This window comes from Symphalangus syndactylus, chromosome 5 (assembly GCF_028878055.3).
Source record: "Symphalangus syndactylus isolate Jambi chromosome 5, NHGRI_mSymSyn1-v2.1_pri, whole genome shotgun sequence".
In the NCBI taxonomy this organism is placed as follows: Eukaryota; Metazoa; Chordata; class Mammalia; order Primates; family Hylobatidae; genus Symphalangus; species Symphalangus syndactylus.
Window position 1 is genome coordinate 86889249 of NC_072427.2, and position 283288 is coordinate 87172536.

General features: G+C 49.8%; 5 protein-coding genes and 1 long non-coding RNA gene across 18 annotated transcripts; 4 read left to right on the forward strand and 2 right to left on the reverse strand.

Annotated features, from left to right (window-relative positions):
* Nucleotides 1-12514: 12514 nt before the first annotated feature.
* Nucleotides 12515-50001, reverse strand: RRP1B (ribosomal RNA processing 1B). 2 transcript variants are annotated; one of them, XM_055279846.2, is made up of 16 exons: nucleotides 49702-50001; nucleotides 39459-39541; nucleotides 37074-37131; nucleotides 35479-35564; nucleotides 34744-34805; nucleotides 34276-34405; nucleotides 33123-33187; nucleotides 32544-32725; nucleotides 25464-25558; nucleotides 24142-24239; nucleotides 23029-23048; nucleotides 21901-22032; nucleotides 20600-21321; nucleotides 18438-18590; nucleotides 17367-17430; nucleotides 12515-15390 (listed from the first exon to the last, which is right to left on the reverse strand). In XM_055279846.2, the coding sequence occupies exons 1-16, from the start codon at nucleotides 49829-49831 to the stop codon at nucleotides 15197-15199; spliced, it is 2274 nt and encodes a 757-aa protein (XP_055135821.1). In that variant the 5' UTR covers nucleotides 49832-50001; the 3' UTR covers nucleotides 12515-15196. The 2 variants fall into 2 exon arrangements, with proteins under 2 accessions (XP_055135821.1, XP_055135822.1); XM_055279847.2 differs by having other exon boundaries at nucleotides 37074-37134; nucleotides 39516-39541; nucleotides 49702-49943.
* Nucleotides 49823-204957, forward strand: HSF2BP (heat shock transcription factor 2 binding protein). Of its 11 annotated transcripts, none has more exons than XM_063640522.1 (16): nucleotides 50015-50110; nucleotides 51179-51438; nucleotides 52761-52911; nucleotides 65030-65133; nucleotides 68882-69040; nucleotides 71822-71954; nucleotides 88399-88516; nucleotides 110438-110541; nucleotides 146904-147108; nucleotides 179244-179369; nucleotides 183196-183346; nucleotides 197312-197397; nucleotides 199419-199486; nucleotides 203229-203411; nucleotides 203615-204089; nucleotides 204762-204957. In XM_063640522.1, exons 2-14 carry the CDS (start codon nucleotides 51403-51405, stop codon nucleotides 203321-203323), a joined length of 1536 nt encoding a protein of 511 aa, XP_063496592.1. In that variant the 5' UTR covers nucleotides 50015-50110; nucleotides 51179-51402; the 3' UTR covers nucleotides 203324-203411; nucleotides 203615-204089; nucleotides 204762-204957. The 11 variants fall into 11 exon arrangements, with proteins under 11 accessions (XP_055135818.1, XP_063496592.1, XP_063496591.1 ...); XM_063640521.1 differs by having other exon boundaries at nucleotides 204759-204951; XM_063640523.1 differs by lacking the exons at nucleotides 203229-203411; nucleotides 203615-204089; nucleotides 204762-204957 and adding an exon at nucleotides 200334-200958.
* Nucleotides 204958-228699: 23742 nt separating this feature from the next.
* On the reverse strand, nucleotides 228700-229184 carry LOC129483050 (uncharacterized). The gene is given in 2 exon segments (XM_055279845.2): nucleotides 228700-228878; nucleotides 228881-229184. Coding segments are annotated over 2 exon segments (483 nt in total).
* A 19825-nt stretch (nucleotides 229185-249009) lies between these two features.
* Nucleotides 249010-261664, forward strand: SIK1 (salt inducible kinase 1). 2 transcript variants are annotated; one of them, XM_063640513.1, is made up of 14 exons: nucleotides 249010-249164; nucleotides 249972-250141; nucleotides 250646-250762; nucleotides 254140-254203; nucleotides 254378-254539; nucleotides 254790-254914; nucleotides 255024-255147; nucleotides 255700-255923; nucleotides 256152-256298; nucleotides 256638-256805; nucleotides 256912-257128; nucleotides 257605-257886; nucleotides 258383-258614; nucleotides 259057-261664. In XM_063640513.1, the coding sequence occupies exons 2-14, from the start codon at nucleotides 249986-249988 to the stop codon at nucleotides 259430-259432; spliced, it is 2394 nt and encodes a 797-aa protein (XP_063496583.1). In that variant the 5' UTR covers nucleotides 249010-249164; nucleotides 249972-249985; the 3' UTR covers nucleotides 259433-261664. The 2 variants fall into 2 exon arrangements, with proteins under 2 accessions (XP_063496583.1, XP_055135813.1); XM_055279838.2 differs by having other exon boundaries at nucleotides 256680-256805.
* A 3448-nt stretch (nucleotides 261665-265112) lies between these two features.
* LOC129483051 (uncharacterized) lies at nucleotides 265113-267070 on the forward strand. Its single transcript, XM_063638504.1, has 4 exons — nucleotides 265113-265258; nucleotides 265523-265921; nucleotides 266364-266434; nucleotides 266586-267070. Exons 1-4 carry the CDS (start codon nucleotides 265113-265115, stop codon nucleotides 266876-266878), a joined length of 909 nt encoding a protein of 302 aa, XP_063494574.1. The 3' UTR covers nucleotides 266879-267070.
* Nucleotides 267071-269770: 2700 nt separating this feature from the next.
* On the forward strand, nucleotides 269771-274691 carry LOC134736821 (uncharacterized). The gene is made up of 2 exons (XR_010121171.1): nucleotides 269771-270689; nucleotides 274333-274691. It is a non-coding gene; the product is annotated as an uncharacterized lncRNA (long non-coding RNA).
* The last annotated feature ends 8597 nt before the right edge of the window (nucleotides 274692-283288 follow it).

The following is a 283288-nucleotide window of genomic DNA, read 5'->3' on the forward strand; positions in this document are numbered from 1 at the left end:
GAGAATGGCGTGAACCCGGGAGGCGGAGCTTGCAGTGAGCCGAGATCGCGCCACTGCACTCCAGCCTGGGTGACAGAGTGAGACTCCCTCTCAAAAAAAAAAAAAAAAATTTCTGGTTGACAATTGGTTGAGTTTATTTAAAGACCTGGGACTGGCCAGGCGCGGTGGCTCACACCTGTAATCCCAGCACTTTAGGAGGCTGAGGAGGGTGAATCACGAGGTCAGGAGATTGAGACCATCTTGGCTAACACGGTGAAACCCCATCTCTACTAAAAATACAAAAAAATTAGCTGGGTGTGGTGGCGGGAGCCTGTAGTCCCAGCTAGTCTGAGGCAGGAGAATGGCAAACCCGGGAGGCGGAGCTTGCAGTGAGCTGAGATTGCGCCACTGCACTCCAGCCTGGGCGACAGAGTGAGACTCCGTCTCAAAAAAAAAAAAAAAAAAAAAGACATTCCAATAGAAAGGAATGTCTGTGTTAAGATCAAGGACTGTAGAGACTGAAGCTCTTACTTTCAAAGAAAGCCTTCAGGTAGCAGGCTTTAGAGAGAATGGGTTGTCAAATGTTTCTTATCAGACTTGAAGTCTGCATTGATGTTAATGCTGGAGAGGTAGAATAAGGCACATCCCATCCCCACTTCCATCATGGCCTGAACCAGTCTCTCAGGTTAAATTTTCAGAGTTCCCTGGCCGAGGAGGAAGTCCATTCAGATGGTTGGGGGGCCTCAGAATTTTATTTTTGTTTTGCATGACCATGGTTATGTTGACCACATGTCATGTTATCAATGCTTTTTTTAAAAGCTTGCTTTTGCCTGGCATGGTGGCTCATGCCTATAATCCCAGCACTTTGGGAGGCTGAGATGTGCGGAGCACGAGGTCAGGAGTTCGAGACCATCCTGGCCAACATGGTGAAACCCCATCTCTACTAAAGATACGAAAAATTAGCTGTGTGTGGTGGCACGTGCCTGTAATCCCAGCTACTTGGGAGGCTGAGGCAGGAGAACTGGTTGAACCGGGGAGGTGGAGGTTGCAGTGAGCTGAGATCGTGCCATTGCACTCCAGCCTGGAGCAACAGGGCGAGACTCCATCTCAAAAAAAAAACCAAAAAAAAAAAACCTTGCTTTCAGCCAGTGGTAGTAGTTCATGGTTGCAATCCTAGAACTTTGGGTGGCTGAGGCAGGAGGATCGCTTGAGCCCAGGAATTTAAGACCAGCCTGGGCAATATAGTGAGACCCCCATCTCTGCTAAAAAAAAAAAAAAAAAAATTAGCCAGGCACAGTGGCACGGGCCTATGGTTCCAGCTACTCGGGAGGCTGATGCAGGAGAATCCCTTGAGCCCAGGAGACTGAGGCTGCAGTGAGCCATAATTGCGCCATTGCACTCCAGCCTGGGTGACAGAGCAAGACCCTGTCTCAAAAAATAAAATAAAACACAAAACAAAATAGAAGGCTTTCCATTTGGACACAGGAATGGATAATGTTACCAACCATGGGTTCTTGGGCTCTCAATGCAATGGAAATTGACATGGGGCCAGAAGAGTTTTCCCAGACAAGGCTTCGCTGGAGCTTATGTCCAGGCATAAGGGAAGCAGCCCAAGGGAGACAGCGTCCCTGACTGAGTCCTGGAAAGGAGCTGGTTAGGACGTTTTGTCAGGCAAAGGGTGGAAAGTGATATCAGGGTAGGGTGTGCAGGCTGGGCTGGGGAAGGCCTCCGAGGGCTAGGACAGGCTGATCAGCACTTCTGGTTGCGATGGTTATTTTGAGTCATGGGCCAGCTGGCTGTCTGGCTGGGGCAGCGAGGCTGTAAATCTGTTGCTCAGCATTCCTTCCCAAGGTGGGGACATTCTGCAACCTTGGTTGATATTCTGGATATTTTAAGGCCAGTTCCTGAAATTCTTTAAGTAAAAGTCCTAGTTAAATATTACAAGAGCACAGAAGAGCAATATAAATGGCTGTTTTCTTTGTATGACCAAAGTCTCAGGGTTAGCGAGTTTGGTGTCAAGCCAGGTAGTGGTGTGGGGTGTGTGATCCGTGGAAGGCATGAGAGAATGCTCTAGTGGGGGGTTAACCGAGCCAGCCCCGTCCCTACTCTGTCTCAGGTATGACTGTGTGTTTGTTTTTTCTTTCTTTCTTTCTTTTTTTTTTTTTTGAGACAGGGTCTCACTCTGTCGCCCAGACTGGAGTGCAGTGCCACGATCTCGGCTCACTGCAACCTCCACCTCCCAGGTTCAAGCGATTCTCCTGCCTCAGCCTCCCGAGTAGCTGGAATTACGGGCATGTGCCACCATACCCAGCTAATTTTTGTATTTTTAGTAGAGACAAGGTTTCACCACATCGGCCAGGCTGGTCTCGAACTCCTGACCTCAGGTGATCCACCCGTCTCGGCCTCCCAAAGTGCTGGGATTACAGGCGTGAGCAACCATGCCTGGCCCTATGTTTGTGTTTTCTTTATAGAAATCTTATTTTTTTCAATTAAACTTTATTTTCTATCTAATGATGCAAACAATTTTTTAAAGCAAAATAATAAGATCTTTAATGGAAAACAGCATTCCGTTCAGCAGGCTCTCCATCGGCATGTCTCATTCTTGATACAGGGACCACCTTTAACTCGTAGAGCTATTTATTCCGACTATTTGTGTATTTGTTTTCTTTTCTTTTTTTCTTTTTTGAGACAGAGTCTTGCTCTGTTGCCCAGGCTGGAGGGCAGCTGAGCGATCTTGGCTCACTGCAACCTCCGCCTCCCGGGCTCAAGCAATTCTCCTGCCTCAGCCTCCCAAGTAGCTGGGATTACAGGCACCTGCCACCCTTCTGGGCTAATTTTTGTATTTTTAGTAGATATGGGGTTTTGCCATGTTTGCCAGGCTGGTCTCAAACTCCTGACCTTAGGTGATCCGCCCGCCTCGGCCTCCCAAAGTTCTGGGATTACAGGCGTGAGCCACCACACCCAGCCTATTTTTTTCTTTTCCAACTTTTATTTTTAATTCAGGGGTGCAGGTGCAGGTCTGTTTCCTGGGTATACTGTGTGATGCTGAGGTTTGGGGTGCGAATGATCCTGCACCCAGGTACTGAGCGTAGTCTCCGGCAGTTAGTTTCTCAGCCCTTCCCCGCTCCCTCCCTCTCCTCTCTGGTGGTCCCAGTGTTTACGGTTGCGGTCTTTATGTCCATGGGCACCGATGTTTAGCTCCCACTTATAACTGAGAGCATGTGGTATTTGGTTTTTAGCTCCTGTATCGATTCACTCAGGACAGTGGCCTCCAGCTGCATCCATGTTGCTACAAAGGACATGATCTCATTCTTTTTCATGGCCGCATCTGTGTTTGTGACAGCAGGAGTGCTGTCAAGCTGAGAGGCTCTCTCATATTTAAAGATTTTTTTTTTTTTTTTTGAGACGGAGTCTTGCTCTGTCACCCAGGCTGGAGTGCAGTGGTGCGATCTCAGCTCACTGCAACCTCCACTCCCCAGGTTCAAGGGATTCTCCTCCCTCAGCCTCCCGAGTAGCTGGGAATACAGGCGTATGCCACCACGCCCAGCTAATTTTTGTATTTTTTAGTAGAGATGAGGTTTTGCCATGTTGGCCAGGCTGGTCTCGAACTCCCGACCTCAGGTGATCCACCTGCCTCAGCCTCCCAAAGTGCTGGGATTATAGGCTTGAGTCACTGTGCCCAACCTAAAGATTTATTTTTTTAATAACATAGCCTCTACCCACAAGTCAGATATTTTTTCCTGGCACTGGACCCAATACAGAGCACCTCCCAAAGGAGCTCCTTGAGGGCAATCTTGGGTCTACCCAACTGCTAGAGACTGAGTGTGTTCCCCCAAATGCATAGGTTGAACCTAACTCCCAGGGTGAGGGTATCAGGACATGGGGTCTTGGGAGGTGATGAAGTCATTGCAGGGAGCCCTCAGGAATGGGATTTGTGCCCTTGTGAAAGAGGCCCAAAGAGCTGCCTGGCCTCTCCCAGACACCAGATCTGCCAGTGCTCCATCTTGGATCTCCAGCCTCCGGAACTTTGAGAAATCAATTTCTGTGGTTTATAAGCAGTTTATGGTCCAGTCAAGTGCCACAAGTCCCGTAGATAGTCCCATACATGATGACACCATATTTTTATTTTTTATTTTTTTGAGACAGAGTCTCGCTCTGTCACCCAGGCTAGATGCAGTGGTGTGATCTTGGCTCACTGCAACCTCCGCCTCCCCACTTCAAGCAATTCTCCTGCCTCAGCCTCAGAAGCTGGGATTACAGGCATGTGCCTCCATGCCCGGCTAATTTTTGTATTTTTAGTAGAGACGGGGTTTCACCATGTTGGCCAGGGCCAGGCCGGTCTCGAACTCCTGACCTCAGGTTATCCAACCGCCTCGTCCTCCCAAAGTGCTGGGATTACAGTGTGAGCCACTGTGCCTGGCCGGCACTTTATTTTTTATGCCTTTTCTGTATTTAGATACAGAAGTGCTCACCACTGTCACGGGGGCCAATAGTATTTGGTGCAGTGACATGCTCTGCAGGTTTGTAGCCTGGGAACAGCAGGTTACAGCACAGGGCTCAGGTGTGTCACGGGCTGTGCTAGCCGAGTTTGTGTGAGTGCGCTCTGTGATGTCTGCACGACAGTGATATCGCCCGAGCATGCATTTCTCAAAACAGATCTCACTAGGCGACCCATGACTGTACTTGCTATAGCAGCCAGCAAGAACCAAGCCACTTCTGGGAAACTCCATCGCCAAATACCATTCCTCTGGGGATTAGGTTTCAACACATGCATTTGGAGGCCTCAGACATTCTACCTCTAACAGCCTCCACGTGGCAGGCCTGGGGGCCCTTCCAGGGCCAGAGCTGGGCAGGAAGGGGGAAGGGCCTTCTGGCTGAAGGGTCCCCACAAAGAGGCCAGTGAGCGGGTCAACAGCGTGGCGGTTTGGGGAAATGAAGATAAGCCCCCGGGAAGGTGGGGCTGTGACTGGGGCTGAGCAGGCAACAAGTGGGGACTTTGTCCAGCAGGTTCAGAAAAAGCCGTCACGCAGAACACACCTGGCTGCCACCCCCGCCCACGCCCATCTTATAGCGTTTTCATCAGCAGATTTCAGCACATAATTATTTAAGATAAAGTTGCCTGCTCAACTGTGTTAAAAATAAGTAGCACTGCCTGCAGTTGCTTGTGGGGAACAAAAGCAACGTCTTCTTTCAACGGCAGAAAGCCCGTGATAGGGGGCGGGGCTGAGTGTCAGTGCTGCGTCTCTGCTGAGTTCTCAAGGTCGGCGTGAATGATTTGCCAGGACGTGGCGCTGCAGTGGCGATCAGGGCCACTCGGGGAAGGTACGAATCGAATAGGAATCAAATCCGGTAGCTGTCAGTTCAGTACATTTTCAACTTTTATTCTTGAAAACCTGGGTGGAGAAATAATTATAGGATTTAAAGATTGACGGACTGAAGCCTTAGTCACCAGGCAGTGACTAACGCCAGAAAGAGCTGCGGCAATTTTTAGACTGGGTTCAGAAGGGCACCCAGTCCTAGGAACAAAAGGCGGACGCAGGGCCCTCCGCGAAAACACAGGGGCTGAATCGCAACAAGACGCAGGCGGCTCATCGTTCTCTCCACCCGGACTCTGCTTCCTACAAGGGAATCGCACCAGCACAACCTGCAGAGAAGGGGCTTCAGCTGCCGTCTGCGGACCCCCTACACCCCCAGTCAATGCCACCTCCAACCCCCCAAGTAGGGCTGGCCTCCCTGCCTCAGCCCCTACCAGAAGCCCGGAGCTACCCTTTCCTGCAGCCGGGCCTGTCTTCCTGAGACAGCCGCCTGCTGGGCCGCGGCGTCCGTGCAGGCCGCGGAGGCAGTGTCTCTTCTGGCACGTGCTCCCGAAGGAGCAGTGGAGAGAAGGTCAGAGGCTGCAGTGTGCCAAACCCCAGGGGGCTGGCCCTGGAAGCCTGGGACACCTGCAAGGGCCAGGTTAATGGAGGTGAGGACGGAGGCCCACCTGCTGACTGGCTTCCCAGCTCTTCTCAGAAGGAAAATGTGCCCAGGGACATGACGTGGATCAGGAAACGAGGTGGAGAGAGGCCGACGCACTCGGAAGCCTCCCTGTCTTCTTTTCCCCATTCTCCCTGGGCCCTCCCTACTCAACCAGAAGCCGGTCCTCCGCTCCTGCCCGCTGAGCCCAGGTGTGGGCCCCAGGCCTGGCTGCCCTCCCGCCTCTGGTCCGTCCGGGCCTCTGACCCTTCCTTCCCCTGCTGCCTGGTGGGTGCTCTCCAGTGGCTCCTGAAGTGTGCACAGGACAAAGCCCAAACCCTTCCCACGGCCCCCACAGCCCCCACGGCCCTCCCTGGCCGGCCCCCCTGCACCCTGGCTGCACTGGTTGTTCCCTCTTTTGTGCCTCTACTCAGGTGTGGTTCCCTCTACTGAGATCCCTACCCCAACTTGTCCTCTGGACAAACTTCCTCTCAGCTTTAGCTGTAGAATCGCCATGGCCAATATCATAGCTGCAACCACATGTGACTCCAGAGTGCCAGGCGATGCACGCCATCAGCATACATGCCTGCTTTTGGAAACTTACTACAGAAAAAAAGCCTGCAAAATATCTCAATACTTTTAAATATTAATTACGTGTCGAAATTATATTTTGGAAATACATTATTTAAAAAGATTGACAGTTTCTTTTTCTCTTTTAAAAAACGTGTCTACAGCCGGGTGCAATGGCTCACGCCTATAATCCCAGCACTTTGGGAGGCCGAGGCCGGTGGATCACGAGGTCAGGAGATTGAGACCATCTTGGCCAACATAGTGAAACCCCATCTCTACTAAAAAAAAAAAAAAAAAAAAAGCCGGATGTGGTGGTACGCACCTGTAATCCCAGCTACTCAGGAGGCTGAGGCAGGGGAATCGCTGGAACCTTGGAGACGGACATTGCAGTGAGCCAAGACCGCGCCACTGCACTCCAGCCTGGCAACAGAGCAAGACTCAGTTTCAAAAACAAAACAAAGTGTGCAAGGAAATTGAAAATGACAGCTGTGAGTTGCATGGTGTCGCAGGTTCCTCCGTCTCATCTCCTCTCTGGTCCCTGGACTCCAAGCAGTCCCTGTTGTCTTTCTGGCCTGTATCCCAGCGCCTGGCACTGCCTGGGCACTTGGCGGGGGTGCCAAGCATTTTTATCAAAGGAGAGAGTGCCTGGGACTCCTTGATCTGCACCCACCTTCAGTGAGTCAGCGTGTGGGTGCATCCGAGGATGGGGCCCTCACCTGGCTGCAGCTGTGTGTGTGTGTGTGGTTTTTAGGGGTTTATTGCATGAGATGGGGTCTCAGTCTGTCACCCAGGCTGGAGTGTAGTGGTGCGATCTTGGCTCACTGCAACCTCTACCCACTGGGCTCAAGCAATCCTCCTACATTAGCTTCCTGAGGAGCTGGGACTACAGGTGCGTACCACCAAGCCCCGCTAATTTTTTGGTATTTTTGGTAGAGTTGGGGTTTCACCATGTTGCCCAGGCTGGTCTAGAACTCCTGAGCTCAAGTGATCCACCCTCCTCAGCCTCCCAGAGTGCTGGGATTGCAGACAGGAGCCACTGCGTCCGGCCAGCTGCAGCTGTTGCATGTGAGTGCGCACGTGCGTTCTGGTCAGGGCACTGGGGGTGGGCGTTCTCCAACTTTGCAGGCAGCCCCTCCTTTCCGGAGTCCCTGGGAACTTCAAAGCAGGAACGGAACATTCAGAGGCAGCAGTAATGTCCTGGTTCCCGCAGGCTTTGTAGGCTCAGAAAACAAACCTAAATCCAGTCATGTTTCTGCATTTAGCTTTATGTTTTTAAACAAAACTTTGGCTTGGCTTATGTTTCATTTATAGAAAAGTGGTATGTAGCTGGGGAGTTGGCACGATAATAGTTTATTCTCAGGCGCTGCAAAAACCAGCCATGTGTCTGCTTGCCTGCTGTGCTAACCCTGGAATTTATTGATCTCTGGGGTCCTAGGTAGATCCACAGTTTAGAGACTAAAGTTAGATGACAATTTGTGCTTGAGAAGCAGGAGCTCTGGGGAGAAGATGATGTCTTCTTGGAGTCTGCTGTGTCCCCACGGTGCTGGCTCAGCACCCTGGCTGGGTGAGAACAGGCCTCCTCGGGCTGCCCACCTGGACACACAGGAAGACGCCAGCCCATGTGCTGCCCTGAGCTGCACTAGGACCAAGTCACGGGGAAACCAGCCTGTGAGCTCTGGATTTGGGTCCTGATGCTGAGCCAGGGGGATTATCCTTTCCTAGAGAAAGCTGGAAAGCTGAGGTTGGAGTTGGCGTAGCAACCAGGCCATCAATCACCTGGCTGAGCACCGTCAGGGGCGTTGGATGTCCAGGACTTCCCACACAGGGGTCCCTGTGACAGACTGGACAGGCCACAACCCTGCTAGATCGTCCCCAGGGCAATCAGAGGCAACCCACTGGGCTGTGGGGTCAAAGTAAGACACACTCTTCAAGAATGCAATATCAGAAGAAATGAGGGGCAGACGCTCTGGAAGAGAGACTTTAGACAAGAATCACTGCACATTCTTGGTTATTTCCCGGTAAGAAAAAATGTTTTGAGAACAACTAGGGGGAAATTTGAACATGAACTTGTGTGAAGATGTCCTTGATGTCAGTTGGTTTCCTTCTATAGAGAGGAATGTCACCTGGTAATGCAGGCTGGAGTGCTTTGAGGACCCAATGCCATATTGCCCATAACTTATTTTTATTTTTTCCTTTGAGACAGGGTCTTGCTCTGTCGCCCAGGCTGGAGTGCCGTGGCGCAGTCATGGCTCACTGCAGCCTTAACCTCCTGGGCTCAAGAGATCCTCCCATCTCAGCCTCCAGAGTAGCTGGGGCTCTAGGTACACGCCACCATGCCCAGCTAATTTGTGTATTTTTAGTAGAGACAGGGTTTCACCATGTTGGCCAGGATGGTCTTATCTCCTGACCTTGTGATCTGCCCGCCTTGGCCTCCCAAAGTGCTGGGATTACAGGCATGAGCCACCGCACCTGGCCGGGAATGGCACCTTCTAAAACGAAACATGCACATCCTCTGCCAGCCCAGTCTCTCAGGAACCTCAGAGACATCCTCACACCAGGGGGGACAGGTGACGCGTTTGGCAAAACATTAATCCACATAGAACACGAGTCCACTCTCATGAAATATCTAGAAACACAAAGTGCTGGCTGCCAGGTGCTGGCAAGGAGGGGAGCGGGGCTGACTGCTCAGTGGGTGCAGGCCTTCTCCTGGGGTGATGAAATGCCTGCAGGAGATGGAGGTGTGGTCTCACAACACTGTGAATATATTAAATGTTGGAGACCAGCCTCAACATCACCCGCAGGATACCCGAAGTCTGGTGGAAACAAAAGAATGAGAAGAGACAGGTTAAGAGTTTATAAAGGTGGGAGCCAGGGGGCCAGTTGCAAAATGGAGGCTGTAAAAGGCGCCAAGCTCTGGTCTCCACACTATTTACTGAGTACAGTCACTTAGATCTAAGAAGCAGATGTTCAGGGCAAAACAGTGAAAGGGAGGCAGTACGTCATAGGCGTAATCTATAGCAATAGCGGTTTAAATGAATCTCCTTTGTGCTCAAACAGCATATCTTTAACTTATCAGAGAGGAGCTGGTGGGTGTGGGCTTAACTAGGAGCTCGCACGTCTGTCCACATTCCAGTGCTTCAAAGGAGTGTCTTTCTCCTTGAACACAGTGTTTACAGATAAGAGAGTGGGTCTCGCTCTGAGCATGGGAACGTGATGGCAATTAGGAGGCTTTCCTCCTCAGAGGCCTCTTGTGGCTTCCACAACTTACTGTGCCATATTTTTATGGCCAGTTTATACAGGCACCCCACAAGCCCTTTTCCCAACAGTAAATGCCACTGAACTGTACACTTTAAACAATGATTATGCCACTTGGCACGGCAGCTCACGCCTGTAACCCCAGCACTTTGGGAGGCCGAGGTGGGCAGATCACTTGAGGCCAGGAGTTCGAGACCAGCCTGGCCAACATGGCAAAACGCTGTCTCTACTAAAAATACAAAAATTAGCTGGGCGTAGTGGCGCATGCCTGCAATCCCAGCTTCTTGGAGGCCAAGGCACAAGAATTGCTTGAACCCAGGAGGTGGAGGTTGCAATGAGCCGAGATCACACCACCTCACTCCAGCCTGCATGACAAAGACTGTCTCAAAAAAAAAAAAAAAAAGTTATGTGAATTTCACCTCAATTTAAGAAAGGCTCTTGGCTTTTTTCTCTCAGCGTTTTGAGTATCTCATCCCTGCCTTCAGCGTATTTTTTTTTTTTTTTTTTCTGATGAGAAGTCAGAAAAAATGTCTGAATCAGGTTTAAAAAAAATCTTAATCTTACTGGGGTTCTCTTGTATGTGATGAGTCCTCTGGTTGCTTTGAAGTTTTGTCTTTCAACATTTTGAGTTTCATCATTTCAGCTGTTTGGGTGTTGGAGGGTGTGGAGTTACTTAGATGTGTGCGGTTTTCGATCAGTGTACACATCTAAGAAACTCCACACACTCCAAGGAGGATAAACTCAAAGCTGACAAGTTTTTGGCCATGATTTTTTTGAGTATTTTTTCTCCTGCGGTCCTGCTGCCGTGTGTGCTGCGGCACTTGGCGGTCCTGCATTTCTGAGGCTCTGTTCATCAATTTTTTTTTTTTTCAGATCACATAATTTCTATTAATCTACAAGTTTGCTGATTCTTTCTTCTACCCCGTCAAATCTACAATAACAAATAAAAACTTCACTAGAGGGTCTCAACTCTAGTGAAGTTTTGATTTCTCTTACTGTGCTTTTTAAGATCTGTATCTCTATTTGGTTCCTTTTAAAAATACCTATTGGTATTATTTGATGAGACACTGTCATCATACTATCTTTTATTTATTTTTATTTTTGAGACAGGAGTTTCGCTCTTGTTGCCCAGGCTGGAATGCAGGGGTGCGATCTCGGCTCACTGCAACCTCTGCCTCTCAGGTTCAAGTGATTCTCCTGCCTCAGCCTCCCCGGCTAATTTTTGTATTTTTAGTAGAGACGGGGTTTCATCATATTGGCCAGGCTGGTGTCGAACTCCTGACCTCAGGTGATCCACCCGCCTCGACCTCCCAAAGTGCAGGGATTACAGGCGTGACACAGTGCGCCCGGCCCCATCTTTTATTTCTTTAAATATGGTTTCCTTTAGTGATGTGAACATACTGATAATGGCTAGTTGAAGTTTGTCTGCTAAGATCAGCACCTGGGTGCCCTCAAAGCCAGTGTCTATTGCCTCTCTGCTCCTAGTGTATGTGACACTCTTTTGTTTCTTTGAATGTCTTAACTCGTTTTTGTTGAAAACTGGACATTTTAAATAATACAACAGATTTCCTTCTTCCTCTAGGGCTTTTTTCTTTTTTTTTTTTTAAAAGACAGGGTCTCATTTTGTCACCCAGGCTGGAGTGCAGTGGTATGATCATAGCTCACTGAAGCCTTGACCTCCCAGGTTCAAGCAATCCTCCTGCCTCAGGCCCCCAAGTAGCGGGGACTACAGGTGCACGCCACCACGCCTGGCTAATTATTTGTGTTATTTTTTTTTTTTTGTAGGGACAGGGTTTTGCCATGTCGCCCAGGCTGGTCTCAAACTCCTGGACTCAAGCGACTTGCCCGCCTAGGCCTCCCAAGTGCTGAGATTACTGGGGTGAGCCGCCACATCCGGCCCAGGGTTTTTGTTTGCTTGCTTGTTCAGCATCTGTCTGTGGACTTGTCTGGGATCCAAAGTACAGGTGAAAAATTTGCTCTGGGGAACGTGTGCCTATAAAGACTGCGCCATGCCTGTACTCTGCTTGCTCGACACTGACCACACCCACTGCCAACACCCACAACAGGCTGTCTGCTGGGTACCAGCTCCCCGTGCCCACCTCACCCTAGCTGGAACAGGCTGTGTGCTGGGTACCAGTCCCCCCCATGCCCGCCTCACCCTAGCTGGAACAGGCTGTGTGCCGGGTACCAGCCCCCCGTGCCCGCCTCACCCTAGCTGGAACAGGCTGTGTGCCAGGTACCCGCCCCCCCGTGCCCGCCTCACCCTAGCTGGAACAGGCTGTGTGCCGGGTACCAGCCCCCCCGTGCCCGCCTCACGCTAGCTGGAACAGGCTGTGTGCCGGGTACCAGCCCCCCCGTGCCCGCCTCACCCTAGCTGGAACAGGCTGTGTGCTGGGTACCAGCCCCCCCGTGCCCGCCTCACCCTAGCTGCAGTCAGTTTCTGGGCTGCACCGGGGGATCTCCACCCAGGACACTGGCATGATTCTCCGCTCATCGTCACAAGCGTAGGCCTATGGAGTGATGTGTTAGACACGACAGCATTTGTGTGCAGTCAGGCCTGCTTCAAGCACTCGGAGAAGATCCCCGGAGCAGCGCCCCCACCGGCTCTGGCAGCAGCAGAGAGATGAAGAGAATGGTACCCAGAGTCTTGTTTTCAAACCTGACCAACACCAACGTCTTCCCAACTCTGCTGTGCTGGAACAGCTCCCAAAGAGGCCTATTTTTACCCATACTGAAAGTCAACATCAAACACAAATTGGAGGGCAAAGACTTTTTTTTTTTAATTGGACTTGGCTTTGACGAGTACTGACAAACCCTGCAGACACTAGTACAATTTGATCGTAAACAAAGTCCTTGCCAGCATAGTCCAGCAAATTCTGATAAAACACATACAAAAGTTAAAAGACAGCTCGATTTCATCTTCCTCCCAACACCTGCAACTGTTTCCAGATTTTTCTGTGTAGTCTTCTTTGTGCTTTCAGTTCAGTAAAAATTAGAAAGGATAACAAACTTGTATAATTGTACAAAATTGACCAGACCATGGAGAAGGGGGAAGCATCGTTTCACAAAATATTATTAAGATCATCAGCATTAATGTAAATTATTTTCTTTTCTGGACTTCCAAGTCCACTTGGCAATTTTACTTAGGAAAATATCATGCTTAAATAGAAAACTGGTATTCTAAACACATTTTCTTTATGTGACATATTCTTGTGCATCTATGTAATGAGAATTTTTAAAAAATTGTTTTCTTCCTGCTGTCAAAACTTAGGCATTAAAAATAAGGGACTGTAAACCTAGTTGACTTACTCATAAAAACGAGTAAGTTCGGAGAATGAGAGAAGGACCAATAGAATCTAAGGAGCACCCTGTCACTCCCAGCCAGGACCTCTCAGGTGTGGTTTTGACAGGAGGTGCGTTTATAGGACATTCACTGGTTCCTCAGAATGGACAGATAATATAGAAATGCTAGGAGAAACATTCCTGCAATAGTCTGCAGAACAAATGTGCCAGTTCTGCCTTAGATGTCTTAAGACATCTCAACAATGTTGGATTATATGGCCCGTTTGGCTATATGACCCATCTTTAAAGCTGAAATAAAAATTGTTAGAAAAATATTCTAGGAAGAATGAAACTTAAAAAAAAAAAAAAGAAAAGTTAAAAATATTTGCTCACCTTAATTGTTTCACTGTATCAGTTTTGGTTCTGAATGTGATGTGAGGACCCTATCCAATGCAGCCATTAAACCATGCAGCCACCACAAGTATGTTGTACATAAGACTTCTCATTACAGTGACGATTTAACAGCACAAGTTAATTCATTTTTTCATGGCTCATTATGACAAAACGATTACAGAGTAGGCGAAGAACAGAGCGAGTGCTTTCCCTCACCAGGGCCTTCATCAGTGAGTCAACTGCTCTTGGCGCCGGCAAGTCAGTCTGATGTTCGCAGGTGAAACCCCACCCTTGGCTCTATGAGGTAAACCCAATGCAACTCTGCAATCCCAGGGGCCGAAGCCACGTTGTCCAAAGCCATAGCTGGGACCTTGGAGAACCTGGCGCCCTCTGCTGGGAGGCAGCAGTGGAGAAAGGGACTGGCCGGGTTTTGCTGAAAAAACCGAGGCTCCTGTATGGGGGCATGACGGGAAGGAGGCGGCTTTCACTTCCACGCCTGAGCAGAGCGTGGCTGGCTGGGAGAGCTGCACGCCAGCCCAAACCGTGCGCCCGTGCCCTCTCACGGTGCAGACGGTAGCTGCGGAAGCCATGGAGAAGGCGCGCAGCCTTGGCGGCTCTCCTCAGGAGCCGCTCACTCTGAATCTGCACCTTCTCCAGCTCTCAGGCCCAGGTCAGAAACTTCCTCAAACAGATCAATGATCGAGCAATCGCTGCTCAAAATAAGTCCTTATTTCTGTTTCTCCAACTAAAGCCTGAGTGCCTTCCGCCCGTGTTTGTAATGAACTTACAGGGGAACTGTCTAAACTGTAAGTGCACGCTTCCGCATTTGACAGGAAAGGTCGCTGAGCCGGAGCGCAGGCTCCAGATGCGCAGGCAGCCTCTAGGGAAGATGGGGAGCTGCCATGGAGCCGGTCAGGCAGTGACTCGGCTGGAACGTGGACGGAGAGAGAGAAACGGGAGCGCAAGGGCTTGGAGGAATGAGTGTGCTCCACGCAAGGACCTCAGCAGAAGGCTCAGCACGGGGCGGGGTCCTGGGTAAGAGCCGGGGGCTGCGCTGGGCTCCCGAGAAGACACTTTGGGCTTGCCGTAGAGGTAGGAAAACAGGGAGGGAAACCAGGTAGGGGGAGGAGAAGAAAAAGCCCCCAGAACACAGAGCCTCTTCTTTCCCCACCCCTACCTGTCCACACCCCCAGCTGAGCACATGTAGAAAAACTATGGTATTGCTGATTCTGTGACAAGAATCTTCCCCATCGGTAACCTGCCAAACACCCACAGAACATGGCAATGAAGCCCTACATGCTTTTAAAAGAAAACAGACTGTTAAGACTAACAGAAACCTACTTAGTACGGCGAATACAGTAACGAGTACCAAATTCCGCAGAACTGAGAGCTCAACAGAAGTGCAGTTCCACCTTTCATTGTGCCAACAGCACTGATTGATTTAAAGTTCAGATCAACGTGCTCTCCTCAGCTTCAGAGAGGCTCTCATTTCCTACACCAATGGGAATCACTGAGGTTACCCAAAAATGTAAAATCCTGGAGAGCTCAAACACAAACATGGTTTGTAGCAAAAGATTCAACCAAGACGCCCGCAGCCACTACAGAGGGGCCAGGACGCAGCAGCCTGCGGGCACTTTCAGAACCTCGTGCACACAACTCATGGGAACTTATAAAATCATAAAAAAGGCCCCACATTCTGAAAGGTATAATTTATAGCGCATTCTGTACAAAAGCAGTCTTTTACAAGGGACTCTGCTGCTCCTCAGAAGAAATCCATAGCCCTGGGCCTTCTCCTTGGTGTGGTGGTCAGGGGCTTCTTGGCCACCAGGGGTGAGCTGGCAGGTGAGCTGGTGGGGGTCTTCAGCACCCCATGGAGGGGCTTCTGTTCAGGGTCGAAGGCCACTCGAGAAGGGCCCGTGGGACTGACCAAGATACTCTTGTCTGTCTTCTTGAATTCTGTCCCAAATGAGAGCAAGGCCCCATATTAAGCGGGTCCGACAGCTGTCCCTTCAACAGCTTAGACAGCATCCTGCCTGGGTGCCGACCCCACCCATTTGCTAGGACGAAGCAGGGCCATCTCAAGGCCCCACAGAGAGCAGGCTCAAGAGCCTTCTGAGGGAAGGAGGGCAGCGAGGCCACATCCCATGCCTCAACTCACCCTCCCAAGGGAGGGCCCAGGGCTGCCTGCACAGACCAAGGGGAGCTGCTGGTAGGGTGGCTCCTGGAAGGGTGAACATTGGGGGTGGGGGTGTTTTGGACAGTGAGTGAACCAGGCATTTGTGTCTGGGACAAATCTGTGCTGTGTGGAGCTGCAGGATTCGTACTGTTCATTTTCTCCAGCTGTAAAGGCTGGGTAAGCTCCTCAGGCTCTCTGAGAGTCTCTTCTCCCTAAACACACACTCACGCATGTGCACATGCACACGCACACACACATACATACTGGTGCATGTACACACACTCACACATACACATACTCTCTATTACTTGCAGTTCCCAACAAGAGTCAGGTCCTAAATTCGTTATAATACTTTTTTTTTTTGAGATGGAGTCTCACCCAGCCTGTCAGCCAGGCTGGAGTGCAGTGGCACGATCTTGGCTCACTGCAACCTCCATCTCCTGGGTTCAAGCAATTCTCCTGCCTCAGCCTTTTGAGTAGCTGAGACTACAGGTGCTTGCCACTGCGCCTGGCTAATTTTTGTATTTTTAGTAGAGACGGGGTTTTACCACGTTGGCCAGGCTGGTCTCAAACTCCTGACCTCATGATCCGCCCACCTTGGCCTCCCAAAGTGCTGGGATTACAGGCGTGAGCCACCGCGCCCAGCCTATAATACTTTTTAAAACTTTGGTTTCCTGGCCGGGCGCGGTGGCTCACGCTTGTAATCCCAGCACTTTGGGAGGCCGAGGCGGGCGGATCACGAGGTCAGGAGATCGAGACCACGGTGAAACCCCGTCTCTACTAAAAATACAAAAAATTAGCCGGGCGTGGTGGCGGGCGCCTGTAGTCCCAGCTACTCGGAGAGGCTGAGGCAGGAGAATGGTGTGAACCCGGGAGGCGGAGCTTGCAGTGAGCCGAGATTGCGCCACTGCACTCCAGCCTGGGTGACAGAGCTAGACTCTGTCTCAAAAAAAAAAACAAAAAAAAAACTTTGGTTTCCTTTGTAAAAGCAACTCGAATGGATTGCACCAATATGAAAAGTAGGAAGATAGGGGTTACCCTTCTCCGTCCCCCAGGAAGCAAGTGGTTCCGAAGTTTTGCAGAGAGACAGCTACAGCTGATGGACCACTACGATCTCAAATGGCCTCTCTGTGGGATGGCTTCCAGTATTTAGAAAGACACTTGAGAAAACGGCTTTTTGGATCACGTCTCACCAGGTAGCCTCTCTTAATAGGTCCCAGGCAATTGGCTGCCCACTCACCACTGGCACCCCACTCACAGCCCTTTGAGGACGAGGGACAGACACATAGGTGCTTCCTTCTAACTCAGAAACGGGCAGTGAGGGGTCGGGCTCGGTGGCTTACGCCTGTAATCCCAGATCTTTGGGAGGCCGAGGCAGGCGGATCACCTGAGGTCAGGAGTTTGAGACCAGTCTGGCTGACATGGTGAAACTCCATCTCTACTAAAAATACAAAAATGAGCTGGGTGTGATGGCATGCGCCTGTGATCCCAGCTACCCAGCAGGCTGAGGCAGGAGAATCGCTTGAACCCGGGGGGATGGAGGTTGCAGCGAACCAAGATCTCGCCACTGCACTGCAGCCTGGGTGACAGAGTGGCGAGACTCTGTCTCAAAAAAAAAAAAAAAAAAAAAGAAATGGGCAGTGAGGAGCTAGGACCCCCTCTCTTCCCCGACCGCCTTGCGGAACCAGGCTGCGAGCCGCGCCAGGAGCCACAGCTGTGCTCCAGAGAGGCTTGCCGCTGGCAAAACCCCACTTACCTGCAGTCATGTTTCTGTTCAGCCCAAAGGTGACTTTCTTGGAGCTGGACGGTGTCTTGTTTAGCTGCAGAAGAGAAATACCACGAACAAAAGGAGTAACGCAAGTGCAACGGAGGCGCTTAGTCTCCCTGTCAGATTTTTCTGGAGAACCTGCCCTGGAGGGGACGCCGCCGACAATGCTGCTTACTGAGTGGCACATATAGGGAGAGGCCAAAGGGACTGCGGCCAAGACTGAAACCAACCGTCGTGTCGGGGCTTCACCAGGACCGCCCTCTGTCCTTCCCAGCGTGCTACACGTGCACCTCCCCCAGCTCAGGGTCAGTGGTGCCCACACTCTTGGTCCATCTGCGGTCACTGCCTCATCACCGCTGCGGGGTTCTACGATCCGGGGAAGAAAGGCAAACAGTGAGGATGCCTGAACTGTCCTAAAAACAGTTCACCACTGAGAACCCGTGAGGACAAATGCCAAGACTCCCCTGCCTTTTGCTGGAGAGTTCTGAAGTTCTAACTTGAAGACTCTATGATGTCGATGAGACGATGCCTATGATGGAATCTCACTTCAATGGACAATGGACACACAATTTCCAGCTTTTTGTGCACAAGGACTCCGAGCTATCTGCATATTCCAACAGTTCGCCACAATCAACTATCTTCTTTCCTACTGACATTCCTGGAAGTGGATCCAGCCTGCATTAGGAAGCACTTCCTCAAGTTCCCGCTCTGACCCACATTTCTGTGTGGACCTCCTACTGCTGACTTGCACCACTTGCGTTTAACACTGTGACATTTCACGAGAGAAAACTGGTTTCTGCAAACCCTGAGCAGGAGGCCCTGGGAGGCAGAATGTGTGGATCAACCGCCCCTCAAAGTCCCCTTCCCGACTGTGATCCCTCAGGGTGGGTCCCAGACCACCCGGACCTTATGCTACCCTGGAGGCGGAACCTGTCCACCGTGGACAGGCTCAGAGGGCCACAGTGGGGCTCCAGGCCCGGCATGGGAAGCACCGTCAGCTCAAGCCCATCTGTGCCCTTGTGGTGAAACGTGCTGTGCCACTCTGGGGAGGGTGCGTACCTGGACAGCAGGGCCTGGAGGGCGGGTGGCAGTGCTGCTCTTGGCTCTTCTGAAGAACAGGGGCTTTGGTAAGAAGGGGGTGTCAAACTTCACAAAGTCGCTCTCTGCCCTCAGTTTCTGCTTCTTCAGGGAACTGCAGGTCCCACTGCTTCCCTATGTGAGCGAGGGGTGAGAATCGGAGAGAAGGGGTCAGACCAGAGCCTCCTGTGCTGCCCACGCACACAGGAGGGGAAGGCAGAGCCCCACGGTGGATCCAGCCCACTCCACAGCCCGCGGTTTTCCGCACTGCGCTTGCAGACAGCCCTTCCATTCGGCAGAGCTCAGGCTTCACATACAACACAACTGCCTATCATGGCACCATGCCAAGAGGGGCGATGAAAACGCCTTGTCAGAGTAAGGACCCACTTTCATCTTCATCTTCAAAATGAGGATTTCGGCCTTTCAAAGCCAATCTGTTAATAATTCACTCTCCCATTTGTAGCTGAATCATCACTGTGCTGGCAGTCTGGTGTGGAGGACAGTGATGCCCATGTGGGGCTGTGGGTCCCTCACAGGCAGGCTCAGGACACTCACTGGGTGTGCTGCAACTGACAGCCACCCAGAGAGAGACCGGGTCTCGTTCTGGGCTCTCAGAGGCATGGGCAGCCCAGTGCCGCTGCCGACACATGGGTGGCTCTGGCAGGTTCAAGTGTGCCGCCTAGAGGGCAGGGAAGCCCGAGGAGATTCTCCTGTGCGCCTTCCCTGTGCCGCGAGAGATGGCAGGGGAAAGCTTCCCTCGACCCCGGGACTTATTGAGCAACACCCCATCCTCTTTACAATAGGCTGCCAGGGGCCTGAGACGACAGCAGGAAAGGCAATGTCTCTAGCCCTCTTAGTGAGGAAGCAGCGCTGAGGGTATGAGGGGCAGGCTGCAGTCCAGGGAGGAGATGGCGGCACTGTGAGGTAGGAGACTCGAGGCTAGAAATGGGCCTCCTGCTGTCCAGCTCAGTGCACTGCTTCCCCTGGGTAAGGCTTTCCTGACCATAAACTCACTCACTAGCCACTTGCAGACACTCTTAGCCCCAAACCAGCACTTGACCAGGTGCACACATGTCCACTTAAACAAAAGAGATGTCATAACCCCCGCAAAGCAGTGTGTGCAAAGCAAGAGCTGACCAAGGTGCGCAAACTGTGAGGGGCAGTTATTTTCTGCTTTACAGACCACAGGTCTCTGTCTCTACCACTCGCCTCTGCCGCTGCAGCATGAAAGTGGCCATGGACCTGCACATATGAGTGGATGTGGCTCTGTTCCAGTGAAACTACATTTGCCGGCCCTGGCCTGGAAGCCCAGTGCGCCCAGAGGTGGTGTGAAAAGCGGATCAGGGCCAGGTGCAGGGGCTCACGCCTGTAATCCCGCACTTTGGGAGGCCGAGGCAGGTGAACTGCTTGAGCCCAGCCTGGGCAACAAGGCAAAACTCTGTCTCTACAGAAATAACAAAAATTAGCCGGGCATGGTGATGTGTGTCTGTAATTTCAGGAGGCAGAGGCAGAAGAATCGCTTGAACCTGGGAGGTGGAGGTTGCAGTGAGCCAAGATTGTGCCACTGCACTCCAGCCTGGGTGACACAGCCAGACCCAAGACCAGATCAACAGCTTGGTTCCTCATTTATATCTGGCTCTAGAGATCGAAGTGGAAGGAAAGTCTTTCCATTAAGAAGATAAGTGGTCCTGCTAGTGAAGTTTGAGACGGGGGTGCGGGAGAAGCTAAGAAAAGAATATAGAAAAGAAGTAAGTGAGGCAAGAGAATTTTGGGCTTCCTCTTTTGCCAAAGGGGCCTGGACTGGCCAAGGGCTGATGAAGAAAACCAGACCTGCCTTTGACGGAAGCCCAGACTGGGGCAGGAGTGCCTGGCCCATGGGATAACCTTCCCAGCTTGGAGCGGGCCCTCCCGAACCCAAGCACGTGGCCTGGGGGAGTGAAGGTGGCCAACGAGGAGGACCGAAGTACTGGTCACCTGTGATTCCTCCTTAGTGAAGGCTGTTATGAACACACCCTATTCTAACTGCTGCTGAGTCCAGAGGCCTGGCCGCCAGCCCCCACCCTTCCTCTCAGGAGGCAGTGGAGCCCCCTGGACGCGAGTGAGTGCCTCTGCGGTGAGCTGGCCTGTGGGTGCTCCCACCTTACCAGAGCCTGGGGTTGCCCAGCTTCGGACTCCAGCACCCCGTTGTGCTCTACCAAGTTTGACATCGCTCTCATTTTCTTCCTCTTTTTCAAGCTTGCTGTTTTCTGGCTGGGCAGGCCACAGAGCTCCAGGCTGCCGGGCCCTGCCTTCTTCTGCAGCCTTCTGCACTGGGGCAGGGTGGTGTGGCTGTTCGCCCCCTCTGCGGGGCCTGTGGGAGGGCCTTCCTGCTGCGGTGGAGGCCAGGCCAGCGTGGACAGGCCATTGCCATTGACGGGGACAACTCCAAGCTTCCGCTTCCTTTTTAGGAGTTGGGCTCCACCTGTCGGGGACCCTCTAGGTCCCTGAGGATGACTGCCACGCGGGCCACTCTGAGACACGTCCTCTGGGGGCAACAGTGCAGATTCCGACATTTCCCTGTGGGCCCTCGGGCTCCTCTTCCGTGGCCGTTTCCTTTTATTGTGCGTGGCGACAGCTGGAGGACGCTCGGAGCCACTCTCCTCTCCAGTGCTGGACGTGGCCTCTGCGCTTGGCTCGGCCACACACGCCTTCAGGGCTTTTGGCCCAGCGGCCTCGGGTTCCCTGCCCCGGTTCTGTTCCAGGGATGGGGCTGCATCCCCTGGGCCTGGATTTTCAGGCTGCAGGTGGTGCTGCTTCTTCTTCTTCCTTCTTCTCTTCTGAAGACTGCTTTCACTGTCCTCTTCCTCTACACAAAAGACTCTGCTTCCTAAAAAGACAGAAACCCATCAACAAGCACCCCAATGCCGGCTGGGCCAGAGTCCTGCTGGTGATTCTGAGACAGTATGGCTGACGGACGCAATTTCCTGGCATTCTACCACCAGGAAGGTTTCTGTCTCCCTTAAGTTACTCGGTGCACCCACTACCTTTGTCGTCTGGTCCCACTTCCTCCATCCCCAACTGTGACTGGAAGCCTTCCTTCTAGCCGTTTATAAACACACATGGAACTGAAATAGTCGAATTTCCACTAATTTTAGGGCCCAAGGGTAAAAACCATAGATCTAGAGTGGTCATTAAACAGCCGCCCCCCAGTGCTCCCTGCAGCTCCTGCTTCCCTGCAGAGGTGCCCTGGAGAGCAGGAGGACATGAGCAGGGTGAGGTGGGGACGCGGCTCCATCGAAAACAGCACAACATTTGGAAAACCGCCTTTACCTCTCAGCCATTAGACTGAAGCTTTGGGCTCTGCTAATGCTTTATGACGGCATGAGCTCAAGTCTCCGAGGCCTCCATGGTGCACGCCGCTCCCCAAGGGCTGAGTCGTGCCTTTCTTTTCAGCTTTGCAGCTTACCTTTCTCCTTTTCCAAGTTAGTTTTCTCTAAAAGTTTATTTCCTTTCTTCTTATGCTTTCCTTGACTGAGGATTTGGTCATCGTCATCAGCAGAAATGTCCTCCGCAAAACTGAGTTGAGATATACTGCTTCCTAGATGCCAGAGTGACACACTGTCAGCTTCCCCAGGCGCTTGGGACTCTACCTCAGGGGCCTAAGAGCAGCACCCCTCCCAATTTCTGCCTCATCATCATCGTTCCTCACCGTTTCTCCCACCCAAACCTGAGCGCTGCTGACACAGCAATTACAGACTTAAAAAAGCTTTGTGGATTTCTCAACCAAGGCAAGGCAAGGGATCACAAGCCCTCGGTGACACCCTCCATGGCTGGACCCTGGACACTTGGCTAATGCAGTCTCCGCATTCCAACCAGCTTGCTGGTGCCTTTCCCAATTCCAAGTGTCCCTAGTGCATGAGGGGTATGGGGTAACTTCACTGACTTGTCCAAATGTAACCAAGCTTACAGCATCAGCCTTTCCTGGGGGGACCATCGACCATAACAACAAATGAAAGGGATCCTGAGAAATTACATTTTTTACCTTCATAGAGTATCTAATTAAAACCTTCCTAGGCCATTGAAAATCCATCTAGTTAAAATAATAAAAACCAAACCAAAACATCATGGTACCCACACGAGAGCAGTCTGCCCTCTTGCTTTGGTGGTTAGGGGAGAGCCTGGGATAGGAAGGTGGGCAGGCTGCAGGGGGCCCTAGGCTTGCATCACTTCCCACGGCTGTACTGCGGTATTACTAGGTAAGGGCTGGTCTTTCTTTCTTAAAAGCTGGGGTCTTGCTGTGTCACCCAGGCTGGAGTGCAGTGGTGTGATTACAACTTACTGCATCCTGGACCTCCTGGGCTCAAGCGATCCTCCCCTCTTAGACTCCCGAGTGACTGGGACTACAGGGCTAATGTTTCCATTTTTAGTGGAGATGCGGCTTCGCTATTGTGCTTGGGCTAAGGACTATTATTTCTTATTAGAGGTTTTCAGTAAAGTTCTCTCAATCCTGTTTCTCAGTGTTTGGCATCAACGCCCCCAGTGGAGTCCATATTCATGAAAAACACCATGAATGATGATTCTCGGTGCGCCTCACCTTCAGAGAGGTCTTGGAATCTAAAAATAAAAAAATAAAAAATAAAAAAATAACAAATGTTCATAAAGAAATCCCTTCTGTCTTCTGTAGACATATGTATTTAATTTTTAAAATACAAGCCATAGTTAAATAGTTGTTAATTCATGTTCTCCTCCAGGAGGGGAAGCTAGACAGGAAATTCCGCGAGGGAAAGGTGGTGCAATACAAAAGCCAAAAAGCTCAAAGCCAGTGCCGCCCTCGGTTACCATCAATACCAGCAAGGACACGGCGGGCCAGAGATGCATCTTGGCACACCCAAATCAAACTAAGAAATTCAATTTTTGTTTCTGAAGGCAGAAATAGCTTAGATCTCTGCTTATATTCAATTCTCCTGTGGAGAAAGTCGAAGCCATGTTTTGCTTCACACAATTTTTGTGCATTAGAACAAACAAGACGCATTGAAGCGCAGTGTGGGGAGGTGCATGGGGGAGGAGACACTGGATAGCAGGGACCTCAGGCAAGCTAGGACCATCCTGTGCCCTAAGAACCAGCTGGGAAACGGGCAAAACTATAGTAGCTACTTTCTGGGGGCTTAACATGGAATACTTGAATGTATACAAAGTGCTCAGAGCAGTGCCCGGCTCCTAGACTGTGATCAGATAGTTGTTGTCACCAATGACAGCAAGCCACACGAGGCCCTCCATGAATTCCAGGTCATCATGTCACTATGGTCAGAGTGACGTCAACACTGACAGCTGAATTAACTAACACTTTTGGCATAGCCATATGGGAGGGAGGGAAGAGGTAAAGAATTAACCCTATCTATCTCAGCAGCACACCAGCAGAAGACACCAAAATAGCAGATTCACATCAGTTTCTGGTTGGTTCATTTTAGACATGAATAGAGTTCACATCATTCTAAAGCAGCTAAGAGATGAGTATGGCTGCATTGGAAGAATGGAAACCTGAGGGGTGGGATTGCTGTTTCCATTAAGCTTTTCAGTTTACATGTGTCTATTACATTGCTATACACAAAAGCATTAAAGGACAAAAAAAGAAAAAAGATAAGCATGCAGATAGCTTGTCCCACACCAGGAGATGAGAACTAAAGGAATGATGATGTCAGTTACTGACTTCTTGATGAGTTTGGAGAGGCGCTTCCTGTTGAAGTGGGGCGTGTTCTTCCTGCTGGTCATTTCCAGGAGTCGATCAGCAACAGCCTTATAGTCAAACTAGGCCAGAAGAGAAACTAAACATAAGTCTGCAGCCAAACAACACTGCCTGACTTGGACATTTACATCTGCTAGTAAGAGAAACCCTTACTGAAGCATTTGGCAATAGATAGGCTAAACAAGCTTGTGCTGGGACTTGGCAACCAGGAGCACAAGCACTACCTTTGAAAAATGCATGTTCAGGCCGGGTGCAGTGGCTCATGCCTGTAATCCCAGCACTTTGGGAGGCCGAGGCGGATGGATCACAAGGTCAGGAGATCGAGACCATCCTGGCTAACACGGCGAAACCCTGTCTCTACTAAAAATACAAAATATTAGCCAGGCATGATGGCGGGCGCCTATAGTACGAGCTACTCAGGAGGCTGAGGCAGGAGAATGGCGTGAACTCAGGAGGCAGAGCTTGCAGTGAGCTGAGATCGAGCCACTGCATTCCAGCCTGGGCGACAGAGCGTGACTCCGTCTCAAAAAAAAAAAAAAAAAAAAAAAAAAGAAAAACGCATGTTCTGTTTATTCTTGGGAGAAGCTGGGTAAGTAATTCTTTAAAAAAAAAAATTGTGATAGAGTACCCACAACAAAATTTACCTGGGTGTGCTTTTTTTTTTTTTTTTGAGCCAGAGTCTGTCACCCAGGCTGGAGTGCAGTGGCGTGATCTTGGTTCACTGCAACCTCAGCCTCCCGGGTTCAAACGATTTTCCTGCCTCAGCCTCCCGAGTAGCTGGGATTACAGGCGTGCGCCACTGCGTCGGGTAATTTTTGTATTTTTAGTAGGGACGGGTTTCACTGTGTTGGCCAGCCTGGTCTTGAACTCTTGACCTCAGGTGATCTGCCCGCCTGGGCCTCCCAAAGTGCTGGGATTACAGGCGTGAGCCAATGTACCCGGCCGGAGGGTGTGCTTCTTTTTAAATTTAACCTAGATTTGCAATCTGTACTTGGCAAACTTTTTTTTATTTGAAAAGTGCCACTAGAGCTGGCTTTGTGGTAGAGAACAGAGCAGAGCTTAGCCATTCAAGATAAGTGCTACTATCTCTTTCAAAACTCCATCACATTTACATTTCCTTGTCTCCAATAAGGTTATTCTCAGGAAGGTGACATTTAGTGACTGAAGGGATTAAAAAGGAGTTTACACTTCAGGCCTTATAGCTTAACTAGCTGTGACCCTAATTCTCTAGTCAGGCTACTCCACAGCAAATCTATATTCTATAAAAAGCAACAACTGCCACCCACCTGGAGAAGGGGCCCTGTGTCCTCAAAGGTTCCGCAGTCATCTCTTCCTCTTTCATCACTGAGTCCATCTTTTCTGGAATGATTTTTGCCCAGTGCTGTCAAAATACACCCAAAGACCAAATTCTTGACATATCAAATACACAGAAGTGACTACTTCCACAGGAGCCACTGTCTAATTAGGTGTCTCTTAGACAAAAAGAAGGTTGGGCATGGTAGCTCACGCCTGTAATTCTAGCACTTTGTGAGGCTGAGGTGGGTGGATCACTTGAGGCCAGGAATTCTAGATCGGCCTGGGCAACATGGCAAAACCCTGTCTCCACTAAAAATACAAAAATTAGCTGGGTGTGGTTGCGGGTGCCTGTAACCCCAGCTACTCGGGAGGCTGAGGCATGAGAATCACTTGAACCTAGGAGGCAGAGGTTGCAGTGAGCCGAGATCATGCCACTGCACTCCAGCCTGGGCGACAGCGAGACTCCATCTCAAAAAAAAGAAAAAATGAAAGAAAATTTATTTAAGGAGAAAAACTCTGCAAAGCCATTTATAATTTCCCAGGACATTTTGATTGTTCAGGCTATGGGAATGAAGATAAGTCTGGGAAAAAGCACATGTTTTGCCTTTTGTACCCATAAAACCCCAATTCCCTGCTGCCTTCGATGATTCCCTCCCCCACACACGGTCCCGTTAGGACGAAGGCTGTGGTGAATGGGAAGCTCCTGTCCAAGGATGCAGGCAAGCGGATGGGACACTGCATCGCCCTGGACCACCAGGGGTAGAAGCATGGACGCAGGAATCTGGCTCTAGTCTCAGGTCAGTTTAGGACCTTGGTGAGAACCTGTCACAGCAGTACAGTCACTTTTCACGAGCATGCTTCAGGAAACACAAGTCAATATTAACGCAACTTTTAGCACTTAAAAAATTCAAAGAGTGGCTGGGCGCGGTGGCTCACGCTTGTAATCCCAGCACTTTGGGAGGCCGAGGCAGGCGGATCACGAGGTCAGGAGATCGAGACCACGCTGAAACCCCGTCTCTACTCAAAATACAAAAAATTAGCCGGGCGAGGTGGCGGGCGCCTGTAGTCCCAGCTACTCGGGAGGCTGAGGCAGGAGAATGGCGTGAACCCGGGAGGCGGAGCTTGCAGTGAGCCAAGATTGAGCCACTGCACTCCAGCCTGGGTGACAGAGCGAGACTCCGTCTCAAAAAAAAAAAAAAAAAAAAAAAAAAAAATTCAAAGAGTGTTACAGCCTATGAAGATGCAGATTAAACAGACTCAGGAGAACTCAAAATTATCTTAAATGTGTACTGTTCCTGGAACCCTCTAAGCTTATTAGTGGTGTGACATCAGGGCGAGGCCTGGAGAGGATGGGGCAGGCGCAGTACGCATTTGATGAACGCAACTGGGAGGGAACGTCCGGAACTGCACTCGGAAGACAGTCTGTGTCCAGGTTAGGCTGACAGAAATGTGGGGAGCGGAGGGACCCAGAGACTACTCCCATGACCACATAAAATTTGCTCCAGGTCCTTAGTCAACTCTGTTATCTACACCAAATTTAAAATCAGACTATTCCTTTTTTTTTGTTTTGTTTTAGAGATGGGCATCTCATTATGTTGCCCAAGCTGGTCTCAAACTCCTAGGCTCAAGTGATCTTCCCATGTTGGCCTTCCAAAGTACTACGATTATAGGCATGAGTCCCCACACCTAGACTAGACTATTTCTTTTATTCTTTCTTTTTTGAGACAGGGTCGCTGGTAGCTCTGTTGCCCAGGACGCAGTGCAGTGATACAATCATGATTCACGGCAGCCTCACCCTCCCAGGTTCAACTGATTCTCCCAGCTCAGCCTCCTGAGTAGCTGAGACCATAGGCATGTGCCACCATGCTTGGCTAATTTTAAAATTTTTGTAGAGTCAAGGTCTTGTTATGTTGCCCAAGCTGGTCTCCAACTCCTAGGCTCAAGCGAGCCTCCCACCTCAGGCTCCCAAAGTGCTGGGATTACGGGTGTGAGCCACCATGCCTGGCCAGAGTATTTTTTCTTTCTTTTAAAGATTCTTGGCCAGGCACGGTGGCTCATGCCTGTCTGTAATTCCAAGACTTTGGGAGGCCCAGGCAGGCGGATCAACTGAGGTCGGGAGTTCGAGACCAGCCCGACCAAAAGAGAGACACAAATTTTGCCGAGCATGGTGGCGCATGCCTGTAATCCCAGCTACTTGGGAGGCTGAGGCAGGAGAATTGCTTGAACCTGGGAGGCAGAGGTTGCAGTGAGCCGAGATCGCACCATTGCACTCCAGCCTGGGCGACAAGAGCGAAACTCCATCTCAAAAAAAAAAAAAAAAAAAAAAAAAAAAAAAAAAAAAAAATACTTCCTGTTGACCAGGTCTAAAAATTAAAAAGAAAAAAAAAAGATTCTTGATTCTATCTATCTATCTATCTATCTATCTATCTATCTATCTATCTATCTATGTATCTATCTATATCTTTAGCTGTTTATTTATTTTTTTATATTTTGAGACAGGGTTTTGCTTGGTTGCCTAGGCTGGAGTGCAGTGGCATGATCTCGGCTCACTTCAGCCTCTGCCTCCTGGATTCAAGTGATTCTCCCACCTCAGCCTCCCAAGTAGCTGGGACTACAGGCGCACGCCACCACACCTGGCTAATTTTTGTACTTTTTGGTAGAGACTTGGTTTCACCATGTTGGCCAGGCTGGTCTCAAACTCCTGACCTCAAGTTATCCGACTGCCTGGGCTTCCCAGAGTGCTGGGATTACAGGCATGAGCCACTGCAACCAGCTTGATTTTTTCTGATTAAATATAATATATAATCACTGTAGGAAATAGAGAAGTACAAAGGAAACAGAAATCACCCATAATTCTGCCATCTACAGCTAACTATACTAACATTTTGGGCTAGGTGTGGTGGTTCATGCTTTTAATCCCAGCACTTTGGGAGGCCGACGTGGGTGGAATGCTTAAGCCTAAGAGTTTAAGACCAGCCTGGGCAATATAGTGAGACCCCTGTCTCTACGAAAAATAAAGAGGTGTGTGCTTGTGGTCCCAGCTACTTGGGATCACTTGAGCCCAGGAGGTTGAGGCCACAATAAACCATGATTGCTCCACTGCACTCCAGCCTGGGCAACAGAGCAAGACCCTGTCTCTCTCTCTGTTTTTTTTTTTTTTTTTGAGATGGCGTCTCCCTCTGTTGCCCAGGCTGGAGTGCAGTGGCTCGATCTCTGCTCACTGCAACCTCCGCCTCCTAGGTTCAAGTGATTCTCCTGCCTCAGCCTCCTGAGTAGCTGGGGTTACAGGCATGCGCCACTATGCCTGGCTAATTTTTTGTTTGTATTTTTAGTAGAGACAGGGTTCTTGAGCATGTTGGTCAGGCTGGTCTCGAACTCCTGACCTCGTAATCCGCCTGCCTCCGCCTCCCAAAGTGCTGGGATTACAGGCCTGAGCCACTGCGCCTGGCTGACCCTGTCTCTAAATAAATAAAACAAAACATCTTGGTTTATCCTTCCAGATTTTTTAAAAGCACAAACAGTCGTAGCCAGAGCAATCCCACAAAAGAAATAAACAAACGGCATCCAAACGGGTAAAGAGGAAGTCAAAGTCGACGTTTGCCGATGATACAATCATATACCTAGAAAACCCTAAAGACTCATCCAAAAAGCTCCTAGAATGGTAAATGAATTCAGCAAAGTTTCAGGATACAAAGCCAATGTACACAAATCAGTATGACTGCTATACACCAACAACAACCAAGCTGAGAATCATATCAAGAACTCACTCCCTTCTACAACAGCTGCAAAAAAACCCCTATGAAAACAACAGTGACAACAAAAAACAAAACAACAAAACCTCAAAAACCTTAGGAATATACCTAACCAAGGATGTGAAAGATGTCTACAAGGAAAACTACAAAACACTGCTGAAAGAAGTCACTGATGACACAAACAAATGGAAATACAGCACATCCCATGCTCACGGATGGGTAGAATCAGTATTGTGAAAACGACCATACTGGCAAAAGCAATCTACAGATTCAACGCAATTCCCATAAAAATACCATTATCATTCTTCACAGAACTAGAAAAAACAATCCTAAAATTCATATGGAACCAAAGAAGAGCCTGCATAGCCAAAGCAAGACTAAGCAAAAAGAATAAATCTAGAGGCCTGGGAGTAGTGGCTCATGCCTGTAATCCCGGCACTTTGGGAGGCTGAAGCTGGTGGATCATTTGAGGTCAGGAGTTCGAGATCAGCCTGGCCAACATGGTGAAACCCCATCTCTACCAAAAATACAAAGGCATATTAGCCGGGTGTGGTGGTGCCTGCCTATAATTCCAGCTACTAGGGAGGTTGAGGCATGAGAATCGCTTGAACATGGGAGGCAGAGGTTGCAGTGAGCTGAGATTGCACCATTGCACTCCAGCCTGGGCGACAGAGCAAGACTCTGTCTCTCCCCCCCCAGCCCCCCCCCAAAAAAAACCAAAACACCAAAAAACCAAAAAAAAAACAAAAACAAAAAAACAACAACAAAAAAAAACAAAACCCGGAGACATAAGAACACCTGATTTCAAACTATACTATAAAGCCATAGTCACCATAACGGCATGGTATTGGTACTTGTATAAAATAGGCATGTAGACCAATGGAACAGGAGAACCCAGAAATAAACCCAAATACTTACACTCAACTGATCTTCAACCAGGCAAACAAAAACAAACTACGGAAAGGACACCCTATTCAAAAATGGTGCTGGGATAATTGTCAAGAATGAAACTGGATCCTCATCTCTCACCTTATAGAAAAACCAACTCAAGATGGATTAAAGACTTAAATATAGGACCTGAAACCATACAAATTGTAGAAGACAGCATTAGAAAAACTCTTCCAGATGTTGGCTTAGGTAAAGAGTTCACGACCAAGAACCTAAAAGCAAATGCAATGAAAACAAAAACAGATGTGACCTAATTAAACTAAAAAGCTTCTGCACAGCAAAAGAAATAATCAGCAGAATAAACAAACAAAATGGGAGAAAATATTTGCCAATTGTGCAGCCAACAAAGGACTAATATCCAGAATCTACAAGGAACTCAAACAAATCAGCAAGAAGAAAACAGTCCCATCAAAAAGTGGGCTAAGGAAATGAACAGACAATTCTCAAAAGAAGACATACAAATGGTCAACAAACATACGGAAATGCAAATGAAAACCATAATGAGATACCACCTCAGTCCAGCAAGAATGGCCATAATTAAAAAAATCAAAAAATAATAGATGTTGGTGGCTCGGCCTGGTGGCTCATGCCTGTAATCCCTGCACTTTGGGAGGCAGAGGTGGGTGGATCACCTGAGGTCAGGAGTTTGAGACCAGCCTGGCCGACATGATGAAACCCCATCTCTACTAAAATGCAAAAAATTAGCTGGGCCTGGTGGTGGGTATCTGTAATCCCAGTTACTCAGGAGGCTGAGGCAGGAGAATCGCTTGAACCTGGGAGGTGGAGGTTGCAGTGAACTAAGATGGCACCATTGCACTCCAGCCTGGGTGACAAGAAGCAAAACTCCATCTCAAAAAAAAAAAAAAAAAAAAAAAAAGATGTTGGCACAGATGTGGTAAAAAGGGAAGACTTTTACACCGCTGGTGGGAATGTCAACCAGTACAACCACTATGGGAAACAGTGTGGAGATTCCTTAAAGAACTAAAAGTAGATCCACCATTTGATCCGGCAATCCCACTGCTGGATATCTACCCAGAGTAAAAGAAGTCACTATATGGAAAAGACACTTGCACACGCATGTTTATAGCAGCACAATTCACAGCTGCAAAAACATGGAACCAGCCTGAATGCCCATTGACCAATGAATGGATAAAGAAAATGTGGTATATATACCATGAATACTACTCAGCCATAAAAAGGAATGAAATAATGGTATCCACAGCAACCTGGCTAGCTAGAGTTGGAGACCATTATTCTAAGTGAAGTAACTCAGGAATGGAAAACCAAATATTCTATGTTCTCACTTAAAAGTGGGAGCTAAGCTATGAGGATGCAAAGGCTTAAGAATGATACAATGGGCTTTGGGGACTCAGGGGGAAGGGTGGGAGGGGGGTGGGGGATAAAAGACTACACACTGGGGACAGTGTACACTGCTCGGGTGACGGGTGTACCAAAATCTCAGAAATCACACTAAAGAACTTATCCATGTAACCCAAACCACCTGTTCCCCCTAAATTATCAAAATAAATAAAATAACCTTTTAGGAAAAAAAAATAAAAGCACAAATAAAAGTTTAAAAAAAAATCAGATGCACAACTATTATATAGCCATAATAATTAAAGAAAACCCAAACAACAAATCAGACTCCTTCTACGTAGAGTTTGTGCCCACTTTAAAATATATATATATATATACATATATCACGTTTCCTTTGGTCCTTAGTTTTTAGGAACTTTGCTTTTAAATGGTTATGTAACACTTCAAAAGCATGGGTAAACTGTAACCTAACCATTTCCCTCATTTTGTGCATTCAGATGCCATGAAGCACTGTGGTGAGAGTTTGGACGGGCCTGCAACTTCAAATGCACATTCTACATTAAGTCCACAGACACAAAACAGTAGTAATGATGTCAGTACACAGTGGGCATTTAAACATCCCAAGAAAAAGAAAAACATTCCCTGAAGGCAGCCATGAGTTGAGAAAGGACAGCCACAGAAACAAGCATGCGTCCCTTGAGTAACTGGTAGGAATGAGGCCATGCTAAGGTGTTGAAATACGTCAAAACAACAAAGCAAACAAAAAGCACTAGCAGTGACAATGGTAAAATCCTCGAGGAGAGTCCTGAGATCCTGGGAGGTACAGAAATGTGTGTATGCCACATGGGACAGGTCTCAGGTCTCCCCAGAGCCCCGCTAGGCACCCCCCAAGCACAATGAACCCACCTCTGCTGCCTTTCTTGGGAGGGGCTGAGGCGGAGCCATCAACTCTAGGTTACATTCAGTAAGATGCCAACAAATGTATTAAAAACTGTTTGTCTGAGGAGGATTTTACCAGAAAGAAAGTTAGACTGACCAAGAACATCCTCCTACCTGTCTTCTTTTTACTGACAGCTCTTCTCAAGGATACCTCATTTTCAGGTATCTCCTCAGCAGAGAGGTCACCATCACCCACTTTTGTCTTCTGTTCCTCCATCATCTCTTCAGGCACAAAAGGAGACTGATCTACGATAGCTTCGAAGACACCCCGAGCTATGGTCTGCACCAGGGTGTGGCTGAGGGTAGAAGCACAGCGGAGAGCATGTGATTAGAACAAACGGCCTGGCCTTCTGGCTTCAGGAGCGCAGAGGGGAGCCCTGTACACGTTGCTGTGGTCTGGAGTGGCCCCCACGGGCCAGCAAGCATCTGAGACGAACTGCCTAAGTGCCACCCGACAGGCATGGGACGCCCAGTGGTCAGATCTTTGGGTTTGGGAGGGCATTCCTGGAATGAGTGAGTCAAATACTGAAGCCAGAAGAGCCAAATCACTGCTCAAAGCTTCGGCTGTCTTCTCCAGCTGCTCTCTGCTGTGAAGCAGTGTCCTGGGTACCCCGCGCCAGGCTGCACGACGGCAAGCAACACCCCATGAGCAAGTGCCATGGAGCAGGAGGAACGAACAGGGGAATCACTTACTCCTTCGTCTTCGCAGCGATTTTGCAGAATGGATCGATAAACTTGAGATTCTGATCTGCTAAAAGCTGTAATTCAGAAAAAGGGAAAAATTGAGAAAGAGCCTTTCCCTTCTTGACATGTCCTTGAAAAAGGGACCATTCCCATCTTCTACAAAGGTGGAGTTAGACCAAGCAATGCCTGTCTCACACAGCCCCAAAGCGCCCCTGTGGAATGCCACAGAAGCCTGGAGCCAGGCTGAAGATCGAGGCCGCCCTCCAACTACTTGGTATCTTAGTGCAGTGGCTGGAGAAAACTACCCCAGCCCAACCTGCACTATCCTATATGCCCAACATATACAACAAGGGTGTCCAATCTCGTGACTTCCCCAAGCCACACTGGAAGAAGAACTGTCTTGGGCCACACCTAAAATACACAAACACTGACAACAGCTGATGAGCTAAAAATAAAATAAAATTAAAAAGTAAAATGCAAAAAAAAAATTCTCATAATATTTTAAGAAAGTTTATGAATTTGTGTTGGGCTACATTCAAAGCTGCCCTGGGCCCCACGCAGCTCTCAGGCCACAGGCTGGACAAACCTGATACAGGATATACATATACTTCCTCTATAAGAGGGGTAACAGGGACAGTGCCTCCAAGTGTGAGACAAAAGAATTATTGTTTTGAATATAACATATTTTCTTTTAATCAAAAAAATACATGTTCCCTGCAAAACACCTGTGAAAGAAAAGTAAAATCTGTGCACATTCCCACATTCAGAGAATCATTTGCATACTCAAAAATGTATGTTTCCTTTCCAGCCTTTTGTCTATTTATTAATATATACCTTAAAAATGTCTACTATTTGCATAGCTTTTCCTACTACTTTATAAAGCTCCCTAGATCCTGAGCACTCCCCCGTGTTAGTGAGTTCTTTATTGGAGTCTGTAGGTTGCTTTCAATTCCATTTTACAGGTAAGACTGTCATGTACATCCTCAGTGCACAAATCCCATCCCACCAGCTGCTTAGGACACATTCCCAGACAGGACTGAAGCAATTCACACTGCTACAGTCGCTGGTCATGCGAAGGGCCACCCCACAGCACTTCACTGGCGACTACAGCAAACACTGGCGGCCCCCTCACCCCATGGGCAGCCTGTCGGCAGCTGCTTACCTCCTTCCCCCCGACTTTGGAGAGTTCATCCAGGTAAATATCAATGAAGTGGAATCTCACTCCATTAGGAGACTGACTCTCAGGACACAGGATCTCCTTCATCAGGACATCCAAGAAAACCTTGATTCGGCTAAAGAACCAAACACATGCTTCTGTGAATGACAGTATGCCAACACTTCCCACTTCCCAAAGAGAAACAAAAATACTCCGTCTAGTACCTACACAGCGTAACAATCAATGCAAGGCTGAAATCATTTTACAAGAAAAAAGCAATCACTTAAATCAGTATAAAATGTTAATTGTCATATATACTTAACTGTTTTATGCCTTCTACTGGATTTCAATTCTCTGTAGGTAACAATGTATCGAGCTTCTCATGATACTCTACAGGTTCAGAAAACTTGACAAACACTCTGCTACCTTTTAAGTTTTAAGGCTACCACATGCTAACTCAAATGGTTTACTGACCTTTCTTCCCAGCCATTTCGCTTCAAGACTTCAAAGGACTGCCTCAGGACCAGACGAATCAGCTAAAGAAAGGCAATTTTTGTTAAAAAAAAAAAAAAAAAAAAAAGGAAAGGTAAGAAATATTAATCAGCTCAGCAGAATGAGGGGACCAATTAAATTGTTACGGCCTGGATCCCAAAAGTAAAAAAATATTCACAACAGTTATATTTAACTTCTAGATCAAAAACCACATTCACAGCCAAGAGCAGTGGCTCACGCCTGTAATCCCAGCATTTTGGGAGGCTGAGGTGGGCAGATCATTTGAGGCCAGGAGTTCAAGACCACCCTGGCCAACATGGCAAACCCTCATCTCTACTAAAAATACAAAAATTAGCCGGGTGTAGTGGTACGCATCTGTAGTCCCAGCTACTCAGGAGGCTGAGGCATGAGAATCACTTGAACCCAGGACGCGGAGGTTGCAGTGAGCTGAGATCGCACCACTGCACTCCAACCTGGGGAACAGGGCAAGAAAGACTCTGTCTCAAAAAAATACCCAACATATTCACTAATGCTCCCCAAACTCATCCTTAAGAGCTGCAAAAGCTAAAACAGAGCTTTCCAGGACACATTCAAATTCTTCCTTCACACTAAGCCTGTGGCTTGTTTTGCTTCACAAATAAACCTTTCCATTGTTTTTAAGATAAAGGTCATTCTTTTCTTCCCAGGAGTTTTTGAAGTAACTGTGGCAGATCTTACCATATAGTATTTGTCCAGGCGTAGCCTGTCTATTCCTTTCCATTCTCGATTCATGGTTTGCCAAAAGGTCTGAATGAACAGGTGTTCTGCAGTGAACAAAAGGCTCTAAATACTTGGCTTCCACATCAACATACTACCATATAGCAGGAAAATAATGAAGAGGAACAAACTAGCATTATTTATTATTCACTTTTCTCAGTAATTCTTGGGCAGCTAGAAAATCTGTTTGATAATTAAATATACTCAATCATTTCTTTTACACTTATTTATTAAACATCACTTGGACTGTGCAGATCTTTTACTTTCTTTTTTTTTTTTTTTTTGAGACAGGGTCCCACTCTGTGGCCCAGGCTGGAGTGCAATGGCGCAATCTCAGCTCATTGCAACCTCTGCCTCCTGGGTTCAAGTGATTCTCCTGCCTCAGCCTCCTGAGTAGCTGGGATTACAGGTGTGCACCACCACACCCGGCTAATTTTTGTATTTTTAGTAAAGACGGGGTTTAACCATGTTGGCCAGGCTGGTCTCAAATTCCTGACCTCCGGTGTTCCATCCACCTCGGCCTCCCAAAGTGCTGGGATTACAGGCGTGAGCCACCGCGCCTGGCCTTGATCTTTTGCATTTAAATAAAAACAGAATAATAGGAAGGGCTGGCAACATTGTAATGTCAGATTTGAATGCTCTCTGGAGCCTTTTTCCTTTATCCGTTGCAAAGCCATGTTTCTTTTAAGATCAAAAGACTCCTTGTTCCACTTCTAGTAACTCTTCCTACTGCATTGGTACCTAACAATCAGTCTAAAACCATTAATTCTGACACTTATATAATCCATGTAGAAACTCATATTTTTGTCTGATTATAGGTGTCGTCTGGGTGAGCTACAGCACAAAACACTGAATTTTTCTCTTCTGACCCACAGAACTAGCACTTTTTTTAATTGAAAAACAATTTTTGTTGATTTTTTGGCCTTATTTCTTTTTGCACAATTCTTTTTTCATCTTTGCAAATCTATTATACATCATACGTAGAATTTTGTTCAATATGAGTCAGCTAATATTCAGAGCACCACTGGGGGGTGTTGAAATCATTAGGATGGTTTTCTGAAGAGCATTAAGCAGAACAAACGAAGTCTGCTGCCTTTTTCTTCCTTTGCAAGCAATCAACACCTGAAATAGAAGCACCCTAATTTCTTTTCTCTATGGTTGAGAGGAGTTACTTCATAGTCTGTGACCGGTGGTGTCTTCTATGTATTTATTTATTACCAGTGATGGCTCTGCTCTTGGGGAAGACGAACCTGGCATCCAGAGGTCACCAAAGACCCTGCATCTGGCTCTCTGGGCTCCAAGTGTTAAAGTAACTCAGAATTTGAAGATTCTGGAGGATTGTTATTCTAAAAGCATTTTCTGAAATCTTTGAGATGTCAAAATGATTCTCCCCAAGACACTTTGCCCTCTCACCAAGTCAATGACTAAGTTTATCACAGCTTTTAAAAACAGGACTGGCTTGTCCCCTGACATCTACACAATACCGGCACAAGGTTCCCATTAAACTAGCAAGTCGGAAAACTTGGAAGGAAGGAAGAAGAAACAACAGGACTTACGAGCCGCTGAGTTGTTAACAGCATGGACTAGCTGCGCAATGGTGTTGGCGAGCTCTTCCTGCAGAGGCGGGGTTGGGGAGAAACATGGGGGTTATCGTGGGGCAACATGAGATGCCTGTGCCGCGGCCTGCTTCCTCCTCCCACTTTTGCTGGTGGGAAGGTCTGCCCCTCTTGTCACTTCCACTAAGAAGTATGTATCCGAATATCTGAATTTTATCAAATGTGTAATTTCCAGTATTGATGGACTATTATGCTAACTTGGTATGTCTGCAAGAACTGTGTTAAGCTACGTGTTTAAAAAAGCATCTCTAATTATCAGTTCAAATGAACTAGAGATGAAATAAATTAGTTATCATTTCCTGGCTTTATAACTATATCTGGCCATGTGCGGTGGCTCACGCCTGTAATCCTAGCACTTTGGGAGGCCGAGGCAGGTGGATCACCTGAGGTCAGGAGTTCAAGACCAGCCTGACCAAGATGGCACTCCCCACATCTCTACTAAAACTTCAAAAATTAGTCAGGCGTGGTGGCGTGTGCCTGTAGTTCCAGCTACTTAGGAAGCTGAGACAGAATTGCTTGAACTCGGAGGTAGAGGGTGCAGTGGGCCAAGATCGTGCCACTGCACTCCAGCCTGGGTGACAGAGCGAGACTCCATCTCACAACAACAACAACAACCAAAAAGCCCACATCTAAGCTGGGCATGGCAGCTCATGCCTGTAATGGGAGCCTGAGCACTTTGGGAGGCCGAGGCAGGTGATCGCTTGAGGTGGGTGATCGCAGGAGTTCAACACCAGCCTAGGCAACACAATGAGACCCAGTCTCTACAAAAAATACAAAAATTAGCCAGGCATGGAGGCGTGCACCTGTAGTCCCAGCTACTCGGGTGGCTGAGGCAGCAGGATCAGCTGAGCAATAGTGAGGTTGGGGCTGTGGTGAGCCATGATTGCACCACTGCACTTCAGCCTGGGCAACAGAGTGAAATTCTGTAAAAAAAAAAAAAAGAAAAAAAAAAAAAAAAGAAAACTTCATCATAATCCCAGAAATGACGTGAAACACAAAGACAGCACGGCAGACCCCACAGAGGCGAGATGCTGGGGATGCTTACTGCATGCCATGGGAAAGTCCTCCCCACAGCTTGCTCAGAGACAAGGTGGAATGTGAAGGTAAACTCAGCCTTCTGGGCTCTGTCCTGGGTGAAGGGGTCCCTGGGAGAGCATGCCCTGCTGAGGTGCAGCGAGGTTCTGTGAGAAAAGCACACTCATCAGTCTGACTCACACTGCACCCGGTCTGTTTTCCTTCGTGGGAAAATGAGATTTCTGTCCATTGGTTTTCTTCTTCCACTAAAGCTGTTGGTTGTTACTTTTGAATGTAATATAAAAATATTTTGCCCTGCTCCTACTCAAAATATGTTCAGTAAAATAAAAATAAATTAAAACAAGTTATTACGCAGCAAGGGAGAAGTGGCAAGGCTGCATATTAAAACCCAGAAAAGTAAAATCTTGCCCTGAGGACTTGTCATCTGCATCAGAGACTTGCAAGCACTTCTCAAGGCTGGTTCCTCTACCTCAGGGGTGTCCAGTCTTTTGCCTTCCCTGGGCCACACTGGAAGAACTGTCTTGGGCCACACACAGAATACACTAACACTAATAATAGTGAAGAGCTTAAAAAAAAAAATCTCACAAGGTCCTAAGAAAGTTTCCGAATTTGTGTTGGGCTACATTTGAAGCCATCCTGGGCCGCATGTGGCCGCAGGTTGGACAAGCCTGCTCTCCCTCTACAGAGGCAGATCGGATCTACTTTCATGAGTCAGAACAAAGCTTTTAAAAAGTGAAAGTCACTTCTTTAGTGTTGGCTTTGGTGGTGGGCTCAGCGGGCTCAGCAGGCCCCACAGAGAGAGACCGAGCCTGCTGCACGTTTGGGTGACTGCGCAGGCGCACTCGGCTTTAACAGGGAGGCTTTCGCTGAGCGCTACCGCTGCTCTCCATGGAACCTGAAGCCCAGTGACGTGGCTGCCCTGTCCTGGGTTTCACAGGGTCTGGACTAGTTAGTGCTCCTGTCATGCCATCCTTGACCACAAAAAATAAACTTAGCAGAAGAGAGAAACTTTAAGTAATGTAAAACCTAGCATGGAACCTATGAAATTTTACAGAGAAATAGTAAATTGACAACGAATGCACATCTTTCCTTTTATTTGAAAAGACAATTCACCTAACTGTGTTGACCCTGCATCCCTTTCTGTATGGACAAGAGGTAAGAAAATGACTCCTTGAAGCACGACTGTCAGGGTGCGTCAGTGTATCGGGGGACTGGCACAGCATGAGCGATCAAGTCTCTTACCCATCCACAGCAAGAACCCGGGAGCATGACAAAGGGAACGCATGTTACCTGTAGAAGGGGTTCATCCTGCACCCACATGCAGTAGAAGAGCCCCTTCCAGATTTTTAGAAGTTCTTCCTGACTGAAACCTCCTGGAAGGCAAAACAATACAAACATCTTAGAGTCTATGCATCTCCTTTCTTCAAGTCTAGAAAGTGGTGAAGTACCACATACATTTTAATTCTCTTTCGTTTGCACGTCTTTTTAAAAAATTGAAGCAAACATTTCCTTATTGTTATAAAAGAAACACAAATAAATTACTACTGTACCTGCAGCTTTATCAGCTACAGGGTAGGGTGGCAGTGGTGGCCCGGCCTCAGCGTGAGGAAGCAAATGCCATCACAATACAAAATTCATGAACAAAGTGGCCGCTTATGAAATCAGCTCCCCATCAAGGCCCTCCCCACCCACCACGTGCAGCCATCCTGCACACAGACATTTTCGCTGGTCTTGTGAAGTAAAACTGCAAATCTTACAAGAGATGGGGGGGACTTGCTCAAGTCATATGAAGCCCCAGCAACGGGCAGCCCCACTTCCGAGGAACAGAAAACCAGCCAGGCTGAGGACACAGGAGCTCCAAACAGTACATCTGAAAGTCAAAGGCCTAGGAAAGGGCCCGGGGACACTGATACTGCTTTGGAATATTTTTGCAAAAATTACCTTTTAAGGATCCTAGTATGAGGTCAAAAATGGCTGCCTCCCAGTCACCCTCCCTGTAACGGTGATCATTTACTGCGGCATCACCAGGGTTGGCTTTGTCAATCACCCTCCCTGTAACAGTGATCGTTTACTGCAGCATCACCAGGGTTGGCTTTGTCAATCACCCTCCCTGTAACAGTGATCGTTTACTGCAGCATCACCAGGGTTGGCTTTGTCAATCACCCTCCCTGTAACAGTGATCGTTTACTGCGGCATCACCAGGGTTGGCTTTGTCAATCACCCTCCCTGTAACAGTGATCGTTTACTGCGGCATCACCAGGGTTGGCTTTGTCAATCACCCTCCCTGTAACAGTGATCGTTTACTGCGGCATCACCAGGGTTGGCTTTGTTCTGACTCTAGCCACTCAGGGCTCTACCTCTGCCTTTATGAGCTATGACTGAGTGACCAGTCTCGTTCAGCTTTAGATCTCCTGAGTAGACCCCAGGTGTCATAAAGTATTTGCTGACTGACATAAAGAATCACAAAATGATAAAGTAGGTATACACTCTTGGAGTTTCCAAGCCTATGGACCATGAAATTAGAACACAAACAGAATCCTCAAGTCTTGACGTGTGTTACAAATGGTCCTTATTAGGATTTTACTAGGAGATCCTAGGAGAAATCTTTTGGAGCAATAAAGTGCTATAAACTAGATGAATGCAAACAAATATTTAGAATCAATGTTATCTTAATACTCCAAAAGATGCTTAAAAAGTGACAAAAAGGGCCGGGCGTAGTGGCTCATGCCTGTAATCTCAGCACTTTGAGAGGCCGAGGTGGGCGGATCATGAGGTCAGAAGATCGAGACCATCCTCACTAACACAGTGAAACCCCGTCTCTACTAAAAATACAAAAAAAATTAGCTGGGCGTGGTGATGGGCACCTGTAGTCCCAGCTACTCTGGAGGCTGAGGCAGTAGAATGGCGTGAACCCGGGAGGTGGAGTTTGCAGTGAGCCGAGATCGTGCCACTGCACTCCAGCCTGGGCGACAGAGCGAGACTGTCTCCAAAAAAAAAAAAAAAAAGTGACAAAAACACCTTTTTTGATGGACCAAAGCTTAGTGTATTCAGAGTGCGTTTATCTTAATTTACAGGTATTGATTTCCACTTTACTAAGGGTCTTTCTCCCATCAACAATTTTATAATAGTACATTTTGATTTTTTTTTTTTTTTTTTTTTGAGACAGAGTCTTGCTCTGTTGCCCAAGCTGGAGTGCAGTGGCACAATCTAGGCTCACTGCAACCTCTGCCTCCCAGGTTCAAGCGATTCTCCTGCCTCAGCCTCAAGAGTAGCTGGGATTATAGGCACGCGCCACCACGCCTGGCTAATTTTTTGTGTTTTTAGTGGAGACAAGGTTTCACCATGTTGGCCAGGCTGGTCCAGAACTCCTGACCTCAGGTGATCTGCTGGCCTCGGCCTCCCAAAGTGCTAGGATTACTGGCATGAGCCACCACGCCCGGCCTGCATTTTGATTCTTTTATGATAGTTTTCCATGTAAAACCAAGATATCAGGAACTAACATAAAACTAGTTTATTAAAGTATATTTCTTTTCACAGTTGGAGAGAAGATGAACCACCTGGTTCTCTTGCCCTCTTGTTATGAACAAGTCATGCTGGGGATCCTCACGTGGATAATGTAAGTACGGTATGAGTGATAAACCCCACTAGAGCTGAGCCAATTGAGGTCATGATTGCAGTAACTTTTTTTTTCTTGGTCACAGTGACCTGCACTTGTATTTAATCATGTTCAAAGACCACATATATACCCAGTGAATTGAAGGCTTTGGGCAAGGATCATAAATAGCTGCTAAAACATTAGACGAAAAGATATCACCCACGTGTAGCGGCTCACTTGAGCTCATCAGTTTGAGACCAGCCTGGGCAACACAGCAAAACCCAGTCTCTACAACACTGTACTCCATGGAGCTTGGGCGACAGAGCAAGACCCTTTCTTAAACACACACACACACACACCAACAACAAAACCAAAAAATTGGCAGGGCGTGGTGGCATGTGCCTGTAGTCCCAAGTACTCAGGTGGCTGAGGTGGGAGGATGACCTGAGCCCAGGAATTTGAGGCTGCAGTAAGCTATAATCGTGCCACTGCACTCCAACCTGGCAACAGAGCAACTCTGTCTCTCAAACAAACAAGCAAACAAACAAACAAACAAATGATGTTAAGAAACTTGAAAGTGGATGTGTCACACCATCAACACCCAAACCCACTGACTGATCATTAACATGCACAGGCAATAATCACGCATCAGATGCCAGAGGTGATGCCAACAGGAAGAACGCTGCACCTACCTGTGAAGTATTCTTACAAAAGTAAAAAAAAAAAAACCAACAAAAAAACACCCAACTGTGTCAAATCTTAACTATTAATACTAGTTTATAGGAAACACAGGGGACAGAGGAACATGCTAAGTGAGACAACAGGATGCAGTCAACAAACCCCAAATATGTGAAACTCTACAAGGCATATGACCCATGTCCTCCAACAAATAAACTGTACAGAAAAAAAAGATGGGTAAGAACTGTTAGATTTTTAAGAGCATCTTGGCAGACATATTAACCAAATGCAATGAGTGGTCCTCATTTGGATCGCTCATAAAAAACATTTGATGAGAAAAACTGAACAGATTGGATATTTCATGCTATTAAGCATTTTTTTTTTTTTTTTTTTTTTTGAGACAGTTTCACTTTTTTGCCCAGGCTGGAGTGCAGTGGTGCAATCTTGGCTCACTGCAACCTTTGCTGCCCGGGTTCAAGCGATTCTCCTGCCTCAGCCTCCCAAGTAGCTGGGATTACAGGCACCTGCCGCCGCATCCAGCTAACTTTTGTAGTTTTTAGTAGAGACGGGGTTTTGCCATGTTGGCCAGGATGGTTTCAGTCTCTTGAGCTCGTGATCCGCCCGCCTCGGCCTCCCATAGTGCTGGGATTACAGGTGCGAGCCACCACACCTGGCTGCCATGCTAGTTTTAAGGGTAAAGTGAAGCACAACTTTGTGCAGGAGCTCAACTGCTGGTGCCAGAACTTTGTTTTTCTCCACTGCAACCTCTGCTGCCCCAAAGATTGTCTCCATTCTCAGACAGGCTCCACTTGTGTTACAAGGTGGCTGGGAGCAGGTACAAACTGTGTGTTCTCTTCAAGTCCCGTAAGGAGAGAGCTAGAGACTCCTAAGGACTGAGCAAGAAGATTTTTACCTGCAGAGGGTCGCTTGGCTTTTCTTGAACCTGTCCTGTGGCCAAGGGAATTCTGATGAATTGGCAGAAGCCGCCTCCTCTCCATGTGGGGTAAGCCCCACCCAGACCACAGAGTCCCTCCACACCGTGCTTGAAGGTGGAGAGCCTTGGAGGGGAATCACAATGTAGCTGCCCAGCAAGGACAAGGAGTGCCCTGAGACTGACCCCATGCAGTAACCTGGGTCCTTTAAATCCTCTTTTTGTGTTTAAGTTGGTTAATGCTCCTGCCCTTCCAGTTGCATCATTGTCTTAGTCTGTCGCGCCGCTATAAAGGAACACCTGACGCTAAGAGGTTTATTTGGCTCGAGGCTCTGCAGGCTGTACAAGCATGGCTCCAGCATCTGCTTCTGGTGAGGACCTCAGGGAGTGTCCCGTCTTGGCTGGAGGGGAAGGGGAGTTGTCATGTCACATAGCAAGAGAGGAGGAAGGTGCCAGGCTCTTTAACAGTCAGGAACTAGGAACTAGGAGTGAGCACTCATTTAATCCCAAGAGAATGGCACCAATATTCTCCGTGAGGCAAGAGAATCGCTGGAACCCAGGAGAGAGGTTTCAGTGAGCCAAGATCGCACCACTGCATTCCAGCCTGAGTGACAGAGCGAGACTCCATCTCAAAAAATAAACAAATAAATAAAATAAAATAAAACTAGCGTGGCGTGGATGTTCTGTCAAGTTGCAACTGAAAGAGTCCTAACTAATAAAAACACGTTTATTGCAAAGAACCTTACCACCATCAAAGTGATATAATCACAAGCTTGTCTTGCTCCCTGCCTCCTGAATCCCAGGCTCTGAACCAGAGGGACTGATGCAACCTGTCTGATGTGCATCTTTCCAGATCTTTCCTGTGCATTTATTTACAGAAGTTACAGGTAGTGCAGAAAAGCACAGTTGTGTGTGTGACCTAAATGGCATAATATTCTGGTCTTTCTCACTTAAAAACAGCATATTTATCTCCAGATGGTTTTGTAAGTATACGATTGGGTCAAGCCAACAGTAAGTGATAATGTGGTCTGCCCAGCATCTGCTATGGATAGCCCACACCTATAACAGGCAAAGGCACAGTATGATGTGCTACAGAGGCATTCATAATGGACAACAGTAGATTCTGACAGAATGACAATAGACCCTGGACAGTGGGCAGCAAAGTGGGCTGGGTGAGTAATACCCACTTGCCTGATGCCATGGATGACGTGCCTTTGCTTTGCTTCTCTTTTGCTGTCTGCCATGATTATGAGGCCTCCCCAGCCATGTGGAACTGTGAGTCCATTAAACCTCTTTCCTTTATAAATTACCCAGTCTCCAGTGTGTCTTAGAACAGGCTAATACAATCAGAAAAGATACTCTGATTGTCCCTTTTCTAGGAGGCAACAGAGTAGCACAGAAACAAACCTTGGCTCAGGCCCCAACTTCCTGCTGACAAGGGCCCAGTATTAGAAAACTGTCAACTGACTTTTGGGCCTCAGTTCTATCACCTATATTATATGAAAGATTTATTGTTAGGGTCAAGCCCAAGACGTGTAAAAACACTGTAAGAACAAAACACTACTGAGTTGGTGAGATATTACAATAATAATTGTCTCACTTCCTATTCCTAGGATTTATTCACATTTTGTTCCCTTTTTTTTCTTTTTCTTTTTTTTTTTTTTTGAGACAAAACAAGTTTTGCTCTTGTTGCCCAGGCTGGAGTGCAATGGTGTGATCTTGGCTCACTGCAACCTCCGCCTTCTGGGTTCAGGTGATTCTCCTGCCTCAGCCTCCCGAGTAGCTGGGATTACAGGCATGTGCCACCACGCCTGGCTAATTTTGTATTTTTAGTAGAGACGGGGTTTCTCCATGTTGGTCAGGCTGGTCTCGAACTCCGAACCTCAGGAGATCCACCCGCCTCGGCCTCCCAAAGTGTTGGGATTATAGGCGTGAGCCACCGTGCCCGGCCCATTTTGTTCCCTTTTAAAACATCTATTTTCCATTTATGTCTGTGTGTGTGTGTTCACCTAGGAATTTGATAAAAACTAGCCACCAATTTTTGAAGTATTCAAAGTAAAAGAGAGAAATGCTCATTACTGAATTACTTTCAAAGCTCTGAAAGGCAAAATACATTATCTGAAGCAGTTTGGTTTCACCAGTCTTGTCTTCTCTATTTTCTTCTTGGGGCTAAATTTCTTAAACTTAATACAACTATGTTTGTACAACAATACAGTATAGGTTTAGTTATTTCAAAATGAATGAGGTAGGACAGGTGCAGTGGCTCACTCCTATAATCCAGCACTTTGGGAGGCCGAGGTGGGCAGATCACCTGAGGTCAGGAGTTCAAGACCAGCCTTGCCATCACAGAGTGAAACCCTGTCTCTCCTAAAAAAAATACAAAAATTAGCTGGGTGTGGTGGTGCATGCCTGCAGTCCCAGCTACTTGGGAAGCTGAGGCAGGAGAATCGCTTGAACCTGAGAGGTGGAGGTTGCAGTGAGCCGAGATTGTGCCACTGCACTCCAGCCTGGGTGACAGAGCAAGTCTCTGTCTCTCAAAAAAACAAAAACAAAGGCTGGGCATGGTGTGGCTCACACCTATAATCCCAGCACTTTGAGAGGCCTAGGCGGGCGGATCATGAGGTCAGGAGCTCAAGACCAGCCTGGCCAACATGGTGAAACACCGTCTCTACTAAAAACACAAAAATTAGCCAGGTGTGGTGGTGGGCCCTCCCAGCTACTCGGGACGGTGAGGCGGGAGAATCACTTGAAACTGGACGGTGGAGGTTGCAGTTAGCAGAGATCGTGCTATTGCACTCCAGCCTAGGTGAGAGCGAAACTCTGTCTCAAAAAACAAAAACACACAAAACAAATGAGGTAAACATCAAAGCGAGACATGTAGACATGTGAAATATCAGTAAGTTTTGAAATGAGCAAATCCAACAGCTACTCTCACCATGCAATGAGCCCAGGAGCCATTTTAGATGGGGGTAAAGTGTTATACTTGAACACACCCCAGCGTCAGAACATCCACAACTCCTATTTATTGTAACTCTTGGGTAGAGAGAACCCTAACCCCATCATTATAAAAGAACTTATTTCCTCCATCATCTACACTGAATCTAATACAGCATCAACCATAAGATGTACTGTTATTTTGTATGCTGCCAAAAAGAAAGCAATGATACAAATGAAATTGTCACCTGGTTGATTTTGGGATGCCTCCCCATTTTAGTCAATATTTTTAAAGTTGCAGAACTGATAAGATAGGCAGGGATTGTCTGTTTTGTTCACTGCTATATTCCCAGTGCCAAGAATAGCGTACATAATAGTACACAGTTGGCAGTCCATAAATGTTTGCTAAATATATGAATGAACGAATGAATTGGAACGAATAAGCTCTTATGAATGAAAGCCATGGAGAGTAATCATTTTATGACTGTGAGTACCCAACTTGAACAGTTAAAGCAGGAGCGCAACATTCTGTTACTTAAAGCAATACAAAGATTTCCAATTTATTTTTAAAATTACAAAGCTATCTATGTTGCTGCAGAACAGCTCATGCTTCAGGAAGAGTGATATCTCACATTTCCTTTATGATGCCTAAGACAAGATGCAAAAAAGTTTGAGCCTGTCATCGGGAGTTAAATGTCAGGCCAAGTTATTTCCAAACTTGTGTTTTAATTGTGATGGGGCATAGCTGTGGTGGAGACCTTGTGTTTTCTTGTCCCATTATCACTGTCCATGATGTTCACGCTGCAGAGTTATTTTTTGAAGGCCCACTGTACTCCATGCAATGTGGTGGTGAATAAGATATACAAGACAAGTCACTCTGGGTGTGATAGGCACTAACCAGACAGGACTCTGGAGCACTGGTGTAAACTGGTCTTAGGCCCCCGCATAACCTCAGCATTTGCAAATCCTGGGCTGGCTCACCAAAGGGTTTGAGCAAAAGCCTCTGTCTAGGCTGTCTTAGCACCATAAGTATTGCCTCTGGTCTTCCACTCTTGTATAGGCCAAGACCTTTTATGGTTGGATGTACTCCCACTTCGGCTAAGAAAACAGATGGAAGCTTACAGTGTTTTGGGAGAAGAATGACACGTTGAAAATTAAGAAGCAATGTAGCTAAGTGCTACAACAGAGACACAGTGGATGTTTTAGAACCCTGGAGGAGTAGGGCAAGATGCTAGGAGAGGCTTTTTGAAGGAAGTGATACTGAAATGAATGCTGGCAGTGAAGAAGGTGTGGGATTCTCTGCAGAGTGAACAGGAGAAGCAAAGGCAGAGAGGTGAGAAATTGTGTGCTGTACACCAAGAACCATGACCATGACCGGTTCTGTTGACGGAACATGAAGCAGTCACACGGGGCTTAGGCAGGAAGAGCACCTGAGGACACATCATGACTTGCAGACACTGAATTTCAAAAAATATTGGTGATGTGGGATCAGATTTGTTTTAGGAAGATGACCCTGGGCTGGTCTGTGGAGGACAGATTCCTGGGGACACAAATGAAGTTAAGGAGACCAGTTAGGGAATATGCAGTTGCAGAAGTTTGGGTGAGATACAAAGGGCCCACGGTCAGAGAATTTATTTCATCCCACGGTCAGAGAATTTATTTCATCAGGAGGCGAAGGAGGGAGGACTGAGGGACACTGGATGTGGGCCAGGGGAAGAGGATGACGAAGACAGAGGAGTCCAGGACAATCCCGTGTGTCCAGCTGGAATCTGAATGGCTGGTGGGAACCAGCAACCAAAAGAAAAGAAAACAGGTGGCAGCAGAGCAGCAGCAGAGAACAGGCTTTCGGGGAAAGAAAATAGAACGTTTTTTGGCATCCTGAGTGTGAGGTGCCAGGTAGAAAAGCCAGGCTAGCAAGGCACATCACATCCGAGCTGCAAGTAGGAAAGGGCTGGGTCAACAATTTAGGTTTAGAAACCACCAGCATATATAGGGGTACCTGGGACTGTGAGAGTAAACAAAATCTCTTGGGGAGATTCTTAACAGAATCAAAGTCAGGAATTTTGCTCTTTATTCCTTTTTCTACCAGACTTCCCAGGAAAGTGTATTTTCTTTTTTTGGGTAGTCTGGTGATTTCTCTTAAAAATAAAACAAACTGAGAATGTCAGTGATGGGGGAGATAATATCTGTTCTTTTAAGCAGATTCTAAATGTATTAGTACCATCAGTAACTAAATCAAACTTTATCTTAAAACCTCTATCACACATTGTAGTTCATATGTGTGGGCTCACTCAAGAGTTTACAGAAAATATTTTTGGATCAGGTAAATAAAATCATTCAACAGCAGTGCCGTTAAAATCTAAACTACAAAGCCCTGTGTGATCTGGCCACTGCCTACATCTCCAACTTCATCTCATAACACTCGCCCCGCCAACCCCAACTTATTGGTCTTTCAAACCACTCCTAGGGCACGTGAAGCTCTTTCCTGCCTCTGCATAGGCGGTTTCCGCTCATCTCTCTTCAGATCTGAGGTGAACATCACCCCAGAGAGGCCTTCCCAGAACAGCCTATCAAGAAGAGCAACCTCCCTCCCTTTTTGCTATTATCTGGTTTTCTTTTTCCTTTCCTTTTCTTTTTGAGACAGAGTTTCGCTCTTGTTGCCTAGGCTGGAGTGAAATGGTGCGATCTCGGCTCACCGCAACCTCCGCCTCCCATGTTCAAGCGATTCTCCTGCCTCAGCCTCCCGAGTACTGAGATTACAGGCATGCACCACCATGCCCGGCTAATTTTGTATTTTTAGTAGAGCCGGGGTTTCACCATGTTGGCCCGGCTGGTCTCGAACTCCCGACCTCAGGTGATCCGCCCGCCTCGGCTTCCCACGGTGCTGGGATTACATGCGTGAGACACGGCCCCCGGCCTACTACCTGGTTTTCATTTCCTTTACTACACTTACACAAGGTCTACTTTATTTGCCTGTTTGCCTCCTTGCTTTATTACTAATAGATCCTCGAGGGTAGTGATTCTGCCTTCTCTCCTGCAGCCCCGTCACGTGAAGGTGCTGGTCAAAGGAAGGCGGCAATCGCCGACCGGACACCAGGGCAAATCAGGGCAGCCCAGCGATTCGAGATGCCGGCTGGGGAATCGGACCCATGTGGGTCTTTTCTCAGATTCCCCGCTTACTGTGACTTTCACAAGTAACGGAACCCCCTCAACCCGTTTCCTTAAGTGTAAAAACGCACTAGACACAGCAAGAAGCGGTTCTGGCAGCGCGGAAACCGAAGCACACGCTGGGTGTCACGACAACACGTGGAAGCCGCATTCCGTGCCGGGGCCGCAGCCCCAACCCCGGCCCCCGGCCCGCCATGTGGCGCTGCTGACCGCCGCCGTGCGCCCACCTGTCTCCCTCTGCGTCTTCACGCTGATGTACTGGCGCAGCTTCTTCACCGCTCGGTCCCGGATGCCCTTCTCGCTGGACGCCAGCCGCTGGGCAAACTGGATCTCGGCCGGCTGCATGGCGGGGGCCATCGCGCCCACTGGAGCATCCCCGGCCGCGCAACCCGCGGTGCTGCTGCCGCCAGCCGAGCGCCGCGGAGCAGCCAGCCACCGTCCGCCCGGGCCGCGACTGCACAGAAGGCGGCGGCGGCGGCGCGCGGGCTGATGGCGTCACAAAGGCGCCGCCGCTCGCAGCGCGCTCTGGGAGTGAGCGCGGCCGTGACCCTGGCAGCTGGCGGAGCGGCCCAGCCCGTGAGCACGTGGCGCCGGCGCTGCCTTTCGGTTGCCAGAATTCAGGCTGTAGACCGCGAGGTTAGCCAGGGTTAGGACTTGGCCAGGAAGAGACGGAAGGCTGTTTGTAAACGGTCTAGGATTTTTTCTTTGTTTTTGAGACAGGGTCTCCCTCTGTCGCCCAGGCTGGAATGCAGTGGGGCGATCTTGGCGGTGATCCTGGCTCACTGCAGCCTCGACCTCCCAGACTCAAGCGATCCTCCCATCTCGACCGCCCAAGTAGCTGAGACTACAGGCGCGCACCATCACGCCCCACTACTTGTTATTTTTTTGTAGAGACGGTGTCTCGCTATGTTGCCCAGGCTGGTCTCAAACTCCCTGGCTCAAGCAATCCTCCCGCGTCGGCCTCCCTGATCGTTGGGATTACAGGCTTGAGCCACCGCGCCTGGCCACGGTCTAGGATCTTTAATCCCATTTAGCACACCCGGTTGAGCCAGCAGCTCACCTGCGATCTCCATGGCATGGAGTTTTTAACTGTGGAGCCCCCGAGCCCCCGGGTGGAGTTGAGACTGGAAGGAAAGGCCAGCACTGGGGCCTGTTGAGCGGGTGGAGAGCTCGCCTTCCTCCAGCGCCTGCAGAGGCTTGGGCAGGTCGGCGCGCCCCTACCCCGTAGCCCTGGTGCCAGTGCAGGGGCGTCCGCGCAGGCGTCCCGAGGCCTGGAGAGCACGCGCGCTTCCAGGGGAGTTGGGCAGGGCGGGCTGCTTGCTAATTCCAGAGAGGGAAGAAATCTTAGCTTTGGGTTCATCTAAAACCCGAGGCCATCCTATATTTTGCGGACTCAGCGGGCGTGCTGGGGCAAATTAATGGACTAGGTCACTGCACACGTAGCGGGGGTTATCTCAGTTGCTCCGCTCAGTTATCTGGGCGACCTCCCGAGGTGCCTGTTGACACAAAAATTCAACCCTTAACATAAAAGCGCCTGAATCCGAGCGAGGGAAGGCGAACCGCGGAGGCGAGGTTTCCAGCAAAGACTGCCCGTTTGAACGCAGTCCCCCTTAGTGTAGCATTCCTCGCCAAACAGGAAAGGACCCATCCGATTTATTTTACTTGACACTTACATCAGGGGCTGACTTTCCTTCTGCTTTGCAGATAACAAGTTTAAAACCCCGGCTAAGCCAGAAGAGCCAAAGTGGGACCTCGCCAAGGCCACTCCTCGCTCTCTAGGCCGAGAATACTGCGCAAATTCTGCGAGGTTTGAGCCCGGCGGCTCTCCGTTCCCGACCCCTGGCGCGGACACGTTCCCGCGCTTTCTGGCGTGAGGGGTCAGAGGGCGCGCCGACGCGCAGGCGAACGGAGCCTAGGCGGCAGGGGCCATGGGCGAAGCGGGCGCCGCTGAGGAGGCCTGCTGGGTCAGTGAGGAAGCCCTGGCCGCCGCCAGCGTATTTGAGCCGTCGCCATTCACTCCCTTCAGGGCCTTGCCCCGTGCGCTCCGAGACGGGGCCCGCTGTCGCGTGCTTGGGGGAAGCCTGGAGACTTCCTCCCCTCACAGCGTGGGCTGGGCCAGAGCCGGGTGGAGACCTGGGCGGGAGGCGACTTCGCCTCCAAACCCACGTGGGGACCCGGTCTGTGAGGCTGCGCGCGGTGGGGGCACTCAGTGGCGCCAAAGCGGGCATGGGAGCGTGGGATGGATGGTCACTCTCCTCTCTGCCCTGTAGAAGCCCAGTTCCCCTCCGAAGGCCGTGGCCCCCTGTTTCGGGACTTAGCGTCAGGCTTAGAGAGAATCTGCCCTCCATCGATTTTATAACTAACTGATTGCATGCGATGGAGAAGGCGCTTGGACTCTGGGGCCAGATCCGTGTTCACATCCTGCTTCCACCTGTTATTAATTGTGCTGCACTGAGAGTCATCTAGCTCCCGTGCCTTAATTTCCATCTAGACAATCTTGGAGGCTTGGGGTGAATAGTAGGTGAGATCACGGGCGGAGGGCTTGGCAAACCCAATAGGAAACCAGATGACTTCCTTTTCCTCCTGATTAGTTTGGTGCTGCAATGATAAAAAGTTGCAGGGGTTTTCTTTGACTTTTAGGAATAGAGCTCTTGTATGACTTTTCTTTTTCGTGGTCTTGCTCTGTTGCCCAGACTGGAGTGCAGTGGTATGATTATAGCTCACTGCAGCCTCCAACTCCTGAGCTCAAGCCTTCTTCCCGTGTCAGCCTGCTGAGTATAGGCGCCCGCCACCACACCTGGCTAATTTTTGTATTTTTAGTGAGATGGAGTTTCACCATATTGGTCAGGCTGGTCTTGAACTCCTGACCTCAGGTGATCCACCCGCCTCGGCCTCCCAAAGTGCTGGGATTACAGGCGCGAGCCAGTGCGCCGAGCCTCCTGGGCACGTTTTCATATTTTTATAGTGACAGGGTCTCTATGTTGCTCAGACTGGTCTTGAACTCCTGGCCTCCCAAATTCCTGGGATTTCAAGTATGAGCCACCATGCCTGGCCTGTTTGTCCTTATTATTTTTAACATGTGGCTCCCTTTTTGAAGGCTGAAGCTTCAGCTTTCAAAATGTTTATATATACATAAAACATATCTATAGCAGAACATACAGTAGGTAGAGACATGATTTGAAACAACGATGCACATAAGAGGCGTGAAAGAAAAGCAAGTTAACTTGGGCTGTTGTTTTTTTTGTCATGTGAAGAGAAATATAATAAGATCTGCTTGTTCTTTTAGCACATGGGAACTAAAGAGGAATTTGTTAAAGTCAGAAAGAAGGACCTGGAACGGCTGACAACTGAAGTGATGCAAATACGGGACTTCTTACCCAGAATACTAAATGGGGAGGTGCTGGAGAGCTTCCAGAAATTAAAGATTGTGGAAAAAAGTGAGTCTCCATTTTCAGCAGTCATTGGTGGTAACAGTAATTTGTTCTAGCAGATTTACCTTAGGTAAATAATTGTAAACAAATTTTAAGGTACTCTTATAGTCCTTGTGATGATATTTGGGAGAGTCTGATGACCTAAGAAAGGGAGGTTTCCTCAATGTAGTGACTTGGACATATGTAAGTTGGTTGCCAGTTTTCTGAGCATCTGTTAACAGCTTCTCTTTCTCTCTCACTGTCTTCATTGGCAGAAGAATTTCATACTTTTGGTAACTGAAAAGCTCTATTCTGAAAATTAAGTACTTACTGTGTAAGTTAAGGATCTTGCCATATGGAAACCTTGCATGGAGTTTACTTGTCAGTAGAGATAGCTGGAAGTGTGTTCACTTATCTTTAGGTGGATGGGTGAGCCAGTTTCTAGAACTGATTGAAGTTTAGGCTTTCTGGTGTCCATTCAGACTTTTGAGATTTGAGCTGAGCCATTATGGTGAATACCAGTTTAGGAGCCTATTGAAGTTCCTGGACATATTCTGAGATTGTCTCGGCACTTGCTTGATTGAGGCCGAATCATGATTAAATCAGCCTTTGACGGTAAAGGCCAATTTACTGCATGACATTTGGTTGTTAGCCCTCACTGTGTGCCCTCTAGAAAAGGTGCATCCAGGGGGCCCAGGTAGGTGTAGCATTCGTCCAGACAAGAAGATAGCTCACCCCAAGAATATGAGTTTCTGGCATGTGCAAATGTATCTGGTCAGTGGGCCAGCCATATCCAGTTAGAAGGGACAGTTCTCGTCCACAGTACCTTGTCCTGTTTATATTCTCTCCGAAGTCCTCGGATCCATTCTTCTCTGCCCTATGGTGTGCTCTGGGAGGTAGAGCCCTGCAGATGGGGTTCTCCTGGTTCCCTTGCTGGCTGCCAGTGGGGCTCACCAATGGAAGGCATTGCTGGGTGGAGACAGAGGTTGAGGTGTTTCTTCCTGCTCCCTCCCTGCTTTGCTGCTGTTTTGTGGCAGTAGCTGCATTCCTCCACAACAAAGACTCCTGTCTAGAGGCCTCTTCCATAGTTCTAGCTCTTGCTGGACTCCTCCTGCTCCTGTGGCTGTAGGGCTGTTGCTAGTCCCTGGGTACCTCACTGTCCCTTGGTGGTTCTGTTATCTCTGCTCTCCCCTCTGTAAGTGGTCCTTTCAGAAAAGTCTCAACATCTGGGTTGATTTCTCTTTCCCACTGGGACTCTGCCAGATACATGGCGTGTCACTGGTTGCCAAAATGTCAGGTCATTGACTTCTAATTTCCCTGGTTTTGATTTCATGCTCATCTAGCAACTTTCTGAGATTAGTCATTCCTTGTGCATTTATCTTCAGGAAAGGAAGGTAAATAGGCATACACCAGTAGCACTGTATGGCAGCCTGCTGGTTGGTTATATTCTCACTATAAATTAACAAACTGGCACTCTAAAAAATACATCAGGGTCTCATGAGTTAGTTAACATGAATGTCTTTAGTGATCAGTCCCCCTGCCAAAATCAAACCGAGTGAGGGCCACAAACAAATCTGTGGTCACTTGATCACAGTCTGACTTTGGGAGATCTTATCTCATAGTCCCGGCCTCCCCCAGGCTATAGAGTCACCTTTTTCCCCATAGTCTCTCTGGCAATTCCTGCTTATTCCCCTTGGCTGCAATTTATCCTTCTCTGCTTAGCAGCCTTCAAATAGGGCTTGAGGCTCAGGTCTAGGCCCCGCTTCTTGCCTCCCCCCATGGCTTCTCCCTAGGCAGTCTCATGCACACTCATAGCTTCAGTTACCATCTTGATGCCAGGGGCAGCTGGATTTACTGTCTGGCCCAGAACTCTCCAAGCTCACGGCCTCGTGCCTGACTCCTACTTGGCATTTCTTCCTGCTTGTTTCATGATTATTTCAAGTTCTGAATGTTTGTCCTAGCCTAATCCGTCTAAGGTCACCAGGAACAGACCCACAGTCTAACAGAGTGAGGGTTATGGCTCTTTGCAATGAGGAAGACCATACCAGAACACCGAGAAACCACGGGGCTTCTCAACACAGAAGAGGATAGAGTTGTTCTAGGACTTGCAGACAGAGTGGTATTAGGTGAAGCATAAATGAAGCAAAAATAGAACTGTGTCTAAAGGGACCAATATTAATTCTGACTGTGAAGTGGGCTCAGGTCCCGTTTCCTTGAAAACTACAACAGTCATAATAGACGTGGAACATTGTTATAGAAATCCCTTACTCGAAGCTCTGCAGTAGCTGGAAATAGGGTTCTTTTCTGTGTCACAGTGACTCAGATCCTGCAGGCAAGAGTGGGATCTTCCTACTTGTATAATTTCAAACAACAAAATTTCTGCGAGTCTGGGATTTTACAGAATAAGGCTTCTCAGTGAATGAGAAGTTAGCAGTCACTCGAAGAAGAGGTCATTATGACACGTTACAGTTGCATTGTCTTTAAGAGATATTTTCTGTTAACTTGGCACCTGACTTTATCTGTGTTTGTTATTCCAGCCTGACAGAAGTCAGGACAGACTTTTGCTTTCTTGGTGCAAGCTAATTTTTACTTCCTGTTGTCATATCTGCCTCATGCTATCTGTCCCCTGCCCCTGTCTTACACTGGCCTGCCTCAGTCTCCCCAGAGCACCAACACCCAGACTAGAGACCCAGGAGTCTTCCTTGTTACCTGTCTCTCTTCCTCACTATTTCCCATGAAACCTGTCCGCTGGTAAGTCTTGTGAGTGTTACTTCATGGATGCATCCTGAATCATCAGCCTGCGTCTGTCTCGACTGCTGTGTTCTGCCTTCTCCTGGCGATCTCCTCACTGCCACTCTCCAGTCCCTCGGACACACTGTAGCCTGAGTAGTTTATGGCAGTTCAATCTGATGATGCCATTCACCTGCGTAAGTCTTCAGAAGCTTCTCTTTGTTTTTAGGATAAAGAACAAAAACCTAAAAACCCCACCCAAACTCACTATTATCCAAAAACCTAAACAAAACCATACTCGGGCTTAAAAGGCTTTATATTATTGGTCACAGCCCCGGCCCAGAGTCACTGCCTAATCTGACTACCTCGACATGATTAATCTTCCTTTGAAATGTTGTCAGGGTACCCTGTGCTTCTCCTTCAGACACATGGTTTTATTTCCATTTTACTTTATAAGTTGCTGGGAGTGCAGGGCCCCTGATTTTGTCTGTCATTATCTCCCTGGCTGATTATTTGGTCTTGAGGGAGCACCCTACTGTCTCTGCATGCCCTTCTTTCCTTCTCTCCCTTCCTTCTCCCTCCCCTCCTCTCCCCTCCTCTTCCCTCCCCTTCTCTTCCCTTCCTTTCCCTTTTCTCTCTCTCTCTCTGTCTCTCTTTCTCTCTTCCGAGTCTCACTCTGTTGCCCAGGCTTGAGTGCAGTGGCATGATCTCAGCTCACTGCAACCCTGCAACCTCTGCCTCCTGGGTTCAAGCGATTCTCTTGCCTCAGCCTCCCGAGTAGCTGTGATTACAGGTGTGTGCCACCACGCCAGCTAATTTTTGTATTTTTAGTTAGAGACCAGGTTTCACCACGTTGGCCAGACTAGTCTTGAACTCCTGACCTCAGGTGATCTGCCCGCCTCGGCCTCCCAAAGCACTGGATTACAGTCATGAGCCACTGCGCCTGGCCTGATGCCCTTCTTTCTAGTTTGCAGTCCTATCTCATGAAACGCACATGTGCTCCAGGAAACGTGGTGTTAAGAGAAAGGAAGGATCACATTGGGCTGGGCTGGTTCCAGGAGGGTTACTGTGGCCTCCTAAGGCATCTTTTATCTAATTTTGGCTTTTGAGTTTTTACCATTTAGGCAACATCAAGAAAAATAAAAATTTTTCTTTTTATAAGGCCTAGATCTGAAGGCCCTCCCCAAGCCTTCCCACGAGCCTGACTCCCTTGGCTAATCATGCTAGACATGACTCTAAGAATAGAGCTCTACAGAGGAAATTCACGATTGTACTGTGGCAGCAAGAGCCGTTTGACATACTGATTCTTCTACTCACCCACTAGCCCTATGGTCCAGTATCCACTCCTTTTGCTTCTAGAGGTTAATGTGCGCTTCCAGTTTTTTTTTTTTTTTTTTTTTTTTGAGACGGAGTCTTGCTCTGTCACCCAGGCTGGAGTGCAGTGGTGTGATCTCGGCTCACTGCAAGCTCTGCCTCCCGGGTTCAAGCTATTCTGTTGCCTCAGCCTCCAGAGTAGCTGGGAATACAGGCGCCTGCCATCACGCCTGGCTAATTTTTGTATTTTTAGTAGAGACGGTTTCACCATATTGGCCACGCTGGTCTCGATCTCCTGACCTCAAGTGATCTGCCTGCCTCGGCCTCCCAAAGTGCTGAGATTACAGGCATGAGTCACCATGTGCTTCCAATCTTAAGCAGTGACAAAATGCAACCTGAAGGTAGGAATGAATGCAGGCAGGGAAGGAGTAGACCTGATTTGAGAAGTTTCTTTTAGAGTGTGGATATAGTTTTGTTTGGATGGGCTTAGGCTATACAGTAACTTGTAAGCCAGCTAGAGGATTGAGGTGACACATCAAGTAGCGAATGGGGCTTGATTTTGATTCTAGCCCAGCATCTACCTTTGGGAGGACTGGGCAAGGTAAGTGGCAGTTTGCAATAATACTGATGAAGGTGTTGCCTAAGAGTCTTATGGAATTGATGGGTACTGGGGAGAGGCATGATTTGTTAGGAGGAGAAGGGGAGATATTCTAGGCCAGTGGGGTGGCATGTGAAAGTCACACATAGGATTGAGCAGGACCGATTGCAGGTTCATCAGCTAGTGTTTGATTGCTGTATGGAGTAAGGATTGGGGGTATAGCAGAATTAGGGATGGAAAATGAGCAGTTTATGGAAGACAATCATAGATTGTTTTTAATTTGAGATGAGAGTCAACTGGAAATTACCACATGGAAATAACCATCAAAATAGTGATCAAAATGACGTTTTTAGGAGAATGGTTTTTATAGGTGAGTGTAGGATAGGTTTGAGGAATTGGGTGGAAGATGAATTAGAGCATTCATCAAGGAGGGTCGTGGGTTCCATTAGTGTGTGGGACTGTGGCTGTATGGATGGAATGGAAGGGACGTTTGATTAGTCTCAGTGGTGAAGTCAGGACAAACTGTCGTGATTTGCGATCGGCAGTGAGAGTATGGAGATAAAGGATCGTCTATATACTGCTTGCTGATTAGTGTCTACAAAATGTGGACAGTAATACTTACCTCATAGGCTATGGCAAAGCTTAAAATGAGATAAGCTCTGTAAAGTGTGTGCCACTGTGCCTGGCTCATGGGAGTCCCCGGTAAATAACACCTCCTCAGATGGTGTGGGGAACTATGTGAACCCTCGGGGAAATAAAGAGAGACTCCAATTCACAGCCCAGCAGCTTAGCTTCTGGCTCGGCCATTGTCGCTTCTTGAGTTTGGGAAAAGTTTAGGGAGGTTCGAGTGAGACTCACGTATGTTTGCAAGAGATGTAAACCGGGCCGGGTGCGGTGGCTCACGCCTGTAATCCCAACACTGTGGGAAGCCAAGGCTGGCAGATCACTTGAGGTCAGGAGTTCGAGACCAGACTGGCTGACAAGGTGAAACCCCATCTCTACTAAAAATAGAAAAATTAGCCGGGTGTGATGGCATGTACCTGTAATCCCGGCTACTCAGGAGGCTGAGGCAGGAGAATCGCTTGAACCCAGGAGGCAGAGGTTGCAGTGAGCTCAGATCATGCCACTGCACTCTGACCTGGGTGACAAAGTGAGACTCCATCTCAAAAAAAAAAAAGCAAGCCTGAAAACACTATAGGAACCTCCATTTGACTTGTTAAGGTAGTGGCACTTAATTACTTAGTAAAGTATCACCCTCTGTTTTCTCTCATCCCTTCTTGTGCTTTATTCATCCAACAGTGTTGAATAAATCAGTGGGTATCAAAAATTTGTTTAAAACTAGGAAAATCCTATTTTTTTATAAATAAAATGTTATGGGTCGGGCGCAGTGGCTCACGCCTGTAATCCCAGCACTTTGGGAGGCCGAGGTGGGCAGATCACGAGGTCAGGAGATCGAGACCATCCTGGCTAACATGGTGAAACCCTGTATCTACTAAAAATACAAAAATTAGCCAGGCATGGTGGTGGGCACCTGTAGTCCCAGCTTCTTGGGAGGCTGAGGCAGGAGAATGGCGTGAACCCAGGAGGCGGAGCTTGCAGTGAGCCGAGATCGCGCCACTGTACTCTAGCCTGGGTAACTGAGTGAGACTCCGTCTCAAAAAAAAAATTCTATAATAGTATATGATGGTTCTAGATGTAAAATAGATGAAAATTGTATTTTCTGATATTTATTTTAAAAATTGTTTTAGAACATTTACTTATAAAATCAGTAAGTACAATGAAGGTAGTGTGGTGAAAACAAAAATTTAGTATCAGGGATTTTGGAAGATACTTGGATGATCACCTTCAGCATCCAGTTCATTTTTAGTTTTGCTTGTGAAGTAGCAAGAAGACACAATCCCACAGATAAGGAGTTGCAGATGGTGGTTTTGAAATAGTTCACCTAGCAACATGAAGACACTTTATAATTAAACTGATAGAAAATAAGAGGAGACAGATATTTTTGTTTTACAATCAAATCGCTAAGATCTAGCAATTCTTTGCTTTACTTGATGGCAATTGTTCATTTTGGAGAGAAATAATAAAAAAGCCATTCAGTCTGTTTAAATCTTCATTGTCTTACAGAAAACACTTTTCATGCATTATGCTGCATTTGATAGTTTGGCACCTTAGCGGCAGTCAGATATTCACTGACAGTCTCAGAGGAGCTGGAATTATTTTTGTATGTTGACAGCACACCTAAAATTTTGGCCTCATTTCTGAAATAATTAAAATGTTAAATAATTTTAACCTTTTAAAATTTATTTGTTTATATATTTTTTGATATTAATGTGAACCAGCCTTGTTTTGGTCATTGAAAATATCAGCAGTGAATGCAAACTAGTGCAGCCATGATACGCTGGTGAGATATTTGACCAACAGATTTTTCTTCCCTTTTTTTTGAGATGGAGTCTCCCTCTGTCACCCAGGCTGGAGTGCAGTGGCATGATCTTGACTCACTGCAACCCCAGCCTTCCTGGTTCATGCCATTCTCCTGCCTCAGCCTCCCGAGTAGCTGGGACTACAGGTGCACGCCATCATGCCCGGCTCATTTTTGTATTTAAAATTAAAAAAAAAAACAAAAAAACAAACAAAAGGCCAGGCGCGGTCAGCACACCTATAATCCCAGCTACTTGGGAGGCTGAGGCAGGAGAGTCGCTTGAGCCCGTAAGGTAGAAGTGACAGTGAGTTGAGATCATGCCACTGCACTCCAGCCTGGGCAACAGAGGGAAACTCCATCTCAAAAAAATTTTTTTAAATTAAATAAATAAATGATGAGCAAATGAGGCAGACAAAATGTTAATAGTAGGTAAGTCTGGGTAAAGAGAGATACAGGCATTTTTTTTTTTTTTGGCATTAGTTTTTGTGAATTTGAAATTACTTCCAAATAAAAAGTTTAAATAACATTGTAAAATGGAGATATTAATTAAATGTTTATGGGACTGTAATTGTTCCCCAGGTACTCTTAGATTCTTAGCAGTAGGATTTGAAAACCACTGCACTATGTGATTTCTAAAGTGTAGGATATTTTGAGATTAATTTCCTGATAGTTTGATATGGGGTACCCCCATTTCAGTTCTGGGAAGAATTATTTGTAGTCTATAGAAATAAGAACTTGAGAAATATCCATGAAGGGTGGAACCAAAGAGTCAGCACCAAAAAAGGATTATTACTTTGACTCGGAGTTTATTGTGGCCCAAATGAAAGAACATCAAGAGTGTATCACATCCATATCCTGGCAGGGAACAAAAGGAGTAAACAGAGTAAAGTGAAGAGATTAAAGTGTGATCAGGGTTCGGGGAACCAGTGCCTGGAGAAAGAAGCACCCAGGAACTAACGGGTGGAGTGCCATTGCCTCCCCTGGGCTGAAGGAGCAGGAGAAGGGAGAGAGGTACCAGACGTGGTGAGAGGCGTTGCTCCGGACAAGATGCTTGACAGCACCTGTGACAACCCTGAAGGATGAAGCCCAGCAGGGAGGATGGAGTGGGGAGACATATCCCACCCTTAGTCATCTTCTCCAGTCCTCCAGTTTCCTGCGGGGCTGCTACTGCATCCAACAGGAAGCCATAGGACGAGGGAGCCCTGTTGCTGTGGGTCTTCACATCTGCCTCTTGGGGCACAGATCAGGGTGCAGATTGTCCAGAACACAGGAAAGTAGAGGAAAAAAAACACTTGGGGAGCTTATGGACAGAGAAGGTGGAAAGGTGGTCAGGATGGAGGGGGAAGAGGTGTGTAGTGTTTGAATATCACCCGTGACCGCTCCACTGTTCATGTCATATATGTGTGTCAGTGAATGAAAAGCAAAATTCCCTGACTCTGGTTTGGGAATTAATACAGAATTAATTTGAGTTCAGCAAGATTGATTTTAGTTATTTTTATTTATTTATTTATTTTTTTTGAGATGAAGTCTTGCTCTGTTGCCCAGGCTGGAGTGCATTGGCGTGATCTTGGCTCACTGCAGCCTCCGCCTTCCAGGTTCAAGCAATCCTCACACCTCAGCCTCCCAAGTAGCTGGGACTATGGGCATGTACCACTATGCCGGGCTAATTTTCGTATTTTTAGTAGAGACGGGGTTTTGCCATGTTGTCTAGGCTGCTCTTGAACTCCTGACCTCACATACCGGGTGATAAAGAAATGGTAAGATAAATTGACGCCGTTTGTGCAGTTTTCTTTGATTAGTGTTTTAGAAACCCTTATTGTCATTTCTAGCTTTCTGTACCCTCCCTGTGAATAAGTTGAGCATCAAGAGACACAGCCATTCTCATGTTATTAGACCTGTATTAAGAAGGGATTATGGACTGCGTGCAGCAGCTCACGCCTGTAATCCCAGCACTTTGGGAGGCCAAGATGGGCAGATCACTTGAGGTCAGGAGTTCAAGATCAGCCTAGCCAACATAGTGAAACCACATCTCTACTAAAAATACAAAAATTATCCAGGCGTGGTTGGTGGCGGGCGCCTGTAGTCCCAGCTACTCGGGAGGCTGGATTGAGGGGATCACTTGAACCTGGGAGGCCCTGGCTGCAGTGAGCTGAGATCGCCCCACTGCACTCCAGCCTGGGCAACAGAGAGACTCCGTCTCAAAAAAAAAAAAAAAAAAAAAAAATTGTTTCAGAAGATACATAGATGTTTAAATGGTCTATGATTTAGGTTGTTTGTAATATTCACTGTTTATATTATTTCTCTCTCTGGGCTTAAAAAAATTATAAAAGTAACATATTCTTATTGTATAAGAATGAGACATACAGATAAAGTAGCCATGTGTTTTTCTTGGTTCAAAGATTAGCAGAAGGAATGTATAAAGAAGTGAAATAAATTTATGTGACAAATATTTATGTATTGCCTACTATATTCCATATAGACATTTGGAGGGTAGGCATAGAAGAAAACCTATGCAAATCCCTGCCTTCAGGGTGCTTTTAGGTAGCATGCATACGGTGGGGCCAAGTTGAAAATGCAAGGTCAGGGTTCTGTTCCAAGGCAGCAGCAATGCTTCCATCTGGCCACAAGGCGGCGGCCTCATACAGCAGAAGGGCACTTGCTACCTCCCCAGGAGCCTGGCGTAGATGGGTGTGGCCTCCCTGATGACTGACTGGAATTCTATGAGATTGCCTACTGTAGAGTGGGATGTTTTAACCCTGTCCCTCTGGTATGTTAACTTACACTAGGGTTGTGTACAGCTGTCTAGAACAAGTGATTATGAAATTACCGTAATGCAAGAGAGTCCTTTTGGGTGGTCAAAGTTAATTCCCACAGGTTTTTACACGTGATAAGGCTTGTAGAGATTTCCTATCTCCTTTACCATGTTTGAGTAATATATAGTTTAATAGTAGAAGCCAAATTTAACAGTTAAATGTAAAGAAAAAATTTTAAATCACAAATTTCATCTTAGTTTTTCAGTTTGTTCATTTTTGCCTATGACCATAGGTGGTATTTCATATGATGATTGTAGTGTGTATGTGTATAAATAATGTATTTCCATTTAACATTGTCACAAATAATGCAAGTATGTAGTTTTTAAAGCATAGTGCTTGCTAGTTGATTTTTTGGCTAGGATTAAGATAAAATCAAGAATTCCAGCAAAAGTCATTGTGGCACAATATTTCTTAAAAGAGCAGAAAATGAAACTGATTTGAGGGAGAGGAAATAGTCCAAAGGCACTTTGCTCTATTTCTGAGAAACACTTTTTTTTTTTTTTTTTTTTTTAAGAGATAGGAGTCTTACCCTGGCTGGTCTCGAACTCCTGGCCTCAAGTGATCCTCCCACCTCAGCTTTACAAAGTGCTGGAATTACACAGGCGTAAGCCGCTGAGCCTGGCCCCTAAGAAACACATTTTATAAGAAGCTTTGCCAGCTAATTTTATAATGTTTAGCTGGTCTGAATATTTACTTTTAGGTTCTAATCTTTCTTCTAGGACAGGGTCTCTAGAAAATTTAGAGACTAGCTTGCTTTTTTCCTTCCTTTATTAACGTTTCCTTTAGAGCTTTTGGGATACACATGTGGTTCTAAGCAGTCCCCACAAGTTTCTTATTCTGGCTTCCTGTTGTCCTCTCAGACCCCTAGATTCGAAAGCCCTACCCCCTTCTCGTTTGTTTGCACATAGTTGAGGAAGTGTCTGTGAGCTTTTTCTCCTCTAGGGTGGAGTAATGTTCTGTTTTCCAGGCGCCTGGCTCTTTGAGGCTTTCTCACTCATGGCAAGTGACAGTACAAGAATGAGACAGATAACCAGAGTTGCCTTGTGTTTTTCTCAGTTCAAGGATTAGGAGAGGGAATGTGTAAAGAAGTGAAATTCCTTCATGTGACAAATATTAGGTAGCTGCCTTCCATTACTCTCCATTTTTTTGCTCTTTCACGTTTTTGTGGATGGGTTCACTTGTTTGCTGTTGCTGGTCATGTGTTGTGTGTTCATTTTATTTTACTGGTGATGGGAGACCAGGTTATTGCCCAGAGGTAGTTCTCGAAGTGTGGGTCCCAGACAGGCAGCATGAGTCTCATCTGGGAACTTGTTAGAAATGTAAATTCTCAGGCTCACCCCAGACGTTCCAAATTGGAAACTCTGTGGATGGGACCCAGCCGACTCTGTATTATCAAGTCCTCCAGGGATTCTGATGTACACTAAAGTTTGAGAATCACTGTCCTAAAGCATCGCTACTTTAATCAAAGAAGTTAGACCATTAGCTCTTAGCACCCTCAAATCTTGGTATATGTTGGCATAAAAACTGATGATTTCCTAGCTCTTGAGATCAAACACTTAAAAATTTGTATTATGTATTCGATTTTTTTGAATGTCAGTATTTCTGCAACATAATACTTTAAATTTAAAGTTGATAATACTTTTGCTTGATTTATTGACGTGGATTTTTTTGGGATTTTTGTTGGCTGTTGTTGACTCATCAACTAAATGAGTGCGGTGGAGAGGAAGTATTATGTAGTTCCCACTCTTTCACTATAGCATTTTCTCATTTTTATCACTGTTCTTTCCCTCCTCCAGCGCCTACTACTGCAGTTGTTCCCATTGAGTCAGTCTGCCAGTGGGTGACACTAGCTTTGTGAATCAGCCTGTGCTGGCGCCGTGCACTCCCTGAGCTGCCTTCTGCTTTTCATGGAGTAGCGACAAGTCTGTGCTATGAGACAGTCGGGCTTCTCAGCTCTGCCTTCCATCCTTTAAATAACACGTTTTCTTGAAGCCTTGAGTACTAGTCTGGCAGTAAAGTGAAGCCTTAAAAACACAAAACAGAAAACAACCAAAGTCCTTTGTGCTGTGGGCTAAAAACTGAGATGAACTTAGAGAGCAGGATTTTTAGAATATTGGTTATTCAAGGACAGGCTAGAAGTCAAGAAATGCAAATATTCTCACCTAAGAAATCAGTACACATTTTACTAAGTCAAGACTGGGCAAAATAGATGCTAAGGGAGAGATTAGTGACTTGAAATATCTTGAGTAATTTTATGTCTCTTTCTCCTAGATCTGGAAAGGAAAGACCAAGAATTAGAGCAGCTGAAAATGGATTGTGAGCACTTTAAAGCCCGCCTGGAAACCGTGCAGGCCGACAACATGAGAGAGAAGAAGGTACCATGCTCAGGGACAGACTCTCACCAAGCCAGAAAGTGGGGCTGGCTTACAGTCTTTCACTTATGATAAGCAGTGGGTCTGAATTTTTTACTCTTAATCCTCAATAAATTGTATTTGTAAATGTATGTATTCTGAGTGGGTTGGAATGTAGTTGAACAGATGGATTTTATAACCATTTAACACGTAGATCATTCACTTGCTATCTTTTAACTTTTATGTTTAAAAATCTGCCCTACAACATAAAGGTTCATAATTATCTTAGTTCATTTTGTGTTGCAATAACAAAATATCTGAGACTGAGTAATTAATTTTTTTCTTTTTTTTGAGACAGAGTCTTCTCTGTCACCCAGGTTGGAGCGCAGTGGTGCGATCTCGGCTCACTGCAAGCTCTGCCTCCTGGGTTCAAGCAATTCTTCTGCCTCAGCCTCCTGAGCAGCTGGGATTACAGGCGCACACCACCACACCCAGCTAATTTTCATATTTTTATTAGAGACAGGATTTCACCATGTTGGCCAGACTGGTCCCAAACTCCTGACCTCAAGTGATCTGCCTGCCTTGGCCTCTCAAAGTGCTGGGATTACTATTGCGCCCGGCCACATTTATATGTTTTCTTTGGTTAAATATCTCTTCAAATCTTTTGCTGATTTTTAATTGGGTTGTCTTATTGATTTGTAAGAATTCTTTAATCTCGACACAAGTCCTTTTTTAGATATGTGATTAGAAGTACTTTCTCTTAGCCTGTGGCTTGTCTTTTTACTTTCTTTATGTGGTATCTTTTGAAGAGTAAAAGTTTTAAGTTTTGATGAAACTTATTTTATTATTATTTTTTAATAGATCCTGATTTTGTGATATCTAAGGAATATTTGCCTAACCCATGGTCATAATGATTTTTTCTGAGAAATTTTACATTTATGTTTATGATTCTTTCTCTTTTTTTCCCCTTCCTTTTTTCTTTTCTTTTCTTTTTTTTCTTTCTTGACATGGTGTCTTGCTCTGTCACCTAGGCTGGAGTGTAGTGGTGTGATCATGTCAGCTTCGACGTCCCGGGCTCAAGTGATCCTACTTCAGCCTCACCATGCCTGGCTATTTAAAAAAAAAATTTTTTTTTTTTTTTTTTTTTTTTGTAGAGATGGGGTCTCGCTATGGTGCCCAGGATGGTCTTGATCCTCCCGTCTCAGCCTCCCAAGGTACAATGAGCCACTGTGGCTGGCCTATGAGTCTTTTTTTTTTTTGAGATGGAGTCTTGCTCTGTCACCCAGGCTGGAGTGCAGTGGCACGATCTCGGCTCACTGCAACCGCCCCCTCCTGGGTTCAAGTGATTCTCCTGCCTCAGCCTCCCAAGTAGGTGGGATTATAGGTGGGATTACAGGCCTGTGCCACCATGCTCAGCTAACTTTTGTATTTTTAGTAGAGACGGGGTTTCACCATGTTGGTCAGGCTAGACTTGAACTCCTGACCTCAAGCAATCCACTCACCTCAGCCTCCCAGAATGCTAGGATTATAGGTGTGAGCCACTGCGCCTGGCCCTGTGATTCATTTTGAATTAATTTTTTTTTGCATATGAATATTCAGTTGTTTTAGCATCAGTTGTTGAAAAGACTATACTTTTTCCATTGAATTACATTGGCACCTTTGTTAAAATCAATTGACATGTCATTGTTTTCACTGATCTATATGTCCATCCTTATACCAATGCCACAATGGTTCTATTTCGGTAGGTTTATAATTAGTTTGTTTTTCCTCTAAATCAGGCACTGTTAGTCTTCTAACATTGTTCTTCTTTTTCAGACAATTTTTTGATATTCTGAGTCTTTTGAATTTCCATAGAAATTTTAGAATCAGATTATCACTTTGTACAGAAGTCTGCTGAGATTTTGATAGGGATTGTGTTGAATCTGTAGATCAGTTTGGGAAGAATTGACATCCTACCAATTTTTGAACATGGTATATCTCTTTATTTAGCTCTTCTTTACCTTCTTTCAGTAATGCTTTGTAGTTTTCATTGTATAGGTCTTGCACTTTAAAAAGTTCTTATTTTTGATGTTACTGGGAATGCTATGATTTTCTTTGAGGTTTTTCTTAAATTTTATATTATTGTACTGTGTGTGGAACCCTGCGTTGGGGAATATCCTCCTGCAACTACCAAATGTGACTGTAGTGAGCAAAGTCCTGCCTGGTCCTTCTCAGTAGTCTTTTTGTGGTCATGCAGAAGAACCACCATATCCTGACTAACTGAGATGCAGACAGCTTAAGTTGTGAGAAAAGCTAGAATTCCAAAAGGAAGTGCTGTGACATAGTTTTCTTCATGTGTCACCATGACTTGTGTTCAGCTACATACACTGGAAGGATGAATCTAGGAGTCCAGATCGTTGTTATAATGAAGACATTAAAAACCCAGAGTTGACAGATCACATGATGCAGTATTAGCATGTGCCAGAGGCTCAGTGGCCATTTTTTTCTTAAATACATGTGTGCATATATGTATGAATGTGTATGAATCTCTGTGTGCCAAGTGCATTGTCTCCAGGTAACTATGAGTGGGCCACCCTAATCTGAGTTATGAGGTCAACAGTTTTGATTTGTGGCTCCAAAGCTCCCTTTTTCCTCCAGGGCGTGAAAAGCCCCCTCTACTTTGTCTTGTATTTATCTCTCTAAAAGAAAACCTACAACATTTAATATACTTTAACTTTGTGGTTTATGTAACTAATTACATCTGGTATAAATGAATTTAACTAGGGTTTTATATTTTTCAGTTTTTGTCTTATTAAATCAGGAAATGCTATCACCTTTTAAGGGAGTTTCAGGTACCTGGTGCTGGTGGTTGGAGAGGACAGAAAGCCCCCCGTCACTCTAGTAGTACACTCAAGGTGAATCCTCGAAGTGTGCTTGTGTTGTCAGGAGGGCCATCAGGATGGCCATTCCCTGTGTTTCCCTTGTGAAGAGTGCCATGGCAGAGACTTGCCCAGCTACAGGTCACCTCAGACACTGCTGGTGGGAGACTAGGAAACTCTTCCTAGCCTCCATCTTCTTCTTAGACTAGCACTGGCTTGCTGCACCAGGGCATGAATAGGACTCCCAGCGTTCACACTTATTTTTGCCCCTCCTCCCATCTTTCCTACCTGGTCTTAGATTTTAGGTTTTCTTTCCCTGTTTAGCTTCACAGATTGTATTTTATATTTACTGGCACCTTTGGCAATATTCTCATGAGGACTTAAGGATATGTTTATATAGAGTGAGTTTTTCTAAAGTACTTCTTTTTTTTACAAATCCTGATGTCCAAGTGCCTTTTATTTGGTGTCTGCCTCTGGCAGATGGCGTTTTTTCAGTGGAGTGAGCCATTTGGAGGAGGCAGTCTCCTGTCTTAGAAATGTTGCTCTCTGGGTAAATTGCTTTGTGAGGTTGTTTTTGTTCAGAAGCCTCGGTTGGTGCTGGTTCTGGGTATAGTCACTTGGGGCTTGAGATATTTCATATAGTTACTTAAAGCAAATGAATTCAGCTCTGTGGGTTTATCAGCCATAATGTGGTAGTATGTTCTTTCCTCAGATATTTCTCAAATATTTTTGCCTTTGAAATTTCTTTTGTAGATATAGATTATGGATCTCTTAGGACTAGCTTTCATTTGCAACTATTTTCTATAATTATACGTGCATTTCTTTAATAAATATCTTTATGAAAGAGGAAATGTAATAAAGATATGTCAAGGTTGAATGCTATTATTTATTTTTCGATTTTGTTTTGCTTTCAGGAGAAACTGGCTCTTCGGCAGCAGGTGAATGAAGTGAAGCAGCAACTCCTGCAGCAGGCAGAGTATTGTACAGAAATGGGAGCAGCAGCCTGTACCCTCTTGTGGGGTGTCTCCAGCAGTGAGGAAGTCGTCAAGGCCATTTTGGGAGGAGTAAGTATGGTCAGTGGGCTCTCTAGATATTGTTGATTAATGCTTGTGTAACTTAGAGCATATAGCTTATTAAGGCATTTAAAGACTAAGTCCATATGTTTCCATTTTCTTTTGTTCATTCATCAGCTAGTTATTGAATACCTATCGTATATGGTTCATTGTAACCTGATGCAAAGTGAATGAAATGAGATCCCTTCTCTCCAGGAGACCTTGTGGTATATGTGGACATATTACCACTTCAGTATTAATACTTTACATGTGTTTAACACGATCAAAAGTGCTTTTATATATATCTCATGGTTAATGTAGTATTTAATTTATTGAATATTATGTTATCTAACATATATACATGTATGTAGATGTGTATGTGTGTTTATACATACACACATACATATAGATGCAGTTGAAACTTGAGCAACATGGAGGTTAGGAGCGCTGACCCGCTGCACAGTCGAAAAGCCACATAGAACTTTTGACTCTCTCTACTGTTGGCTGGAAGCCTTACTGATAACATAAATAGTTGATTAACACATTTTTTATATGTTAGATCATCATGAAGGTCTTCACCCTCATCATCTTCAAATTGAGTAGGCTGAAGAGGAGGAAGAGGAGTGGTTGGGTTGGCCTTGCTGTCTAAGGGGTAGTAGAGGTGGAGGAGGTGGAAGGGGAGGCTGGAGCAGCAGACACACTCGGTGTAACTTTTACTGAAGAAAATTCTTGTGTAAGTGGATCTGTGCAGTTTAAACCCTTTGTTTTCAAGGTTCAACTGTGTGTGTGTGTGGCAGCGTGTGTGTGTGTGTATGAGAGTGTGTGTGTGAGCGTGTGTGTGTGAGAGCATATGTGTGTATGTGGGGGAGCATGTGTGTGTGGGGGAGCGTGTGTGGGAGCATGTTTGTGTGTGGGAGTGTGTGGGGGGGTGTGTGTGTGTGAGTGTGTGTGTGTGTGAGCCTGTGTGTGTGCATGTGTGTGTGGGAGCATGTGTGTGAGCATGTGTGGGGGGAGCGTGTGTGGGGGAGCATGTGAGTGTGTGGGTGTGTGTGGGGGGAGCATGTGTGGGGGGAGCGTGTGTGGGGGGAGCATGTGTGGGAGCGTGTGTATGTATGGGAGCGTGTGTGTGGGGGAGCATGTGTGTGGGGGGAGCGTGTGTGGGAGCGTGTGTGTGTGTGTGGGGAGCATGTGTGTGTGTGGGGAGCATGTGTGTGTGTGGGAGCCTGTGGGTGTGGGGAGCATTGTGTGGGAGCAGGTGTGTGTGTGTGGGGAGCATTGTGTGGGAGCAGGTGTGTGTGTGTGTGAGCGTGTGTGTGTGGGAGAGTGTGTGTGTGGGAGTGTGTGTGTGTGTGTGTGGGAGAGTGTGTGTGTGGGAGTGTGTGTGTGTGTGTGTGTGGGAGCATGTGCACGTACATGTATGCATGTGTGCAGGCGTTTATCAGGGAACTTCACAGAAGGGGATAAATTTGAAATGGGCCTTGAAGAATAGGTAGAAATGGCAGAAAATGGGTGGTTTTGTTTCAGGACAGTGAGTAGGTCAGTTGACACAGTGGAGAGTTAATGTAATAGAGTAGTGGGGAGATAAAGCTTAAACGTAGGTTGGGATGTGATGATTCATCCTGTAGATGGTAAGACCGGATTTTCCCTAAGGGTTTTTCAGTAATAGAGTGATAGGATAAGAGCAGAATTTTAGGAAGATTCACCTGACAGTGAGTGAGGATGGATTAGGAGGTGGAGTTGTGGCACATCGCGTCTAGACAGGATGACTGATGAGGTGGTCATTCTAGCTGGTCTGGCTGGAGTGAGCTTGGCCCTCTGCAGGGGAGATGGGAAAGAAGGAACATGTATGAGAGCCATGGCAGTTGAGGCAGATGTGATGGCCGGGCAGAGTGGGCACCTGGAGGGGACAAGAGGAGCCAAAAAAGATCGGTGTTTGACTCTGAGAGCACGGCGTGATCATGACTGGAAATGAAGGAGAAGAGGCGGATGTGTGGCAGGAAACCAGTGAGAAATTACTTACTGCTAATAGAAATAACAGTTCTGTTTGACTTTAGGTAGAAAGACTAAATGTGTTTTTAAAAGTTTGTTGAGCTTTATTAGGTTTAATTTACATACTATAAGATTGTAAATGTACAATTTAGTGGTTTTTAGCAAATTTCTAGAGTTGCATTAACCATCACCACAACCCAGTTTTAGATTATTTGATCATCCATGAAGTTTTCTTGTATCATTTGTAAATGGAAATATTTCCATTTTTTTAACTGTGTTAAAATGTACATTGGTTTTAAAATTCTTCTTCAGAACTCTAGCACCCCAAAGGAAGTAACTCAAAGGTTCAAACTTGGAAATGCTTTTTGCCAAGTGATGAAGATTTAAACTACCAGAGGAGCCAGTCTTTACCTCTTTTACATGTGTCCATTAAGGTTTTTTTTTTTTGGAAAAAGTTATGCTAAAGGTTTGAACACTTCTGGTTTAATGCTCAGAGCAAATAGACAGCATGTTTTTCTAGTATATTTTTATTACATTTTGAGTGAATTCTTCCCATTTACTTTCATCATCACGTACATTTGTCCTATTTCATATTTATGCATATGAAGAGTCCACCAATCTTTGGGGTAGTTTTGTTGCTCCTGCATGCCTCAAGCTGCTTTCTCTGTTCTTTTAATGGGAACTTTTAATGAGGGAATAGATTTTACAATATTCTACAATTAAAACTAGAATCTTCTGTATCCCGCACTTTTAAAATGTTTTCACACTAGTGTCTGTAAAAAGATATGACACTTTTGATTTTCAAACTTTTAGGATAAAGCCTTGAAGTTTTTCAGCATCACTGGTCAAACGATGGAGAGTTTTGTGAAGTCGCTAGATGGTGATATCAAGGAGCTTGATTCGGATGAAAATCAGTTTGTTTTTGCTCTGGCTGGAATTGTAACAAGTAAGTGCAAGCATACTTTGGAGATATTGCATGTTTGGTTCCAGACCACTGCAATAGAGCAAATATTGCAATAACAAACGAGTCACATTAATTTTTTTGGTTTCTCAGTGCATATACAAATTATGTTTACACTATACTGTAGTCTGTTATATGTACAATAGCATTATGTCTAAAAAACAATGTACAAACTTTAATTAGAAAATTCTTTATTGCTAAAAATGCTAATGATCACCTGAGCCTTCAGCGAGTTACAATTTTTTGCTGGTAGAGGGTCTTGCCATGATATTGATGACTGCTAACTGATCAGGGTGGTAGTTTCTGAAGGTTGGGGTGGCTGTGGCAATTTCTTAAAATGAGGCAGCAATGAAGTTTGCCACATTGATTAACTCTTTCTTTCATGTAAGATTTCTGTGTAGCATGTGATGCTGTTTGATAGCATTTTTTCCGCAGTAGAATATCTTTCAAAATTGGAGTCAGCCCTCTCAAACCCTGCTGCTGCTTTGTCGACTAAGTTTATGTAATATTCTGAATCTTTTGTTCTTATTTCAACAATTGCTAACAATGTCTTAGCATCTTCACCAAGAGTATATTCCATCTCAAGAAACCACTTTCTTTGTTCTTCCATAAGAAGCAACTCATCCATTGTTTCTACCACCACGTCTGTAGTTACTTACTCCACTGAAGTTATGAACCCTTCAAAGTCATCTATGAGGATTGAAATCAACTTCTTCCAAACTCCTGTTAATGTCGTTATTTTCATCTCCTCCCATGAATCATGAATATTCTCTTGTTGCCCAGGCTGGAGTGCAATGGTGCAATCTCGGCTCACTGCAACCTCCACCTCCTGGATTTAAGCGATTCTCCTGCCTCAGCCTCCCGAGTAGCTGGGATTACAGGCATGCATCAGCACGCCCGGCTAATTTTGTATTTTTAGTAGAGATGGGATTTCTCCATGTTGGCCAGCTGGTCTTGAACTCCCGACCTCAGGTGATCTGCCCACCTCAGCCTCCCAAAGTGCTGGGATTATAGGCATAAGCCACTGTGCCCGGCTGAATCATGAATATTCTTAATGGCATCTAGAAAGGTGAATCCTTTTTAGAAGGTTTTCAGTTTACTTCACCCAGGTCCATCAGAGGAATCACTGTCTATGGCATCTGTAGCCTTATGAAATGTAGTTCTTAAAAAAAAAATAGGACTTGAAAGTTGAAATTTCTTTTTGATGTATGAGCTGAAGAATAGATCTTGTATTAGCAGGCATGGAGTCAACATTACTCTCCTTATACCTCTCCATCATGGCTCTTGATTGACCAGGTGCATTGTCAATGAACAGTAGTATTTTGAAAGAAATCTTTTCTGAGCAGTAGGTCTCAACAGTGGGCTGAAAATATTCAGTAAAGTATGCTGTAAACAGGTGTGCTGTCATCCAGGCTTTGTTTTTCTATTTCTAGAGCATAGGCAATAGTAGATTTAGCATAATTCTTAAGGGCTCTAGGATTTTCAGAATGGTTAAATGGGCATTGGCTTTAAATGAGCATTGACTTCAATTAAAGTCACCAGCACCGTTGGCCCCTAACAAGAGAGTCAGCCTGTCTTTTGATGCTTTGAAGCCAGGCATTGACTTTCCTCTAGCGGTGAAAGTCCTAGATGGCGTCTTCTTCCAATAGAAAGCTACTTTGTCTACATTGAAAATCTCTTGTTTAGTGTAACCACCCACGGCAGTGATCTTAGATCTTCTGGATAACTTGCTGCAGCTTCTCCATCAGCACTTGCTGCTGCACGTTGTACTTTTATGTTATAGAGACAGCTTCTTTCCTTAAACCTCATGAAGCAACCTGTACTAGCTTCCAGCTTTTCTTCTGCAGCTTCCTTACCCCTGTCAGCCTTCACAGAATTGAACAGCATTAGGGCTTTTCTCTGAATTAGGCTTTGGCTTACAGGATTTTTGATGATTTTTGATCTTCTGTCTAGAATACTTGGGCGTTCTCCATATCAGCAATAAGGCTGTTTTGTGTTATCATTCATGTGTTCACTGGAATAGAACTTTTAATTTCTATCAAGAACTTTGCATTTGCAGTCATAACTTGGCTGTTTGGTGCAAGAGGTCTAACTTTCAGTAGGTCTCAGCTTTGGCCATGCCTTCTTCACTAAGCTTAATCATTTCTAGCTTTTGCTTTCAGATATGTACCTTTTCCTTTTGCTTGAACATTTAGAGGTCACTGTAGGGTTATTAACTGGCCTAATTTCAATATTGTATCTCAGGGAATAGCAAGTTCATAGGAGAGGGAGAGAAACGGGAATGGCCAGTCACTGGAAAAATCAGAAGATAAGTAGCATGTATTGATTAAATTTGCTGTCTTATATGGGTGTGGCTCATGGTGCCCCAAAACAATTACAGTGGTAACATCAAAGATCACTGATCACAGATGACCATAACAGATGTAATAATAATGAAAATTTTCAACTATTGCAAGAATTACCAAAAGGTGACACAGAGACATGAAATAAGCACATACTGTTGGAAAAATGGCACCAACACTTGCTTAATGCAGGGTTGCCACATTCCTTCAATTTGTAAAAAAACAGTATCTGCAAAGCACAATACAGCGAATGCAATAAAATGAAATGTGCCTGTAATTCTTTTCAGCTGTAGTGACTGTTGTAGAGACTGGTGTTTACAGTCAGGGTTGAGAGTGTGTAAACATCTCTCAGGAGTGTTTTCAGATATTAATGCTGCGGAGCACCCTGGATAATCTGATTCCATAGATCTGGGATAGGTACCAGGTGTGTTTATTTTGGAACATCACCCCAGGTGATTCTGATAAGTATCAGTTATTAAGAATGAATGATGTGAAGGAAACATGAGTTTGCATGTTCTGTGTAGTTATGTACCTTGACAGAAAAAAACAACTAAGTTTAGCTGCTTTATTCAGAATTATAATTTTACTGTCTAGCTGGCTAAAGTAAAAGCCTTAAGCTAAGCTTAAACTGAGCTCTTTGCTATTGTTTTAGTATAATAATTATATAATTCCAAAAACCTAAATTGCCTCTTCAATAAAATTCTCCTAAAAGATAATAAAGTAAACCTTTCCCTGAGAGTTATGATAAAATTCCATATCAGAACTGTCATAAGGGATAAAGTCCAGGGACTAAATAATTTCTTAGTATAGAGGCAAGGCACGGTGGCTCATGCCTGTAATCCCAGCATTTTGGGAGGCTTGAGGCGGGTGGATCACTTGAAGTCAGGAGGAGTTCGAGACCAGCCTGGCCAACGTGGGGAAACCCTGTCTCTACCAAAAATACAAAAAAATTAGCCAGGTGTGGTGTTGTGCACCTGTAATCCCAGCTACTCAGGAGGCTGAGGCAGGAGAATCGCTTGAACCTGGGAGGTGGAGGTTGTAGTGAGCTGAGATTGTGCCACTACACTCCACCCTGGGTGACAGAGCAAGACTCTGTCTCTAAAAAAAAAAAAAAAAAAATTCTCAGTATAGAAAGAGGTGGAATGTACTGGTGAGTATTGAGGCTCTTTGTTCTGAAGTCAGTGAAATGGTTCAATACATTGCTGTGACTTACCAGCCTTAAACAACGAGATTCAGAAAATATGACTAAGTACAGAGTTTATTTGTGCACAGAGCTTGACAATGGCCACTCAGAAACACCAACTTCAAACCAATGGGGTCAGGGTTCCAAAGTGAAGAAGATTTCACTGATACAGGCAGAGATAGAGAAGTTCCAGCAGGATTAGAACATTTTCCATACAAGACCAGTGTGTGTGCCACAGTGATTTGACTGTTTATAGATTGCTACATTCCAAGGAGGGTTATCTGAGGAAGTCTTATCTCCAGCAGTTTGGTCTTAATTATTTACAGGAAAGAAAAAGGCTGAATTTGCAGCCGCATAGCTACATTCCTCACAATGGTTGGGATAATTTAAAGTCCCAGCAGCTTTAAGTTTGAATTATTTAATTTCAGACTTTTTTTTTTTACATTGATCTTTAATCTCTGGTTTATTATTATTTTCCCATGCTGTTCTTAGGAAAATTCTCTGCTGTTAAAGTGAGAGAAAATTTTATTTTTCTTATGGTGTTATTATTCTTTTATTGAAATCCTAATGGGGTAGGTCCTGTGTAGACATTTGTTTCTTAATCCCTTAAAACTTGATGATAGTTCTTGTGGGGTGGATGCTGAGACTGTGATGTTTTCTGGCTATTCCTTACTCCAGTGCAGGGCAGCATTCTGTACGTTCATCATGGCACCTACAGTTGTAGCAGGCTTGCATTGCCCTCCCTTAAAAAAATTGTTTGAAGGTAGTCTTTTAACAGAAGACATTTGCAAATTAAATAATTTGCGTTTTCTTCTCTTTGCAAGTGACCCCAAAGGCGTATGACCTATGCGACTTGCATGTTGCTGGTTGTGAATTTGAACTGCCTGAATTGCTGGCTGACATGCTGGTGAGGCAGTGGGCTGTGAGTGAAGCCACCCTGTTGCCCAGCATTCAAGCTCAGCGTGGCTTTGTTTTCCTGTGTTTGTGGTGGTTTACATAGGAACTCTTATGAAGAGTTGGATAGTGGGCACTTATATTTGCATGTTAATGAATTCGACTGTGAAGAATATTTTATTAAAGTGCTGATTTGCAGAGGCCTTGGGGGCTTATGAGTCTCACATACCAAGACTATTCTGTGGGGATAGGTAATAGAGACCATGGGTTAGCTGTCAAATGGATCCTTTTCCTTCTGAAACAAATGTTCTTTTTAAAATTTTACATACAGTGAATTCATTCTTTAGTTTTTTTTTTTAAACCTTTTTGCAGTTCTGTAAATTTCTACAAAAGTATGCAGTCATTTAGCCACCACAATTAGGTTGTGGAACTAATTCCTTCCCCTAGACTTCCTGCACCTCATCCTTCTGTAGTCCAGTTCTCCACTCATCACCAGCCCAAGGCAACCACTGATTTTCTGATTTGTTCAATATTTTAGCTGGATTTTTTTTTTTTTTTGCTGCCTTGTATGGTGTCCAGCATATGCCCCAGGTGAGCCAGTGCTTGCTTCATGTATCTGCTTGGAGGCTGCTGCCTTTCGTCATTTTTCAGATTGGTTTGCTGATGTCCAGCCTTAGCTCTCTAATGTGTTCAAGAACACCTGTAATTTTGGTAAATTATCTCTCCCTCTGCCCCTGGAAAGAATGGGGTAGCTGTTACCAGTTTTCCATATCCTAAGCTAAAGCTGGAAATCAGGAATTTATTTAAACGTTGAAATTGTTTAATTTCTACTCAACTGTAGTCACTGTTCTTTAATGATAAGTTAGTGTAGTGCAGAGGAGGTTTGGCCCAGTGAATCCACTTCCCAGGATGTGTCTGGACGTCTGTAAGGTGGAGTAGTAACATCTGCTCTAACTACTTTACGTATTGTGGATTTTCTACTGGACTGTAGTAAATGATAGCACATTGACAGCGTGTGACTGTTTCCATAACTTGGATAAGAGGGCAAATGAAGAGCGTAAAAGAGACGGAAATCTTCACAGTCCTGTGAAGATTAACTGCTTAACTTGCTAGTGAAAACTCTTCTAAATGCTTTTTCTGCTTTTCAGTGATTTGAAAATCATGATTGTACTCCTTGTCTCTGGTTTATGTATTCAAATAATATTAGATAATAATTGCAGCATCAAAATTACTTTTTGATGATTGATAATTTGGGGGCAGGACTGGATCCAGCTTAGTCTTCCAGGGACCTTCCTAGTTACACAAAGTTACCAGCAGAGCACCTTTGTGTCAGTGACCGTGGCTGCTCTTGGCCTGCCAATCCCTCCTCCTCCACACACTCACACCAACACATGGAGGCAGTGTGGCGTGCAGAAGAGGCCAGGTGGGGCTTGAGGCCCCATGTCTATTGCTGCTTCTGCCACTGACTAACCCTGTATTCTTGAATATATGACCTTCGGTTTTTGTCTTCTGAGAAGAGTCTGACACTAGATGACAATTATGGTATCCCAGTCCTAGAATTGTGTGACTCTGCATGTGGAAGAATAAGGAGCCAGTTTTGAGCTTAAACTTACTGGTCTTCTGTTGTCAGAGTCGAAGTCAGCAGTGAAGGGTCAATAAACAGGCATTTGGGTTGTTTCCACCTTTTGGCTGTTATGGATAATGCTGATACGAGCATTCGTGCAGAAGTTTATGTGTGGATGTATGTTTCAGTTTTTCTGGGTATCTACCTCGGGGTGGAATAGCAGGTTGTGGTAACTCTGTTTAGCTTTTTGAGGAACTGCCAGACAAGTTTCCACAGTGACTGCACCATTTTATGTGCTGGTGGCTCCCTTTCCCCAGGTCTTCAGAACAGCTCATCTTTTTCTAGGTGTGCAGGAGTCATTGTTGCTGTTTTTGGTTCTTTGAGCACCCATTTGTTTCTCATGTACCTTGATCTCTAGGAGAGATCATTAGCGTTGTCCTGGTTCCCCCATTGTGGTTGAACCTCCTGAAAGGTGAGGTGAGTTTGGAGAGAGTTGATTTACAACTTGAGCACTGATCAACATTATTTTTTCCTCTTTTTTTTTTTTTTCGGAATCACCTGTTGAATCATCTGTCAGGACAATAGCTGAACAGAACCTTTTAATACTCTAGGCAACAGGTAGCAAACAAATATAATTTGAGGCACTATAAGAAGGAAGACCACTCTGGAACCTTGACCCAGGTGACTTCATCACCAGCCTGGTATTGACTCTGTACTTTTAAGATAAGACCGTCTCAACAAACAGCATAGAGTCAGGCTTTGCTATGGGAGTGTGTCTACAAGATCTCTTCTGGGTATGGACACCTGTTGGACTATGGAGAGAACCTTGAGGCTCTCGAAGTTTCCTTAATCTTCTGTATTTTTTAGTTTTAATTTCATGTATTTATGCTCTGATCTTTATTATTTCTTTCTTTCTAGTATTTTTGAGTTTAGTTTGTTCTTACTTTTCTATTTCCTTGGTGCATCATTAGATTATTTGGAGTCATTCTACTTTTTTGATACAGGCATTTATTGCTATAAACTTCCCTCTTAGTATCGCTTTTGCCATGTCCTAGAGATTTTGGTATGTTGTTTTTCCATTTTCATTTGTTTCAAGAAAATTTTAAATTTCTTCCCAATTTTTTCATTGACCTATTTGGTTGTTCAGGTGTATGTTGTTTAATTTGCATGTGTTTATATAGTTTCTAAGGTTCCTCTTGTTATTAATTTCTAGTTTTATTCTATTGTGGTCAGAAAAGATACCTGAGCTGGGCATAGTGGCCCATGCCTGTAATCCTAGCACTATGAGAGACTCAGGTGGGAGGATTGCTTGAGGTGAGGAGTTTCAGATGAGCCTGGGCAACATGGCAAGATCCTATCTCTATGAAAAAAAAAAAAAGAAAAAAGAAAAGCTATTTGATATGATTCTACTTTTGAATTTGTTGAGACTTGTTTTGTGGTATAAGATGTTGTCTGTAGTGGAGAATGTTCCATATGCTGATGAAAAGAATGTATATTCTGTAACAGTTGGGTGAAATGATCTGTAAAGATTCAGGTCTATTTGGTCTAGTGTGTAGTTTACCTCTGATGTTTCTTTGTTGATTTTTTTTTGGTCTGGATCATCTGGCCATTACTGAGAGTGGAATGTTGAAGACTCTACTATTATTTTACTGCAGTCAATTTCTCCCTTTAGATTTATTAATGATTGATTTATATACTTGGATGCTGCTGTGTTGGGTGCGTAGATACTTACAGTCGTTATATCCTCTAGCCGAGTTGGTCCATTTTTCATTATATAGTGACTTGGTCTCTTTTGACAGTCTTTGACTTGTAGTCTATTTTATCTGATATAGATGTAGCTACTCCTGTTTTTTTTGGTTTCCAGTTGCATAGATATCTTTTTCCACCCTTCACTTTGAGTCTGTATGTGCCTTTATGGGTGAAGTGGGTTTCTTATAGGCAGCATGGAGTTGAGTCTTGTTTCCTTCCATTCAGCCACTCCATATTTCTTTTATTTAGAAAATTGAATCTGTTTATATTCAGTGTTACTATCGATAAGTAAGGACTTATTACTGCTAATTTGTTGCCTGTTTCCTGGTTGTTTTGTAACTCCTCTCTTTTTTCTTGCTTTCTTACTGTCATACTTTATGGTTAAGTGATTTTCTCTGGTGTGTTTTAGTTCATTGCTTTTTATTTTTAGTGCATCTATTACAGATTTTTGCTTTGTGGTTACCATGAGGCTTACAAAAAAAATCTTTAGATATAACAAGTTATTTTAAAGAGATGACTTATCTTTGATCACAAAAAATAATAGAAACAAAGAAAAAACTAAAAATACCCCTATGCTTTAACTCCATCCCCCATATTTTGACTTTTTGTTAGCTCAATTTACATATTTATATTACCTGTCTTTTAATAGGTCTCTGTAGCTCTGATTGTTTCTGTTTCTAGGCTTCATACTAGAGTTTTGCGTGGATTGCACATCATGAGTACAGTATTTGAGTATTCTGGGGTTGTCTGTGTACCAGTGTGTTTTATATTTATTTTATATGTTTATTTAAGTATTTCTTTTTCCAGTGGGTTTTATACCCTCAGTTTTTTTTTCTTCCTGCATGTTAGGGTGTTTTTCTTTCAGTTTGAGGAACTTCCTTTAGCATTTCTTCTAAGATAGGTCTGGTTGGTGGTAAATTCTCTCAGTGTTTGTTTGGGAAAGACTTTATTACTCCTTCATATTTGAAGGATGGCTTTGCTGGATATGATATTCCTATGTAGTGTTTTCTTTCTTTCAGAACCTTGAAAATATCATCCCACTCCTTCCTGGCCTATATGGTTTCTTCTTCTTCTTTTTTTTTTTTTTTTTTCTGAGACAGAATCTTGCTGTCTTGCCTAGGCTGGAATGCAGTGGCACAGTCTCGGCTCACTGCAGTGTCCAGCTCCCAGGTTCAAGTGATTCTCCTGCCTTAGCCTCCCGAGTAGCTGAGACCACAGGCATGTGCCACCACGCCTGGCTAATTTCTGTTTTTTTAGTGGAGACAGGGTTTCACCATGTTGGCCAGACTGGTCTCAAACTCCTAACCTCAAGTGATCTGCCTGCCTTGGCCTCCCAAAGTGCTGGGATTACAGGCATGAGCCACTGTACCCGGCCTGGCCTGTATAGTTTCTGTTGAGAAGTCTGTCGCCAGATGAATTGGAGTTCCTTTGTTACTTGCTTCTTTTCTTTTGCTGTTTTTAAGTTTCTCTCTTTATTTCTGAATGTTGAGAGTTTGATTAGTATGTACCTTGGGGTACACTCATTTAAGTTGACTCTGGTGTTCTGTGGTCTTCCTGTAGCTGGATATTTATATCTTAAGTTTTAGAAGTTTTCTGTTATTTCTTTGAATAAGCTTTCTACCCATTATTGTTGCTCATCACCTTGTTGAACATTATAATTCTTAGATTGGGTCTTTTGAGGTAATTTTCTATATCTTGTAGGTGATGTTCATTCCTTTGGTTTTTTCTTTTTCTCCTCTCTGTGTTTTTGGATAGCTTGTCTCTGAGCTCAGTGATTCTCTGCTTGATCCATTCCGCCGTTGAGAGCCTCAAATTAATTTTTCAGTTCAGCAAATGTATTTCTCAGTTCCAGGATTTCTGTTTGATGATGATGATGATGATGATGATGATGATTTTTTAGAGATGGGATCTTGCTCTGTTACCCAGCCTGGAGTCTAGTGGTACAATTCTAGCTCACTGCAACCTTGAACTCCTGGGCTCAAGCAATACTTCCACCTCAGCCTCCTGAGTAGGTAAGACTACAGGCGATCACCACAGTGCTTGGCTAATTTTTCATGTTTTTTTGTAGAGATGGGGTCTTGCTATGTTGCTGAGGCTGTTCTCAAACTCCTCGCCCCAAGGACCCTATCTCAGCCTTCCACGGTGTTGGGATTACAGGCATGAGCCACTGTGCCCAGCAGTTTGATTGTTTTAAGTTTCAATCTCTTTATTAAATTTCTCTGACAAATTTCTGAATTACTTTTCTATGTTATCTTGGAGATCACTGAATTTCCTTAAAACTACTATTTTGAATTCTTGGTCAGAGAGCTCACATATTGCCATCTTGTTAGAGACAGTCACTGGTTCCTTGCTTTGTCTGTTTGGGGAGGCCATGGTTCCCTGTTTACTGTTGTTTCTTATGGATATATGTCTATGTCTTTGCATTGAAAGAATATTGATTCCAGTCTTGTCTGTCTGGGTTATTTTGGTTTTTATTGGATCTGTTTACTTAGAGAGTCTTTGTAATTTACTTGTTGAATTTCTTCCTTTTTTTCTGCTAGGTTGCTGCCTCTTTATAGGCACTAGATGGTGCCTTAAGCCCAGGTTTACCTTGGCTCTAGGGAACCATCAGAGTGTTGCCCATCCCGAATGGGGGAGGTCACAAAGAGGATAACCCGGCAGTGTGGGAATACTGGCAAAGCATCTGTGCCCAGGGGACCTGTGGGACATACCTTCTACCGTGTGCATCTGCTGAACAGCCACTCTGATTTGGTGTCTTCTCTGGCCAAGTTACAGAGCAGAGTTTCCAGGGTTGGTAATAGTAGTTCTGCTTCCCCACTTGGCCTCTGGCTATCCTCAGGGATAGTTTCCCTTCAGGTACTTACAGTGCTTCCCATGGGTTGAAGCAGGGACAGGTCTTCTGCCAGGGAACCTAAGATGGTGGGACAGTAGTTGTTCACCTCCATCTGCTTTTTCCAGTGTAGCAACTGAGTTGGGGAAATTTTCCTCACGCTTGGTGCTGGGCACATTATGGAGAGGGGTGTCACAGGTATGAAAGTCCAGTTGTCTTACTGTCTGTTCAGAGTTTTTTTCACTTGTTTGTTGCCGTGAGAGCTGTCTGATCCTCATATTTAGAGTTCTGGGATATTGCTGCTGATAATCTTGGAGCTGCTGTATGTTCGTTTTTAGTTTTCTGTTGGGAAGCAGTGAAGCCAACTTGCTTCTATGCCACCATTTGGAACCAGAAACTCCTTGTTTCCCATATTTTAATTGGGTTATTTTCCTTTCTATTACTGAGTTGTAAGAGGTATTTGTAATATACTAATACCTTAACAGAGATATGATTTTGAAATACAGCCATACCTCAGAGATACTGTAGGGTTGGTTCCAGATTACTGCAATAAAGCAAATAGCACAATAAAGTGAGTCACATGAATTTTTTGGTTTCCCAGCATATATAAAAGTTGTGTTTACAGCGTACTTTAGTCTCTTAAGTATGAAATTAGCTGGGTGTGGCGGTGCAGGCTTGTAGTCCCAGCTACTCAGGAGGTTGAGGGTGCAGTGAGCTGTGATTGTGCCACTGCACTCCAGCCCAGGTGACAGAGTAAGATTCAAAAAAATAAAAAAAGAAGTTTATAGCTTTCTTTTTTTTTTTTTTCTTTTTTTGAGACAGAGTCTTGCTCTGTTGCCCAGGCTGGAGTGTAGTGGTGCGATCTCCACTCACAGCAAGCTCCGCCTCCCGGGTTCACGCCATTCTCCTGCCTCAGCATCCTGAGTAGCTGGGACTAAGGCACCCGCCACCGCGCCCGGCTAATTTTTTTTTTTTTTTTTTTTGTATTTTTAGTAGAGACGGGGTTTCACCATATTAGCCAGGATGGTCTTGATCTCCTGACCTCGTGATCCGCCCGCCTCGGCCTCCCAAAGTACTGGGATTAACAGGCGTGAGCCGCCACGCCCAGCCAGCTTTAATTCTTATATTCAGATCTTTGATCCATTTTGAGTTAATATTTGTATATGGTGTGTGGTAGGTATCCAACTTCCTTCCTTTGCATGTGGATATCCAGTTGTTTTAGCACCATTTGTTCAAAAGATTATTCTTTTATCATTTCTCCATTGATTTGTCTTGGCACCTTTGTTGGAATTCAGTTGACCATAAATGTGAGGATTTATTTATGTACTCTCAATTCTACCATTGATTTATATGTCTATCATTCTGCCAATACCCTATTATTACTTTTTCTGCTCAAAATAAGATGAAATTATTACAGTCTAAAGCAAAAGTATCAGACATAGTACGTCTCAACTCTGTATATCCTTTTCAGCATAAATAGTTGACACCAGATTCTTTTTTTTTTTTTTTTAAATGGGGTCTCACTCTTAATCGCCCAGGCTGGAGTACAGTGGTGTGATCATAATTCACTGTAGCCTCAAACTCCTGGGTTCAAGCAATCCTCCCACCTCAGCCTGGGTAGCTGGGACTATAGGCATGAGCCACCACACCTAGCTAATTTTTATTTTTATTTTGTAGAGACGGGGTCTCACTATGTTGCCTAAGACTCATCTCAAACTTCTAGGCTCAAGCGATCCTCCTACCTTGGCCTCCAAAATTATTGGGATTATAGGTGTGAGCCACTATGCTTGGGCCAGATTTATTTCCTTTTTTTTTTTGAGACTGAGTTTTGCTCTGTTACCCAGGCTGGAGTGCAGTGGCACTACCTCGGCTCACTGCAACCTCCGCCTCCCAGGTTCAAGTGATTCTTCTGCCTCAGCCTCCTGAGTAGATGGGATTACAGGTGCATGCTACCACACCTGGCTAATTTTTGTATTTTTAGTAGAGATGGGGTTTCTCCATGTTGGCCAAGCTGGTCTCAAACTCTTGCCCTCAGGTGATCCACCCACCTTGGCCTCCGAAAGTACTGGGATTACAGGTGGGAGCCACCGTACCTGGCCCCATTTCTTAAATTATGTAATTACTATACTAACCTCTAGAATTACCTATAAACACTTTTAATGAAAAATGAACCTAGAAAAACCATTTTAACAGAAAAATTAACTGGCAGTTTTTTAGTTTTGGTAGATGGTAACAAAGTCAATTCTATGGGCCTTGAATTGACTCACAAGCATTCTGGATAGATTAAATATCAGTAAGCAAAGTACAAATTACCATGTAAAACAAACAAAGAAATTCCAACAGATTGACAAATACTGAAGCTGTGTAGGAATTTATTCACATTTATTTTACTTTGTAGTTCATGTTTTAGTGATATTTAATGAAATGCAGCATTGGCATTTGCAGTTACAATACTGGATATATGATACAGGCTTCATTTACCCGTACATTTGTTGTGTTGGGCATTGTTGCTTGCTATGATATATATATGTATATATTTTTTTTTTCTTCAGCGATGTATTAGTAATGTTTCTATTTTCTATTGCTGTGTAACAAACCTCCTCAAAATATAAAGTCTTAACATTTATCCTAGGAGATCGAGACCACAGTGAAACCCCATCTCTACTAAAAAATTAGCCGGGCGTGGTGGCGGGCGCCTGTAGTCCCAGCTACTCGGAGAGGCTGAGGCAGGAGAATGGCGTGAACCCGGGAGGCGGAGCTTGCAGTGAGCCGAGATTGCGCCACTGCAGTCCAGCCTGGGCGACAGAGCGAGATTCCGTCTCAAAAAAAAAAAAAAAAAAAAAAAATTTATCTTGCTTGTGGGTCTACGGTTTGGTCAGGCTTGGCAGGGACAGTTTGCTGTTGCTGCTCTCCAACATCTGGGGCCTTAGCTGGGATGACTCAAATTGTTGAGGGATGGAACAGCTGGGGGCTAGTGGGGTGTCTTTTTCTCTCTTCTTCCCTCATACAGTCTCAAGGCTTCTTCACTGTGCTATTTCTTATCCTTTTTTTCCTTTTTTCTTTTTTTTTTTTGAGATGGAGTCTTGCTCTATCACCCAGGCCGAAGTGCAGTGGCGCAATCTCAGCTCACTGCAAACTCCACCTCCCAGGTTCACGCCATTCTCCTGCCTCAGCATCCTGAGTAGCTGGGACTACAGGCGCCTGCCAGCGTGCCTGGTTAATTTTTTGTATTTTTAGTAGAGACAGTTTCACCATGTTAGCCAGGATGGTCTCGATCTCCAGACTACGTGATCTGCTCGCCTCGGCCTCCCAAAGTGCTGGGATTACAGGCATGAGCCACCACGTTTTTTCTTTTTTTTAAAAGACAGAGTTTCGCTGTGTCTCCTAGGCTGCAGTGCAGTAGTGCAGTCTCGGCTTACTGCAGCGTCCGCCTGCTGGGTTCAAATGATTCTCCTGCCTTAGCCTCCCAAGTGGCTAGGATTACAGGTGTGAGCCACCACGCCTGGCTAATTTTGTATTTTTAGTAGAGACAGGGTTTTGCCATGTTGGCCAGGCTCATCTGAAACTCCTGACCTCAGGTGATCCACCCACCTTGGCCTTCCAAAGTGCTGGGATTACTGGCGTGAACCACCACGTCTGGCCTCCACTGTGCTATTGCTGTGTGGTCTCTTCATCATGGCAGCCTTAGGGTAGCTGGACTCTTTCATAGTGACTCAGGGATCCTAGAGCAAGTGGCAGGAGACCAAAGTGGAAATCTTAAGGCTTCTTCCTGTCCATCCTTGGAAGGCTCATGGTGTCCATTCTGCTGCATTCTACTTGTTACAAGTGAGTCGCAGTGTAGGTGACTACTCAAGGGTCTGAACATGAGGCCAGGCCCACCTGGTAGCCATCTCTGGAGTCAGGCTACCAAATAGTTCTGCTTTTCTGCTGGGTTTCAATATATTATCTGAAGTTATTTACATGAATAATGCTTTCCCCTGAAAAGCTACCTAAAAGCTATCTGTTCTGTGTTTCTGATGCCAAATGCTTACTTGCTTCGTTTTTCTCCTAAAATATTTCCTTAGTAAAACTAGAATGTGTCATATTCTGGAAAATGTACCTGTCAGGTTAAAATTCATTGACCAAAGAAGGTAAGTTTATGTCATTGAAAGGTCCTGTCCTCAATAAAGTTATGGCTGTCATCAAAGTGTGTACTCGAAGACACAGCACCAATGATATGGTTAAAATGCTGCAAAGACAAGTAGAAAGGGGGAAAAATCTGTTAGGCTTAGTAGAGTTTACTATCCCTCTTGTGGTCCATCTGAGACCAGGTGAACAAAAGTAAATAGTAATGTCAAAGATCTGAGTTCATGAAGCTGGCCTGGTAACATGAAATCTTATATTCTGCCATCAGATTACATCCAGTCAAAGGCAGAACAAATAAGTGATAAAACTCAGCTTCCATTTTTGATAATTCTTAGCAAGCCAAAATAGAAGAAGACTTCTTTAAACTGATAAAGGGTATCTACCAGAAACAGATCAGACATCACACTTAACTGTGAATTTTTAGAAGCGTTTCCATTAAAATCAGGAGCAAGGCAATGCTGCTGCCCCATCTCTTTTCCACCTTGGTCTCGTCATTTGGCTTAGAAATCTTAGTCAGTTTGAATCATGCTTTCCTGTCAGACCCAACTAAAGAAAACTCTTAACAAACACATACATAAATGCACTTGGATCATTGGATACTTCGAGGTATTTGGAAATGTTGATGGAGCCTGTAATGGCTGCAGCGCTGCCCATTGAGAGCAGTGTACACTCCATCTGATCTTCAGGCCGATTCGTAGGGCCTCAGGCATGAAGAAATGGGATACTTGCTGTTCCACAGTGGGACGTAAAATTGAGAAAATAAGTTTTCTTCAAAATCCATTTTCATACTCTTTTGACTACATATAATTTCAGTTTTGTATCATGGCTAAAAGTTATTAGCAAATATAGATTGAATATGCCTTATCTGAAATGCCTGGGACCACAAGTGTTTTGGATTTTGAAATACTTGCATTATACCTACTGGTTGAACACTCTAATTCAAAAATCTGAAATCTGCAGTGCTCTGTGAGCATGACCTTTGTGCATCTTTGTCAGTGCTCAAAAATTTTTAGATTTTGGAGCATTTTGGATTTTGGGTTTTCAGATTACGGATGCCATTAAAAGTGAATTTTCACATCCTCAGTCCCAGATAAGATAATCAGCCCCCACCTTATGTTTGGATCCTGACTGCCCACAGCTGTTTAATGCAGCACTTGAGCATAGTGACTGCAGACTTGGTTAGATTCCAGGGCTCTGTTTCACTCTCTCGGCACTTGCTAATCACAGTGCACATTACTTAATATTTCAGTAACTCTTGTGGTTGTCAGTGATTCTTTCTGAGCTGTCATTTTTGTTGATAATACTTTTCTTTTTTTGAGACAGGGCTTTGCTCTGTCACCCAGGCTGGAGTGCAGTGGCATGATCATGGCTCACTGCAGCCTCTACCTCCTGGGCTCGAGCAATCCTTCTGCCTCCACCTCCTGAATAGCTAGGACTACAGGTGCACATACCATGCCTGGCTAATTTTTAAATTTTTTGTAGAGATAGGGTCTTGCTGTGTTGCCCAGGCTGGTCTTGAACTTGTGGCCTCAAGCAGTCCTCCCACTTCAGTCTCTCAAAATGTTGGGATTACAGGTGTGAACCACCATGCCTAGCAATTTCATTTGTAAATACCTCATTGTCAGCTGTGTTTTCATTAGGTCTTTTAGGAGAAAAACAGCAACAAATACTCTCTTATGCACAAAATTGTCTAGGTTCTGAGTCATAACGATCTTGATGCTTTGTTTCATTTTCTGTTGCAGATGTTGCTGCTATAGCATGTGGTCGTGAATTCTTGGTTAATTCAAGCCGGGTGCTCTTGGACACCATATTGCAGCTTCTAGGAGACTTGAAGCCAGGACAGTGTACCAAACTCAAAGTGTATGGTGGATAATGTTAAAAAGTTAATTCTATTTACATATTAATTAGACTGTGCTGATTGGGCCTCTCTTTCAGGTAAACACAGTTAATTTTGGTGGTAGTTCTAAAAACTAGAAGAAATAAATTGCCTGGAGAAGTTAAGGGGATGCACTGTCTCTTAAATAGCGTTTTAGAAAATAAATTTAAGGAAGGAATGTTTTCGCCTTACAGCAATCAGTGAGTCCCAAATACTATCACATGGTACTTCATGGTTATGTCAAAATGAATTTAAATAGGTATCTGTTATGGTAGCACCACACTTCCAGGTACTAAAATCTGTATTTGTTTTCTATTTTTATGTAACAAATTATCACCAACTTGGTGGCTAAAACAACACCATTTATTATTTCATAGTTTGGTAAGTCAGAAGTCTGAGTGGGTTTGAGAGGTTCTCTGCATAGGTCAAAAGTGAGGTGTTTTCCAGGGTGGGATCTTTTCAGAGAATCTGGGGGAGGAATCTGCTTCTGGGCACTTTGAAATTGCTGGCGGAGTCCAGTGTCTTGTTTCTAGGACCAAGTTCCCTGTTTCCCAGCTGGCTGGTCAGCTGTGGGTCAGCTGCTGAGGCAGCTTGCATTGCTTCTCACAGGGGCCCCATCTTCAAACCACAGTAGCTCATTGAATCCTTCCCACGTTTCCAGTCTCTTGAGACTTCCTCTTCTGCTACCAGCAAGATGAAACTCTCTCTGCTTTTGTTCTTTTGTTAAAAAATTTACTTCAAGAAGGCAGAAGCTCTGCTTCTTATAGATTTGTGTGTTTAGATTAGGCATACCTGGATAAACTCCTTTTGAAACTCTTGAATCAGCTGCTTAGTAACCTTAATTACATCTACAGAATCCCCTTTTCCAGGCAATGACATAATCAGCGTGTGATAATTTATAGTCCCAGAGATTAGGGCAGGAAATCTTGGGGAGAGGGGCAGTGTAGGATTCTGCCACTCACACTGTTTGTTCTGAGTGTTGCCTTTGACTTCTTAGAGCATCTTTATTTTTTAATTTTTTTTTTTTAAAGAGACCGAGTCTCTACATACATTGCCCAGTCTGGCCTCACACTCCTAGGCATTCAAGTAATGCTTCCACCTCAGCCTCCTGAGTATCTGGGACTACAGGCATGTGTCACCATGCCCTGCTGTGGAGCACTTTTTTTTTTTTTTTTTTTTGAGACGGAGTCTCGCTCTATCACCCAGGCTGGAGTGCAGTGGCGTGATCTCGGCTCACTGCAAGCTCCGCCTCCCAGGTTCACACCATTCTCCTGCCTCAGCCTTCCGAGTAGCTGGGACTACAGGCGCCCGCCATCATGCCCAGCTAATTTTTTGTATTTTTAGTAGAGACGGGGTTTCACCGTGTTAGCCAGGATGGTCTCTATCTTCTGACCTCGTGATCCGCCTGCCTTGGCCTCCCAAAGTGCTGGGATTACAGGTGTGAGCCACCGCGCCCGGCCTAGCACTTTTTAAAAGTAAGAGCTTCTGTAAAGTCTGTGCCAGGTACTTCCAACACGTGTGTCATCCTGGCCTTGGTGTCTCTTCATTGTTTTTTTCCACTAGAGTTGAGATTTTCCTGTTTCTTCGTATGTCAAGTAATTTTGGATTTATCCTGGACATTTATGTGATCACTGGTCTTGTTTAAATCCTTGGGAAATGCTGGTGTTTATATTTTCACAGGCAGTCAGCCCCTTTGGGTCAGATTCCAGCCAGCCTTTTCTCTGTTTGGTTTCAGTGTGTCGTCCTGTTTTCAGTCTTTACAGTGCTATTGGAACTGCCCCTCGTGAGTGCTGCCCAGTGGCCAGTCTGAGACCTGGGTGGTCTGGATCTTAAGTTCAGAGTCTTTCAGATGCTGTTTATGATCAGATGCACACAGGCACAACTTGGGATGAGGCCAGGAATTTATAAACAACTTTGAGGGGTCACTTTGAGCTGTTAACTCTCTGGGTACATTTTAGTTACCTGGGACTGCCTTTTTCAGTCCCCCACCTGGAATGCTGGGGCTTCATACACCCTGCTGTGTCCAAGTGCCTGCAACTCTGCCCTCATCCTGCCCTGCGGCGGGAGTTGAGAAGCTCTTAGAGCTTTCAGGTGTAAGGAAAAAATTCCTTTCCCCCAGAGTTTGAGTTACCTGGGGATGTCCCCACTGCTACCGTGCTTGGTTGCTGGCAAGAGACCCCTTTCCCACTCATTGTGCCTCACTAGAGACCTTCTCCTGGTGCTCTGTGTGTGGCTCAGGGCTACTTCTGGGTTTTGGAGCTCCCTCGAGTCCAGGCCAGGGACACTAGAGGAAAAAGTAGTAAACTCTCTGCTGGTTTAGTGGTTCTTAAAATTTTGATCTTCTTCCCCTATCTGCCTGCTACTATTTACTTTTCAGAGTCCCCAAATAGCTGCTTCATGTGTTCTCTTTGGAATTTATAGCTGCATTCAGTGGAAGCGAGACTGGAGGGTGTGTTCAGGCCATCTTATCCAGAACCAAGCTTTCTAGTCCATTTTAATATTTTGTGCTAACAAATACATATACATACATAATACATATAATACAGTGTTACATATGTGCAAAAAAAAAAATTTTTTTTTTTTTGAGATAGCGTCTTGCTTTGTAACCCAGGCTGGAGCAGTGTTATGAACATGGCTCACTGCAGCCTCCACCTCTTAGGTTTAAGTTATTCTCCCAGCTCAGCCTCCTGAGTAGCTGGGACCATCGGTGCATGCCACCATGCCTGGCTAATTGTTAAATTTTTAAAATTTTTTGTAGAGACTGGGTCTCTCCATGTTGCCCAGGCTGGCATAGATGGTTTTGTTTGGGGGTATAATTTTACAAATTGCTTGTGGATCTAGTTCATTCCTTTTAAGTACCTTGCATCAAAGGAGATGTAATATTTGGATTATCCTTCTCTGACTGATGGGCATTTAAGTTACTTTCGGGTTTTACTTGACAAATATAATGCCGTAGTGAACATCTTTGATAAACTCTTTGCTAACCTGTCTGAGAGTTCTCTAGGAGTTTTCCCAGAAGAAATATTTGAGAAGTAGGACATGGACATTTTCAATTTGATAAGATACTGCCAAATTGGTCACCATAGTGTACATTTCCGCCTGCACCATGTCAGTGTTCTTGTTTCCCACGTCCTTGTCAGCACTTTGCTATTTATTATATTCCTCTAAAGAAAAAAAATATATGTGTATATGGAGAGAGAGAGAGGTGCCGGGGGAAGAGGGGAGATACAGGGTCTTGCTATGTTACCCAGGCTGGAGTGCAGTGGTGCAATCATGCTCACTGCAGCCCCTACCTCCAGGGCTCAAGTGATCCTCCCATCTCAGCCTCCCAAGTAACTGGGGTCCCAGCTACTCTGCATGCCACCGTGCCCAGCTAATTTTTTTTTTTTTTGGTATTTTTTGTAGAAACAGGGTCTCACCTTGTTGCCCAGGCTTGTCTCAAACCCCTAAGCTCAAGTGATCCACCTACCTCGGCCTCCCAGAGTGTTGGGATTATGGCGTGAGCCACTGCACCTGGCCTTAAAGAGTATTTTTATCATCCACCTATCATCTGTGTGTCTTCGTCCTTCTCTCCCTTCCTTCAGATTTAGATTGCCAGTGAGGTTGAGGCTCTTCACATGTTTTTACCATTCCAGTTTTTCCTTTGAGTCACCTGTCTGTGTCTTGTGCCCACTTTCCTGTTGGGCCACATTTTTCTTAGTGATCTGCTGTAGGTCTTTGTGTGTTCTGGATGCTAATCCATTGCCTCTTTTGCTTCTGTGGTCTGTACAAGGTCCATATTTATGGGCCAGCTAAAGTCCCCCTTCAACTTCCAAGGCAAAGCTGTGTGTGAGGGCTGGGTCACTTCTAGCCTCTCTGGTTCCAGTCCCTGGAGCTCTGAGCCTTTGGGTCCTGGTGAGCTCTTGTTGGTTGCAGTGGGAGATGGGGAGAATTGCCTTCAGAGCCATTCACTGACTTTCTTGGCAGTCTTCCATTTGGCCACTGAGCAAAGCTGTGTGTTTAGCCTCTATCCTGACTCGGGATCTCAGCATGCACCAGCCTGAGAGGGGCCTTTCCCCTGGGATCTTTGGCTGCCTTCCAACATACTCATGGCTTGTTCCCTCTCACCTCATCTCCAAGGCACTGTTCTCCCCTCTTTTCACCTCCCCCACTTCACTAACACCCACCCTTGAGTCCTCTGGAGCCCCAGGACCTTTCTCATGCTATAAATCAGCCTCTTTTCTTCCTGGCCTCCCCCTGCCTTGGGTATAGCTTGCCTCTCTCTGGGGAACTACACTTTCACTGCCACTTTCATGATCGAAGGTCACTCATTTTCAGCAGTTAGTACCTTAGACCCAGAGATAGGGGTTATTTTTTTCCTAGTTGCCCATTTTTTAAAAAAATTTAAATTTAAATTTTAGATTCAGGGGGTACATGTGCAGGTTTGTTACAAGAGTATATCGCGTGATGCTGAAGTTTGGGCTTCTATTGAATCTGTCACTCAGATAGTAAATATAGTACCCAGTAGGAGATTTTTTAGTCCTTGTTCCTCTCCCTCCCTCTCTCCTTTTGGAGTCTCCAGTGTCTCTTGTTCCCATCTTTATGTCTGTGTATACCAAGGGTTTAACTCCCACTTATAAGTGAGAACATGCAATATTTGGTTTTCTACTTCTGGATTAATTCACTTAGGATAAGTGGATGCAGCCTCCAGCTGCATCCATGTTGCTGCAAAGGACATGGTGGTGTTCTTTTTTTCTGGCTGCATAGTATTCCATGGCTTATATGTATCACATTTTCTTGATCCAATCCACTGTTGATGGACACCTGGGTTGATTCTATATCTTTGCTATTTTGTTTTGTTTTTGAGACAGGGTCTGGCTGTTCCATCCACACTGGAATGCAGTGGTGCTATCTTATCTCACTGCAGTCTGAAACTCCTGGGCTCAAGCAATCCTGCCTCGGCCTCCCAAGTACTTGGGATTGCAGGCATGTGACATCACGCCTGGCTAATTAAAAAAAAATTTTTTTTTTTGGTAGCGATAGGGGTCTCACTTTCTTGCCAAGGATAGTCTTGAACTCCTGAACTCAAGTGATACTTTCACCTCGGCCTCCCAAAGTGCTGGGATTTCAGGCATGAGCTACCACTTATCTTTGCTATTGTGAGCAGTGCTGTGATAAACATATAAGGGCAGGTGTCTTTTTGGTATAACAATTTTATTTTCCTTTGGCTATTTACCAAGTAATGGGATTGCTGGGTTGAATGCTAGGTCTATTTTTAGTTCTTTGAGAAATCTCCAAAGTGCTTTCCATAGGTGCTGAATTAATTTACATTCCCACCAACAGTGTATAAGAGTTCCCTGTTTTCAGTGGTTTTGCCAACATGGTGTTTTTTGACTTTCTAGTAATAGCCATTTTGACTGGTGTGAGATAGTATCTCATTGTGGTTTTGATTTGCATTTCCCTGATCACTAGTGATGTTGGGCGTTTTTTCATGTTTCGTTGGCTACATATATGTCTTCTTTTAAGAAGTGTCTGCTCTTGTCCTTTGCCTGCTTTTTAATGAGGTTGTGTGTTTTTTTCTTGTTGATTTGTTTAACTTAACTTCCCTATAGATTCTGGATATTAGACTTTTGTTGGATCCATAGTTTGTGAATATTTTCTCCCATTCTGTAGGTTGTCTGTTTACTCTGTTGATAGTTTCTTTTGCTATGGAGAAGCTCTTTATTAGGTCCCAATTGTCAATTTTTGCTTTTGTTGCAATTGCTTTTGAGGACTCAGTCAAATTCTTTGCTTAGACCGATGTCCAGAAGACTATTTCCTAGATTTTGTTCTAGAACTTTTATAGTTTGAGGTCTTACATTTAAGTCCTTAATCCATCTCGAGTTAATTTTTATCTGTGGTTGGAGGTAGGGGTCCAGTTTCATTTGTTTGCATATGGTTGGCTATTTTTCCCAGCACCATTTATTGAACAGCGAGTCCTTTCCTCATTGCTTATTTTTGTCATTTTTGTCAAAGATCAATTGGCTATATGTGTGCAGCTTTAATTTCTGGGTTCTGTATTCTGTTCCATTGGTCTATGTGTTTATTTTTGTACCAGTGTTATGCTGTTTTAGTTAGTGTAGCCTGGTAGTATAGTTTGAAGGTGGGCAATGTGATGTCTCTAGCTTTGTTGTTTTTTCTTAGGGTTGCTTTGGCTATTTGGGCTCTTTTTTGGTTCTATAAGAATTTTAGAAGAGTTTGTTCTAATTCTGTGTTGGTAATTTAATAGCAATAGCATTGAATCTGTAGATTGCTTTGGGCAGTATGGACATTTTCATGATATTGATTCTTCCAGTCCATGAACATGGAATGTTTTTTCAGTTGTGTCATCCATGATACTTCTTTCAGCAGTGTTCTGTAGTTCTTCTTGAAGAGATCTTTCACCCCCTTGGTAGATGTATTCCTAGGTTTTTTTTGTGTGTGTGTGGCTGTTGTAAAAAGGATTGTGTTCTTGATTTGGCTCTCAGCTTGAACCTTTTTTTTTTATTTTTTTTGTTTTTTTTGAGACAGAGTCTCACTCTTTTACCCAGGCTGGAGTGCAGTGGCATAATCAGCTCCATATAACTAGCAGCTACCCTATTAGCATAGATACAGAATATTTCTATCATTACAAAATTTCAATTAAACAGTGCCACGGCTCACTGCAGCCTCGACCTCCTGATCTCAAGCGATTCTCCTGCCTGAGCATCCTGAGTAGCTGGGACTACAGGTGTGTGCCACCACACCTGACTAATTTCTGTAGTTTTTTGTAGAGACAGGGTTTCGCCATGTTTCGCAGGCTGGTCTCGAACTCCTGAGCTCAAGTGATCCGCCTTCCTTGGCTTTTCCCAAAGTGCTGGGACTACAGGCGTGAGCCACCACACCTGGCCTTCAGTTCTGTGTTGAATAGGTGTGGTAAGAGTGGATATCTCTGTCTTATTCCAGTTCTTAGGGGAAGTGTTTCTTCTAGCTGCCCATTTTTATTTTTATTTTATTTTATTTTATTATTATACTTTAGGTTTTAGGGTACATGTGCACAATGTGCAGGTTTGTTACATATGTATCCATGTGCCATGTTGGTTTGCTGCACCCATTACCATTTTTATTTTTAATGAAATGTCCCAGAATGCTCATTTTTAAAAGGCTGTTTCTCTTCCAATCTCATGCAAATTTTTTTCCTCCTTGAAAATTCAAGCAACCAGTTGCTCTCTTCGCATCCAGCCTTTCTCATCACTGTACTTTTCTGACCATCCAGGCATTTCCCTTGTTCACTGAGTACTGGCTTGTTGGTGTCCCCTCCCCATTTCCTGCTATCTTGAATGACTTGAACATGTTTAGGGGTGATTCATTCAACAGTCTAATTTCAAGGTCACCTGCCTTTTTCAGCTCCCAAGATTTGCTGTGCCTTTCACTGTGGCAATAGTCTGCCTTGGGCCAGACCCTGCGCATAGTCATCAGGTGGACTGTCTGGTAAACACCGCTGTAGCACTCAGGCCATACCTCCTCTCCTCCCTGCCTCCTTTTCCTACCATTGTTCCCTCTAAACTGCAAGACCTCCTGCTCCTCCTCCCTCCTCCTTCCTCCTGCTCACACCATTGCCTCCATGGCCTCCCCTCCCTCTAGCTCACCCAGCCCCAGTGTGCATCACATTTCCCGATGCTTTCAACCTTGGATCAGCCCAGCCATCCTTTTTCTCTGTTCCTACAGCTGGGGCTGTTTAGTGAGGTTTGGGAAGAAGCTTTCTTGTGTGCACGGACTCTCATCATTTCTCCTGGTTTCCAGTACCCCGGAATCCTCCTCTATATCCTTACTCAGCTCCCACTCATTTCCACAGTGGTGGAGGCAGACCTCGGGTGTGACCCTCATGGCCTCCCTGCTCTGCTCTTCCTTGGCAGGTGGGTGTCCCAGCAGGCGGCTTTACTTCCTGCCACACAGAGTCAAGGGTGTGAGTGTGGCCACCTCAGCTTGGCCCTCCCTTGTTTATTCCACTCACCTTTGCTTTTTCTTCTCACGTGTCAGAGGCACATATGGCCTGGATGTGTGTGTGTGGTGTGGGTGTGGGTGTGTATATGTGGGGGGGCGTGGGGAAATGAGGATGTATTTGGGTGTGGTGTATGTGTATGTGGGTGTTTTTTGGGGTGTCTGGTGTGTATGGTGTGTATGTGTTTGTGTGGGGCATGTTTATGGTGCGAGTGTGAGGGAATGTGTGGTGTGTGTGTATATATGTTGGGGGGAGGTGGGTGTCATGTGATGTGTGTGACTGTGGTGTGTTTGTATATGTGGGACTATGGGGGATTGGGATGTGTGTATTTTGTGTGGGGAGATGTGGGTGTGGTATGCATGGTGTGTGTGGCTGTGTATGTGAGGGAGATGTGTGTGTGTGGTATATGTATGTTGGGGGATGTTTGTGGGTGCATGTACATGTGGAGGGTATGGGGTATGTGTGTTTGTGGGAGGTGTGTGGGGGGATATGTGTGGGTGTGTGTGGTGTGTGTGTGTGGGGCATGTGGGGGTGTGTGGGCTGCATATGTGGGGGTGTGTGTATGTGTGTATGTCAGAGTGTGGGGTGTGGGGAATGGAAGTGTGTGTGGTATGTGTGGTGTGTGTGTGGTGTGGTGTGTCGGGGGGTGGGTGATGTGTGTTTGTGGGCTCTTGTCAGCCAAGGCTGGGGCAGTTAGTACAATCAGCTGGTGTGTATGGTGTGTGGGGTGTGATGTGTGTGTGATCTGTGGTGTGTGATGTGGGTATGTGGTGTGTGTGGTGTGTGGTGTGTGTCTGGTGTGTGGTATGTGTGTGGTGTGGGTGTGTGGGCTCTGTCAGCCAAGGCTGGGGCAGTTAGTGCAATCAGCTGGTGTGTGTGTGGTATGTGAGATGTGTGTGTGGTGTCTGTGTGGTATGTGTGTGTGTGATGTATGTGTGTTGTGTGTTGTGTGGTATGTGTGATGTGTGTGGTGTCTGGTGTGTGTGTGTGTGGTGGGTATGTGGTGTGTGTGATGTGTGTGTGGTGGGTATGTGGTGTGTGTGGTGTCTGATGTGTGTGGTCTGTGTGATGTGTGTGTGGTGTATTGTGTGTGATGTCTTTGGTATGTGATGTGTCTGTGGTGTGTGTAGTGTGTGTGTGATGTGCGTGGTGTGTAGTGTATGGTGTGTATGTTGTGTGTGGGTGTGGTGTGTGATGTGTGGTGTGTGTGGTGTGTGTGGTGTGTGATGCGTGTGTGGTGCGTAGTGTGTGGCTTGTGTGGTGTGTGGTGTGTGTGGTGTGTCTTGTGTGAGTGGTGTGCATATGGTGGGTGAGTGGTGTGCGTGTGGTGTATGTGGTGTCTGTGAGATGTGTGTGAGTGCAGTGTGTAGTGTGTGTGTGGTGTGTGGTGTGCATGTGCTGTATGATGTAGTGTGTGTGGTGTGTGTGTGGTGTGTGTGGTGTATAATGTGGTATGTGTGGTGTGTGTATGGTGGTGTGTGTATATTGTGTGTGTGATGTGTGTGGTGTGTGTATGGTGTGTGTGTATGGTGTGTGGTGTGTGTGTATGGTGTGTGGTGTGTGTGTGTATGGTGTGTGTGGTGTGTGCATGGTGTGTGCGTGGTGTGTGTGTGGTGTGTGCGTGGTGTGTGGTGTGTGTGTGTGTGTGTCATGGTGTGTGTGATGTGTGTGACCGGTGTGTGTGACTGGTGTGTGGTGTGGGATGTGTGCTGTGGTGTGTGTGTAATCCTCCCGCCTCTGTGTTGAGCCTTCCTCTGGGATGTGCCCTGTTGCCTGTCATTTCTTGCTCCAGTATTTCCAGCGCTCCGGCTCCACTGGCTCCTGTTCAGCCTTTTGTCTCCCAGGCCATGTCTGCCCTTTCAAACCACTAGCCAGCCTGGGTTTACCATGACATGTTGCATTTTCCTAGAATGCAGAGCTGGCTCATGGTGTGTTCCTTTTGCCTCCCCCTGAAATCCCTGTGGGTCAGTGGTGGATCAGACTCGATTCTGCTATTGGGCCACATGTCCATGTCTTTTGTGGCAAACATTTGTAGGGTTGTACATGGGACATTGTTGTGACTCAGCCTCTGTGAGTTCTTTCAGTGGCGTAGCCTCCCCAGCCATATGGTTTCGGGCTGTTCCTAGTTTATCTGCCTTTTTTGTGAAGACCCTGTTTTTAACTCTACAAATCTAGGAACTTCCGGTATATGGTGGCCAGACACACCAGCTGACCTTGGAGGCCCCTCAAGGTGGTTGGTGCTGCCACAGGATGACTGGATTCTGTTTACTGTAGTGGTCGTAGCTTTTCAGTCTTGACAGCCATACCTCACGAGTAATTTTCCACATTCCCATCAGCCTCTCAGGTGTCTGCTGGAAATGGCCACTTGACAGAACTGTGTGCAGAGTGAGCTCTGTCAGCCAAGGCTGGGGCAGTTCAGTGCAGTCAGCTGGTGGCATGCCCCCGGCAGTGTCCTGTCTGTTTCTTCTCTGTGTATTTCTCCTTAGTCATTCAGCCATGGAATGACACATGTCAGGAGCATCCCCCATTGTCACCACCTCAGTCCATTTCCTTCCCCTCTGGCCACTGGTCACCCAGGCTTGTGCTCCCAGGGCCTGGTGTGGGCAGGATCTGTGCTGTGCCTGGACCTTGGGATTGCGGGGGACCCTGAGCACTGTCCTGGCACTGAGCTGCATGACCCAAAGTCTCCTTTCTGTGGCTCCTCTTTCTCCACTGCTGTGACATGACCCTGGCGTTTCCATTCTCCTTGATACTTGGTAACACTTAGGCAACTGCAATTATTATTATTTTTTTTTATTAGACTTGTGGATTTCTCCAGCCTTTAAAGTTTCCCTCCCTTTTTTTGTACTTCCTCATGGAGGCCAGGTTATTTTTTTTCTCACTGCCCACGCTGCCTATGATTTTACCAGTCCTTGTTGAGTAGGCCATGAAAGGCCTCTTCACATCTACACTAGCGGCTCCTCACGTGGGACCTGCTGGAGGTGTTCTTGAAGGGGATGGCAGAAGGCCCAGAGTTTAAGGTGGTTCTTCATCCCGAGTGAGGAGAGAGGCCTCCGGGGTGGGAGCTACCCACATTCCTGAATGGTCACTTGGTTCTCAGGTAACACTGTCCTTGGATTTGCAGTTGGGGTGCAGTGTCTATGACGAGAACACCTCTGCTTTTACCAAGCTGAGGTAACTGACACAGTGCATTTCACTGTCATGGGCCAGAGAATATTTGGCATGTGTGGGAGAACAGTGGCTCAGCAAGGTTTTCTCATCCAGGCACAGGGTGGAGGGTTACAGAAATGCCTCTTGGAGTTTGGGCTCTATATGATTCCTGTTTCTTGAAGTTACTGTTTGTTTATCCCTGCCCAGCATCTTCCCCAGGTGTCACCAGTCGGATGTCATCAGTGAGAGTATGGCTTGTGGAGGTTTCTGGGTTCTTTGTGCAGTTGACTTCAGAAGCAGCCGTGAGCTCTGCAGGAAAACCAGCTCACCTTTGTGGGCAAATCAGGGTGATAGTATCGTCCCATCTCTCTGTGGAGTAGCTGTGTGGCTGCATCTGCAGGTTGGAGCCACACACAAGCTCCTGTTTTCCAAATAATTCGTCTGGAATAGTCACAGTGCAGATTGTATTTTTCGAAGATGCTTCTAGAAGTGTTTCCACAAAATGTCTTAAGACAGTAGCAGCCTTTTAGAACTAAGTGTGGAGAGGAAACTGTAAAGCTTGTACCACACTTTGTTCACTAGTTGCTTTGTTTGTCTCTCTCCCATTTCCTGTAAACTTCTGCAGAGTGTCGAGTCCAGGACAGAGAAAATGCTCAGTAAATGTTACATGATGAGTGAGAGCAAATCCTCACTTTCTGGGTGTGGTTCTCCCCGGTTTGTTATTAAAAGTTCTACAGAGTGTTACTGTGCATTTTGGTGGCTTGATCCCTTTTTCACATAAGTATTGGCTGAACAGAAATCTTCAAATATGATGGGGTTTCTAAACAGTTTCCAGTCAAAGCTTTAGTAATTCTAGATAGGAAAGTTATCATTAGGGATCTTGTAAGATAATTTTAAGACATTGCATTACAATTAATTGTCCTAATGAAAGAAGTATGTTTTCAAGACAAACTCTATCTAGATAATGTTCAAATTCCTAAGTTTAGAGTCCTCATCATTTCCAGGTATTAACAAAAGTCAATATCTGGAAGTCATCTGGGGCCTGGGAACTAATGTGTATTATTTCCAGGTGGTACAGCTTTCACCTACAATGTGCTTACCAGCCACTGAATTGGTCTCTGTTGAGTTATAAATTGGTAGATGGTGCTGTGAACATCAGCTCTTCTGAAAGGCATTTTTGGGTTTTACCCTGTCTAGTTTGGTCATTCTGTGTACATTAAAAAAAAAACTGGTATAACTAAGTAATTTGCTTACTTGGCCTTTTGAATAAGGAAAAGGCAAATAACCAAATACACAAATAGGCAAAAGAAAAAAATCAGGCACTCTACAGAATAAAACACACAGCAGCTTCATAAACAGGAAAGATTCTTACTCTCCATAGTAATCAGGGAAAAGCAAATTATAACCCTAATAAGATGCCTTTTTGGTGCCTCTCATTGAAAAAAAAATCACAGTCTGATGATTACGAGCTTCCGATTGGACGTGAAGCCACAGTGAAGCTTACACCTGTCCATGTGCTGCTGGAGGGTACGTGGAGCCACCTGGCCTGTGCCTGTGGAGGCTGTGTCTGCACATGCCGAGGACAGAGTCCCTGTCCGCATGTGTACTCCAGAGAAAGTTTTCCATGGGATACCAGGATGCTTGTACAGAAAATGTTATAGCAGTGGTGTTTGTAATAGCACAAACTAGGAAATTACCTAAATGTCTATAAGATGGAGAATAGATAAATAAATTGTGATTAGTTAAAAAGTTGGCATATATCAGTGGAAATAGGTTGGAGGTATAGAAATCAACATAAACGAATCTCACCATAGCGTGGAAGATTGCCTGCAGTATGTTGCTGTTGACGCAGACGTGCAAAGAAAAAAGATTCTGCACCTAAAGTATTAGCAATGCGTGGCTAGTTTAAATATCAGACATAGCTGTGGTTACACCTCACTGAAGCACGCCTTTGGGTAGCGTTCACCAAGGGAATTCAACTCTGGTTATAGGGTTTCTTTCTTAACCAGGGAGGTGGGTATCGTATTATTATTTATATCTTTTCGTATGTCTTCATTGTAACATAATAGATACAGATTAACATACAGATATTTGAGGATGACATGATATAGACCACAGGTTTTTAGGTTCTAACTTGACTGAGGAAAGAGGCACAGAATCTAAAGTCTGTTAAGTCATTAGTTACTGTACTCTGTCTAATGAAAAATTGGTAGGCCTCTTAAGTTTCTGTCAAGAATAATTTGGTCTAAAAATGTAGTATTGCTGTGCCAATTGCTTTCTCAAATTACATGCAGTCTTTTGTAAGAATTTTATTATTGTGCTGTAGAATTACTTTATGGTGCTAATTTGGCTACCTTAGATTTTGGTCAGTTTAGCATCACTGATTGGCTTGTTTCTTGGCAGTGAACTTCACAGATACTCCTTTTTCTTGCTTATTTTTATTGCTAGTTTGTTTTGAAGTACTGGGCGTGTTTATTCTGTTACTCGTAGGTTACAAGTTATATTTTCTTTTAAGATGAAGAATAAGGTGGTCAAGTTGTCACTTCTACCTTTAGTGACTCAGTTGTGTTGGCCTGTGGAGGAGTGCTTTCTTTTCAGACCTTGTGCTTGTTCAGCCCTGAGACCTTGTATATTTAGGTAAAGAGAACTTGCTTTTTATTGAAGATGAGTTACTCGTGTTGCTTATGTGGCATTTCGAGTTCACCAGTGCCTTTATTTTAGCCATATTTTCAGTCCTTTTAAATGTCAGATGTATCTTAGATGATCAAGACTGCAGAGACTGGGAAGTTGCTCTTTTGGAGCCCATTAGCCCCATTTATAACAGGTTTTCTGCTGAGGTTTGTGGCAGGAAGCAGAATTTGCCTACTTTTTTTTTTTTTTTTTTTTTGGTCATTGGAAGAAAAAGCCTAACGCTTAGTACACTAGTTTGAGAAATAACATTTTCTTTCTTTCTTTCTTTTTTTTGAGACTGAGTCTCACTTTATTGCCCAGGCTGGAGTACAGTGGTGCCTTCTCGGCTCACTGCAACCTCTACCTCCCGGGTTCAAGTGCTTCTCCTGCCTCAGCCTCCCAAATAGCTGGGACTACAGGTGTGCGCCACCATGCCCAGCTAAGTTTTGTATTTTTGGTAGAGATGAGGTTTCACCATGTTGGCCAGGCTGGTCTCGAACTCCTGACCTCAAGTGATCTGCCCGCCTCAGCCTCCCAAAGTGCTGGGATTACAGGCATGAGCCACTGCGCCTGGCCAAGAACTAACATTTAATATTTCAATACTAGAAGAGTAAAATGAATGGGCAGTCTCTTTAGACTTGATAATTGGAAACTTGATACACTATTTACAAATATTTTTGGTTGGAATAGAAATGTTATATTAGACAAAACATTCACATAAGAAACAGTTTTTTGGGTTTATTTTTTGCTAACTCTTGTGTGACCTAGAAGTCTTTGGTCTTCTGTGAGATGTATCTTGGCAGTGACATGAGGTCTCAGGTGGCGACATGGTTGTTGTAAGTATGTGTTTCATTTTAGCTTCTTAAGGATAACTGATTTTGACCAAATATAAAAATTTAAAGACATCTGCCAACTTGGGAGTTGTTTTTGCCACCTTAAATCTAAATGGCCGTCAGCAAAGAATTTCAACTGGCCATCTTTTCAGAAGGTTGCCCTATATTACAGTTATTACCAGATGCTAGCTTTGCTTTTTAAGACATACAGAAGATTGGTTTATCTTATTTTCATGCTGTAAGGCAGAGGTCAGCAAACTTTTTCCGTAAAGTGTCAGACAGAAAATATTTTAGGCTGTTGGGGTCATATGATCTCTGCTGCAGTGACTCAGTTCTGCTGTTACTGCCTGTGTGAAAGCAGCCATGGGCAATATATTTAATTCTAAGGAATTCCAACTCTCTGTGTTTGTGATCTGAAGCAGGAACTTTTCTTGGAATACTGGATTCGATGCCTCACTGAATTCTGGTTAAGGTGCTAAATTTTCCTCATGAACACTACATTTGAGTAGCCCTTAATACCTCATTAAATAGGTTACTAGTGAGTGGCTTTTGTATTCATGTAAAAATTGTCAGTGAAACTTGAAAGAACTTGCAGTGTGGCTTATTTTGTAGCCCGCTGGGAGGCTGAGGACCTTGTTTTGAGAACTGAGCACCCTGCACTGGAGGGTGCTTGCATAGCTCTGTCTTTTCTGGCTCCAGAGCATTGCCAGGGACTTTGAAAGTGCCCATGGTCGGCCAGGGATGGTGGCTCATGTCTGTAATCCCAGCACTTTGGGAAGCCGAGGCAGATGGGTCACCTGAGGTCAGGAATTTGAGACCAGCCTGGCCAACATGGTGAAACCCCGTCTCTACTAAAACAAAAACAAAAACAAAACACAAAAATTAGCCGGGTGTGGTGGCGCACGCCTGTAGTCCTAGCTACTCAGGAGGCTGAGGCAGGAGAATTGCTGGAACCCGGGAGGTGGAGGTTGCAGGGAGCCGAGACTGCACCACTGCACTCCAGCCTGTCTGTATCACTCGGCAACAGAGCGAGACTCCATCTCAAAACAAAAAACAAAACAAAAAAAAGAAAGTGCCTGTGGTCACATGGGCGAGAAGGAAGACCTTAGCTTTTATATATTTTGATCTTTAATCACTGGGAGTTGATTCACTTTTCAGTAAATAAATTGAGTGCTTATTGCGTCCAGTCTTACTATTACTAGTTTGTGAGATGATAAAGATAAGGCATGGAGCTTGCTTTTGACGAACAAAATTTAGTGGGGAAACCAGAGATTTTAATAGAGAACTACAATAGAAATTTTCTGTGGCACGCATGTGTTACATGTACCATAGTATATTTAGTTAGTCCCTTAATAGTGGACTTGGTCAGTATTACTGATTTTTCCTTTTGCCTTAGGCTCCAGTATGTGACCAGTTCCATCTTTATTTAAAATTTTGGGCTGGGCACAATGGCTTATGCCTGTAATCCCAGCACTTTGGGAGGCTGATGTGGGAAAATTGCCTGAGGCCAAGAATTCAAGACCAACCTTGGCAAGATGGCAAGACCTCATCTCTACAAAAAATTAAAAAATTAGCTGGGTGTGGTGGCAGGTGCCTGTAGTCTCAGCTACTCAGGAGGCTGAGGCAGGAGAATTGCTTGAGCCCAGGAATTCTAGGTGGCAGTGAACAATGACTATGCCACTGCACTCCAGCCTGGGTGACAAAGTGAGACCCTAGCTCTAGAAAAAAAAAGTAAAAAATTAAAGTTTTGCTTATTAGGGCATTTTAAATATTATTTTTTAAAATATTGAATTACAGTGTTAAAAAATATGGGCTACTGGGCATTTTGATACTCCCTTAAATTTACACCCAAAGCAAGTGGCTTACTCTCCTCATCCTAGCCGGCTGTGCTAGTTCAGTGTTTATTTGATAGCATGTGTACTGGAGGTGGCAGAAGGTAGGTTGTGGGGGCTCTGGACTCTGTTATCTTTTCCTGAAGGGAATTATGTGTGTCCTAGCTGGTCGTCAGCTTTGCCTGACTTATACCTGAGCTCTGGCTCCCTGGACGTGGTCTGCAGCAGAGCTGTGCCTCATTCCTCTGCCTTGCAGCTCTCCCTCTTTCTCTGCCTCACACTTGTGCCATTTAGAGGCTAGGAGCTTGGAGGGTTTTCATGCACACTTTAGTGCTCTCTTGTTCTGAAACCTTCCTTTCTAGGTATCTTCTTCCCTTTCTTTCCACCCTGGTGACCCTGGACTCTGGTTTTACTTCTCAAGCTGGTCATCCCCAGGTTTCTGATTGAGAGCCGGCTGCCTGGTGCTATGTGGCCTTGTCTAAACCTCAATATATTTGCCTCTTTATAAAAAAAAAAAAAAAATTCTTTTTTTTTTTTTTTTTTTCCAGACAGGGTCCTGCTCTGTCACGCAGGCCAGAGTGCAGTGGCTGGTACCGTCACAACCCTGCAGACTTGACGTCCCTGGGCCCAAGTGATTCTCTTGCCTCAGCCTTCCGAGTAGCTGAGACTCTAGGCATGTGCCACCATGCCTGTCTAATGTTTTTTTTTTCTGTTGTTTGTTTTTTAATGAAGAGATGGGATCTTGTTGTGTTGCCCAAGCTGGTTTTGAACTCCGGGCTCAAGCAGTCTTCCCATGTTGGCCTCCCAAAGTGCTGGGATTATAGGCATGAGCCACCCCTCTTCTTTAAAGGGGGCACTTCTCTTCAGTTTCTGCCTGCCTGTGGCTGCTTTCCATTCCCCTTAAATGGTTCCTATATTTTGTTCAGAATTTGTGATTCTTGTTAGTAGGAGGGTTAGTCCAATGCAAGTTACTCTGCCATAGCTGCAGCTATTTTTTTCTGGAATAAGTATTAAAGGCTGTGTGTGTGTGTGTGTGTGTGTGTGTGTGTATTTCACTAGCATCACAAGTTTTATTTTTGTGTATTCATTCTTGGTTAGTTGCCCAATTTTCCTCATAATTTCTTTGACTTATTCTTATAGAGATGTACTTTTAATTTTCTAAATGTTGTTTGGAGTTTTAAAACTTACTTAAAAAATGATTTTTAACTTAATTATGTGGTGGATCAGAGAATCAGCTTAATGTATTAAGTGCTGTAAGAGGTGCCTTAAAATCTGCCATTATTGTGGACTGGTCAGCTTTTTCTTGTAGTTTTATCAATTTGTGCCTTTATGTATTTTTGAGGCTGTATTATTAGGTACATACAAGTTTAAAATGCTACCCTCCTGATGAACTGAACTTTTCAGCATTAAATATTTAGCCTTGCCAGGTGTGGTGGCTCACGCCTGTAATCCCAGCACGTTGGGAGGCCGAGGTGGGCGGATCATGAGGTCAGGAGTTCAAGAGCCTGACCAATATGGTGAAACCCCATCTCTACTAAAAATACAACAATTAGCTGGGTGTGGTGGCACATGCGTGTAATCCCAGCTACTCAGGAGGCTGAGGCAGGAGAGTCACTTGAACCCGGGAGGCGGAGGTTGCAGTGAGCCAAGATGGCGCCACTGCACTCTAGCCTGGGTGACAGAGCAAGACTCTGTTTCACACACACACAAAAAATTAGCCTCTTAATTTTTAAAGATGCTTTCCCTTTTCTTTTCTTTCTTTTAAAATTATTATTATTTTTAGTTATTATTTTTGAGATAGGGTCTTGCTCTGTCACCCAGGCTGGAGTGTAGTAGCACTGTCACAGCTCACTGCAGCCTCGACCTCCTGGGCTCAAGTGATCCTCCCACCTCAGCTGCTCCAGTAGCTGCGACCACAGGGGCGCGCCATCATGCCCAGCTGTTTTTGTACATTTTGCAGAGACGGGGTCTTGCCATGTTGCCCAGGCTGAGCTCCAACTCCTGGGCTCAAGCTGTCCGCCCACCTCACCCTCTGAAAGTGTTGTGATTATAAGCATGAGCCACTGCACTCAGTCTATTTTCTTTTCTGTTAATGTAGCTACCTCAGCCTTCTCTTTCTTCTTTTTTCATTAGTATTTGTTTGATATATCTTTTCCAATTCTTTCAACTTTCTGCAAGCTTTTTTTTTTTTTAGAGTCTCACTCTGTTGCCCAGGCTGGAATGCAGTGGTGTGATCTTGCTTCACTATAACCTCTGCCTCCTGCGTTCAAGAGATTCTCCTGCCTCAGCCTCTCTAGTAGTTGGGACTACAGGTGCACATCACCACATCTGGCTATTTTTTCATATTTTTAGCAGAGACAGGGTTTTGCCATGTTGGCCAGGGTGGTCTTGAACTCCTGGCCTCAAGCGATTTGCCCGCCCTGGCCTCCCAAAGTGCTGGGATTACAGGTGTGAGCCACCACTCCTGGCCCCTTTCTGGAAACTTTTGTTTCAGATGTGTTTCTTTGAAAAAGTCCATGGTTGCATTTTGTTTTTCCTTTAATGTAACAATCTATAATCTATGCCTTTTAATAGGAATATCCTGTTCATTAACATTCGTGATTAATGAAATAATTGGATTTATTCTGTCATATTTTGTTTTTCTTTTTATTATGATTTTTCTGAGTTATGTTTCCCTCCCTACCTCTCTCCTTCGCTTCCTCCCTCCTGTCTCCCTCCTTCCCTTCCTCCCACCCTCTTCCTTTTCTCTCTCCCTTCTTCTTTCTCTTTTTATTCCTTTTCTATTCTTTCTTTCAACAGGGTCTTACTCTGTTATCATTCTTTCAAAGTCACTAAGATCTTTTCTGAGTTCATTTTATTATTCTAGTGTCTTGAAAGTTTACCCTTGTTTCTTTCAGTGATAGCCCCTTTTTTAAAGCATGATTTGATGTATTTGGTTTACTTGAAAGTAATTAATGTCTTTCTCACCTAAACAGTAGAAGGATCTTAGAATGCTCTAATACTTACATCCTGGATTACATGCATTCATGGACTGTGTCTTAGCTCTGTTGAAAAGTTTCAAAAATCCCATAGACATTTTAATGACTGCTTTTACCCCCCAATTTTTACTTCTGTACACTCACATCCCTTTACTTACTAACCCTCCTTGTATCTCAGAACATTCTTCTGATGTCGTTTTCCTTTTTCTGAAGTCTGTCCTTCAAATTCTTTCAGTTCAGATCTGTTTGTTTAAAAATGTCTGAGATTTTCTTTGACAACATTTTTACTTTACCTCTTTTGCTGAAAATCTTTTTGCTGGGTTTACAATTCTAACTTTATTATTATTTTCTCTTTACACTTGGTAGATATAGAGAGCCCAGCTTTTGGTGTAATTACTCTTTTATAGGTAATATGGCCTTTCTCTCTGGCTGCTTTACAAAATTTGTCTTTAATTTTCTAAAGTTTGATTGTGATGTGTGTAGATTTGTATTTATTTATCTTTCTTGAGATTTTTTTGTGCCTCCTGAATCTGAGGGTTTATATTTACTCATTTCTGGAAAATATTTTTGAAACAATTTTTTCCTTCGTTCTTTCTGTTCTTTCTTTGTGGACCCTATTTGGAAGAATGTTGAACTTTTCCACCTTAGCCTCCTTGTACTTTTATCTTTCTTTGATCTGTTTTTCTTTCTTGCTGTAGTTTCTTAAGCTGTCTTTTCTGTTTAGTATTTCTCCTTTTCCATGTGTTGAATTACCCTTGAGTTTTACATTTTAATTATTGTTTTCATTTTTGTAAATTCTGCTGTTATTTTTGAATTGGCTGGTCATTCATAATAGTAATCCTAGCTTCTTGATTATGTTTTTAATTTCTTTTAAAATTATCTTCGGCTGGGCGTGGTGGCTCACGCTTGTAATCCCAGCACTTTGGGAGGCGGAGGTGGGCGGATCACGAGGTCAGGAGATCGAGACCATGGTGAAACCCCATATCTACTAAAAAATACAAAAAATTAGCCGGGCGTGGTGGCGGGCGCCTGTAGTCCCAGCTACTCGGAGAGGCTGATGCAGGAGAATGGCCTGAACCTGGGAGGTGGAGCTTGCAGTGAGCCGAGATTGCGCCACTGCACTCCTGCCTGGGCGACAGAGCGAGACTCCATCTCAAAAAAAAAAATAAATAAATAAAATTATCTTCACCCATTTAACATACCAGTTTTCTATTCTGCAGTTGATACTTCTAGTATCTGAAAAGTTTTTGGTTCTAGCCCTGTTATTGGTTCTTTGTGCTGGGTGTTGCTTACCTGGTCTTCTTTTTCTCATGCGTCATATTATGATTTTTGTTATGAACTCCCATCTGCTAGTATGTATTTGTGGGAATTCTTTGAAGACTAGGTTGAGGATCCTTTCCTTTAATGTCCAGGAAGCTGGGGGAGCTTCTATCCCAGGTCTGTTTTATATTAAAATTACTGGCTTGGGGATTTTTCAGGCATGCCAAAAATGTGAATTCATGCTAAGCTTGAAAGTTTCCTCTCTTCTGGTTTCTGCAGGGCCTGTGAACTGAATGCCTGTGTCTCTCTGAGGCTTTTCCCTCGGTCCCTCTGCATGAAGCCACTGTAACTGAAGCTCTAGTCTTTTGGAATTGTAGCATCTTTTGCACTTTCCTCTGAGATTTTGTGCTCTTACTTTGTTCCTGATCAGAGATGTTTTCTTTTCATTTCTTGCAAACTCATTCATTATTTCAAAGGCTTTGCAAAAAATACTTGTCTAGCCTTTTTATTGCTCTGCAGTGTAAAGTGTTTGGGTTCTCTGTATTTTGCAGTATTTGCAGAAACCAAAGTCCTGTAGTTTCTTTCATCAGACTCTGCATTGCCAGCCATGGTTCAATCCTGAAACAGCTTGTAAAGTCCTATCCTATTCAGTAAACTGCTCTGTTGGTTATGAGGGATGGTTGGGTTGTAGTATTCTTCATTCCTTGTACTGCGATTATGTAGTCCTGTGGCCTGCCTGACCTGGCTACCTGGATGTCATGCATAATGTTCATTGAATGAAAATATGTCATTAGGTTTTAGATGGCTGAATTGAACTTTGAGAGTACAGTACTCTTACAAATTGAGGGTAACCTGTATGTTAATGCAGGATTGGAAATAAAAGAAATGAATCAATAAATATGGGTTGTGAGGTTTCCTGTGGGACCCTCTCTGCATCCGAGACTCCTGATTATGTGAGCCTATGAAAGGCGGTATTATGTGATATCATTGCTGAAGTTTCCCATTATCCTGTAGCCTCACATAGACAGATATTATTAATTCACATATATTATATTACAATTCTCATTATCCAGATTGTAGAATTGGACATCTAAAATGTGAGGGAAGATCTAAATACATTAAGTTCCTCTTAACTAGTAGGTATGTTTAGGGTGAAATGTAGTGTGGATGGAGCATTCCAACACCTTTTTCTTTTACATTTCAGGCTAATGCTGATGTCCCTGTACAATGTAAGCATCAATTTGAAAGGCTTGAAATACATCAGCGAGAGTCCAGGATTCATCCCTTTGCTGTGGTGGCTTTTGAGTGGTAAGGGCGGTGGTTATCTGTACAGCTGCTTGTACGGGTTGTGCAGTAGTCCTCCCTTATCCACGGGGCATACGTTCCAAGTCTCCTAGCAGATGCCTGAAACCAGAGGTAGCACCAAACCCTCTATATATACTATATTTTTAAACATTCATACATCTGTATGATAAAGTTTAGTTTATAATTAGGCATAGAGATTATCAACAACTAATAATAAAATAGAACAATTATAATAATAAGCCAGCACTGCTACTCTTGTGCTTTAGGGCCATTGTTAAGTAAAATAAGGATTACTTGAACACCAGTGCTGTGGTACTACAGCAGTTGACCTGATGACCTAGATAGCTACTGAGTGACCTAAAGGGAGCATAGCATATGCTGGACAAAGGGATGATTCATGTCCCTGATGGGATGGAGTGGGATGGCAGCACGAGATTTCATCATGCTACGCAGAATGGTGTGCAATTTAAAACTTAAGAATTGTTTATTTCTGGATTTTTCCATTTGATGTTTCCAGACCATGGTTGACTGTGACTAACTGAAACTGTGGAAAGTGAAACTGTGGATAAGAGGGGCCTACTGTATACCTGTTCTTCTGTAGCTGAAGGAAATTTTAAAGTATTAGAAAGTAGGATTGATTATAAGATGTTACTTCTTTAAAAAAAAGTCAAATTTTAGAAAATTTCTCGGTATGTTAAGTTTACTCTAGTTCTGTTTCTGAAGTATTGCTTTCAATTTGGTTATGATTTATTGGTGTCCCTACAACACAAAAAAAATTGTCTTATAAAACAGCTGGTAAACAGCATCAGCCTATCCCATTCTCTACTAACAGCACAGTACTCTATGTGGGTATGTGGTTCTATCAGATAAAAGAGAAGACCCATTGTTAAATAATTTGGATAAAAAGAAATTGGAAAGACACCGCAGCTCTGAAGAGAAGTACACATGTATAGTATGTGTGTTTTAAAATTTCTTTAAAAAGCTATCTTTACTGCATCCTTTCCTGTTCACCCTTAACTACCAATCTAACCTAAAGTTCTGTCCCAATTTCATCATAATTTTTAACACTATATGTTGTTTAATGAGTATACATTTCACCCATGTATAAAAATAAATTAATTTTCCTTATTTTTTTATAATTCAAATTAACCTCTATTTTTTTAGTGTCAGTTCCATTTGGTGGTGAATGCTTTTTTTTTTTTTTTTTTTTTTGAGACGGAGTCTCACTCTGTCACCCAGGTTGGAGTGCAGTGGCACGATCTCGGCTCACTGCAAGCTCCGCCTCCCAGGTTCACGCTATTCTCCTGCCTCAGCCTCTCCGAGTAGGTGGGACTACAGGCACCCGCCACCACGCCCGGCTAATTTTTTGTATATTTTTTAGTAGAGATGGGGTTTCACCGTGGTCTCGATCTCCTGACCTCGTGATCCGCCCGCCTCGGCCTCCCAAAGTGCTGGGATTACAAGCGTGAGCCACTGCGCCCAGCCGTGAATGCTTTTTTAAAAAATAGCTTTATTGATGTATAATGACATTTAATAAGTTGCATATATTTAAAGTGAACAATTGATAAGTGTTGATATAAATGTCCACCTGTAAAATTATTATCACAATCAAGGTAGTGTGCAAACCCATCACCTCCAAAGGCAATTTGTGCCCCTTTGTGGTCCCTCCTTCCTGCTCCTCTCCCTGCTTTCCAGAGAGTGACTTGCCTCCTTTCTGCGCTGTAGTTTTCATTTTCTTTGATTTTATATAAGTGGAATCATAGTTTGTATTCTTTTTTGCCATGTTCTTTCACTCAGCATAATTATTTTGAGATCCATCCATGTTGATTTTGAGATCCATCCACGTCCATCCATGTGTCTATTAATAGTTCATTACTTTTTATTGCTAAATAATATTCCCTGTTGTGGATATGCCACAATTGTGTATTCATTCAGCTAGTGATGGACATTTGGGTTGTCTCCAGCTTTTGACTACTATACATAAAGCTGCTGGGAGCATTCTTGTACAAGTTTTTGCATGGACATATGCTTTTGTTTTTCTTGGGTAAATACCTAGAAGTGGGATCACTGAGACATATGGTAGGTGCATGTTAGTTTTTATGAAACTGCCACCCTGTTTTCCAAAGTGCTTGTACCATCTTACATTCCCAGCAGCAGTGTATTAGTGTATGATCATTCTCTTTAATTTTAGACATTCCAATAGGGATACCGTGATACTTCACCGTGGTTTTAATTTGTATTTTTGTTATGACTAATGATGTTGAGTATCTTTTCATGTTTTGCCATTCATGCAACTTCTTTGATGATATCTGTTCATATGTTTTGCTTATTTTAAAAAAATTGGATAGATTCTTACTGAATATTGAGAGTTCTTCATGTATTCGGTTTGTGTCCTTTGACAAATGTGTTGGAAAAATATTTTTTCCCAGCTTGTGGCTTGTCTTTCATTCTCTTAAGAGCATCTTCTGAAGAGCAGAAGACCTATCTTAATTGTGATAAAGTTTATAATTCTTTTTCTTCGAAGAATCATACTTTTGTTGTAGAAATTTTTTCTTAAATCAGTGTCACAAAGGTTTTCTAATGTGTTTTCTCCTAGTAGTTTTATAGTTTTGCATTTCATATTTAGGTATATGATTTGTTTCGAATTGGTATCTGTTTGTGGTGAGAGTTTTTTTTTTTGTTGTTGTTTTTATTTTTATTTTTTGCTTTTTTTTTTGCATAAGACTTTCTATCTAGTTGATCCAGTACCATTTGTTTTGAAGACTTTGTTCTCCAGGGAATTGCCTTTGCACCTTGTTGACAATCAGTTGACAATACGTGTGAAGGTCATTTTGGATTCTGTTCTGTTCCATTCATCTATTTTTGGATCATTATGCCAATACCATGCTTTATAATAAATCTTAAAGTCAGGTAGTACAAGTCCTCCAACTTTGTTCTCTTTCAAGGTTGTTTTGGCTATTTTTAAGCCCTTTGCCTTTCCATATGAATTTAAAAATCAGCTCGTCACTTGCTACCAAAAAGAATCCTGTTGGAATTTTTATTGGGATTGTGTTGAATCAACAGTTCATTTTGGGGGAGAATTGACACTTCAGCAATATTGAGACTTACAATCCATGAACACAAGTATATGTCTTCATTTATTTAGATATTGGCGAGACACAAGGGTCTCTCCTGTTTGTTCATGTGTTAAGAGCAGAGGAACTGACCTCCTTTGTTTCTGGCTAGCTTTTCAAGGATGTGTATAGCAGACATCCTTAGAGGACAGAGATACTGTCTCCTTCCAGAGCAAAAACGGTAGGTTTGTTTACACCTACGTAGTAAAGATAATGTTTCCCTCTAGGGCAAAGTTCAGCCAGAGCTTGGGGTTCCTCTCCTGTGCCACAGCCCACACAGCACGTGTATGGCCTTGTGGAATTGAGTCTTAAACTGGCATAAATGCTGCTGCTCTGGCTATGGCTGTTGCTCTAACAAATTCTTGGTCTCAGACTCAAGAGTTTGTGTCTTCTGCCAGTGTCTGTAAGACTCTAGCATGCTAGCTTGTTAGCTTGCAAGCTTGCAAATAGGGTAAAGCCCTAGACCTTCCACAGTTTGAGGGCAGGTCCAGGGGGCTATGCTTGTGCTCCATTGATAACCCTTACCCACCAGGGTTGGATACTTGACCAGACAGCTTTTTTCCTCTCAAGAATCGTAGAATCAGAGGTGGTTCCTAGACCTGACCTATGAGGTAACTATCTGGGCTGGTTGTTATGGGCCATGAGCAAGCAGACAGTGTCAATCTGTGGGAGAGGATGCTGGTGGTGCCAGGGAGAGAATAATTAAATAAGAATACCTAATACTTCTTGAGTACCAGTCATGGCTTTCAGTGTATACGTTTGTTACATTTATGTCTGTCAGTACCCTGTAAGGTAAATACTGTTTCTGTATCATAGATGAAGAAACTGAGGCACATAGAAGTGAGTAAGGTGCCAGGGTTATATAGTTAATGGGGTTGTGGAGCTGAGATTTGAGACCCCAACCGCCTGGCTCCAGACCCTGTTTCCCAACCATGCTACAGGACTGCTGCTCAGCAGGACATGTCTCAGGGGTGGAAGCCTTAGTGCTGGATGACTTTTTATTTATTTATTTATTTATTTATTTATTTATTTATTTATTTATTTTTTTGAGATGGAGTTTCGCTCTTGTTGCCCAGGCTGGAGTGCAGTGACGCAATCTCGGCTCACTGCAACTTCCGCCTCCTGGGTTCAAGCGATTCTCCTGCCTCAGCCTCCCAAGTAGCTGGAATTACAGGTGCCTGCCACTACACCTGGCTAATTTTTGTAATTTTAGTTGAGACAAGGTTTCACCATGTTGGCCAGGCTGGTCTCAAACTCCTGACCTCAGGTGATCCACCCGCCTCGGCCTCTCAGAGTGCTGGGATTACAGGCGTGAGCCACTGTGCCGGGCCAGTACTGGATGACTTCTCACGTTTAGTTGACATTAGGTCTGGCTTTGCTTGGCTTCTGAGTCAGTTGCCCTGAAACAATATGCCAGTCTCTACTTAGGCTAATTTGCAGCCAGTAATCCTACTTTCTCATAAAAAGAGGAGTTTAGGCTAAATGTTCTCTATGGCCTTTTTAGCTCTAGTCCTCTGGAAGTTTCCGGGGGTGAGTGAAAATTGTGATGTTTCTTCTTAATTTATGCAGCTCTGTCAGTAGCAAGCAACCCAAGTTCCTGCCACTCATCAGAGATTGTGTTCTTTGACTCAGGTGGACTTTTCCTGCTTAAGCTTTGGGTTATGGATAATATGAGGTGCTTGTTAAGTTGTGTTAATGCAATTTTTTTTTGCTTCTGGGACATCATCCTGGGCTTTCCTTTTTTTTTTTTTTGAGACAGAATTTTGCTTTTGTTGTCCAGTTTGGAGTGCAATGGTGTGATCTCTGCTCACCACAACCTCTGCCTTCCGGGTTCAAGCGATTCTCCTGCCTCAGCCTCCTGAGTAGCTGGGATTACAGGCATGCACCACCATGCCCGGCTGATTTTGTATTTTTAATAGAGATGCGGTTTCTCCATGTTGGTCAGGTTGGTCTCGAACTCCCAACCTCAGTTGATCTGCCCGCCTCAGTCTCCCAAAGTGCTGGGATTATAGGCGTGAGCTACCGCACCTGGCCATCCCAGGCTTTTTTTTTTTTTTTTGAGACGGAGTCTCTCTCTGTCGCCCAGGCTGGAGTGCAGTGGCGCAATCTTGGCTCACTGCAAGCTCCGCCTCACGGGTTCACGCCATTCTCCTGCCTCAGCCTCTCCGAGTAGCTGGGACTACAGGCGCCCGCCACCATGCCTGGCTAATTTTTTGTATTTTTAGTAGAGACGGGGTTTCACCGTGGTCTCGATCTCCTGACCTCGTGATCCGCCCGCCTCAGCCTCCCAAAGTGCTGGGATTACAAGCGTGAGCCACCGCGCCCGGCCCATCCCAGGCTTTCTTATCCGTGAAAATAATTACTGGTTCTTTCAACACAGTGAGCACAGCCCAACCCCTCATAAATTCATTGCAAGGTCATCTTACTTTAGAATCTTTAGAATCATTTGTTCTAAAGTCAAACAAAACAAGATCTGTTTAAGCCTAGGATGTTTGACTCCTGAGTTATGTATGGGATTACTTTAAATCTTAAATTATAGAATTTCATATGTGTTTTAGAAGGTGAATATATAGTTTACTATAGAATAGGAAAATAGGAACAAAAATAGTTCTTGGTGCTTGGTGGTGGTGCTGGTGGTAGTGGGACTGTTTTCAGAATTTAGACTGTTTTCAGAATCTAGAATCATAACTGCTTAGGACTAAGAGATAATTTGAAAACTGGCTTCTTCTATTCCTTTGGTTTTAGGTAGATCTAGTTTATGAAAATATACTGGACAGATAAGAATCTCTTTTAATTTTTAAAAGATCGAGGAAAAGGAGAATTGTTTGAACCCAGGAGGCAGAGGTTGCAGTGAGCCAAGATCTTGCCACTGCACTTCAGCCTGGGCAACAAGAGTGAAACTTCATTTAAAAAAAAAAATAAGATCGAGGAAAAAAAAGATCTCATTATCCCTTTCAGTAATCAGTTCCTACTTTTATCAATTTCTGTTAAGAAATGTGATATATTTTAATAAGAACACGAGCTTTGGACTCATTCGACCCAGATTTGAATTGCAGCTTTCCTGCTTGTGAACTTACCTAACCTTTTAGAATCCTGCTTTTCTGATCTATAAAATGAGAATTTCTACCTGAAGGATCTTAATGTATATTAAAATGCAATAGTGTTTAGGCCAACACCTAATGTAGTAGGTGTTAAATAGGTGCTAGTTTTCCTCTTTTATTTCTAATCTAAATATCTCATGCTTTAGGGATAAAAGACTTGAAATGAAAAAAAAATCTCATGCTGCAGTGAAAACTCATTTTCTTTTGTTTGCTTGCTCTAAAGGTGGCAGGTTACTTTCAAGTATCTAGACTTCTCTGATTCACAGTACGAGACCAGTTGCTGTTAATCATCCCTGACTAAATCATCTCATTTCCTTTAACGTTTGCTAGATTGCATTTGTCTTCCCTTTGTTCAGCTACATGGCTGGCTTTTTCCCAGGCTTTCTCCACATTCTTCACATTCCTCTTAAGCCACAGAACTGGCATAGAACTCGAGCAAATAGCCGACGAGGACAGAGTGTATTGAGATGGTGGCCACATGTTATGTAACTGTTAATGCAGACTAGTATTGTGATCACAGGAAACTGCATTTCCTACCATGTTTTCGGTGCTAAAAGGGCAGATAGGCGGTTATTGCCATCTTACATCTATTTGGCTTGTCTGAGTAACACAAAGCATTGATCAGGTTCTACCAGATTTGTGCCTTCAGCCCAGACCTCTGTCCCGAGCTCTAGCCTCGTAGATTGAACTGTCTACTTGGTATCTCCACATGGACATCTAATAAACGTTCACATTCAGTGTGTTCAGACTAAACCCCAATCTTCCCTCACACCAAATTCTAATCTCTATTAATTACAATTCTATTTTTCTAGTGTCTCAGACTTTTAAAAAACCTTCAAGTGATTCTTGACTCCTTTTAATCTCTTACACCCACATTCAATCTGTTAGGAAATCCTGATGGCTCTACTTTCAAAACATGTCCAGAATCTGATCACCAGCCAGAACTCCCACCTAGGTTTTTGTTTTGTTTTGTTTTTGTTTTTGTTTTTGTTTTTTTGAGACAGAGTCTTGGTCAGTCGCCCAGGCTGGAGCGCAGTGGCGCAATCTTGGCTCATTGCAACCCTCTGCCTCCTGGGTTCAAGTGATTCTCCTGTCTCAGCCTCCCAGTAGCTGGGATTACAGGCGCCCATCACCACGCCCAGCTAATTTTCCCACCCAGTTTTGAGCCACCATCACCTTGGGTTGAGACTTCCTATAGGTCTCCCTATGTTCCATCCTTCCAGGCCATGAATTGGGAGCCAGGGGTATGCTGGAAAAATCCGTGACCACCTCTCCTTACTGAACAGTCAAAATGCTGAGTGAGACACAAAAAAACGTTTTACTTACTTATTGGTATAGTGTCTTGCAGTGTCGCCTAGGTGGACTGTAGTGGAGTGATGCTTGCTTACTGTAAATCGAATTCCTGGGCTCATGGGATCCTCCTGCTCCAGCCTCCTGAGTAGCTAGGACTGTAGGCATGCACCACCATACTTGGCTAGTTTTTACAACATTTTTTTGTAGAGATGAGGTTTCACTATGTTGCCCAGGCTGGTCTTGAACTCCTGGTCTCAAGTGATCTTCCTGCCTTGGCTTCCCAAAGTGCTGGGATTACAGGTGTGAGCCACTGTGCCTGGCCACAAAATAAATAAATAAAATAAAATTATACCTAGAGCATGAAAGTCAAGTGAAAGTGGGAGGACAGAGAGGTTAACAGAGAACTTAGCTTCTTGCTTTGAGGGTATTTTTCAAACTTGTCTTTTAGTTTCCATGGCTTCCAGGGTGTGGGGGATAGGAGACAAAGCCCCGGTCCCACCTCAGGTGAGCAGCCTGAGAGGAAACTCCCAAGGGTCTTTCCCAGCAGTGTCAGGGTAAACTGAAGATACTCGCTTAATCCGGAAGTTTCTTAAGGAAAATTGTTTTGACCTTTGGCATTGAGTGTAGTGGGGGGAAAATCTCTTCTGAGAATTAGTAGGCTGGTTTTCATGCAGGTTTGAAGCTTTTATTCAAGCCACCTAGGTGGTCCCTAAGAGAGTTAATTTTTATATAACTTGATTGGACCATGAGATGCCCAGACATTTGGCCAAACATTAACTCTGGGTATGTCTATGAGGATGTTTCTGGATAAGATTAACATTTGAACCAGTAGACCGAGTAAAGCAGATTGCCTTCAGCCAGGTGGGTGGCTCTCATCCAGTCAGTTGGAGCCCGAACAGAATAAAAAGGCTGAATAAAAGGGATCTCTGCCTTGACTGTTTGAGCTGGGATGTGGGCCTTTTCCTGCCTTTGAACTCAAACTGAAACACCAGCTCTTGGGTCTCGAGCCTGCTGGCTTTCACACTGGCACTACACATGGGCTGTCCAGAGTCTCCAGAGCATGGACTGCAGATATTGGGACTCCTTCAATCTCCCTCAGCAGGCCCTTCATCTCCCTCAGCAGGCCCTCATCTCCCTCAGCAGGTCTTCATCCCCCTCAGCAGGCCCTCATCTCCCTCAGCAGGCCCTCATCTCCCTCAGCAGGCCCTCATCTCCCTCAGCAGGCCCTCATCTCCCTCAGCAGGTCTTTCATCCCCCTCAGCAGGCCCTCATCTCCCTCAGCAGGCCCTCATCTCCCTCAGCAGGCCCTCATCTCCCTCAGCAGGTCTTCATCTCCCTCAGCAGGTCTTCATCCCCCTCAGCAGGTCTTCATCCCCCTCAGCAGGCCCTCATCTCCCTCAGCAGGCCCTCATCTCCCTCAGCAGGCCCTCATCCCCCTCAGCAGGTCTTCATCCCCCTCAGCAGGCCCTCATCCCCCTCAGCAGGTCTTCATCCCCCTCAGCAGGCCCTCATCTCCCTCAGCAGGCCCTCATCTCCCTCAGCAGGCCCTCATCCCCCTCAGCAGGTCTTCATCCCCCTCAGCAGGCCCTCATCTCCCTCAGCAGGCCCTCATCTCCCTCAGCAGGCCCTCATCCCCCTCAGCAGGTCTTCATCCCCCTCAGCAGGCCCTCATCTCCCTCAGCAGGCCCTCATCTCCCTCAGCAGGCCCTCATCTCCCTCAGCAGGCCCTCATCTCCCTCAGCAGGTCTTCATCTCCCTCAGCAGGTCTTCATCCCCCTCAGCAGGTCTTCATCCCCCTCAGCAGGCCCTCATCTCCCTCAGCAGGTCTTCATCCCCCTCAGCAGGTCTTCATCCCCCTCAGCAGGCCCTCATCTCCCTCAGCAGGCCCTCATCTCCCTCAGCAGGTCTTCATCTCCCTCAGCAGGTCTTCATCCCCCTCAGCAGGTCTTCATCCCCCTCAGCAGGCCCTCATCTCCCTCAGCAGGTCTTCATCTCCCTCAGCAGGTCTTCATCCCCCTCAGCAGGTCTTCATCCCCCTCAGCAGGTCTTCATCCCCCTCAGCAGGCCCTCATCTCCCTCAGCAGGTCTTCATCCCCCTCAGCAGGTCTTCATCCCCCTCAGCAGGCCCTCATCTCCCTCAGCAGGCCCTCATCTCCCTCAGCAGGCCCTCATCTCCCTCAGCAGGCCCTCATCTCCCTCAGCAGGCCCTCATCTGCCTCAGCAGGTCTTCATCCCCCTCAGCAGGCCCTCGTCTCCCGCAGCAGGCCCTTCTGACCGCTGGCCAAGGTGAGACTTGGCAGTGCCAGTTATATGGCTGTGGCCACAGCGGTGATTTTAGTGGTGGGTTTGTGCTCTGAGCTGGGCCAGAGTCTTTCTCCAGGAGTTTTCTGGCTTCAGCTGCTGAAGAACAGTGTTTTTTCCTCCTTCTTGGGCCATGGAACTATTGGATGTGACCGTAGAGCTGCCTGTGGCCGTGTTTCTGGCCACCTGGAGAAAATTTATGTGTTCTCAGTTGCTGAAGCCAAGACATAAATGCTGACCTGAGATGCAGAGGAGCCCTGTGGCTTGCAGTCAGCTTTATCCCTGCCCAGGTGGGCTGTATAGCTTTTCCTCAGATTTTGAGTTATCCCAGCATCTTTCATAAGTGACTCCTTTTATCCGTCTTTTTTTTTTTTTTTTGAGACAGAGTCTCACTCTGCCACCCAGGCTGGAGTTCAGCGGTGCGATCTCGGCCCACTGAAAGCTCCGCCTCCCAGGTTCACGCCATTCTGCTGCCTCAGCCTCCCGAGTAGCTGGGACTACAGGCGCCCGTCACCATGCCCGGCTAATTTTTCGTATTTTTAATAGAGACGGGGTTTCATCATGTTAGCCAGGATGGTCTCGATCTCCTGACCTCGTGATCCGCCCGCCTCAGCTTCCCAAAGTGCTGGGATTATAGGCGTGAGCTACTGCGCCCGGCCACCTTTTACCTTTCTTAAGCTAATTTAAGCATCATCTTCCTTCCCGTGAGGGCAGTGTGCCCACTCCCCCAACTTTGATTCCACATCTTTTCCATGGCACCAGTTGCCTTCTGATAGGCATCTGATTCCCTTCAGTGTCTGGAATTTGGCTATATCACATAACACAGAGAAAGGCCAGAGGGTTTAGTAACTAGTGAATATTCAGTGATGTGTCTTCATAATTCTTTTCAACCCAAATATGTGGCATTGTCAGAGTACTGTATATGTTATGATTCTAGTAAGCTCACGTAATAAAGAAGTTGCTTACTAGATGCTTGTGGATGGCCATTTGATAGAAAAGCAAAATATTTAATATAAGATCTTCACCGACAAAGAATTTTACATGTAAATGTTTTATTATGTTGGTCAAGTGTTTCTCTTAATAGTTTTGTATTAGCCCAGTGTTTAGCCTTTTAGTCTAAGCACTGGGCTAATACTGTGAGCTAATACAAAATGTGGTTTTTATCTTTTAAAAAATTTCTCAAACATTATTGACTTGAAACTTGTCCTTCAGAAGGTCCAATAGAACAAAGGTGTCAGCCTTTCCACAAGAGAGTACTGGGACTGTTTTCTTTGATTAATCAATGCTTACATGATAACTTTAATAAGAAACATGATTTAAATGTTTGATTTTTCACTGTTGATGTAATTGAATGGTCAAATGGCCACTTCATACATCAAAGGATGTCAAAAAACATTTGGCCTGCGTATGTCCAATCTGACAAGCTGAGCACAATAGAAACTTTAGTGTAGTCTGGTCAGGATACAATTAACTCATAGGCACATTGAGAAAGGGGAGTGAGTTTACATGAAGGTGAATTTGGTGTGTGACATGGTCAGTCTGACATCATAGTAAAAAAAAATCCAAATGGAAATGTCCAAGAAGTAGTTGGGGACAAGAAGCTTAGAGTTCACAAGAAACTTGCTAGTGACATGGGTTTGGGAGTCATTCTGAAAAAAGTGACAAACAGAAAGACTGGCAGTGTAGGGAACATCACACGACGAGGCTGGCCGAGAGGCCTGAGCAGAGGGATGTAGGGCTCATCAGAGCCCTGAGCTAGGAGACAGGTCAAGGCATCAGAAGGCAGGCTGGCCCCTCTCCTGTTTTCTGGTTTGTGGTTCTGGATGAGTCCCTTCACTTCCGTGATACTCTGTCATCCACAAAATAGAGATATAAACACTGTTCCTATTTGGAACAGGGCGGCTGTGAGAATTTAGTGAAACAGCAAGTGGAAATGCTTTATACATTTTAAAAAGAGGGACAAAACCGTTTCTTTGAGAAGAATACAATGGTTGTTAGAGTCAGAGCTCAAAGAAAACAAGAATGAAGAGAAGCCTTTGGCACCAGAGAATTATTGATGAACTCTGAAAAGGTTTCCCATAGAGCACAGGGTGAGGCACAAGGGTGGCTTAGGAGGAATGGGCAGAGAAGAAAGAGGGGTGGGTAGTAAGGGTGATGCGGCTTTGGGGATTTGTTGGTGAAAGGAGAGTTTTGTGTGTTTGTATTAAGGGTAATCAGATTCTAATTTTCAGGATTTCAGTCTAAAATGAAAAATAGATAGGAACAAGAATTAACTATTTTACTTCAAAATACACTGTGGCTTTCTTCATATTTTCTTGGGCTAGGAGTTCACTGTCATCCCTTGCAGTTCATCTTTAGACAGTGGCATCTGTGGCATCAAAGTAGGCTACTAAAATGTAATGCTTGCTCCATTTTTGTTGTTTGTTTTACTGTAAGCCACAAATATTAGAATAATTTTTATAATAATTCATGAATTCTTCATTATTCTTTAAGAAAAGATGTCATCGAATGTTCTTCATTAACTCATTGATGAAGGATCTGGGTGTTTAGGATTATTGTTCTTTGTGAGATTAGGAAACCGCAGCTAATGAAATCTTCCATATGATTTGTAAGCCTTCCAGCTGTGCATACAGTCAACTGATGACAATCTTAGTTACATAATGTCTTGGAAACCCTTTCTATTCAGATGTCAAAAGAAACCCTTTAGGAGATGAAAACTGGGGAGTTAGCATTTGTCAAATATTTGTGGATTATGTTTCTTGGACACAAGTATACCATTTGTGTAAGTGCTAAAATTGTTAAGAAAAACTTGGACGTCTTGGGCCCTGTCAAAGTCCTGAAATCCCAGAGGCAGTCCTGGCCGGGCTGGAAGGTACACAACTAGTCTTCTCTTCTGGCTCATGCCCCTCCTAAGCCAGAGCGCCCTGCCAGGCCACAGAGACCTGGGTGGAGCAGACTACCATGGCCCTGGGCAGCCACATAGCTTCAGCCCAGAAACAGCACAGGGTAGGTGCCCTAGCCCCATCTAACCGGGGAGGCTGTGCAGGAGAGCTCTGCTTACATTCTGTGGGGCTGTAGGACCCTTCAGAGGCTTTCTTATAGTCGTGTCAGGTGACAGCATGCTAAGGTTATCACCTGTGTGTTGTGCAACACAGAGTCATCCATGAGAGAGTGGTGAAGGTGGTACAGTGCCGAGCCCGTCGCAGCATGGAGAAGGACCTATGTTGCCTTTCTTCATGATTGGTTTGGTTGTGTCTGTGTAGAATGGACACCATGGATGGCTTATCCAGCACCCTTTTTCCCTTTCTTCATTTCTAACAGAACCCCAACTTTATTCAGGGCTCTATCCTCCCTTTCATGGATCATATGACTCAGAGAAAGGGAAGGGAGTTTCAGAGAGAAAAAAAAGAATGCACACACACACACACACACACACACACGCACACACACATCTCTAGGGAATCTCATCCCTAGAGATTGTATTAATTGGGCAGGAGTATGGAGTAGGGCCCAGGCATCAGGATTTGTAAGTCTCTCTGAAGGATTCTAATGTGAGACAGGGTTGAAAATGAATGGTCTGAGCCAGCCCTAGCCATAATGGACTCTGTGTGCCAGTGATGGGTTTAGGGTTCAAGGCATAAGGTGGTCAGTACATGGCATCCTTCTGCCAACAGTGCATGGTCCATGTGATGCACTTCTGTGTGAAGAGAGTCCACAAAATAGGCTTTGTGCGAGCAACAAGGTGCGGGCAGGCTGAGTCTGAAAAAGGAGTCAGCAAAGGGTGGTGGGATTATCATTAGTTCTTATAGGTTTGGGATAGGCGGTGGAGTTAGGAGCAATTTTTTGTGGGCAGGGAGTGGATCTCACAAAGTACATTCTCAAGGGCGGGGAGAATATTACGAAGTACTTTCCTAAGGACAGGGGAATATCAGAGTCCATTATCGCAAGCGGGCGGAGGGTGTATTGTCATAAGGTCAGTTGATCAGTTAGGGTGGGGCAGGAACAGATCACAAGGTGGAATGTCATCAGCTAAGGCAAGACCTGGCTATTTTCACTTCTTTTGTGGATCTTCAATTGCTTCAGGCCATCTGGATGTATACGTGCAGGTCACAGAGGATATGATGGCTTAGCTTGGGCTCAGAGGCCTGACAGTCCAGAGGTGGGCACATGACCTGAGTAGCTACATCCATATCCGAGGGATGGGAGAGAGACTTCTTCACCAGAGTTGAATGAGGAAGCCTGTGGCCCCGAATGCCAGCCTTACAGTTGATGCTGTTGGGGCAAGCAGAGAAAATATCCCAGGCCTTCCATAACATAATCGAGACATTGGATCCAGCCCTGGACTTCTTGTTATAAGAAATAATAAATGTGATTACATTTAAGCCACTTTGAGTTGCAGTTTTGTACTTTTAGCTGAAGTATTTTGTACTTTTGACTGTTTCTGTAGTAATACAGTCACTAAGTGTCCTAAGTCAATTCCAAATTTATCGATATGCAGACTAAAGAGAAATAAAGGAGGCGTGATAATTGGAGGTAACATCTTCATTTTCTTAAAACATATCCTGCCAGCACCAACTTACTTGCTTTGCTTTTCTTAAAATATGAAGACACCAAATGCAAATAGAGAGGTGAACAGAGCCCCATGCATGTGGTTGAGAAGTGGAGGTCGAGGGATGGGGTGCTGGAGTGCCAACCTGCATGGCAGCTGTGGGTTTGGGGCAAGCTCCTTGACCACCTGAAGAATGGTATTGCTGATATCACTTCAGAGCAATTACGAGAATTAAATTCGTTGACCTATATAGAGTACCCAGCACAGGCACTTGTGATAGGCTTAGGTTGAACCACATGAAATTGCCGGTATTTATCCATTTTAGACCAATGAAAATGACAATTTCACATGGTTTAGCGGAATAATTTCTTTAATAATGACAGCTGTTAATAATAAGTGAAATTGGGAATTGAGGATGTCTGTGAGCATAACTAAAGCATTAATTTGGCTTCAAATAATGTTCAGTGAAAGTTTTTAAAAACTGAAATTCACCATGTTTCACTTTGCATGTTTTAAGACTTTAGTCAAAGAACCTACTTAATTTTTCAAGATTATGCAGAGTATTTAATTTGTAGGAATACAGAAGATTATAACTGTGTCATTCTTTAAAATGCTTAGTGTTACCAAGGCAAGCTTTTCATCAATGTGATGTGGTAGTGGAGGGTTGCCGTCTATATAGTGTTGTGTAGACTGTACAGAAGATTATAACTGTGTCATTCTTTAAAATGCTTAGTGTTACCAAGGCAAGCTTTTCATCAATGTGATGTGGTAGTGGAGGGTTGCCGTCTATATAGTGTTGTGTAGACTGTACATGACTGGCGCCTTTGTCATGAACAGCAATGGAAGCAAACGTGAATATAGCATGTTTACTTGTGCATTTACTACGTGACAGCCACTCGACTAGAGCCTTTCCTTATGGGATTTGGTGTAATCTTTACGCCAGACATATTTTATATGTGGGGACACTGGGGCTTAGTAGTGTAGAGGCTCTGTGTAACAACTAGTAATGACTAGTAAGAGGTGGAAATGACTTAAATTCATGGTTTATAGACAAGTTTAAGGCTTGCAGACAATCAGGAAGTCACAAAACAAATAGGAAGCCATTGACTTATTTTCCACTTAGAAATTGAAGTCACTGAGGTCTTGGCCCAGGAAGATGGCCTCACATCTGAGATTGATATCATTACATACTGTTGAATATGAGAATTTGGAAATGACTTTTTTTTTTTTTTGAGACAAAATCTTGCTCTGTCATCCAGGCTGGTGTGCAGTCAGGCGATCTCGGCTTACTACAACCTCTTCCTCCCAAGTTCAAGGGATTCTCCTGCCTCAGCCTCCTGAGTAGCTGGGACTACATGCGCACGCCACCACACCCAGCTAATTTTTGTATTTTCAGTAGAGATGGGGTTTCGCCATGTTGGCCAGGCTGATCTCAAACTCCTAGCCTCAGTGAGCCACCCGCCCCAGCCTCCCAGAGTGTTGGGATTACAGGCATGAGCCACCGCGCCTGGCCGACTTTTGAATGATATTTTAAATATCCTTAGCACTTACCACTGTCTTTTAGTGTGCACTAATCTTGGCTATTCTTTTAACTATAAATAGGAAGAAAACTACCTTTAGGAGTTTTTTAGTCTATAGTGGGATCCTAACATTAGCTCACGCTCTTGTCCAGCTGGGTTTGTTAAGATGCACTTCCTATTTATTTGGCAGGATTATTCAACAGTAGTGTGTTTCATTTTCTTTTGGGCTAAAGACTTCCCTCCCAAAATAAAAATGCAGTAATATGTGTGAAAGTATTTGTAAGTGGTGAATTGCTAGTCAAGTGTAAGTTATTTTTATCATCCTCTCCTTCTGGAAAGAATCAGGCCGGCAGTTTGTCCCACAGTGTTAGGTATCAGCTCCCCACTTCTTGCAATTGAAAAGCTACAGTATCTTCTCAAGTTTTTAAAGGGAGTCTGAAAACTTAGGTGGCGGGTGTAATTCTCTGTGACAGGTTTATGACTTTTTCCACGGAGATGTGCAGGCTTCAAAATAAATTGCCCTTGTTGTCAGCATGAAGGGATGAGGCTGCGTCACCCCGAAAGGTGAGCATGCTCATGCAGCCCAGTAGAGCCTTGTGTTTTCATGTTCTGTAACTTTTGTGGCTGACTTAGTGCACCTGTTATCAGAACTGTGATATAAATATCCTGTAACATTCGAGGAATTCCAAACCCCGGAGGTCCAAACATTTTGAGTTCCATTTCTTAAAACGGGAAGAAGACATGAAGGAACTGCCTGAAAAGCACAGCAGGAGCCCCATGAGCAGCAGGAGGGGAGGGAAGGCCCTGCTGCTCCTGTGCCCTGGTTGCCTGTGCGCATGCGGTGAGCCCTGTGGGTTCTGTCAGGCCTGGGAGTGGAAGGAAGCAGAGCCTAAGGCCCTGAGCTGTGTGTCCACCATGGCTCGTGCTGCTGGCACTTTTGAGCCATCCCTTCATCAGGAGAGAAGAGGAAGCAGCTGGGTTGACGACACCCCCTGTCCTGAGGAGGCTGGGCCGAGAGGAAGCCATCGCAGAGGAAGGAAAAGCAAGATCAGCCTCGAGGACAGCTGCTCCCCACGGAGGGTGGCCCTGTGTGCCCTGTGGTCTCAGTGTGTGTGGATGTTGGGGTCGGGGAGGACTGGGCCACAGCTTTTACCAGAATTGAAAAAGGGCTTAGGGCCAGGTGCGGTGGCTCACGCCTGTAATCCCAGCACTTTGGGAGGCCGAGGTGGGCGGATCACAAGGTCAGGAGATCGAGACCATCTTGGCTAACATGGTGAAACCCTGTCTCTACTAAAAATACAGAAAATTAGCCAGGCGTGGTGGTGGGCGCCTGTAGTCCCAGCTACTCGGGAGGCTGAGGCAGGAGAATGGTATGAACCCGGGAGGTGGAGCTTGCAGTGATCCGAGATGGCGCCACTGCACTCCAGCCTGGGCGACAGAGTGAGACTCCATCTCAAAAAAAAAAAAAAAAAAAAAGAGAAAAAGAAAAAGGGCTGAAACTCAAAAAAAGGTTTAGGAACCATTGCTCCTCAGATAATCACCCAACGCATAGATTTGCTGATGTCTTCAGAGGAGTCACCCAGTGCATGGCAACTGACTGATTTTTTTATTGTTTCAAATTTAAGCGCTAAATTGAATAGTTACAGGTTGAAAGGGCGAGATGACGTAGCTGTGCTGTTTTCCAGGGGAAGGCAGGATGCTGGCAGTCTGGTAAGAGATCCTGCTGGGCCTGTGGTCTGGCCTCCTCCCCGTGAGAGCCCCACAGTGGTCTTGGTCATGAAAGGCTGCCTCGGGCCCTGCTCACTCACAGAGGCTCATGGAGCAGAAGCCCGTCGATGGCTTGGCCTCGAGGCTGTCTTCACCAGTGACTGGGATGCTGTTGTCCCATGCAGACAAGATGACTTCTTCCTAGTTTCCAACGACGTAGCAAACGAAGCTACTCATCACGAGGTTGCCCCGAAAGGTTGGGAATTGAGCAAAGTGGAAGGATGTGGGGAGCCAAATGCAAATGAGCCCCGAGATGCCAAGGTGTCACCCTCCCCCAGCACAGTGCCAGCTCCACTGATGACCCCTTCCTGTGCTGTCCTCCACACCCTTTGCCAGACTGCCAGGTGCCCCTTCAGTTCACAGGGCCTTCCCCCCAGGACGCCACCAGCACAGTTTCTCTGTCCCCTGTGAGGGAGAAGGCAGAGACCAAGTCCTGGTCATTGCCCTGTGCTCAGTTGTGACCCAGAGCTGGGGAAGTAGCAGTGTTTCATCTGCATTTATCACATGAACGAAGGTGTTTTGGTCTGGCCTTCTGAAGATTACAGCAGGGTCATTTTGATTGGAGTTTTGGGTAATTCAGGACTCTTCATATGTTAGCGGTTGGATTTCTAATTTATTTTCCAAGATTTCTAATTATGTACATTCTAAGTTTGTGGGTTTTCCTAGTTTCACTCTGAGACGGTAGCATTCTTGACAGGTTCTCAAGGGGAGCCTTGGGCTCCTCTGGGCTGTCCCTGTACCTCTGTGAATGGAGCACCCCGCTATGGGCCCACCACACAGCTGGCTCGGCAGTACAGCTGCAATGGGGAGTGGGCAGCGTCAGCCCCCCTGTCACACTGGGCAGGAGCATTAGAAAGGTGGCTCTTCTGGGGTCACAGAGCTAGTAGGCAAGGGAGCCAGGATCAAGCCCTGCTTTTTCTGATTCCAGAGCCCCATGCTTGGCTTACCCATGCAGAGCCATGGCAGCGGACAGCTGGGGACACACACGTTCTTTCATTCACTCACTCATGGGCTCATTCGTGTATTCACCAAACACTTAGAGCCTCATAAGGACCAAGTGCACCGCTAGTGTTGTAGAACAAGGGAAACTCCTTACTCTCACAGATTTAACGACTGTTCATTGGTATACTCCAATCTTAGTGTGTTTTGTCATTGTTTAGCATTGTGAAAGTAGAATTGATTTAGGTCTAATCCAAAAATTTTATAGCATAGAGAAAAAAAGTCAAAGATACCAAGAACATCTAAGCCCGGAGGATTGGAACTTTTTCACTTTGCTAAACTTTCAAATACAGGAAAACGTGTGTGTGTTTCAGAGGGCTCTGACTCTGAAGACAGCTCGTTGGAAAAGGCAGCATCTGCAGCTGTCATTTTTGCCAGACATCGTTGGTTAGTTTTCCAACAGAGAGGAGAGAGCTCAGCAGCACTCATCCTTGTCCTCTCGGACACCCGAGTGCCAGGGAGCAGCTGGAGAGAAGGCGTTGCTGCTGAAGCCCTAGGGAGTTCTGTTCACTGGCTTTATAGTGGGCCTTCCCTGTGTGCTCTTGTGCTGGACATAGGAAATGTGGGCGACTTCACATGCTCCCTCTCTGCTGCACTTCACACCTCTGTTTCTCCTTCACCTGCTTTCCTGAGGGTGCGTCTTGCCCGAGGGTCCTGTCCACAGCAGGCCTCTTCTCCAAGCTTATGTGTTCTCCGGGCAGTCAACGTCTACACCCATGACTGTCACTGCTTTCTTTATTACAGTGGCACTGAAGTATCTAACTCAAGCCCAAATTTTTCTCCCAAGCTCTGGGCTAGCACTTCCAGTGCCTGTGCCTTTCCTTCATGTGGACCTCCCACAGCCACCTCGTGACTCCCAGAGCTGGACGTGTCGTGCTTCCCCTGGGGCTCGCCCTGTGCTCTCTCTCGCACATCCTGGCTGATGGTGTCCCCTTTCTTCCCCCAGGCCTGGCCTTTCCCTTCACTCGCACCATGCAGGTCCAGTCAGGCCATGCGTCCTCTTACTCCTGGCTGTTGTAACTTCCAGAATGTCTGCTGTGTCCTGCAGACTCTGACTGGGTCCAGACCGTGAGCATTTCTTGTTGGGTTACCAGGGGATCTGTTGGTGGTTCCCTCTGCTTCGGACCTAGTCGCTCTGATTCAGCCCTCTCTCTCCCTGCCGTTTTGTTAGACTGATCTTTCACAGTCGGATTACACCACTGACATCCCCACTGAAAACCGGAAGGGGCTCTGATCAGAGTCCATGATCTGACCTCCTCTGGCCTCACCCCTGGGCATCCTCCACAGGCTGTGGTCACGCGTGACCACATCCTCATCACTGTGTCCCTCTGTTCACACTCCTCACATTGCCTTGTTGGGTTTGGACTCAGAAAGATGAGAGCTTTTCAGGAGAGAAACAGACTCAAAATGTGAATCTGAGAGAGCTCTATTTTGAGCTATGACACGAAGCAGAATTGACTCCATCTTCAGGATAGAGCATGAGGGTGGCAGTGAATAGAGGGGACTGAGCCGCCACACACTCCCACTGGCCTATAGAAAGGGAAGGCAGAGTTGCTGAGGGGTTTGGAGTTGCTTGGTGAAGGGAGAGCCTGGAAAAGGAGGGGAAAACAAGACCAAGAGGCTGAGGACTGAGTAGAGGCCCTGAGAGCCAGTGGCCAGATGTCTGGGCTCCTTGAAGAAAGCAGAATCAGTAGCATTGTGGTGCTAGAAGCCATATTGAAGGAAGGCTAGGGATGACAAGCACGGAGGGAGGGCCCCGCAAGGTACGCAGTGGCAGCAGGTAGGAGGGAAATGACCCAGTGTCAGGGCAAAGCTGCGTGGACAGAGGGCAGAGGGGCTGTCCAGGAGGGAGTCAAAGCAGAGGGGCTTCCACAGAGTGCTGTGGAGGGGAGAGGCTTCCTGGACTTTGTGGGGACAGCATTTGTATCTGGGTACCTCTGGAGGATTTCTGATCTAATTTGCAATGAAGAGAATGCTTATATGTCTTTGTTTTAAATATACACAAATAATTCAGTATACATGACTAATAGCATATGTACATATATTTAAAGTAAGGGACATAAGTATTGCTTTGTCCCACATTGTGTTATCACAATAAACAAAAACGTATTTGCTGACACAAACTCTAATATTTAAAACGTATTCTCCATAAACTGAACTTCCCAGAAAACCAAACCAAAAGGTAATTCTTGAAAAGATAATTCTTTCAGGCCATAAGTCTGTGATAATCTGCATGGCCAAAGGAAGCAGAGTAGCCAATGAGAGCCCTAATAGTTACTATTACATTTCTACCTGTTCTACGTGTATTATCCAATGTGCGGTATAAAACTCTTTGAGATGGATGTATTTTGTATTATATCGACAAGGAAACAGGCTCAGAGAATGTAAAAGATTTACTTGCCAAGGCCAGTTAGTTAGGCAGTACCCCATTTGGCATTCATATCCTGACACCTGACTATAAACCCTCTACCTCAGCTTGTGTGTTTTCTCCTGTGCCATGCCGAATTTATAAATTAAACCTACATTTAATTTGAAATGTGTTGCCTTCATTTTAATAGATGAGAATTCTGAGAATTCTGTTTGCCAGTGGTATTTCTGTTATGGTTACTGACATCTGCTTATTTTAATGTATTTTGACATGTGTGGAAGTGGGACTAATCTGGTTGTAATTCAGGTTCTGCATATGTATCAGAGCTGACCCATCTGCCATGCAAGTATATTTTAGAAAAGGAGCAAATTCCTGGCTGGGCCAAGTAACACCTTTTCCACTTCTCCTCTGTGTGTGATCTGTTGTCTACAGTATCATGTTGAAAAAGTTGAGAAGCGATTTTGGAAAGAGAGAAGTGAGGAATCTGTTGCCAGAGTGTAATTGAGAAACAGATGAGCTAATGGAGAAGCCAAGATGTTACATTCCATTATAAGGGAGTTGTAATTTACTGTAAAGTTTGAGGGAGTAGCATCTTTTTGGAAAGAAAAAAGTCAGAAATATAAAATAGCCTACTATATAAAGTTTTACGACTCCATCTCATAATCATTTAAATGGGTAGATACTTTATGTTCCTACACCTTCAAAATCCAACTTGAAACCATTTTCCAGAGGGCTTTCCAGATTTCACATCCTCAAGTCTGATCATTCCTTCTTCTGTATCCCATGGTGAATATTACAAATAGAGTCATAGTTGTATCTTCTGAAACTGTTTCATTGTAAAATCCCTTGCCGGGCATGGTAGCTCATGCTTGTAATCCCAGCACTTCGAGAGGCCAATGCAGGTGGATCACCTGAGGTCAGGAGTTCGAGACCAGCCTGGCCAACATGGTGAAACTCCGTCTCTACTAAAAATACAAAAATTAGCCAGGCGTGGTGGCTAGCGCCTGTAGTCCCAGCTACTCAGGAGGCTGAGGCAGGAGAATCGCTTGAACCCGGGATGCGGAGGTTGCAGTGAGCCAAGATCACACCACTGCACTCCAGCCTGGGGACAGAGGGAGACTTGGTCTCAAAAAAAAAAAAAAAAAAGAAAAGAAAAATCCCTAACCAGGTAAGAAAGTAAGGACTCGGTAAGAGAGTAGTTGTGTTTCTTTTTTGTCTTCCACCAAATACACTGAGGGAGCTTTGTGTCCTCTCTTCAGACAATGCTGCTGAGCCGGGGTGCTGAACTTGCCCTGATCGGGGGTGGTGCCATGGGAGGGTGCGCTTCAGCTTGGAGTACACTCATGAGAGTTAGTCTGCAGGGAGTGGGCCGGCCTGTTTATTACCATTGTTGTCGAGCTCCCAGCACTCGGGTGGGTCAGAATGCAGGGAGTGGACCAGCCCCATTTGTTATAGTTGTCAGGCTCAGAAGTGAGCAAGACAGAGTTCTTTCCCTATGGAACTTATATTCAGGTGAGGAGACTTGACAGTAAACAAATATAATGGCGTATATCATATAGTAATGCAAATAAAAATGGAGTGGCATGAGGAGGAGGCTAGAGAGTGTTGTGTGGAGCTGCTGTTTTGGGTATTTGAGTGAATACCTGAAGGAAGCGAAGGACAGCCTGTGCTGAGATCTTTGAGCAGAGCATCACAGGCCAAGGGTGGCAGGGGAAGGGTCTGAGGCAGCTATGGGCAAAGGAGTATTGTAGGAGTGACTAAAGGCCAGTGTCACTGGAGAGGATAAGGAGGGAATGTTAGGAGTCAGGGCCGGAGGAACAGCTGGTGCTGGGAATCATCATAGTATAGAAGGTATTTGTAACCATGGCAGGGGACTGCATTGTTGAGGGAGTGATATGGGGCTGAGGATGAAGCTGTGGGGCCAGCATTTTCAGTGCAGATGAAGATGATGAGGGAGCACAGAACAGCCAGGTGAGGTCGGAGGAAAGCCGGGAAGATGCAGTGTCCTCCAGGGCTAAATGGAAACAGTGTTTCCACATGCAGCTGGGGACTGTCCTGTGCTGCTGAGCTGGGCAGGTAAGCCTACAGGCGGGCAGGTGAGAGGGCCCAGCTGTGTGAGTGGTGCTTGGGGGAGCCACTTGGTCTCTTCACCTTCATTAGTGGCTCATAAATGAAGCTGACAGTAGCCAGCATGACTTTTATTTTTCATTTATTTTTTTGAGATGGAGTCTCACTCTGTCGCCCAGGCTGGAGTGCAGTGGTGTGATCTCGGCTCACTGCAACCTCCACCTCCTGAGTTCAAGTGATTCTCCTGCCTCAGCCTCCTGAGTAGTTAGGACTATAGGCATGTGTCACCATGCTCGGCAAATTTTTTTGTATTTTTAGTAGAGACAGGGTTTCAGCATGTTGGCCAGGCTGGTCTCAAACTCCTGACCTCCTGGCCTCCCAAAGCGCTGGGATTACAGGCATGAGTCACCCCACCTGGCCACCAACCTGACTTTTAAGTAACACTCTCAGTCTTAGAATCCTGATTGGGAGGTGGCGTCAGAATCTAAGATGGTAACACTGATGTTTGTGTGTGGCTCACAGATTGAAGGTAATTCTAGGAGGAGTTCCAAAAATGTTCTGAACAATGACAGTATTTTGAGGATGAGGACATAACACCTCATCACATACACAGCTGAGTGCCTTGAAGGGGAGAGCAAACTTTGGGTTTCTGTGAGTTCTGGTACTCTGGTGAAAGGGTAGTGCCCTGGAGACCACCTGGGCCGTTTCCATTTCAGATGTTGGTCATAGGGCAGGACTCTCTGGAAGGAAGAGGCAGTTTTCACAGCAAGGGAGGAACAGCTGCCAGCCCACACTCTCTTCTGCCATATTGAATTATTGAGGGAGAGACCAGTTTTCTTCTGGATGGTTTTATTTTGTTTAGCAGATTCTTGATGAATATTTGATTTTGGTGGAGAGAAGTTTTCTGTGGAGGACTTTTCAGTTTATTATTACTTGTTCCCTTCATCCTCCTCAGTTCCACACAATGGCAACTACCTATTCTTTTTTTTTTTTTTTTTTGAGAAGTTTGGCTGGAATTCTTTTTGTAATCTCTAAATTCTTTTTAAGAATTAGCTAGATAATTTTTCTCCAGGGAAGGGATTCTTTTGTTTTACATAAGCATATCTTAATAGATATGATTTTGAAAATCAAATTATGTTCTAATTGTAATTTAACGGATCTTATGGTCAGTACTTTTGTCAATTTGCCTTGAAATTGATCTGTTTTATCAAAGGCCCTTTTTGTAGTTTAAATGTTCTCCAAGAACAGGCTGAAAGCACACCTGCCCTCCCATTTCCCATGCTTGTGTGTCAAGGATTGTTGACAAGTTCCACAGGCATGTTGCCTTTTTGTGTTAGTTTCACTGTTTGTCAGCTCTTTTAGATAAGACAGGGCAAGGTGTTGAACCCTCCAGAACTCGTTCCCCTCATTGCAGATGGCAGCAGTAAGACCACTGCATTTGGGTGAGGGTCACTTATAAAAAGGGCAGAAGTAAACATCACCTGTGAAAGTATTATTCTTATATGATAGCACTAAATGTACTCAAATTGCTACTTTAATACAAAGGTTCCTATGGCAATATTAAATGTGAATCTGATCTGTTTTAATGTTTAAAGCTCAATAACTCTCTTTTGGTTAGAGAATCAGATAATTAGTTTTGGTTGGTGATATGGTTTGGCCCTGTGTCCCCCACCAAATCTCATCTTGTAGCTCCCATAATTCCCATGTGTTGTGGGAGGGAACCAGTGGGAGATTATTGAATCATGGGGGTGAGTCTTTCCTGTGCTGTTTTCATGATAGTGAATAAGTCTCACGAGGTCTGATGGTTTTAAAAATGGGAGTTTCCCTGCACAAGATGTCTCTTTGCCTGCCGCCATCCATGTAAGATGTGACTTGCTCCTCCTTACCTCCTGCCATGATTGTGAGGCCTTCCCAGCCATGTGGAACTGTAAGTCTATTAAACCTCTTTTTCTTCCCAGTCTTGGATATGTCTTTATCAGCAGTGTGAAAATGGACTAATACAGTAAATTGGTACCAGGAGTGGGGTGTTGCTGAAAAGATACCCAAAAATGTGGAAGTGACTTTGGAACTGGGTTACAGGCAGATGTTGGAACAGTTTGGAGGGCTCAGAAGAAGCGAGGAAAATGAGGGAAAGTGTGGAGCTTCCTAGAGACTTGGTGAATGGCTTTGACCAAAATGCTGATAATGATATGGACAATAAAGTCCAGGCTGAGGTGGTCTCAGACAGAGATGAAGAACCTGTTGGGAACTGGAGCAAAGATGACTCTTGTCATGTTATGTTTTATTAAAGATACTGGTGGCATTTTGCCCCTGCCTTAGAGGTCTGTGGAATTTTGAACTTGAGAGAGATGATTTAGGGTAACTGGTGGAAGAAATTTCTAAGCAGCAAATAATTCAGGAGGTAACCTGGGTGCTGTTAAAAGCATTCAGTTTTATAAGGGAAGCGGTTTGGAAAATTTGCAGCCTGACAATGCGATAGAAAAGAAAATCCTGTTTTCTGAGGAGAAATTCAGACTGGCTAAAGAAATTTGCATAAGTAACAAGGAGCTGAATGTTAAGCCCTAAGACAGTGGAGAAAATGTCTCCAGGCATGTCAGAGACTTTTGCGGCAGCCCCTCCCATCATAGGCCTAGAGGCCTAGGAGGAAAAAGTGGTTTCATGGGCCAGGCCCAGGGTCCCTGTGCTTTGTGCAGCCTAGGGACTTGGTGCCCTGTGTCCCCGTCACTCCAACCATGGCTGAAAGGGGCCCACATAGTGCTCAGGCCGTGGCTTCAGAAGGTGCAAGCCTCAAGCCTTGGGAGCTTCCATGTGGTATTGAGCCTGTCAGTGCACAGAAGTCAAAAACTGGGTTTTGGGAACCTCTGCTTAGAGTTTAGAGGATGTATGGAAATGCCTGGTTGTCTAGGCAGAAGTTTACTGCAGGGAGGGGGCTCTCATGGAGAACCCCTGCTAGGGCAGTGCAGAAAGGAAATGTGGGGTTGGAGCCCCCACAAAGAGTCCCTACTGGGGCACCACCTAGGAGAGCTGTGAGAAGAGGGCCACCATCTTCCTGACCCCAGAATGGTAGATCCACCGACAGCTTGCACCATGCACCTGGAAAAGCCGAAGACCCTCAATGCCAGCCCATGAAAGCAGCCAGGAGAGGGGCTGTACCTTGCAAAGCCACAGGGGTGGAGCTACCCAAGGCCATGGGAGCCCACCTCTTACATCAGCGTGACCTGGATGTGAGACATGGAATCAAAGGGGATCGTTCTGAAACTTTAAGATTTGACTGCCCTGCTGGATTTTGGACTTGCATGGGGCCTGTAGCCTCCTCTCTGTTTTGGCCAATTTCTCCCATTCAGAATGGCTATATTTACCCAATTCCTGTATCCCCATCATATCTAGGAAGTAACTACCTTACTTTTGATTTTATAGGCTCATAGACAGAAGGGACTTGCCTTGTCTCAGATGAGACTTTGGATTGTGACTTTTGAGTTAATGCTGAATGAGTTAAGACTTTAGGAGACTGTTGGGAAGGCATGATTGGTTTTGAAATGTGAAGGCATGAGATTTGGGAGGGGCCAGGGGCTGAATGATATGGTTTGGCTCTGTGTCCCCACTCAAATCTCGTCTTGTAGTTCCCACAATTCCCATATGTTGTAGGAAGGACCTGGTGGAAGATAATTGAATCATGGGGGTGAGTCTTTCCTGTGCTGTTCTCGTGATAGTGAATAAGTCTTGTGAGATCTGATGGTTTTAAAAATGAAAATTTCCCTTCACAAGCTCTCTCTTTGCCTGCCGCCATCCATGTAAGATGTGACTTATTCCTCCTTACCTTCCACCATGATTGTGAGGCCTCCCTAGCCATGTGAAACTGTAAGTCCATTAAACCTCTTTTTCTTCCCCGTCTTAGGTATGTCTTTATCAGCAACGTGAAAATGGACTAATACAGTTGGTTTATAAAACTAGTTTTAAAAAATTCAATGGGATTTTTTTCTTGGCCCATTGAATTTTTTCTTCTTTACTGCAGAGAAGTAATTGTAGAGATGTCCTTCATGTTGTTTCCAGAGTAACACACATTGACATCTATATGTAAGAGCTGGTGGGTACTGTAATCATCAGCGAGAAATGATCAGATGTCAGTGTAGGGCAACAGCAGCTGCCATCAGAAGAAACAACACCATGAAAGGCCAAAAAGATTTATGAAGAACTTGACAGAAATGAGATTTTTAAAAATGCTCGCTGGTCACTTGGAACAAATAGCAGTGTACAAGGCATGATTTGAATGACTACTTCTTAGATTGTAGTTGAGAACATTCGTGGCTTTTAGGATATTTTAAAATTATAGTTTGATGCTCAAGGCACCTATTTCTTTAGCTTAAAGGAAAAGGATCTGCAAGGAGCAGAGGAAAACCAAGTAGATTTTATTGCTTGGCTGAGTGTGCTGCGTCAGATGACATGTAGCTTATTTCAAAGATATGTTTGGCATTATTTATTTTTAGAATTTACCTGATATCAGATCTTAGTCTACTCGACAATGTGGGAGCACGCATTGACAGACAGCCTGGGCTGGCACACCCCATGAACGGTAGTCCCTGATGCAGGGTATGGACAGCAACTCCTACTTGACTGGGAAGCTCCAGGCATTTCACTTGCATTAGGCCTCACTGTGATGCAGGCACATCTCAATGGATCCAGCCAACCCTGCTCACCACAGTGGTATGTGTTCAGGTGCAATGTCAGCTGGGAGTGTACACAGCACTGGTTTGGATCTGTGAGGGTTACCGCCTTGCATACTGTGTGACAGAACTTGAAATTTGCCGAGAAGGCAAGACTTAAATGAACTAGATTCAGATAGTACAAAGTACTTGATGAGGTGATGGTGGTGATCATGAGCAGTTCTCAATGCTTCCTCTGTGCTGAGCCCTGTTGTGAGCACGTCCCATGCATTAACTCGCCAGCCCTGCCAGGTCAGTGCTGATTCACCCAGGGAGCAAGTGGCAGAGCAGGATGTGAGCCCAGGCCGTGAGATTCCTGGTACAGCCAGGAATCGGAGTGGATGTGTCAGTAAGGGCTAGGGTGGGCGGGCAGGAGTTGCCGAACCCTGTTGCTGAGTTCATGGGTCTGGGAGAACACAAGTTCAGTTCACCAGGAGATATGGGAAGGACTTTGGCAAATATTTCTTTTTCTTTCTCTTTTCTTCTCTCTGTCGTCCCCTTCCATCATCCTTCTCTTCCTTTATCCTTCCCTTCATTCTGTTCTCAGGCTTTTTTATATATAATATTTTACATATTTATGGGGTGATATGTGATATTTTATTGCACACATAGAATATATACTGATCAAGCTGATAAATTCAGGGTATTTGGAGTATCCATCACCTTGAGTATTATTTCTATGTATTGAGAACATTTCACATTCTTCTAGCTACTTTGAAATATAGTATACATTGTTGTTAACTATCATCACCCTACTCTACTCTCAAACATTAGTACTTACACCTTCTATCTAACTGTGTTTGTACTGACCAACCTCTCTCATCCCCCCTTCAACCCACAGAGCCTTCCCAGCCTCTGCTATCAGTCGCTCTACTCTCTACCTTCATGAGATCCACTTTTTAGTTTCCACATATGAGTGAGAACATGCAAAATTTGTCTTTCTATGCCTGGCTTATTTCACTTAATGACCTGCAGCTCTATCCATGTTGCTACAAATGATATAATTTCATTCTTTTCTAAGACTGAACAGTATTCCACTGTGTATATATACCACATTTTCTTTATCCATTCACCTGTTGACAGACATTTGTAGGTTGATTTTGTCTCTTGGCTATTAGGAACAGTGCTGCAATAAACATGGGGGTATCCCTTTGATATATTGATTACTTTTCCTTTGCATAAATATCCAGAAGTGGAATTGCTGGATCACATGGTAGTTCTATTTCTAGTTTCTTGAGAAATCTCCATACTGTTTTCTGTAGTGGCTATTCTAATTTACATGCCTATCAACAATTGTAAAAGTTCCCTTTTCTCCACATCCTCACCAGCATCTGTTTTTTGTCTTTTTAGTGATAGCCATTCTAACTGGGGTAAGATGATATCTCATTGTGATTTTGGTTTGCGTTTCCCTGATGATTAGTGATACTGAGCATTTTTTGTGTACTTATTGGCCATTTGTATGGCTTATTTTGAGGAATATCTGTTCAAATCTTTTGCTCACTTTTTAATGGGATTATTTGTTCTTTTATTAGAGTTGTTTGAGTTCCTTTTAGATAGATCCTCTTGTCAGAGGAATAGTTTGCAAATAGTTTCTCCCATTCAGCACATTGTCTCTTCATTCTTGTTTCTTTTGCTGTGCAGAAGGTTTTTAGTTCAATATAGTCCCGTTTGTCTATTTTTGTTTGTTGTCTGTGCTTTCGAGGTCTTAGCTATAAAATATTTGCCTGTACCAAATGTCCTGAAGTGTATTCCCTATATTTTCTTCTAGTAGTTTTTAGTTTTGGGTCTAACATTTAAGCTTCAATCCATCTTGAGTTGCTTTTTAAATATTTGGTGAGAGATAGGGATCGAGTTTCATTCTTCTGCATATGGATATCCAATTTTCCCAGTACCATTTATCAAAGAGACTGTCCTTCCCCCAAGGTATATTCTTGGCACCTCTGTTGTAAATATGTGGATTTATTTCTGGATTCTGGATTCTGTTCCATTGGTGTGTGTGTCTGTTTTTATATCAGTACCATGCTATTTCGGTTACTAAAGCTTTGTAATCTGTTTTGAAGTCAGGTAATACGATGCCTCCTGCTTTTTTCTTTTCCTTTTTTTTTTTTTTTCCTCTCAATTGCATTGGGTATTTGGATTCTTTTGGTTCCATGCAAATTTTAAGATTTTTTTTCAATTTCTGTGAAAAATGACATTGGTATTTTGACAGAGATTGCGTTGAATCTGTAGATGGCTTTGTGCAGTATGATTATTTTGAGGCTATTAATTCTTCCAGGCTTTGAACATGGGATGTCTTTTTGTTTATGTCCTATTCAATTTCTTTCATCAGTGTTTTGTCATTTTCCTTGAGATCTTTCACCTCCTAGGATAAATTTATTCCTAGGTATTTTAATTTTTTGGTAGCTGTTGTAAATGCGACTTCATTCTTTATTTGTTTCTCAGCTTGTTCATTCTTGGTGTATAGAAACACTGCTGATTTTTGTATATTGATTTTGTATCCTGCAGCTTCACTGGATTTATCAGTTCTAACAGTTTTTTGGTGGACTCTTTAGAATTTTCTAGGTAGAAGATCGTATCTTTAGCAAAGAACGACAGTTTCACTTCTTCTTTTCCAATTTTGCTGCCTTTTATTTATTTATCTTGTCTGATTGCTCTGGCTAGGTCTTCCAGTACTATGTTGGATAGGAGTGGTGAAAGTGGGCATCTTGTCTTGTTGCGGTTCTTGGCTGAAAGGATTTCAGCATTTCTCATTTAGTATGATGTTAGCTGTGGATTTGTCACATGTGGCCTTTATTTTGTTGAGGTATATTCCTTCTATCCTTAGTTTTTTTAAGGTTTTTATCATAAAAGGATGTTGAATTTTACCAAATGCTTTTTCAGCATCTGTTGAATGATCATATGGTTTTGTCCTTTGTTCTGTTGATGTAATGTATCATGTTTATTGATTTGCATATGTTGAACCATCCTTGAATCCCTGGGATAAGTTCCATTTGATAATGATGTGTTATTTTTCTGTTGTGCAGTTGGATTCAGTTTGCTAGTATTTTGTTGAGAATTTCTAAGTCTGTATTCATTAGGAATGTTAGCCTATAATTTTCTTTCTTTTTTTTGTGTGTGTTGTTGTTTGAGATGGAGTCTTGCTCTGTCACCCAGGCTGGAGTGTAGTGGCGCAATCTCGGCTCACCGCAACCTCTGCCTCCCAGGTTCAAGCAGTTCTTCTGCCTCAACCTTCCAAGTAGCTGGGATTACAGACGCATGCCACCACGCCTGGCTAATTTTTGTATTTTTAGTAGAGACGGGGTTTCACCATGTTGGCCAGGCTGGTCTTGAATTCCTGACCTCATGATCCACCCGCCTCGGCCTCCCAAAGTGTTGGGATTACAGGTGTGAGCCACTACACCTGGCCTAGCATATAATTTTCATTTTTTGTGGCATCCGTGTCTGGTTTTACTATCAGGATAATGCTGACTTCATAGAGTGATTTAGGGAGAATCCCTTTCTCTTCAATTTTTTGGAATAGTTTTAGGTGAATTGGTGTTAGTTCTTTGAAAGTTTGGTAGAAGTTTGGTAGCGAAGCCATCCAGTCTTGGACTTCATTGGGAGACTTTTTATTACTGATTCAATTTCATTTCTTGTCATTGCTCTGCTCAGGTATTCTATTTCTTCCTTATTCAATCTAGTAGATTGTATGTGTTTAGGAATTTATCCATTTCCTCTAGGTTTTCTAGGTAGTTAGTGTATAGTTGTTCATAATAGTCTCTGGTGATCTTTTGTATTTCCATGGTATCAGTTGTAATGTCTCCTTTTTAATTTCTGATTTTGTTTATTTGTGTCTTCTCTTTTTCTTGGTTAGTCTAGGAAGTGCTTTATCAATTTTATCTTGTCAAAAAAACAACTTTTTATTTCGTTGATCCTTTGTGGGTTTTTTTTTCTCTGATCTTTATTACTTCCTTATATCTGTGTTTTGTTGTTTTTCAGCATAGAAATCTTACACATAGTTTAATGAGATTTATACTGAAGTGTTTCATGTTTTGGTGCTATTATACAATACATGGTCATTTTTAAAAAACATCAGATTTTTAATTTTTTATTATAAGTATGTGGATACAGTTGACCTTTGTATGTTGAATTTGTATTCTGTGACCTTGCTAAACTCAATTAGTTCTAATAACTTTGTTTTCTAGTTTCTTTGGGATTTTCTGTATAGACAATCATATCACCTGCAAATAGAGACAGTTTCATTTCTGCCTTTCTAATCAATAAACCTTTTATTTCTTTTTCTTGCCTTACTGCACAGGCTAGGATCTCTAGTATGATTTTGAATAGGGGTGATAGGATATTCTCGCATTGTACTTCATCTTAGGAAAGAAGCATTCAGTCTTCTACCATTAAGTATGATGTTAGCCGTGTGTTTTTTGTAGATGCCCCTAATCTGGTTCAGGATGTTTGTTTTTATTCCTGTTTTGCTGAAGATTTATTATTATTATTACTGTTATGAACAGATGTTGAATTTTGTCAAAAGCCTTTTCTGCATTTATTGAAGAGAGAATTTTTTTTTCTTCTTTAGTCTATTGTTATGGTAGGTGATGGTGACTGATTTGCAAATAATGAGCCAGCTTTCCATTCCTGGAATAAGTGTCTATTGGCTGTGAAGTATTATCCTTTTTATATATTGCTGAATGCAATTTGCTATTTTTTTGTTTAGGATTTTTGTGTCTTTGTTTATGAGGGATATTGGTCTGTTCTTTTATTTTAACATCTTTATCTAGTTTTGGTGTCACTGTAATTCTGGCCTCATAAAAAAAAGTTGACTTATTTCCTCCTCTTCTGTTTTCTGGAAGACTTGTTTAAAATTTCTATTATTTCTGTTTTAATTGTTTGATAGAATTTGACAATGAAGCCCTCTGAAGTGTTATGCATTGCATGACTGTTACCTTTAAATAATAATCTGCTGCTTCAGGTATAGTGTAAGTACCTTAAAACAGTGTTTTCCCATCTATTAATCATATTTATTTCAGATTATTTTTCTGAAATTTCTGTATTATTATTCCAGGTTATCTGTGTGTCTGCTTCTGTTGATTGTCACTTGACAATGAGCCTTTTGTTTCCTTTGCCTTATTTTGTTTGTTTGTTTGTTTGTTTTTGAGACAGAGTCTCACTCTGTCACCCAGGCTGGAGTGCAGTGGTGCAACCTCAGCTCACTGCAACCTCCGCTTCCTGGGTTCAAGCGATTCTCCTGCCTCAGCCTCCTGAGTAGCTGGGATTACAGGCGTGTGCCACCACACCCAGCTAATTGTTATATTTTTAGTAGAGATGGGGTTTCACCATGTTGGCCAGGCTGGTCTCAAACTCCTGACCTCGTGATCTGCCCGCCTTGGCCTCCCAAAGTGCTGGGATTACAGGTGTGAGCCACTGTGCCTGGCCTCCATTGCCTCTTCATTGTAATTTTTGATTTCAGTGTTGGACATTGTGTGGAGGGCAGTAGGCAAGGTCAACAAACTTTTTCTGTAATGGGCCAAATAAATATTTTGAGTTTTGAGGGCCACGTGTAGTCCCTGTTGCATATTATTCTTCTGGTTTTTACTTTTAAAAAATTACCCTTAAAAAATGTAAAACTTGGCAGGGTGCAATGGTTCATGCCTCTAATTCTGGCCCTTTGGGAGACTGAGGTGGGAGGATTGTTTGAACCCAGGGGTTTGATACCAGCCTGGGCAATGTGGTGAGACACCGTCTCTACAAAAAAATTCGAAAAATTAACTGGGCGTGGCCACATGTACTGTGGTCCCGCTTTCTTGGGAGGCCAAGGTGGGAGGATGGCTTGAGCCCGGGAGATTGAGACTGCAGTGAGCCATGATTGTACCATAGTACTCCAGCCTGGAAGACAGAGCAAGACCCTGTCTCCAAAAGAAGAAGAAGAAGAAAAAAATGAAACCATTCTTAGCTTGCAGGCTGTACAGAAACGGGTCATGGGCTACCTTTGGCCTCTGGGCCATAGCGTACCCTCTCTGTAGAGGGGAATGAGGTGGGTAGATAGTGTTATATTCAGAAATGGCCACTCTTCTTTTTCTCCTGGGCTTTCATTATTGGGGAGTTGAGATGGGTCTGGGTTTTGTTGTTGTGTATGTACCTTCCATCCCACTGGCTTCAAATTCCTCTAACCTTTCCTTGAGCTTAGGATGAGGGCTGAGTTGCTAAAGCATCTTCACCCATGGCCTTTGGCCTTGCCTCTGTGTCTGCCTTAGCTGCCCCTTATCTTTGGCAGGTCTCTACTAGAGAAAGTTCCCTTCCCTTCCCCCAAAGTAGGAGGACTCTAACAGTCTGGCTTAAGATGACTCCTGGACCCTACCTGAGGGCTAGAGCAGATTGCCTTTTATCTTCCCTGGCCACAGCAGTCTTCTGATTCTGTAGGTGAGAAGCTTCTTGTTAGGGCTTAGTGCTGTGGCAGCTCCCACTGAGAGACTGTTTAGTCTGCTCTTTCAGTCTACATCTTAGAAGGTTTTGTTTTGTTTTTTTTTTTTTTTGTTTTTGCTTTTTTTGTTGTTGTTGTTAAGTAAATGTGCTAAAAAAGAGGTGCTGATTTTGAGCCTGGTTCCAATTACAGTACCCGGTCAAGAAGTGAATTTACGGCATCGTAAAGGCTGCCAGTAGAGAGGAATGGTAAGGAAGGTTGGCTCTACTCTGGTGATGGATTGAAGCTTCCAGTGGGTTTGTCTAGCTATTTTTTAGTGGTTGCTACAATGTATGCAAGGCTACCAGATTCTATGACTCCTGGGGCCATTCTCATGGAAAATAAACAATGTGAATTTTATATACCCAGTGACATTGTGTAAACTTAGTGGCCCTGATAAGTGCTGTATCTGTATGTGGTCCCTGAGGGATTTGCTGCAATTGGAGTGAAAAAGAAGTAATACTTTTTAAAACAATCTTATAAGTGGACAGAATGCTAGCGTCGACAAAGAGTCAAACTCTACAAAATATTTGAAGAGATTTGTTCTGAGCCAAATATGAGTGAGGTCCTGAGAACATGTGCCCAAGGTGGTTGGGTGTGGCTTGGCTTTATCCATTTTAGAGAGGTGTGAGACATCAATCAAAAACATTTAAGAAATACATTGGTTTGGTCCAGAAAAGTGGGACAACTCAAAGCTGGGAGGCGTGGGGCTTCCAGGCTATAGGTGAATTTAAACATTTTCTGATTGATAAAGACCTGGGATTGATAGAAGGAGAATGTTCAGGTTAAGGTAAAGATTGTGGACGTCAAAGTGCTTTTGAAGTCTTGTGGTGGCTGCCTTAGAGACAGTAGATGACAAATGTTTCCTATTCAGATCTTAGTTAATCTCTTTAGGATTGGGAGGGTCTCGAAGAAAAAGATCTAGCTATGTTAGTAAAGATTCTTTACAAATGCAGATTTTCCCCCACAAAGAGCAGCTTTGCAGGGCCATTTCAAAATATGGCAAAGAAACATATTTTGGGGTAAAATATTTTTATTTTCTTTCTTGTCTCATAATGTTATGCCAGAGTCAGGTTGGAAAGTCACGATATATAGGGTTAAATAAAACCCATCTGATGAGAATTTATGATTTGTAGGACATGACTCCCCAGACCCCTTAGATAGGAATTTGGGCAAGATAAAAAAATCAAGCCGGGCGCGGTGGCTCAAGCCTGTAATCCCAGCACTTTGGGAGGCCGAGGCGGGCGGATCACGAGGTCAGGAGATCGAGACCATCCTGGCTAACACGGTGAAACCCCGTCTCTACCAAAAACACAAAAAATTAGCCGGGCGTGTTGGCGGGCGCCTGTATTCCCAGCTACTCGGGAGGCTGAGGCAGGAGAATGGCGTGAACCCAGGAGGTGGAGGTTGCGGTGAGCCGAGATCGCGCCACTGCACTCCAGCCTGGGGGACAGAGAAAGACTCTGTCTCAAAAAAAAAATAAAAATAAAAAAATAAAAAAAAATCAGAGTTTAGTCTTCACTAGCAAACAGAGAAAGCCCCCATCTTTCTAGTTTAGCACTTTAAAATTGTATGCCTATAATATTTGAAGATCATGGTTATTAGACTATTGAGTTTTTTGATGCTGCTTTTATGAGCTAAGCTTTTATATCAAGCAGTGACTGTGTTTCTAGATTAGCCTGTAGTTTTCTAAACTGTCAAACCTGTTATTCAGAAAGGCCAGGAACCCCTTGAGGGGTAGATTGCAGCAGAACATTTTATTCTAGGCCAGGCGTGGTGGCTCATGCCTGTAATCCCAGCACTGTGGGAGGCCGAGGTGGGTGGATCACTTGAGGTCAGGAGTTTGAGACCAGCCTGACCAATATGATGAAACTCCATCTCTACTAAAAATACAAAAAATTAGCGAGGCATGGTGGCACACACCTGTTATCTCAGTTACTTGGGAAACTCCTGCCTCAGTTATAGAGGAAAGCTGAGGCAGGAGAGTCTCTTGAGCCTGGGAGGCGGAGGTTGCAGTGAGCAGAGATCACGCCACCGCACTCCAGCCTGGGTGACAGAGTGAGACTCTGTCTCAAAAAATAAAACAAAAAGAAAAAAGAAAATTTTATTCTAACTAGAAGCATTACCTCTTTCCCCTAGATCCAGATGCAGAGGTGTGCTTTCATGTACTGAGGCTTGTCCAGTCTGTGGTTCTGGAACCTGAAGTCTTCTCCAAGTCGGCCTCTGAGTTCCGGAGCTCCCTACCCCTGCAACGCATCCTGGCAATGTCCAAGAGCCGCAACCCCCGCCTGCAAACTGCAGCCCAGGAGCTCCTGGAAGATCTCCGCACTCTGGAGCATAATGTGTAGGTGTGCTCGGCAACCAGGGTTTTGGTGAAAATGCCAGTGTCCCTTCTCCTCCCCAGGTCCCTCATTTGATACTCCAAAACCATCACCATGTGCCATGTGTTAGAATTGGCAAAATGTGATTGACTAGAGATGGACATGAATTGATATGTATCCCACATAACTTGTCTTGGAAATGAGAGTACTTGTAGATGGTTGGTTAAGCTTGCCAAAGGAGAGGCCATGAAAGAACCTGTCCTTCTGGAAAAGTGGTCCATGTCTGTGCTGGCTGGAAGAGGGCTTGCTTAGGGCAGCTTCTTGCTGCTCAGCAGACCATGACCTGTAGGTTCACCTATAAAACAGGGAAATTAAATAACCATCTACCCCACTGGTCAGCATTTTCCTGAGATACATTTCTTTGAAAAGCAATTCATTCTCTCTCTAGTAATTGTAATTAATCCCCCCAAAATGGAAGTTTACTTTTATAACCTTTTGGTGAACCTGCTATTTCGGATGACATTGGACATTTTAGTTCTATATTTTTTGTGCCTCTTTTATTTTTGAATAAAGAAAGTCAGAAGAGTTGTATTACAACCCTTGCTGTCTAAAATCTAAACTTGATATAGGAAGTTGATCTTTGCACATTACCATGCTACTCTTGGTTGGTGGAAAAAAAAAACTCTCCTTAAACTGTTCTGGGCCCTTTGGCTATAAACTTAGAAGTCCTATTTTTCTTATAACAAATGCTGTAAAAACAACTTGTATAATAGATTAGAACACATGCAGTTAGTTGAGATTCCATAAATGAAACGATAGTTCCAGTTCCCTTTTTGTGCATGGGTGTACCTGTATGCCAGGGCCCTGCCGTGTCTGTCTTATCTACCTACTGGTTTCTGTCCAGCTTGTTTTCTAGGCCACTGGCAGAGAACAAGGGAGAATACATTTCATTTCTCACGGACACCATGATTGGTGAGAGTTGCCATTTGTATTAGTCTGCGTTCACACTGCTGTAAAGAAATGCCTGAGACTTGGTAATTTATAGAGGAAAGAGGTTTAATTGACTCACAGTTCACTGTGGCTGGGGAGGTCTCAGGAAACTTACAATCATGGTTGAAGGGGAAGCCAGGCACCTTCTTCTCAAGGTGGCAGGAAGGAGAATGAATGCAGGAGAACCTACCAAATGTTTCTAAAACCATCAGCTCTCTTGAGAACTCACTATCACGAGAACAGCATGGGAGAAACCGCCCCCATAATCCAGTCACCTCCACCTGGTCTCTCCCTTGACACATGGGAATTATGGGGATTATAATTCAGGATGCGATATGGGTGGGGACACAAAGCCTAACCATATCACCATTTAAATCAATCCTTGAAGTCACGTCACGTGAACACATTCTCTCCTTTTCCTGGGCTGCTTCCTTCAGTGTGATGCTGGAGGGTTGCTGGGCCCTGAGCATGCTGTAAGAGCAAAACAAATGCAGGTGCACCCCACCAGTGGCAGCCGCGTCTACAAGAATAAGCTGTTTTGTTGCATATGGCATTTTAGAGTAACTTCATTTTTCTTTTAAGTAGATTTTTATAGGCAGTGTGCAATTTAAGGCTGAGGCTGAGTGAAGAAGTGTAGAGGAAGGCACAGTTGCTTGGATTTCACGAGCCAGCATATTGTGGAACACTAGCTCATCCGAGCCAGAGGAATGTTGCAAAAGGCAATTTAAAATTCATGGAGGCAGAAATCGATCCATCTGTGCTGTGTGGTTCTGTAGGTCCTGATTATTGGTGAATAAAATTAAGAATGTTGTGTTTCTATACTTAATATCATGGTGCTATCTTCTTTTTGATTGCTATTTATTTAATAAGGTAATGGGGGATGCTGCCTCTAGAACTACAGGACCTCTGCCAGAGATGGGGTCAACAGTGTATAGAGAGGAGTGAGTGTTGGCCAGACTCTTGGATGTTGTGTAGTTTAGCTAATTAGTGGATGGATGTGATTAAGAAGGATCATTTCTTTTCTTCTGATTTTGAGGTGCTAAGAATAGCAAGAGTTCTTACGAAAACTCTTTTAGGAAGAAACATATGACAACTCCATATTTTGAATGTATATCCTAAGAAAAGTACATAAGGCCAGTTTTAAGGAGTGACCTGCCTCCTGCTCTTCATATGAAGGTCAACAGGAAAACATAGGTTCTTTAATTTTTCTACAACTAGTTATCTAAAGAAAACCTCAGTTTTTAAAAAGGTATTCATAAAAGCATGTACTTTGCAGATCTCGTGAATTTTAAAATCAGACAAAGTAAAATAGTGCATATATTTTGAAATGTTGTATGTTTGTTTTAGACAGAGTTTTGCTTTTGTTGCCCAGGCTGGAAGTGCAATGGTGTGATCTTGGCTCACTGCAACCTCCACCTCCTGGGTTCAAGCGATTCTCCTACCTTAGCCTCCTGAGTCGCTGGGATTACAGGCACCCGCCACCACGCCTAGTTAATTTTTGTTACTTTTAGTAGAGATGAGGTTTGGCCATGTTGGCCAAGCTGGTCTTGAACTCCTGACCTCAGGTGATCCACCCGCCTTGGCCTCCCAAAGTGCTGGGAGCCAAGGCATGAGCCACGGCACCCGGCCTATATTTTTATTTTTTTGACACAAGAGTCTTGCTTTGTCGCCCAGGCGGGAGTGCAGTGGCTCCATCTTGGCTCACTGCAGCCTCTGCCTCCTGGGTTCAAGTGATTCTCCTGCCTCAGCCTCCTGAGTAGCTGGGATTACAGGCGTGCGCCACCATGCCTGGCTAATTTTTATACTTTCAGTAGAGACATGTTTTCACCATGTTGTCCAGGCTGGTCTAAATTCCGGATCTCAAGTGATCCGCCCGCCTCGGTCTCCCAAAGTGCTGGGATTACAGGCATGAGCCACCGTGCCCAGCCTTGAAATGTAATTTTAACAGAATTCCTCTTACATTTATTAAGTTAAGGAACTATTTTTCTCCTTAGCACCATCAGTTTGTATGTAAAGGTGTGAAACCTGGCAGGCCAGATGTCAGACTTGACTCCCTCCTTCCTCACCCCTTCCCCCAGACGGCTCCGAGCATTCCTCTTGCTGTCTGGCAGCTCATTAGCCATCAGAGCTGCTTTCTCTTCAGTCCGAAAAGAGCAAACCCTTGTTCTGACTGAGAGCAATATGGAGACTTCATGGGTGGCTTTGGAGACCCATGCCTCCTCATGGCATAGCTTGGGATGAGCCTCATGCCACAGAGTTCTTCTAGTTCCGTACAGTTATATCGCCTGTGCCATTCACTCATTCCAGAGGATTTTAAAGTTAATTAAAGTACCAAGCATAGGATCACAGGTCTGGAGCCTGAAGAAAATTAGACCAAGCCTGGAAGCCAGGCCGGGGTCAAGGAAGTGTTGACGAAAAGAGTCAGACTCTGTAAAATATTTGAAGAGACTTATTCTGAGCCAAATGTGAGTGGCCTGTGACACAGTCCCAGGAAGTTCTGGGAACATGTGCCCAAGGTGGATGGGCCACAGTTTGGTTTTATGCATTGTAGAGAGACATAAGACATCAATCAATAGATGTAAGATGTAAGATATATTTGTTTTGTCTGGAAAGGCGGGACAATTGGAGGGGGCGGGGGGCATGTTCTAGGTCATAGGCAGATTCAAAGATTTTCTAATCGGCAATTGGTTAAAAGAGTTAAGTTATTATCAGAAGACCTGGAATCCCTAGGAGGGAGTATCTATTGTGGGGACCAAGCTTTTTATTATGCAGATGAAGCCTTCAGGTAGCAGGCTTCAGAGAGAATAGATTGAAAATGTTTCTTACCAGACTTAAAAAGGTATCAGACTCTTAGTTAATTCTCTCCTGGATCAGAGAAGAGGGAAAGGATTCTCTACGGAATGTAGATTTTTCCCCACAAGAGACAGCTTTGCAGGGCCATTTCAAAATATGTCAAAGAAATATATTTTTGGGTAAAATATTTTGATTTCTTTCATGGCCTGGTATCTGTCATGTGATGCTATACTAGAGTCAAGCTAGAATTTGGTGTCTTATTGCAACAAAAAGTCTCAAGATCTCTGTTTTAATGTTTATACGGGTCAGTTGTACCTGAATTCCAAAGGGAGGAGGGCATAATGAGGCATGTCTGACCTCCACTTCCCGTCATGACATAATGAGGCATGTCTGACCGTCACTTCCCATCACAGCCTAAACTAGTTTTTCAGGCCAGCTTCAGAAGGCCCTTGGCTGAGAGGAGGGGTCCATTCAGATGGTTGAGGGGCTTAGAATTTTATTTTTGGTTTACAGAGGTTTTGAATAAAGCTTGTAAATGTGCCTGCCCATTCCATTGATTCGGCTGAACCTGCCATTAGCTATTTTGCCACATGTTAATATAAATGGAAAAGGTTGATGAAAACTTTTGCAGACTTACTAATTTTCTGAGAAGTCCTGAAGTTTGCTCTGTTTTCTTCCATGGCATAGATGCTGAGAATGCCTCAGAACTTCTCCAACCAGTGTAGGATCCTGAGTATAGACCCTGATAAAGTGTAGGATGTGGCATCCTATAGGGCATTGAAAGGTCTTTGGATGCTTTTTGAGTCCAGGCTCAGGTAAGAAGGGCAAGAGATAACTGGTACACCTCTGCCTTCACAAACTCTCATCTTTAAGAGCAATGGCTGCCCCTCTGCTCTGAGAATGCACACATTTAAATTTATCTCCAGATGTAGACTAAGAAATCGGAGTCTTTGTGCTAATTAGTGCACGCTACAAAATGAAAACTGTTGTTACTGTCCTTTTTAATTTGTAATTTTTAAAGTTTTAAAAATTGTTAAATATACCTAATATAAAATTTATGTTTTAACCATTTTAAAGTGAAGAATCAGTGGCATTAAATATGTCATAGTGTTTTATAATCATTACCGTTTTCTATTTCTGAAACTTTTCTTCATTCCAAACAGAAACTCTGTACCTGTTATATAACAATACATTCCTTAAACCTTTCTCCCCTGGCCTCTAATATCTGCTCTTCTTTGTCTCCATGCATTTGACTACTCCATGCACCTCATAGAAGTAGAGTCATATGATCTTTGTTCTTTTGGGTCTGGCGTATTTCACTTAGCATCGTGACCTCAAGGTTCATCCGTGTTGTAGCGAGTGTCAGAACTCATTCCCTCTTCTGGCTGTATCATCCAGTGTGTGGACGCAGCACATTTCGTTCATTCATCCATCTGTTGAGGGACACTTGGCTTGTTTTCACCTTTTGGCTGTTGTGAATAGTATTGCTGTGAACATTGGGGTACAGATATCTGTTTGAATTTCTGCTTTCAATTTTTTGGGGTGTGTACTTAAGAGTGAAATTGCCGAATCACATGGTAATTCTTTGTGTAGCTCTCTGAGGAACTGCCAACTGCTTTCCACAGCAGCCGCACCACTTTACATCCCCACCAGCAGCAGTGCCCAAGGGCTCCAGTTTCTCCACGTGTTTATCAACATTTGTTATTTTCTGTTTTATTGATAATAGCCATTGATAATGGGTGTGAAATGCATCTTATTGAGGTTTTCATTTGCATTTCCCTAATGATGAATAATGTTGAGCATCTTTCCTTGTGCTTATTGGCCGTTTGTATCTCTTCTTTGGAGAAAAGTCTATTCAAGGCCTTTGCCCATTTTTGAGTTGGATTGTTTGCTTTCTGTTGTTGAGTTACAGGAGCGAACGCCTTATCAGATGTAGGATTTTCGGGTATTAACTCCTACTCTCTGGGCTTCTGCACTCTATTAATAGTGTCCTTTGATGTGCAAGAGTTCATTTTGGTTAAGTCTAGTTTATTGATTTTTTTCTTTTATTGCCTATGCTTTTGGTGTCATATCCAAGAAATCATTATCAAATGTTTGGTCACAAGGATTTTCTCCTGTGTTTTCTTCTTCGTTTTATAGTTTTATCTCTTCAGTTTAGATCTTTGATCCATTTTGCATCAATTTTTACATACCATTAAGCTAAGGGTCCGGCATCATTCTTTTACATGTGGATATTTCAGTTTTCCCACCACTACTTGCTGAATTTTATTATTTGAAAATGTTATTACAAATGTGATTTTCAAAACTCAAACACTTAAGAATACTATGCTCATATGCTCACCATAGTTTAAAATTATTTGGTTTCATGAATAGCCTTTTTTTTTTTGAGATAGGATCTCATTCTGTCACCAAGGCTGGAGTGCAGTGGTGTGATCTCGGCTCAATGCAGCCTCTGCCTCCTGGGATCAAGTGATCTCCTGCCTCAGCCTCCAGAGCAGCTGGGACTCTAGGTGTGTGCCACAACACCTGGCTAATTTTCTGTATTTTTGGGGGGAGATGGAGTTTCACCGTGTTGTCCAGGCTGGTCTCTAACTCCTGGACTCAAGTGATCCACCTGCCTCAGCTCCCCAAAGTGCTGGGATTACGGGCATGAGCTACTGCACCTGGCTGTGAATAGCCTTTATTATAGGATTTTATATTGTTCCAATGGAGCTCCCTAAGTTGCTGCTTTTCCCGCCATAAATGTACATTTAATGCTCTTAGATCATACTCAGCACAAAATGTCTGTTAGCTGGAAAAATGACTCCCACTCACATAGTCTATTATATTTTTTACTTGAAGGCATACTTGCAGCCCAAATTTTCAGAGTAAATGGTGTTATGCAAAATATTACTGTTTCGATGTCTGAGAGCAGTTCAGGCTTTAGGAAGAAGTGCAAAGGCCCTGTAAGTGCGGGCTTGGTGTATGTTTGAAGGGCAGTAGAGAGTGCTCAGGTGCTGGCTGGGAGACCTCTGGCCTTGCTCTGTGCGATGGCTGTGGGGCCTGGGGCAGGAGCAGCCTCTGATTCACACTTAAAAATGTAAAAAAAAAAAAAAAAAAAAAAAAAAGTGGAATCTGCTCTTAAGATTGTCAGATGACCACACTGTCAGCCTCTAGTCATTGCTGCCCTCCCCACCCCCAGCACCTCAAATGGCAAAAGTCCTCGAGACTGCTGAAGTGAGTTTGTTTCCACACATGCCTCCCCAAGGTAAAGCTTTCACTCTCCCCACAGACTCCAGCCACACCCAGATCTGAGGCCCAAGTGTCATGTTCTCACTGGACACTGTGCCTAGCTGCCACACACACACTTGGTCCTGCATAGCATGGGCTGACGTGAAGGTGATAGGTCCCTGCTGGAGTGGGGCCTGCCATCTGCCCACTGGGGAGGAAAGCATCTCCTCTGCCATCCTGTGCCTTCATGCTCAGTCGCTGGCACCAGCAGCCTTTCCTGTGGCCATGGCTCGCACCTACTCTCGTTTTGGATCATAAGCCCTAGAACTGTGGTTCTTATAGGGTCATGGGCCACTCTGAGAATCTGAGAAACCTTCTGTATACAAAAATGTATGGACATGCTTATCTGATGTTTCATCTGCAGTTTCTGGGAGTTTGTGGGATTCCCCCCAGCATCATTTACTTTTTGGTAAGGAGCCATTTGCCCTGGGCTTGTGGAATTCATGTGGCCTAGTGTAGTACCAGGCACATAACCAGGCACTTGAGCATTGAAAGCATTTAATGATGTCTATGACACTGTAAGGCGTCCCACATTAATGGTAGTCCCATAGCTGAAAACAAAGCATTGGCTTCCTGTTGGCAGTTCAGAACCTCTGCCTGATTTCCTTCAGCTCAGTCAGTCCTCACGACCACCCCGTGAGGTTGGCATCACCAGCCACACTCTGCAGGTGAGAACACTGGACTCTAGTGACAGAGTTGCGGTTAGAATCCGTGCCTCTTGGTGTCACCTCCCTTTCCCTGGGCCCTAACCTCATCTAGGGTCCTTTGCCTTCAGGCCAGTGTCTGTCCTGCGTCTGGGCATTTGCAGTTCTGGCGATGAGCTGCTTCACCCCCTGGCAGAGGGTCTGCAGCCTCTTTGGCCAATGTGCCGCTCTGCTGCCACCAGCAGGCCCATGGGGTCAAGAGGGAGGGAACAGAATGCGGAGTAGTTGGTGTGGTGGGGGGCAGTAACCCCTGCTCCCCACCAGGCTGGTATTGAGACAAGATGTGCTGATAAGTGACAGGCTCCTGTGGCTGCCTGATCACACAATAACATTTAGAAAGAAGAGGGAGAGTTGGCCGGGCGTGGTGGCTCACACCTGTCATCCCAGCACTTTGGGAAGCTGATGTGGGTGGATCACTTGAGGCCAGGAGTCCAAGACCAGCCTGGCCAACAAGGGGAAACCCCGTCTCTACTAAAAATACAAAAATTAGGTAGGCATGGTGGCACATGCCTGTTGTACCAGCTACTCAGGAGGCAGAGGCAGGAGAATCGCTTGCACTGTGGAGGCAGAGGTTGCAGTAAGCTGAGATCACACCACTGAACTTCAGCCTGGGCAACAGAGCAAGACTTCGTCTCAGAAAAGAATAGGGAGAGACAGAGATTAATTATCAATATCAAAAGCCTTGATTTTTAAAAGGTTCTGTTCAGTATCTGCAGCAGTTTATAAAATTATCGTTCCTGTCTCCATGAGCTGCATGCTCAGGGATCACTACAACCTATCTTACCTTGCTTAGAATCATTGAGTAGTCCTCTCTTTCAGTCTTTCTTTTAGATTCCACAAAGCTGAAACAAACCAGGGCAGGAGCAGGACAAATTCTCCTGCCTGCTCTAGGCCAGAAAGCCAGCACAGGACATTGCTAGGCTTAGAGTTAACAGGACCTCTCCCTTCGAGATGTCCCCTGCTCTGGGCAGGCAGGTGGTCACAGCCCAGAGCTGTCATGCCAAGCCAGAATGGGCAGGGAGAGGGGCGGGTAAGAGCATACTTTGCAATAGCGGGTGCTTCTGCTTTGTTCTTTTCTTTTTGTTTTTTTTTAATCCAAATACTGATAGAAGAGAAATAAAGGGGCATCTGAAACTTAGACGACATTAAGATTACTTAAGGACAGAGTGGAGTGGGCATACAGTTCACAAAGTGTGCATTTTTGCTGGGAGCTGAAGCTCACCCGTTAGGCATCAGAGCTTTTTTTTTTTTGAAAGAACCATTTTAATGGAAATTCTTAAAAAATATATCGCATGCTTGCTCCTTTATACATTGTACTTGGAACATTTTCCTCTTCTTGATGAATCAGTGTCCTTCCCTCCACCACCCTCAGCCAGGGAAGTAAGTTTTCCAGAAACTTAGTACTACACTTTGACATTTGAGCACACTTTCTTCAATTATGAGAGTAGAAGGCTGTTTTCTCACATTTGGATGAAATTTCTTACCTCTCTGTACCTAAGGTTCTGTGAAACTTGTTGTAAAGGGGCTGGGGGTGCATGTGTTGGCTTAGATTCTTGTTCCTTAAAGGTAGTTTAGGTTTGGCCCTGAGCCCAGGGATGGGGAGGCAGCACCTGAATGTCCCATGAGCTGTTGTGCTGCTTGGAGCAGCAGCCTCAGTGTGTGCCGTGTTGGGGTGTGTGTGCTGTATTTGGGGGTATGTGGGTGTGCTATGTTGAGGGTGGCAATCAGCAGACTGGGGCCTTTCTGTTCTCTCATCAGGTGGTGAACCCAAAAGTATCTGAGACTTGCCTCAATCAATTTAGAAAGTTAATTTTGCCAAGGTTAAGGATGAACCCGTGACACAGCCTCAGGAGGTCCTGACGACATGTGTCCAAGATGGTCAGGCCACAGCTTGCTTTTATACATTTTAGAGAGACATGAGTCATCAGTCAATATGTGTAAGAAGTACATTGGTTCAGTCCAGAAAGATGGGACGACTGGAAGCTGGGAGGAGTGGGAGGGCATTCCAGGTCATAGCTAAACAAGAGACAAAAGGTTGCATTCTTTTGGGTCTTTGATAAGCCTTTCACTGAATATACAATTTACATGTGAGAGGCAGGTAGAGGAATAGTCACTTATGCCTAAGTCTGGCTCAGTGAATCTGCACTTTTTTTTTTTTTTTTTTTTGAGATGGAGTTTCACACTCTTGTCGCCCAGGCTGGAGTGCAGTGGCGCAATCTCGGCTCACTGCAACTTCTGCCTCCTGGGTTCAAGTGATTCTCCTGCCTCAGCCTCCCGAGTAGCTGGGATTACAGGCACGTGCCACCACGCCTGGCTAATTTTTAAAATTTTTTAGTAGACACAGGGTTTCACCATGTTAGCCAAGCTAGTCTTGAACTCCTGACCTCAGGTGATCCACCCGCCTCAGTCCCCCAAAGTGCCGGGATTACAGGCGTGAACCACTGTGCCCGGCCAAATCTGCATTTTTATACATAAACAATAGGGCAGAGGAAGCCATCAGATATGCATTTGTCTCAGGTGACCAGAGGGATGACTTTGAGTTCTGTCCTTTGTCCCATACCTGTGAAGATAACTTACCAATTTACATTGCCAGGGTGAAAATCAACAGAACTGTTTTAGGGTATAGATCTTGAGTCAAATTGTGAAGGAAGTATGTAGCTTTTTTTTTTTTTATCTTTGTAGCTACCTTATTTAGGAATAAAATGGGAGGCCTGATGCAGTTCCCAGTGTCGACAAAAAGAGTCAAACTCTCTAAAGTATTTGAATAGATTTATTCTGAGCCAAATATGAGTGACCAGTGGCCCGTGACACAACCCCAGGAGGTTCTGAGATCATGTATCCAAGGTGGATGGAGTACAGCTTGTACATTTTAGGGAGACATAAACATCAATCAAATACATGTAAATGTACTTTGGTTCGGTCTGGAAAAGCGGGACAACTGGAAGGTGGGGGCTTCCAACTCACAGGTAGATTCAAAGATATTCTGATTGACAGTTGGTTGAAAGAGTTAAGTTATTGTCTAAAGACTTAGGAATGTCTGGGTTAAGATAAGGGTTTGTGGAGACCGTAAGTGAAGCCTCCAGGTAGCAGGCTTCCGAGACAATAGATTGTAAATGTTTCTTATCAGACTTAAAGACTGTGTTCTATCAGTAATTCCAAAAGGGAAGAGGGTATAATGAGTCATGCCTGACTTCTCTTCCCATCATGGCCTGAACTTGTTTTTCAGGTTAGCTTTGGAATGCTCTTGCTGAGAGGAAGGGTCTCTTCTGGTCGGGGGACTTAGCATTTTATTTTTGGTTTACACTAGCTTGACTTTTCCCTTTGGCTTAGTGATTTTGGGGTCCTGAGATTTATTTTCCTTTCACAAAGTCTTCCTGGTCTTCAAGAAGGTGCCTTGAGAGCCCTTCCTTGTGCCACCTTCTCCTCGGGGACCCCTGCCCCTGTGGCTACCGTTTACCCTGGGTGGAAAAGGCACCCATGCCCAGGCTGGCTAGAGCCCCTGCCACTCAACTGGCTGGGCCCCCGTATTCCTTGGGTGCTGCTCCCACTACCTGTCCAAGCCACCCACCAGGGCCCCAGACTCCCCTAGCACCTCTCCTGGGCTGTGTCCTTGCCTGGAGGCTACTGAGCTGCCCTGGACTCTCCCCACGGTCACACCACGGTGGGATCCACCCATAACCCCTGCCCTGACCCACAGATACTTATTGCCTGAATCAGGTGTGGACAGAGTTCAAGTTGTTTCAGTGATGTCCCTGGCAATTCAGTGGAGATGGCCACAGATCTGTATGTGTGTCTCTGTGTGTCTGTCTGTCTGTCTTTGTGTGTGACTGTGCCTCTGTGTGTGCCTATCTGTATGAGTCTGCATGTATGTGTGCATGTATGTCTGTGTGACTGCCTGTGAGTGTTGTTTCTGTATCTCGTCTGTATGTTTTTGTGTGTTTCTGTGTGCATCTCTCTCTCTGTCTGCGTCTCTGTGTGTGGGGACTGTCATACCTTCCTTCCCATGCTAAACATACCTGCGTCTTGACTCTAGTCAGGCAAGCTTCCCTCGCTACACCTCTGCCTCAACCCTAAGGAATTTGGCTGACACTCATACTAAGGTTTTCTAAGGGGGAGTTGGCTTTTGGCTGTGTGGGCTGGAACTAGGGTTTAGGGGAATGTTCCTCTCCCATTTGCTTCTGGCTCTGTACCCCCGTATATGAGGGAGCAGGAGGGCACTGTGACTGCAGCACTCCCATGAGCCCAGAAGATACGTTTTACCCTGTGGGCACTGAAGACAAGGCCAGGTTTCTAGGGCTGTATAATCTTTTTAACTATTTTTGGCTACAGGTCAAGTGTAGATGTGTCAGGGGTCAGAGACCTCTGAGTCCTCCAGGACAAACCTGAAGCTATCTGCTTAATGGAGTTAAATGTTCATCAGATTTGCATTTCTCCCTTAAAACCCAACAACCTTGTCACTGGAAACCTAGGTGGAAGTCTGGCCCAGCGCAGAAGCCACCAGACTCTCCTGCCAGCTCCGGAGGCTGTCTTAGGATCCAGAGCCCCTTGCTTAATCCTGTTTTCTCTGCTGTGCTGGAAGAAAATCCCATTCCTGGGTAATTGCCTGAAGAAAGCCTCCGTCTTAAGGTTAAAGGAGCTAGAATCACAAGGGGAATCAGTAAACCCAGCTCCCAGGGACCCAAGCTTTGGGATGAGCGATCTGGTCTTCAAGGCCAAAATGCTTGCTCACCAGCCTTCTTTCTCCTCCACACTGTCCAGGTTTGGGGGCACTGTCTTAGGCCCCTTTGACGTCATCAGCACAAGAGACTCAGAGCAAGGAACAAAACTGCCTGTACTCGCCAGGGCTCCTGATGCTATCGTCTCGTAGGGAACCCTGAATGAGGTCTGGGCAGGTGAAAAGCCTTCCTGTTTGTCCTCTCAATTAGTCACACTTGGTTCTGAGCCAAGCCGTCTGCTCCTGTGTTAATCCCCAGCCTGGGTGGGCAGGCTGCAGCCGGCAGAGCTTGCACAACTCACAGTCCAGGCTGCAAGGTGGCTTCTTTTCCCTGTATTTTGCAGCCCCTGCCCTTACTCAACACACACTTTCTTGTTTCTGAGTCCTTCCAAAACATTCTGGTCTGGGCTGCACTTTATGCTGTTTGGGAGAGGCAGCCCTCACCTCAGAGGGCACCTGCAGACCTCCTGTGTGAGGAGGGCTTGGCCTCCTTCCTGGGATCTCTGCTGCTCAGGCAGGGGGCTCCCTCTCCCTCTCCATGTGCTTGTGGGTGGGGGCAGAGCTCCCGGCCTTGTCTCATGTAGAAGAGATGGTTCCAGGCCACACAGGCCTGAGCTGGTCTGCTGCATGGAGTGGCCTGACCACCAAGCAGAGAGCAGGAGTGGCAGGGGCAGTGCTTGTGCTTCGGGGTTTTTAGGGATTTATGAATGTGCACACCAAGAACAGCAAACAAGCCAAATTCAAGTTATTTCTCTTTCTCATAAGTCTGCATGTAATATAGTCTCTTCCAGAGGAAGTTGATTAAACTCTATTGCACCAGCCTCTGAAGAATGCATTGTACGAAATAGCAGAGCATTTCTTGTGGCTCCCAGATCTGCCACCTGCAGTGGGGCCAGGCTACCCCACAGCTCCCAGGCCTCTGGGCACCATAGCTGTCTTCAGGTGCTCCAGCTCAGGACGTGGCCATTCAGAGGCAAGAATCAGCAAGCTCCTTCCAGGCTGGGGCACATCCTGAAGCCCATCAGAGCAGCCCCATGACAGTGGCTTAGGGGTGTGGGCTTGTGTCCTCCTCATGGAGGAGGGGAGCATGTTTTCCCAGCAGCTCAGGTTTCCAGGGCCCCCCACCATCCAGTGGTGACAGTTTTTCATACTTAAAACATCACTCAACTATCAGAGCAGTATACTGGGGAGAGACAGGGCTGTGACAGAGAGTTGAAGTGGTATGCGACAGTCACAAACAGCTTTCACCTTTGACCTCGGAACATGTGACATGTTTTGCCCAAGTTTTCATTTCTCCCTGATTGCATTTAGCTTTGGATCCTGTTAAAATTCGTCTGCATTTCCATAGCATACCCTGAGCACTCAAGAGGCAGGACGAGGGGTTCTAGCCAGGGACCCAGATGTTCCTGCAGACATTGCACACTGGAAACAAGCGACGCCACCAGGGTAAGCCTGTCCTGATGCAGCGTCCCCAAAGAGGCTGGGCCAGGGCAGCAGATTTCCCCTGCAACAAGGCATGGGGCTCCTCCTGTCCCCTGCCCCTTGGGCCTGGGCCTCACAGTGTAGACTTGTCTGGAGTTTACCTGGTGCTCCGTGGCGTCATGAAAGCCTGTTCCTCAGGTGTCTCTGCCATTTACCCCTCTGTCCTCTAGAGAGCACCCATTGGGTGACAGGCCGACAAGGGTCTTGCAGAGTCTTTGGTCTGGCACCCTGAGAGCTTGGAGCCCTAGGGTCTTTCTCCACATGACACCAACAGGCCTGTCTCTTGCGGAGTGATGGGTCTAGGCGCCGGACACTTCTTATGCCTCCTTACAGCTTCCAGGCTTATCTTTGCACCAGCCACTGCTGTATGCAGGTGTGACCAACAGCCCCTTTTGCCCTCTCCTGGGCTTCTCAGATCGGGCAGGGTGGGATACCAGGACCATACCAGGCCAGCACTCCTACGAGCAAGGCATGTGCAGACAAGCTCCATTCTCCCCAGCTCCTCAGAGGATCGCTGAGGGACAGAGCCTCAGTTGTCCATGGAGGAGATCAACTCAAGAATGCAACTTCGGGGCTGACATTTCCTCCTTTCTGCTCCCCTGGCCATTCCTCTTCCTGAGAGTGGTTTCTAAAAACCACAACAGAGCTTTCTGCATAGGATGAGGCCTGCCTTGGGCTCTGCTCCGGTGGAAGCCAGGTCCAGGAGGAAGTCCTGTGTTCCTGCCCCAGTGCAGGTCAAAGTATGTATCCCTGATCATTCATGCACTGGCTACATAATTTACACTTATCAAGCTCAAACAACCTGAGGAATGAAATGCACAAGCCAGTAAGCACATGGGGCAGCGACCCAGCTCTCCACAGGGCAAGTCCCCCTCCTACTCCCCTGCAGGGCTCTCCAAAATGCTGGGTACAGTGAGTGTGACAGATCAATATCAGAACCTCTGTGCTCTGGCCCTGGGTCAGACCCTACAGATTCAGGGATCCACAGATCAGGGGGTTGGACTCAAACCAGTCATCAGAATACTTAGCAGATGTTTTCTAAGAGCTAGTGTGTGCACGTACCACACATGGCCTGTTATCTGAATGGTCTCACCTGTGCCTCCCTATACACATACTCAAATTCAGTTGAATACAGGTATTCAACTTAGCAACGATTATTATTCTATAGACGAGGACACAGATTTTGAGGTTAAATTCTAGAAAGAGTGGCTGGGGTTTGAATTGGGCAGTTGATGGTAGATGCTGGCCATAATGGAAGCATTTTGGGGCTTGGAGTGAAGCACTGATGCAGAGGGGACACTTTTGGTAGGAAGGGGCTCTGGCAGTCAGGGTGGTGTCTGAGCTGGACTTTGAAGGACACACAGGCTCTGCCAAGGAGTCAGAGAAGGAGCTGTGGTAGGAAGAGGGGCTTCTGGGCAGAGGGATAGGATGTGCACCCTCAGGGTGTCACTTGGAGGGGAGGTTGGGGCCAGCAGGCTGGGAGGGCCAGCGTGGCCTCGTGGTTTCTGTACCTTGTGCCCCCACCAGGCTGTGTTCTTTATGTCCCCAGTGTCTGGACCAAGTAAGTGCCGTGTCCAATAAATGTTGCTGAACTCAAGTGAAGGCCACTTTCCAGGAGGACAGAAAGTTCTAGAGGGAGGCTCTCCCAGAAGGAAGTTGGGGAAACAGGAGGATACCTAGCTTTGGTCTTGTTCTGTCGGGGTTGGATTTTTCTTTTCTTTATTTTTTTGTTTTTTTGTTTTTTTTCTTTTTTAGGGACAGGGTCTCACTCTGTCATCCAGGCTGGAGTGCAGTGCCACAATCATAGCTCACTGCAGCCTTGAACTTCTTGGCTCAAGCGATCCTCCCACCTCAGCCTCCCAAGTAGCTGGCACTACAGGTGTGTGCCATCACACCTGGATAATTTTAATATTTTTGTTGTAGAGATGGGGCTCTCACTATGTTGCCCAGGCTGGTCTCAAGCTCCTAGCCAGGGCCTCGCAGAGTTACTAAGATTACAGGCTGAATTTTTCTTTTCTTTCTTATCTTTTTAGAATGTCTGAGATATATTTCACAATGGATGGCCAGATAAATTGCTCTGTTGAGGCTTAATTTTTTGGGTAATTACCAGGCCTCCATTGGTCACCCAGTGTGGATGACTCACCACCACATTGTGGAAGAATGATTGTATGTGTTGGGGTTGTGAGCCCAGAAAAGGGAGAAGAGCAAGGCCTCCAAGTTCTCTCTTCAGAAATTCAAGGTCATTGGACCAGCTTCTCAACCCAGCATTTCTTGTCTTGCCACCTGGGAAGCAGTGGCTGTCACACTTTGACAGGGTTAGTGCAGCAGGAATGACAGAAACAAGCCATGGTTGCCTTCTTTCTTGGCAAAAATCACCTCAGCATAAATGTTTTTTCTCTCATTATGGCCGGGTATAACGGGCTGAGCAACCCTGGCCCCAAGTGTGGGAGAAACTGGCTGGATGTGAGGAACGGGGAGGACAGAGAGGCCAGCCACAAGGTCATGAGGGCTGGCAGAAGCCTGTGTGGAGGGCACTGTCTGAACTTTATACAGAGGGCGGACCTTCTCCTTGGCAACAGAATGTTCTAGCATCATACTGGAGCCTCCCACTGCCCTTGGACAGGCTGCACCTGAGCTTAGTTCCTCCTGGAGCTCAGCCATCCATTCCCAGCCCTCAAGACCAGCTATCACCAAAGGCCTGCTCTTCCTAGAAAGCTGTCACTAGAATTTTTTGGAAGGCCTAATCCTTTCTTGGGATTTGGGAGGGCTGAGTATCTCCATAAACATTGGCTTAATACCTGCATCTGTTTTTCATATTTAGGATTATAGACCCATTCAAGTTGGTGATGAATGGTTATTACAGCATTTTGGGGCACTCATTTCTTATCCCCTTGTGTCCCAAGCCCCTCTTCTCCAGTTCACTGGTTGGGATCTGCCCTGGTCCTGAGGACCAGGAAAGGGCCTGTGAACTGGAGGAGGCTGAGGAGGGCCCCCATGACTCCATAGCTGGAGTCATGCTCTGGGCAGTCTCGAGAGCGATTTGGGATGAGCATAGCTGGGAGCTGGGGCCCTGGACAGGCTTGATGACCTGCGCCCAGGAACCTCTGGAGTTCGAGGGTGGGTACCTGGTGTTGGGTGGGGGTGGCTGCATTTACGTGTGAGTGTATGCACATGTGTGTGCATACACATAGGCTTGTGAGTGTGTGGGGGTTTGTGCATGTGTGTGCACGTGTATGAGTGTATGAATGTGTGCATGCGTGTGTGAGTTGCAACTCCACAGGGAGGTACAGCTTCAGCTTCACAGAGCCCCTCTGTCAGGAGCCTTCTCTCCCAGTGTGCCACCATGGGGTGCTCTGAAATGGGGTTCTCTGTGCCTCTCGTGCCTTGCCTGCTCTCGGAGGAGCTGCTCCATGGCTACTCGCCTTGTGCACAGATGTGTGTCAGTCATGGTGCTTTCATCTGAGTGGGGACAGTTCAGAAAGGAAATGCCCTAGCTGCCCCTGCTGCCCCTCATCAGCTTCTCTTTGTGGCCTCAGCCACCTGGTGCTAGCTTCTGGGCAGCCTGAACTAATCCTGGTGGCCCTTCCAGGCCGCCCAGCCTGTTGGCCTTGCCACCCCTCTGAAAGGCCCCTTTGGGAAACCCTTGCCTGCCCGTTTCTACTTTTCTTCTCACTGGTTCTAAGACCACACCCCCGCAAGCTGGCTCCACACCCGGACCTGGCACAGCTGGTCCTGCCCATTGGCACAGCAGCCCCCTGTGCCTCGCCCCGGCTGGCCCCCTTCCTCCCTAGGAAACTTCCATGGCAGCACCGTGTTGGATCCATGGCAGCACCGTGTTGGATCCATGGCAGCACCGTGTTGGAGCCACTCCGTTAGGAACACCCTTCATGTTCTCACTGCTTGCCCACTGTCACGCTTGTCTGGCAAAGCTGGCTCTGGTGTCACTCAGCTCTGCCCCTTCTGGGCTGTCCTATGCAGCTGCACCGTGGCTGGGAACAGCTGCTCCATCTCAGGAAACATTGACAGCACACATCCTCCATCAGTCCACTCCTGCCCTTCGGATACCAGCACCCCTTCTGCCACCCCCTGCCTCCCCTGACACTCGGATACACTGGGGTCAAAGTTCCCCTGCGCCCAGCACCAGTGCTTCCTCCTCCTTTCGCCTGAGCCAGCTCCCTCCCAGGTCTCCTCCAACCACACTGGCCTCCTTTCTTGGGTATCTCAATATGGGCACTGCCCTGGGCTGGACCCATCTCCAGAGCAGCCCCCACACTCAGCTCCAGCATCAAATGCCACCAAATTCTGATCAGTGTAAATCTTTTTCTTTGGCACATTTGGATGCTAAACAGACGTTTCATGCTTAATGTGGCTGCATGATATACGGCGAGGAACTGGCTTGTGCAACTGTGGGGGTGCTGGTTAGGCAAGTCTGAAATCCAGGGCAGACGGGAGGCTGGAAACTCTCAGGCTGGAGCTGACACTGAGTCCATGGGAGGAATCTCTCCTTCCTCAGGGACGTTTCCTTGTGGCTCTCAAGGCCTTCAGCTATTGACAGGAGGTCCACCCAGATGTTTGAGGACAAACTCCTTTACTTGAAGTCACCCGGAGCTACCACATGCCCTCCCAGCAACTCCTAGAGTAGAGTTTGACTGAGTAACGGGGTTCTGTGTCCAGGCCCTGTGGACTCATAAATGGCAGAGCCATTTGGTTTCCTCCTTCAGTTTCCGTCTCACCAGACTGTTTTTCCACCCTCGGTCATTCTCTCTCCAGCGGCTTGTTGGATCTTTTAGAAATAGAAATCAGAGCAGTCATTCCTTCCCTGGCGGAAACTTCCCAGTGCCTCCCTAGGGTACCAGGAGTCAGCTGGGCTGAGCCTGTGCTCTGGGCCACACTGTGCCTGCTGACTCAGCTAGCCTGGATGGTTTGGGGTTTCCCTTTCCTGCTGCTGTCTGAGTCAGTGTCAGGAGTGGGCATGTGTCACCTACCAAGGACCCTGCCTGTTGGCTCCCTCTAGTCACACCTGTTCAGACTTGTCTGTTTTGGGGGTGTAGCAGGGAGGGGGTTGGGGCTGAGGGAGGAAGGCTCTGACCCAACGCAAGCTGCTGATGGGCCAAGCACTCAAGCTGAACAGACCTGCCTGGCTCCTCTCTGGCTGTTGGAACCTCACCAGACCTCACATCCTTTCTGCCCTTGAATTGTGAAGGTTCCCCTGGGGACCTTCTGGAAAAGTCTGTAAAGCACCCCCCTTCTCCGCATGGATAGCCCCATCCTGGGCCCCGTCCTCTCCTGCACTGATCACCTGGCTGGTATCAGTCAGTGGCTGCCTTGCAAGGAGGCTGTTAAAAGGCTCATGGGAGCCTGAAGTTTTTCTTTTGAAGCAGCTCTTCCTGCCTTCCCCCTGTGGCCTCGATTTGTTCTCTGGCTCCATGTAAGGGCACCTTCTGAGTCTCAGCAGAGCCTCAGCAAGTGGTTTTGGTGCCATAAGGGACCCTCACCAACTGCATCAGCGGATGTCTCCCAACCTGTGTCTGTGAATGTTAGCTTCTTGGGATTGTGGAGTCCTAATTAGACCAAGGGCAAGCAAAAAGAGAAAGCAGATAAGCTATAGATCTGACTTTCTTCATGGTCCAGGACACGCAGGCCTCCTGCTCAGATAACTCATGATCTTCCTGTGCCGAGCTATGGCCGGACACCTGCAAGTTAGCTCCCGGCTGCCTTGGCGTTATCAGTTCTGCATGTCACCCTCTGCAGCCTAAGAACCACCCTATAAAATCCCCAGCAAGCCTTTGTTTCTTTGTGGTTGGTTCCTCTTCTGCTGATTCTGCCCATTGCAACCTTGGAACGCGTTTTCATACTTTCATAAATCTGCCTTTCTTTGCCTACAACTGTCTTGGTATATTCTTTTATCCCAGTACCACCGGCCCAGATTGTTGCTGCTCACCCACCACAGGGATGTTACCTGATGTTACAGATCAGTTGGCTCCAGGGGCAGAGGAGCCTAGAAGCCCTGTTGCTCTCTCAGAGATTCACAATAGGCGCCAGTTAAAGGCTCTGAGAAATCCACAGCAGAGACACCTGCTTACTCTGCTTGGCATTTCCCAGGCCTGTCTGACCTTAGTCCAGCCCCTTCTAGTCCGTGGAGCATGAGTTGGGAATCACTGATCCAGACCAGACTTTCAATTTGCAGGAAACGTAAAGGAAACAGAGGTGCCAGAGGTTCAGGGACTCCCCGAGGCTCCTCTAAAAGTCAAGAGTGACGTCGGCCAGGGGACAGTGTGCAGTGGCAAGGAAGGCATCCACAGGGTGTCCCAAGGAGGTCATGCCAGCCAGTGTGAGGATGCAGGGCAGATGGCAAGCTCTTGTGCCCAGGGGACAGTACAGGGCTGAAAAGGGACAGTATGATGTGCAGCTGTGGATCTAAGATTCACAGGTGAGAGGAACTTCCAGCTCATCCTGTCTGTTCTTGGAGTGTTCTCACTGTTTAAAGTTCTCAGCACGGAGTTGAAAACACGTTTGTCTAACTCTTCCCCAGTCATCCTGGCTATGTCTTATGGAGCTGCAGAGACCAGTTTTGGTCCGTCTCACACCTGGCAGGTTCTTGAGCCTCTGAAGATGGCTTTCCTCTCCCCTCCTTCTCACCAGCAGCAACGGCGCTTCACAGAAGACACTAGGGAAGACAGCCCTGGAAGAGTGACTCCTGGAGAATAATTGCCTCCTGGAGGGAGTGCTGTCCTGAGGCCCTAGCTCTGACCCACAGGGGCGTCTGGTCCATAGGAAAGAAAAGCCACCTCATCTACTTTCTCCACGCACCCCTGGGCCGGGCAGAGAGCAGAGGATCCTCGGCAGGACTTTGCATTCACTCTGCGGACTTGCATGGGCCCTTCTCTTGTGTGTGCACATGCAGGATGTCACCACCAGACTGTACCCACCTACCTCCTGAGGGGCCTCCTCTGGAGCACATGCTCAGAAGGATGCTCATCGGGGGCCTCTCCTGCTGGACACCTCTGTCCCTGGGGGGCCTTGCCTGCTGGACACCGGACACCTCTGTCCCTGGGAGGCTTCTTCTACTGGACATCTCTATCCCTAGGGGTCTCACCTGCCAGACAACGCTGTTCCTGGGGGGCCTCTCCTGCTGGACACCACTGTTGTTCAGGGGACCTCACCTGCCAGACACCTCTGTTCCTGGGGGCCTCTCCTGCTGGGCTCTGCTGTTGATGGGAAGCCTCACCTGCTAGGCTCTGCCGTTCTTGGGGATCCTTGCCTGGGAGTTTGAGCATCTCACGAGTCTAGTTTTCCTTCTGTTGAGGCCAGTGGGGTAGGCAGAGGGTGGCCCCATCCAGGTGTTCCTCCCAGGGTTGGGAAAGAACAGAGAAGCCTGAGGAGGGGCCTCCCTGCCTAGCTTAGGGCCCTACCAGCCACCCACTGCTGTGTCAGGGCCAGGACGTTTCCTGGGCTCAGGAAGCCGACCTGAACACTAATGCTGTACCCTGCAGAGTGGGTCAGAGCGTTTCATCATGGAGCTTCACCACGTGTTTCTGAGACGGGCTGGAGAAAAGGAGATGAGCATTAGGAATGGTTGCCACAGCAATAACTCAGAGTGGGATCTAAGAGAAAGGACTTCCTTCTTTCTGCATCTGCGTTTGCAACTGCCTACTCCGTGGGCACAGGGGCGGCCGCTGGCCTGGGTTCCAGGTGTTTATTAGGAACAAGGGGTCACACAGGCTAGATTACACCCTGAAACCTCCCTCTGGCTTTCAGGTGTGACACTGCATCTGCGACCAGGAACTAGGGGATGAGGGGCAGAGTGGGGGCTCCTGATGCCCCAGGCTTCCAGCACTGAATATGGAGTACACCTCACCCCCGGGGCTCCTGGAAGCCTTTCCCATCCTGGGCACAACCACGAAGTCCTCTCTGGGTAATTCAGCAGTGAAAGGCATCTGCTCTTCATTGAAGAGCAGCTTGACTTGTGCTCTTCATTGAAGGTAGCTGTGCACAGACCTCAAGCCTAAAGGGTCTAAGGTGTCTTGTGAGCAGAGGGTCAGCTCATAGAAGTTGGGAGACGATCCCTCAGGCTGGGTGGGAGAGACCTCAGTTTGAAAGACACAGCCCAGAGCGGATGCTGTCTTATAGTGGGATTTCTTAAGGAATCAGAGAAACCGATGGGGTACAGGAGGATATTTATTATTTAGGTGCACCAGCCCAGTCAGATTAACATCCAAAGGACTGAGCCCCGAACAAAGAGTTAAGTTACCTTTTAAGCATCTCATGGGGTGGGGGGAGAGCTGTACAGGGGGAAGCATATTACACAAGCGAGAAACAAAGACAGTTATTTAATTAATTGAGACATGCATTATGTCATTTCTTTTTTTTTTTTTTTTTTGAGACGGAGTCTCACTCTGTCGCCCAGGCTGGAGTGCAGTGGCGCTATCTCGGCTCACTGCAAGCTCTGCCTCCCGGGTTCACGCCATTCTCCTGCCTCAGCCTCTCCGAGTAGCTGGGACTACAGGCACCCGCCACTACGCCCGGCTAATTTTTGTATTTTTAGTAGAGACGGGGTTTCACCGTGTTAGCCAGGATGGTCTCGATCTCCTGACCTCGTGATCTGCCTGCCTCTGCCTCCCAAAGTGCTGTGTCATTTCTTACCTTTTAAGGAGAAACATATTTTGCGACTTGAGTTTATCTGTCTGTGACCTTGCAGCTGCACAGCTAGGGAATCAGGGTCTTCACAATGCCTGGGAAAGGGAGAGATAAGGCTCACTAGCCACAGAAAAACAGGCAGTTAATTTTTAAAGGATTCCAGCTCTTTCTCTTTCTCAGGGAGAATTGGGTTTTCTCACATACAACCGAATTTCTGCTTACACGTTCTTTAATTTCTTTTTAATTCCTGTTCCAGTCTCACAGGGGCGTTTTAAAGTGAAAGAGCCAGGTGACTGCTGTCTCAGCAGTGGGGACCTCGCCATGCATGCTCTGTGAGGGCAGGACCGGCTATCCTTTATCCTGGCACAGCAAGGAGTGGTCCAGGGTGGTGCAGTGCCAGGGTGCCGTTGTCGCCATCTCTCAGCCTGCAGAAGGAGTGGGGGGTGGTGGAGCCAGGCTGTCTTGGGGGTTCTTGCCTCTGGCGTGTTGTGCATCTGCCCTGGCCTGTCTAGATGGGATGAGTCGTGGTCTTTCGGAGAGAGCCTTGCCTGCCCTTGTGTGTTGTTTTGAATGGCCATGCCTGTGTGCCTCGGGGTCCTGCGATGTCTGTAGGGCATCACTGATGCACTTCTATCTTGTACAGATGCTGCAGCACTGAGTTACTTGGCTGAGAGGGAGGGAGGGGCGGTGGGTCTGCAAGCAGCTGTTCTGACGCTGATGCTGCCCAGGCCTTCTGCACCCATGGGGCCGTTCTTGGTGTTTCAGTTCGCTTGTTCCTTGAGGCTGCACTGTCCTGCTAGCCACAGGCCTGTGAGAACAGGGCTGGCCCATCCTGGCTCTGACCTTCAAGCGCCAGTTCAGGGCCTGTGTCGTCACAGGCCACATGTGTGTCTTGCTGACTGCGCCTGTGAGGGGCCAGTTGACTGGCCTGGCCTTGTGGTTACCATAGTCTGGCCGGCTCTGCCCCTGCCCAACGCTCTGTCCTCCCGAGCCTGGGCTTTGGTGCACACTGGCCTCCTGAGTGCTGGGTACCCCAGTCCACTTTGGGCCACTGAAGAACCCTGCCATTTGGGTCCAGCTTGTATTAGTTCAGTTTGTTTTGGGGTGCCCCTTGAGGCCCCTCCCTGCCTTGTGAGATCAATGACTCCCCACAGAGGTATCCTTTGTGGTTGTCATTTGTGCATACAGGTCCCTTGGAGCTTGTGGTGTGTCCTAAGTCATGAGCAGGAGGCAGGGCCTCTCCCCAGTGGTGCTTTTCTGGGAAGGGTTTCTCCCGCGAAGGAAGAGCTGGCACACTCGGCAGGAGTGGGGCAGACCCGGGCTGCCTTTCCCCAGAGCAGGACGCCAAGTGAATAGCCACGGACCTGCAGCAGCGAGGAGTCTTCAACAAGACCCAAGAGTGCCAGCCAAAGAGGAAAGGGTTGGTACAATCTGAAAGTTTGCCAGCTAAGAACATATGCTTACCAAAACCACCTGAAAGAAATTTAAATAAAAAATCCTACCAATCAGTAAGAAAAAGACCTACAACCCAATGGAGAAACATACATATGTGACTGGCAGGCATTTCTCAGTGACTTGGCTGGCAAACATGGGAAGAGATAGTCAACCTCATTCATCTCCAGGGACACGCAAACCTGGATGGTAAGGAGACCACTGTGCACCCACCAGATTGGCCGAACCTCGGAAGTCCAACCTGTCGAGCCTGAGCCGGGTGTGGCTCTCTAGCAGTGCTGCTGGGAGAGCAGCGGTCTGAATATTTGGGAAACCCGTTTGGCACTGTGTGTGATGTTGAACATTGTGTGCCCTTTCTACAGCAGGTGCCCTTTCTATGGCAGGTGCCCTCCGGGCACCCCCAGGAGAAGCTCGAGCATGTGCTCATATCTCAGGGCAGTTCTGTTGGGAGCAGCCCCAAGCCAGACACAGCCCAGTGCCATCCCAGAGTGAAGGAGCCCATCATGGCGCACTGCACGCGGAAACCCCACACGGCTCTGGCCACAGCCCATCATGGCGCACTGCATGCGGAAACCCCACACGGCTCTGGCCACAGCCCATCATGGCGCACTGCATGCGGAAACCCCACACGGCTCTGGCCACGGTGAGCGAACCACAGCGACAGCACCAGTGCTGCATGGCATAAGACCGAGTGAAAATGACAAGTCCTGAAGACTGTGACTCTGTCCCATACAGCTTGGAAACAAGTACAACGAGCCGTGTGTTTTTCAGCAAGTGTGTATATATGTGTTAACACTTTTAAGAAAAAGGAGAAGGAGAAAACTCCAGATGGAGGTTGCCAGGCAGGGTGGGAATGGGAGAGAAAGAAGCATGTTGATTGCTTTCTCTGCTGTCCACTTCTTGGAGTGGGGTAGGTTCACAAGTGCTCATCATGTTATTAAAATGAATGAATGAAAATACAAGGGAGCCTTACATGAACAAATGATGAACCAAGGATGGCATCCGTTCACTTGAGCCCCAGGATCCCTAGAGAAAGGCAGTGAGGATGCGCGGGTCCATCCCGAAGAAACGGCCATGGTGTGTTCCTTTGCGGTTTCCCATTATCCGCCACGGCGGGGCAGGAGTACAGAGCGCCCCGCCACATGGGGACCCACAGGCCCCGTCTTTACTTCTTCCCCTCATCTGCGGGCACGGGGCTTGTGAAGTCGGGGCCTGTCCTCTGCCCTCCCCCACAATGGCTGATGCGTGTGAATGAATGCCTGGCTCTAGTAGGGGCTGCCGGCCAGGCCTATGTTCTGAGCGTCTCCACCCTGTGTGCCTGCACGAGGCTTTGGTGGTTTGCTTTTTATCCTCAGAGCAACTAGGTGAGGGCACAGTCACCATGTCCCGAGACAGATAGGGAGACGGAGGCCGGGTGAGCTCCAGGGCAGGCGGGTGGATGGGAGCCCCTGTGATGTGGGCGCTGGCGGGCTGAGGGCCACCTCGTGGCAGGCAGCACCCCTCCTTCCTTGGTTTCTCTGCAGCGGAGGCCCTCAGTCCTCCTGCAGCCTCCACCACTCCTCACACCTCAGCCAGAGAACTGTGCAGGCCTTCAAAAGCCCGCGTGAGTCTCTCGTGCAGCCAGTGGGGGTTCTGGGTGACACAGGTTCTGCAGGTTCTGGGCCTGTTCTTTCTGGAAGGTTCCAGGACAGAGTGCGGGATCCAGGAGGGGAGAGGAGACTTGTCCCGGTTTGTGCCTAGGGAGTGTGAAGCACAGCAGGGTGGTGGCGTTCCCCCAGGGCCCAGGCTGCTGGGAGGCTCATGATTCTTGTCTCTGCTGCCTGCCGGTTCTGGGAACAAAGGAAACCGGGGAAGCTGGGCGTTTCCGAGAGAAGTTTCTTCAGAAACCCAGATTGGGTGTTGGACGTAAATCTGGGGGAGTCTGCCTCGTCTCCTGGGCTGTGACCTTGTGGAGCAAAGGTGGCGGGAAGCGGAAGCAGAGGCAGGCGGCCCGAAGCAGAGGCAGGCTGCCCCTACTGTCCCCAGGAACCACTGCCTGGGAGCAGCTTCTGTCAACACCCCAGGCCAGAGGCCAAGTCCTCCCTACCACAAACCTACCATAATCACAGTGTGGTGTTGAAATTAGGATAGACAGTGTATCAGTGGAACAGAATGAGTCCACAAATAGACCCACAAATACAGACACACATTTCCAACAAGGATTCAAAGACAATTCAGTGGAAAAGGGAAGTCTTTTTAACAATGGAGCAGAGACAATTGGATATCCACTGGCACAAAAATGAGACTGCATACTTTTCACTGCATACAGAACCTTAACAGATCATAGACCCACATATGTGATCTAACACTATTAAATTTCTAGAAGAAAACAAAATTTTTGTAAACTTGAGTTAGGAAAAGATTTCGGTACATTGCTGTCAGAGAATGTTTGCAGAGAGCTCTTTTCACTGCAGGAGGAGCTGCAGGTCTGCACTGCTTTGTTCTCTCGGGGCAGCCACCCAGGCCCCCTCTGCTGTTAGGGGAAGCTGCCACCCTGGCCTTCAGGGCTGACTAGAGGCACACATCACTGCTTTGCGTCCTGTCCACCTGTGCCCAGCTTTATACACCTGTAGCAGGGGCTGTGAGGGGCGAGGCACCAGCTCAGGGCTGTGTGACCAGCAGGTGGATTTAGATCCTCATCTGTTTATGCCAGTGCCTGCCCCTGGCTGCTGCTCACCCCCTCATCTTCTCCTGCTCTTGCTTAAGAGGCCAAAGTCTGACTCCACGGAGGGCACAGCACATTCCTGAGTGCCATGCTCACTTGGCATCTCTGAGCTGCATTTTCTGCAACTCGAAAAGGAGATGTGAGGGATGTGTCCTTTCCCGGCAGCTAGCGCTTTGGAAGGCACCACGCACCTTCCTCTTTGCTTGTAGATGTGGCTCTTTAGAAAAACAAGATAGCGTTCCCCAGAGCAGGCCCCTTGGAGACAGTGGGAGGGGGTGATGGCACTTGTTGGACATGGCCATTCATAAGCGCAGGTCATGGAAGGGGACGGCAGCCAGGATGGAAAATTAAAGCCCGCATCCCTGGGAAGGCGAGCCAGGAGGTCTCACAGCTGCTTCACCTGCAGCAGGCACCAGTCTTTGCAGTGTCCACAGAGCCCTGGCCTGGGAGCTAACGACCCCTGTAGCCCTGGGGCTTGCTGTGGTGGGGAGCACCACAGACCCCAGACTTCCTGATTGCGCTTGGTACAGACGAAATGCGCCCGAGTCTTCTGGCAGACGTGGGTAATTTAGGCAAGGAGCATTGTGAACGAGGACAAAGAGGACTTTAGGTTGCATGTTGTTTTCTTTGTCCAGCGTGACTGCCTAAGGTGACCACGAGTTCTTGTTCAGCTGGCTGAATCACTGCAGGCAAGGGGAAGGACAACACCCTTTGCAAACACGTCCTCTTTTGGCCTTGGGAGGCAGCGTGGGAGTGTCTGCTGAGCTACCATGGTCTGTTGGGGGAGGGGCTGGTTGTTGAGCCTCAGTCCCCTGCCCTTGCTGTCCAGCCTGCCCAGGGCTCACTGAGGTTCCTGTGACGGCCGTCCATGTTCCTCAGAGTTCCGCGTGAGACCCCAGAAGCAGAGCAGAGAGCCCCAGGGCTGTACGTAGGTAGCAAGGAATGAAACGCTGAGTCCTCAGGGGATGTTTGAAGATAGAGGGACAGAGGCCAGTCCAGGTGGAAGGCTAGAGAACGGTCTTCCAATAGCAATGTGTTCTGAATATTTTGAAACATAATTAGGTTGCCTTGGTGAATTCCCCTATTTTCTCCAGAGCACTTCTCAATCTGAAGTTACATATTTACTTGGGAATTTACTTACTTGCTATGGATCGAACTGTATCCCCTTGATACTGAATTCCTAACCCGCAGTGCCTGTAAATGTGACCTTGTTTAGAAAGAGGGTCTTTACCGATGTAACCAGGTTAAGATGAGGTCAGACTCAAGTAGATTGATGTTCATGATCAAAAGGGGAAGTTGGACACAGAGACACGTGGAGAAGACATAAGACGTGTGAAATGGAGGCAGAGGTCAGGGTGATGCTTCTAGAAACCAAGGAATGCCAAGGGTTGCCAGCAACAAGAAGCTGGGGAGAGGCTGAGGTAGCTTCCTCCTCATAGCCACAGAGGGAACCAGCTCTGCCAACACCTTGACCTTGGATTTCCGACCTCCAAAACTGCAAGACAAATCCATCCCCGCTGTTTGGGCCACCTGGTCTGGCATGCTTTGTTATGGCAGCCCCAGCAGATGCAACACTACATCTCTACCCGCCTCTCCTCTGGACCGGGGGCACAATGCAGGTGGCAGCCACATCCACCCCGTCACCAAGTGCCCAGGGGTGACTCTGAAGGTTTGCAAACTGGACAGATGCAGGACCCTCCATTCAGCCTTCTGCAGATTAGAAGGCCTCTCAGTGATGCCTCTGCACCTGTGTTGGTGAGGAGGGGCTGCTGTCTCTCTGTGGGGCTGGTAGGGAGCAGGCTGTTGGCTCAGGCAGCCTGCCTTAGTACCGGGGTTTCATGTGCTGAACGTGGTCCTCTACTGAGACTGACCTGACATCCGGGGTGGTCTCTAACTTCCGGGAGCAGCACTGCCACACTCCTGTCCTTCAAGTTGGGGGCGGGGAGCTGGCTTGGGAGTGATCTTCAAGGCCCTTTGAGCCCCTGCTCCTCTGCATGTGTGTGCAGGTGTGTGCTGGGCACAAGGGGTAGGGCAGTTGTTTCCTGAGCCAGAACATGTGTGGGCCCATGCTCCCTCCACTCCATCTGCGCTGAGTTTCCGTCAAGCTTGCTTTCCAAGGTGGCATCCACCCCGGAATTCCTTGCCATGCCCTCTGGGAGTACTAGGCCGCTGCTGGGAGGCCATGCTTGGGTGGGGGTGGGATGGGGGTGCAGAGGCCCCTGGAGGCCAGTGGGGGTGCAGGGAAGGCACCCTGACATGAAAGAACACAGGCGGCACCCCCAGGGCCTTCTGCACCTGCCTTCACTGCAGCCGCATTCTGCCCACAGCAGAGGCTGAGAGAGGAATGGCTGTGCGAAGCCCTAGTTTCACCATGTCTGGCTTGCCTCTCCCACAGCAAATGTGCCATCGATTTGAAAACCACTCCAGTGAAAACACGGTTAAACATTTCCCAGAGACGGGCTGCTCCTCACTCCCCAGCGTCCCCTTGGGTCAGTGAATCCTTAAGCAGAATGAGGGCTGCCCATGCCCTGCTGGGAAGAGCTGCAGTGAGGGGGGCAGGCGGTGATCAGGTGTTACGGCTTTGGTTGTGTGGCTGGGAGCCTTCCTTATCCGTGCCCTCCTGAAACTCAGCCAGACAGTTGTAAAATGGCCATTTCAGGAAGGGCCTGGCTGTGGAATGGGGCTGAACTCCAAATGCAGGAGACAGTGCTCTGAGGGGCGTGCACAGGCACATGCAAGAGTCTGGAAGCTTTGCCTGGTGGGGGAATCTAAGCCAGACGGTCGACCAGTTGCTGCGGCGGGGTGAGGGTCTGGAGCCCAGCACGGTGGTCTCATTAGCTGGCCCCACTCCCAGGCTGCAGGTAGATGGCCCAGGGCTGATGCTTTCTGAGAGTCATTGCAAGGCAGTGTGCAGCGTGTCTCTGACCCCTCAGATGTGTCTGTAATTACTTGACATGCCCCGTGGGCTTCAGTGTCAGGTACTGCCATCTGGCCATGTTCTCTTTGAGCAGAGAGTGCCAGTTTTCACACACAGGCTGCGAGTCCAGACCAAAAGAGGTCCATGGCGAGGGGTGGAGGCTGGCCTCCTTGACAGCTCAGTTTGAAGATCCAAATAGGCCACAGTATCCGGCCTGACCATTAGGGCTTTGGAAGCAAGGAAAACTCCACCCGTGGACCGAGGTTTTCCTGCTCTTTGAAAGGATCTTGGTTCCAGATTCCACCCTGGGGAGGTTCTGGAGGTTCTGGAATCAGCCCATCCTGGAGGCTTTCTAGGGAGGGGCGGGGAGGTCAACAAGCAGGACCTCACTGCCTCTGGGCAGCAGAGAGAGGCTCAAACTTGCATTCCCCCATGTGAGAGAGGCTGCAGCTCCTGCAGTGTACACACGGACATCCTTGCCCAGCCACCTGGAGGGTGGCCGCCTGAGCCTACAGCCTGCTCCCCACCAACCCCACCAGCACTTGCCACTGTGCCATGTGCTCAGACAGCCCTGGGGCCTCCCACAGGCTCCAGCTGCCCTTGCTGGACCCCTATATTCCCATCACCCAGAATGAATAACCTGTTATGTGTGTTGGAGTGGTGGGAGGTGGTGTGCATGTGTGTGTGTGAGGGGTGGGGGGTGCATGTGTGGTATGTAGACTGTGCATGTGTGGCGTGAGGGTGTGTGGTATATGTGTGTAGTGTGAATGCAGTGTGTGCATGTATGTTGTGTGGTGTCTGCGCATGTATGGTATGTTTGGGGTGTGTGGTGTCAATGTGTGTGTGGGGTGTGAATGTGGTTGTGTGTGGGTGTGTGTGTGGTATATATGTGATGTGTGTGCATGTATGGTGCATGGAGTGTGTGGGGTGAGTGTGGTATAAGTGTGTGATCACGTGTGGTATACATGTGTGCTGTGTGTGATATGTGTGCATGTAGTGTGGTGTGTGTGCATGTATGGTGTGTGATGTGGCTGTGATGAGTTTGGTGTGTGCGTGTGTGGTGTGAGCATGTATGGTATAAGTGTGTGTGTGCTGTGAGTGTGGTGTAAGTGTGTGGTATGAGTGTGTGGTGTGTGAGCAGGTGGGGGGCAGGAAGGGATCAAGCCAGCGCTGTTGTTACAGCACTGACTTCCCCATAGGTGATTTCCGCTGCATCCCAGACACCCCCCAGTTGGCCCCAATTTTTGGAAAAGTGATTTGGGGGCGAATTGCACTACCTTTAAGTGATTCTGAAGTCCTCGGTGGCTCAGAAATTCAGGGAGACGACATTGGAAGCTTCCCTCTCTCTTGTTAGTACAAATCCCGTGATTTGCAGACCTTGAAAGTCTGGATCTGGGACCTGGACAGGCCCTGGCACCCCCGGGGCCCCTGCAGCAGGTGGGGGGAGGGGGCTGGTGGGGCAGTGCACAGGGATGGAAGGTCGCAGGGTGGGCACTGCGTTCCCTGCAATCCCTAGCACATTCCTGTGGTTCCGTGGGTGGGTGGGCAGGACAGGGAGAGTCACAGGTGGGAGGAGGCGTGGTCCCCTGTCCTCGCCCTGCATCAGTCCTGGCTGGTGGCATTCTGGCCACCCTCTCCCATGATACCAGCCTCGCCCCTCCTCCAGGCCTGGCTGTGTCCGGAGCTGCCCTCTGGGCTCTGTGGGCAATGTGAACATGTGGCCTCCAAGAATAGCGCCTCATATTTAGACAGCAACCTCCTCTGCTCCTGGCCTGCCCTTCCAGGCCCTCTGCGGGCAGGCTGGCCATTTGTCCCAAGTCCCTTTCAGGGTTCTGTTGGTGGAAGGGCCTCTGTCCTGCCCACCCCTTCAGCTGAAGGCTTCTGTCCCAGGATCACACCCCATGCTTCCAACAGGACTCAGCCTCGTCTTCCAGTCCAGAAGCCACCGAGTTCTTTTGTGTAAAGTGTAAAAAATGTTTGCACACCCAGCAATTTGTGTGTGTGTGTGTACACTTAAAATTATGTATTTGTTGTATTCTCATTAGCTAACGTCTTAAGGCACAGTGTATGTTTATGGGGAAGTTTATAACAGCAGATGTTAACCCCCCATGTGAAAGTGTTAACCCGATCATCTCAGAGGTGACTTCCTAATCCTGGGTTCTCAGACTGGCCTGAGTCTGGGTGGTGATGGAGACAGCAGTGGCTTCCGGGAGGTCCCTGCACTGGCCCCACCCAGGGGACCATGGAAGGATTGGATCTGGGCCACCTGGGTCTCCTCTGGCCCCTTGTCCTGGCGCCTGGGAGCAGGGGTGTTGGGAGGAGGAGGCTAGGCTGCTCCCGGGGGCCGGGCCTGGGCCAGGGCCAGTGGCTGTGTCTCAGAGGTCCAGGCTACCTTCCTGCCCCATGTTCCAGAAAGCTCTCCTGTCCCCAGTCTGCCCTCATTCAGGTACCTTTTCACACTTGGATGACTCCAACGGGCTGATTCAGTACCGCAGAGTGTCCCAGCAGCTGACAATGACTGGAACTTGGGGAACGTCTCCATGGCCAGACAGGGCCCTGTTGAGGTGGCTGAAGCCACAGCTTAACACCAACAAACCATTCGCTGGTGGTCACAAGATGGGGTGAGTAGCAGCTGCGCATTCCTGCAGAGTGAGCAGGCATTACCAGCTGGGTGGATGAAGGCCCTGCAGCCTGGATGTGGGAGCTGGAACTGTCCGCTTTGCCCGGCACACACTACTGCACCCCATCAGCTAAAACGCATTGCCTACCACGGGGTCTTCACCCACCCACAGCTCTGCTCTGATTCCAGGCTGGGCCCTTCTTCCTCTGGCCACTGTACCTTTATTTTTTTTAGCCTTTGGCATATTTGTTTTTATTACTGTAAAATACACAATACAAATTTTACCATCGTGGCTGGGTGTGGTGGCTCATGCCTGTATTCCCAGCACTTTGGGAGGCCAAGGCAGGCGGATGACTTGAGGTCAAGAGTTTGAGACCAACCTGGGCAAGATGATGCAACCCCATCTCTACTAAATATACAAAAAATTAATTGGGCTTGGTGATGGCTACATGTAGTCCCAGCTACTTAAGGGGCTGAGGCAGGAGAATCGCTTGAACCCAGGAGGCAGAGGTTGCAGTGAACTGAGATCGTGCCACTGTACTCAAGCCTGGGCAGCAGAACGAGACTCCATCTCAAAAAAAAAAAAAAAAAAAATCTTACTACCTTAAACTTTAAGGCTCATCCACGTTGTAGTGTGTGTCAGAATTTCCTTACTTTTTAAAACGGAGTAATATCCCATTTTGTGGATGGACCACATGTGTTCAGGTGAGTACCTAGGACTACAGACAGAGATGGGGTCTTACTGTGTTGCCCAAGCTGGTCTCAAATTCCTGGCCTCAAGTGATCCTCCCACCTCAGCCTCCCAAAGTGTTAGGATTACAAGTGTGAACCACCACGCCTGGCTGAGTTAATTTTTGTATATGGTGTAAGGTAAAGATCCAACTTCACTTTTATAAAAAATGTAACTGGATTTCCAATTTTCCCAGCACTATTTGATGGAAAGACTGTCCTTTCCCCATTAAATGGTGTTGGTACTCTCATCAAAAATCGTCTGGCCATACATGCCAGGATTTATTTCTGGGCTATTGTATTCCACTGGTCCATATGTCTGTCTTCATGCCTGTACCACACTCTATTGATTACTGTAGCTTTGTAGTAAGTTTTGAAATATGAAAGTGTGAGTCTTCCAACTTTATTCTTCTTTCCAGATTGCCTTGATTGCCGGGCGTGGTGGCTCACTCCTGTCATCCCAGGACTTTGGGAGGCTGAGGTGGGAACATTGCTTGAGGCCAGGAGTTTGAGAGCAGCTTGGGCAACACAGAGATCTTGTTTCTACAATAAACAATTTTTTAAAAATTGGCCAGGCACAGTGGCTCACACCTGTAATCCCCGCACTTACTTACTGCACAGTTGTTGCAAGAATCAAATGTCAGCTGCTTGGGGCCCAGGAGCTCGGTCCAGGTGAAATCCTTTGTCGGGGGCAGATCCTGCGATGAATCTGAGTGGATAGAGGCTCGTGCAAGAGGCCAGGCCTCCAGCAGCACCCGGCACGCAGGTGGTCTGACAGCTGCCCTAACACACTTCTGCTTTGTTCCCCAAACCCAGTGGGTTGATGGAAGCATTTCCGTCCTCTCCCAGTGGGTACCCCTGTGCTCTTCACTGCAAACCTCCTTTTTAAGAAGGTTGAGTCCTGAGAAACTCTGCATGCACACACATCCCCCTGTGGCCACCTGTCAGGGTAGCCTGGGTGTCAGTGTCGACAGCTGGGTGGCATTGCCCACACTGGACATTCTGCTAATAGCCGGGCGGCCATGCCTTCCTCTTCCCAATCAACCTCACTCGGAAGCTCAACGCAAACCCTGCCAGTCACCCAGCAGCCACGGATGGGTGAGCCACTGTGATAAACGCACGATGAGGAAATAGAGTCATCTCCCCACAATTCTGTACTCTGTGTGTGAGGGAGACAGAGAGCAGGGTGGGTGGAGAGACAGAGAACACTGGGGAGGAGGAGGAGGAGCGCAGAAGGAGCTGGAACGGCCTTTCTGGGTGAGAACACAGCTTGTGCCAGCCTGGCCCTGTGGACCACAAGGCTCACGGTGGCCACCTTCATGGGCCTTCCCTGGACTTGCCTGGTGGGTCCTGAGGGCTTATGTGCCCCGCCTCACCCTAACCCAGGATGGCCCTAGGGATCCTTGGGCCTCAGACCTGTTCTCCAGGCAGGACCCAGCAGAAACCCCTCCCCCCGTCTCCGCCCACAGGCCGCTGTGCCCTTTACAAAGTGTAAGGGTCACTCTGGAGTTTTTCCTTAGGGCCTCAGAAAGCTACACTCGGTTATCAGGGTCAGGCTTCATGGGGTCAGACAGGCACGGGGTGTGCTAGGGAGTGTCTAGCAGCCACTCTTGGGGTGTGAGGAGTCCTGGTCTGCTCCCCCAACAGCAGGCTTCCAGCTTCTAACGCAAACTTGCTGGCTGCAGAGTTGGTGTGAGATGTTCGCCTTGGAAGGCAGACGCACCCTCAGGACGTCAGGAAGTCTTTGTCGGGGGATTGTGTTAGCTGAAGGGGGTTTCCAGTGTGTGGTTCTGATCCGGCTGCTGCACAGGCTCAAGGCTCACAGGACGTCCTTCCTCCAGGGTCATGTGGGCCCCTGCACTGCAAATCTATGGCACCCATGGGCAGCAGGGCCTCCCCAGACAGCCCATCACACAAAAGACCACCTGTGGCCGGCCCCTCACCTGGAGGTGGTAGCATAGCCGCAGCCACACTTTACCACTGGCTGGGGCAGAGACCGAGGGCCCTGCAGACGGCTGGTCTTTCCCAGGCTCCCACTCAGGGGGAGCCCCAGAAACAAGCATATGTGTACTGTTAGAAACATCCAAGGGGAGGCTGCGTAACCGGAGGACCAGGAGGAGCACTGCAGCATCTCGGGGCAGTCCATCCTGTGCCCTGGGGCAGAGCTGAGCCACGTGGCAGAGCTGAGTCACGTGGCAGAGCTGAGCCGTGTGGCAGACCTGAGTCGGCTTCTGAGAGGGAGCATCCTGTTCCCTGCAGCCCTGGCCAGAGCCACTAGGCCAGCTTGTCCCATCCGGAGGAGCCTCCCTCAGGCGATGGCTGAGGGGTCCCAGGATCTCTGCTGATGGTCGGTTTATCCAGCTATGCTGCTGGCCCTGCCTTCTCTTGCCACCCAAGGGCTAGGCTGCAGTGGGTAAGGGTAGTGGCAGGGATTGGTGAGGTCCCCAAGGGTGTGGCAGCCACTGGAGGAGGGCAGCTGGACTCTGGCTGCCCTCGCATGGAATCTTGGGCATGCTGCTCAACCTTCAGCCTCGGTTTCCTCTTCCACGAAAGGGGAAAGAAGTGGCTCAGGGGCTGGTATTTGGACTAAGGAGGTGACGCCTACATGGTGGCTATTGTTAACACCACAGTTGCTCTTTTGCTTTAGGAAATTGTCTCAGGGAAGTTCCTGTTAAAATGCAAATGTTGATTGTAAATTATCCCCTCTCCTACCTGGCACCAGCTGACTCATCAGAAGGGCTAGGGGCACAGAAGGGGCAACAGTGGGGGGCACAGGGAAGCCCTGGCTCGCAGCCTTGGGGAGATGGCCCTGCCCCTCAGGGACCGCGAAGCTGCCACCACGCATCGCCTCTGCCTCACAGCTGCCCATGAGGTCCTCCCAAACTGTCTAGCCAGCCCGGCTGCCTTGGCTGGGCCCATCAGCGGCCCCTTCACGGTGTTTGTTCTCCCCAGCTCAGCTACAACGCCTGCCGGTTTCCCATGGCCCTGGGGTGCTGTTGCCCTGGTCCTCCCTTCCCTCTTCTCCGTTCAGGTTGCATGGCTGTCATGTTAATCACCTTTCGAGGGACCCTTAACTTCTGTGTCTCTCACTCCCCTAGATTTGCCTGGAAAGCCTGTCTCTTGAATTCTCCGTGCCCTGGGCAGCAGCAGCAGCTCCAGAGCAGGCAGAATGGGAGCCGAGAACCCCGAGTGTCTTCTTTGCCCGTGTGGCCATCCCTCAGGCTCCAGCCACCTCCCTTGCTGTGCCAGGTAACCTGTCCCACATGTCCATCTTCAGGTCCCCCCTGCCTCGGGACCTTGGCACGTGACGTCCCCTTTCCCGCCAGGCTCAGGCCCTGGCTTCATTCAGGTCTCCATGGCGCGGTTTCCTCCCTGGACTCCCTCCGTGGCCGTGGCCTCTACCCAGGCCACCTTGCCTTCTGTTGCATGGCCTGCGCCGCTGCTTGCCATCATGGGTATTTTTTAAAAGGTGATTAATAACTCCTTCACCTTGAAAGAGTTAGGGGATCACCTTATTCTGAAAACTCATAAAGGGATAGAATCAAGTATGTATCCTGCTTGTCCTGGCAAACAAAGAGTTGATGACGGAAAGTTCTTCATAGAAGGTTAGCTAATAGGCTGGGTGCGGTGGCTCACGCCTGTAATCCCAGCACTTTGGGAGGCCGAGGCGGGCGGATTACGAGGTCAGGAGATTGAGACCATCCTGGCTAACACAGTGAAACCCCGTCTCTACTAAAAATACAAAAAATTAGCCGGGCATGGTGGTGGGCGCCTGTAGTCCCAGCTACTCGGGAGGCTGAGGCAAGAGAATGGCGTGAACCCGGGAGGCGGAGCTTGCAGTGAGCCAAGATCACGCCACTGCACTCCACCCTGGGCGACAGAGAGAGACTCTGTGTCAAAAAAAAAAAAAAGAAAGAAAGTTAGCTAATAAATGAAAAATGAATTAAAATATTGCCATTTTGCAACTTCCAGTGAAATCTCAGATGTGGGCATTGGTCCTCAATGGCCGCGGAAATTAGGAGGTGACAGGCTGTCAGGGGCCTTCACAGTGTGGGGCAGGCTGGCTATAGATGGACCCCAATCGATCTAATCAGAAGGACAGGGACAACCAGACGCCGTGCGCGTTCGGATGGGACGTGCTGGGAATCGCACGGCCCCACTGGGACCAGCCTGAATGAAGCCAGCCTCTGGTTCTAAGCACTGGTATCTGGCACAGAGGGGAATGTGCTGAACTGCACCCAGCCACGCAGAGGCCATGAGACCCGGCAACAACCTGGTGTCCTGTCCTCAACAAATCAATGAAAGGAAAAAAGAAGGAATCTCGTCTATTGATTAAAAAAAAGGTAGATGAGCTCTAGCCGCCAAACGCAGCACGCAGACCTTGTCTGGACCCCGATTGTCATAAACCAACCAAACAGACAGAGGCTACCGAAAGCATTGATGAGGCAGTTGGGAACTTTGGTGGTATGAAGGAATTACTTATTTTTGGGTGTGATAATAGGATCGTGATTATTTTTTAGAAAGAGCTGTCATTTAGAGATTCTACTGCACTGTTAGTGGTGCAGTGAGAGATTTACTTCAAAATACGCTGGCGTGGGGACGGGGCTCAGGGTGCCACAGGGTGTAGATGAGACGCCACTGGTCACCAGCCACTGTGATGAGGGCTGCAGGGCTGACAGGTACAGGCTGTTTAGTATACTTTGCTTTCCATTGGTATATATTTGGCAATTTCCTAATAAAAAGTTAAAAATTGGCCGGGCCCTGTGGCTCATGCCTGTAATCCAGCATTTTGAGAGACTGAGACGGGAGGATCACTGGAGGCCAGGAGTTTGCGACCAGCCTGGGTAATAGCGCAAGACTCTATCTCTGTGAAGAAAAAATGAGCCAGGTGTGGTAGCACATGCCTGCAGTCTCAGCTACTCAAGAGGCTGAGGCTGGAAGACTGCTTGAGTCCAGGAGTTTGAAGTTACAGTGAGCCAGGATTGTGCCACTGTGCACCAGCCTGGGTGACAGAGTGAGAGCCTGTCTCAAAAAGATTTTTTTAAGTTAAAAATCAGCCAATAGGTGGATTATTCATCCCATAGTCACCATTAGGCTGAAAAGGTAACATTTTTCCTTTGGGTCACAAAGGTCTTCTGTAACCCCAGCAAAGTATGAACGTAATATTACTTAAACTCCAAGAAGCCTTCAAAACAGGCAGTGTTGTAAGCTAGGATGGTTTATACAAGCATAGAAACAAATAGGTGACGTAAACCCTGGTTGTGTGGAACCCATTTCATATGTTTGTGTGTTTTGTTTGCTTTCAAGAAGTTTAAGGTGTTTGGAAGAATCACTCACCCTAAATCATTGATTATGGTTTTAATGGTTTAAGGAGACATAGTTACACCGATAAGCCTTAAATGATAAGAAAACCGCTTTTCAAAGTTCCCCTTATTCTTACATTATTATTTTTTATTTTTATTTTTGAGACAGAGTCTCATTCACTCTCACCCAGACTGGAGTGCAATGGCGCGATCTCGGCTCACTGCAACCTGCACCTCCCAGGTTCAAGTGATTCTCCTGCCTCAGCCTCCGGAGTAGCTGGGATTATAGGCATGCACTACCACGCCCAGCTAATTTTTGTATTTTTTTTAGTAAAGATGGGGTTTCGCCATGCTGGCCAGGCTGGTCTCGAACTCTTGACCTCAGGTGATCTGCCCACCGTGACCTCCCAAAGTGCTGGGATAACAGGTGTGAGCCACCATGCCTGGCCACATTCACTTTAATAACTAAAACATTATAGAGCTGTAGGGCTCTGTTGATCACGCCCAGGGTTGGTCCCGCCTCGTGCTGGCTCTGTTTCTCTTTCTTTTCGTTTGCTGTTGGTCTCTGGCTGCTCTGAGCAGCACACAGTGGGGAGCCTCTGCCCCTCCCTGTTGAAGAGGGCGATATAGCTTGGATGTCCCGCTCTGGTCTCATGTGGGGATGTAGTCCCCAGTGCTGGAGGTGGGGCCTGGTGGGAGGAGCTGGATCATAGGGGTGGCTCGTGACTTGGTGCTGTCCTTGTGATAAGTCAGTGAGCTCTCGAGAGAGCTGGGAAACAGTCTGTGGCATCTTCCCTCCGCCACCTGCCCTCTCGCTCTTGCTGTGCAACACACGGGCTCCTCCTGTGCCTTCTGACATGATTGGAAGTTTCCTGAGGCCTCACCGGAAGCCAAGCAGATACCAGTGCCATGCTTCCTGTGTAGCCTACACAACCTGAGCCAATCAAGCCCCTTTTCTTTATAAATTACCCACTCTCAGTCTGTTTCTTTATAGCAATGCAAGAATGGCCTACCTACCACAGTGGGGAATGGGCCGGTGGGGGAGGGGAGTAAAAGCCAGGACCTGAGGGCTCCTCAGTGTTGTTGTGGATAAAATGGGGGATGGGTATTTCCTGGGTCCTTGCCACCCCCAGTGAAGTCATGGGGTCTTCCTGAGTGTACAGGATGCTGCCTGGCCCGGCCTCAGCCCTCCCGTCTCCACCCGTGCAGGACGATGCCTACAGAAGTGTCCCTGGGTCACAGCCCATCAGAAGGAGGATTGGGCAGTGGTGTGGGGGCCCTCAGGGCCAAGAGCCTGTCTGCACAGAGATCCCTGGGGGCTCAGGACAGCCCTGCACCCCTGCCAGGAGCTCCGTGTGTCACCCCTTTTGTTGGTTTATTTGTTTAAGCTTTTCTTGTTTGAGTTGCAGAAATGAGATTGAGAAAGGGGCGTGCTGCAGCTACCCTGCTGCTCCTATGCAAATGTCATGGAGCCCGGTCACCCAGATAGCTGTGTCCAGGCATTGGCAGTCAAGCCTGCCCGGGAGGACTGCCCGCGGGGACTCAGCCCACCCAGTTCCTGCCAGCAGGAGCAGGCAGTGCCCACCGCTGCCCCCACTTGGAGGTTCTGAGGTGTCAGTCACCTTTTTGTTGTTGTTTTTAAAAAACTTTATTGAGGTGGAGTTTGCATGCTACACAAGTCACCTGTCTCAGGTGTATGATTCAGTGGTTGTCACTGCATCATGCAGCCACCAGCACGATCCACCGTTGGAACATTGCATCCTTCCAGATGGACCCTGTGTGCCCCTTCACGGCTCATCCCGTTCCTGTCCTAGGCCCTGGCAGCCCTGGCATAGCTCCTGTCTCTGTGGATGCGTCTGCTCTGAGTATTTCACAGCAGCAGAGTCAGACAGGATGTGGCCTCTCACTGAGCAGCACATCCTGAGGCTTGTCTGTGCTGTGGCGTGAGTCAGAGCCTCCCTCCTTTCCATGGCTGAACCAGGTTTCATCGTATGCATGTACTGTGCATCTGCCCAGCAGCTGATGGATGCTGGGGTGCCCACTTTGTGGCTATTGGGAATCAAGTGGCTGAACACGGCACTTGTGTTTCCGTTTCTCTCGCGTAGACATCTAGGAGTTGATGTCTTTTATGAAAGAGTAAGTTTCTGAGTAAGTTAGGTATGCCCAGGGAACAGGTTTCAGAAGGCACAGAAGCAACTAAAGGAAGAGTGAGTAGTAAACGTCCTACTGGTGTCTCCTACTGGTGTCTCTCCAAAGGCGGTCATTGTCGCCAGATTCTTGTGTTTCCCCTGCGGGCCTTTCCACGTCTATCAGCAGAAAAACACACTGCATTTGATATAAAAGATATGTGTCTTGGTTTGGGTTCCCCTGAAGGTAGAGCCCAGGCAGGGGCTTGGGTGCAGGTGGATTACCTGGAGGTGACCCAGGAAGCCCGAGGGGACAGGAGGGAGCAGTGGGATGGAGAGGTGGGAAGAAAGAAGGAGCCTGTGCAGCTGAGTTGCTGAGCGGTTCCCATGGAGGGCAGCCGTGCTCAGTTCCACCAGGCACCTCCAAGGCCTGTGCGTCTGAAGGACAGGAGGTTGGGTTATTTGTGGGAGGACCCGGACCCCTCCTGGCTGAGGCTGGCCCCAGGGATTGCTGCCTCCACTTTCTGCGGCTTAGGTAGGGTCTTTGTGTAGATGTTTGCACAGACGGTAGCCTTGTCTGTTCACGGTTCTGTACTTTTCTATATTAGGCTGTGGTTTATTCACTAGTCTTGCCTAGTGATGGACCTTTAGATTTGTTTTTTGCTGTGAGAAATGCTGCAACAACTTACTTTGAAATGCATCAGAAGTAAGATGGGTGGATGGATGTGGACTAGGCAAGTGTAGTGCGCTGTGCATGGGAGCGTCTGGGGGCGCAAGGGTCTTCACTGCACAACTGGTTAAATAAATTGCCATGTGTTTGAAAGGTTCAAAAAGTAAAACGGTGGGGAGAGTGCTGGTCTCTTAAGTGTTAAAGCCCCAGGACAGTGGTATTGTGGGGTGCAGGGTCCATCGGCTCAGCTTCTTCCCAGACAGGCGAGTGCAGGGAACCGGAGACCCCTGGAGCCCTGGCAGGAGGGCACCTGGAAGAGCCCTGGGAAGCCCTGGAGTGCCTCAGAACAGGGAGCCCAGTATAGAGTGTGATTCTGACACCCTAGCCTAGGGCTTGGTGAGGCGGCCCCTCATGGAAGCCCTAGCCCCCACTCTCCGCTCTGTTCCTGCTGGATGGGAGCGCTTGAAATTCAGGGCCTGTCACTGTATCCGCAATAACAGGAACATGTGGAGTCCCCTCACCACGCATGAAGCTCACTCCTGCTCACAGCAAGCCTGTGAGTGCAGCCCCCGCAGACACCATGCATAGGTGGGGACGTGGAAGCCCCAGGAGGCAGGGGGACAGGTCAGTGGGTGGTCCTGCCCAGCCTGCTCTCCTGCCTTCATGTCTGCTGGGTGACTTGGCAGTGTGCAGCATCAGTGCTGGTCCCCCTAGTGGGCCCGGGGCCAGCTGACTCTGCCAGGGAGGGGGGTGGGTTTTCAGGCTGAATAGTCTGGAAGCAGGGATAGAGGAGAGGTGAGATGGGACTGGGGCTGGGTGGACTGTGCCTGTGTGGGGTTTGTGTCACCTGCTGTGACATGACATTGTGATGTTGGCTGCAGCAGCAGAGGGCAGCTGGGAGGTGCTGTTGTGGTGGCTGCAGCTCCCAGCCTGGGTGTGGCGTGGCCTGAGCAGGCCTGGCACCCTGAGGACCCAGGCCAGTCTCAGCCAGTTGTCCAGAACCTGCAGGAAGTGCTGGCTCCACCAAGAAGGGGAGGGGGGTCCTGGCCACCCCTGATGATGGGGATAGACGATGGGGACAGCTGCGGGGGTGGGAACCCGTGCATGGCAGGGGTAGAACCAGCTACCTAGAAACTGAACACCAGACAGGCACCAAGTGACGCAGATTTCCCCGTATGTTGGTGGCACCTGTTGGTTGCCTTGGCTGCTGCTGGCTGCCTTGGGACTGAGTTACGATGAACACCACTAGCTCCCAGCGGGATGTGGGACATGCAGGGCTGAGCTGGATGTGTGAACTGGGCTTTCCTTGTGGGATCTGAATCCTTTCCTGTCCCTGCTATAGGAAGGGCTGGGGTGCATGTGGATGGCTGGGCAAGAGCAGGAGGGCGGCAGGCTTGCGGGCCACAGTAACAGCTGCTGAGGGCTGGACGCTCATGTCCCCCAAAACTCATAGGCAGAAATCTTCACCCCCAAGGCAGTGGCATTAGGAGGTGGGGCCTTTGGGAGGTGATTAGGCCTGGAGGACCGAACCCTCATGCTGGGATTAGTGCTTTTAGGAAGGAGAGGTCCCTTGCCACTTCCACATGTAAGGACACAGTAAGAAGATGTCTATCTGCAAGCCGCAGGTGGGCCCTTGCCAGAGCCCGGCCATGCGGGCACCTGGTCTGGGACTTCCAGCCTGCAGGACTGTGAGAAATAGGTTTCTGCTGCTGAGAAGCCGACAGTCTGTGGGATTTTGCTATAGCAGCCAGAATGGACTAAGACAGTAGGGGAATGGGAGATTCGTGCTGGAGCTGAGAGCCTGACGTGGGAATGTGACAGGCCAGCGAGGCTGTAGATGTGGCCACGCATCACTGCTTGCAGGGCTCCCGAACTTAGAGCACAGTGAACCAGACAGCAATGAAGCAAAGCCACTGCCACGCAACTCCGAGGTTCAGCCAGCAGGCACCGAACATGCCAGCAGCTCGGTGGCACCCAGCATGCCCGGTGGCATGTCCTTTCAGCAGACGGGGCACCAACCCAGCATGTGTGCGGTGGGAGCATGTGGTGTGAGCACACCTGGCGGGAGCTCTTCTGGTGCCATTGTGTGGCAGCAGCTGCTGTGCACAGCGCAGCTGACTTTGCCCCCTGCGCCCTTGGTGTCCCCATATCTGTGTCCGGTGGGCAGCTGTGATGGGACATCTGGAGTTGCCGTTGCCTGTCACAGGAACAAGCATTGATGGGCAGACCCTAGCCCAGAGGAGGCCCCAGGGGCAAGCCACCAGTCAGGGGGCCAGAAGGTGGGGAAGGTGAAGGGCCCACCCTCTTCTGGTTCCTATCATGCATAGATTTCCAGTGCCCAACTCATTCCTGGTGCACACCATACTATCAGGGGTTCACTGGGCTTTGGGAATGCCAATATGGCTGATTGCAGGGTGGCCTCGGGCAGCCGGTGACGGGGTGAGGTCGGAAACGGGAGAAAGAGAAGCTGCTTTAGAGACACTGCCACTAGAAAGAAGGAAAGGCAGAGACTGTCAGTCTGGGGCTGCCAGGAGAGAGTGGTGGCCAGGGTGGGTGACACGCTGCTGTCATGTCCGTGCATAGGTCCACCAATCAGGGAGAAGGAAGGGAGGAGAGCTGTGCTCCTGGGGGCTTTCGCGAGAGCTCCCCTGGCTTGCCTCCTCTACAGAGGTCATTTTCTCCTGAAACCCAGGGCCCAGAGTGGCATCAGCTTGTGAGAGGAGCAGGAAGGGCCCTGAGGGCTGATGGTGCAGGCCCAGGACAGCCTGGAGAGCTCTCCCACCAGGAGTGTTACTAACCTCCGCCAACACCTAGGCGACCTTGTTTAATCCTTACAGGAACCCTGAGGGGCAAACTGAGGCACAGAGAGGCTCAGCGACTTGCCTGAGGTCACACAGCTAGCAGAATTTTGTGGAAAGCTGGGACTCCACCGCACCCTCGACGTCTACTCGCCACTTTGTCTTCAGAATTAGATCAATTTGCTAAAACTCTGTTTGCCTAGACCTGGGTGGACCCGAGCCGACTCACAGAGTGATCTAGTTAGTGAGTAACAAAATGGCCCCCAAAGGCTTCTCGCTGTTTTATCGTGGCCCCTTTTCCTGATATGCATTGGTCCAGCTTGGCTGAATATCTTTTCTTCTGAATGTGCCCTTAACCCTGGTTCACATATTTTGCTGGAATTTTCAGCCCCTGCGCCTGCCTGTGTTGCCAAATGGCTGCGGCCAACTGCCCAGACAAGGTTTAAAGTTTCTCTCTGAAGTCTTGGGAAAATGGATCGTTTAGAGAATTGATTTTCAGCAAACTGACCAATCAAGGTCATTTTGTGAACTGACTTTCAGAGAATTGATTTCCCATATCCTGATCCAATGACCAAACTTTTAAAAATGAGTCTGCAAGCCCCAATTCAGAAGCACGGGATTTTCCATGTTAAGAAAGAAACAGTTATGGGTACACAACATCCTGAGTGTATTAAATGCCACTAAATTGCACACTTTTAAATGGCTAATTTTACGTTATCCTAATTTCATTGAAATTAAAAAAGAAACAACCAACAAAATTCTTACGCAGAACATGAATTCATTCCAGATGGAGTTAAGTTTATGGAGGAATCTAATACTCTTAAATAATCTACCAAAGAGATAAGAAAAAGGACCACAGCCATTAAAGTAAATACATTACAAAAACCGAACGGCAGATTCAAGACAAGAACGGATAGGTATGAAAATGGCACATCCTGGAAATGAAAAATACAGTCACCGAGACAAAAGGCTCAGAAGATGGGGTAGGATCAAGTACACAGTTGAAAAGAGAATTAGTGAAGTAGAAGAGAGAAATAAGGAATTTGCCCGGAATGCAAAACAGTGACAGAGGTGACAATTTCTTTTCTTTTCTTTTCTTTTTTTTTTAAACAAAGTCTGGCCCTGTTGCCCAGGCTGGAATGCAGTGGCACCATTTCCACTCACTGCAACCTCCACCTCCCGGGTTTAAGCAATTCTTATGCCTCAGTCTCCTGAGTATCTGGGACTACTACAGGTGTGTGCCACCATGCCCAGCTGATTTTCATATTTTCAGTAGAGATGGGGTTTCGCCATGTTGGTCAAGATGGTCTCGAACTCTTGGCCTCAAGTGATCCGCCAACCTTGGCCTCCCAAAGTGCTGGGATTACAGGTGTGAGCCACCATGCCCAGCCTGAGAAGATTTAACACATGTGCTTGCATGCGCACACACAGAGACGTGCGCACACACAGAGACGTGCACACACGGCAACCGAAAGCCCTGGCAGGGCTGGGCGTGGTGGCTCACGCCTGTAATCCCAGCACTTTGGGAGGCTCAAGCAGTTGCCAGTCCTTGAGATTTTCTGCTGTGTGCGTGGGGACACCCCTTGAGAAGCTCCTGGTGGTGGGGCAGTGAGAGGCTGTGGCTATGAAGCCCCCTGGTGGTGGGACAGTGAGAGGCCGTGGCCATGAAGCCCCCTGGTGGTGGGGCAGTGAGAGGCAGTGGCTATGAAGCCCCCTGGCAAGGGGGCTCCTGGTTCTGCCCTTCCAAGGGTGTGGTCTGGATACTGCTGGAACCCATTTCCCAGCTGAGAAATAGGGCAGGGGCGTCCATCTTGCAGAGTCACTGTGGAAGGTGGAGTCACCCCGCTGTGCCCCTGAGGGCATCTGGAGTAACTTCAGAGCCACAGCAGGCACCGTGCCCCTCCTGGCCCTGGTCCTACCCCCTTATCTGCCTTCTCCTAACTGTTCTTCTTCTGGAAGTGCTGGAGCCCAGGAGAGGCCTGTGCTAGGGGGCTCCTCCCTGTCTGGGCTGCCATCTGTGCACTCACTGGCCCCCCTTCAGTGCAGACAGCACACTGTGTCCGGCAGCAGGGCCTCGTCCTCATCCTCGCCTGTCTGCCGGTGGCTTTGCTGTCCCTGGTCTGGGCCTGACTCCGACACGCAGCCCATTCTTGCCTTTTGTGAGGGGCAGCTCCGGCCCCTGCGTCTTTGTAAGATGAAGACTCCAGAAATAAATAACTTTATGTATTTATTTATTTATTTTGAGACGGAGTCTTGCTCTGTCACACAGGCTGGAGTGCAATGGTGCAATCTTGGCTCACTACAGCCTCCACCTCCCAGGTTCAAGCGATTCTCCTGCCTTAGCCTCCTAAGTAGCTGGGATTACAGGCACGCACCACCACGCCCGGCTAATTTTTATATTTTTAGTAGAGATGGGGTTTCACCATGTTGGTCAGGCTGGTCTCGAACCCCTGACCTTGTGATCCACCTGCCTCGGCGTCCCAAAGTGCTGGGATTACAGACGTGAGCCACTGCGCCTGGCCAGACTCCAGAAATTAGGCCTGCAGGAGATTCTGTGCTGTGCTGAGGCCTCGGCTGCCGCACCTGAGCTAGGAACCATGCCACCACCCAGTGGCCCCGCTCTGGCCCTGGCAGGGACCCACGAGCAGGCCCTACTGCCCCCACCATGCTCCCCTGGAAGTCAGACCCACCTCCCCTACCCGGCAAGGGCTGTGGCCAGGCACCAAGCCTGGCTCCCCTGGTCCCAGTGGAGACCACGGGGACCCGGGTGGACTCCTGGGCTTCAGGGGTCCCCATTCCAAACAGTAGGAGGGTTGGGCTGGGGTGACTGGAGCTCACCCAGAATATTTGGCAGTGCCTGCAGCGGGGTAGGGTCTTTATGTCATCACTCCTGAGGGTCCTGTGGAGCCTGTTCCTGCTGGTACATCGGCAGCTCAGAGCCACACGCCTCTCCCGAGGGTGCTCTGGCTGCCCGTCTGCCCCTGCCCCTCCCTCCCTTGGTCACCCTAACAGTTGCACCCGCAGCACAAGGTCCCCTGAAAACACACAGCCAGGCTGGAGCCGCTGCAGGCAGGGCATGGCCCTGCGGGTATTTCATCTCATTGTGAGAGGTTTCCAGTTGGCACAGGTAGTGTCTGCTTTCACCCATCCTTCCAGAAACAAAGGGCCTTGGACCACGGGAAGAGTGCATCCTGCACTTCCATGCCTGTGTGGGAGTGGCCCGTCCACTGGAGACAGCCTGTGCCCCCTAGCAAGACCATGCTCATTTTGTGAGAGCTCCCTCCATCCTGTGGTACTTGGGCCTGGAACTCGCATTCCTGCTCCATTCTGAGGGCCAAGTGATGTTGCTAGATGCAGAGAGATGGGGACCTGCGGCGGCCGACACCCAAAGCATCCTTGGTGGCTTTTTTTTTTTTTGAGACAGGCATGGCAAGGCCCCCCTCCCGCCCCCTGATCTGCCTGTGAGCACACGGTGCCCCTGGGGGTGTCCAGTGTGAGAACAAATTCCGTTTGGGACAGTCTTACTCTGTTGCCCTGGCTGACCTTCAGTGGTGCGATCATGGCTCACTACAACCCTGAACTCCAGGGCTCAAGTGATCCTCCCACCTCAGCCTCCTGAGGAGCTGGGACCACAGGGACACACCACCACACCTGCCTAATTTTTTTTTTTTTAGAGATAGGAACTTGCTATGTTGCCCAGGCTGGACTCAAACTCCTGGCCTTAAGTGATCCCCCTCAGCCTTCCAAAGCTGGGTAGCTTTTGATTGCAGATTCTAGCTAGGTTGCAGGACATGAGGAAGTGGGGGTGCGGAAATTACAGCAACACCCTCCCCCAAGGGTGCTTTCCATGGCCGTGTACACAGCCTGCCTGGCTGGCTCTGAGAGCAGGGACCCTTCTCTGGATGCTCCAGGCCATCGCTGTGCAGGAACCCGGTGTGTCATAAGTGAAGGACACTCGTCTTTACCTTGGGGGAGACAGTTGTGGGTGACTCCCTGCAAGCTCTGACATCTGTAATTCCCCAAATGTAGGTGCCACATTGAACAGTCCCTTAGACTTCACTGCAGCACCGTGTGGCCACTGTACACATCCTTCCCAGGTCAGCTGCAGAATTCCATGGAAAAGGTTTTGATGAATGATTACAACTCAATGGTCTAGGCCTTCGACCTCTTTTTAGAACAGTGCCCCCCACTGTGGCAATCCTCGGTTCAGCCACTGGGAGCTCCCCAGTTTTGAGGGCAGTTGTTGGCAGTTTCATTTGGGCCAACACCAATTCCACATTCCTGTGCCCCCTTCAACAGTCTGCACAGCCTCCCGGTGACGCAGCCTTCCTGTGACTCAGCCTCCTGGTGACACGGCCTTGCTAGCTGCCATCCTGTACTGGGCCCAGGTGACACCGTGGGACGTCTATTATTGAGGTGCCCCCGGCCCCTGCCATGGGGTTTCCCACTTTGGGGTCCTTGCATCTGTGTGGCTTCTTCCTTGCTCTCAGTGGTCACCTGGTTGTCGGCGGCCTTCCTCTGCCAGCCCACCATCATTCCGACTTGCTGTTTTGATCGTTGGCCAGAAAGCCAGATAGCCGGCCTTGCTGGACCATGTCTGCAATGGGAATTTCAAGGCCGAGAGGGAGGGCTTCAGGGGCCCCCCTGGGAGTGCAACACGTAAATGGGGGCTTGCACACGGGGTCTGGCGAGGGGCTCTTGCCCCGATGTTCCGGGATCTTTTTTGCCCCTTGTAGACCCACAGGTGTGTGTGCAGGAGCCCTGAGGAGGCCAGAGAAGGGTGAGCAGGGGGCCGAGGGCACTGCGGCGAGGCCAGGCTGCAGACAGAGCTGGGGCTGGAGCTCAAGAGCTGGTCTTCCCTGCTGGGGCCGCGACGCCTGCTGCTTTCCTGCTGGCTCTCTGGGTCAAGGCCTGGAAAGGCTTTCTTCTCAGGCTTCGCATCAGCTTATCGGCCCATTTAGGTAACGGCACTTCCTGTCCATTAACCTCAGCTGCACTGAGATCAGCTCTCCACACTCACTTGGCAGGAGGCTTGCAGGAGCCTTCCTATTTGGAGAGTAAAAAGAGCATGGCCTCCGCAGCGGCCAGGAAGTGGAAAGCCCTGGCTTCCTGGTTCCAGAGAACAAACAGGGGATGCGGCTCCCAGATGCAGCCGAAAGTGCTCTGGGGACGGGGACGGTCGGCCAAGGCCTGTCCCAAGTGGCTGCCCTGTTGCACTGATGTCCTGGCCCCTGAGAACACATCAGTAGGGCCTGGCCGGACCCTGGGCCGCTGCCACTCTTAGGGGTGAGATGGGGAGCCTGGCCCAGGCTGAGACCTCTACCCTCCACCCAAAACGTGTCCGGGCCTCCAGGCTCTGCAGAGCACACTGGAGGCTCAAGACGGTACCTCTTCTGTGGGACTGGGCCACAGCCTGTCTGATGCCTCACTTCTCTGACTCTTGGAGGCATGGTGCTGGCCCGTCTGTGAGCCCCATACCCCCTCGTAGAGCTCGCTCCAGGGCCAGGCCCAGCCCCCTCACCGCCTCTCAGCCAGGCTCAGCTAGTGGCTGGCCCTGCCAGGGAGAAGCCCGGTCTCTCTCTCTCTGCCTCCAGCTGCCTCTCCCAGGCTGCTGCGGCATGGCCCCAAGCCTGGGCGCCAGTAACAGTCTCTGTCCTTCCAGCCTGTACGATGGCTCAGCGCTACCTGGGGACTCCCTCCAGCCAGGCCAGACATGCTGGGCAGTCAGGGTCCCTGGGATCCCCTTGACAGCGACTGATGGCAGGTGGGGGATAAGTAGCCAAGTGTCTCCTGCCTGCGGGGGCAACTCTGCAGGTGGCTCTGCAGCCTCCCTAGTCCCCCATGTGTGCCTGCCCCCCGAGTCCCCCATGGGGCACCTGCCCCTTTGTCCTGACCCCTGCTCCTTCCCTCTCTTCTCCTGGGGTGGCCAGGGGTCACCTGCCTTGTAACCCTGAATCCTGTCCCAGCCTCTGCCCCTGGGGAACCCGCCCAGCAAGCCATCCACCCTCACTAAGGTCCAGGCTGCCTTCCATGGTCCCCTCACCACCTCGTTCTTTCTGGCTCCAGAGGCCATCACCATCCAGGGCACAAGGGGGCCTGCCCTTTGGCCAGGTGGCTGCCTGTCCTCTGACCTTGAGCTGTGGACACGGGGAGGGGAGAGCTGGAAACGGGTCAGGAGGATGCCAGCAGGTCTGTTACTCCCTGCCTGGATCCGGCCAAGTGCGAGGGACCTTGGCCAGCGTCCTAGAGAGCTGGCGTACCTCCTGGGCCTGACGCGGGCTTCCCGGATTGCATAAAGCCTCCTTCTCCTTACATAGCCAGGGCAGAGGTGCATGACAACCCTGAGCAAGTCAAAACAACCGTCAGCAGCGGGAAACCTCGATGAACAAACACCGGGAGAGTGGTGAGTAGCTGCCAGGAAAGCCCCAGCCTCCGGCAGGAAAGGGACTCTGGGCGGGGCGGCCCCAGAGAGAAAGTGGTTAGATGTATGGACAGACAGATGACAGGGCCGGCCAGGCAGCGCTGCCTGCAGGCTGTGCAGTTGGCCTGGGGGTCTGGAGCCTCCGGGACCCACAGATGTGCCCGCACCCTCATCCCTGGCTTCTTTCGGCCCCACAGTGGGGCAGCAGCACTGCTGTCCTAGCCACGCCAGGCACCAGTGTGGCCTGTTAAAGGCCTCATGCGTTCTGTCCTGCTGGTGGGGGAGGCTGGCCTCTCATGCGCTTGTCCTTAGAGGGCAGCATGAAGGTGCCGCGCCCCACCTGGGAGACGAGGGGAGTGGACCCTTCATGAGATCCAGGCCGCATGAGGCAGGGGCTGCCATGACAGAATACTGCATGCGGGGGGCCTCATGCAATAGAAATGGACCCTCTCAGAGTCCTGGGGCTAGACTTCAAAATCAAGGTGTCAGCAGGGCCACCTCCTGCTGAAGGCTCCAGGAGAAAACCCTTCTTGCCGCTCCTAGCTTCCGGTGGCCCAGGCAGTCCTTGGCTTGTGTCTGCATCGCTCCGGTTCTCTGTCTCCGTCTCACGTGGGTGTGTCTCTGCAACTTTCCCCCTTCACTTCTAAGAATGTGTCCTTGGATCTCAAGTCCACCCTCATCCAGGAGGCTTTCATCTCAAAATCCTTAAGTTAATCCCATCTATCTGCAAAGACCCCTTTTCTAAATCAGGTTCCATTCTCAGGTTCCTTGGGTCAGGACCTGGACAAATCTTCTGAGGGCGTCGTTCATCATCCAACTGCACTTGGCATGGGAAGGCCCCCCTCCTGCCCCCTGGATCTGCCTGTGAGCACAGGGGGTCCCTGGGGGTGTCCAGAGTGAGAACAAATTCCGTTTGGGACAGAGCTGGCAGAGGCCCCGGATGCTGGCCTCCCAAGTGGGGTTGTGATGTTGGACCCTGTTCTCAACACCAGGCCCGTGCCACCAATTCGTGCTTCTGTCTGGGCCAGGCTTCCTTGTCCCCCTGTCCCAGTCTCAGGAAGGTGTCTGCAGTTTTCTCTCCCTGGGGGACGGAGCCACGTGTGGGTTCTACTTCATTCTCCAACTGCCCTGGTGCTGGACAGAAGCTGAGCCTGCCCGCCTCCATATGTGGGGTTGGAGAGCCTGGGGTACCCTGGCCTCAGAGGCAGTGATGATGGGGGAGGGAGAGAAATGGGAGAGGGGCCATTGGAATCCCTCAGGGCTTCATCTGAGCTGTCTCTGCCGCTTTCTAGCATTCCCAGGTGAGTTCCAGGAGGCCCATGGCCCCTCCTGTACAGCCCTCTACCACCCAGAGCCTTCCAGCGCCATGTCTTCCCCTTGGAGCATCTGGAGGCCCCAGACAGCACCCACCTGACGTTCAGCAGAGGGGGAGACCGAGGCCTGCAGCAGGGTGTTTTGTCAGATACTGCTCCCTGACCGGGGAGTGAGAGGGAACCCACCTAGAGGTGCCAGATGGGGTGCCTGGGCAGCGTGGCCTGCAGGCCCCTCAGCTCCTCACAGCCCCTGCCCCCAGCCTTCCTGGGCCCAGAGATCTCCTTGTTACCCTAGTCCAGGGACAGAGGCTCAGATGTCCTGCTTGACCCTGCAGGTACAGGGTTGGGGTGAAGGTGGCTCTCTCTTCATGTCTTCACCATGGCTTCTCTGCCTTCCTCCTGCTCCTGGTGGCTTATGTCCTGCCGCTCTTGATACGCGACTGTGGTCTGTCCTGGGATGGTTATGATGCATATGTGCTATTGTTGTGAACTGTGACATTGAGGTCTGGTCTTACGGTTGGTTTTGATTGTCCCTTCTGCTCCCTTTTCTTATTTTAATATTTTACCATTTTCCATTTTAATGTGTCTGTTGTCTTTTTTGGCTAAGTCTCTTTTCAGTTTTATTTTACTGTGTGTCTTTTCTAAGTGATTGCTTAGAGATTACAATATACTAAACCTAGCCTTTCACAGTTTCTGCAGATCCTGCTTTGTGACTTCAAGTGAAGTGTGGAAGCGGTGGAAGCACTTCGACCCTGCCTGTGAGTTGTCATGTATCATGTCTGCAAACATTAAAAATCTCACCAGATGATGGTGTGTGTGTGTGTGTGTGTGTCTGTGTATTTTTTTTTTAGACGGAGTCTTGCTCTGTCACCCAGGCTGGAGTGCAATGGCACACTCTCGGCTCACTGCAGCCTCCGCCTCCCGCGTTCAAGCGACGCTCCTGCCTCAGCCTCCTGAGTAGCTGGGATTACAGGCACGCGCCATGACACCCAGCTAATTTTTGTAATTTTAGTAGAGATGGGGTCTCACCATGTTGGCCAGGCTGGTCTCGAACTCCTGAGCTCAAGTGATCTGCCCACCTCAGCCTCCCAAAGTGCTAGGATTACAGGCATGAGCCACCACACCTGGCCAAGATGATGGTATATTTTTTGCTTTCAATAGTCATACATATTTTAAAGGACTTAAAAGAAAAAATAGTTTAAAAACTATTTACCCAGGTATCCGTTATTTCTGTTTCTCTTTCTTCATTCTAGAAGTGCTGTGTTTCCCCCTGGGGTCGTTTCCCTTGCTGGTGACAATTCTCTTCTAGTTCTTTTACTTGAGAATGTCTTTATTTTGCCTCTATTCCTGAAGGCTGTCTCCACTGGATGTAGGATTCCGTGGTGACTTCTTCTCCTTTCGTTCTTCGTGCAGCACGCCAGCATGGCGCATGTATACATATGTAGCAAACCTGCACGTTCTGCACATGGACCCTAGAACTTAAACTATAATTAAAAAAAAAAAGAAAAAAAAGAAAAAAAAAGGTATTGTTCCACCGTCTTCTGGCCTCCCTGTTTTGTTTAAGCAGTTTTTTTTGTTTGTTTGTTTTTAAAATTTCTATGCTAGTGGGGTGCAGTGGCTCATGCCTGTAATCCCAGAACTTTGGGAGGCTGAGGCGGGTGGATCACTTGAGGTCAGGAGTTCGAGACCAGCCTGGCCGACATGGTGAGAACCCATCTCTACTAAAAATACAACAATTAGCCAGGTGTGGTGGCTCACACCCATAATCCCAGCTACTCGGAAGGCTGAGCCAGGAGAATCGCTTGAACCTGGGATGCAGAGGTTGCCATGAGCCGAGATGACACCATCGCACTCCAGCCTAGGCGACAGAGCAAGACCCTATCTCAAAAAAACAAAACAAAACAAAAGTTCTCTGCTTATTTTGCACCTAGTTTCTGTTTAGTTACTAGAGTTTTAAAGAGTAGATTTAGGTTTACAGAAAAACTGAGCAGAAAGTACAGAGAATTCCCGCACCCACCTCTCCACACTGTCCACAGCTTCCTTCCCTGTTATGAGCACAGCAATTCATCCCTCCCTCCTCCCAACCCCTGGCAGCCACTGACCTTTTTCCTGTCTCCATGGTTTTGCCTGTTCCCGAGTGTTCTATAGCTGGAGTTGTATAGCTGTGTAGCCTTTCCCAGGCTGGCTGTTTTCACTTAGCTGCATGCGTTCAAGCCTCTGCTGTGTCTTTTCATGGCCTCCGTGGTTTTCGATGAGAAATCATGGGTCATATGAATTCCTGCTCCCTGTGTGTGTGTAATGTATCATTTTTCTCTAGCTGCATTCAAGATTTTTCTCTTTGTTTTTGTGTTTTAGCAGTTTTTATTTTATTTTTTATTTTTATTTTTATTTTTTTTTGAGACGGAGTCTGGCTCTGTCACCCAGGCTGGAGTGCAGTGGCGCAATCTCGGCTCACTGCAAGCTCCGCCTCCTGGGTTCACGCCATTCTCCTGCCTCAGCCTCTCCGAGTAGCTGGGACTACAGGCGCCCGCCACCACGCCCGGCTAATTTTTTTTGTATTTTTAGTAGAGACGGGGTTTCACCGTGGTCTCGATCTCCTGACCTCGTGATCCGCCCGCCTCGACCTCCCAAAGTGCTGGGATTACAAGCGTGAGCCACCGCGCCCGGCCGTGTTTTAGCAGTTTTTAATATGTGTAGGCATGGTTTTATTTGAGTCTAGTCTGTTTGGGATTTGCTGAGCTCATTAAAACTGTAAATTGATATGTTCCCCCAAATTTGGGAAGTTTTCTGCTTTAATTTCTTAAAATATTTTTCTGCACTATTTTCTTCTCTCCTCTGGGCCTCTAAGGATGTGAATGTTAGACCTTTTGATATCATTCCACAGGTCCCTGGACTTTGTTCATTTTTTTTCAGTCTTCTTTTTGTTTTTCTTTTCTTTTCTTTTTTTTTTTTTTTTTTGAGATGGAGTCTTGCTTTGCCACCTAGGCTGGAGTGCAATGGTGTGATCTTGGCTCACTGCAACCTTCGCCTCCCAGGTTCAAGTGATTCTCCCACCTCAGCCTCCTGAGTAGCTGGGATTAAGGCACCCACCATCATGCCCAGCTAATTTTTGTATTTTTGGTAGAGACAGGGTTTCACCATGTTGGCCAGGCTGGTCTTGAACTCCTGACCTCATCAGCTGCCCGCCTCGGCCTCCCAAAGTGCTGGGATTACAGGCGTGAGCCACCACGCTTGGCCCGTCAAGTAATTTTGAATTGTATTGTGGACATCTTGAATACTATGTAGTGTAGATTCTTGTTAAAATCTGCTGGAAAATGTTGATTTCTGTTCATTGTTTTGGCGGCAATCAATTCAGTCAGAGCCAGATCTCAAGTTTTGTCTTCTCTCCTGGGGGCTGTGGTCTCCATCTCATTGTGCTCTCAAGGCTTTTCCTGGGTGGCTGTGGGTGCGTCCCAAAGCCAGTGTTGTCTCCGTAGGGTGCTCTCTGCCCCTCCTCAAGTCCCATGAAGTGAGAGAGCAGCAAGTGGGCCAGGCGCCACTCCTGGAGGACAGCCAGGATGCTCACCTGGACCTGGTCCCCGCACACCTCTCATGGTACAAAGCTGGGGGCCTACAGGCTTTCTGCTGCCTGCCTCTCCCTGGGGGTTCCAGGCCACACCCCAAGATGGTTGTAGGGTATGGCCAAGTCCATCATTTGCTCCTGGTATTGGGGGGAAGTGCCATGGTGGCCTCTGGCAGCCATCCTTGTGGCCTGCCTGCCCTTGCTACCCTTGATTTGTATGTGTTTCAATATAGTTGCATAGTGGTTAAATATTCATTTAGCCACCTTCTGCTCCTGCCTTGACTTCCCACACAGGAAGATGGCCTGTATCCCAGGAAGATGGCCTGTACTAGTCAGGGTTCTCCAGCGAAGCAGAGCCTATAGGAGATGCAGACACAGAGATGGATATAGATACCTAAGAGAAGAGGCATTATTACAGGAATCGGCTCATGCAGTTACAGAGGCTGAGAAATTCCATGGTCTGCCATCTGCAAGTGGGAGAACCAAGAAAGCCTGGGGTGTAATTCCATCCATGGCGCAGGCCTGAGAGCTGAGGCCAGTACCCGAGCTCAGCAGGAGATGCTGTCTCAGCTCTGAGAACCAGCTCTTCCTTCCTCTGCCTTGGGTGTAATTCCATCCACGGCAGCAGGCCTGAGAGCTGAGGGCCGCCGTCTGATCCCAGGAGGACACGAAGTCTCAGCTCTGAGAGCCAGTTCTCCCTTCCTCTGCCTTTTTTGTTCTAGTCAGGCCTTCAGTGGGTTAAATGATTCCACCCACACCGGGAGGGGCGTCTGGCTTCCTGAGGCCAGTTCAAACGCTGATCTCACCCGGAAGCACCTTCACAGATCCCCTAGAAGTAATATCTCCCCAGCTGTCATGCATCCCAGCCCCAGCCAGGAGGAAACAGAGCCAACCAGCACAGTGGACCATGGCGAAGTGGCTCTGCTGCTGCCTCACAGGTGCCGCAGACCCCTGGGAGGCACCAGCACCCTGGATCGAGAAGCCCGATGTGAAAGAATGTCTGGGAAGGACGTCATGCCAGAGGCTTGCATGACAGTTTCCACTTACAGTGCGCTCACTCTGAACCTCCATGCACACGATGGGCCTGCGTCTCTTCCCGCTATCTGCTAGGAAACACGAGGGTGAGTGGTGAGTTTTTAGTGTGGAGCTGGTCAGCAGTGGGGCCCTGACTCCTGGTCCAAGGCCGCTTCCGTTGCACCAGTGACCCCCAGTGACCCCCAATGATCCCTGCAATTGTTTGGGTGCTGGACCCCTTTGAGAATCTGATGCACGACAGGGACCATTTCCCCCGGAAAACACACGTCCCCACCCCTCTTGTATGCAGAATCATGGGAGTTGCCACAGTTTGCACCCAGGCCTGTGCGGATGCCCCTGACTGCCCGAGATGCTGCACCTGCCACTGCTGGGGGTGTATACCTGCCTATGCCCACTCACAGGGGCACCTCCAGGGTGGCTGCCTGGTGCAGGCGTTGGCTCTAAGCAGAGCAGCACTATGGGCCCATCTGGGGCTGGCTCTTGCCTGGGCCTGTGAGTGCCATCACAGCCAGCCGATCTGGGAGTATCCAGGGTGTTCTTGTCATTGTGGGCACTGAATAGCCGTTGGTGGGTGGCGATGGGGGCTCGGAAGCCGAGCATCGGTGACAATGAGAAGCAGGCCCTGTGGTTTAATTCTGAAGCACATGCACCCACAGAGCCGCCAATAGTCGTTATTCAGCAGGAGGGGGAACAGAGACAGCAACCTGCGGAGCGTTCCAGGCAGGACAGGGCAGCAAACCTGACACGCGGAGCTGGGGGCAGGGGTAATGGGGGCAGGGGGTAATGGGGGCGGGGGTAATGGGGGCAGGGGTAATGGGGGCGGGGGTAATGGGGGCGGGTGTAATGGGGGCGGGGGTAATGGGGGCAGGGGGTAATGGGGGCAGGGGGTAATGGGGGCAGGGGTAATGGGGGCAGGGGGTAATGGGGGCAGGGGGTAATGGGGGCGGGGGTAATGGGGGCGGGGGTAATGGGGGCGGGTGTAATGGGGGCGGGGGTAATGGGGGCAGGGGGTAATGGGGGCAGGGGTAATGGGGGCAGGGGGTAATGGGGGCAGGTGTAATGGGGGCAGGGGGTAATGGGGGCAGGGGTAATGGGGGCAGGGGGTAATGGGGGCAGGGGTAATGGGGGCAGGGGGTAATGGGGGCGGGGGTAATGAGGGCAGGGGTAATGGGGGCAGGGGGCAATGGGGGCGGGGGTAATGAGGGCAGTGGTAATGGGGGCAGGGGGTAATGGGGACAGGGGGTAATGGCAGGTGAGGCCATGGCCTAGAGGGTCGCCATGCTTGGTGCAGGGGAGGAGAGGCCCAGGTGTGGCTGCAGTGGCAGCAGGAGTCAGTGTGGCTGTGCCCAGTGGGGTGTCATCAGAGAATGGACCTGGCTGCTGGGAAAGGTGGTTGTGTTTGTCTGAGCCACACTGGAGTCTTCTCCGACCAGCAGGCACATTCTGGAGATGCGGGGCAGAGATGGGGCCTCTGTGAGAACCTTTGAGGTGTGAGGGCCTTGATCTGGGGTGCAGCCTCCAGCTTTCTGCTTACAGAGCAGGACCTGCAGGAGCTCGCTGACTGCCTGCACAGTGGAAGGAAGACCTGTTTCTTTTACTTTCCTTGAGGAGAAAAAATTAAAGTTCTGAGCAAACGCATGGCAAGGGAGCTCTTGCTTTCCGCTCTTGGAGTTCTAAGCGGCTGGCGCTAGTGGCACGTGGAACTGGTCACGCACACTGGGTCTCGAGGCCGTCTCCTCTTCTGTAAGTCGAAAGGTTGGTGAGAACAGAGGTGTGGTATGATCTGATAGTGGCTGGTTGCCTTGTTAGTGCCTGTGCTGCTGGCCTGCCACGTCTCCAGCTCTTTTAGAGGAATGGCCCTACCTTTCAAAGAGGAAGTGCCACCGACGAGTCTAGTTCCCTGGGGCCACATTCCCACATGGTGAAGGTGGGCAGCCACTGAGTTGTGGCTCTGTGCGTTCACCACCGTCTCCACCCTGCGTCATCCCTCATGGCATACGTCCCTGCCTGGCCTCCCTGGGCACTGGAGCTGGCACTTCTTGTCTAGGTGTCTCAGGCCTGGCGAAGCTCCTCGGCTCCGGCCTGAGCGATGACCTGCAAGCACAGACTGGGCGCTGAGCCCCTGCCTGAGCTGAGTCAGGGCCGGAGAGCTAGCCGAGCACCATGCTCCCGAGAGCACAGCTGGCCGTGTGGTCAGGGCCTTGGTGGACACGCTCTCCACCTGGCATGGGCATGGGGACACGAGGGGCAATGTGGGCACATGCAAGAGCATTCCCAGAGCAAATGCATGGTCGTCCCCCAACCCCCTCCCTCGGAGTCCAGCTGCTGCCAAATGTCCCTTAAAACCCCAGGCGGGATGCCAGCAAGAGCCCCGGGAAGCTTGATGATGAGACTCCCAGCCTCGCCTCCCGGCAGTCTCCCCCGCGTGGCAGGCCTGGGCTGGCCCTGGCATCTGTCCAGGCCCCACGGTGACTCTAACCTTGGCCAGGTTTGGGGACCACAGGGGACTCTGGGGCCCTCTTTGCTTGGTGACTTGGAGTTCTGGCCTCTCACCCCCAAGACAGCAAAGGGCCTGGCCCTTCCGGTGTCATTGCTCTCCTGGGTCCCAAGCTTGCCTGTCCCCGTGGGCCAGGGCAGGGGGCTGCGTGCCACAGAAGTCACCGTTTCATAGAAGGGAAGACTAGGAAGTCACCTGCACCCAGGTCAAGTGGATCTGTGCGAGTGGACGTCCCTCTTCTTGCTGTCTGTGTGGGTCACGTTGACCAGAGTTTGTTAAGCCCAGGCCAGAGGAGGCTCACTCCCTAGGCTGGGAATGAGTTTGGTGTGGCTTCACACACACCGCACTGAAACATACACCCTCTACTCCACATGGTGATAAGTGAGTGGCTGGAGCAAGGAGCTTTTGAGTGCACACCAGAGCTGCTTCCACTACCTCCAGGCCTCTGATGGCTGCAGCTGCAGACACAGCCAGCCTCGCGGCGTGGAAGAGTGAGCAAGGGTGACACACAGGCACAGAGAGACCAGGCTGGGCTTCAGGAAGCAGGCCTGTGTGGGATGGAAGTGCTTAGAAAGTCATTTCCGGAAGGCCGACACCGGTCGGCACTCCCTGAGCGAAAGAACTTGGGGACATGTGGATGCACTTTTATATCTCCAAGGAAATGCTCCCTGAGGATTTGTGATGTGGAAATGCAACGGGCTCTGGAGTGCTGGGCGCCCCGCACCTCGAGCAGTGCAGGTGGACGTTTAGCTCAGCGCAGGGTTTGTGGCTTCGGGGGTCACGGTCCACAGGGGTGCCAGGGGGCTGGGCGGGTGGGGCAGAGGAGGCGGGAAGTGGTTGCGTACACTCTGCATGACAGGACATGCATACACCACACACACACACACCCCCCACACACATATACACACCACACACCCCGTATACACACCACACACCACATGTACACACAAGTACACACACACCACACACATACCACACACAACACACGTACACACAACACAGATACACCACACATACACACCACAAACGTACATACACAAACACATACCATACATACATGCCACACAAAAACATACACGCACCACACACATACACACCACACACACATGCACACCACACACACAACACACACATACCCCACAAACATACACACCACACACCCCATATACACACAAGTACACCCATGAACACACCACACAAACACACATACAAACAACACACATACACCACATATACACACTACAAACATGTACACACACATACATACCATACACACATACACCACACACACACACCACACACATACACACACCACACACATACCACACACACAACACACCCCACACCCATATACACACCACACACCCCATATACACAGAAGTACACACACACACATACACACAACACACATGTACACACAACACACATACACCACACATACACACCACAAACATGTACACACACAAATACATGCATACCATACACACATCACACACATACATGCCACACACAAGCACATACACACACCACATACATACACACCACACAACACACACACGCCACACACATATACACACCACACACCCCATATACACAAGTACACACATGAACACACACCAAACAACACACGCACACCACATATACACAGCACAAACATGTATACACACACCATACATACACCACACACATACACACCCCCACACAAACCAGACACACCAATACACACCCCACACAAATATACCACACACACATGCACACACACACACCTCACACAAACAAAAAGGGGTTGTGAAAGGTTCCTTGCTCACGTGATGAGGCTTTCTGAGGAAAGCAGGGCCAGCTTCCGGGCTGCAGGAATGTCTGGAGAGCTGGGAGAGGACACTGGCTGGGCTTTCATTGAAATTGGGGTGGAGACCCTGGGCGGTGGCCCACACCTGTAATCCCAGCACTTTGGGAGGCTCAGGTGGGAGGATCGCTTGAGCCCAGAAGGTCAAGGCTTCAGTGAGCTGAGATTGCGCCACTGCACTCCAGCCTGGGGCGACAGAGCAAGACCCTGTCTCAAAAAATAGAAATAAAATTGAGGTGGGACAGGGTCTTCCATGATTTGAGCCTCCTGCCAGTGCCAGGGCTAAGGGAGGAAACTCTGCAGTCTGGGTTTGGGCAGAGGGGAAGCGGGAGCACGAGGGCTTCAGCCCTGACAGCAGCCAGACATCAAAGATGGAGTTGGAGCGGGGGCGGGATGGGAAGGGTCAGGGACGCAAGTGGCAGGAGGTGCTGGGCAGCTGGCCCCATGCTTCCCAGCTGACTGCAAACTGTCCTGGCCGTGGCCTGAGACCCGCAGGGGCCCCAGGATCTAACAGGGAGAGGGGGCTTCACCGCCCCAGGTGCAGTGTCTCTGGCCCCACAGTGCTTTGTGGCTGCCGCTTTCTGGACCCTCAGATCCACCAGGAGGATCCCTGGCCCCACTGCAGGAGGCTCTGTGAACAGAGCTGGAAGGCAAGAGAGAAAGGCAAACAGGACCCTGGGCTCGGAGACTCCATGCAGGATGACCGGCCCCTCCAACCTGCCTGAACCCTCCATGGCTCCCCCCCCCACTTTTGGTGTCTGATCCAACTCATCATGCTGAAGACAGCTGCCGCCGTGTCTGTCTGCCCCTCCTCTTCCCCACACCAGCCACATGTCTTTAGAGGTGACATAGCCCTTCCCTGGGTGATTATCTTCAGAACATTTCATGACTGTGGTAACAACTATGCAATAGATGGATCCCAGCCAGTGGGACTCAGGTCCACGTGGAGGGGTTGCTGCCATCAGGGGCAGGGAGGGGAAAGCAGAGTGTGGACAGTTAGCCCACTTAGAATGCTGGCGTGGGCAGGATGGCTGCGGGGCCTAGGGGCCCTGGGAAGATAGATGGGACAGGCACTTCCCCGTGGGGAGGGGCATGTGGGGAGAGGCAGGGTGAGACATAGGGGCAGTCAGAGGGGGAAAGGGAGTGGGCATTGCCCAGGTTGGGCCCTGTCCCTGCGTGTCACACACATGCCCGGTGTGCAGAACAGAATGGGTTCATGCCCAGGTCAGGGCAGAGGAGGGTCCTGCCTGGACCCAGGCACAGGTCCTTAGGCTGACCACGGGCTCCAGGCAGCGCCACCTCCGGGACGCCCCTGCCTTCCCCTCCTCTTTGGCTGTTGGCACAAGGCGTCCGCCACCCTCCCAAGCCACAGGTGCCAGCGTCACAGGCTGCCTGCCGGGCCCTAAGGCTCTGCCTGGGCGCTCGGCCACACTCTCCTTGGCCCCTCCTGGCGGCCCCGTTCGAGATGTGTCTGGGTGGGAGGCATAGACCCTCTGAGGGACAGGCCACCCAGAACATCCCGTGCCTGGCCCCAGGAACCTGTCACCAGCCCAAAGCCCACGAGTGCCAGGTGAGGCCCTGCCGGGTGGGTGGCCCTGCTGGGGTGAGGAGGGCCCTTCTGAAGACCCCTGAAAAGTTCTCCTGACTTCAGTGACTCTGGAGGCCAGGGCTCCTCTGCCTGCTGCAGGCGCGGTTCCGTGTTGGGGTGCTGTCCCCACCTGGGCCTACTGAGCACACATGGGTACACATACCACACACACCACACACCACACACACACCACCTACCACACACACACCACCTACCACACACCACACACATCCCACCTACCACACACCACACACAAACCACACCCCACACACACCACACACCACACACATCGCACAGGCACACACACCACACACACACCCCACATACCACACACACACCCCACACTCCACACAGGCACACACACCACACAGGCACATAAACCACACACTACACACACATCACACAGGCACACACACCATACAGGGACACACACATCACATACACACGCGCCATTCCCCACACAGGCACACACCACACACACTACACACCACACATACACCACACACACCACACAGGTACACATACCACACACACATCACACACACACCACACACACACCACATACACATCACAGGCACACAGCACACCCAGGCACACACATGCCACACACCACACCCCACACAGGCACACACCACACATACACTACACACCACACATACACACCACACAGGTACACACACCACACACATACCACACACCACACACCACACACACATACCACACAGGCACACACACACCACAATACTCCACACATCACACAGGCACACGTGCACCACACAGGCTCACGCACACACACACTCCAGCATTTTCCCGCGTTTCCTCTGCCACGCCTTCTGGGGTCTGTCCCACCCTTTCAGTCTCCCCACAAGTCCTGGGGGAGGCGGGAAGGCAGGCTCTAGGGGGACCAAGTGTGAGGCACAAGCAGGTGACGACCGGCTCCAGGGCTGTGCGGGCAGCGACTTCAAGAACCGGGCTAGGAGCCAGTGAGTGAGTGGCAGGGTGGGCGCCAGGCAATCTGGGGGACGCGGCGGAGGGCGGACACGCCTCCCGTGGAAGGTGGTGGCCAGTGTGGCCGTGAGGAGCTGGGGGAGCCCCATCCTGTCCTGCGGAGGGAGAGGGAGACACAGCCACCGTGGGGGTGCACGGGGGGTTCGGGGACGAGGCCAGTGGCAGCAGAGGCTGTGCTGATGGCCCTGGTCTTGGGGGGCAGGGAGGGTGGGGGCCGGGCTGCAGAGAGATGGGGTGGATTCGGGGAGCGCAGAGCCACGTGGGAACAGGGTGGACAGCCTTGGAGGTGTGGGCCTTCGTGGGGACTCATGGGAACAGCAGTGTGGATGCGTGGAGACGGCTCTGCAAGGAAACGTGAGATGCGTGGTGTGTGTGCACTGTGTGGTGTGTGAGATGTGTGGTGTGTGAGGTGTGTGGTGTGTGTGTGAAATGTGTGAGGTATGCAGCGTGTGTGTGAGTGTGCGATGTGTGTATAGTGTATGTGGTTGTGTGAGGTGTGTGAGTGTGCGATGTGTGTATAGTGTATGTGGTTGTGTGAGGTGTGTGGTGTGTGTGTGAGATATGTATTGTGTATGTGTGATACATAGTGATGTGTGTGTGTGTGAGGGATGTGGAGTGTGTGGAGTATATGTGTGAGGTAGGTGTGTGTTGTGTATATGTGAGCTATATAGTGTCTGATGTGTGTGTGGGGGGGTGTGAGGTATGTGGTGTATGTTATGTTTGAGATCTAGTGCGTGTGTGTGGTGTGTGGGGGAGGTATGTGGGGGTGTGTGGTGTGTATGAGGTATGTAGTGTGTGATGTCTGTGTGAGGTGTGTGAAGTGTGTGATGTGTAGTATGTGGTGTGGGGTATGCGGTGTATGTGTGAAGTATGTGGTGTGTGATGTATGTGTGTGATATTTGGTGCCGTGTGTGTGGTATATGGTGTGTGGTATGAGGTGTGTAGTGTGATATATGTGTGATGTGTGATATGTGGTGTGTGTGTGGTGTGTGTATGATATATGGTGTGTGTGGTGTGAGGTGTGTAGTGTGTGTGATGTGTGTGGTGTATGATGTGTGTTGTGAGGTATGTGGTGTGTGTGTGATATGTGTTGTGGGTGTGTGTGACATATGGGGTGGTGCGTGGTGTGTGGTGTGTGTGGTATGTGGTGTTTGGTGTGTATGTGGTGATTGAGGTGTGTGGTGTGTGCTGTGTGTGTGGTGTGGTTGTGTGTGGTGTGTGGTGTGGTTTGTGGTGTGTGTGGTGTGTGTGTGGTGTGTGTGGTGTGGTGTGTGTGTGGTGTGTGTGGTGTGGTGTGGTTTGTGGTGTGTGTGTGGTGTGGTGTGTGTGGTGTGGTGTGGCTTGTGGTATGTGTGTGGTGTGGTGTGTGTGGTGTGGTTTATGGTGTGGTGTGTGGTGTGGTGTGGTGTGTGGTGTGGTGTGTGTGGATTGTGGCCCCCATCCCCATCCTTGCGGAAGGGCTCCCACCCCGGCCCCGGCGCGTTTACTCTCCAGCTTCTGGGTGCCAAACTCAGGCTAAGAGGATTTCCGACGGGCTGGACATCTGGGCTTCGGCCCTGAAATAAGAGTTTTGAGAATGAAGAGGGCCGGCGCTGGAACCCTCACCGGTCTTTTAATGAAGGGATTTGGCTAAGAAGAAATGCCAAGTACTTCTGCAGGCCATCCTGAGGTCAGGATGTGATCGGGGTGTCTGGCCCTGAGCAGTCAGACCTGCTGGTGGCTGGAGCTCCGGAAAGCTCGGGACCCCTCTAGCGTCCTAGGCCTTCTGTTTTCCTTCCTGCTCCAGGGGGCAGGACTGGCAGATTCAAGCTTTCAAGAGGGGTTGGAAAGAAGGGGTGTGCTCCAATCTGCCAGCCTGATGTCCTTCACGGGACCACAGGCCAGGAACTGAGGTTCCCTGTGAGGGGTGGATGCTGCATCTCTGAGCCTCCCCACCTTCTTGAAGGCAAGAGCGCCCAGAGGTGTTCGCTTTTGGTGCCGGCCTTTGAGCTGGAGCCTGGAGCTGCTTCTCTGAATCCCTTCTGCTTGTTTCCTTGTGCTCTTGCCTGGGAAGAATGAAATGAAAAGAAAATGCAAAGCCCAGAACCTGGCGGAGATGGGATGCCCCAGGCCGGAGTGGGCAGGGCAGCGCTCTCAGCCCACTCTCAGCACAAACGCTGCCAGAGCGTGTCAAAGACCCCGCAGAATGAAATGACTTCGGAAGAGGAGGCCACACACCCGTGAAACAAGCCGGATCTGCAGCGGAACATTCTTTACGTGTTTTGGGACATTTCAAAGACTGATGGCGTGCTGCCTTTGTGATGTGTGATCTGAAGATTCCATCAAAGAAAGTGTGCCTTTGTGTGAAAGTTGTGATTCTTGGCATCTTCGTGGTTTTGGGTCCTGAAAAAATACCATGAGGGCCCTCCCTTGTGGCCTCTGCAACCATAGGAATGCGGGTTTTGGAAGTGGCATTTCAGGCACGTCCAAGTAGGAAATCAGAAGAGGCCCCAGGACTCTGACGTGGGTGTAAGTAACAGCAGGGTGGTCGGGGGTGCCTCGCTGGGGACCCTCCAACACCCCACTGTAGTTTCTCTTGGGGGTCGCTTGGACAGACTGTTGGAGGGCTTTCGTCCCCAACTTTCTTTTGGCAGGTCATTTTTCAAAGACAACCCGAAATGCAGCCCTGTGGTTCTGCCTGTTGAGAACCCAGCATTGAGACCCCAGGGGCGACAGTCTGAGAAGACTGTAATTTGCAGAAGAATCTCAGGGTGACGCTGGCAGGGCAGGGGTCAGAGCTAGCTGGGGACCAGGGTGGGCTGGGCACACTGTCGTGGTGGCTGGTGGTCACAGCTCATGGAAGTCTGCCAGGGCACGTAGCTTTGGGCCTACAAGGGCAGGGTTCTAGAAGGGTGTTCTCCCAGCTTTTATGAAAACCCTCCTTTAACAATCAAAAGAGTTTGAGTGCACACTCCTGATACATGTACAGACATTGATTTTTTTTTTTTTTTTTTGAGACGGAGTTTCACTCTGTCACGCAGGCCGGAGTGCAGTGGCGTGATCTCGGCTCACTGCAACCTCTGCCTCCTGGGTTCAAGTGATTCTCCTGCCTCCCTCCTGAGTAGCTGGAGTTACAGGCACACACCACCTCGCCCAGCTAATTGGTGTATTTTTAGTAAAGACGGGGGTTTCACCATGTTGACCAGGCTGGTCTCAAACTCCTCACCTCAGGTGATCCACCTGCCTCAGCCTCCCAAAGTGCTGGGATTATAGGTGTGAGCCACCACGCCCAGCCTGACACATTGATTTTTTAACACTTGTCAAATGGACTAGCTAATAGTAAAATATTACATAGATTATAGAATATAGGCATTTTAAATACTTTTAAAAGATGAGATTTTGAAAGAAGGACAAGTATTAATATTTTCCTCCTGCACCTCCCTGGGGCCTGTGGTCCTCCCTTTGTTTTTGACCCCTGGGCTAGAGTTAGAAGACAGGAAAGAGTGTAGCCTCACTGTAAGGACAGGCTTGTTTTTGTGATTATTGTTAATTTTTGGCCATATACCTTTAACTTTTTATCATACATTTTTTCTAACCATCAAGAACTTGAGAGGGAGCAGTATCATGGCAGCCCCATCTGACCTATAACCCTTCTTCCCTCCCCCAGCCCACTGTCCCTCATCCCTCCTTTCCCTGGATTCTTTTAAAGCAACCCCTGACCTTATTTCATCAGAAAAAATGCCTCAGTGGGTAGCTGTACAGGATAGGGACTCTTCCAAAAAAATAACTGTACTACCGTTATCACACCTAAAACATGACCCATGAATTCTTTGTGATAATCTGCTAGCAATGTTGAAATTTCCCTGGTTGTCTCCTGTCTTTTCAGAGTTGGTTGGTTTGAGTACGAAGTCCAAGACTCGCTGTGACTCTGAAGTCCCTCTGGAATGCCGAGAGCTTCCGTCCCCCTCCCCCATCACTCATCATTTATCTGTTGAAGAAACCTGGTCCTTTGTCCTGTAGAATTTCCGACGCTCTGGATTCTGCTGGCTGTCTCTGTAGTGTCCTCTACCATGTTCCTCTGTCCCCCAAATCCTGTGGCTCTGACAATGATGATGAGGTGATGGAGACGCTCTCGCAGGTTGGCCACCCTCCCATCAGGAGACACATTGTGTCAGTTGCTCCCTCTGGAGTCCTCGCGAGTCAGACTCCTGAGTCAGGACCACCACCATCAAGGTTGCCACTGCCGCCTCCTGACACGTGCCGCCGGGCTCCGCGCTCATGGCCTGGCCTGGCATCTCACCAGGCTTTTCAATGGACTAGAGTGCAGGGCTGCTCTGCCTGTGGCAAGGGTGTCCTGCTGCTGGGCACAGGCACAGGCCCAGAGAGAGGAAGCGGCAGAAGCTGGGCATGGGATGCTGGTCCTTGAAGGAGTGTGTGGGGGCCACCGGGTTGAACACAGCCCCGCTGCAGCCCTGTGACCTTGAGTGAGTCCCTTTGTGGCCGGGTGGGAGGACATCAAGGCACAGACTGATGACAGAGCCTTTCCCAGGCTCTCAGCTGGCCTGGTCATCACCAACAGGACCTCGCAGGCCCTTCCCCTCCACGGGCCCCACCCCCATCTGTAAGAAGGCACAGCCCAGCTAGTTTCAGTGAATCCAAGAGAAACACTAGTTTTCGTCCTAGAGGAGAGGCCTGGCGTGTCCCTTCGCACTAGTGATCTGGGAGGGAGTGGAGCTGATGCTGAGACCCCACGAAACTACCTTCTTTCCCTCTGTACCTAGAAAGGGCTTGGCTCCCCCCACCCTTGGTGAACTGAGAACAGCCATTCAGAGCATTTTGCAAGGCCTCCTTCTTTCCCGGCTGAGAACAAGCTAGCTGAAGGAATGATCTGGAGAAAAGAGTTGTAGGAATGTGTGAGAGAGTGTGTGTGTCTGCCTAGAAAATGAATTGACTCTGAAAAATGGGCCGTAGGCCAGAAATAGCAGCTCTCCTGCCCTGGCCACTGCTGTTGGGAGGACAGTGTGGCATGTCCTTTCACTCTTCGGGCACCTTTGGCTGCTAGGACTGGTGGGGGCCCCCTCTACAGGAGTTGTCGTCCCTCTGGGCTCACCGCTGGGCACGGAGCTCCCGTGGGCAGGTGGAGTGGACGCGGTGGCTCTGCCTTAGGACTTGGGGTCGTGATCAGCTAGCAATCCCCCGCAGCGAAGTCCACCCCTCAGTGAAAGCCAAAAGCACTGCTTGATGGGCAGGCCTGGCTACGGGAGCCGTAGTCATCACACGCCCAGTAAATCACGCTCCTGGCACCTCCACGCATAGCGGCGATTTGTCAAAGCAAATGCAAGCAAATACCCACCCACTGCTGGCCTGGCAGGCTCCTCAGGAGTCGGATAGCTGGGGAGAGCCTGGACACACTGGCAGCTCTGGGAGCCCGGGGCACAGACTGCTCAGGACAGGTCGCCCCTACCCCGGGAGGGGGCTGTGTCTGCAGGGGCCCAGAAGGAGACTCAGGTAGCTGGGAACCCACAAAAGTAGACTTGTTCAGAAAATGGCCAAGCCCTTGGCCTAATTATTCTTTTTTCTTTTAAGTTAAAAGAGTACTTTTTAGAGCAGTTTTCATTTTACCGATACGTCGATCAGAGAGTACGGAGCTTCCCACATTGCCTCCCGCACCCCATAGCGGGCAGAGGCACCAGCCAAGCGCCATCCCTTACAAGCTGTTTCAGCAAAATGTCCCTGGTGAGCGAAGTTCTTTCTGTATAGAAAACATGCGGTTCCCGCAGAGGGGAGTGCTGGGGGTTCACACAATGAAGGGGGCGCCCCTTCCTTCCCCGTCCATGGCGGGCGCATGCAGGCCAGGAGCTGCGTCCCTCCCCGAGACGGGGAGGGTGATGCTCGCCCCCTGACCCCACCGTGGCGTAGCCCCCTGGTGTCCATGCAGGGCCCACAGGGGCTCTGTTCAGTTGGCCGCTGGGCAAGGCAGGACCGAAGATCTAGCAGGGTCAGCAGGTCCTGGAGGGCAGACAGGGTCTCAGGCCTGGCTGGTGCCCCACCCTCTGCACACACCCTGCCTCCAGAGCAAAGGGAACACCCCGGGGGCAGTGTGAGGCTGAGCCGGAGGTGGCGGTGCCGCAGCCCTGCGGGGCTGAGAACACAGGCATCACTAACCCAGTGTTTCCACAGGCTTCAGCCATCTCTTTTTTTTTTTTTTTTTTTTGAGACGGAGTCTCGCTCTGTTGGCCGGGCTGGAGTGCAGTGGTGGGATCTCGGCTCACTGTAACCTCCGCCTCCAGGGTTCAAGTGATTCCCCTGCCTCAGCCTCCCAAGTAGCTGGGATTACAGGCGTCCACAATCATGCCAGGCTAATTTTTATATTTTTAGTAGAGATGGGGTTTCACCATGTTGGCCAGGCTGGTCTCGAACTCCTGACCTCGTGATCTGCCCACCTTGGCCTCCCAAAGTGCTGGGATTACAGGCGTGAGCCACCGCGCCCGCCTTCAGTCATCTTTAAGATGCTTTCTTTCCTCTTTTGATTCAGGGTCTTAATGAAAGTCCAGGCACTCCAAGGATGATTAAATATTTAAACAGCAGCTTCCCTTTGAAGGTCAGCCCAGAGTATGGGGTGTGTGAGACAGCCAGGCGCAGAGTGTGGGATGCTGTTGCTGGCGGGGGCGCGGGCCCATGGGGGACGGGACAGGTTAGGATGGGGGGAGGGCAAGGGGGCCCAGGAGGGTTCCCACTCTGCAGATGGCCGGCCTGCCTCTAAGAGCTGGCTCTACACTTGCCTCCACCCCAGGGAAGGAAATGACCACAGAAAGGAGCGCAGTGTTGGGGCAGGAGGTGCTTCGGCCAATGGGCAGTGCTGGGAGATGAAACCAACAGCGGCGATTGCCCCAGAAAGAACTCGGCGCTGCTAAGGCAGTGGCGGCCCAAAGGCGGCCCCTGACCCATGAGGAGCGGCCACCGTCTCCAGCCCCAGGCCTCTCTCCCCTGTGTTTCCTGCAGCCCCCTCTGGAGGCTCTCCCCCACCCCACACCTGTAGGGAGACCCTGGGAAAGCGGGCCGGTTATAATTGCAAAAAATAAACCATCAGTAGCCACAAGATCTTATAAATGTAAAAGTAATCCGAAAACCTACTTCAGTTAGAGAAAGGGCGTTTGAATATTTCCTGTTTAAGACACAGACCCCCTGAGAAGATGTATAAAGGACTTGGGCTGGGTGTGGTGGCTCACACTGCCCACACCATGACCTTGGACCCCCGGCCTCCGGAACTGAGAGGCGCCGAACGCCTGCTGTTCAAGCTGCACGGTGATGGGCACTTGGTTCTGTCTGCCCCAGGAAAGTGGAGTCCAGCGCTCTCCCCAAACTCCTTTGTCCTGAACTTCTTTCCAGAGCCCTCAGCCCTAATGGGTGATCCCCTAGGGTTCCCAGCCTTCAGACTCTAAATTCCTGTTGGAAACCCACAGGCAATAGGGCCACGCCCAGGCACTCAGCCACTGTGCTGCTCCCAAGGGGGGCCCAGCAAACAGACAGGGGCAGGCCTGGGGAGAGTTCCAGGGGGCTGGGAGACGGGTAGGAAAATTGCCGCTGGTGGAGCAGTTGGTGGAGGGGTTGGTGGAGGGTCCGACAGGGAAACGCTGTCCACGCCTCTGTCTGGGGGCTGTCAGCTCCAGGGCTTTGAGCTCCACCAGCGTTCGGCCCCATGGCTTGGAAGGTGTTGCTTTTCCTCCAGGGAGCTCAGGCCTCCGCAACATGAGGACACTGCGACCTGGAAGCCCTCTGTGCCGTCTGAGCTGCCCACGATCCAGTCCCTAAGAGGGACCATCGGCAGGCGGCTTCCTGGCTCTTGGGGTCCACACAGGCCTGTGGTAGCCCTGTGAGTGTCAGCTCATGCATAGAACCCTGCCTGACTTCCCAGTAAGAGGGTGCTGCCTCCCGGGGACTCTCAGCCAGGTGGGGACCACTGGGTGGGGTGGCCATACTGGCCCCTTTGCTCCAGCAGGGATGTGGGACGGTGCCAGTGCTGCCCGGCCGCTTCCTCCGGGAGGCTGGGTGGCTCTCCCACCACCGTGCTGCTGACCCAGCCCCTCGCTCACCCTCATTCTTCCACAGGGGCGGCCAGGACCAGAGGCCCCGTCTCCAGAGTGGTAGGCAGGAAGGAGGGAGAGGGCTGCGGGTCTGCAGGGTGGGCATGGGGAGTCGAGCCAGGTGTGCATACAGGTGCCTCACCTGCCGGCCCCGCCCTGTCCACAGGAGGAGGCCATGAGAACCGTCAAGAAGTTCATGGACTCGGGAGGACGTCGTCAGCAGTGCTGAGGTCATGGAATATGGGCTGGGACCTTGTGTTTGGTGACGTCCTGTAAGTACTCGGCTCGTTCAAGCTAACTGCCCGGCTGGGATCACCGCTCTAGGAGGACTCAGAGTTCAGACGAGTGGCCCAGGGGCCGGTCAGTGCTGTGCACCTCACCCGCCGTGGGCGGGGGGGGCAGAGCCTGGGGATTTGGCCAGCCCTGGAGGAGCCCTGAGACCAGTCCCTGTGGCGGGCACCACGGCACGGGGCGGTGCCTGGAGGGCTGGAGCCCACCTGGGGGGCCTTGGTCTGTCGGGGCTGCAGAAGCAGATAAATGCGGGGTGCCTATGCTGGCTGGGACTCGCCCACTGCCCTGCACATGGCGAGTGAGGGAGAGAGGCAAGGCACCTTTCCAGGGGTGCATGGGATGCTGCAGTCAAAGGTCCTGCACACACGAATGCATGCTCACATCTGTAGCTGCAGACACTGACCCCCAGAGACCCCCAAGCTCATGTGGGGCTGGTGTAGGTGTGGGGTGGACGCTGGGGCAGTGTGGGCTCCTATTCCTCCTCCAAGTGCGTGACGGGGTGGGGGCGGCCCCTCCCCTTGCCCTGGGAGCTCCGGCCCCCTCCCCACCCTCCCTGTGGCCCCAGTAGACAGAGCCCTGGCCCCTGCCTCGGGCCAGGTTTGGCAGAGGGGGCCCTGGCTGGAAACTGGAGGCAGATGGAGGGGAGCTGGGTTTGTAGGCTGGCCGTGTCCCCTAAGCCCTACACAGCCCAGCTCTGCTCCTGCTCCCTCTGGATGTTCTGCAGGCTGGGGTGGAGGTGCTCCAGGACTGCCCCACAGCCCGGCGCCACACACCCCTGGAGCGATCCCTATCTCTGTCTGCGCCCTGCCCTCCATCCTGCCAAGACCCTGACTGAGTCAATAGGCTTGACTTTCATAAACTAACAAGATTGAGACCATGCTTGGAGTGGAAGATGGGGCCGTCTTAAGCCCTCGCGCCCTGCACGGGTCAGCCCGTGGCCAACGTCCTGGGCCAAGCCTCCTCCTCTTGCTCCACGCTCTTCCTCCACGCTCTTCCCACCCTGAGAGGGGCCTGGTCTGGGTGGGTCTCCTGGGACCCCCAGTGTTTGAACATGACCTGAAAAGCAGAAATGGAGGCTGAAGCCTTGGCGAGGAGGCCAGCACTTCCCAATCTCACCTTTCACAGCTGATGCGCAGGGCCGGGGGAGTGTTGGTAATCCTCCCAGGACACACGTGTCTGCATTTAAGGGTGTGCCTGACATGAAAGGAAATTTATTCAATGACCTTTGCTAAAGACCGGAAGGGGACTACTCAGGACCAGTGCGGTGGGTGCTGGGACCAGGGCAGCCGGATTTTGCAGTGGTGGAGAGAGATTTAGGCTCCACTCTGAATACAGCTCCAGTGAGTGAGAGTTGATAGCCCAGGAGCAGAGTGGGGTCCTTGGATGGAATATCACTGAGAACAAACAGCAGGGGTGGGGCGATTCTGGCTGAAGGGAGGCGGGGTCATCAATCATCACCTGGGTGCCGGAGGACAAGCAGGCTGCCCTGATGAGGATGATCAGATATGGGTGGGGCAGTTCTGGCTGAAGTCACTTAGCAGTGTTCTTGCTAAAACCAGATTTTGCAAGGAAGTGTGCGAGTGGCCTAAAAGGTTCAAGGGCCTGATAAAGTTTGGCCGAGCAAAGAATCTTGTCGCTGAGAATTAGAATCGAGGGCAGGTGGCTAAATAGTGTCCTGTGGATTCTCTCCAGCTTTTGCGGCCCCTCCCTCCACATCCCGCTCTGGGTAGCCCCTATCCTGCAGCTATGACCCACATTCGTGAAGAGGGGATGACTATACAGGGGCCTGGATGCTGGGTGCCGGCCTCAGGGGCAGGAGGCACCGGGAGAGGCCTGGCCGGAGAGCCGCCGGGACCCAGGTCAGGTCAGGACCCAGTGTGTGGCGGAGCTTGGGCTCAAGAGGTGAGAGCTGGAGCCACTGCACATCGTCTCCCAGGGCCGGGGCTCCCAGAGGACATGCAGTGTCTGCAGTTTTCTGGGGTGACCCCGTCCTCCATGTGGCACTCTGTGTGTTGGGGGGCTCATTGCGAGCTGCTCATCCTGGCTTCTTGGGAGCAGCGTGGCCTGAGCAAGGGAGCCTGCCCAGGACCGGCGCCTGTGAGGCAGGGCTGGTCACAGGGTCTCGGTCCCCCGAGGGCTGATTCCTGCTGAATGCTTCAGTGGCCAAGGGTGGATCCCTCTCCTCCCAGCCTGAGGCTGTTTCAGGAAGAAACAGGCCCCGGCAGGTTTCCCTGCCCAAGGGGAGAGTCCGAGGAGGGGCAGACTCGGCAGGTGGAGCAGGGGACCACTTTCATCCAGTTTGTGTTCAGAACTCACTCCAGGGCCCTTTTCTTTCGGGGCCAGGCAGGCAGCACCGTGTGGGACATTATTACCAAGGAGAGGAGGGGCCCGGGAGAGCTCACAGGGCATTTTGGAAGCTCCATAGACAGGCAGGTCCTGAGGACTTTTGGAAAGGGTGGAACAAGGTCCCGGGCAGCTTTGTGGTGGTCTCGAGCGAGGGAGGAGGTGGTCTCCCTGAGGATGGATGGCTGGATGCACGCCCCAGACCCAGGGGCAGAGGCTGAGAAGGGAAGGCGGGGACCCAGGGACCACACTTAGCAGGGCGGAGGGGGCAGAGGGAGCCACTTGCTGGGGAAACTTCACCGGAAGATCTGGGCTGAGGACGCGCGAGTGTGGAAGAAACGGCGCCTCCCCCATGCCAGATGCTGCCCACCGCGGGCACAGGGCCAGAGTTGGGGTCAGGGGGGCAGCCGTGTGCCCCCAGTGGGAACTTGGAGGTCACGGAGGAAATGCGAGACCAGATGCAGGCAGGGGAGCCCTCCGGAGCTTGCAGGAGGGGGCCACTGGCTCAGGGGCACCAGCAGACCCCCACATGGACAGGGTGGAAAGGGCTTTCTTCAAAGCCAGGATCTTGTCCCCATCACAGCATCCCAGCTACACATTGGGAGCACTTGCTGCCAGGAGGCTCCCTAGTCCCACAGCAGTCCCTCAGTGGCTGCCCTCCAAGGAAGGGGTGCACAGACACTCCAAGACTTCACAGCGCGCGGGCCAGGGGCCGAATCTACCCCCGGGGCAGCGGGGCTGAGCGTGAGCCCCGCCTGGGACACAGCCCCTCCGACTGCATCCTTGTTAGGGGCCTTCTCGGAGCTGGCAGACCTAGAACCAGGCCTGGGGGGTGGGGGCGTGCCTGGATATGCGTTGGGGGGGGTCTGAACCCTTAGTTAGGACTGGGGATCCTTTCCACTTCCTTCAGTCCCTAGGGTCTGGGCCATCCTAGCCATGCGTGGGGCCTCCCTGCTGGGATTGGAGAGCCCCTGACAGCTGAGGCTGGAGGCTGGTCCCAGCATCTTCGCTCTTCCCCCAGGAGGACTTGGACTCAGGGTCTCCTCTCCTCCCCGTCACGCAGAGGGTGGCACCCCCGATGGGAACTTGGATTTATCACCAAACCAAAAGATGGGGAAACCGACAGAGAAGGGGCTGCGAGCAGCTACGGCAGGGTGGTGTGTGGAAGCAGATGGGATGGGCAGACAGAGGCGGGGGCCAGCATTGCTGCCTTCTTGCCCCATCCCAGAGGACCCCAGACCCCCAGCTGGGGCGCCCCACCCAGACTGGTAACACCTGCGTCTGCTGTTTGGCATCGGGAGATGAATCACTTGCTTTTCAAATTAGAATCTTCCTTGATGTCAGAAATGTTTCTTCTTTACAAGGAAATGGAGGTGAAATTTTTTTATGGGAGGTGTATCTCCCTTGGCGAATTGCAGGGCAGCGGAGGGCGGGTTCGGGGAGCCGAGTGCAGCCCAAGGTGCAGCTTTCAGGCTGGGAGGAAGCAGCTGCTTCCGGCTCCTCGGGACACGAGACGGGGACAGCGTGTGCTCGGCGAGTGGGAGTGACGCTGCCCACCTGCGGGTGTCTCCTGGGGAACGGGGTATGTGGGCTGTGTGGCAGTATGGAGCCCAGAGCTGATAGGAGGCTGTGCCGTCAGGCTGCATTTGACCATTTATGGAGCCAGGCCGCGAGGAGGCCCTGAATTAGAAAGGCATCCAGACCCAGGCTGCAGCCTCAGGCTGGGCACTGTCCCCTGCATGACTCCGGCATCCCAGCTTGGTGTTGTCAGCACACAGAGGTTGAGGCTGTGGCTCCGTCTGGGCTGTTAGCACAGAGAAAAAATGCCCAAATGACTTGGTAAAGGACGGGCTTCCTGGCCTCATGGCTGCACGGGTGGGCTGGCTTCCTCTGTTTGCTGAGATTTCTTTGAGGCAGCCCCACAGTAGAGTCCACTCTGGGTCCCGGCCCTGTGCTGGGTGCTGGGCGCTGTGCTGAGCGCCTCTGTGGCTGCCATCATCTAATTTTCACTGCACTCACAGGCAGGCGCCAGGCTTCACTTTAAAGATGGGGAAGCTGAGTCTCAGGGAAGTGGGGCCTGTGCCAGGGTCTTAGCAGGACTTCTGGGGTTGCTAGGACCCCCACAGGGCTGGGCTGGGGATCTTCACGCCAGGCCCAATCCCTTTCCCATGGTCCCCCCGGCACTACCCAACATGTGGTCTCCGGTCATCTCACGCTGTCTCCACCCCTCCCTCCGCTCCTCTGCTGGAGTGGTCCCTGTCACCTTGCCCCAGAGCCTTCTTTGTTCTTACAGTCCCAGGCGGAGGGTACCTTGGAGCACACTCTGCAGCCTCCGGCTCTCCCTCCTGAGTCCACCTGCCCGGCCGATTGGGCTGCGTGGTCACTGTCCTCAAGACCTGTGTGCCATGAGGGCTCAGAGCCCTGAGCCTCAGCACAGGAAGTGCCACCCAGGCAGCCAACACCTGCTCAGCAGGTGGACAGCCTTGCCGACTCAGCTTTGCTCCCGGGAGCCTCCTGGAGAAGAAGCCACAGGGAGACGGACAGCCCTGGGCAGCTCCAGCTTTCCAGCTCCACATCCAAGGTCCTCCTTCTGGGGTGGGGTTACAATCTGTTCAAAGCATATGCCCAGAATAACATTTTTGAAAGTCTTTAAAAATGGGGTATATCTGACGTACCATGAAAGACACAAATCTTATCTCGTGCTCAGGTCTTCTTTGCATGTCTGCACCCGTGTAACCCATGTAACCGCCATGCGTGTCAGTGAGTCCCTCCAAGAGCACGCCAGAACCACAGAGAACCCCTGGTCCCCCCCAGGGACTCCCCCGAGTCATGACCCCCAGAGGTGACCTCTCCTGTGATCTCTGGCTTCCCAGCCTCTGGGGGTCTTGGGGACTATTCTCCCTGCTGTTGGAGCACACAGGCCCTTTCTTTTCATGGCTGTGCAGGGAGGGAGGGGGAGACACCATGGGTTGTCCCTTCTGCCGAGGGGCACTGGTGACTTCAGGTTGTCTTTCTGTGGCTTTCACGCTGGCTCCGGTGGGACCCGCGCTCAGCAGCAGACACTGGCCCTGGGGGTTGTGTGAAGCTTTGCTGCTATTCCCCACGGGGTGGGGGGTGCCAGTTACCCTCCCCCGCAGCTGTGGGGACTCCCGGGACCCTTGTTGTCAGCCTTTGCCATCTCAGCCCACCTGGTGGGGGCAGAATAACGTTTTGCAGGAAAGTTACAGACTTCCCGTCAGCTCAACTCTGCAGAAGAGGAGTTTGGTGGGAAGTTTTTCCAGAGTTTTCCCTTGGCCTGGGGCACAACGTCACTGAAATGCCAGAGCAATCAGGGGCCAGCCCTCAAATGGAGGCCTCGCTTCCCCACCGAAAGTCCAGGCCCCTTCAGAGAAGACCCTGTGGACATGAGGGGCGTGCAGGCTAGGTGGGGTAGGGCTGAGTGGCTGGGGGTAGGGCTGAGTGGCCGGGTGTCGGGCAGGGCCTTTGGGAACAGAGGGTGGGTCCCTAGGGAAGGTGGCGGTCACCGTCAGCCTGGCGAGCAGTGGCCCCTGCGGAAAGGGGGCTTCGGACGTGCTCAGGAGATGCAGAACCCCGTCCGTAGGAGAGCTCCAGAGAGTTAGGGGCCAGGCTCAGCTCCCAAGGCTGCCCTGACAGAGGCCACAGGCTGGGGGGCTAAGATGCTGAGCCTCTCACAGCTCTAGAGGCTGGAATTGGGGATCAGGGCATCCTCAGGCCCCTGCCCACTCTGGAGGCCTAAGGGGAGGGTCCTCCCTGCCTCTTCCAGCTCCTGGTGGCCCCGGACGTCCCTCTGTGTGCGGCTGTGTGGCTCCAATCTCTGTCTCCATTGAAACGTGGCTGTCCTCCCTGCGTCTGTGGGGCTGACTTCCCTCTTCTTACAAGGATGCCCATGTCACTGGATGGGGGCCCACCGTACTCCATTGTGAGCTCACCCTAACTTGATTACATCAGCAAAGACCCTATTTCCAAATAAGGTCACATCCTGAGGTTCTGACTTGACATGAATTTTTAGGGGGACCTACTCAGCCCAGGACAGTATATGGTTTAAGAAAGGGATTTCCCCAGAATGATCTGCCTGCCGTCTGCATCCAGCCGCAGACCCTGGCTCCTGCCGTCTGGTCAGGGCTGGCTCTGGGTGAGCTGGAACCCTCTGTCCCTGCACCCCCAGCACTCCCACCCAAAAGGAACTTTGGGGACAGACACCACAGCTTAGGGCACCCGTGGGGTCTTCAGAGGCTGAGCTGGTACCCAGCTTGTTTCCTCCCTCATAGATGCAGCCAGGCAGTGAGCAGCCGACGGGTGCCTCAGTGTCCCACGCAGCACAGCCACGCAGAGCGGGCGAGGGTCAGCCCCCCAGGAGAGCCGCTTGTCCCTGCCCGCAGTGGGACAAACCTCAGCGCCGAGTGTGTCCACAGATGCCAACGCCCCTCAGACGGAGTGAGTTGATGACTGTTAAATATAACAATAAAAACAGCCTTGTATTTTGTATCTTTCCTTTTTTGTTTTATTTTTCTAGCTGATCTTTTTTACTCTATTTTGCAAAAGTTAGCAGTCTGCAGGGTGCTTCCCCCTGGCTGGCTGGAGAAGCCCCATGTGCCGAGCCTTGTCCGAGCTCCTCTGAGCCCCCACGCCGCCTCGCTGTGGTGCTGTGCCCTGACCCCAGTGTGGGAGGGGCCATCAGAGCACATGTGCCTTCTACTTGGTGAGGGGGGCATTATCTTTGGGGTGCAACTGCAATAATCAAGAAACTTAGAAATATTTAGGATAAATTAACTGAGAACGCAGTGCACTCACCGGCATGGCCACCCGCCCTCACCCGGGGCATGCCTCCGGCCCTGGCACCGCTCTGCCCCACCCAGTTGGTGGAATCATGGAAGCAGAAGAGGGGGTGGTCCCCGGCTCGTGTTTGTGCTGTGGAGACGCCCGCACAGGCCAGGACACTTGCATAGAATGCTCCTGGCACTCTCCCGTCTCCAGGGCTGTGTGTAAGAGTCAGTGACAGAACTGTACGCAGTGTGCAAGAGACAACTGCTCTCACTGCCACCTTGAAGGGCGGCCTGGACACATACTGTCGAGGGACAAGGAACTCGCTGACAGCAGAAGGCTTCATGCCACATGCTTCGGTCTGTATACAGCCCAAATCCAGCGAAGTGGCACGCAACATTGTCCAGGGGTTCACTGCACATGGAAAAGATGTCCTAGTGGGTAAGGGTGACAAACGCCTGTGCAGGAGGGAGGTCGCCTCTGGGGACCCTGGGGGAAGCAGGAGGGATGTGTTCCAGCTTTCCTGGGTGCCTGTCTGGCCTCTCTCTGCCCAGAGCCCGCCCCCATGGCAGCAGACACTGGACGGGGTCCCAGGCCAAGCAGCACTCCACTCAGTGGGGCGTGGGAGCTTCCTTCCTCTCAGGAGCTCACAGAGTGAGGGGGCCCAAGGACCAGCATGCAGCTTTCACCCCCAGCCGCTGTCTCCGCTTCTGGCCCTGCCGGGACTTGGAGCTGTCTGCACATTAAATGGCCCAGGTCTGTGTCCTGGTAACTCAAGCCTGAGAGAGCTGCCACCCTTGTGGGTCACGGCTGCAGGAAATCAGGCTGTCCCCCAGGTCTAGGTGGGTCTGCCAAAATGCCCGGAGACGTGAGCAGGGCCGCAAGGTCAGCCCCGGGTGGCGCCGCTCCTCCTGCTCGTGTGCCCAGATCAATCAGCCGTCCCCGCTGGAAGGGGATGCTGTCCCCACTGGGGTCTGGAGCCCACTTCGGGCCCCCTCCCCAACTAACAGTGGCTCCCTGGAGACTCTAGATGCCCCACCCTTGCCCTCTGCTCCACTGCTGGGACCATCTTTGCTCTCAAGGACTGTGGAAACCCGGTGGAGAGGGGCACCCGGTCGATGCCAGCTGGACTCCATCCACCCGTTGAGAGCCAGGGCGCTGGGCTCACTGTCCTCCCCAGAGGAAGCCTCGCTGGGGCCACAGGAGGCTCGGGCCTTGGTTCCTCCGGCACATTCTGGCACGGCGGCGGGGGAGCCTCCTCAGGAGGATGAGGGGACGGAGAAGGCCCCAGGGGTCTCCTGCAGGCAGCAGTGTTTGCTCTGCAGGGCTTGGAGGTTCAGGCAGGGAGGTGGAGGCAACCACAGATGGACGCTAAAGGAGGGATTCTGAACATGCCGGGGCTGGGTCCCGGCACCATCAGAGCCAAGTCACCGGCTCCCTCGGGGAGGAGAGAGCTGTGAGGGTTTCGGGGCTGAGTCACCGGTGGGCTGGGGTGGAGGGGAGGATAGGGCGACAGGTGAGGACACTTCAGGCCGGGCAGGCTTCCAGCGTGCAGAAGGGGCCGGTGGGTCATGTTGGGGGGTAGGATGGAGGCACTGGCTGCGTGGCTCCAGCAGGCATCACCCTGGAATGTGCCGGAATAACAAGCAGAGGCGGGGAGGAGCAGGATGGAGGGCAGAAGTGCAGAGCTAGGAGTGTGTGGTCCTGGGTGGAGCACTGACACCTGGCCGGCGGAGATGACACTTATGGAGGCTCGCTGAGGCTGGATCCCAGGGGCAAGGGGCGGGCCCACCACGGGGGGACCCAGGTCACAACAACGGGCAGCTCAGAGTGGGGTGGGGCCCCCAGGCCACCCAGGAGTGGAAGTGGCTCGTGATGCTGTGGGTGCTGCGCCGTGAGGGACTCCTCGTCCTGCTGGCCTCCCGGCCACACGTGGCCCACTCGCCTCCGCAGCCGCCTCCCTTGGGGCTCCTGCTCTCAGGGCTGGGCGGGAGGGGCCTGGGAGTCCCAGCGGGCGAGGAAGCTGGGCCCAAGGGGGAGCAGCGTGCTGGGTCAGGAGACCAGTCAGGGGCCCGGCCGGGCCTGGAGTCCAGCGGGCAGGGGCTGGCAGGGAGTGGGCAGGCTGCCCGCCACCCCGAGGGCCACCAGGGAAGACCGTCTGGGTTGGGTTTGCCACGGAGGCTCGCCAGCAGTGTTTTGACTCCAAGCAGGTTTCAGAGTGCGAACGGCCCCCGTGTCATCTGCTGGGTCCCTCTGCCAGAGGGTTTCTGAAAGACAGATGGCCACACGCGGAAGCTGTCGGCGGCGTGTGGGCCCAGCGATGACGGGGGTGCGAATCCCGCCCTGCCTCCCTCGGCAGCCGGCGGTCTCTCAGTCCTCTCCCGTGTTCTCACTGTACCCTAGAAAGCAAAGCCCCAGCTCCTCAGCACGCTGCGGGGGCGAGTGGGCGGAGCCAGGCGTCCTGCGGGCACACACAGCTGTCCCTGTGCCTCCATGAGCAGGGAGGGGCGCTGGTGGGAGCCCCCACACAGGCGGCCTCCCCACCCGGGACCCCACCCAGGCGGTCTCCCCACCCAGGCCTCCTGATCTCATGGGGCTGGGCTTGGCCACAGGAGGGCCTTGCAAAGGGCACTTTGCATGGAACCTGAACCTGGCCTGACTTTGCCTCCATGGTTTTCGGCACACGGGGAGGGACTGGCTGAATTCCTCCACAGGATCCAAGGGGCTGTGCAGACACTGGCCGTGACTGCTGGGTCCTCCGTGGAGAAAACAGATACCAAGTTGGAGCGAGTCCCCAGAGTTCACATGTCACTCTGCACCCGGAAGGAACTTTCTGGAAATGCAATACATCCCTGCAAAGTGGGACTCAGGGCTCTTTACTGTCCCTGTGCAGAAGGCGAGGTCTCAAAGGGAGAAGATCGGGAGGCTGGGAGCCCGCCTGGGCCTGGGTTCCCCCTCAGGGCTGAGGAGCCCTGAGCCCAGCGCCCATGGTCACTGTAGCCAAGCTCACAGGCCCCACCTCCTGCCTGGCCATGCTTTTGCCCACGTGGGCTGCAGCCAGAGCCTGGTCGCCACCCTCCCCAGTGTGGCCCTGAGGCCAGTCCTGTGCTGGCCTGTATTGACACGCTGGCTCATCACATCGATTCTTGTCAAAGCCATTGTGGAAAGAACAGCTTTCAAAATAGGGCCCGAGAAGACGCGGGCTTCCGCTGTGAGAGCCCGGGCACTGGCGGGCTGCCCAGGGCGCCTCCTCTCTCTCCAGCAGGGCGTGGAGCTCCACGAGCAGCTCCTGGCTGTTGCAGGGCTGTGAGATGTTTTCGTTTGTTCAGCTGGAAGGTCTAGAGAAAGGGGCTGAAGGGGACACCTGAGCACCCAGCCTCGGGGAGGAGGCCAGGACCGAGGCCTGGATTCATTCCTAATGTGTTCTGAGGACAAGCACATGGAATGGGCTGTGTTCTGGCTGCAGATGGGCCTGGGAGTGCCCTCGCTGGCCTGGGAACAGCAGGCTGCGGGGCAGAAGGCAATGGACCTTCTGCCTCGGTGGGAGCGGCTGGTGTGCGGCTCCGCACCCCGGGGACCCCATCCCAGCCCCTCAGCCAGCCCCTCTGCAGTGGCAGTTTTCTCTTCCTGTCAAGACCTTGAATGGAGTCTGTACCCATCCCTGCACGCAGTGGAGACAAAACCCACAACCAGATACACAGGAAGGGCCGGGGTCCTGCCACCTGCACGTTAGACCCTGAGGGTGATGTTTGCTCTTTGATCCTCTGGTCCTGTGCGCTCTGGGAACCTTCGCCTGGCATGAAGTGTCGATTCTTCCCTGTGTGCCTAAGACAGTGATTTTCAGACCAGCAGAGGAGGAAAAGTCCGGCGGCTGTGCGGTGGGGTCCACCCACCCTCCAGACTGTCATGGGCTGCGTGTCTCCCCCGGCGGCTGTGCTGTGGGGGTCCACCCACCCTCGAGACTGTCATGGGCTGCGTGTCTCCCCCTGGTGGCTGTCCTATCCTATCGGGCTCCACCCACCCTCAATACTGTCATGAGCCACGTGTCTCCCCGCTGGGCGGCTGTCCTATCCTATGAGGGTCCACCCACCCTTGATACTGTTAGGGGCCGCGTGTCTTCCCCAGATCTGTATGCTGCAGCCCTAAGCCCCAATCCCTCCGCAAGGGACCTTACTTGGAGATGGGGTCCTCACAGAGGTGGTTAAGGTAACATGAGGCTGGTGGGGTGGCCCTGGCCCAATCTGCCTGGTGTCCTTATACGGAGAGGAGATGAGGACACAGACCCACACAGAGGGATGGCCTTGTGAGGACAGCAGCAGGAGACGGAGCCAAGGAGAGAGGCCTCAGGAGCCAGCAGTGCCGCACCCTGACCCTGGATTCCACCTCCTGAATGGTGAGAGAGCCACTCTCTGTTGAAGCCCCCAGGCTGTGGGACTTGTTACAGTGACCCGGGAACTCACACGATAGTCACAGCACATTACAGGTGACAAAGTGAGCTCCTTCCCTGGACGCACTCCTCCCAGCGTTCCGGTGAGGTGGGGGCTGGCACGTCACACCCGCTCTGGATGAAAAGGCCGCATCAGGCGGGACGGGCTTGGCTACGCTGCGGTCACAAACAGCCCCCCCCCCCCCCCAGCTCACCATGGTCTACGGCACAAGTTCATTGCCTGCACTTCTGGGTGGGCACCCACTCACCCCCTGTTCCAGCCACCGTGCTTGGCGTGGCTCCCTCCTCACCAGGACCTGTGACTATGACGCATCGGAGGAGGAGGTGCTGGGTGGAGAAAACGCGGAGACTGAGGGTGAGACTGGAGGAGGGAAGGTCCTTTCTTACTGAGAGCCCTACGGGGTCAGGCCAAGGAGCGCAGGTGGCTGTGCGGGAAGGAGCTGCACTCTGCTAGGTGTGGGGGCGTCCCACCTGCACTCCCAGGTGAGCCATGGCCGTGCCACCCAGGCCCCTCAACCCTGTGCCTGCCACGCGGCCCTCTCGAGGGACCTCTGGATGTGTCTGGGGAGCCCTGCTCAGCCTGGCCCCAGTGGAGTCTGCAGCAAATAAGCACACAGCAGCAGCAGTCATTGCACCTGTGGCCCTGAGAGGCTGTGAGCACACAACGTCCTGGCTGGAAAGAGGGGAGGCCTGGGGTCCGGGCAGCTTGCGAGGCCAGCTGTGCACCCAGTGACATCCTCATCACCGCCCACGCCGAGCACAGCAGAGCCAAGGGCAGAAGGAGCACACGGTCAAAGGAAACCTTTCCTTCCAGCTCTCTGTGCCTGCACCCAGCACTTTGTGTCTAGGGATGAATTTAATCTGCACGGTGACCTCTGAGGTGGGCACTTCCACTGTCCCAGCTCTATAGACAGGAGTGTGGCGGGCAACATAGTTAGGAAGCAGCAAGCCTTTGAGCGGAGGGAGTTCTGGCTGTGACCTCCCCTCTTTGTTGAATGGTGTCCCCACAGAAAGATCTGTCTGTGTCCCAGAACCTGTAAAGATGACCTTATTTGAAAAAAGGGTCTTTGCAGATATAATCAGGTCAAGACCTGGCAGCGTGATCGTCCTGGGCTGTCAGGCTGGACCACACCCCCTGATGTGAAGGACAAGCACCTTCATTAAGAGAAGAGAAGACCCAGGGAGAGCCACATGGAGAGGGGTGGAGGCCACGGGAGGGCCAGGCAGGGACTGGAGGGAGGCAGCCACAAGCCAAGGAACGCCTGGGTCACCAGACGCTGCCAGAGACAAGGAGGATCCCCTCTAGCGCCTCCGGAGGGAGTGCAGCCCCGCCCACAGCTTAATTTGGGGCTTCTGGTCCCCAGAGCCGTAAGGGAATCAGTGTCTGTTGCTGAGGCCACCTGGCTTGTTGCAGGAGCCCCAGGACACGCGCCCACTTGGCCACGTTGCCCGGGCAGGTTGTGGTCGAGTGCCCGGGGTTCCGGCCCCAGCGCCTGCACTCCTGACCACACAGGAGGTTGACGCCTGCGGGGAAGTCTGCTCACGGCACCCTCGCTCTTTCCGGATTCCAGTGCTTCCTGCTCTGTGCACAGGAGTGCTGCTGGCTCCCATCCCCAGCCCCTCAGGGCTGGGAGGTGACATCCAGCAGCAAGCAGGGGCCCCGCTCTCTGCGACAGCATGGTTGAGAGTTGGTGCCGGCCAGGTGTGTTGGCTCATGCCTGTAATCCCAGTGCTTTGGGAGGCTAAGGTGGGAGGATGGCTTGAACCCAGGAGTTCAAGGCTACAATGAGCTGTGCTTGCACCACTGCACTCCAGCCTGGGCGAATGTGAGACCATTTCTATAAAATACAACAGAGAGACAGTGAGTCGGTGCCACACGATTGGCCCTTGCTGTGTTTTCCTTGCCCATCAGAGCTACCCCAGGGAACTGAGTGAGCAAATATGTGCCTGTCTGCTCACCTGCTTAAGATGCAAAGTGTTGAAAGCAGGGCCCCACCCAGCATCTTCCCCTCCCGCGGGCGCCTGGCATGCTGGGCTCCTGCCACCCCGAACCGACGTGACTTGGTGAACATAAGTGAGCACTGGCTGACCGGATCATGTTGAAAAGAATCCTTTAGGGGAACCACTCTGCAAAGAAAGTAACCCTCAGTAACTCACTTTTAATTAAATGTGGACTTCACCTTATCAGGCTTCCGTAAGGTGGATTTGCAGAAAGCCGGGGCGGTGGCGCGGGGGGAGGCGTGGGTGCTGGTGGGATTCTTCGCAGGTGCTGCTGGGCCTGGCAGTGGCTCCGGTGGGGAGCGCTGGGTCTCCAGGCCCTGACCCGGCTCCCGCTAGGCCGGCTGTGGCAGGGAAGAGCCATTTTTCATGGGAGGGGGGTGGCTTCACACCGGCCCAAGTGCCAGTATGTTCCACGCCTCTTTTTGCTGATGGAATCAGCCATCAGCTCAGCCCAGGTGACTTCCAACCTAATCTAAACAAGGTGGGGTCGGTGGAGTCAGCTCTCACAAAGAAAGACATGGTGACGTCGGGCGTGGCCAGGTGAGGCAGGGGTGGGGAGAGGCTGACAGCCTCTGCCTCTCCCTCCACCGGCACCGCCCGCCCCAAGCTCACGTGGCCCTTCCGGGCGTCATTTCTTCACTGGGTTGTGCCAAGCAGCAGGGGCGCGGCTGTCCCAGTCCTCACGCCCTGCCCTCCTCGGGCAGCCTGGGCGTCTGCTCCTGTGCTCAGAGCACCCTCTGCCAGGCAGCCCCCATCCACACCCAAAGGCAGGCCCAGGCGCACGGCTTGGGTGACGGAGTGTATTTGGGGTGATGCCTGCAAGCCCGGTGGGAAATTGGGGTGGAGGGAGCAGGCGGGGCCGAGCGGCCGTGGGAACCAGCAGTGCCCTGCCTCCAAGGGGAGCCCCGGGTCCTCTCCCCACTGGCTGGCCCTGTCGTGGACATGAGCTCTAAGGTTTCCAAAGGGCTGAGCATAGTGGCCGAGGGCGCCCTCAGGCAGGGGCAGGTGGGCTTAGGCCAAAGAGAAACCTCTTCCCCCATAGGGGACACAGCAGACAGCCACCAGGAGCCGGAGAGGAGGAGCCAGGCTGTGCTCAGCCTCACGACACAGTGGCATTCGCTCAAGCTCATGGCTGGCGTTTAGGAGGGCGCCGTGAGCACCTACTGAGCTGGGATGAGGTCAGAGGCTGCCCCTGCCCAGTGAGATGAATGCCCCGGGGCCATGTGGGCTCTTGGCCGGGTGGTGCCAGGATGTGCCTGGATTTCAGAGTAGGTGGTCGGGGCGGCCATCTGCTGGGAGTCTGGACAGGGACCGTGGAGCCGGGGCGACTGGGCTTCAGCTTCAGTGGCTGCACAACTTCCAAAAGCAGGGGGCCTTGAGGACCCAGCCCTGCTCTCCAGGTAGTGGGCACTTGGCCCCAGTGCCCCCCCCTTTCTTGGTGTGAGGCAGAGCATCTCCTGAGCCTGGTGCCCACCCGGCCGCCTTGGCCTCTGCCCACTCCGTGCCAGCTCTTACTCTGCCACAGGCCTGGCCCCTCTCACTTCCAGCCTGGGCCCCATTGTCACCTCCCATCATCTCCCTCCTGGGTGACAGCCTTGGGGAGGGTCTCTGGCCTGGGCTCTGATCCCAGGACACGGCCCTTCCTGCTCCTTGGTGGCCTTCCTGGGCCTGCAAGTCCGAGACCATACCCATGACCTGCTGCCCGCTGCTGGTGGGCCTCAGATTTCCCGGAAAGAGGGAAGAGGCTCGGACCAGCCCATAGCAGCTTCCCAAATGAGGCCATGGTCACGAGCAGTCCAGGGGCCGCTGCCCGGTGGGGGTGGGACCGCAGGCTGGGCAGGGACAGCAGGCAGGGGTCCCTCCCCCCACACAGCCCCCCCTGCTGCGCGGGGCTTTGGGGTCCTGCCTTACGGGGGTCCTGTGTCACCTCAGTGGGGAGCAGGAGATGGGCCCGGGGCTCGGGCTGCCATCTCCACTGCATGGTCTGGGGCTGAGCTGTCGTGGAGCAACTCGGGCCACATGTTTGTAATTTGGGGACAATTCTGTCTTCCTGTAATTTTATTGTATTTAGTAAATGCGGTTTAATTTTCTTCCTGTATAGACTTCTCAAATAACTACAAATCAAAAAAGAGCTCGCAGGCCCTTCAGGGGCAACCCTGGCCTCCAAGGACCCAACAGCAGGCCCGTGGCACACACTCACGACCGCTCCCACTCCCACACACTTCACGCCTGCACTCACCCCACACACACAGCCACACACACAGTGGGCACGCTCACACCCCAGTCACGCACAAACACACATCCACACACCTCCCTCTGCTTCCTCCCTTAAGTCCCCGCACCCCCATGCATCCCCGTACATCCCCGTCAGGGCCGCTCCCCCCGCCCCCGCTTGTCATTTCCCACTTCCGTTCCCAGCACCGGCATTCGGCATTTGCCGCGGGCCGAGGGCTGGTGCGACAGAAGCCCTGCCAGCGCCATGAGCCGACGCCCCTGTAAACACGGCTGTTCCGCGCCGCCTCTGGCCTGCCAGACACTTCCTGCCCGGAGGACCACAGACTCGAGGCCGGCTAGGACGAGAGGACCGCGGCTCACCGGCCATCGGCAGGCTCGCAGGGTCCCCTCGCTGCACCCGGGGGGTTGGGGCCCGGCCGACCACCGAGAGAACTCGCCGTGCATCCCCTGCCGGCCTCCCTCATCAGGGGCAGCCAGGACTATGGCAGCCGCCACCCAGACTCTAGCCAGGGTCCCGGATGTGGGGAAGGCCACCCATCAGGCGAGTGTGTGTGAGATGTGGGGACAACGGGGGCACCCCACAGAGACACCAGCTTGTCCTGCCGCGTTCTCCATGTGCTGGAGCGGGGGTGGCTGCAGGCGCTGCTGCTTCCCCTGCCTCATCTGGCTTTCAGGTGGTCACGGCTGTGCGGGTCTGTTCCCCAGCTCCCGGGGGGTGCAAGGCAGTGGCAATGCAGCAGCCCTGGTGGCTTTATGCTCCTGGCACGGCTCTGGGGGGGCTGCCCTGGTGACAGCGCCTGGTGGGGTGGCACTCTGTGCCTGAGTCTCCTAGGAGGCCCGTCTGGAGTCTGCAGCGCATCCTGGGTCCTGTGATACCCCTTCCCTGTGTTAAATCCCTTCCTGCTCAGAGTCCTTGGGGCCACTTTGCCCTGCTCAGACCCGTTTGTCATGAACCCTTGAGTGCATGGTGCTGCTGAGGGCCAGTGCCTGGAGGCACCGGGCCAACTGGAGCTGGGAGGGTGGGCAGAGGAAATGCCACATGAAGAAGCTGCAGGGTTCTCCATTCTGGCCACACAAAGTGCCCGGAGTGGGTAATGCTTCCGGGGGAGTGGGGGTGACTGGAGGGCTGGAGGGGTATCTGGACGGCTCCCTGGGGGCAGTTCCCTTGTGAGCGTCTGTGGGGGTGAAAATCCCTGTCATGTCACCTCCCAGGATGTCCATTCTACTTCAATGCCAAGTTTAAGTACACGGTGCCTAACCCACACCCTCTGTGTGCAACTGGGTGAGGTCATCTACCCTCTCCTCCAGGTCGCAACAAATCCATCCCTCCCCACCCTGTTTCCAACTTGACTGAAACACCCCTAAACGCTCCACAAAGTTCCTGCACAGCCCTGGGCTCCAAGAGGCTTGGCCAGGGGTGAGCTTAAAGGAGGGCACGCATGTGCACACACACGGACCCACCCACACAGACACGTGCATACACATAGATACACACATACACACAAACTCGTATATACAAACACAAGCACCCACAAAATCACACACATGCACACACACTTGTGCACACAGTAACTCATACACACGAGTACATGCCTGCATTCACTTGACAACACAAACACACATGCATACAGCAAACCCACATGCACACACCTATGCATGCCCATGTGCACAAAGCAAATATCTGCACATAACCAAATCCATAGGCGTGCACAAGAAAACATATACACAGATACACACACACTTGCATGTAGTGCACACAAGCATACACAAACACGCACATGCGTGCAAGCACAGATGCAGGCACACACGAGAGATTTTGGTTCTTTGCTCGTGAATCATTTGTTCACTAATTAAATCACCCATCAGCTTCTTTGACAAGGGTGTCATGTGAGCCTCCTGCATGCCAGGGTGAGTTCTGAGTGCTGAAGCTCCCACAGGAATCGGCACTGTCCCAGCGGAGCAACAGTCTTGAAGACTATGGATGGCTTCCTTGTCTTGCCCTGGCCAGAGGCGGGGCCCTGGGTTAGCACAAGGCTTTCTCAGATGAAGTTCCAAAGTTTCCCCATAAAAGGAGTCACTCCGAGCTAGTGTCGCCCACGACATCCTTCCAGGCCTGGCTCTCCTGGGCCACGCGGAGTGGAGGGGGCAGGCAGGTCTGTGCAGAGGATGGGGCACCCTCCCTGTGCAAGGAACGTGCTCTGCTCTTCCCACCCCCGAATCCAGCCCCCACCCCACTCCAAGGTACCCAGCTATGCCCCTGCGGCCCTCCTGTTCATCCTTTCGCACTTTTGGGGGCTTGGTGGCTTTAGCATGGCCTGTCCCCTCCAGGGACCCACCCACCTGTATGCCAGGGTTTACTTCAGCCTCATCTGGAAAGGGAGCAGCCCTCAGGAGGCCCCTCAAGTACACAGGAGATGAAGAAGAGAGAAACAGGCTGAGCTGCTCTGATTGGCCCAAGGGTCATAAGTTGGAAGATGACAAAGAAACCCCTCTTTAGAGTCTGGACTCTGCTCCCCCAGTCCATGACCACGTGGCTCGGGAGCTGGGGTGGGGGCACCCAGGAGGATGGGGACCCTCACCTTCTGGGGACTGAGGGCCGGGAAGCCCACTGAGCACCCAGGGTGTCCCGCCCTGCCCTGCAGAGAGGGCGGCTGGAGCCTGCACCCTGGGTTAGGGGGTGAGGCTGGGGAGCCAGGCAGATACCAGGCCAGCTCCTGCCAGGCCACCCTGTGGGCCATACCTGTCTCTCAACATCGCTCAGGCCTGTGAGCCTCTCCCTGTGCTTCCTCTGCTAGCACATGTGTGAGCGTGTACATCACACACAGATGCACACGTGTGCACAGAGATGTATGCACATAGAGGGATGTGCACACACACACTCACACACCATTGTATGTTACAACGCCCTCTTAAACCTTGAAACATTTGGGAAGATGCTTGTTTGCTTGCCCCTTTCTAATTTGCCCATCTCCCAACTGTTCACGCCCTTGTCGGCCCCCCAACCCCAGACCCTCCAAGTCACCTCCCAGGTGCCGCTGTCAGCCCTGACACCTACTTCCTGGGCAGGGGCTGTGAGGGGACGCCTCTTTCCAGGACAGGGGGCACCATGTGGGCAGTAACGTGGGCCACAGTTGCCCCGTGACCCTCCCTACACTTTGTTGCTCTCCCAGCCACAGGCCTGGCCCTGACGCACAGCAGCTTCTCCGGCCAGCTGTGCAAAAAGGAACGCATCCTCCCTGGGCCTGCGGCTGGATGGCCACGTAGCAAGGGCTCTTCCACTGCTCAGTGCTGTTACCCTGGGATCTAAACATGCCTTGGGGCCTAATCGTGAAAAGGGAAAAGCTGTGTTACCAGGGACATCCTCCTGGGGGTTTTAGAATCTCCCCCTTGGAGGGGGAGGAGAAGAGGAGGGAGGGAGAACTGCCGGCCCAGCCCTATGAGTGGAGGGTGCACCAAGCCACTGACCTCTGGTCCCTGCCCACCTGGGAGCTCCTCCCTCGCAGGCAGTGCCAGTCTCTGGCAGGGGTCAGGCCACCTGTTCTATTTGCCTTTAGTTCATAGCCTGATCAAAAGGTTAGTGAGTTCAAAGTCACATTCCTTATCTCATTTTTAAGATTGAGTGAGGACTCAAAACCTGCACCTGGACCAGTGACCCTGGGCATTCTGTCCCATCATTGCACAACCAGTAGCTTTTATCTCCCTGCCGGCATTTTATTAGGTGCAGCCACGGGTTCTTTGCTTTCTCATTCACCGCTGACGTCTGTACTAATGATGACACGCTTTTGAATGCCAATTCACTGACTGAAGTACTAGCCACAGGTTTGTTTTTTTTGTTCACACCCAGAGAATGTGTCCTGGCAATATGCCCCTGTTGGACGTTATTATGCAGTGACGCTATACGGCAAATGTGCCCCAGCGATGACATACTCACAAGGCAGCGTTTGGCCTCCTGTAAAAAAAACCCAGAGACAGATAACTAAGAAAAAACACGGAAGAAAGATGTAAAGGATTCATGCCTTTAATATATAAAGAGTTCTCAGAATAAATAAGCATTTCCGTACTAGGGGCCCATCTTTTGATTTTGCCCATGCAAACGAATGTGTGGCTCCTTCCTTTGTAACAGCTCCCAGGAACCACCCCCTCCTGCCCTTAGCCCAGATTATTTGGGTGTGCTGACCTAAATTCCCCACCTCCAGAGATTAAACATGACATAAGCCTGGCCAATGAAGGGCTTGCCTGGGACCGTGGCTGGGACTATCAGGGAAAAGATATGCTTTCTCTGTGGACGGTGAACTAGTAGGATGTTAGCTAAGGGAAAAGATACGCTTTCTCTGTCGATGGTGAACTAGTAGGATGTTAGCTACCTGTCTTAGTCTGCTTTGTGCAGCTATAACAAAATATCACAGTCTGGGTAATCTATAATGAACAGAGATGTCCTGGGGAGGCTGGGAAGTCCAAGAGCATGGCACTGGCATCTAGTTAGGGCCTTCTTGCTGTGGCATCCCAAGGTGGAAGGCAGAAGGGCAAGAGAGAGAAAGTGAGAGAACACACACACACACACACACACACACACAGACGGGGAGAGAGAGAAAGGGAGAGAGAGCGCAAGGTGGGGCCAAACTTGCCAAACTTGTCCTTTTAGAAGGAACGTACTCTTGAATAATGGCATTAATCTATTTGTGAGGGGCGTGCCCCTGTGACCCAAGCACCTACCGTTAGGCCCCACCTCCCACCATTGCCATGTTGGGGATCAAGCTTCTGACACATGAACTTTGGGAGACACTTTCAAACCATAGCATCATCTTTGCTACAAATTGGAATGAGCCTGCCTGAGAACAAAGCCAAGGCAGGGAAGTAGAACTGAGGGATGCTGCTGAAAAAAGGGAAGAGAACAGATAAACACTGTGTGAGCCTGGGTCGAGCTCAGCCTGAAGCCTGTAGTATCCTGGGCCCTTTAGTCATGTTAACCACCAACTCTCCTTTTAGCTTGAACCAGTTTCAGTTTCATTTCTGCCTCTCACAATAAAGGGAGCCTTGACTGAGGCCCACTAATAGAAAATGGAGCAGAAAATAAGAACTGACACTCAAAAGAAACACAAATGGCCAATGAACATGAAGAGAAGAATCACTTTCCATAAGGAAATCCAAGAATTGCACATTACAATAAATGCATGCTATTACAGATTGAACTGTGTCCCCCTACTGAAAGGTGTCTTAGTCCTCACCCCCTGTACCTAAGAACATGGCCTTATTTGGAAATAGGGTCGTTGTAGATTAACTAGTTAGAGCTGAGACCATACTGGAGTAGGCTGGGTCCTAAATACAGAATGCCTGGTGTCCTTATAAGAAGAGAGGGAGGCCCCGGGAAAAGCCGGCCCATCTGAAGATGGCGGCAGAGACTGGATGAGGGATCTGTAAGCCAAAGACTGACAGGTGTCCCTGAGAACCTCCAGAAGCTGGAAGAGGCATGAAAGGAATCTCCCCAGGAGCCTGAAGAGGGAACATGGCCTTGCCCACACAGATTTCAGACATCTGGCTCCAGCACTGTGGGGGGACACATCTCTGTTGTTTGGAACTGTCTGTTTTTTATACTTTGTTATGGCTGCCCTAGGAAACTAATACAGAGATTATTTTCCACTTCTGAACTTAGCAAAATATTTTTAAAGTGAAAATTCTTAAATGTTGGCACAGTTTAAGGTCAGGGGTGCCCCAGCAGTTTGGCAACATAGATCAAAGGCTTTAAGATACTTTCTCTTCTTTCACTTGGTAATTCCATTTTTAAGGCTTTATCCTAGGCAGAAATTTCACATAGGAATTAAGAGTTTTGGGAAAGATGCTCAGAATAGCACTGTTGAGAGTAATGTGTAGAAACAACAATGTACAAATAGAAATGTTAAATAAATGGGAATGTTACATGTTAAACATGAGATACTAGATATTAAGAATAATGTATTTAAATTATAGATGATACATGGAATTCTCTTTCTACAAACGGAAAAAGAGGATATACGAGTGTTCATATGGGGTACAATCCAAATTTATTTTTTAAAAATTTACATCTATTCAACTAGAAAAAAATGCACCAAAATACTGAGTGATGACATCTGAGTGGTAGAATTATGAATTATTTCTTATGTTAGTATTATTATTTTCATATATATTTTTATAATAATCATATATTCCATTTTATCATCAAGAAAAAAAGTTTTAAAATTCCAAATCCTTTCTTGTGCACTGTTTCAAACTAAGGTAGAAGAAAAAAAGCCACTGGAAATCCAAGATGTAATAAACAGGCCCAACAAAGGCCAACAAACTTAGTGCATATTTTCTGTAATAAAATATTAATCCACTTGTGAGGGTCGTGCCCCTACAGCCCAAACACCTCCCATGAGACTGCATCTCCCGACACGGCCATGTTGGGGATCAAGCTTCCAACACACGAACTTTGGGGGACACTTTCAAACCATAGTACCATCTTTGCTACAAATTGGAATATATTTAAAATATATATTTATAAAATATAAATTTGGTAGCACAGATTCAATTATGGGACATGGCCGGGAGCAGTTGCTCACGCCTGTATCCCAGCACTTTGGGAGGCCGAGACGAGTGGATCACCTGAGGTCAGGAGTTTGAGACCAGCCTGGCCACAATGGGGAAACCCCGTCTCTACTAAAAATACAAAAATTTGCCGGGCATCGTGGCGCGCCTGTAATCCCAGCACTTTGGGAGGCCGAGGCAGGAGAATCGCTTGAACTCAGGAGGCAGAGGTTGCAGTGAGCTGAGATCGTGCCACTGCATTCCAGCCTGGGCAACAAGAGCGAAACTCCACCTCAAAAAAAAAAAAAAAAAAGCCAAAAAAATCCCCAGAAAACAATTATGGGACACACTGTTTCTAACTGACATCTAGGGGCAAAGTAAACACAGCCGCTTTTTAAAGCCCTCCAGGGCGTGTCGCAGCCACGGAGCTTGCCCCCACCGGGGCGTAGGAAGTGGCGATGCTTCTGTCTGCAGACCCCTCCTCCTCCGTCCATTCTGCATTTCTCCTCCGTCCCTGCCATGTGCGAATGCGTGACTGTGAAGGGACGATGACACAGGAGAACCCAGGGACACCTAGACCGAGGGCTCACGGGGCAGACCCGGGGTCAAGGAGTGGCCCCTTCCTGGAGGGGAGGAAGGGCAGAAGCCCAGGCCAGGCCTCCAGGGTCCCCGAGCTGTGAGATGAGCTCTCCAGGGCCTCCCTGTCCCCTAGTCCTGCGAGGCGTGGCGGGCCAGGCCTGTGTGCATTGCATCGCCCTCCCTGGGCCTGAAGCCTGGCTGCGTGGGCCAGGCGGGGAGCTCAGCCCGGGAAAGAAGGCAGGTGCCCCCAGGCAGGACACCGGGGCTTTGCCCAGGTCCCAGCTCCCCCGCAGCCCTGGAATGTTCCTGGCAGCCCAGCCCTTCTCCCATGGTGGCCTGCCCCAAAGCCACCCCACCTGCACCTCACACCAACTTCAGGATGCTGGGACCACACACTGTCCATAAAGAAATGGAGGCCAGGCGCAGTGGCTCACGCCTGCCATCCCAGCACTTTGGGAGGCCAAGGTGGGCGGATCACCCGAGGTTAGGAGTTCAAGACCAGCCTGGCCAACATGGCGAAACTCCGTCTCTACTAAAAATACAAAAATTAGCTGGGCGTGGTGGTGCGTGCCTGTAGTCCCAGCTACCTGGGAGGCTGAGACAGGACAATCACTTGAACCTGGGAGGCAGAGGTTGCAGTGAGCCAAGATTGTGCCATGGAACTCCAGCATGGGTGACAGAGCGAGACTCCGTCTCAGGAAACAAAAAAAAGAAAAAAGAAACGGAGGCCCAGGCTGATGACATCACCACCAGGGGTGCCCAGCAGGGACAGTCGGAGCGGGGCTGTGAGCCGAGTCAAGGAACCCAGAGCCCACCTCCTCCCACTGCCCTGCCGCTGAGCAGCCCCAGGCCTGTGAGCCACCTCCGGCCACCGACAGTGATCGAAGAAGGAATCTTCCAGCCCTTGTGCCAGAATCACCCAGGCACCTCCATGGGATCTGCCAGGCATGGACTGAATGAGAACCTTCCCTGAGGACACCAACTGCTCCAGGCGAGGGAATGATGAAGGCTGGGACACCCAGGCCCTCCACTGCTTCCTGTCTTCTAAGTGCTGGAGCTTCTGCTGGATTCCATGTTACAGATCATATCACATCCTCCATTCTGTGACATCTCACCTCCACTGTCGGGACATCACCCTGGGAAACCCAGGGTGGCCCGTCCCACCTGAGAAAACTGAAGCAAACCCAGCTAGTTTGAGGATCTGAGACTCCCGTGGTTCCAATCCTGGGGGCCCAGGTCCTGAACCTTCTTGCTGATTTCAGATCTGCCATTCATTTGTGCAAAAAAAGGTTCTGGAAACTTTATTCCAGGCCTCGGAGTGACCGAGAGATTCCTGGCCCTGAGGAAGAGCTGACTGGACCTTCTTCCAGGTCCAGCTGGTCCCAAGGGGCTCTGCCCAATTTCAAACTGTCCCCTTGTTCTCAGTAGTTTTGAAATGAGCTGTGTTTTACTAAGAAACACGTACTTATTTTTCCCCGTCACGCTTTCGTTCTTTCTGGTTTAGCAGGGACGACAGTGGAAATGCCAGTGAGACGGTGGTGTGCTGGTGCCACTGGGCCTGGTCCCACATCACGGCGTCCCTGTAAGGTGTCACTTTAGAGTCCTCTGTCATTTTCATTAGCCGATCCCAATGACGTCTGTACTTGCTCATGCCATACTCAGCCCATGTGTTTTCTTTTCAAACAAATAACAATACCACCCAAAACCACAACAGCCAGGTCAAAATGAATGACACCCTTGCAGGCCACACTGCAGGGGCTGGGGCTGTCCTCAGGGCCCTGTGTCCTTTCGAAGTCAGGGGCTTCCACGGATTGCCTTGGCAACCCAGGGACTTGGCTCCCTACTCTTTCTTTCTTTCTTTGTCTTCTTTCTTTCTTTCTTTTCTTTTCTTTCTTTCTTTCTTTCTTTCTTTCTTTCTTTCTTTCTTTCTTTCTTTCTTTTTCTTTCTTTCTTTCTTTCTTTCCTTTCTTTTCTTTCTTCTTTCCTCTCTCTCTCTCTCCTCTCTCTCTCTCTTTCTTTTTTTTGAGACAGAGTCTCGCTCTGTTGCCCAGGCTGGAGTGCAGTGGGCGATCTCGGCTCACTGCAACCTCCACCTCCCGGGTTCACGCCATTTTCCTACCTCAGCTTCCCAAGTAGCTAGGACCGCAGGTGCCTGCCACCATGCCCAGCTAATTTTTTTGTATTTTTAGTGGAGATGGGGTTTCACTATGTTAGCCAGGATGGTCTCGATCTCCTGACCTCGTGATCTGCCCGCCTCGGCCTCCCAAAGTGTTGGGATTACAGGCGTGAGCCACCGCGCCCGGCCTGAATTTTTATACTTAGAAAAAACCCGCTTTATAAGAGAAGGCCCGGCAGTGGAGGGAGCATTTCACCGTTTTCCCATAGATGCAGCCGAAATGGAGGGAGACCCATCTGGAAGCCGTGGAGAGAGCGTCTCCTCAGCCCGCCCCAAGACGGAGTCCTCCTCTCTCCCCCATGGTCCGGGCTTGGCCTCTCTGGGCTGTGAGACACACAAGTGAAATGCTTCAATCTCCAAGGCCAGGGACCTTCCACCCACAGGCCTCATGCTCCTTCCTGCCACCCGCTTCCCATCCCAGCTCCTTCCTCCTCAGCTTGGCTCCAACAGCCCCAAGTCCCTGCCTCCCTTTCCCTGTCATCCTTGCCTGGCTGTGCCCAGCGCTGTGAAGCCAGGACAGACCACACTGCTCTGCGCACACCCCGGGCAGGCAGGCAGGCGCTGGGCAGCAGGTTGCAGATGGATGTGGACGGCACCGGGGACCCCCACTGGGTCTGTCTTCGCAGTCTTGGCTTCTGCTCTTCTTTCCCCTCTGCTGAGAGCCTCTGCTCAGCATACAGAGAGGGAAGGTGTGGGTGGCTGCCTCCTGCCCCATGCCCCCCTCAGGACCCCGCCTCTTCCCTCTCCTGGAGCAGTTGGTGTTCTCAGGGAAGGTCCTCGCTCAGTCCCCGCCTGGCAAATCCCACAGAGAGGCCTGGAAGCAGTTCCCTCCATGGCCACTTTCCTGCCAGCATTCTTTTCTTACTCATCATCTTATGCTGTTACTGTCTCCGTAACTGGAACCGACGGTCCTCGAGAGAAGGTGTCTTGTGTCCCTCCTACTGTGCCCACAACCTTCACGCAGTGCCTGACACACAGCAGGGCCTCTCGAGCCTTTGTGGACATCTGGAGGACGACTCCGAACTCTCCCTCGCGTTGCACCGTCTCACCTCTCTCTGGGCACCTGTCCCTTCCCACGGTGAACTTTGAAGCATGTCTGTCTGCCACCATGTCCTGGCACAGTCTGGCCATGCTCACCCATGTCCACCCGCTGACTCATTCCAGCTGGCACACTTCTTGCAAATGGCAGAAACTCACATTATTTTGCATAAGTAAATAGTAACCAAAAAAAAAAAAAAAAAATGATGGTTTACCGTGCTCTACACTAGCAGCCAGCATGTCACCTGGAAACACCGAGACCTGAGCCGCCATTCAGACATCTCCATCTCTCTCCATCTCCCAGGAGCCACGCTCTGTGTGGCCCTGGCAGAGTGCCCAGGATAAAGGGCACGGCCAGCACCTGCAGCCTGCTCTGGGCCCCAGTCCTGGTCCCCCGTGTCTGCACGAAGCGGCAGCATCCCAGAGGCTTCTGCTCTGCCTCTGGGGACCTTTGTTCCATTTGCGGATGCGGTTTCCTTCTTCCTGCAGAGAGGCAGGTGGTTTACTCCAGAGCTGCCTGCTCAGCACAGGGCGACCCCCTGCCAGGCCGTCCATGGTGCTCTTCCTAAGTGAGCACCCCCCCGGGGGAACCCCTGGCTCTGTCTGGGGCCTGGCTGACTCTCGCTGGGGCTGGCCCCTTCCTGCACCCCCCTCCCCTGCCCTCCGACCTCAGCATATGGCTCAGGGACACAGACACCCAAAGGCCTCTTGGGTCCTCGGCCTTGATCTCGGCCACAGCCCTGCTTAAATATCAAGAAAACGCACTGGCCACATGAATAATTCCTCACTAACGGCAGCGACAGAAACCGGAACCAGAAACCCTAGAGGGCGGGAGCGGGGAGGGCCGACTGGCCCGTGAACAGGCACGCTTCTGCTGCTTTGCCGGCCTTTGTGGTCCATTTAAGCAGCCCGTGGAAGGCCTGGCCTGAAAGTGGGTGCTGTCGGAGATGGGGAGGGGCCCAGGGCCCGGTAGGATCCGCACAACGGTGGCAGCCATGGAACCACAGGGAGCCTCAGTGTAGGAGGCCAAGGAGGCAATGCCCTGGAGGTGGACGCTGGGACTGGGCAGTCTCTGGTTTGACCTGTTCACCGGGGGTTCTTAACCTGTGGACAACTGGGCCATTCCCTGAGGGTGGAGGGGGCTGGGGGCTTTTCTCCTACCTGCCCTTCCCAGGCCACGGCCATGGCTTCCTGACCTAGTGCACACATGTCTGTCTGTCAAGCTCTCCAGATACAATGGGGCAAAATGACCAACGTGGCCCCTGGGTCCCTGAGAAGGATGCCGCTGCAGTGGTTAATCTGATTTTCTGGCACCTAAAGCCACTAGGCTGAAGCCTAAAAAAACCAAAACAAAATTTAAAAAGTACAAAACCACCTGAAGCAAAGCCAGGAAGACAGGGAAGGGCCTTAGGCATCGAAGATGGGAGGGTAGGGTCAGGAAGAGGAACTCGTCTGACTCCTGGCTGCACTGGGAGATTCCTTCCTCACTGAGGGCGGCACTGGGACCAGCTGGGCACCCATCCCTTTGTAAAAATGCTGCCCCATGCTCCATTCTCTGTTTATCAATTGATTTTGAGAGTTTTATGACATGCCAGTGGCCAGCGCTACAACTATGAATATTAAACGGACCCATTTCCTGTTGGGGTTTCCAGTCTTCAGGCCTAAAAAACAAGATGAACTCCAGAAACACGGCAATCATTAAGACGAGCTGAAGGAAGTCCACGTGGAAAGGAAAACTGACTTGCCGTTTTCCACAAATCTGTAATAATATGCAAACCATAATAATAAAGTACCATTTCTGCAGACTTTGGGAGCATTCCTTCCATTGCGTTCAGTGAGGAGTTTCTCGAACCATTTGCTTGTACAATCCTTAGACTCACACCATGTGTTTTATTTTTCCTCATGTGTTAAAAGCATGGAAGACCAGAAAACAGAAAAGAAATCAAAGCTTCTGAAAGGAAATACAACCTCTAGGGGTTAAGGACGCAAACAACAACAAAAGACATTGGGTAGCAGAGGCCAGGTTGAAGCACATACTTAGTTATGAGGGTGCCAGGGGTTCCCCCACTGGGGAGATGGGACAGCCGTTCCAAGCTTGGCCTTTTCCTCTGTGATTCCTGCCTTTCTCTGCAGAGCGAGCTCCTCGCCCACGGGGCCAGGGAAGGGAAAACAGGATGGCCATGGTTGGCACAGGGCTGTTCTGGGTTTTGGAAGCTCGGGGCTGGGTCGGGGTAAAAGGTCAAGTGCACCTGAGTTTGGGGACCTGTTTTGCGGAGGCAGTTTTGGCTGCAGTTTATATTTGGTGCTGATGAAATGTTTCCAACAGCCAGCCAGGTGTTTGCAAATACCTAAGACCTTTTGGAAGACTCTGGCTAGGGTGGGAGGGGTGGGGAAGACTGGTTCCTGGATGAGGGGGGCAGTATTTTAAGTCACAGGCTGAGGGACTGAATGGTGAGTGTGATCAGGGGCCTGGTTTCTCCCCCACCCCGCCTTTTATCTTTGTGCTTTTTTGAGACAGGGCCTTGTTCTCTTGCTCAGGCTGGAGTGCAGTGGTGCAGTGACGGCTCACTACATCCTCAACCTCCCAGGCTCAAGCCATCCTCCCACCTCAGGCTCCCAAGTAGCTGGCCCCACAGGCATGTGCCACCACACCTAGCTATTTTTAAAATATTTTATAGAGGTGAGGTCTTGCTATGTTGTCCAAGCCGGTCTCAAACTCCTGAGCTCAACTGATCCTCCTGCCTCAGCCTCGCAAAGCACTGGGATTACAGGCGGGAGCCACGACGTCCAGCCTTGTTTTTGTTTAGTTCTCCTAGGAGCAGATTAACAGGGTGGTGGGACCTCCAGAAGGAAAAAAGGCAGTTGTAAACTGTTCAGCTGAAAGGAACTAAAAATATTCCCCCGTATTCTTGGTATATAAACCTGGAACAAAGAAAAAGCACTTTGAACGATTAAGGAAAACTTTGAGACTCTTCATTTCCTTGAAAGTCTTTGAAAACCAGCTGACTCCCAAACAACCCCCGTGTGTGTGTGTGTGTGTGTGTGTGTGTGTGTGTGTGTGTGTGGCGATTGGGAAATCTGTGGTCAGACCATCGGGCGAATGAGGAGAAGCTCATCCTAGTTTCTCCGGGCCCTCCTCCCAGGCGTCCGCCCAGGCAGGAAAGCCTCCCAGAAGGGTTCCAAGTTTTGTGCCAACTTCCCTGAATTCTCGTTCCCCCTTCTGTGAAGCAGTGTTATTTAACACAAGGAAAAATGATCCTAGGCTTGATCCAGAATCTAACTCCCAAATGGGTCCTCAGGCTTAAAAAATACCTTCGCCCATAGCTTCTGTCTCCCCTGAAGAAAACGTTTTCCGTTCGGATGAGGCAGCGGCCACGGGCAAGCAAGTGGTCCCGCGCCCCCGTCCCCTCCCCAGGCGGCCGGCCTGGCTCCGTCACCGCCCGCAGCGTCCGCCCGGGACCCACGCGGGAAGAGGGTCCCAGCCCCACATGCTGCGGGGGGCAGACCCGGGACGCGCAGACGCCAGCGCCGCTGAGGGCCGGGGCCGGGACCGGCCGCGCGGCGGGGACTTCCAGAGCGGCCGGCCACGCTTCCTTAGGTTTCAAGCTTCTAACTTGCTGAACATTTCAGATTTTAACAGCAAAAGCAGCTGACGTCCCCGCGGGCAAGCGGCCTCTTGGGGCCTGGAGCGCCCTGGGTGTGGCCCCGCGCCCTGCAGCGCCCCAGGGCCTCCGCGCCGCCAGCCCCACGCACGAGCCCGCGAGGCCCCCGGGCCCCCGCACGTCCCAAGGCTCCGAGCCTGGACGAACGCGGGCCGCGTGGAGGGGCCGGCGACCCCTGCCCGAGAGCCGTCCCCTCCTGGAGGGAGCGAGCACATGGCGCCCGCGGGATCCAGCCTGACTCCCCGCGCGTGGAGCGGGGGGCGCGCCCTCAGCGGTGGGGCCCGCAGTGCCCCCAGCGCCCGGAAGGGGGCGCCCGGCAGAGCGCAGGCGGGCGGGCCTCGGGCGGCGGGCGCCCCTGACGTCACCGGCCCGCGGTCGCCAGGGCAACGGCCTCATCCCGCGCGCGTCAGAGCCGCCAGTCTCTTGGCAACCGCCCGATCTCCCGCTCTCCCTCCGCCCGGCGCTCGGCCGCGCGTCGCTCTGGCGTCAAAGCGACGTCAATGGGCGGCCCCCGCCCGGGCGGCGGGGGCGGGGCAGGGGGCGGGGACTACGGGGGGCGGGCCGGGGCGGGCCGGGGCGGGGCCGGGCGCCGCGTGCGGCGGAGCGCGGCGGCTCTGGGCTGACATGCGGCGCGGCCCCGGAGGCAGCAGCAGCGGCCGCGGCAGCCGGAGCAGTAGGCACCCGAGCAGCGCGAGCGGCCGAGCGGGCGGCTTCCTGGCCTGGGCGCTCCGGGGGCGGCGGAGGTGAGGCGGCGGCAGCAGCGGACTCCGGGCGGGCGGAGGTGGCCGCCGTGGGGGCTCCGCGCGGGCGCCGGGCCGGGGCTCGGGGTTGCAGCCACCGCGCAGGGTCCCTGGCCTTGCCCGCGCGGGGTTCGCGGGCGGGGTTGGCGGCCCCGCCGCCCTCGGGCTCCCCTTCGTGACGGGGGCCGGGGTAGGAGTGAGTCCGGGGGGCTCAGGGGCTGGGGAGCCGGAGGTCGGGTTGGAGCGGACCGCGGGCGGAGAGACCGGGTGTGGGGGGCGGGTCCGCGAGCACCGAGGTGCCTGGGATGTCGGGGGTGGGGACCGGACGGATCGCGGGCGGCGGGGGCCGGGTGTGGGAGCGGGGCAGGGGGCGGTCCTGGGATCCGGATCGAGCCGACCTTGGGCGGCAGGGCCGGGTGTTGGAGCGGGTCCGCGCCCCGAGGTGCTAAGGGGATCGGGAGTGAGGACGGAACCGGCAGCGGGCGGCGGGAGGCGAGTGTGGAAGCCCGGCTCGGGGGGTCCCGGGATCGGGACGGAACCGAACTCGGGCGGCAGGGGCGGGTATGGGAGCGGGTCTGCGCGCCCCGCGGGGCTGAAGAGGGTCTGGGGTCCGGGTGGAGCGGACCGCGGGCGGCGGGGGCGGGTCCACACCTCCCAAGGGGCTGGAGGGGCCCGTGGATAGAGTGGGGGCGACAGGCGTGGGAGCAGGTCCCTGCGTCCCGTGGGGACTGGGGGCTCCGCGGGCACGGATGGAGCCGACCGCGGGCGGCGGGGGCGCTGGTGGGCTCTGAGCTCTGTGCGGCCCCGCAGGTGCGCGCGGAGCCATGGTTATCATGTCGGAGTTCAGCGCGGACCCCGCGGGCCAGGGCCAGGGCCAGCAGAAGCCCCTCCGGGTGGGTTTTTACGACATCGAGCGGACCCTGGGCAAAGGCAACTTCGCGGTGGTGAAGCTGGCGCGGCATCGAGTCACCAAAACACAGGTGCGTGGGGGCGGCGGGACCCAGCCGGCGGGGCCTCCCCACTGGGCCCGGGGCGACCTGACCTTTGGCGGGTGGACCCCATGCAGATTCAGTGCTCCAGGCTTGATTGTCGTGGTGGGTAAACAGTAACCGTTTTTAGTTCGGTAAAAAAAAAAAAAAAAAAAGGCTTTATATTATGTTGCTGCATAATTTGCACATATATTGGGAGAAAGCAGAGAGGATAATGGCAAAAAAAGGACCAACCTGAGATGCAGTGGTTCATGGACTCAGAGCTAAGCCCTGTAAAGTGAGCCTGCAAATACTTAAGGCACTTACTTAACTCTGATTATTTTAAAATAACATTAGTGGTTACTTTGGTTATGTTTTCCCAACTTCTTGTGACCTTTTGGAGACAGAGTGTTGAGAAATTAACTTGCAAAAAATGAAATGTGTAAATTAGGTTGAGGGTTTTTTTCTTTTTTTAAAAAATCCACAAAATATCCTTTTTCTTTTTAAAATCTGTAGGTTGCAATAAAAATAATTGATAAAACACGATTAGATTCAAGCAATTTGGAGAAAATCTATCGTGAGGTTCAGCTGATGAAGCTTCTGAACCATCCACACATCATAAAGCTTTACCAGGTAAGGGGTCAGCTTGCCTTTCTCTGCTAATCCTGGCAAATGTGGTATATTTTATTTCCGGCAGTGTAAGTCTGCAATTTCTAAAAGTGGCTTCCCTTTTGGGGAGTGTGTGGAAGTTGGGCATTTGGTTGTATAAGGTAAATAGATTGATTTTTATAGGCTGTGCAGATATATTTACAATTATTTTATTGCTTTTGGATCATAATTGAGATTTACTTCATTAGAATTTTATTTAGTATCCTAACCTGATCCAGTTTTAAATGTGTAGAGGTCTGTTGTAAATTTGCTTTACTATGAAAACAAACTCATCTGTAGGTATTGCCACAGGTCATGCATTTAGTATAAAAGGACAAATTTGAGTGAAACTGGAAACTTCCACCTTTGCAGATAATTATTAAGCTTTAAAGCCAGCTGCTCTCACCGGTTTTCATTAGTTTATTTTTGCAAGGACAGTAGGTGTGCATTTGTTTTCCCTATTTAAACTCTTCCATGAAAAACGGAGAGATGAAAATACTTTTCCATAGTAAGAGCAAGGAGCTTGTCATTTAATCCACGCTAGGAACATGCCTTGCCCTGTCCGTCTGTTGGTTTATTTTGTGACTTAATTTTTGTTCTCATGTTGGAATTAATAAATTATATCATCAGGAAATAAGTACTAATTTAATTAGAACAGCAAAGCAATCATTTACACCTCCCTAATGATAAATGACCACTTTTGCAAGGTGAAATCAAGTCTCCCTGCAGAAGAAGTTCTTTGCAGGTGCTATTTCATCCATTTGTGTTGGGTTGAAGTTCCTTGTAATGATTCGTATGAAATGGAATGTGAGATGACTCTGGGATGTTGTTGTGTGTGTTTGTGCAATTAGGACAGCTCGGTGTACAGTGTGGTAGGAGAGAGAATTATGATTTGAAATTATCCCCCAAAAGCCTCTGCACTAGATTGAAAATAAAACTAGCAGTATTGGTGGAACTTGTGTTCACCGTGACGACAGTTTGCTCAGTGTCTTTAAGCACAGAATTCATGCCGTGTGCGCCTGGTTTGTGTTTTGTTTCTGTTGTCATTTTTAAGCTGTGTGTGCTCCATGGCCACTGGTGTACTGCCTGTGCAGCGTGCCCGGCCCATTTCCTCAGGAGTGGGCTGAGCTGGTTTTGTTTTTGACTTTGCTCAAGGGCTGAACCCTAATGGTAGTACCTTACTTTTCTTCCTATTCTTCTCCTTTGCCCATTGTGTGGAATTAGCTCCCTTAAAGAAACAAATTGCCCACGTGATTGGTGCTGGAGGTCTTTTCTGGAGGTGCATTTTCTTACTGCTGCTGTATGTGATTCTTAACTGTTTGGAGATGATAGAATTCAGTGGTGTAACTGACTTTTATTCCTCTGGTTTTGACGCTAGTGTCTAATTTTCTTTCTTTCTTCCTTTTTTTTTTTTTTTTTTAGACAAAGTCTTTGTCTGTCACCCAGGCTGGAGTGCAGTGGCGCGATTTCTGCTCACTGCAACTGCCGCCTCCTGGGTTCACGCCATTCTCCTGCCTCAGCCTCCTGAGTAGCTGGGACTACAGGCGCCCGCCACCACACCCAGCTAATTTTTTGTATTTTTAGTAGAGACGGGGTTTCACCATTTTAGCCAGGATAGTCTGGATCTCCTGACCTTGTGATCTGCCTGCCTTGGCCTCCCAAAGTGCTGGGATTACAGGCGTGAACCACCGCGCCCAGCCACTAGTGTCTAATTTTCATTCGGCTGGCCGGGGCCCCAGAACCCTGCTGAGACACTTCCCTCTTTTTTTCAAGTTTTCAAAAAGTTCAAACACTTTGACTTTTAATTCTTTTCCTCCTCCTCCCTTTCTTCAGTTGGGGATGGGTAAGCAGTGGTCTTAGAGTTATTGTACCACACACAGGGGCGGGGCAGTTAAAATTCTTGCCAAACTGCTAGAATTCATAGAACACTTTTCTTACTAGACTTATAACTCAAAGCAGCAATCTTTGAAGCTTTTTTTTTTTTTTGAGATGGAGTCTCACTGTCGCCCAGGCTGAAGTGCAGTGGCGCAATCGATCGTGGCTCACTGCAACCTCCACCTCCTGGGTTCAAGTGATTCTCCTACCTCAGCCTCCCAAGTAGTTGGGACTACAGGCACGCGCCACCACGCCCGGCTAATTTTTGTATTTTTAGTGGAGATGGGGTTTCACCATGTTGGCCAGGCTGGTCTCGAACTCCTAACCTCAAGTGATCATCAGCCTGGGTGATCCTAAAGTGCTGGGATTACAAGCATGAGCCACCGCCTCCAGCACAAAGCAATAACTGTATATTTTGAACCCAAAGAAATCTTTTTTCATAAGAATATATTGTCTTATCCTTTCCAAAATTTTTGAGTATTCACAGACATAAGTTATATTTTTAAATATCTTTTTAAGTAAAATAAAGTTATTGATTAGTGAGCGAACTTCAAAGGACTATATTGGCATGGCTGTTGTGTGGCTACATGCTGAGTGATGGGCTACATGCTGAGTGAATGAGACTGGGTTCTCACAGCCTCATTCATCCTGTCAATAAAGCTGGGTTCTCACAGCCTCATTCATCCTGTCAATAAAGCTGGGTTCCCACAGCCTCATTCATCCTGTCAATCAAGCGAGTGGGAATAGGGTGTGCGTTCTCTATTACTCAGGTCCCTCTGACTGTTGGCTGGAATCATCTGTTGCCTACTAGGCTTCTATAAAGCCCAGCAGACTTCCAGCGATCTCCTCCTCTGTAGCTTTCAGAATACTCTCCTTTTTTGAGATGGGAGTCCCGCTCTGTCGCCCAAGTTGGAGTGCAGTGGTGCGATCTCAGCTCACTGCAACCTCTGCTTCCTGGGTTCAAACGATCCTCTTGCCTCAGCCTCCTGAGTAGCTGGGATTACAGGCACCCACCACCTCACCCTAGCTAGTTTTTGTATTTTTTGTAGAGATGGGGTCTTGCCATGTTGACCAGGCTGGTCTCAAACTCAACCGATTCTCCTGCCTTGGCCTCCCAAAGTGCTAGGATTATAGGTGTGAGCCACCATGCCCCAGCCTAAGCATCCTCAAATTGTATGTGAGGTGCCTTGAATTAAGTATGACCACAGAGGGGAATTCTAATATATTTAGACCTTTTGTGAGAGCAAAGGTGTATCAGGATAGGCAAGTCAGTGAGGAATTCACCTCTAATTTTTTAAAGCTGTCTTTGTGAGTAGGAATCTCCTATATATTTTTTATTTGAGAAATTTTTCTTTTTCTTTGCATTTTTAAATGATGAATGCCTTTGTCCTAGAGAAGTTAGAAATTTCCTGGGGTTCTGGTGGATGGTTTGTAGCACTGCCTTGTGCCTTTTTTGTGCAGTTAAATGTCAGGTCTTTCTTTTTTAGGTTATGGAAACAAAAGATATGCTTTACATCGTCACTGAATTTGCGAAAAATGGAGAAATGTTTGGTAAGCCACGCTCATTGTCAATATCTGTTGAAAACCAATGGCACGAACGTGTCTGGATTTGCGCGGCCATTGTTTGGGCCACACATCCCAGGACCCCGCGGTGTTCTCCAGGGCTCCCTGGGTGGTGGACAGGCTTTGCCCTGGGGGCTGTAGCTTTGTTTTGTGGCTCCTCAGATTATTTGACTTCCAACGGGCACCTGAGTGAGAACGAGGCGCGGACGAAGTTCTGGCAAATCCTGTCAGCCGTGGAGTACTGTCACGACCATCACATCGTCCACCGGGACCTCAAGACCGAGAACCTCCTGCTGGATGGCAACATGGACATCAAGCTGGCAGGCACGGAGGCCCCGGGGTGGGAGCAGGGACATCAGGCTGGCAGGCACGGAGGGCCTGGGGTGGGAGCAGGGACATCAGGCTGGCAGGCACGGAGGGCCTGGGGTGGGAGCAGGGACATCAGGCTGGCAGGCACGGAGGCCCCGGGGTGGGAGTGTGCCCGCAAACGGCCCTGGCTTCCCGGAACGTGCCGAAACCACAGCCCCTTGCCATTTGCCGTTTAACTTCATCCATCTGTTTCTTTGCCTCTCAGATTTCGGATTTGGGAATTTCTACAAGTCAGGAGAGCCTCTGTCCACGTGGTGTGGGAGCCCCCCATATGCCGCCCCGGAAGTCTTTGAGGGGAAGGAGTATGAAGGCCCCCAGCTGGACATCTGGGTAGGAGCCACGTGTGCGCATACCCCCTTCCCGAGGCCGCGTTCCCCGAGGGCGCTGTGTTCCCGGGGGCGCTGCCGTGGCGCTGACGTGGTTCCGTGGTCCTCAACAGAGCCTGGGCGTGGTGCTGTACGTCCTGGTCTGCGGTTCTCTCCCCTTCGATGGGCCTAACCTGCCGACGCTGAGACAGCGGGTGCTGGAGGGCCGCTTCCGCATCCCCTTCTTCATGTCTCAAGGTGAGTCTCGTGGTCTCGCCTGGGCAGGGGCCTGTGTCTCCTGCAGCCCCTTCGCGGCTGGCTTCGGAGTCCTTGTTGAGTCTGGAAATCAGGCCCAGGTTACTGTGGGCTGCGGGAGAAACCCAGCCCATGGATGCCTTCTCAGTGCCCTATTTCTAGGGTGGACGGGTGCCCTTGCTGCACAGGCTTGTGCCTCGCGCCTGCCGTCCCCGCCCAGTACCCGCACCCAGGGTGCCGGCATCATCCCTGAGTCCAACCCACTGGCTGTGGCTCACCCGGTTTTTCTGTGTCATAAAGATGCCTGTCCACCTGGTGCTCAGGCGTGGGGCACGGCAGAAGGGTGAACCTACGTGGTTCTCTGTGTGGTGGACACAAAGTGTGGCGGCCCCCAGGGTCTGGATCCCTGGCCGATGGCTCCCCTTGGGTGGCAGGACTGAGCCGATGGCCCGGCCCCTGCTCCTGGCCCCTGGTGTGTCAAACCATGTGGGGCGGTGGGTGCGAGCGCAGGCGAGGTCCCGGCCGCCCAGGCTCAGCCTCCTGGCCCCTCCACAGACTGTGAGAGCCTGATCCGCCGTATGCTGGTGGTGGACCCCGCCAGGCGCATCACCATCGCCCAGATCCGGCAGCACCGGTGGATGCGGGCTGAGCCCTGCTTGCCGGGACCCGCCTGCCCCACCTTCTCCGCGCACAGCTACAGCTCCAACCTGGGCGACTACGATGAGCAGGTGCTGGGTATCATGCAGAGCCTGGGCGTTGACCGGCAGAGGACGGTGGAGGTGAGCCTGGCCACACTCGCCCTGGCCTCACCCACAGGGGCTGGGCAGCTGTCTCAGGGGAAGCAGGCACTCACCAGCCGAGTTAAAACGGGAGCACAGGCTAATTTAGGGGCCGGCTTGTCCACCCCACTAAAGGATATTCTCAGTCATCCAAGAATAACCTGGGAGCGGGTGGGCCCTGGGGCTCCCCGCCGCCCCCATGCTGATCTCTGCTCCTCTTGTTCCCAGTCACTGCAAAACAGCAGCTATAACCACTTTGCTGCCATTTATTACCTCCTCCTCGAGCGGCTCAAGGAGTATCGGAATGCCCAGTGTGCCCGCCCTGGGCCTGCCAGGCAGCCGCGGCCTCGAAGCTCGGACCTCAGCGGTTTGGAGGTGAGGGGGAGGAGTCTCCTCCTGGGCCCCAGGCTCCCTCCCCTGTCAGGCACCGGCTTGGAGGGCGGTTCCTTGCGTGGGCAGCGGGTCCCAGGCTGCGTGGGGAAGGGGGTGCCAGCTGCTGGGGGCTGGACTCTGCCCAGAGGCCACTTGTCCCTGACTCATCCCCGGGGCCGGCCTGTCACGCCGCCTTCTGGCAGCACAGCACCAGCGCATGGTCCTGAGCCCAGCCTGGCCAGCCAGTGTCCTTCCGTCAGCTGTCATGCCCACCAGCGAGGCAGCTTGCACTCCAGACAGAAGCCACCTTGTTTCTTCTCTCGATGGTGCTGGTGGTCCCAGAGTCGCTCCCCTGATGGCCTCTTTCCCGTCTGCCGGCCCCAGGTGCCTCAAGAAGGTCTTTCCACCGACCCTTTCCGACCCGCCTTGCTGTGCCCACAGCCGCAGACCTTGGTGCAGTCCGTCCTGCAGGCCGAGATGGACTGTGAGCTCCAGAGCTCACTGCAGTGGGTGAGTGCCAGCAGCGGGTGTGGAGAGAGCTCGCCTCAGCCCAGCCCCGGTGCACCCGGGTCACCTGGAGCCTAAGAAGTCACTGGCTTGTGTCTCTCCAACGCAGCCCTTGTTCTTCCCGGTGGATGCCAGCTGCAGCGGAGTGTTCCGGCCCCGGCCCGTGTCCCCTAGCAGCCTGCTGGACACAGCCATCAGCGAGGAGGCCAGGCAGGGGCCGGGCCTAGAGGAGGAGCAGGACACGCTGGAGTCCCTGCCCAGCAGCACGGGCCGGAGGCACACCCTGGCCGAGGTCTCCACCCGCCTCTCCCCACTCACCGCTCCATGTAAGTGTCCCTGGGGGCCCAGGAGGACACCGATGGATAGGCTTATAGTCGACGTGAGGGTGGGCTAGTTTAGAATGGACGTTTTGCCCGGCAGCCTCTCAGGTTGGATTTCTCAGGATTTGCCATTTGTTTTAATCCCTGAGACCACACAGTTGATGTTTAGAGGCTGCCCTGCATGTGGTCGTTCTAGTGGAGGATACAGCATGGGGTTTGGCCTCCAGCAGGGTCCTCCCCAGGCCGCCCCTGGGTGCTGGGAGGGCAGCCCCTCGGCCTGAGCTCCACTGTGACCTGCCCCTGCAGCTGCACCGTGATGGCGGTGCCTTTGGGGCTCCCTGGGCTCTGGTGGCATCGAGCCCTCTTCCCACCAGGTTGAGGGCAGGGATGGGGAGGCCAGCACAGCCGCGTGTGCCCAGCAGTGGCCAGGGGAGCCTGTTCCTCTGCACTGCAGCAGCAAAAGCGCCGTCCTCCCCCCACAGGTATAGTCGTCTCCCCCTCTGCCACGGTGAGTCCTGCAGAGGGAACCAGCTCGGACAGTTGTCTGACCTTCTCTGCGAGCAAAAGCCCTGTGGGGCTCAGTGGCACCCCGGCCACTCAGGGGCTGTTGGGCACCTGCTCCCCGGTCAGGCTGGCCTCACCCTTCCTGGGGTCGCAGTCCGCCACCCCAGTGCTGCAGGCTCAGGGGGGCTTGGGAGGAGCTGTTCTGCTCCCTGTCAGCTTCCAGGAGGGACGGCGGGCGTCGGACACCTCACTGACTCAAGGTGAGCCGCGCTCCTCCCACACTTACCTCCACCTTCCCCAGGGGATCATGTGTGTCTTTGGAAGTACGTGACTTTGTCCGTGATGGCAGATGGCACCCCCTGTTCTCCACCGGGCCTGGGTGGGACCCTCAGTGCTCTGGGCAGGCTGGGGTGCTCAGTGCTCTGGTGGCTTGGGGGGTCACGGCCTGCTGGGATAGACATACGTGGGTCCCTGAGCACGTGGCCTCCGTGGCTGGTTCTGAAAGCAGAGGAGACGACTCTCTGCTGGGCAGCACCTCCGACTTGGAGGAGGCATGGGGTCAGGGAAGGGCCCTGGCTGCCGGCTGCCTCCATGCCACCCCGGGGCTTGGGTGCCAGACTCCTGTCCAGACATGCTTGTGTCACCTGTCCTTTCCTTACCCCCCACCTGAGGCTTGGAAACCCCCTAGGCCAAGGGCCGTGGATACTGGGCTGAGAGCCAGGTGGCCGTTGACCTACTGATTCATTCTCCCTGCAGGGCTGAAGGCCTTTCGGCAGCAGCTGAGGAAGACCACGCGGACCAAAGGGTTTCTGGGACTGAACAAAATCAAGGGGCTGGCTCGCCAGGTGTGCCAGGCCCCCGCCAATCGGGCCAGCAGGGGCGGCCTGAGCCCCTTCCACGCCCCTGCACAGAGCCCAGGCCTGCATGGCGGCGCAGCCGGCAGCCGGGAGGGCTGGAGCCTGCTGGAGGAGGTGCTAGAGCAGCAGAGGTAGGGCCTGCCCCCGCCCTGGGACCCCGGGTGGGCACACGGCAGGTTGTCTCCTCGAGGAACCTCATCTGCTAGGTGGTGCCCTCCTCTCTGTAGCCCAGTGCACACCCCGCTCCCAGCCAGGGAGATGTGTGGGGCATAGGTCCTAGGTGCTGAGCCGTGGGGGTGCAGCAGGCGGGAGTGTCCTTTAAAGTCCCTGGGTGGGTGAGGGTGGCGGGGAGCGAGAGCGCCTTGTGGCCGCATCTCTGAGCTGCTGAGAAACCAGGTGGAGAATGAAAAGTGGGGCGCGATTGAAAGGTGGGGCGCGGTCAGGGATCAGCCATGCACCTGCCCTCGGCAGCTGCAGCTGGCAGCTCCACGGGCGGGCCCTGCCACACAGGCACTTGGAAACCTGAGAACCCTGTGAGCCGGCGCAGTGACCACCCGTCCTCTGTTCCCACAGGCTGCTCCAGTTACAGCACCACCCGGCCGCTGCACCTGGCTGCTCACAGGCCCCCCAGCCGGCCCCTGCCCCATTTGTGATCGCCCCCTGTGATGGCCCTGGGGCTGCCCCACTCCCCAGCACCCTCCTCATGTCGGGGCTCCCACTGCTGCCGCCCCCACTCCTGCAGACCGGCGTCTCCCCGGTGGCCTCGGCGGCACAGCTCCTGGACACACACCTGCACATTGGCGCCAGCCCCACCACCCTCCCCGCTGTGCCCTCACCACGCCTGGCCAGGCTGGCCCCAGGTTGTGAGCCCCTGGGGCTGCTGCAGGGGGACTGTGAGATGGAGGACCTGACGGCCTGCCCCCTAGGCACCTTTGTCCTGGTGCAGTGAGGGCAGCCCTGCATCCTGGCGCGGACACTGACTCTTACAGCAATAACTTCAGAGTAGGTGAGGACGTCTGGACTCAAAGCCAAGAACTTTCTAGAAGTGAAATAAGCAATACGTTAGGTGTTTTGGCTTTTTAGTTTATTTTTGTTTTATTTTTTTCTTGCACTGAGTGACCTCAACTTTGAGTAGGGACTGGAAACTTTAGGAAGAAAGATAATTGAGGGGTGTGTCTGGGGGGGGGGCAGGAGGGGAGCGGGGTGGAGCGAACACATCTGCAGTGCCGTGGTGTGGGGATCTCGGCCCCTCTCTCTGAGTTCGTCGTGGTTGAGATGATTACCTCGGACGTCCACGGAAACGAGCGGGCACATCGTCGTCCGCTTGTGTGTGTGTGTGTGTGTGTGCGCGCGCGTGTGCATTGATCACTATCCATTTCTTCAGTCAACACTCTCCACTTCCTGATTCATGCTTTAATGAAAACTGTGAACTTTCTGCTTCATGTATCAGTTTTAAAGCAGCTCTAAGTGGTCAGCCCAGGCAAAGATCATCTACAGATTCTAGGAATTCTCTCCCCTGAAATCAAAACCTGGAAGACATTTTTTTCTTATTTGAGATGAGATGTTTCATCAACTGCTCAAGAATTAGTTTTCCAGGACTCTTCGGAGGAACCGCAGGAAGAACCTCAAAGAGGGCAGAGGTGACTTCAAAGTGCTGGGGACTCCGTCCTCAGGGTCACTTGGCCCTGAGCCCCTGGGTGCCCTTGTGGAAGCCCAGAAGCTTCTTCCTGCTGCACCTCCCATTTCCGCTGCTGATGACGTTTATGCATTTCACGATGGGGTCCAACAAGAACACCTGACTTGGGTGAAGTTGTGCAATATTGGAGGCTGACTGCAGGGCTGGGCAGCTGGGAGACAGGCTCATGGCTCATGGCTCAGGGCCGTGCCTGCCCTGGGCCGGGAACCCCCTCCCCACCCCCACCTAGGCTCTTTGGCTTTTGTTCAAGGAAGGTAAAGTGAGAGGTTTAGGTCAGTGTTTTTAAGTTTTTGTTCTTTTTTAAAGCAAATCCTGTACATGTATCTACACGGGAGACAGGTAGACACTACTTATTTGTTACATTTTGTGCTACACGTTTGTGTTCCAGGTTTAAGCTTCCTTCACTCTTGTTAAGAGCGTCCCTGTCAGCACAGATGTGCATTGAGGAAGGGGCCCCGGGGCCTTCCCTCCCTCAGCACTGGGGTGGAGGCAGCAGGAAGGGGCGGCCCTTACCTGGCAGGTCCCGGCGCACCTCTGGCAGGTGGACTCCGTGGGGCTCCACCAGCCAGAAGCCTCTGGAAGACAACAAAGGCAATGCTGCTCCCTGAGTCCAGTCCCCGCCCCCAAACCCAGCCCAGGTGCCTTCAGCTACTTCGGCTTCTTACACCCTGCAGTGTTAAACAGAGGCATTGAGAAAGGGGAAAGGCGGGTATTTTTAAAAGCCAAAGATTGACCCAGTTACTTGAGGGTAGGGAGGCGGGCCCAGTGCAGGAGGCTGCATCCCTGGCCTGCTGGTGCCCACCGGGGGCTGCACCTGTGCTGTGCCGCAGGGAAGCTGGCTGCCCCCATTCCTGCTGCTGCTGCTGCTGCTGCTGCTGCTCTGTGGCTGTTTCAAAGACTGGGCGAAAGGCTGTCCGGAGGGCAGACCAGGTGCCTTGCTGCAGAGAAAACACCAAAGTCTCCTGTTCGCTCATAAAGAAGTTTTTGGGATGGGAGAGAATCCAGACCATCTTGGGGCAGCCAGGCCCTTGCCTTCATTTTTACAGAGGTAGCACAATTGATTCCAACACAAAACCCCTTCCCCTTTTTAAAATGATTTCTGTTCTAATGCCATAGATCAAAGGCCTCAGAAACCATTGTGTGTTTCCTCTTTGAAGCAATGACAAGCACTTTACTTTCACGGTGGTTTTTGTTTTTTCTTATTGCTGTAGAACCTCTTTTGGAGGACGTTAAAGGCGTGTTTTTCTTGTTTTTTTAAGAGTGTGTGACGTGTGTTTTGTAGATTTCTTGACAGTGCTGTAATACAGACGGCAATGCAATAGCCTATTTAAAGACACTACGTGATCTGATTGAGATGTACATAGTTTTTTTTTTACCATAACTGAATTATTTTATCTCTTATGTTAACATGAGAAATGTATGCCAAATGATTAGTTGATGTATGTTTTTTAATTTAATATTTAAATAAAATATTTGGAAGGAAAAGACCTTGACTTTTTCCCTTCCTCTCTCTCATCTCTCTGGGAGCTCTTTCCTTCCAAGCGGCTTCCCTGAGAGGCCACATCCTCCAGGCTTGTGGAAGTTTCAAATCTTAAAGAGGAGGGCACGGAGCCAACTCCTGCATTCCACCTCACCGCAGGCAACTAATGGCCTTCCGTCTGCAGAGGACCCCTCCCCCTGCGGCAGCCACAGGTGGCCCCGTGGTCTGCCCCCTCAGGACCCTTCCCCGGTGGCCGGGCTCAGTCACTGAAAGTCTCACGGGCTCAGTCACTGAAAGTCTCAGCACTGCCTGGGGCTGCCGGCACCATCCATCCTTATCCCATCCTCCGCCAGGTTCTCTTGAGTCTGGTTATAAATTAAGCAGTTGGAGAATCTCACAGCCAAACCATTTCCTGGTCTCTGAAAGGCTTCATCACCTTCCAGCGAGAGGGCACACATTGCTGCTTTATAAGAACAAAAGATTTGTTCATGTTGTCACCTGGCGGATATTTTGGTTAAAAAAAAGCTGTTCAACCTCTTCGCTCCCTTTAAGGTGGTCCTTACCAAAGTGGACTCCTTGTGCGCTGTTGGTGGGAGGGTCAAATGGCGCAGCCTTTATGGGAGAGCAGTGTACCAGCTCCTCAAAGATTAGAACCACCACATGATCCGGCCGCTCCTCCTAATGGTATGTACCCTGAAGAACTGAAGGCAAGGTCCAGAGAGGTTGGTACACCCATATTCACAGCAGCACGATAACAGCCATACTAGGAAGCAGCCCGAGGGGCCGTCAGCCGATGAAGGGATCAAGAAGATGTGGTCCCACCTGTAATCCCAGCACTTTGGGAGGCCGAGGTGGGCGGATCACCTGAGGTTGGGAGTTCGAGACCAGCCCGACTAACATGGAGAAACCTCATCTCTACTAAAAATACAAAATTAGCCGGGCATGGTGGTACGTGCCTGTAATCCCAGCTACTCCGGGGGCTGAGGCAGGAGAATCGTTTGAACCCGGTAGGCGAAGGTTGCGGTGAGACAAGATTGTGCTGTTGCACTCCAGCCTGGGCAACAAGAGCGAAACTGTCTCAAAAAAACAAACAAAGAAGATGTGGTCCATGCGGACAGTGGAATAGGCCTCAGCCGTACCAAAGGAAAGCCCAGCACGGCTGACAGCGAGGATGGCCCCTGAGGATGCTGTGCTCAGTGGAACAGGCCCGTCATAAAAGAACACACGCGCAAGGTCCCTAGAGGGGACAGATTCACAGAGACAGAAGGGGGAGTGGGGGGCGCCGGGGGCTGGGGGAGGGGCTGCTGAGCCAGAGATGAATGGGTGGGAATTGCAGTTTAAGAGGATGAAAAGTGCTGGAGTGGGGTGGTGGTGATGGCTGCATAACAGCATGAATGTTCTTAATGCCACTCAACTGTGTACCGAAAATCGTTAAAACGATTAATTTTACGTTATGTGTATTTTACTTTTTTTTTTTTTTTTTTTTGAGACGGAGTCTCGCTCTGTCGCCCAGGCTGGAGTGCAGTGGCGCAATCTCGGCTCACTGCAAGCTCCGCCTCCCGGGTTCACGCCATTCTCCTGCCTCAGCCTCTCCGAGTAGCTGGGACTACAGGCACCCGCCACCACGCCCGGCTAATTTTTTTGTATTTTTTAGTAGAGACGGGGTTTCACCGTGGTCTCGCTCTCCTGACCTCGTGATCCGCCTGCCTCGGCCTCCCAAAGTGCTGGGATTACAAGCGTGAGCCACCGCGCCTGCCACTTTTTTTTTTTTTTGAGCCTTGCTTTGTCACCCAGGCTGGAGTGCAGTGGCGTGAACTTGACTCACGGCAACCTCCGTCTCCTGGGTTCAAGCGATTCTCCTGCCTCAGCCTCCTGAGTAGTGGGGATTATAGGCGTGCACCACCATGCCGGGCTAATTTTTGTATTTTTAGTAGAGATGGGGTTTCACCATGTTGGCCAAGCTGGTCTCGAACTCCTGACCTCAAGGAATCTGCCCATCTCAGCCTCCCAAAGTGTGGAGATTACAAGCGTGAGCCACTGCGCCCGGCCCACAATGTTTTTAAGAAGAAAACAAAGTTTTTTCTCAAGGGGGCAGATGCTCAGTGAGTGCACGGCAGTTCCCATGAGGAAAGCAGGCAGGAGCCATGGGCAGGGGTGGGCACGGGGCAGGCCACTGTCAGTGCTGAGGCTGGCTGGGCATAAGTGTGGCCGGGGCCAGCCTTATTGTTCCTGCTCAGACAGGGCTTCCTGGCCCTCGGGAGAGCCTGCCCGGTGACGGCCCCTCAGGCAGCTGGATGGTGGGAGAGGCCGGGAGGGGGCTCTTTGTCTTCTGAGTCATCTCTGCGGTTTTGCTGCCTCTAAGAACAGAGCAGTAGCCTCTGAGGTCGTGGCTGTGGCTGGCGCTGGCTTCGTGGCTTGAGGCCGTCTGACAGGGAGGCCAAACCAGGGCTGAGACTCCTGAGCGAGTGGAGGCCCCTGCTCGGGCCGTGCCTGTGTGCGGGAATCTGGCAGGGGAGCTGGGGGCCCACGGAGCTGCTCTGTCTCCAGGCAGCCTTGTCGCCCCGCCCCACTCAGAGTGGGGCCGCCTCAGGACACCGAGGTTAGGCTGCGTGGCATCTGCTGAACAAGCAGCCGTGTGGCTGTGCTGAGGGCACCTGTGTTTATTGTTTGGGAGCCTTAGAAACCAGGAACCTCAACTCGGAACCTCTTGTCGTGTCGTGCATGCGAATTCAGGGTGTGACCTGCCCGTGTCTCAGCTCCTCCACCCAGTGGTCAGCTCCTCGTGGAGACGGCTGTGTCTCATGGGGTTCCAGGGCACCGAAGCAGCCAGCAGGTAGCGACTCCTTAACACACAGCATTGGCGAAACCATCCCTGCGTCTCCCATACTTGGGCGCTTCTTCCAGAACTTGTGATGGTGGCGACAACGATGGCGATGATGATGGTGATAGAGGCTTAGACTTTCCGGGTTGAAAGTTGGAGCCCCGCTCGGGGAGCCTACCGCAGGCCTTGTAGGACCCCAGAATTCTGCCCTGGGCTCCTTGATCTGCTCCTGAGTCATTTCAATCCCTCCACTGGGGAGGTCCCGATGGGTGGAGGGAGCTGGCCACACCCATGGCTGTGTTTGCCCCTCACCTGAGGGTCCATTGCTGCCCCTTGCCCAGGTCCGGCACCGTGAGCGTCCCCCACCCACCCCGGGCGTTCTGCAGGATGCTCTCGCTGAGGACATGTTCCTTCCTGCTGGGGCTTGGCGGGGCTGAGCCGGGCCCTGGCACACCCTTGGCGCACCCCTAGTACTCGATGGCACTTCTGAGCCACGCGGGGCTCTGGGGTTCTGGGACTTTCTTTTTCAGTCTGGTGAGGGGCCAGGTACCGCCTGGAGCTTCAACCAAAGCAAATCAAGTGACTGCCGTGTCCTTGCTAATACAAGACGGAGGCACGCCCAGCCAGCTGACATGCAGAGTGGCACAGTGGCTGAGAACGTGGCCTCCGTTGCTGCACACCTGAGTTTGCGTTCTGGTGCTGCAGCTTTCCAGCCCTTTGTTGTTGATGCGACGGCCACACGTGCTCCGGGTCAGCAGGCTGCTCCCGTGACAAGGATGTGACACGCAGGGTGCACAGTGGGCCCTGAGGAAACACGATGGCATCCCCGAGCGCCATCCCCAGCAAGAACGGGGCCAAACACCCGCCAGGGAAGAAGGACTGCGGTTGACCAGATTGTCGGCGACCTGACCACCTGCTTATTCCGTTGTGGACGCACCTCCTCTGGCAGGGGTGGGAGCGGAGGCCTTCTTCGCCTGGAGGCGCCTGGGCCCTGCCTGTGTGCTTTTCTGTCAGCCTGAACCGGTGGCGCTGTCCTCGCTAGGCCGCGGGATAGGAAGAAGGCTTTCTGGCCGTCCAGAAATACTGGCTCCCAGGATTGGGACTGGCCTCTCGGGGTGGGGGTGGGGAGAGGGGGATGCCCCAGCCAGAGGGAGGTCCCTGGGGCCAGCCTGGAGGGAGCTGAGGGAAGTCCCACCTGTTTCTGCACGTGCTCGCCTCCCTCGGAGGCAGGAACTGAATCTGACCTAAGAGGAACTGACTCTCTTGGGGTGGAAGAAACAGAGTTGGCTTCTTCGTTTTTCTTCCAGAATAACGCCGGGGTGTTGAGGCGGCATGCTGGCGAGGGCTTGGGTGCGCACAGCCGCCCTGCGTGTGGCCCCACCTCTGATCTTGGGAGGAGTTCGCTGTTCGGAACCGAGCAGGTCCTGAGGAAGGTGTCCAGGTCTGGCTGTTCAGAGACCAGGAGGGCTGGGCTCGGGGTCCTGCCTATGCAGCTGGTGTGGCTGCCTGGCAGAGAAGAGAGAGGGGGAGAGGGGAGGAGAGAAGAGGAAAGGAGAGAGAGAGAGGAGGGAGGCAGAGAGGGAGGGAGGGAGAGAAGACAGAAGGAGAGAGGAGAGAGGAGGGAGGGAGGAGGGAGAGGAGGGAGGGAGGGAGGAGGGAGAGGAAGGAGGGCGGGAATGTTCAGTTTCTTTCCTCAGGGGAACTGCTGGGGTCTCGGTCTGACTCACTTTTTTCTAATTATTATTATTTCACTTATTTGAATGTGATTTCTGTTAAAAAAGAAAGAAAGAAGGAAAGAAAGAAGAAACAAGAAAGGACTTAGCAAAAGTGCTCAGGGAAACCAGGTGGCCAGAAATGCTCCATTCCCCTTTTGTCCTTTGCAGTGTTCTGGGCTGGAATGAATGGGCTTCCCCAGCAGATTTTAGGGGCTTTTCTTTGAAATTTGAAGGAGAAGGTACCTTCCCGTGATCACAGACCGTGTTCCCTTCCAGCCAAGAGGTTAAGTGAAAAGCCCGGGGCCCTGGGTTCCGGGGGGGTGGGGGGGGGGGTGCGGTGCCGGAAGACTGTGAGGCGCAGGGGAGAACGCAAATCCAAATCCATCTCAGCAGAAATGTGCCCCAGAACAAATCAGCTCCACCGAGCTCCCAGTGACCTGAATCAAATGCATCGTCTTTGGCATGAAGTTCAAGGAGTTCTGCCGGGCACCGACCTGGGTCACCACCATCAGAATCCACGCACAGAACACGCCTGTCACCCAGAAAGCTCCCCTGGGCTTTCCGCTCCGTGCCCTTGCCGTGCTCCCGGCCCCAGGCAATGGATGACCTGCTTCCTGTCACTGGGCGTGCGTTTGCATTTTCCAGAATTCCTAGGAATGGAATCAGACAGCGTGTGCTCCTGATGGGCTGGCTTCTCTCACTCAGCGTAATTAAACGTGGCGTCCTCCACGTGCCGCGCATCAGGAACTCATTCCTGTTTCCTGCTGAGTCGTGTTCCGTGGTGGGGAAGGCCACCGTTTGTTTATCCACTCACCTGGTGATGAACGTTTGGGTGGTTCCCAGCATGGGGCGATTATAAATGCTGCTGCTGTGAATCCTGGTGTGGACATGTCTCATTTCTCTTGGGTAATGTAGGCCAAGGTGGAGAGGCTGGCTCGTGTGGCATGAGAGTGATTCACTCGACCAAAGCCGCCCAGCTGCTCTCCAATGTGGCTGCTCCTATTTGCATTTCTGCCCACCACATACGAGAGTTCCAGTTGCTCCAACCCTCGCCAACACTTAGTGTTGTCAGTGTTTTAAATTTTAGCCACTTGGATAGTGTGTCATGGTATCTTATCATGATTTTATCTTGCATTTTCCTGATGACTGGTGATGTTGACCATCTTGTAATTAGCCATTCTATTTTTCATATTTATTTGCATTTTTGCTGGTTTTTGTTTTTTGAGACAAGGTCTCGCTCCATCACCCAGGCTGGAATGCAGTGGTGCCATCTTGGTTCACTGCAACCTCTGTCTCTTGGGCTCAATCAGTCCTCTCATTTCAGCCTCCTGAGTAGCCGGAACTACAGACATGCACCACCGCGCCTGGCTAATTTTTGTATATTATTTTTGGTAGAGAAGGGGTTTCACAATGTTGCCTAGGCTGGTCTTGAACCCCTGGGCTAAAGTGATCCTCCAGCCTCCCAAAGTGCTGGGATTATAGGCATGAGCCCCCGTGCCCCACCTTTGCTAATTTTTATTGGGTTGTTTGAATTCTTATTATTGAGTTGTTGGGGTTCCTTATATTCTGACCTTATATTCTGAACCCAAGTCCCTTTGTCACATGAGTGTATGTGTCTGTACCCCCTCCTCCTTCCACACACAGAATATTTCTCTCCATTGTCACTTGCCTTTCATTTGAAGAGTGAAGAGTTGAAGGTTTTTATTGTTATGAAGTCCAGCTGATCATTTTATCTTGTGCAGCTGGTGCTTTTTGTGTCTTATCCAAGAAAGCTCTGTCTACCCCAGTGTTGGGGGCTCTCCTGTGTGCCCTTCCAGTGGGTTTATGCTTTCAGCCTTCGTGACTACAGCTCTGTCCACTTTGAGTTGATATTTGCCTCTGGTTCGGGATAGCAGTTGAGGTTCATTTTTATTTTTTTCTGTGGATAACCAGTTGTTCCAGCACCATTTACTGAAAGACTCCGCTTTGCCCATTGAATTAATATGACACATTTGTGAGAAATCAAGTAACCATCAACTTGAGAGTCTGCTTCTGGGCTCTGCTGTGTTCCGCGGATCTGTCTGTTCTGTGGCACGGCACGTGTCTTTTTTTTTTTTTTTTTTTTTTTTTTGAGATGGAGTCTTGCTCTGTCGCCCAGGCTAGAATGCAGCGGCACGATCTTGGCTCACTGCAAGCTCTGCCTGCTGGGTTCATGCCATTCTCCTGCCTCAGCCTCCCGAGCAGCTGGGACTACAGGCGCCCGCCACCACGCCCAGCTAATGTTTTGTATTCTTAGTAGAGACAGGGTTTCACCGTGTTAGCCAGGATGGTCTCCATCTCCTGACCTTGTGATCCGCCCACCTCGGCCTCCCAAAGTGCTGGGATTACAGGCGTGAGCCACCGCACCTGGCCAGCACAGCACGTGTCTTGATTATTATTATCCTCATAGCTTAAATCTTGATGAAACCAGGTAGTAGAAATCATCTAATTTTGTTCTTTCTCTAAATTATTTTTGCTTTTTTAGGTCTTTCACATTTCCATATACGTTTTAGAATCAGCTTGTCAATTTCTGCACCTTGTATTGACGCTATCTACTTGTGTAGAATTGTTATTATTTCTTCCTTGAATGTTTGAGTCCCTAAGTGCTTCTTTAAATCACGGAAGGCATGTGGAGCTAGTTTCTTAGTCAGAAGGTTTTGAATCCTAAATTCAGTTTCTTCAGTAGGTTGAGAGCCATTCAGATCTGGGATTTCGTTTTCGAGTGAGTTTGGAAGTTCGCGTCTGTCTCGGCACAGGCTCCTGTCCTCCGGGTTGTCAGGTCTATTGGTATAAAGTCCACAATATTCTCTCTCTTTTTTTTTTTTTTTTTTTTTTGAGATGGAGTCTTGCTTGCTCTGTCACGCAAGCTAGAGTGCAGTGGGGCGCTCTTGGCTCAATGCAAACTCCACCTCCCAGGTTCAGGCGGTTTTCCTGCCTCAGCCTCCGGAGTAGCTGGGATTACAGGTGGCTGCCACCACACCCAGCTAATTTTTGTATTCTTAGTAGAGACGGGGTTTCACCATATTGTCCGGGCTGTTCACGACCTCCTGACCTCAGGTGATCTGCCCACCTCAGCCTCCCAAAGTGTTAGGATTACAGGCATGAGCCACCACACCTGGTCCACAATATTCCTTTATTACCTTTCTGTTGTGTAGAATCTGTGCTAATGTCTTCCATTTCGTTTCTGATATTAAAGATTTGTATTTACTCTCTTTTATCTTTTTGTTTGGAAGTTTATCAATTTGTTTTAATTTTTCAAGATCCACCCTTGGGTTCCATGGATTCGCTTTATTGCTTATTCATTTTCTATGTAATTGATTTCCTCTCTTTATTATCACCCATTTCTACTTTGATTTGAATTTTCTCTTCTTTAGCTTTTTAAAAGATCAAATCATTGATTTTATGTCTTGTTTCTGATATAAACATTTAAAGCTCTGATTTCTCAATAAGCACGCCTTTAGTTACATCCTGTATGTTTTGGTGTGTTGTGTTTTTATTTTCATTTAGTTCAAAATGTTTCCTGTTTTTAGGCTGGGCACGGTGGCTCATGCCTTTAATCCCAGCACTTTGGGAGGCTGAGGCAGGTGGATCACCTGAAGTCAGGAGTTCAAGACCAGCTTGGCCAACATGGTGAAACCCCGTCTCTACTAAAAATACAGAAATCAGCCGGCTGTGGTGGCATGCACCTGTAATCCCAGCTACTTGGGAGGCTGAGGCAGGAGAATTGCTTGAGCCTGGGAGGCGGAGGTTGCAGTGAGCCGAGATCGCACCACTGCACTCCAGCTTGGGTGACAGAGCAAGGCTCCGTCTCAAAAAAAAAAAAAAAGCAAAATGTTTTCTGTTTTTCTTGTAATTTCCTTCTTTAGCTGTGGGTCACTCAGAAATGTGTTTCATTTATAATTATTTAATACTTAGCCATTTTTAGGTATGTTTTAGTTGTTAATTTTTAATTTACAGCTGATTGCTTGGGTCTGCTCCATGTGCCCTGAGAAGAGCGCGTATTCTGCTGCGGTCGGGGAAGCCTCCAGACATTCGAGCGAGCTGGAGATGCTGTCTTTGGAGCTGTCTGCATTCCACTGACCTGTCTTCTTTCTCTGTTCATTGCTGAGGGAAGAGTGTGAGGTGGCAGACGAAGCTCGTGCCTTCATCTGTGTCTTCACTGCTCTCAGTTCCAGCTGCGTATTTTGAAGCTTTTCATCACGTGCATGCATATTTAGGACTGTGTGTCTCCTTAACAGGCCGACCCTTTCTTCACTGATGAACTGTCTCCACGTGTCCATCTTCCTTGCCCTGGAGTCTCTGTTGCCTGCGATGTTCACGGCCATGCCAGCCGCCCCGGGGTCAGGGTTTGCGTGCTGTATCTTTGACCATTTCCGTATTTGCAGTCTGTCTTTGTCTTTCAGGTGTGATTCTTGCAGACACCATACTTTAAAGTCTTTGATTTTTAGCCAGTCCGACCATCTCTGCTTTTCTTTGGTGAGTTTAGCCCATTTAACCGTCTTTTTTTAACTTTTTTATTTCCATCGGTTGTAGGGGAACAGGTGGTATTTCACGTAGGTTGCTGAAGCCCTTTTAGCATTGAGTGTAGTGAATGACATGCCTGTGTTTCTTGCTCTGTGTCCAGTCGGATTGTCTGGTCTCCTCTTTGTTCCTGGGAATGTCCTCTTTTCATGTCATCTCCTGGGTCGACTGTGCGTTAATTACCCATTGTATCTCCACGTGGGAAGGGGATGGGGTGCACATGCCTCTGTCCACGTCTTCGTGGTCAGATGGTAGACGCCGGGCCACAGCAAGCATTAGGGAGGCTGTGGGCTTGCCTGAAACCATCACTCTTACTGTGTTTGGTGGAATGGTGTTCTTATAAAATTTATTTTTATGATAACAATGACAAAACACATTTAAAAACTACTAACAAATGCAACAGCCTCAGTTGGTAGATGTGGAATGACAGCTTCTCTAGGATGGGGTGGTTTGTGTGCCTACAAGTCCCAAGCCTGCACAGGGGCCGGCCAGTTCCGGCTGTAGGACTTGCCTTGCTCACGTGTGACGTCTGGCACCTGGTGGCTCCTCCCTGCAAAGCCCTGCAGCCTCGCCGAGCTGTAGAACTGCTCTAAGCCCTTCTCTTCTGCCTGCCAGGAGGGTGACAGCTACGCCTGCCCCCGGGGGTCTGAGGACATAGCAAGGGCAGGCCTGGGGCGAGCCTGGTGGGGAGACCCAGGCAAACGTGAGCCATGGTTAGTCACAGTTGGGAAGCTTGTCCTGGGATGTGTGCAGCCTGGTTACGCCAACGTGTACATCAACTCTTGTCAGGGAAAGGTGAAGCTCGGGGCCCAGAGGCCTGGGCTGAATTTCAGCCCAGGGCAGCTAAGCCCAGCTCCCGGCCTCTGGTCCTGGACGTGCCTGATGTCCATCTTAGCAGACCCCATAGAGAAAGTGGGAGAAGGAAATGGGCTTGCCAGCAGGGCCAGCTGTCCAGAGGGCATAGGGCAGCCTTCCCATGTGGGCAACGGTTGGCCTACTGGTGCAGAGCCTTCTAATGCCACAGTAGGGCCAGCCGGGTCTTTGAGCCAGGTCCTCGGGCCAGCCCAAGGCCTTTTCTGGCACTCAGCTGGATCAAAGGCTTGGCTTTCAAAGGGGACTCCCTGGGCAGATGTTGCAGTTTCCAGTGTCAGTGGTGACGGGGTTGGGCCTGGCTGGAAGGGCCTGGAGCCCTGCTGGACACCACCCTGCAAGCCCGCCTGACACCCGGGGAAACTGGGGGCTCTGCCCACCCTTTCCCGTGCCCAGGGGTGCAGGCAGGCCGTGCCATGGCATTCTGGGCAGGTGTGTTGAAGACGTTTAATGGGCGAGTTCGCTCTCGGCATGGGGTATAATTAATTTTCCTGAAATAGGCATGACAGCCCAGCAGTCTGCGTGTCTGAGTCAGGCAGTGATTATTACCTCTCACCGGCATGATGCGCCATCGGCCACTCAGAATTCAGAGCACCACAGCTCCCCGGGCCCTGCTGGGGTGGTGCAGGGGGTTCGGGGCTGGCCAGGGCTTGGGAGATGCTACCCCATTCAGTACCACCCTGCCTGGAGGCTTGGGATCCAAGAGGCGTTTGTGGCTCCCAGGTGTAGGGTTGGCACCAAGGGTGGCAGGAAGGTTACAGCAGTGGGTGAGGGAGCGGGGGGGTCCAGCAGAGCTTGCAGGGGATGGCTGGAGCTGCCCTTGGTGAGTGGAGCGCACAGCCGGGTCCTGTGGGGGACGGGGGCACACCCCGGCAATGCCCCCAGTCGGGAGAAAGAGCCTGGGCTCCAGTGATGTGGGCTGGCCACGGTTGGGAGCAGCGGTCCGAATGGGGTGAAGCTTGCCTTCGCGTGTCCTGGGCCACAGTGCAATTGGGTCACTCTCTGGTCCCCACCCCGGGCAGTTTCCAGGAGCAGGAGCAGGAAGTGAAGGGCAGGCTCAGCCCAGTGGGCAGTGATGGCTGCCTGGCCCTCCCATCACAAAGCCTGTGGTGGCTCTGGGCACCCCTCCTACCTGGGACCGAGCTGTTTCTCACCCCAGGCCTTGCTGACCGTCCAGGTCTGGGGTCTCCCGGGGACAGGCTCTGCATGTGGGATCCATCTGTATCCCAGGGCCCCTGCCGTGGCCAGGCTCTCATCCCTAGGGGCTTCTGGTCTCATTTCTACCCCAAGGAAGCACCCACAGCAGGTGGCCTCAGCACCCTCCCCTCTGCTTCCTGGACCCAGCGACTGGCCTCTCCCCGCTTGATGGCACATGCTCAGAGGCCTGTCGCAGAGGCTTTGCCCACAGTGGTTTATGTCCTGAATGCCACTGTGCCCAGGCCCCTGGGGATGTTCCGCCCTGAGGTTGTCATCGCAGCCTCCCTGCTTTATGGGTCAGGAAACTGAGGCACACGTGGCCGGGGGACCAGAGGTGGGCGGGAGCCCCCAGCAGTGCTCCTGTGATAGGGCTGAATTGCCCCTGCCCGGCACCCAGATGGAGCAGTTGGCGTAAGCAGGGGTGCACGTCTGCCCGTCCAGGGCGGGTGTTGGCCCTGAGGGTACAGTCCTCTGCAGCTGCAGGACCCCAAGCCCCTCAGATGGGAGATGGTTGGACTCTGGGACGTTCCCCAGATGCAAGGCTGGGGGTGTGGGCCTCTGGATGTAGAGGCTGGCTAGGCTGCCTTCTCCCACCTCCCATTCCTGGGGCTCATCTTCCTGTGTCAAAGGGTGAGGCCTCATGCGTGGGTAAGGTGGGGAGCAAAGCAGAGATTTTGTCCTCACAGGGATGCACATGGGGAAACTGAGGTCTCAGGTTAGCTGGGAAGTACATAAGGGTGTCGTCCTGCAGCTGAGCGGAGTGGCCGGCCCCATCTTCCTCCTTCCCTCGCTGGGCAAGCTCTCCTGGTGACCTCACCAAGGCCTCTCAGTCAGCCCACTTCACAGAGGGAGAACTAAAGGTTGAAGCCTTCAGTCCAGATCACAGAGGTGGTAAATGTCTGAGCGGGTCAGACCCTGGTCCTGCAACCAGACCTCAGAGCCCCCTGGGCAGTGACAGGCCTCTAGGGCATCCTGGGTTTTGTTGCCTGTGCTGCCCCCCAGGGCCCCTCCCACCACCAGAGATGCTGCCGGAGAGCGGGGGGCTCAGCGGGTGGCCAGGCCCCTCTCCCACCCCGCCCCCGCAGGAGGAAGGCCGTGGCATTTCAAGGTCGACCTCCACTTTCACTTTCTTTTTAAGAAGGAGGGTATTATGGGTTGAATTGTGCCCCCAGAATGGTATGTCCAGGTCCTAACCGCTGGCACCTGCAGTGATCTCATTTGAAAATAGTCTGTGCAGATGTCATCAAGTTAAGATGAGCTCATAGTTGAGTAAGGTGTGTCTAATCCTTGTATGACAGGGGTCCTGTCACAGGGACACCTGAAAGGAAGGGAAATTGGGACCCAGAGTCACGGGCGCGAGGGAGACGGTCATGTGAAGACGGAGGCTGGAGTGGCACAGCCACAAGCCAGGGGCTACCAGGGGCCACCAGGAGCTGGAAGAGATGGACGAGGCAGGGAAGGATCTTCCCCTGGAGCCCCTGGAGGGTGCGTGGCCCTGCCCACATGTTGATTTTGAACTTCTGGCCTCCAGAACTGTGATGGAATGAACTTCTGCAGCCACAGGAAACTAAGAAGCCCAAACACGCCAGTTCCTGTCTGTGAAGGACAAAAGACCCACGCACTGAGTCACCAGGGGCCATCAGGGAAGAGCCTGGGCTGGGGTCCTAGCACCAGAGCCCAGAATCCCCGCTTCCAGTTCTCAGCTGCCCCATGGTGTCTGCTCTCCTGCCCTCTCCACGCTCCAGGGCCCTCTTTTTGTAAAGAAGAAATATTTTCCTCATGGAATGACTCCCTCCTCCCACCCAAACAGGATCATATTTCTGCTTTGAAACAGACACTTCTGCTGTGAGCAGCGGCATCCTTAAATAAACACATCCTCCCTGTTGGGGTAGACAGAGGCAGATGGAAAGACACAGAAAACAGGGCGCAGAGCCCTTGCTTGCGGGCGGGACCCGCGACTCCCCAGCCTTCCCTTCCCTGCCCACTTCTGCCTCCTCCTCTTCGTGGGGTGTCCCTGGGCTCTCCTCCCCCATGGCCCCCAGAAACAGCCTTGGGGCTTCTTACGTCCTGCGACCTCCTCAGAGCTGTTCTGGGGGCTCTTGGCTCTTGCAGCAAGGAGCTGCATTGAAGTGCTTTCCAGGGAGGTGGGGGCCTCGGCATGCGGGACCCTCAGAAGGCTGGACCCAAGCGGGGACCCAGGCCGCCTGTTCCTGGTGAACTCACACAAACTCCATTTCCCTCCTCCTCAGGCTGCCCGGAAGCCCCCGCTCCGTCCTGGGAAATGGCTCCTGGGTCTCCCCCAAGCTTCTGGGACCTTAGCCTCACAGGGCTGCTGGGGGCGGGAGGGGCGCCTTGCCCTGGACACGGCAAGGGAAGCCACTGTGAGGGCAGGCTCTGGCTGGGAGGGGCTGCTCCTGCTGGATGGGGCAGGGGTGCCCACCGGGCATGGGGAGGGTTTCAGCAGGGGGCAAACCTCGTGAGGAGTTGGCCACTCAGTGCAGGCCAGGGAGGGCAGGAATGGAGGTGGAAGGCCTCTGGGGCAAGGCAGGGCAGGGCTTGCCCCACCCCAACCACAGAAGGGCCTAATCAAGGGTGGAGGAACTGGTGGGCCTGTGTCCGGGGCCAGCCCGGTCCCCAGTGGTGTGACCGGGGCTGGGTATGGGGCTGTGGTGAGAGGGGCTCATTCCTGGCATGCCAGGCACTGCTCCTGGGCCACAGGGCCCGACCTCCCAGCGGCCGGGGTCTAGGCTGCTGATAGGCACTCGTCCTGGCGGCCAGACTCATGGGCTGCCGGTGAGGACCCCAGCAGATGGGTCAGGGCGACCTTGGATGGCGGAGGGCAGGTGGGGAGGCTGTGGGAGGTGCCTGCTGGGAGGGAAAGGACTGCACTCCGTGCCCACCCCGGGGGCTCCCTGTCATCGCTCCGCTCCCTCTGGCCTACGCATCCACAGGCCCTGCCCGTCCACCTGTGCATTCGGTTTGGTACAAAATCCCCTGGCAATGCTTTCTGTGGGGGCTGATTCTTTTTTTTTTTTTTTTTTTTTTTTTTTTTGAGACGGAGTCTTGTTCTGTCGCCCAGGCTGGACTGCAGTGGCGCAATCTCGGCTCACTGCAAGCTCCGCCTCCCGGGTTCACGCAATTCTCCTGCCTCAGCCTCCCGAGTAGCTGGGACTACAGTCAGCCGCCACCACGCCCAGCTAATTTTTTGTATTTTTAGAGAGACGGGGTTTCACCGTGTTAGCCAGGATGGTCTCAATCTCTTGACCTCGTGATCCACCCGCCTCGGCCTCCCAAAGTGCTGGGATTACAAGCGTGAGCCACCGCGCCCGGCCTATGGGGGCTGATTCTCAACACCTCTCCCCTTCTGCCAAGCAGGTCCTGTGGGTCTGTCGACCGGGAGCACAGAGGGCCTAGCAGACAGCTACACCCCAGCGTGGCCTTGGGCCTGGGGGCCCCGGAGGAGCAGGCTATGAGCAACTCCCAGTAGCCAGCCCTGTGGGCTGAGATGGTGGCGGTTTCCTGCCCTGCCTCTCCTGCCCTCTGGGGTCAGGCGGCTCCTCTCCTGACCTTGTACTTAGAAACGACACAGCGTCCCACAGAGCCTCCCCCTGTGCCTCTGGGGGCGGGGCCTGCCCCGAGCCTCACATACCAGCCTGGCACTGCTGCTGCCCTCGGACAGGGGCCCTTTCTGGGTCGGGGACAGGTGGTCTTTCCCCACTTGGGAAAGAGGGAAGTGAAAACCCCAGAGGGAAGTGGTTTGCCCCAAGCTGGCAGAGCGAGTCCCGGGCAGGAAGTCACAGTAGGCAGGGGGTGCCGGAGCCGGCGAGAGGGGGCCGGCGGGTGGATGGTCTCAGTTCCAGAGCCTCAGGGGCCTCCAGTGAGGAGCACAGGGCCCCTGCCCACCCTGTGGCCAGAACCCTGGACGCACGTGGCAGCCGCTCGGAGCCCCAGGAGAGCGCGTCAGGGCATCCTCAGGGCAGCACCCCGGCTTCCCGCCCCCTCACTCCCTGGCTGCACCAGGCTCCGCCTTCCGGGGATGGGCGGCACTGCCCCTCTCCTGATCCCCACCACGGGGTGCAGCCTGGCAGCTCCCTGGCCAGACGCAAGGGGACTGCGAGAGAGAGACGTCCGGGTCACGACGCACTGGCCTGGCCCAGTTGGCCAAGCAGATGCAGCCCTGTGGTCTTGGGTTCTGTGAGCTCGGGAGTCCCCGCACAGAACACGGGCATCACTGTTGCCTCTGCCCGCAAATTCCCCGGTGTGGGCTGTGCTGCTGCTGCAGAACTGCCCAGCCCCAGGACCGGTGCACGGTCCGCACAGACCGGGTCCCGCCTTGTGGAAGGCGACATATCGGCAGTGCCGGACCTAAAGTCCGCAGGCACTGTGGCCGGGTGGGTGGCCTCCCGTGACGGGCTGGCTGCCCACACCTGGGTCATGAACCCTCACGTCGCTCGCAAGGCCTGCACCATGTCACCGGGGCACAGAGGAGGAAACTGAGCCCCAGGACTTGGCCTGCAGAGAGAGGGGTCGAAGTGTGCCCCCTAAAGCACCCTTCACACCCCAGTCCCCCCACTTCTCCCCGAATGAGGTGGGCGTCCACGGGGGAGAGGCAGGGCAGCCCTGGGGCTGGCTGAGGGTCACCTGCAGGGGGCCAGGAGCTGCTGCGGAGAAGAGAGCGTCCACACATATCTGCACACGTGCACACGCACACACGCTCACGCTCACGGGCACTGAGGTGCACCACCTGGCCGAAAGCTGTCTTCCTGTTTACTCTGACCTGGTCCCTACCACAGGCTTGAAAAGCAAATGTTTTTGTCTCTATGGTGCAGAAGAGGAAGCTGAGGTTCAGAGGCATTAAGTGACCCACATAAAGTTGTCCAGCATGTCTGACGGGGTTGGCCCTAGTGACTCCAGGTCAGGAGCCAGAGAGCCCCAGGGGGAGTGTTGGTGACCGGGCGGGCCCCCGGCAGGAGAAGGGCACCTCATGTTGGTCAGCATGAGTGTGGGGTAGAGGTGACCTGGGGGAAAGGTGACCTGGGAGGGAGGTGACCACAGGGAGAGGTGGCCTCTGGGGGAGGTGACCACAGGGGAGGATGACCTGATAAGGAGATACCTGGGGCAGATGACCACAGCGGGGAGCTGGCCACAGGAGGAGGTGACCTGATGGGGAGGTGACCTGGGGGGAGACACCCTGGTGGGAGGTGACCACGGGAAGAGTTGGCTTTTGGGGGAGGTGATCACAGCGGGGAGATGACCTGAGAGGGTCAGGTTATTTGGGGGCAGATGACCACAGCAGGGAGCTGGCCACAGGAGGAAGTGACTCCTGGGAGAGGAGGCCATAGTAGGGCAGTGACCTGGTGGGGAATTGACCTGGTGGGGAGGTGACCTGGCGGGAGGTGACCGCAGTGGGGAGTGACCACAATGACCACTTCTCCAAGTGGCCATGGGAGGAGGTGACATAGGGGGGTAATGGCTTTGGGGGAGTAACACCAGCCCCACAGAGGAGGATAAGCCCCATGGGAGGAGGGGGCAGGGAGGAGGAGGTGGCCCACTCTGTGGCCTCGCCTGCAGGGGAGGCCCTGTCCCTGCACTCCTTAGAACAGACACCCTGGGCGGCGGGCCCCTTCCTCCTGGCCCAGGTCGGCCTGTAGTGGACCTGCCACCACGGCCTGGAATCCTCCGTGCTGGGGCCTCTGCCACCCAGCTGCAGTCTCACGCTCAGCCCCTGACCAACCCCAGAGGCCAGGCCACCTGTGGTTCTGGGGACCCGAGGCTCTCGGGAGCCCAAGCTGCTGGTGTGACCTCCTGCAGCTGCTGCCAGCCAGGCAAGGAGAGCTGAGAGCTGAGCTTGCCCTGTGCCCAGGAGGGTGGGCTCTGGCAGGACATGGCCCAGAGGTGGGTGGGGAGTGTGCCCGTGTGTGCCTGGGCATGGTACCCAGTCTGAGGCCCGTGTTGTCTCGGGCAAAATGCGCACACTGTCTTGGAGGAGGCAGGCCGGGGACTCCTGCGTGGCCCGAGGAAGCTGAAGGGAGGTAGTCCCTGATGCTATCAGCCTCCTTGCTCCGGAAACCAGGTGAGTGCAGATTCTCTACCTGGCTGAGTGCAGTCCTGTGCATCCAGGGGAGAGAAATGGAAGTTTACTGCAAACTGGGTTCCCCGCAGCCTTGGTTTATGGTTAAATATTACAGAGGCCCCTTCCCTCTGCTGTGCCCCGAAGGGGGCCACAGAAGCAACACTACGGTGTGGGGGGAGCACTGTCCTGTGAAGCTCCCGCTAGGTCGAGGGGCTGGGGCTGTGCTCGCCATCCTCGGCCACCAGCCCGGCTTCTGGGCCCACACACACAGGCAAGAGCGCAGGAACTGCATCCTGACTTGCCAGCTCCTCTCCTGAGGCTCGGACCCAGGAGGGGCTGGATTGGGGCAGGAGGAGGCGCGGTGGCCAGGGAAGCTCTGGGGCAAATGCCTTCCAAGCGACTCATTGGGGCTGGGTCCCTGAAGCCTGCCATCCACCCCAGCTCTACTCTGCCTATGCGGCCTGGGAGCGGCGCCTGTGCCCTTGGGTTGAGGACACCGACCAGCAGGCAAGGCCCACACGGAGGTGTCACCTCCTCTGTCAACTGAGGCCCAGCGTGGCTTCCTGGAGTCGTGAACAGCTCCTGGCCTCCCTGGGGCTCCGCAATTGGGGCTTCCCTGCATCTCGGGGTGTAAACCAGCCCCAGGAAACAGGCAGAGTGGCTGCAGCATGGGTCAAGATCAGAGAATCTGGGAGGCCTGCAGCCGGCAGGGCTGCTGACATGGGCTTCAGGGCCCAGTGCAGAACAGAAACACGGCCGTTGTTCTAAGAGTGTTGGGCAGTGACCACGGGCGCTATACCAGGGGCAGGCCCCTCTTTGCTGCTCAGGACCAGTGAGCAGGAGGGTTCGGGGATTTTAAGAGGAGACACTGGTTCTGCGTCTCCCTCACACTGCTGGGAGAGAACACAGGAGGGGCTATTTGTGAATTATGTCTCGTTGCTGTGAGTGTGTGTCACGGGTGTTTAACCACCTCTCTGCTCCAGAATGGAAAGTGGAGGTGCTGCTCCCACCATCACCCTCTGCCTTCCTGCACCCACCGCCCCCTCCACTGCCTGTGGCCTGCACGCGGCCCTCATGGCCATGGTGAACTGTGTGTGCCCTGACCTGCTCCCTTGCCTCTCCCTGAGGCTCATGCAGTTTTCTTGCCTGGAACCCTCTGAGGGCCTTTGCCTGGAGAGCTGCTGTCATCCTTTAAGACCTGAGTCCTGCCTGCCGCCTTATTTCCACAGCACATCTGCACACCCCTATCTGCACACCTGTTGTATTAATCCAGCATTACTGGAGGGGTGCTGTTCTATCTGTGGTAGGGAGAGCTCTCTTGGTGCAGAATCTCAACTCAGATGAACGTAAGCCAAAAGGGAGCCTGTTGGCTTATTAGAACTATCTCACCCAGGTGCAGCTGCAGGCATGGCTGGATCCAGGACCTCAATAATGGACTCAAAGCTCTGTCTCTCTCCCGGCGTCTCAGCCCTGCTTGTCTTTACTTGACTTCATTCAGGGTGTCAGCTCTCTGTCCATGCAGTGGGGGATGGCCTCTGGAAATCCCAGCTTAGCAGCCCTGATGGGGAGAGGCCGGTTTTCCCTTCACTCTGTGGACAAGTCTCCGGTGGACGTCCAGTGGTGTAGCTTGGGCTGTGTGAGCTCCCAGAACTGATCACTGCGGCTGGCGAGGGAGCAGGCGCCTCCTTATAATAGGGTCAGCCTATAGAAAAGGGAGACTTATCTGCTGCCTTGCAAAGGGGAGGACAGAGGCTGGGCAGTGTCTGCACCTCCCCAGCCAAATGGGCAAGCACTGTGATGGAGGGTTGTGCATTTCCAGGCTCTCGGGATCCCCAGCCCCTTGCTCATGCGTGGCGCAGAAGTGGACACACTCTTTATGGACCAGTCACCCCGCTGCCCCAGGGACTCTTGGACCGAAGAGAGTGGAGCATGTGGGCCCTGGGGACACGGGGTGGCCGGGATTTCTTCACGCAGCCTCCTGGGCCTTGGCTCTCCCTCCGCTGGTGGCCTGGAGGGACAGGAATAGATTTTGCAGCACAATTGACCGTGGGAGAGGGAAGGGCTTCCTTGCCCTGGGGCCCTTCTCACAGTTTTCACCTCGCTCAGTTCCAAGTCAAAACCTCTGGCCCGGGAAGCTCATTTGGGAATAGCGGGAGAGCAGATCTGAACCAGACACGGTCACCGGTTGCCTTGGTTATTCTGGGCAGGACACCTGGCGTCAGCCTGGGCAGAGGGGCAGAGCCTCAGGGCCATGGTTTGGGTTCCTGGATCCAGCCCCGTGGAAGCTGCTCTCTGGGTGCTGCTGTGAAGATGGCAGGTCCCCTTTCTGACTGAAGGTCCTTTGAATCAGTGTCCCAGGCCCCAATCATAGAAGCCGGAGCAAGAGAGCCGGAGCTTTGTGGGAATTTACATGGAAACGCCTTCTGCTGCCTGTCATTGCTAACAGGACCGCCCAAGTCCTGGGGTGGACTATGAGGCCAAATGAACGTGGTTGCCATTGAGTGGGAGCTTCCTCGGCCTCCCTGCACTGGCTCGGGGTGCATCCTCCCAAGGCCCTCTGTCCCTGAAGGCCTGGAGAGGCCCTCTGCTCGGCAGGGGCTACTGAGCCTGCCCCCACCCCACGAGGAGCGGCAGCGACAGGATTGCAAAGACACCCTAGGCCCCACCTACTCGTAATTGTGGGGAAACAGCACTAGCCCCAGTTTGCAGTAGTCGGACGGGTTTCCAGCCCACTCTGTCTCAACGTTTCCCTTCCTAACTCCTTTCTTCATCTTCTCTTTTTATTTACTGGGCTATAAATTAGCTCCTTAAATCAGACAAATACATGCACACGGACAAGGTTTGGCTCTGTCTCACCCAAACCTCATGCAGAATTGTCATCTTCAGTGTTGGAGGTGGGGTCTGGTGAGAGGTGGTTTGCTCATGGGGGTGGACTTCTCATGAATGGTTTAGGACCATCCCTTTGGTACTGTCCTCGTGAGATCCGGTCATTTTAAAGCATGTGGCACCTTGCCCCCACTCTCTCTTCTCTCTTCCTCCTGCTCTGGCCATGGAAGACACACCTGCTCCCCTGTTGCCTCCTGCGATGATTGGAAGCTTCCTGAGGCCTCCTCAGAAGGTGATGCTGCTATGCTTCCTGTACAGCCAGCAGAACCATGAGGCAATTCAACCTCTTTCCTTACAAATTACCCAGGCACGCCCTTCCTTCCTTCCTTCCTTCCTTCCTTCCTTCCTTCCTTCCTTCCTTCCTTCCTTCTCTCCTTTCTTTTTGAGATAGAGTCTCACTCTCTCGCCAGACTGGAGTGCAGTCGTGCCTTCTCAGCTCACTACAACATCCACCTTCCGGGTTCAAGTGATTCTTCTGCCTCAGCCTCCCAAGTAGCTGGGACTACAGGTGCACACCACCATGCCCAACTAATTTTTTTTTGTATTTTTAGTAGCGATGGGGTTTCACCATGTTGGCCAGGATGGTCTGGATCTCCTGACCTCAAGATCCAGCTGCCTTTGCCTCCCAAAGTGCTGGGATTACAGGCGTGAGCCACCGCGCCCAGCCTTGTGTATTTCTTTATAGTAATGTGAGAATGGACGAACACACACACTACCTGTCATTGTTTTTCTTAGAATTCTGCAGGTCATGGACACGGCCGAGCAGCCAGAGCCTGGCTGCATCTGTGCTGTCTATACTGGCCTGGGCCGTGCCGCCTACACGCTGACGCCGGCCTGGGCCGTGCTGTCTACATGCTGTTGCCAGCCCAGCCTCAGCCCTGGGATGAGTACAGACTACTTTCTTTTGGCCAATCGCAGCTTTCAGCCAAGCCCCGTCACACTCCCCTCCTTGTCCCTTACAGCCCCTGGGACAGACTCCACTGAGTCTGCTCACTTTCTTTCTTTTTTTTTTTTTTTAGATAGAGTCTTGCTCTGTTGCCCAGGCTGGAGTACGGTGGCGTGATCTCGGCTCACTGCACCCACCGTCTCCTGGGTTCAAGCAATTCTCCTGCCTCAGCCTCCCGAGCAGCTGGGACTACAGGTGCCCACCACGACACCTGGCTAATGTTTTGTATTTTTGGTAGAGACAGGGTTTCGCCATGTGGGCCAGGCTGGTCTTGAACTACTGACCTTGTGATCCACCCGCCTTGGCCTCCCAGAGTGCGTTGAGCCAGCACACCCGGCCGTCTGCTCACTTTTAATTGTGGAAATGTAGCCCAGCCCAGCTAAAAGCTCGAGTCTTCTGTCCCACTCATGCTCCCCTGCCCTGGGGTGAGGCTGCTGTCTCTCCAGATGTGGGGTGGGGACAGAGGTGTGTGTGCTCTCCTGCTCGTTCCCCTCCACCCTCTGGGCTGGTACCCTGATGAGCCACCAGCTCTGATGACTCCGACCTCCCTATCCCTATACAGAGACTGGGGCTGCGGCTGGG

Coding starts and splice junctions, on each gene's coding strand:
- LOC129483051 (XM_063638504.1), top strand. CDS start 265,113: ATGCAGAGTGGCACAGTGGCTGAGAACGTGGCCTCCGTTGCTGCACAC. Junction 265,259..265,522: donor GCTGCTCCCGTGACAAGGAT/GTGACACGCAGG, acceptor TGTCCTCGCTAG/GCCGCGGGATAGGAAGAAGG. Junction 266,435..266,585: donor TTTGAAATTTGAAGGAGAAG/GTACCTTCCCGT, acceptor AATCCATCTCAG/CAGAAATGTGCCCCAGAACA.
- SIK1 (XM_063640513.1), top strand. CDS start 249,986: ATGGTTATCATGTCGGAGTTCAGCGCGGACCCCGCGGGCCAGGGCCAG. Junction 250,142..250,645: donor ATCGAGTCACCAAAACACAG/GTGCGTGGGGGC, acceptor TAAAATCTGTAG/GTTGCAATAAAAATAATTGA. Junction 257,129..257,604: donor CTCCCCACTCACCGCTCCAT/GTAAGTGTCCCT, acceptor CTCCCCCCACAG/GTATAGTCGTCTCCCCCTCT.
- RRP1B (XM_055279846.2), bottom strand. CDS start 49,831: ATGGCCCCCGCCATGCAGCCGGCCGAGATCCAGTTTGCCCAGCGGCTG. Junction 18,591..20,599: donor CTGGGCAACCCCAGGCTCTG/GTAAGGTGGGAG, acceptor TCGCTCACATAG/GGAAGCAGTGGGACCTGCAG. Junction 15,391..17,366: donor GAACAGAAACATGACTGCAG/GTAAGTGGGGTT, acceptor CATTTGGGACAG/AATTCAAGAAGACAGACAAG.
- HSF2BP (XM_063640520.1), top strand. CDS start 51,403: ATGGGCGAAGCGGGCGCCGCTGAGGAGGCCTGCTGG. Junction 52,912..65,029: donor ATTAAAGATTGTGGAAAAAA/GTGAGTCTCCAT, acceptor TCTTTCTCCTAG/ATCTGGAAAGGAAAGACCAA. Junction 88,517..110,437: donor CAGTGTACCAAACTCAAAGT/GTATGGTGGATA, acceptor TTTACATTTCAG/GCTAATGCTGATGTCCCTGT.